Source organism: Pteronotus mesoamericanus, unplaced genomic scaffold (genome assembly GCF_021234165.1).
Source record: "Pteronotus mesoamericanus isolate MK-2021 breed Mesoamerican mustached bat unplaced genomic scaffold, CSHL_Meso_final scaffold_54, whole genome shotgun sequence".
Classification (NCBI taxonomy): Eukaryota; Metazoa; Chordata; class Mammalia; order Chiroptera; family Mormoopidae; genus Pteronotus; species Pteronotus mesoamericanus.
The window spans coordinates 29468332-29741531 of NW_026555321.1; the positions used below are offsets into that span (position 1 = coordinate 29468332).

Sequence of the window (273200 nt, forward strand, 5' to 3'; positions counted from 1 at the left end):
ATATTCCACAGCCTGTTTTAATGCCTAATTAACATGCAATTCCTTCTTGACATTTAGAAATGTATTTGCAAATGGAGTAAATCTCTCGTTTCCAGGGTCACTTCTCAGCACTGAAGGTGGCCAACTTCTGGGAACCACCCACCCACAGTCCTTGTCTGGGGCCCTGAAGACTTGCCTTGCTCTGCCTGAGGGTCACAGGAGGTGGGGGCCTTTGGCATAGTGTCTTCATGTGGCAGAGGAGAGAGGCTCGCCCACTCCTGGGGGCCCAGCGCAGCCTGGCCTCTGCCGGGCCCGGGTACTGGCCTGCGCCCAGCTCATGGAGGCGCGATGCCCAGTGAGGCCTCCCACACGCCTGCTTAGGTACTTCCCACAGCCCCTGGCCAAGCCATTAAAAGAACAGAGGAAAAACCAGAGACCACCCCCACCGCCCACCCTGTGAAGTGCCAGCCCAATCCCCTGCCACCTGTTCACAGGGTCCCTTGGGGCCCTACATTACAGACTGGCCAAGGAAGCTGGCGGCGCAGCGAGTCAAAGCCTCATGTGGGATTTGAGGAGAGCAGCATGTAGAGAGAGTAGGGCAAGGGAGGAAACAGTCTGAAGCCCCATGCTGGGCTGCCTCAGTTTCCCTTTTTGAGCCATCTGTTCCTTTCTTAAGTCCTGTCCAGTTTACCTCTGACTCCCTTCAAATCCACCCTTTCCTTCTCTGTCCCCAGCTGGCTTAGCATCTGGGCCACCTCTCGACAGCCTCCTGACCAAGCTGAATCCTCACACCAGGGGATGGTTACCATGCAGTCCCGTAGCTGTGAAGACCTTAAACTGAGGATTCATCGTTGATCCCATTCTACATCCAGTCCCTTAGCAAATCTCATCCATCCTCCTTCAATATCTACCCATATTCCACCACTCCTGACCCCTTCATCCATAGCCACCCTTCGCCATTGAGAAGGGCCACTGCGGGCGCCTCCTCACTGGCCTCCTGCTGCTGCCCAAGTCCCTCTGAAGTCACTCTGCTGCTCACTGTCCTCTAATGGTTCTTTACTACAATTAAAACAAAGCCCAAACTTCTTACCCTGACTTGCTGGGCCCTTCTGGATCTAGCTGTTGTCTACACTGTGGCCCTTGTTATGTTTACCTACTGCTAAGTAATGAACCACCCCAATACTCAGTAGCTTAGAAACAACAGCAGCTGTTTATGTTCCTCATGCATCTGTGATTGAGGCAGGGCGTTGCAAGTAGACTTGTCCCTGTTCTGTGTGGTGTCAGCTGGAGCAGTGCAGCTAGGGCTAGCGGATCCAAGTCTATACAACAGCATGCTCCGATGGCTGGCAAATTGGTGCTGGCTGGTCAAGGAGTTCAGCAGGGGCTAAAAAATTGTGTTGTCTTGGTTCCTCTCCACCAGCTGCTTAGGCTTCCTTACAGCATGGTGGCTGTATTCTAAGAGCAAGTATCAAACAACCCCCTCTCATTTGAGAATGTCCAAGATGGCAGCAGTATAGGCAAATGCTAAACTTACCCTTCCCATGAACAAACTGTAACATACATGTATATAAGAACAATTATACCTGCCAGACAACTATGGGCTGAATGAACTGCTTCTGAACAACCAATAAGAAAGAGACCAATAGAGAAGGCTAGGAAGCCATGGGAGGCATGGAAACTCTCAGGGTAGGAGAAGCTGGTAGTGCTGTTGGTTACATCGCCTTCCACTTCCATAGATAAGGCAGTGGGAGCTCTATTCAGATGCTTTGCCCTACCTGCAGGATCACCAGAGTGAGCTCCCAGCTTTACTTCTGGCAGCCTTTTGCCTCTGAATGAAGGGAGCAAGCAAGGATAATCACACAGCCCTGGCCTCCTTGCCAGGAATTGCTCCAGCCTGGGGAGCCAGTGCCCCAGGCACTGCTAGCACCTGCCCAGCTCCTCACCAGTTTTTCAAAACTACCCGACACATAAAGCCCCCACGGAGGTCATTTCCACACAAGACCATTTTCTCAACAACAAGCGAGAGATTGGATAGAGAAGGCTGGGGAGCCACAGCAGCTCTCTGGGGGCTGCGGGGTTTCTCTGGGGTTGGAGGTGCCAGTGAGCACCATTGTTTACATCTCATTCCACCTCTATCCAGTTTACCAGGCGGGGACTCTGGCCTACCTGCAAGATCGCTATAGCACATTCTCAGACACATTGCCCAAGCCCATTTTGATGCCAAACAAAGCAAGCAAGCAGGAGCAACAGGGCCTCCCCAACTAAAGCTTCCCCAACTCAGCAGGCCAATGGCCCAGATTGTTACACAACCCCAGTCTATGAAATTCTGAAACAATTGAGGGGTTCTAATTGCCCACCACCAAGAAGCTTGACTCCTAATGCCAGAGTTTGGTGAAAAGGAAAGAAATTATCAATTTAAAAGTTATGCAGATTTAGAATGATGGCAGAATTCTGCCATTAAATCCTACTCCCTTTAAAACACCCATAAACACATAGTCTTGCCTCCCTTTGCCAAACCAGGCCAGTTTCAGAATACACCACTCAGAGACACAGTCTTTTCGAAAAACAGAAGACCATGGCTCTACATTTCCAGTCACAGTTCAGCATTCAGGCATCTCCCATTAATCTGTGCTTGGCTGGACAGGTCCCCAGCAATTCCATCAGCGATGCCGCCATGTTCTCCAGCTCTCAGTCCAAAACCACATGGCCCCTCCTTCCACACTAGCCTCATGGCAGGCCGTTGGGGGCCCTTCTCGGCAGACCCCTACTCCTTCCCAAACCTCATGGCAGAAAGAGAGCGCCTCATGGATGTGCACCTGGTTTAAATCCTGGCCCAGAGCTTCCAGCATGACCCCATTTCCAACTTCTCCTACAATGGGTTACATCTGCCCATTCTCTGTAGTGTTCACATTCTCTTCACTGCCATTGTCAGTCCAGGCAGGTGTGGACCAGTGACACAGGGCAAACGGTAACAGGGGAACCACTTCCCTGCTTTGCACAGGGGCTGTAAGCTTCACCACCCCCACATCACAAGTCAAAGACGTGCCCACCTCCCCACCCCAAGCAGCAGCACAGCTTTTTAATATAACTGTTAAGCTAGACAAGTTGCCATAGACATGCAAAGTATCTTTCAATCGTCCTCTGATTCCTGCATCTCCCAAGCTAGGTTTGTGGGGGATACCCTCTGAACCCCATTACAAGATGACTTTGCCAGCTGCTCAGCTCCTACTGGCCTGCCAATGCCGCCTGGCACAGACAACCTATGCAGACGCCACTTCCACATAAGGCCACTTTTTGCAGACTGGGAGCGAGTTATTTTGCCTAAATTCATATAAACAAACATACAAAGTCAAAGAAAATGAAAAGACAGAAGAATATCTGTTCATGTGAAGGAATAAAAAAAAAAATCCCCAGCGCGGGTGGGGGGGGGGGACCCTAAAGAAATGGAGACAAGTAATTTGCCTGATAAAGGATTCAAATGAAGAGTCCCAAGGAGGCTCACCAAACTTGAGAGAAGAACAGAGGAACTTAGGAAAAACTTCAGCAAAGCGTTAGAAAGTGTAATAAAGAACCAAGCATACCTGAAGAACACAAACACTGAAATAAAAAAGTATATTAGAAGGAATCAACAGCAAATTAGCTAATATAGAAGAATAAATTAGTGACCTGGAGCACAAACTAGTGGAAGTCAACCAAGAAAAAAGAATTAAAAAAAAAATGAGGATAGAGTATGAGACCTCTGTATGTATGAATGAAGAGCTCAAACATTTGCATTACAGGGAACCCAGAAGGAAAAAGAAGGAACAGAAACTTTAATTGAGGTAATAATGGCTGAAAACTTTCTTAACCCTGCAAAGGAAAAAGACATCCAGGTCCAAGAAGCACAGAGTTCCAAGCAAGATACACTCACACAAAAACATATTGTAATTAAAAACACAAAAGTGGCCCTGACCAGCGTGGCTCAGTTGGTTGGGTGTCATCCCACAAAGTGAAAGGTTGCTGGTGTGATTCCTGGTCAGGGCACATGCTTGGGTTGTGGGTTTGGTCCCTGGTCGAGGCGTGGATTGAGAGGCAGCCAATCCATGTTTCTCTCGCACATGGATATTTCTCTTCCTCTCTTCCTCCCTCCATTCCCCTCTTTCTGAAAATAGATCAATAAAATCTTTAATAAAAAATACAAAATGCTTAAAAAAAAAAAGACATAGGTGACAACCTTGAAGGAAGCAAGGGGAAAACAACAAACTACATACAAAGGAAACGCCATATGTCTATCAGATGAATTCTCAGCAATAACCTCATAGGCCAGAAGGGAGTGTGGCAGGACATCTTTAAAGTACTGAGAGAAAGAAACCTACCACCTAGAATAATTTACCCGGCAAGGTTATCATTCAGAGTTGAGGGAGAGATGAAGAGTTTCCCAGATAAGCAAAAACAAAAGGAATTCATCATCATTAAACCAGCTTTACAAGAATTGTGAAAGGGTATTTTTAAACAAAAGCAGAAAGGGCATAAACAAATACAATAATTTGAGAAAGATAAAAATCTCACAGGGGAAGCCAAATATTTAATAAATACAGAAAATAAGACATTTAAAAAGTTACATGAAGGTCAAGAGAAAAGTTTTAAGCTCAACTCAAACTACAATAAGTAGTTAGAAGATGTTCAACAGAAAAAGATTTAAAACACAACGTCAATAACATAAGAGCATGGAGAAGGGAATAAAATGTAGTCCTTAGAGAATATAGTCAAATTCAAATTCCTAACAGCTTAAAATAGACTGATATAGACATTTAATGATATATGTAAACCTCATGGTAACCACAAACCAAAAATCTACAAAAGGCATACAAAAAAAAAAAACCCCAAATAAATAAAGGGAAAGAAAACAAGCAAACTACAAGGGAAGAGAAAAGGAACAGAGGAGGACTATAAAAACAACCAAAAAGCAATGAACAAAATGGTATAAGTACATAGTTATCAATAATTATGTCAAATGTAAATTGATTAAATTATCCAATAAAATATATGTAGTAGCTGAATGGATTAAAAAAACATCACCCATCAATATTCTGCTTACAAGAGACTCACTTCAAATTCAAAGACATATATAAACTAAAGTAAAAGGATGGAAAAAGATATTCCATGCACATAACAGTAAAAAGAGAGCTAAGGTAGCAACACGTATCGGACAAAATAGACTTTGAAACAAAAATATGTTTAAAAAAAGACAAAAAAGACATTGAATAATTATAAAGTGGTCAATTCCAGAAGGGGATATAACAATCATAGATATCAATGCACCCAACATAGGAGCATCTAAATATATAAGGCAATATTATTAAAGAACACAAAGGGAGAAATCCACAATAATACAATAACAGCAAGGGATTTTAATACCCCACTCACATCAATGGATATATAGACATGTATCCTTAATGGAAAGATTATAAGAAAATAATGACCTTAAATGTCACATTAGATCAGATCCACTAAATAGACATTTATAGAACATTTTATCCCCAACCTGCAGAATACATAGTTTTCTTCAAATGCACATAAAACATTCACCAGGATAGGTCACAAAACAAGCCTCAATAACTCAAGAAAGATGGAAACCATATCAAGGATCTTTTCCAACCACGATGTCATGAAACTAGAAATCAACTACAGGAAAAAAAAATGAAAAAAACAGAAATATGTGGAGACTAAACAACATGCTATTAAATAATGAATGGATCAAAGAAGAAATCAAACAAGAAATCAAAAACTATCTTGAAACAAATAAAAATGAATGCAGGGCTTCTCATCAAGGTAGCAAAGTAGGCAGACATGGCTCGCCTCTTTGCACAAGCACATCAAGATCATAACTAAAATATAGAACAGCCATCACTCAGAACCATCAAAAGTCGAGCTGAACGGAAATCTGACACTTACAGAATTAAAGATACCACATTCATCCAGATCGGTAGGAGGGGTGCAGACACGGAACAGCCTGGCCCCTCACCCATGTGTGGTGGATAAAAATTTGGAAAGGATATCCCCAGAGCGAGGAGTCCCAGCCCCACACCAGGCTCCCCAGCACAGGGTTCCAAAGCCAGGAATATAAATCCCCATAACTTTTGGCTGCAAAAACTAGCAGGGATTGAGTCAATGGAAGAAACTTCTAGAGCCCCAAGGAGTTCCTCTTAAAGAACCCACACACAGACTCACCTTCTGAGACTCACTCCTTCTGAGCTCTAGCACTGGGGTAGCAGTTTGAAAGGCACCAATGGCGTACAGGCAGAAACTAACGTGTCTGGTCAAGGCGAGCAGAGGCCATTGTCCCTTTTCTGAACCTTCTCCCAACAGAGCCAGCAGGCTCGTGTCATATCTGAGATTCCATCAACCTGGCTGACAAAGCTTGACCTGCCTTGGACATGAGACTCCACCCCACCCAACTTACAGGTCCACCTAACCTGCTTTTCCATGTGAATGGCTGGTCTTGACTCATGCTTCACAACTTCCAAATCCTCTCAAACAAGCAATGGCTGGCCTCAGTGAGCCCCAGGCCCAGCACTAGCAGCAGCCAGCCTAGATTCACAGCTTGACTTTGCCTGGGAATCTCCAAGCCCAGTACAAGTAGAAGCCATCACAGATTGCTTTGTAACTCAGATAGGGTGGCCGCGAGCAAAACACAGGTGGGGTCTGACCTTGGCCTGCACCACCTGGGAAACCCCAAAGCAAGCACACCCAGTGGGCAGCTGCAGACCATGTCAGATCACCACCACCTTGCCCCTGCAGAGCTGATCCCCCATAGAGAGTGGAGGTTGGTGGTTAAGTGGTTACAGACAATCCTTGCAGCTGACTGGCCTTGGTAAATCCCTCCCATTGATCTGCCAACAGGAACCAAGGCTCAACTACAAGAAAAAGGGTGTACTCAGCGCATACAAAGGGCACATGCGCCTCGAGTATCCAGCTTGGATGATAGGGGAGGCTGTGCCACTGGATCCTAAAGGACCCCTACAACATTATGATGGGGGGGACTCAGATGTTGGCAAAATTTTAGTTTCAGGTAATAGCTAATAAGCTTAATAATCAATGTACGTAAAAAGCAATTGTTTCAGGGACTGAAGGTATGACCTACCTTGACTCCAGGAGACCATAAGCAATTCCACAGTTGTGCCTCAAGAGGACTGCAAGTCATCAAGATGGTGTCTGAGCCACTGTACTCCAGGGCGAGGTGCCCAGGCCACAGATAAAGACCACCACCCAGGCCACAGATAAAGACCGTTGCCCAGGGCACAGATGAAAGAATGCTGTAGTTTTTTATCTGATTATCCTCTTCCCTGAATTCTAATTCCCTTACCTATACTTTTCTACTCTTTATAAAAAGGGTCAGTTTAAAATGGAATTTAAGACTGTCTATTAGGATACAAACTTGCCCTCTTCTCAGATCTCCAACCATCTGAATAAAGTGTCCACAAATATGCAATCCCTGTCTCTGCTTATTGGGTCTGGTAGGTGACACACAGCACAAATCCTGGCTTTTCTGGTTTCGATTAGGCCAAACTACCAAGACACAGAGTCAAAGAAGCTATACCTAATACATAGAAACAAACACAGGGAGCCTGCCAAAATGAGGAGACAAAGAAAAATGGCCCAAATGAAAGAACAGATCAAAATTCCAGAAAAAAAGCTAAACAAACTGGAGATAACCAATCTATCAGATGCAGAGTTCAAAACACTGGTTAGAAGGATGTTCAAGGAAATTAGTGAGGGTCTCAACAACATAAAAAAGATCCAGTCAGAAACGAAGGATACACTAAGTGAAATAAAGAACAATTTACAGGGAAACAACAGTAGAATGCATGAAGCCAAGAATCAAACAATGATATAGAGCATAAGGAAACAAAAACCAACCAATCAGAACATCAGAGGAGAAAAAAGAATAAAAAAAATGAGGATAGTATAAGAAGCCTATGGGACAACTTCAAACATTCCAACATTCATATTGTAGGGGTACCAGAAGGAGAAGAGAAAAACCAAGAAATTGGAAACTTATTTGAAAAAATAATGAAAGAAAACTTCCTTAATTTGGTGAAGGAAATAGACATGCAAGTCCAGGAAGCACAGAGAGTCCCAAAAAAAGATGGGTGCAAAAAGGCACATCAAGACACTCCAAGACACATCACTGTTAAAATGCCAAAGGTTAAATATAAAGAGAGAATCTTCAAAGCAGCAAGAGAAAAGAAGTTAGGTACCTACAGGGGAGTTCCCATAAGATTTGTCAGCTGACTTCTCAAAAGAAACTTTGCAGGCTACAAGGGATTGGCAAGAAATATTCAAAGTCATGAAAAGCAGGACCTGTAGCCAAGATTGCTCTACCCAGCAAAGCTATCATTTAGAATCGAAGGGCAGATAAAGAGCTTCCCAGACAAGGAAAATCTAAAGGAGTTCATCATCACCAAATCGTTATTATTAAATGAAATATTAAAGGGACTTAAGAAAAAGAAGAAGATCAGAACTATGAACAGTAAAATGGCAAAAAAAATATGTATCTATCAACAATTGAATCTAAAAAACAAACTAAGCAAACAAGAAGAGAGACAGAATCATGGATAAAGAGAGTGTTTTGATGGTTGCCAGATGGAAGGGGTGTGTCGGGGAATGGGTGAAGAGGTGAATAGGTGAGGGAATTAAGAAGTACTGATAGGTAGTTACAGAATAGCCATGGGGATATAAAGAACAGTACAGGAAATGGAGTATCTATACGGACATGAACAATGGTGTGGGGATTGCCTGAGGAGGCGGGGTTGCTGGGTGGAGAGGGGCAAAGGGTAAAACTCATGACAACTATAATAGCATAATCAATAAAATATAATTAAAAAAATAAAACAATTTTAAAAAATGAATGCACAACTTTTCAAAATTTATGGGATGCAGCAAAAAGAGTTCTAAGAGGGAATTTTATAGCTATATAGGTCTACCCTAAGAAACAAACAAAAAAAAGAATTCCAAAAAAACAGTCTAACTCGACACCTAAAGGAACTAGAAAAAGGGAAAACAAAACCCAAAGTTAACAGAAAGAAGGAAATAGTTAAGATTGGAGCATAAATAAATGAAATAGAAATTAAGAAAACAATAGAAAAAATCAAAAAAACTAAGAGCTGTTTTTTTGAAATTATAAATACAATTGATAAACCTTTAGTCAAACTCATCAAGAAAAACAAAGGGAGAACCCAAATAAATAAAATCATAAGTGAAACAGAAGTAACAACCAACAGCACAGAAGTACAAAGAATCATTAAAAAAAAATACTGCAAATGATTATATGCCAACAAATTTGACAATCTACAAGAAATGGATAAATTTCTAGAAGTATATAAACTTCCAAGACTGAACCTGAAAGAAATATAAATTTTAAAGAAACTAATTACTAGTAATGGCATTGAAGTAGGGAGAAAAAAAAACACCCCAGTAAATAAAAGTTCAGGACCAGATGGTTTCACAGATAAATTTTACTGAGCATTCACAAAACAATTAATATCTGTTCTTCTTAAACTTTAACCTATTTTAAAAAACTTAAGAGAAAGGAAAGCTTCCAAACTCATTATCTGAACCCAGCATAACCCTGTAACAAAACTAGACAGATATTACAAAAAAGAAAAAAAAGAAAAGAAAGAAAATTACAAGCCAATATCCTTAATGAATATAGATGCAAAAATTAGTAACAAAATATTAGCAAACCAGATTCAACAATATGTTAAAAAGGTTATACACTATGACCAAGTGGAATTCATCTCAGGGGTGCAAGGATGGTTCAACGTCAGTAAATCAGTCAACATGATGCATCACATTAACATCTCAGGGGTGCACGGATGGTTCAACGTCAGTAAATCAGTCAACATGATACATCACATTAACAAAATTTTGTTGTTTTGCATCAACAAAATAGATGCAAAAATTAGTAACAAAATATTAGCAAATCAGATTCAACAATATGTTAAAAAGGTTATATACTATGACCAAGTGGAATTCATCTCAGGGGTCCAAGGATGGTTCAATGTGAGTAAATCAGTCAACATGATACATTCACATTAAGGTGAAACCATAAGTCATAGATGCAGAAAAAGCATTGGACAAAATTCAACCTCCTTTTATGATAAAAACTCTCAATAAAGTGGGTATAGAAGGAACATGTCTCAACGTAATAAAGGCTATATATTACAAAACCACAGCTAATATCATACTCAATGATGAAAAGCTGAAAGCTTTTCCTCTAAAATCAGGAACAAGACAAGGATGCCTATTATCTTTTCTGTTCACCATGGTATTGGAAGTCCTAGTCACAGCAACCAAACAAGAAAAAGAAATAACAGGTATTTAAATCAGAAAGGGAGAAGTAAAACACTAATATTGGCAGATGACATGATACTATGTATAAAAACCCTAAAGACTCCACAGAAGAACTGTTAGAACTAATAAATGAATTCAGTCAAGTTGGGTACTGAATCAATATGCAGATCAGTATCTGTTGCAATTCTATATATCAATAACAAATGATCAGAGGAGAAATTAAGAAAACAAACCCATTTACAATTGCATCAGAAAGCATAAAATACCTAGGAATAAATTTAACCAAAGAGGTGAAAGACCTATACTCTGAAAACAATAAGACATTGAAAAAATAAATTAAAGAAGATACAAATAAGTGAAAGGATATACGTTGCTCATTGATTAGATTGATTAATGTTAAAACGTCGTCATTACCTAAAGCAATAGAGATTCAATGCCAACCCTATTAAAACACCAATGGCATTTTCCTCAGAATTAGAACCATAAAAATTATAGGAAACTACAAAAGGCTCCAAGTAGCTAAAGAAATCTTGAGAAAGAACAAAGTGGGAGGTATCACATGCCCTGAGATTCCTGATATTAAACTATACTGCAAAGCTACAATAATCAAAACAGCATGGTATTTGCCTAAAAACAGAAACAATTGATCAATAAAATAGAATAGAGAGCACAGAAATAAATCCTTGCCTGTATGGTCAGTTATACAATAGATATACAATGGTGTAAAAACAGTCTCTTCAATAAACACTGCTGGGAAAACTGGATAGATACATGCAAAAAATGAAATTGAACCACCTCCTTACACTGTGTACAAAAATAAACTCAAAATGGATTAAAAACTTAAATATAAGATGTGAAACTATAAAACTCAGAAGAAAACACAGGCAGTAAACTCTTTGACATCTCTCTTAGCAATATCTTTTTGGATTATGTCTCCTTGGGGAAGGGGAACAACAGAATAAATAAACAAATGGACTTATATCAAACTAAAACTTTATGCACAGAAAAAAAAACCACCAACAAAACAAAAGGACAACTTACTAAATTGGAGAAGATATTTGCAAATGATACATCCAAAAAGGGGTTAATATTCAAAATAAAGAACTCATACCACACACACACACACACACACACACACACACATGCACACACACAAATACACACACACACACACACATCAAACAATCCAATTTAAAAAATGGACAGAGGGCCTGAATAGACATTTCTCCAAAGAAGACATAGAGATGGCCAATAGACATACAAAAAGATGCATCAACATCAGACAAATGTAAATTAAAACCACAATGAGATATCAATCACCTCAGACCTGCCAGAATGGCTACCGTCAATAAATCAAGAAATAAGTGATGGTGAGGAGAAAAGGGAACCCTCATGCACTGTTGGTGGGATTGTATATTGCTGCAGCCACTATAGAAACAGTGTGGTGGTTCCTCAACACACACTACCATATAATCCAGCAATTCACTTCTGGATATTTATCTGAAGACAACAAAAACACTAATTTGAAAAGGTAGACTCATATGCGCCCTATGCAGCACAATTTACAGTAGCTAAGATACAGAAGCAACCTAGGTGTCCATCGATAGACAGAAGGATAAAGATGTGGCATATATACACAATGAAATATTATTCAGCCATAAAACAGAATGAAATTTTACTATTTATGACAACATGGATGGGCCTAGAGGGTCAGAGAAAGATAAATAATGTAAGATTTACTTATATGTGGAATCTAAAAAAAAACCCAAAAAACAAATGACTAAACAAAACAGAAACAGATCCATAGATATAGAGAACAAGCTGATGGCTGCCAAAGCGGGATTGAGTGAGGGGATGGGAATTTAAAAAACACACAGGAAGTAGAAGCTGCCAATCTCCTAAGGCCTGGGCCCAAAAACTGTCATAACGTCTTTTCCACTGTATTCTATTGGTCAGGCAATCACAGAGTCCACATTCAAAGGGCAAGGACACAGACTCCACCTCTCCATGGGAAGAGTGTCACAGACATTTTTCAAGCACCCCGCACTTCATGTCTCATTACTGTCCTCCCTCATTGGGCTGGAGCCACGCGGGCCTCCCTGCAGCTCCTTCAGCTGCCAAGCATGCTCCCACCTCAGGGCCTTCACACTTTCTCTTCCTTCTGTTGATTAGAGCAGGGCCCACAGTGGTGCTCAGTAACTAGTTGTTGGATGGTCTCTAACCCCTCTCGGCTCCTCTGCTCTCTCCCCTTAGAGTCAGAGGGCTTTTTCTAGGCATACATGCCATTCTTTCCCGTCTATAACCTCCCTGGCTCCCCCAGAGCCCCTGAGAAGGTCTACCTTCCCTAATCTGCCCCTCCACACCTTCCCATGGCTCAAGTGGCTCCTGCCACCTCTCCCCCACATGCTCCTCTCCCCACACGGCATGATGGGACCCTCTGCCTGCAATGCTCTTCCTCTCATCTGTCTGGCAACTCCTGCTCATCCTTTAAGACAAAAAGCCACCTCCTCCAGGAAGCAGTCCCAGATCTCAGGCTGCATTAAACACCTCTGCTGTGACCTTGGATCCCTGCACCAGCCCTTTCTGTTGTACAGCCTGTCTCCACCACGGCAGGAGCTCCTATCTGGGCCCTGGCCCTAAAAGACCAAATTCTCTGGCCTCTGCCTCCTTCCACACCAATTTGTGAGAGGAAAAAAAAAAAATTCTTTATTGATAAATAGGTTACAGTGAAATAAATAGAGTAATGGTTTTCAGGGGAATAAAAATTCCAACAGAATTTTAGTCTCTCTCCATCCTGCCTCTAGCTTTTGGCTTCTGTCTTCTTACTGGTCCCACTGGATGACAAAGCCTTAGTGGGCATGCCAGGCCTTCCTGGGCCCTTGGCAACCTCTGTCTTTCTGGCCGGGGGTACAGGTAGAGTCTTGGACACACTGTCCTTAAGAGCAGCAGGTACAGCCTTGGACACACAGTCCTTAGGAGCAGCAGCAGCCTTGGCTTTCGACCTTTGCCTGGCCCCCTGGGCAGCGGCCTCTTTGGGGACTGTGCTCCCGGTCTTCTTTTTGGCTGGGAAAACGGCACCATTCTCGCCCTGTGAGAAAGCAAACCAAGGACCAAGGCAACAAAGCTGGGCGGGCTGGGGCACACAGATCGGAGCCCAGGAGCATGTGACTGAAATTCCAGCTCTAGGTATCTTTGCACAAGTGACCTCGTCTCTCTAAGCCTCAGTCTCATAACTGTATCATCAGGACAGTGACCCTCAGGGTGCTGGAGGGCCAGACAGGAGGAAAAACTGAGTTGCGCTGTGTAGGAAAATAAATGGCCCCCTTCCCCGGCTGACCTTCCAGGGCCTGGGTGGGAGATACCCAGACTCTGGCCTGTGCCGGGTAGACACCCGGAAAGCATGCAGGCACCTACCTTGGTGACCGCGGGTTTTGAACTCTGAGTCCCAGCCTTGGTTTTCCTGTGGGCCTTGTCATCTGCTGGAAAGCAGGGGAGGGCATGTGGGAAGGACCCCTTTCAGGAGGAGGTGCTGCCGGGCAGGATGTTTTGGGGGCTCCGGAGCCCTCGTCCTGCCTGGGCCCTAGTCCTCATCTGGCACTTACGAACCTGGGGCAAGCGGTTTAGCCTCTGAGCCTGGTTGCCCTAGCTTGAAAACTGGGAATAATAGTATGTCCTTTGTGAATCGTTGGAGAATTAACTGGACCATTCACTCCCTCACTCTGAGCCAAGTACCAGGGTGGACCCCCTGCTCTGGACCCACCTCCAACAAAGGCTCCTAACAGGCTTATCAGCCTCTGGTCTTTGGCCCATCTTCCACAGGCAGCCGAGATCCAGTTACAAAATTTACCCTAGACTCTCGCTGCTCTCTGTCTCCTCTGGGTCTCCTCATTGTTCTCAGATAAAGTCCAGACTGCAGGCTGGCTCCCCAGCTGCCCGGGCAGCGCTGCCTGCCCCACCTCCCCGCCAACCCTCACTTCGTTGTGCACAGAACTTTTCACTTCCTCAAAAACTTCACCTTCTTCATGCCTCCAGGCTTTTGCATAAGCTGTTCTTCTGGCTGTTGTACCCGCTCCAGGAAGCCCTCTCTGGCCTCTCACAGAGAGGAGTCAGGCTCCTCCCCCTGCCCCGCCCCTCCTCCCCTGCCAGTTTCCATGACTTCTGTCTGTCCAGGTCAAGCCTCATGCTTAGGGCGCATTCACAAGACGGGCAATCTTCTCCCCAGAGCCGCCCCTCCTTCCTCACATCCAGTGGCTGCCCTGGCCCCCACTTCACCTCTTTTCACACACCTACCTGGGCTGTTCTTTCTGCCTTTACCCTTTGGCTTCCCACAGGACCCAGTGGCACCAGGAGGGGCCTTTGTGGCCTTGTCTGGCTGTCGGGGGACCTTCCTGGCCTTGCCCACTCTTGCCTCTCCATCCTTGGTCTGGCCACCTTTCTTGGGGGCCTCCTCCTTGGCCTCAGCAGGTCTCCTGGGGGCCGACATGGTGGATGTCTTCCTGGGCTTGATTTTCTTTGTGTGCTTGGGAACTAACTGGCAGAGGAGAGAGTGGGTAGGATTGAGCGCTGAAGCTCTAGGTGCTCGTGTCCCCACTCCCAACCTGAGGCTCAGAGAGGAAGCCCCATTCAAAAAGGGGGAGGGTGAAGAGGCGGCCAAGGGCATGGGGAGAAGACACGACTGCCACTGAAATGCCTGCACATTCAATCCGTCTTTTGCCCTGCGAGGGAGGACTGTTGACATTTAGGAGCTGGGGAACCCAGGTCTCTCGAATGTGCCCAAGGTGCTTTTCCTGCATCCTGAGGCCACAGGCACACTCCCCCCACCCCTACCCCTGCATCTGGAAGTGCCAAAGCCAGGTTTCTGGAAGCCGAGGGCGCACACTGTGAGCCCTGACCCCACCCTTGGAAGGGCTAAGATAAGAACCTTTGGCATCCTCCCTGCCCACACCTTCCCATGGACTATGGCCCCATCCTCCTTCACTCTCCCCAGCAGAGCCGGCCCTACCTCACCCCTTCACCTCTTCAAACTCCCTGCCTTGCCTGTTATGCCCACTAATGGAACATGGACTTCAAGGCGACACAGCCCAGAGTTCACAACCTCCTCCCTCCAGCCCTCCCCGGCTGTGCAGCTCGGCAAAGTCTTCTCTGCCCCAACTAGCTTTAGTCTCCCCATCTTTACCACGGAGCCATCGGGGAGGAAGTGAGTGCCAAGGGATGCAGGGCCCCTGGGAAGAAGGCCGTCCCCGCCCTTCTAGAGCCCCGCTCCGATGGTGTTGGTCCCCAAGCCCTCATGGCTCCCCAATTCCCACCCAGGCCAGAGACAACCCCCATTCTCAGCACACACACATTCCTAACTCTGTGGGTACTCAAGGGCCCCGTCTCTGCCTCCTAATCCTTCAGCTCACTTTCCCAACTGTCTCCCAGCGCCTGAAGCTTAACCCAGACACCCAGTACCCCTCTCTTGCGCTCCCTCACCCCACCCTAGCCCTGGGCCTTGCCATGGCTCCCACACCCAGGAGTTCAACAAGGATGGGACTTCCTGTGCTCAGTCACTGATTAGCACAGGGACAGGAACACAGTAGGCTGAGAATGTTCCACAATGTTCTATGGCAACTGTCAGAGCAACTGCTACATGCTGGGGCACTGCAGTACAAGACAGACCCCAGGTCTGGGTCCCTGAGATTTCCCTGGTGGCAGCTGGTGGTCATGCTGCTGGGGTTCAATTTTGTGACAAATCTTACCCCCTCTGAGACCCTGCCCTTTGAAAGAGGAGGATGTGGTGGCGCAGGGAGGTGCCACCCCTGGTTTGGAGCCAGAGAGCACAGGGAATAAATCCCAACTCTGACCTCCTGGAGCCCAAGGCCAAGCTGCCTCGCCTGCGTGAGGAGTTCTAGGAAGGGATCGGGTGCAGAAGGGAACACACTGGACAAGGATGAGGGTGGACACAGCAGGGTGACCAGAGGTGTGTGACGGCCCAGACAAGGTGCACACACATGAGCCTTCCTGGAAAAGGGAGTCTCCAACAACATACAGAAAAAACAAGAAGAGAAGACAGCGAGAAAGGCCTCTTGGCAGGGGAACAGCACACAGAGGCCAGGAAGAGAGATGGAACGGAAGCTTAAACCCTGGCCGAGCCTCTCTGTGGCACCCTACCAGTCACCACTGCCGCCCCCCCACCCCCCGCCCGGCATGCTCACTTTGAAGCTGCCGGTGGCCCCCTTGGCCTTGGAGTTGGTGGGCCTGACGAGGAGGCCGCGTTGCATGCCGGTGTCCAGGGCCCGCTTCAGCAGGTACTTGAGCCGGATGGCGTCTACTGTGGGGTACTTCTGCAGGATATAAACCTTGATGGCCACCACCGAGGTGCCCCGGCGCTGCTCACCTGCCTGTAGCGCTTCCAGTACCATACGCAGCACGGGTGGGTGGCGGCGTGGCGCTGGGATGGCGGGACGGCTCGGGCCTGCCAGTGGACAGCAGGACATCAGCCAGAGCTCAAACCACCCTCGGGCCCAACTGACCACAGTCATGCCCAGAGGAGCACACACCAGGCACCGGCCAGGCCCCGCGGTGGGGGGAGGGGCACAAGGCCTAGGGGATCAAATGTACACTGAGTCAGTGCCTGTGAGCACCCCAAGGACAGGACACGCTGCTCGGCCCCCCACTGTCTCCTAGTGCCTGCCGGGGGGCTGGGCACACACCCAGGGCTCCATGAAGGCTCATGGAAAGAATTAAAGATTGCTTTAAAGAAAAAAACATAAATTGGGTGAGGCGTCTGGATCTAACTACCAGTTTACAGGGAATCCAAGGGCTCCGAGAAAGGGCCACGGGGATGAAGTCAGCAAACCCAGACTGTGAGGATCTCTCCAGGACGCAGAGCCCAGTTTCGCTTACAGATAAGCAAGTTGGAAAACAAAATGTGGGAATGGTCCCCAGAGATGAACGATTCTGGAGACCTTTCAACCAAATGTAACGTGGGGTCCTTGCTCAAACTTGGAACATGATTTGAATAAGCCAGATGGGAAACAAAGAGGCAAGTAGATAAATGTGAACACTGGAAATATCTGATGATATTGTTTCAGGTATGCTAATGGTATTGAAATGATTTTGTAAGAGGTTCTTATCTTCTAAAGACACATACTGGTATTTAGAGCTGACATGATAGCTGTGGCACTTGCCTGGAAATAACCCAGTGCATGACACGGGAGTAGCCACACACGCGTAACTGTTGAAGGCGCATCACGGGTGCCGGGGGTGGGGCTGGGTGGGGGCCACTGCGCCGCTCCACCTACTTTTGTATTCATATGCAAGTTTTCATTATAAAAAGTTACAAAAGAATTCCACTCCTCAATCTATGCCCAAGAGAAATGAAAACATGTATCCACACAAACATTTTTACACAAATGTTTACAGCAGCATTATTTATAATAGCATAAAAGCAGAAACAACCCAAATGTCCATAAACTAATGCACGGACAAACAAAACACGATAGCAATAAAATGGAGTGTCATCTGGCCAAAAGAAGGGATATAGTGCTTCCTTGAAAACAGGATGCTGAGTGAAAGAAGTCAGTCACAGAAAGTCACATAGTGTATCATTTCATTTAAATGAACTGTCTGAATGGGCAAATCATAGGAACAGAAAGTAGATGAGTGGTTGCAAGGGGCTGGGGGCGTGGGGGGTGGGGTGGGAGTGACTGCTAGTGGGTGCAGGTTTTCTTTTGAAATGATGAAAATATTCTAAAATCGACAGTGGAAATGAATACACGACTGTGCATACACTAAAAGCCATTGAACACTTTAAATGGGTGAATTGTATGGTATGTGAATTATTGAGATATCTTAAGATTTTATTTGAAAAGTTGCAAAAGAGAATAGGATCAAGGGGTGAGCAGGGAGGAAGTGTGAGAAGTTGTGAGAACTATAAGGTACATAAAAGTGGTTTAAATATAAAACCTGATTTAAATACAGTGATTAGAAATGTTGCTTTCTGCTCAACTTGAAAAAATTAAAGATTAAAAAAGGAATCAATTGGCTAAACTATTTTTTAAAACACACATTTTAAACTAGAAAAAACACCCCAAAACTCTAGATCTTGAGTAAAATTGTAGATACCTAATCCAAATGGCCCGCTGCTGCCTCCTGGCCTGGAAGAGCAGTGTCTGGGAATATTCATTTTGGGGTCAAAGCCTGTGAACCGGTGGCGTCCTGGGTCAGTCACCCTCAGGACCTCGGGTGTTTTGGCCCCCTCTCTGGTCTTCAGCCTTCCCATCTGTACAGTGGGGATGGGGGCCTCTACGGAGGTCTGAGCCCTCCCAGCTGCAGTGTTAGAGGGTTTCCAGAGGGGTCCTCAGTCTCCCCCCCTCCAAGTCTCCCCCACGTCTCCCCCCTCCCCAGGTCCTCCAGCTGGATTCAGCTCCTCCTCTGGCAGTTATTCAGTACCGGGATGTCCAGGACAGAACTCACACCTCCCCCACACCTGCCCTCTGACTTTCCCCTCCCAGGAATGATACCTACCCAGACATCCAAGCAAGAACCCAGGGGACATCCTGGACCTCTCCTCCCCTTCACCACCACTTCCACTCCACCCCACCCTAGGCTTCTCTCTCCATTCTGGCCTCTCTCCTCTCCATCCCCAGGGCCCCAGTCTCCTCCCCGTTGCCTCCTTCCCCTTCAAATCCATTCTCCTCACTCTATCTCACACCCCTCACCTCCACCATTACCTGCAGTATAAGCACCGACGCACCTGACCACAGCCTGGGAAGCCCAGTCTGACTGGCCCTGCCCCACTCCCACCGATGTTTTCCTCAACTCTGCCTCTGGCCAGAAGGAAGACTTGCAACTCCCCAAAATTGCTCCACCAGCACTCCCACTTCTGGGCCTTTGCCTCTATTGTTCCCTCTGTCTCCTTAGTCAGCCAGGCAGCTGTCACTCATCCTTGAAGGCTCAAATAGCACTGACTTCCCAAGCCAGAGTGAGCAGCTCTGCCCTGTGCTCCCGAGGCATGTGGAACCCACCCCTCTCCTCCAAAGGAGCCTTTGCAAATACTCAGAAACATTCCCCTGCCTCACCCTCTTTCCTGTGGGTGAGGTTTATCCTTCCTTCAGGGGTAACCTCCTTCAGGAAATCTTCCTTCACCTCCAAGAATCGGTTAGGCAACTCCTCTGGGCTTCTACAGTACCCTGGGTTCCCGCCATTAAAGTGCACGCCACATCATCAAACGGCACCTATTAATGCAGCAGCCTTGCCCATCAGACTGGGAGCTCCTTTAGGGAGTGAACTGTGTTTGTTTGTTTCAGCGGCCCCCATATCCTGAGAACCCCCTGAGGTGGTGTTTGTTTATTCAAAATTGGGTTGCAGCCCTAAATCCCAAAACCCAGCCCTGTATCAAACACTTGTTGCTCTAGTGCCTTCAACTAGATGCCTTGCAGCTGCAGCTGGGCTCCCAGCCCGCCCCTGAAAGGAAATGGGCTCCAGCTGGGGAGGCCTGCTCTGCCCTCTTCCTCTGAGCGGGCCACCCGCAGCTCTCAGGTCCTGCCTAGCCCTTGCCACTGCTGGCATCTGCCAAACAGGCAGCTGAACTCAACAGCCTCGGGGATGGGTGCTGGGGCCAGGCTGGGGTAGGAGGGGGCTGGGAGGAGGAAGGGTCCCAGACACCCAGGGAATGGGTTTGCAGGGATGAAGCAGAAGCTGTCCCCCTTTGCTCACCTGGCTTTCCAGTCCCAGACCACCCGGATGTGGAGCTCATGGAGGTTAGGGAGGCTGAGGAGGTCAAGGTGTCGCTGGAGGCCACACTCCCGGGAGCCATTGCACAGGAAGACACAGACGCAGACGTGTGGCGGCCAGGCCAGCCCACTCATCTTATATACCAGTGGCCTGGCCCCATGACTCCAATTAATCCCTGATTGGGCCGGGAGGCTCTGAGCTGCTGATTGGGGTAGGAGGGCTAGGATGGGGCATATGGCCCTGCCTTCGGCACTGACACCCCAGCTTAGTCATTCATTCCTGTGTGACCCTGGGTGAGTCACTTGACTTCTCTGGGTCTCAGTCTCCATGTGAAATGATGGGGGCTGAGATGTTTGGTCCCTCCTGCACCCACTGCTCACCAGGGGCTGCACATGCTGATGGGGAATTAGGCTCAGCTGGATTGCGGAGGCGAGGCCCTCCAATCCCACTGCCCCAGTGTCTGATCCTGTACCCATGCCACTGTTTGCCTCGGTTTCTCAAGAAGTGGCAGTTGGAGGCTGACCAGTGGGGTTTGCCTGAAGCAGACATACCTAGGTCAACCTGTGGCCACTTCCTTTTTTAAGCTGTTTAAAAAAATCCTCACCCAAGGATGGTGATTGTGTGTGTGTGTGTGTGTGTGTGTGTGTGTGTGTGTGTGTATTTATTAGTGATTTAAGAGAGAAAGAAAGAGGGAGGGGAGAGAGAGAGAGAAAGAGAGAGACATAGATTGGTTGCCTCCCATACACACACCAACCAGGGATCAAACCTGCAACCTAGATACGTGCCCGGACTGGGGATTGAACCTGTGATCTTTGGTGTATGGGATGATCCTGCAACCAACTGAGCAACATGACCAGGGCCTTTGTTTTTAAAGAAAGTAATCTTGACAGGATGAAAGAGCAATTTTTAAATGAAACTGCTCAGCCAAACTCTCCATAAATAATGAGAGTAACCACTGGGAAAACAGATAAAAAATATAAATAGGCAATTCACAAAAATGGTTGATATTTACAGGGAAATATCCTCAACCTCCTTGGCATTCAGGAAAATTCAAATCGAAACAATGATGAGATGTTTTTTCCCCATAAAAATGACAGAAATCGAAGACAAAAGGTTGGCAAAGATGCAGGGAGCTGTATGTGGAGGTTCTCGCTGCCTCTGCGAGTGGTGTGGCTTGGGAGGCAGCCTGCTTTGAAAAGGTTTTCCCTTGAGCCCAGCAACTCCACTTCTCTGTCCTAGAAGTGCATTAGTTAGGAGAAGAAAGGAAAAAAACCTAACTTCCAAGTGAATCACTTGGGGCCTGGCTAAATTACTCCCTTACTCTGGCTGCAGCGTACTCTGCAGCCATTTAAAATGACGCGGTGGATAACAACAAAGATGAGGTTGTATTTCACACCCAGTAGAAGGACAAATACTTAAATGTCTATCAATGCTGAGTGCCCAGGACATGAAGAAATGCATAACCATTAGGAGGGTAAGTCGAGAGGCACTTTAGAAAGCAATTCAGTAACATCTAATAATAGCTGAAGATGGACTCATGCCCTATCCCACCCATGTCGCTCTAGGTATGACTTAGAGAAACTCTTATGTTGATATGCAAGGACGCCTGCTGCAATCTTAGCAAAACTTCAGAACGACTTAAATGCCCATTAAAAGGAGGGTGGACAAATAAACTGTGGTCTCTTCACATGGTGGAACAGTACACAGCAGTGAAAATGAATGAATGAGCCAGAGTGTATCTGAGAAATAAACTCTCCACTTCTGAGAAGACAGAATTTGTGTGTGTGTTGAAGGCACAGAAGGTCTGGAAGGATTTATACCAAGGCAATAGCAGAAATTACCTCAAGTGGGGCATAGGATTTGGAGGGGATAGGTTTAAAACATTTAAATTTTTCTCTCTGGTCTATTTTTGTAATTTTCCCAGGGGCTCTCCGCTGCCAGATGTCTGGATTGAGGGAGGCAGCGGTCATCAACATATTCTAAAGTGAAATCGGGTACCACTCCCTGTCCAGCACGTTTCATGGCTCCCCCTGCCTAGGATTCAAAGTGTGACTTCTTCAGCCGGGCTTCCTTTTTTTAAAGAGGGGAGAGCGGGAATGCAGTTCCCCACTACCACAGACTATGCAGTCGCGTTTCCCACATTTGGGGAAATTGCAGAGATCAGCACATCCCAAGTGCACTGGATAAGCCTCACCCATCGTGAGCGTGGTACCTCCCCTGCCAAGTAAGCATTCACCCTGGCTTCTGGAGCCTTGTTGCCCCTAGAACCCCATAGGCCTGCCGCACAGCTGCTGTTGGAATGGGCTAGGTGCTGAGATCCGCGCTTTGCCCCTTGTGTGTTTATGTTAGATTGATGAAGAAAGAACTCCAGGTTTTCACCCCGGCCAGTATCCGCATTCATTTGCTATGTAGCTTTGCGGGTCTTTCCACACTCCTTAAATTTGTGGTACCCAATAGAATGTGGTGGAAGTGATGTTACGCTAATCCCATTGCCATGTGAACAAACTCTGGCTAGCCTGCTGGATGCTGAGAGGCCCATACCCCTATCACCCAGCCAACAGCCAGCCACCCAACCAGCTCACCCTCCAGTTAGCCACACATGCCCAAATCAGCCTCGTGGAGACCAGCTAAGCTTGGTCTGTACCCGCAGAACTCTCCAGCTGACCCGCAGAGTCACCAGCAATAGTACGTGGTATGTTGTTTTAAGCCATGAGGTTTTGGAGCTGTTTGTCATGCAGCATAAGCTGATATACTCTGCCTAGAAGACCCTTCCTTACTCCCACCTATATTCTCTAGACTATTTTGGCCTCAGTATAGACATCACGTCCTGGGAAAAGCCCTCCCTGACTCCCTCGGGGGTTAAGGGTCCCTCCTCTGGTTGTCAGCAGCCCCTGGAGTTCCTGTCTGGGAGCCTCTGGCGCCCTGAGTTACAGCTCTCCCTGACCTGTCTCCTGCACTAGGCTTTGAGCTTGGGAGGTGTTGCTGGGGGGAGCAGGGTTGTGTCTGTCTTGTTCCTGGTGGTATCCCTGGTGCCCAGCACGGTGCCTGGCACATAGTAGGTGCTCAGCACCCATTGCTGTGGAAGCCCCAGCGTCAGAGCCCAGCTTGGCTGAGTGCTGGAGACGATATGGAGCAAAGAGGCAAAGGAAGCTGGTGCAAATGGGGGCAGCAGTTTTGACCACATTGTGGGACATTTCCAAGAATTGAGAAGTTGAAAAAGACACAGCAATACAAACATTCCCACGAGATTCATCTGAAACCCTGCTCCTGGGCTGTGCCAGGATGGAAGTTTGCATTTGGAGGGAAGAAGTTCTAAAATGTGCTGCGTGATCTAAAAATTCTTCTAGAGGATTGCCTTTTTACAGGGAAATGGTAATTGTGAGGATCAGGCTGCTGGAGAAGCAAAGCAGCTCAGTGTGCTGACGTGAGCCTCTTACTGAGGCCTGTATGGAATTTAAGTTTTGCCAGAAACATTTTTACTTTCCTGGAACATTGAACAGGATCCACCTGCACAAGAACTTTCTGATAGTTCTGAAGGTTATAGTTTTCAACTTTCTGAAGTAGTGATCTATTTTGTGTAACTCTAGCCTCTGCAGCATCAGGATATTTGTGATTTGAGGTCAATAAATGCATAGAGGGCAGGGTAGAAATAGTAGTAGCTGCCATGTTCAATATCTATGTTAATATTTTATATCCACTCTTTTATTTACACGTGAAGAAGCAAAAGTTTAGAGAGGAACTGCACTTGATCTTCTTGAGTCCAGACCCTGGGCTGCAGCCTGGGAGCCCTATATTAGTTAAGAAACCAGCTCTACCGCCAAAGCAACAGTGGCTTAAACAAGAAACTAGGAGACCATTTCTCACAAAACTCTTCAAGAATAAATTGTGCAGCGCTGGTAAGGAAGCCTGGGGGACCCAAGCTCCTTTCCTGATGCTCTGCTGTTCTTTCCCCACAGATTCTACCTCATGATCCAAGACAAGACAGCTGCTGCAGATCTGGTCATCATGACCACATTCCTGCCTTCAGAAAGCAAAGAAGAAAGGAAGTAGAGGACACTCCATTAGCTGACATGCACAACCCAGAGAATGCAAACATCTCTTCTGATATACTCCGTTGGCCAGACCTTAATGTTATGCCACTGGTGCAAGGGAAGCTGGGAGTTGCAGTCTGGTGCTGGGTGGCCAGGTGTCAACTAGAACTTGGAAGTGATATTACTAAGAGAAAGAAAGAGAACAAATATTACGGCAGTTAGCTCTTGCTTCCCCTTTTTCTAAGATCCCCTCCAATATTTAAATCTCTTTAATGCCTATCTCAACCAGAGCAGGGGCTGTTCCTTTGAACTTGGTTTCGCATCTCTGGGAAGGGAACTCAAATTTATTGAATGTCTACTATGCACTGCATCTTTTGTAGCAATAATATCATTAGTCCCTTTAGACAATTCTACCAACTGGGATGGTTGTCCCCTTTAAAGCTGAGAGGCCAAAGGCCTACTGAAGTTCAAAAACTTGGTCTGAGGTCACGCAGCTGGAAAGGCCATCCACCATCTCCCTGGGAGAAACTTGGGGTGTCAGGGATGCATGTCTTTACTGGGGGTAGGGGGGGCAGGCTGCCAGCAGGCTCTGCTGCCTTGGGGGATGAGGTGGGCTTCACACAGTCTCCTCCCGGAGCCAAGGTCAGGGATGAGAGAGCTCTGTGGCCCTGAGGCCGGCCAGGTCACCGCCCAGAGACTCGGTCCCTCCAATCCATCTCTGGAGTCCCCAGCACATCCTGACTTAGGATCTGCTTCCTTAGATTGGTTTGAGTGGAGATAGGATTGTACACAACACGCATTCCATAAACCTGCGGGCTGCCAGGAGCCTAGAAATGAGGTGGGTGATACCCTCTTCCCAGGCTCAGTCGGCAGCTCTTTGCCTTCACTTATGGCAAGTGTCCCATACATAGCTGTCAAATCAGTTGTAAATTAAGGAGGTAAAGAGGCTTTCCTTTCTACCAGGAAAAACCACAGAATGTCCTGGATTTAGAGAAAATTTTTTCCTCTGGAGGCTGAGACAAACATAACACTCTTCAGAATAAGTACACTGCAGTGGGGGACTAGTGACTTAGAGTCCATCTTCTCTGGGCTACTGTTGGCTCCGCCCACCCTGCCTCCTCTCACCGTCCTCCTTCTGGTAACAACACCCCTGGATTTCCTCTGGTGCCTTTCTGTCCCCGCTCTCAGACCATCTGGTTTATGTGGGGTTAATATTGGGCTGCAAGGACAATCAGGCGACCCAGGCCTGGCCACTGAGTACCCTACCTAGAACTGACTGGAAAGAGAAGCCCATTCTTGGTAGAGCTTGCTGAGCCTGTGACAACTGGTGGCCATTTCTGCTGCCCCTTGGAACCAGGTTGTGCATGAAGCCAGCACAGAGGAAAGTATAGCCAGAAGAGACACAGAAGCCTGAGAACATCATCTGAGCAACTGTCTCCAGCTGTTCCTAAAGCTCTGGGCTTTTCATTTATGGGAACGAATAACTTTTCCCTTTAGTTTCAGACCTAAAGGGAATTTCCTGTCATTTACAACCAAAGGAATCCTGACTGACATCATCCAGGGAGGCAGAGTTAAGAGGGACAAGGATAGAGATCCAAACTATTACCTGCCTCAGCCCCACCTCAGCACTAAGGATCGTCCATCCCAGGCTCCTGCCACTTCTCCCCGCCTCGGAGAATGGGGGTAACTTTTGGGAGCTATAGCTCCATCCTGTTTCCCTTGCAGATGGGGCGCTCAGCAAGGCCAGCTCTGAGCTGAGGCCCCAGTAACGCCAAGCCTCCCACCGTCAGCTGTATGCTAGGAAGAGACTGGCCACGTAGTCTGCGATCTCATTTAATCCCCTCAAGGTCTGTTTTAAGAGTCTCTTTTGCAGATAAGGAGGCTCAGAGAGGTGAGAAATTTGCTTGTAGTTTCACCGGTCACCTGGGTCTCTGTGACTCTAAAAATTCGGACTTTTCCCATCCCCGGGCTGGCTCCCTCCGTCCTGCCCCCTTAGGAGGCTGATTGCCCAACTCAGGCCTCTCAGGGCAGGGACCAGGTGGATGCTGCCCAGTTTCAATCCATCCTGCAGATAAAGAGCTTGCGAGTGACAAAAACCAACACCATTAACACAAAGTAGAGGAACTGAGCTTTTTTAATGCCCTATTTTACCTCAGTCTCTAGGCAGGGCTGGGGAGACCTAGAACTTCCAGCTTTGGCTATGTGAAGAAGGAGGGCTCAGTTACTGAGGCAGCTTAATTCTGATGACCCAGAGCTCCAGCCAGCTTCGCAGCAAGAGCCCTCCAGGATGGAGAATGGACAGGAGCTGCTGAAGACAGGCTCATCCAGCAAGGAAATTGGATTCTGGGACCTGTGAACATCCCCAGGGAAGGTGGGCTCAACCGAGTTCTCCACTCTTGGTTTCTAAGCTCTTCAAGACAAGGGTGATATTGGAGACTCAGTTCTTCATTAAATGTGGGCAGGTGAGCATAGCTTCCGGAAGTTCCACACTGACTCAGACATGCTGTGGCCCGAGTGCTGGGTCGGTGAGCCTATGGCTTCCAGAAGCTGGAGAAAGGCCTGTCTTTTCGCAGGCAGCACTAGGAAGGGGAGGCCCTGGACCTGGCGCTCGAGGCCAGAGGTTGGGCCCTGGGCCTGGGCTCCAGACTCCAGTCTGATGTTAGTTTTTCAGGTCTGTTAGCTGCATTCTGCATTCACTCAACTCTCCCTCCCTGTGGCCCAAACCTGCTGAGGCTGGTTACTCGGGGCATGTCCACTCTCAAAATAGTGGCTATCAAGAAGAGATGATCATAGTAATTTATTAATTATATTAATTGATATTATTCATAACATTAACTACAATCTGTACAGTTCCTTACCATTTACAAAGTACTTGAACACACACACACACACACACACACCCTCATTTGATCTTCACCATGTATGGCAGGACCTGGGACTTGGGATTCCCATTTTATTTTATTTTATTTATTTATTTTTTGGGAGGGATTCCCATTTTTCAGGTAAAGAAAGTGAGGTCCAGGGAGGAAAACAATTGCTCAAGGTCATCAGCCAAGTAGCTGCTGCTGCTGAGGTGGTTTTGAGAAGACAATATGCTCTCCCTGACCATTCATCCCTTTGTCCATTCCTCCATTCATTCCTTCCTTCCTCCATCTAGCATTTATTAAGCACCTACTGTGTGCCCCACTCTGTGCTAGACATTTATCCCTAAACTGGGACACTTTTTCAGACATAGAGAGTTCATCTCTCCCTGAGAGATGAGTTAGGGGGAAGAGGGGTACAGATCCCACCGGCCCCTGAGAACTCAGGACTCCAGATTGAGCCGCTCCGTCAAGTGGAGAACCTCATTTTTTGGTCATTAATTCTTTAAATAAAAACAACAAGCAATTCATGGAGCCTGTGAGACCTGATTCCAACAGGCACGGCTCCTGTGGGGCAGCTGTTGCTGGGGGTGGGTGTTGGGGGACGGGAGACTCCTACAGTCGACAGCGGAGTCCTTGGCAGGGCTTAGGCTGGTGCCACCTGGCTGGTCTCCGTCTTGGAGGCAGTGGTGGATGCTTCGTCATCACCCAGTGGGTTCTTGCCACAGCAGAGGGTGGTGAGCATGCAGTTCCGGAACTGGAAGGCAAGGGGCATGAGTCAGGTTCAGGGTTCATTCAAAGTGTGAGTAACAAGCTGGTGTGATTGGCAAGGTTTGCCTGCAACCCCTTCCTGCCCTGGCCCTCCCAGCCTTCGCTCCTGTGTCACGTCGGGCTCTCTGGAGAAAACTTACTAAACATATGTGACCCTGCCCCAGAGATGCCAGGGGCCAAACCCAAGGGGCCTTTGTTACTAATGACATTCTAGGATGCCTTCTGGGTGCCAAGGGCTATCTGTAAATTATCCCATTTAACTCAAGAGCTTGGAATTTTGCCCTTTCTTTGGGTGAAAAACTGAAGCCCTGAGAAGGGAAATGACTTGCCCAAAGTCACACAGCTAGAAGATGGCAGACCTGGGATTTGACTCCAGTATGCCTGGCTCCAAAGACCACGTTTCCCCCACTGAATCATGGATTCTGCCAAGAGACCACTCATCTATGTTAAAGGACTGCTTTATCCCTTTATCCCTCAGAATAAGACCTTTTATCCCCTTTTTTTCTCCTTGATAGAGACTGGCACCGTCTTGTACCCGGGCTTGAGATTTTGACCACTTGACTTTTAAAGCGTGCCTCCGGAACCATCTTACTTGAGACAGCCCCAAAGTACCTAAACAGCGTGTTAGAAATGCATGTTCCTAGGCCCACCCTGAGCTGCAGGTCTGGGTGAGGTCCAGGAACCTGCGTTTCTCCCAGATGACTGTGATGCCTTGGGGTCCAGTGTTGCAGATGGGAAGGCTGAGACCCGGTCAAGGCTGTGGCCTGTCCTCCACAGGCAGCGCCTGCGACCCGGGGTACCTGGACCCTCCCGCCTCGCCACCTGGCACCTGCTTGTTCATCATGATGTAGATGACGGGGTTGTAGATGGAGGAGGACTTGGCGAAGAATGCCGGGATGGTCATGAAGACGGGGCCGAAGTCAGAGCCCTGGTGGGTAAAGATGAAGAATGCCACGCTGGCGTAGGGCACCCAGCAGATCAGGAATGCGATGACCATGATGATGACCATGCGGGTGACTTCCTTCTCTGCCTTCTGGGTGGTGGCAGACTCCTGCTGCTGAGCAGCCGCCTGCAGGGACAGAGGGCTTGGTGTCCAGACTGCAGCAACTCTGGGCCAGGGGCTGGGCTCTGGCCATTCAATGCGTGTGTCCCTAGCGCCCGGCACAGGACCATACCTCCTTCACTGTGAAGACCAGCTGTCCGTAGCAGAAGAAGATGACGATCATGGGGATGGTGAAGTGGACCACGAACATGTAGATGACGAAGGACTCGTTGTTGACCTCGGGTTTGAGCGTGTAGTAGTCGATCCCACACGAGCACTGCATGCCCTCTGGGATGTACCTGAGCACCAGTGGAGAACGGGAAAGGAGGGGGCACAGCAGAGACCCACATGTGAGGAACTTGGGAACTGGCCCCAGCTGACCAGAGCGACCTGCGTATGCCTGGCCTTGCTCCAGGTCTCTCTTTCCCTCTCTGTAAAACGGGGATAATAAAATGTCTCCATGGCTGCGTGACTGCGAGGATCAAATCAGTTGAGAGAAGGGATTCAAATGCACCTTGTAAAACAATCGTTTTCATTGTCGCTTTGGTGGCGGTGCTATCAGGACATGCCCCGCTCTCTCACACTGTCCCTGTCTGGCAGCGTGTGCTTGCCGCTGGCCTGCACAGGATTTCTTCACCAGACCCACCGTGGCCAGAGGCCAGGCCTCAGACGATGCCGGGCAGAGTTTGGTGGGGAGAAGGAAAAGCTCTCAAACTCTGTATTTGAGGTAGTTTGTACAAACCAGGGTCTTACTAACAACAGGGTAAGAATATTTTCGAGACCAAAGATGGTCACACAGGGTAACTAAGAGATCTTTGCACAGTTTCTAAAAACAAGAAGCCTCTAGGGCATGCGGTTAGGATGTTTCAGTGGTTCCAGAGGACGGTGATATGACCGACCTCAGAAAATGTGGCGTGTCCGTTGGCTGGGCCGACAAGGATGTGACTGGACCAGACAAGAACAGGCAGGGAGAGAGGCTGGAGGTGGGTAGCCTCAAATTTATCAAGGGGCAGAAACATGACCCCAGGGAGACTGAGGAGGAGAGGGAAGAAAAAGGGAATTTCCTGGAAGCAGGGGAACATGAGACCTCCGGGAGCCCATATAGTCATCAGGCAAGTTACCCAAACCACTGTCCCCCTCTTTCCACATCTCTCTTTTCAGCTCCGTTTGGAGACAATGACCTGCAATGTCACCTGGCTCCCACATTGTCACCACCTACCCTAGGAAGGCTCAGACTCCCAGGTACTGAGGCCCAAGGTCAAAGAAAGCTGCCCGCAGGGCACTGGACCAAAGAGGATTGGACTCTGGCCCTGGCTTAGTTGAGGATTAGGGGCACAGCCAAGGTGAGGGGTTGGGCTTCTTGGATTCTCCTTGACATGGGAACTCAGGAGATGGGACCAGCCCCTATAGCAACATTAGGGTCTGATCCTTTTTTCCCCTACCCTAAACTCCAACCCCAGAAGGGGTGCCAGCTTGGTGTCTGGAACCAGATAGCCCCAGGTTTGAGTCCCGGCTGGGAGACCTTAAGAAGACCCTCAGAGACCTTTCCCTTGTGCTTAATGCCATTACCTGGACCAGCCGGCGAGTGGGGGCGCAGCACAGGCCAGCGCCATGACCCAGGTGAAGGCGAGGCCCATGATGGCGTGATTCTCCCCGAAGCGGAAGTTGCTCATGGGCTTGCATACCACCACGTACCGTTCGATGGCCAGGACCACCAAGGACCACAGGGCAATTTCCCCTGCAAGGCAGTCAGCTGTTGGTCAGCAGGCCACTTGCCAGGACCCCACTGTCTGTCTAAGGTGGCAGCGCTCCTCCTGTATGGGAGAGGGTGCCTAGGAAGGCAACCGGGGCCGGCCTGGGGCGAGGCCTCAGGGCGGAGTAGGCTTAGACACTGAGAAGAAGGGGGAGAAAGTGCAGGCCAGAGGGACCAGTATGCCGGGGGAGTGGAGGAGCTCTCAGGAAGTTTAGTCCAGTTAGAGCTCTGGGTTCATGAGGGACACAGAAATTAGATTAGGAGTCATGGTTAGACTGGGAGCCCTGCGGGGAGTTTTTACAAGAGATTGTGTCCTTTATGGGGCAGCAGGCAGAGTTGCTGGTGAAAGGCATTATAGGGGCCGGGGAAACCTGGAGTTGGAAATCCTTCCCTCCCTGGGGAGCGGTGGCCTCTCCCTTCTAGGAAACAGCATAACCTGGACATGTGGGACCCTCTCCTAGGAGCCAGGAAGATGAATGATCTTTGGCTCAGAGAATGAATGAGGAAATAATGATGGAATTCAGACATCTGTGCTGCACATCACTGCAGAAATTCAGGAGGGAGGGTGGTCATAGAATTTAGCAACCAAACTGGGCCATTTCTGAGAGTGAAAAGGAATATCGGTAATTATTCCAGGACAATAGTTGTAAACGAAGACCGATGCTACAAAGAAGTGTCTGCCTGTATGTGGCACTTCTGTCTCACTCCTGCCTCCTGGTCTGAACCAGAACGTTCTGTGGTCACTGAAGGTGACACCCAGTGATGGCCCGAGATTCTGGGGAATGGGGTTTAAGCAGCAACCTGGGCACATGAAGGCGAGAGAAGACAGGCAGCAGAACAGTCCTTATGGCTGGGCCTAGGCTCTCCCCATCGCCCTGGTTTGGTAAGAGCGCCCGCTGCCATGTCCTGCTTGCCTGAGTGCCCGCGTGTCCTAAGGATCTGAGCCAGGACACCTAGGCTCTCATCGCTGCCCTGCCACATCCCCAAGTGAGTCGCCCCTTCTCCAAGCCCGTTTTCTCATCTGCTCAATGGGATCTCCTGTCTCCGCAGCACTCTCATCACTTTTCTAGTCAAAGAAATGTTTAAAAGCATCTTTCAAAGCTACAGATCATACAGGTCTAATGCCTCCCTGTGGGAAGGTTTTTTTTGTTGTTGTTGTTTTGAAACGGATGAGCTTCTCAACGCAAAAAAACATTCATTAGCGGCAGAGAGGCTGGAAGAGGGTTGGGAAGGGACTGAGCCCACGGCCCAGCGCAGGTAAAGTCCAGTGACTGGAGGACTGAGAACCTGCGTCCCATCGTGAGCTGGGAGCCCTGAACGCAGGGAGCTCTCTTGTCCCGCTCTCTCCCCGGAGCCCAACATGGGTCTGACCCAGCGCATCTGCTCCGAGGGAAGCTAAACACGGCCTGAGGGGCTACATGGATGTGGGCTTGAAACACAGCTCTGTCCCTGCCATGACGTGACCTCCACAGGCGCTTGACTTCTCTCGTCCTGTTTCCTTGCTGTAAAGCAAGACGATGGCACCACTCCAAGCGAGATGAACAGCGCTCAATGCCTGCTCTCCCCAAACGGCAGCCTAGCTCATCACCACCAAAGAGCTTGTTGATTAAGTGAGAGCTTTGGATCATGCCAATGACCACAGAGGAGAGTAGGTTTCAACTCCCATCCCTAAGCCTGGAGCTGTCCCCAGATATCTCCATGCCTCCTGGCTCCTGTGCTCCCTGCCCACCCACACCATGGCTCATACCACCCAGGGTGGCAAAGAAGCCCTCCAGATTGCATCCCGTGGGCCCGAAGACGAAGTATCCATGCAGAGAGGTGTAGAGGGTGGTGGTGAAGCCTCCAAAGACCATGAAGAGGTTGGCCACGGCCAGGTTGAGCAGGATGTAGTTGAGAGGTGTACGCAGCTTCTTGTGCTGAACTGTGACGTAGAGCGTGAGGAAGTTGATGGGGAAGCCAAGCACGATCAGCAGGAACATGTAGGCGGCCAGCATGGAGAACTGCCAGGGCTCGGCCAGGTAGTACTGGGGGTACTCAAAGGGGCTGCGCACCACGCCCGTCTTGTTGGAGAAGGGCACGTAGAAGTTGGGGCCCTCCGTGCCGTTCATGGCTGGAGTCCTTGTGGCTGCCCCACGGGCGGCTCCGACCCAAGAATGCTGCTGGGGCCTGAGCTGGGCCACGCAGGGCTCTGGCTGGACGACTCTGGGCTCTGACCCCCCAGACCCTTATAAAGTGACCTCCCCTCCCTAAGCTCCTGGCTGAATCAGCACCTAGGAGATTGGGGGCGTTATTAATCATAGTAATCCCCAGCGCTACAACTGGGGGCCTAATTAGCTTCCCAAGAGAGGCCAAGGTGACTCAGGTGGAAGCCTAGGGTTGGGGAGGGGAGGTGCTGGGAACCCTGGGAAAGGGCAGGATCCTACCCCCACTCTTCTGTTCCCCAGGAATCTCTGCCCATCTCAGCCTAATGGCCTTGGTCTGGCATTGGCACCTCAGACTCCCAGCCCATTACCCTCTGGCTTAGTAGGGGTGACTTCATCTTTTTCTCGACTGGACCATGTACTCCCAGAGGCCAGAGGCTCTGGTTATTTTTTTTAGTCTCTTTTCCCCTCACTCAACCACTTACCTATTCCTTTCCCACCCAGGTCACCTCCTGCCTCATCCAGTCGCTGGACACTGACACTGGCCCTGCTCGCCAGATTATGAGCTTCCTGAGGGCAAGGGCCACATCCTGCCAGACGCACAGCCCAGCATAGCCCAGGAGCAGTAAACATCTGTTGCGTTCAACGGGAATTCACTCACTTGTTTATCAAACACTTATGTGCAGGCCGCTGGGGATACAAAGATTGAGAAAGGAGGAGCTTGCAGGCTTAGGCGGACTCTGATGTGCAAAGAACACATCCCAGCCCAGGGAGGGGAGGAGGCCTGCTTGGGAGAGGCACCCAAGGGGGCAACATTTGGGTCTTAGGAGGAGGGAAGCACTTTGCCGGGTTGCCAAGTGGGGAAGACAACGCACACAGGAGACAAAGTCTGGGCAGAGGCCTGAGGCCCATGCAGGGCCTGGCTGCACATGGGCTGGGGCCAGCTCTGATGCCGAGCTGAGGGGCCTGGCTTTATCTGGAGGGCAGTGGGCAGATCTCAGGGACAGAGAGGTGGCACGAATGCCCCCATAGTTGGACTGAAGGGAGGAAAGATGGAAGAGACCACGAAAGGGAGTCATGGAAGCAGGGAGGGAACAGAGGCTCTCAGGGATCCCGAAGCACAGCCTTGCATCCAGGAGCCAGGCTGTGTACCGATCCCGTGCTGGGCCCCACATCGCTGCAGTGAGCGAGGCAGGTGCGGCCTCAGCCTCCTGGGGACGCCAGTGTGAAAGGGAGGCAGACCCTGGAAACAGGACTGGTTGGATATTGCAGCACACAAGGCGTGTCTCGGGGTGTCCAGTCAGGCTGGGCTAGACCAGTGGGCTTTGGATACTGTGTGACGAGTAACCCCATGAGGGTAGGTCTCAGGACAGCAGAATAAGCTTTGGGGGCAAATAGAAGACCAATATCGTCAGGCCCTCCCATCTGTAACAGGAGTGCGATGACACCTCCTAGGAATAAAGGGGGCAGCTGGACGTGTTGGGCATGCGGGGCGCTTGATGACTGTTCTCCAGCCACAAATGTGTATCGACCAAGTTGCTTGGTTCTGGGAGACTCAGTGGACGAGGAGGACCAAGCACCTGCCTGTGAGAAGTGTTTCATTACAAACGATAACGAAACCAAACCAAACCAAAACAACACTAAGAAAAGTTCAGATCACGGCCCACTCCCAACACACTGTTATCTAGACAATCTCTTTGAGAAGGTAAAGTTTGAGCTGAGACCTCAGTGATGCAAGGAGCGAGCCTCGCCAAGATCTGGGGAGGGGGGTGGAGATATCTGGGCAGAGGAAACAGCGAGGGCAAAGGCTATCCCTTACGCTTTCTGACACCCAGTCTCTTCCCACCTGGGAGTCCTAGCCCTGTCTGCTCAAAAAGGTGACCCCCTTCCCTCTAGCCCACCTGGGGCTCCAGTCCCCTGCCTGTCAGGGCCTGCACACAAAGGACTGAGGACATGTGTGTCGGTGGGATGAGTGCAGGGGGTGCCACGGCGGGGGTGCTGGGGGTGACCTCTTGCACTGTAAGGCCCTTGGCCCAGTGATTAGGCCCAGTGCTAATGAGGTCAAGGTGGAGGGTTTGATTCTGACACAGCCTGGCCCCTGGGAGCCAGAGAGAAGGAGGAGCACTGGGTACTCTGAGTCAAATCTGGCCCCCCCACTGCCTCACTCTGGCTGGGCTGAGCCGTCGACCCTTGACCTCGGCACCTTCCTGTCACTTCCTTTTGCTTATGACAGCCTAGAAGCTTTGAATTCGTGTTCTGTTCATGTGTTTTTGGTCCATCCCCCAGGGTGTGACATGGGCGCCCGGGGCGGGCCGGGATCTGTTTTGCTCACCCCAGGGCCCCTACGGCCCAGCTCGATTCCCTGACATGCGGCAGGAGCCGTGTGGATCATTTCCTAGTGCTAGAAAGAGCTGGGGTTTCTATGTCATTCACTGATGTATCTCCAGGGCCTGGCGCACAGTGGGTGCTCAATAATTATTTGTGGAATGAGTGAAAGGATCTAGGTTACCTCAGGAACTGCTCCCCCCCTCTAAGTCTCAGGTTCCCCCTCTGTAAGAGAGTTTAATAATCCCACCCTCACAGGGCGAGGTGATGGGGAATTAAAGGCCGTCACTGACCTGATGTTGCTCTATATTCCGTAAAGCAGGATAGATAATTTTTTTGAAAAAACAAACAATGCTCTTCGTTCAGAGCAAGAGGCTTATGGCGTGTGCTGAAAGGTCATTAGAAGTCACCTACTCTGACCCTTCCTACTGCATTTTGCATGTGGGGAGACTGAGGCCCAGAGTCAGCAGTGAGTTGGCCAGGTCATGTGACAAATCAGTGACAGCCCTGCTACAACCTGCCTGCCTGGCCACGTCCCCTCCAGCACCAAAGACAGCGCTCAGGGAAGATCTGCCAGTATTCGCACCACAGTATAAAGGACAAAACATTGCACGGGGTAGTGAAAAAGGCCCAGGACTAAGTCACACAGGCCTGGGGCAGCCGTGGCGGCCCTGAGGGCAGGAGACACCAGGAGAGCCTGGTAAGTCCACTTCCTCCTTTCTCTGGGTCTCAGTTTGCTGGCCTGGGGAACGTCAGGGATCCACACCCGTCTACAGGGTAAGCGTGGACTGCATTCCCCACCACAGCCTGCCTCATGGACCTTCAGGCCTGACGACTGAGCTTTTATGGCCCTGCGTCATTGGGCATGGCCCCTTTATACCCACCCTTCCATCCAGACTGAGGCTCCGAGGCCATACAACTCGGGTGCAGCCCGGCCTCCTCCTTTCCCTGTGCCCCAGTTTCCTACTTCGGTGCCGGTCAGCGATCAGTGAGTGTTGCCAAAAGTGTGATCCTCTCCTGAATCTCAGGTAGCTCCCATCCTTGGAGAGCCCCCACATCGCCAACTCTACAAACCAGCCCTCCTCCACATTCATTTTCTACTTAGTACTTATCACTATCAGCAACAGCCCTATTTATCTTCTCACTGACTGACTGCCCATCCCCCTCTAGAATGCGGGGCTGACCCAGCCTGTTCTTTGCTGCATTCTGAGCTTGCAGCCCGGAGTAGGCACTCAATAAAAATCTGCTGAATAAATGAACAACTCCTCCTGGCCCCTGTGGCGAGGCCTCGCTCTCCTCTGAACACGGAGGAAATAGACTCAGAGGCTTGAGGCTCCTCACTAGAGCTGGAACTGAACCCGGGCCATCTAACCTCTCAGCCAAAGCTCTTTTGTTTCTGTGTCAGGTGGTCCAGACAGGGACCCAGAGCATGCCAGTGACCAAGCCTGAGTGTGGGGGACCCTCCGAGCCATTGCCCCCTTGGCTTCTCACTCAGCCAGGCTGAGAACAAGTTGCGAGGAGCTGTGAGTGGTGGGACCAGGGGAGCTGGGGTTGACTGTCTCTGAAGACAGACACAGCCGTCTCAGGGCTTCCCCAGCCCAGCCCCTCGGGGAGGCCAGGAGCCGCGCTCTGACTCGGCCATGGAGGATTAGCAGGCAGGGCACAAATAGCTCTTAAGCTTCTGCATGGAAGTGCTGCTCGGTCAGCAGCTTCCTTCTCCTCCTTCCTGCCTCCCCGCACTAGCTTAGCCCCACCTGACTGTGCCACCAGGCTGGGTGAGGTCTTTAGACTGAGCTGAGAATGTCAAGGGGGAAGAAGGGAAGGGGACAGACTGACTCTTCTCCATTTCCTTCCTCTTCTCCTCCAGTCTCCTCTTCCTTCGTCCTTTCTTTCTTTTCCTTCTACCCCAACACCAGGCCCTGGGCTGGGTGCTCAGGACACTGGGATGAATCCTACACAGTCCTTGCCCTCACGAAGCTTCTGGTCTCAGGCAACGACAGACAAGGGAAACGCTAATAACCATGAGAGATGGGAATTTGCTCTCAGCCCCAAGTGCTGTGGGGGCGCCCAGAGGAGCAAGATGTGGATCAGGAGGGAGCCTGGAAGGACGCCCAGCCTAAACAGGCGGCTAGCTGGGCCAAGGCCCAGGGAGGACAGGGCCAGTTGGTGTGGATGGGTGGCCGAGCAGGGAAGGATGAGTAGGAGTCAGGTGCTAGAGCGCCAGCCCCAGGGGGCACTGACAGTTGCGAGCAGGGGAGAGGCATCATCAGGTCCCCATTTTAGGAAGACCAGTTGGAGTCTGGGTGGAGGAGTATCAGGGGGTACGGGGGCAAGTAGGGGCCCAGGATGAGCCCCACCCAAGGGTAGCCTCCTTGCTGAGTCTCCTACTTGTCCCAGTGGCAGGGCTGGCACAAGCGGAAGGTCAGATGGTATTTGCAGTTGGCAAAAACCTTGGAAAAGAGGCTTGTATCCACCTATCTGAGAGCCACAGAGGCTCCTGGCTTTGGTTGCCTCGCTGGGGATAGATGGAAACACCCAACTGTCTGAGGCCCAGGTAGAGGCAGACCCACTTAAAGTCTGGCCTGGGGCTCTTTCTGGGCCACCCGATGCCCACTCTCCCCTACCTTCTCCTCCTAGGAATGTGGGAACAGTGTCAAGGACTGGAGACAAGAGGTCAGGATAAAGTCATAGCCTCAGCCACTTCCAAGCTGTGCAGCCTCCGGCTGCCACTCCTCCCTCGGGGCCTCATTCTCCTTAGTGAAATGGGTACCTCAGGATCCCTGTGGGGCCTGCTTCACCGCAGTATGTGAGGGGTCACCAGGGTCAACAGATGGAGCCTGAGACCTGAATCTTAGTGTCAGAGCTGGAGGGGGTCTCTTTGTATATCTCAGGAGACAGCCTTGGAGAGAGGACTGGACCTGGTCAAGACCCCATCCCAGATGGGACAGGAGAGCAATAAAGCAAAGGCGGCTCCTGGATGTGTCTTGTCTTGGCTCAATAAATATTTCTTAAATCAATGAAAACATCACTGAGCCTCAGTTTCATCATCTTTATAATGGGGACCCGTGGAGGCTACTGAGGATTAAATAGAACAATGTGTAGAAAGTGCTTAGCACTGAGCCCGGCACTCAGCGAGCACTTGATTCAATGGCAGTCACAGTGACTGTTTCTCAGACTCAGGCCTCCAAAGCTCAGCTTCTCTGTGGCAGCAGAGCCTGGCAAGGCATACGCTCATTTTTGTGTTATTCAGCTGAAAGATGCATGCTGGAGTCTCAGGCTGGGTCCCCTCCCTCTGCTCTAGCCATGGACCATCTGATCTGTCACTGTGATTGACACCTTCCCGTTGGGTAGCTGGGGCTGTTTTCTCCCTCTCCTCTCTTTTTCCCAGCCATATGCAAATGATTTTTGGTTCAAGTAATGTGCTAATGGAAATCCTAACACATTAATAAATGTTTAGCGAGAGAGAGCATGCATGATCGTAAGTAATTAGACACTCAACGGAGGAGTTCTGTTGGCACAACTGTCTGGCTCCCTTTCTTCATTTTCTTCCATCATCTCCCAAGAGACACGCAGAGGGAGGCCGGGGAAGGCGGTGGGGCAGGGGTCCAGCTCCTGCACTCACCACGGGCTGGCTTCTGCGGCCGCTCCCCTCTTCACCCCTCCAATGGGGATCTTTGTCATGCTCTGCCCACTTCGCAGGATGCTCTGTAAGGTATCAGTAACTAAGCACAAGGGTGGTTTTTGGCTTGTCCCCTTTCTCCTGCTGTCAGGATTTTGCGAGGAGTGCTTGTTTGCTCACGGCCTCCGGGGCAGGTAGAGTGGAGGTGAAGGCAGCAGGGCCTCTGGGATAGACAGATCAGGGGCTTCCCACCCAGGGCCGGTTGAGCTCCCTGGGCCCCAGCACCTCCTCCCGCTCCTGTGGCTGTATAATGGAAATCAAAACCCTTCTCCACAGAGCTGCTGTGAAAACTGAGACAACATATGAAACACACCTGGCACAGAAAATTTCCCCAGTAAATATCAGTTCTCCCTCCCCGGCTTCCCATCTGCTACCCACCCACGTCCTTGAGCTCCAAATCGGACATTGCTGATGCTCAGGGGAAGGGACCTTAGCAGGCCCTCAGATGGAGCCCACTCACGACAGGAGCTGGAGGGAAGGTGGTAAAGGCGGCCTGTCCTCAGCCAGTAAGTACTTCTTCTGGGGAAGGGCCCTCTTTGCCATCTTCTTTGGAGCCAGGTATCTTATTTTCTTGTCAAGATGGAGCCCCGCTAAACCAAAATATATATAAATAAATAAACTCTGTTCCTCTACTCACTCCCATATTGCCATTTTGATTAGATTAAATTTTAAGAGAACACAAATGTAATGTTCCTCTCAGATCAAATTAGAAACAGGTGCACTTTTGCATAAGGAAATTAAGTTGCAGACAATATGAAGATTTGCTAAAATGCAGACACTGATGAAAATAAGTAGCCCCTTTATTTGTAATTATTGAGGCAATCTGTTTGCAAAGTGTACATGTTAATGGTCTGACAGATCTGTGGACTCCAGCAGGCTGCCATGAACAACTCAGAGCCGTTTTGAAAGTAACAGATTTTTTTTTTTTTTTTTTAGAAAATATATGTACATTCTCTTCTCCATCTCCTGGTGCTATTTACAAGGTATGAAATGCCATAAATAGAAATTCTGTGGTTACACAGGCCCCTTCCTTAAAAAAAAATAAAATAAAAAAACCTTCATCTGGGCAGAACACACATTCTAACAGTTTAACTCTTTCTTCCTTCTACTGCTGACTACAAGGTGACCCAAAGGGAGACGGTGGAGTCCAGGGTGCCAGTCATGGGCTGGGGTCCTCCATATGCCTCCGGCAGTAGGGACAGCAGGTGTGCTGAAGTACCAGCAGCTCGTAGTCCTCTGAGTGGAACATCTGAGGAGAGAGAGCCGTGACCCTGGGCAGCAGCTCCAGGTGTGCCTCAGCCCCGAGCCTGGCGGAGACCACTGCTCCTCCAAGGGGAAGTGGCTTGGCGCTGAGTCAGGCTTAGAACACCAGATCCAGGACACCTTTGCCTAAAGACTGGGAGGAAGGGGGAAAGGGTCTGGTGCCCCTTGTTTTATAAAGTTCAAAGGTGAATCATACTTTCCCAGCCCTCTGAGATGAAGGGCTGGTGCGCAGAGTCCAGCCCAGGGTTGGGGCAAGGTCATTCCAGACAGCACAAGGGAAGCAAGCTGGAGAAGGGAGGACAGCGGAGTCCCTTTTCCCAGCTGGGCCTTGGCTCCTCGGGAATCACCTTTGCTCCTCCCAGATGCAGAGCCTCCCCAAGGGGACATTCGGGCAACGGGAAAGCAACAGAAAGAAACTGGACACCACACGAGCTGTAGGCAGTGGGCACGGTACCTGGAAGCAGGAGGGACACATGGTGATGGACGCATCAGGCAGGAGGGAGCGGAAGTACTGCCACTGCAGGGGCGGGGGCCAGCGCTTGATGAGGACATCCCGACGGCTCATAGAGCGAAGCACCGACCGACTCACCACCACAGGCACAAACTCCGAGCCACCTTGCTACAGGGTGGGTGGGCAGGAAGCAAGGGGCACTCAATCACGGACATGTTTCTGTGGGTCACAGTCCCAGAATCTTTAGGAGTGGCCAGGAAGGACCCCAGAGACTTCCCCTGCCACTTGGACAGTACCCTGTGATGTCATGTAGCCCCTGTTGGCCATCTCTGGTGACAGAAAGCCCACCACCTCCTCTTCCCCAGCAGCCCTGACAGGATGCAAGTTCTTCCTCACACCAAGGAGTATGTACAGAAGGGACCTAAGATCACCCTCCCCACAGGCTTCGCTGGTCTCAACTGCCCATCACTCACAGAGGCGCCCTCACCTCAAAGCTCAGCTTTGCAGTGAATGGGTCATCATCTCCCATGGAGTCCATGGTCTCGTCCAGTCTTAGAGTCTGGGAATCTGGAGGAGTCTGGTCAAGGACAGAACCTGAGACTGAATGGGAAACAGGCCCCACCTTCCACCCATGTGCTGAGACTCACAGGAGACTCTGTCCAGGCCTCCCTAGAGCTCTGGGGAAGAGCAGCAGGGCTGGTGGGACAGGTTTCCAGATGGAGGAATGGAGGGAACACAGACCAGGGAGCAAACAGCCCTGGTCACAGAATGTGGAGGACCGGGTCCCAGTGCACAGGTGGGGAAGGAGGGAAGAGGGCTCTGATGGGCTCTCTGCTGCCCCACAAGGACCATGGCATGGCTCACATGGGGCTGCTAGCCAGAAGCGCCCTGTACACAGAGGCCTGTAAGTCTGCTGTGTGTAGCTGTAGAATGGGCCAGTGAATTGGCAATTCCTGGAGAAACACCCAGAAGCAGCCAGGTGGTTTGTAGGCACCTAAGATGGCATTTCTTGGACAAGGGAGTGAGAGCTCCTACAGATCCCAACCTTGGCCAGATGAGGCTGAAGGACCCCAGGGAGCCACCACCTCTGCCAGGCGGTGGTGGAAGAGCTGATGGGAGGCCAGGGCAGTGGAGCTCCCATGAGAAAGGCATCCCAGACTAGAGGCTGCTGGTGCTGAGTCAGGTACAGGATGTGGTCTCATACCGCAGCAACAATCCAGCCTAAGCAGATGTGCACGTGCAGAGACATGTGTGGACACAGTTTATGTCTCCCTTCTTGAGCTCCCTGGGTTTTCCTTTCTCTGCTTCTCTAAATATGGTTCATGGGCCCACAGCATTGGCATTACCTGAAAGCTTGTAGAAATGCAGGCTCCCGGTCCACCCAGACCTGCTGACCCAGCTGCCATGTGCCAGCAATGCCCCAGGTGAGGAGGGTATACGCAGGAGCCCTCCTCCTGTGAGCAGTGAGACAATGAACATGTTCCTGACCACAGGGAGATGCTGAGGTGTGGCCTTTGGCCCAAGCTGTTTCAGCAAGGGTGTGCCCAGAGGGCTTTGGCGGGGAGGAGTGTGACTCTTTCCGAGGAGTTACAAGGCTGATGGGATGTAGAGATGACATTGCTCATGGGGACGGGTGGGTGCTGCCTCAGGATGAAGCTGTCCAGAGGAGAGCAGACCCAAGAGGAGAGATGGCCGCCCACCAGCGCTGAATGGGCACCAGGATCTGGCTGAGTGTCCATCTACGGACAAGCTTCTTTACACCCTTTTGTTTGCTTGGCCTTCCTGCATCATGCTTTCTGATCACATGCTTTATTTGTAAGTAAAAATGACCTGACTGGGAGAGTTGGGGACATCAACACAGATGTTACATGCCGTGTTAGTTGCCCCTCAGCTCTGCATGACCAGAAGCATGGACAGTGCCTTTCAGGAACCAGGAGTGGGTGGGAGGCCCTCTGCGGAATGAAGCACAGGCAAAGGCCAAGGTGCCGTCTCTTCTTCCACATACCACTTCTGAACCTGTGGGCCATCCACTGTCCCATCCCATACCTGTCTGTATCCTGCCCAGCTCTCTGCCCTGCTTGTCCCTGCCACCACGTAGGCCTCTCCAGTCACTTAGCGATTGCCTGCCATGCCCTTGCCCTACCTGGCCGAGCCGTCCACCAAGGCCCTCTTGCCTCCTGCTCACACCCAGGCCCTGTGCGAGCACACACAGGGGTCCAGCCCAGTGCCTAGGATACTGCTGCTTGTGATTTCTTGCCATTTGTTCTCACGCTTGTGTCTTGGTGCCTCCAGGTCAATGAGGGAGACGGCTTCTTCGTCAGTGATCCCCTCCTCCAGATAGAACTCAACCAGGTGCAGCACCTCTGGAGGGCACAGGGCATGGGGAAGGGCTAGGGGAGAGCAACCTGGGAGCATCTGGGGGCTGGATGCTCTCACTGGGCAGCATGAGAGAAGGTAGGAGGATCACAGAGTTCCTTCCCCACCGCCAGCAGCTTCCCTGAAATCAGGCGCACAAACAGAAGCAGCAGAGCCACCTCTCCAAGCTGTTTAATGTCTGGGGGCTGGGGTGGGGTACAGTGGGGTGGAAGTGTGTGCCTGTGTGTATGGAGATGAGAAGTGGGGGCCTCTGGCTCCTCCTTCTTTAGCCAGTAGCTGGATAAGCTCCTCTCTGAGGGAAGAGGCAAGGCCTCTGCCCAGTTATTGGGAAGGGGCTTCAGATCCTACATCAACATAGAAGGAACTGGGACTTGAGAGCCCATCTCAGCCTCCCAGATCAAAGGCCAAACCAGGGGCCTCTATTCCTTGGGCATTTCCATTATGGATAGCCTCACATGAAGTTCTAAGGAATGGGTGTTTCAGGTTTGGGCAGCACTGTGGGTCCTGTCTCTGGGGACCCTGAATGACTGTGTGTGTCAGGCAGGGTGGGTGTCACACTGTCCCCAATTTACAAATCAGCACACATTTGGCCAACAAGCAGTGGAGTGAGCCCAGCCATCATTTACTGGTGCCCCATCAGCATGAACTGGACTCACCATAGGAAGAGGCAGAGAAGACAAAGGGCTGGCGGCAATTGATGCAAACGTTGCCCAGGTTGTTTAGCAACGGGTTGTTGGTGGAACAGCGGTAGCACAAGGGCACCAGCTCCTGCAAAAATACAAGCACCACGGACTGGGGCTGGGCTGCCAAGAGAAAAGGCCACCTGGGTGGGTGGGGAAGGGGCATTGTGCTATGTGAAGCAGAGTGAGGGCCTACAGAGACATTGAAGGCCTTGTCACTTGGGGCACAGACACCTCCTTCACAGGCAGGGCTCGGCAGCTCTGTTCTCCTGGTAGGACAATAACCATGGCCATTTACCAGTCATTTACCATGTTCCAGGTACTGTGCTAAGCACACCAGCTGCACTGGGTCATTTATCCCCACAGCCACTATGGGAAGGCTATTTTGCATGTCCCCATTTGATAGAGGAGGAAATCCAGGCTCAGAAAGATTGAGACATAGCTAAGAAATGGTGGGGCTGGGATATGAGGCCATGTCTTTCTGATGTCAAGTCTCTGCTGAGCTTGAAGGAGGGGACTGCGAAAGAAAGAACAGCTAGCTGGGTTTGAGGAAAGAGGGTGGAGGCACAGACTGGGCTACAGATGCATGGAGTAGATTTACTGGAGAAATAATCTGGTTCCTTAAGAAAGGTGGTCTAGGGCAGGGGCTTCTAGGATGAGATGAAGGCAGAGCCACCTGAGCATGGAGGTGTGGAGGGAGGGAAGGGCGCAGTGTGGGCTGGGTCTCAGCAGACGTGAAACCCTGGGAAGGCCAGGAAGAAGAAGGGAGGGCAGGGGTGCGGGATTCAGGGGAGCCGAGGGCTGCAGCTGGAGCACGAAGTGCTGAGTGGAGAACAGAGGAAGCAAACAGGGAGGAGCAGGATTTGGTAAGCCAGGGCTTCAGCAGGGGAAGGGGCACAGACCCCTGAAAGCAGGGCAGCCATCTTTCAAGAGTCAGGAGACGTCCAAAGAAGTTGCAAAGGAGACAGAGCCTGAGGGGGCTGTGCCCTCACCTCACTATCATGGAAGGGCTTGGAGCGGATGGTCAGGCTGCCCAGCTCGATGGACTTCTGGAACCTGGCTGGGATCTGCAGACCCTGCAGCTTGTCATAGGCATGGCGGGCCAGTTTGTAGGCACCCAGGGCCTTGCTTTGCTTGGCCAGAGTGAAGAGTGTGTTCCTGCCGATGACAAGGTTAAGGATGGCAAAGGCTACACCAGGGACCAAGTTGGCACTGCCTACCCTCAGAGCGAGCCCAGTGCTGGAACCCGGCTCATCCCGGTGCCAGGAGGGCATGGGCCAGAGCCTGAGGAGTGCTTTGTTCTTTTGTGGGATGTAAGTCTATTTCTCGGATATCAAGACCCAGGGATATTTTCAGAGATAGAGACAGTGCAGTTTCCATTAATATTTTAAAATTGCTTAGGTTCTGTGGGCCCGCTGCTGGCTCATCTTGTACCCTGACCAGGACAAAATGGCTCTCCCCCGCTGCCCAGCTTGCCAGCCCAGCCCTCCTGCTCCAGCTCTGTCGGCTGGAGTCTGTTCCTAGACTGCCTGGGAAGCTGCCTGCAGACACAGCTTACAGCGGCCACTGGGTGCAGAGCCCTTACTTCTGCCTATGCTTTCCCAAGGGCCCTGGCGATTTCTGAGTGGCAGCCTCCCCTGCTCTCTGAGGCCTTCTTCTGAGCTCCTCAATCTGAGGCTGACAAGACTGTGTTCAGTCTCAGGTCACCTCAAATGTTGACTATGCCTGGGACCAGTCTGCGCTTCCTCCCCACCCCACCTGTGAGTGCCCTTCCCCTCTTCCCCCTAGCAAGCCTCGGCCAACCGCAGAGACCTCAGTCCCATGCCTCCTCCCCACTTTCTTGCCCCTGAGGTTCCTGCTCCCCAAACCACCAGTGTGGCGCCTTCCACTCCAGGAGTTACATGAAGGTGAGTTTCCTTATCTCTGTTTCCACTGTGACCCCTTAGAGTCTGGGGCTGTGTCAGGAGCCATTTCCAGGAGCCCAGTGGACAGCACAAGGTGAATCTCAGGGCAGGGGTTTGATGAAACTCTGCTGACTCGAATGGAACTTGCTGGAAAAGTTGAGTGAAGATCTCACTTCACCTCCACGCCTTTCCATGTGCTGGATACTTCTCTGGAACATCTACTCTCCTGTCATCCCCGATTACCTTAGCCAGTAGGATGAATGTTACCTCTTCCAGGAAGCCTTCCTTGGCCAGGCCCCAGCCTTAGCTGCATTCTACCCTTGGAAACAGCATATGTCCCACTGAACCAGGCCCTGATACTTGTCACTCCCCCTAACTAGACGGTATCTTTGTTGCCTACTGCCTGGCAAGGTGCTTGGAGCACAACAGGTGCTCAATCCACCTGGGCCGAACAAATGCCCCCCACCAGCCTCCCCAAGGAAGTGTCCAAGATTCTAAACCCAAAGGCCTGCTACTTCCTGTATTTTAGTCACACCCCCATTTGTGGGTTCCGGGAGGGCTTGGAGAGTTGGCCAGAGACCCAGTGATGGGTCTAGCACAGAGAGCCCTGAAAACTAATCTTCTCTTGGCACTAGCCCCTCGGCCTCCCTGGCTGAGTCTCTTCCACAGCAAACAGCAGCTGCCGGGCAAGCTCTCCGTCTTCCCCGAGGGCTGCTGCAGAGAGAGAAACTTCTGCCAGCAAAGTGCTCTGGAAAGAACTTCTCAGGGCCATTAGACAAGAGGAGTGGGACAGAGAGCATACACTTTAGAGATGCCCAAGGGGGTGTCCTTGGTCAGGCTGTGCAGCAGGAACCTGGAGATGTTGAAGAGGGTTTCAGGAAGATGGAAACTGAATGGCTCCTCCTGCAGTAAGAAAAGCAAACAGAATGAATTCCCCGACTGAGCTGCCGCTGGGCCAGGCCGAAAGGCAGATGTCAATAATTCTAAGATACTTCAGTAAATGAGCACATCTGCTTAATAAGCACCTACTGTGTGCAGGGCACTTTACAGCCACTGTCTTATATGGTCTTTAAGACAATCCTGTACTGACAAGCAAACCACATCCCAGAGAGATGATGTGTGTGCCCAGGTCGCCTGGTTAGAAAGGAACAGAGCTGGGACTCAAACCCAGATCTGATTCCAAATCCCAAGCATGTCTTTCTTCTGAGGGGCGCTGCTTCTGGCTGAGTAGTGATTCCACTTCCCTGAGCTCTAAAAAAGAAGACCTTTATGTAATATAAGACATGACCATGCTATAAACCTGTCTGTAAAGGGAGGTGGTTAACCCTGCGTAGCATGAAGTCGCACACCTCCCCTCGGCTCTCTGACAGCAGCCTGCCTGTCTGATGCCCACCAAATGTGCACAGGAGGAGGGCCTCAACTGCTCATCCCTGTGCCCCAGCACCTGGCACGGACCCTAAAAGATGAGGCACTCAACGTACATTAACTGAATGAATAGGTCTTCTGTACCTAGAGGATGCCAGAAGCTCAGCACAGAAGACCAGAGAGAATTTTCTATCAGAAATGGTCCATAAAAGGTTAAGAATACCCTGTTTTGAAGGGATCTGGCACAGTGTGTACAGACTGCTTTAGATGAGAATACTTTAATCAGGCCAGCTACCTCTCCTCCCTCAAGTGCTTAAATGGTGATAAACTGACATCCCTTAAAGGTCTCGCTGGGCCACTCTCATCAGGGACCCACCAGGACTTAGGCCTTTACTGTCTAAATTCACTAGGACTCACTTTACACTACTTCAGTTTAGAGCCCAGCATTCTCTCTTCAGTTCTCACTTAAATGTCTATAGCCGTTGTTAGTTCCAAGAACCCAAGAAAACCTGAGACTGCATCCTTTTCTGGGTGACGGCCAGGGAGGAGCCTGCCTCTGGTTACATTGCACTAGGTGTGGAAGCTAAGCAATGTCCCAGGAAGAACAGGCGTTGGGGAGAATTTCCTCAGGTTTAGCACTTCTCCCCTGGGAAAGAAGCCATTATGTCAGAAAAGGTCTGCTGCTTCCCTTTCCAGTCTGCTCTGAATCAGAGCTGTCCTGCTGGCATCTGTTGACAAACCCTAAAATACCACCTACCTCCAGGCCTTTGTACATGCTGTGACCTCTGCCAGGAAAGCTCTTCTTCCTCGTCCTCTTCACTTCCTCATCCTTACTTATCTCCCTCCTCTTGGCTTAGGGCTTAGGGGACACCTTCTCCAGGAAGTCTCCTTCGTCCTCTAAGCTTTTCCCTTGAGGGAACTGTACTGCAACTGCTTGTTACTAAACTATGAACTCCTCAGGGGCAGAGACGTCTTGTTTACCACTGTGCCCCAAGGCCTCAGTCAACAGGGCCTGTCAGCAGGAATTTGCTGAATGGAGGAATGGCCCAGTGAAGAAGCCTCGGCTGGAATGAAGAGCCAAGGTCCCCAGCTGGTATGAAGCTGCCACAGCTCACAGCTGTACATACATCTTCCACATAGGCTCAGGTGTTTCAGAGAGGAGACCGCCCCCACCCCAAGCTCATGCCTCTAAGTGTAGAGAAAGAAGAGGAGCAAGGATTGAAAGAGCCAGGCTCTGAAGTGGCTCAGGCAAACTGATGCTGAGCTGGGGCCTTGACTTTTAAATCTAAATTGAGTTTGGGGTCTTTTGGGGGAGGGGGCTTCTTTCTAGGTGAGTACCTGGTAGAGATGAGGGCCCCTGAAAGGACTGAAAGGGCAGGTGAGGTCCTTTGAGACCACTCACCCTGGTGTGGGAGAGAGATGAGATGTCGGCTTGATGGCTGTCTCAGGCAGGGCCTGTCAAAGGAGTCTTTCTTGCCAGACTTTCCCCAGAGGCAAATAGAGTACTGAGAATTCAGCACAAACAAGTGGCAAAGAGATGCCCAGGTGGAAAGCAGGGCCTTAGAGATGGTCCAAGAACTGTGAAATGCTTGGCCCGGGAGAGCAGTCTGATGAAAACTCTTTTGAAACCTCTGCACCGGGCGGTATGAACAGCTGACACTCACGTGGGGTTACTCTGTGCCAGGCACTCTTTCAAGTGCTTTTCTAATATTAACTCATTTAATCCTCACAACAACCCTATCAAGTAAGTACTGTTATTACCCTCCTCCACCCCCTCCACCCCATTTTGTAGAGAAGGAAGCAGAGCACAAAGGAAAGTAAACAACTTGTCCAGGGTCACAGAGTGGAGCTGGGACGTGAGGCCGTGGTCTGCCTTCTCTCAGTTAGTGGGGAGGGGCAAGGAAAGGCTAAGAGCACCGGCCCTGGAGCCCGCCTGTCTGGGTTCAAGTACTGGCTCTCCTATTTACTAGCTGTGGAACATCTCTGTTTAGTGCCTCAGTTTCCTCCTCTGTAAAATGGGGATGACAGTACTTATTTCACAGTGTGGCTGAAAGGCTTTGAACTAGTTGACACAATGAAGCCCTTAGCACACTGCCTATATGTAGCAAGTACTCAATTAAGGTTAGTTATTGATATTATCCTCCAGGCTGATCAGTATAGAATAAGCTAACATTGTAGGAGCTTAATCAACATTTGTTGAGGGACTGAGGATACACAAAATGAGGAAGCTAATGACAACCTGTCACCTGTTCCCCACTGTCAGGAGATAAATTTAAAGAGCCTTAATCAAAAGATTCAGAAAGTAACTAAAAAGAACTATTTGGGTTTCTGGAGACCAAGCCAACCCTCATGTTTTATAGAGAAGGAAACTTGAGAGCCAGGGAGAGGAAGTAAATTGCTCGTGGTCACATAGAAAGCCAGTTGCAGGGCTAAGGAGGGACCTCCGGACTTTGATTAGAGCTGGGCCCTCACACAACTAAAAGAGAGGGCCCATGGAATGCCCACCCTGATCATTTTAGATAGCCCTTTGTCTGGCTAACCTAGAGTCTGACTCACCCAAACCTGAAGAAAGCAACTAGAAAGATCCAGTCTAGCTCTGGCTTACTAATTCAGAAGCCCACAGCTTGCTACATGTTAAACAAGTAGCCAACCAAGGAAAATCAAAGTTTCAAACTTTGTCTCTTAGAAGAAGAGCAGGATTTCTCAGCAGGTCACCCTGCCCAGTAGGTTTATTTAAGACACGTCCAGTGCCCCTAGCTCAGACACACATCTCCTGGTCCCCTTACTGTGTAGCGATGAATGGCATGGTAGCCGTGGTACAGCTCGGCCAAGTGCTGGAAGTGGTGGAACTTGCTGAGCATCGTGTCCTTCTGGGCGGGATCTGCAGCGTGCAGTGGGAGGAGAGCAGGGCAGGAGAGAGAAGACACGTCAAACTGTGTCCAGACGGGAGGGCTAGGCAATGGCAGTGTTGCCAGTGTCAGTTTTCCCTCTACACCAGGCCTATGTAAGGAAGAGTGGCAAAGAGGTACAGTGAATGGAAAAGGTGCTCTGTTTAGGACCTGGGGCCATCCCAAGACAGGTAAAGTTGCAGCTTGGCAGAGCACATGGCCAGGAAAAGTCTGAGGACATTTTCTGCAGGTTCTCCCAGGTCCCACACTACGTTCTACCAGAGGTCATTCCACTAGGAGAACACGAACTGGGGCGAGAACAGGGTGACCACTGGCACAGACGTACCAGAGGAGCCTGGCGGGGAGGGTGGCCAGGCGTCAACTTTATTCATGCTTATCTCAAGCCTCTTTCCACTGTGCCGTTCCTTATTGAAATCACAGACCACTGGCCAGAACAGAAAAATGCTACCCTACATCTAGGCTTTACAGCTATCAAACTATAACCATGGCTTCTGTGAAGCAGGGCCAGATTACTCCCATGCAATAGACAGGGATGTAGAGTTGAGGAAGGAATTGTGACTTGTTATGAGTCACTGCTTCCAATTCCAGTGTTTTTCCCATTCTTGCATGCTGGCTTTGGTCTAGAAAGGAACATCTCCCTGCCCCGCTGCTTTCAGAACTCCCTCAGTGCATCATGGGAAGTCTTGTGAAAGAATGCAACATTGAAACTATATTCCTGCCTGGGATGAGTGAAAACCTGGAGTGTGTTATTGTAAAATGATCTTTTTCATCTTTTCATTTAATTTAAAAAATTTTTAAATCAGAGCTCACCCAGGCCCAGTATGGGCTTCCAGGTAGCAGGGGAGAGACATGTTCTGAATTAGCAACACAGGGCAGGACCTCCCATTTATAACCCCAGGACAGTCCTCATACCATCTTTAAGCTTATGGGCAAACTGGAAAAAGATGACACACCAGATTATGCTGCTGCAGGACAATACAGCAAATAAACAAGCCCAGGGCTTTAATTAAAACGTCCCAGCTCTTTCGATGTTTATCTTGGTGCCAGAGAGGGGCTGGGGAAAACAAGCAGCCTGGCTGGTGTTTACTTACCTTGAGCTATATCGAGGCACTGCATGGACAGCATCCAGTAATAATAGGCAGCATCATTAAATCTGCTTTCTACCACTGCGTTGTGTGTGAGCTGCTCCAACACCCTGACTGCTTCCCCCTGCCGCCCGGCCTTGTGGAACGCTGGAGGGGCACAAAAGCATACACAATTCCAGGAGTTAGAGGGAATTCTGCGGGGCTTGCAAGGGGCTGCTGAGAAGTAGGACATTCATCAGAGCATCTGCAGCAGCATTTCACTGCTCGGATGCGCCTCTCAGGCCGAGGGCTATAAATAACTGAGGCTGTATCTTGAAAAAACTATAGTGAGATATGCTCCTCTTTGGTTGGAGAGAAGCAACCGACTTTGGAAGGCATGGCAGCAAGAAAAACTTGAGGGGCCAAATTGCAGGGCAGTCTGAGGACGAAACTGTTGTTTTTCATCACTGAGGTTTTGCACCCACCCCAACTCCAGGGCAAAACCTCATGACTCCTGAGATGACACTAACAGGACCTGACACATGAACAGTCTTGGTGGTTTAAAAAGCACTCTTCTTGCTGATTACCTCAATGGGTCATCACAACAGACTTATGAGACTTCTTTTTTTCTTAATTGCATTTACTGGGGTGACATTAGTTAATAATATTATATAGGTTTCAGCAGTACAGTTCTATAATACATCATCTTTATTGTGTTGTGTGTTCACCACCCCAAGTCAAGTATGAAGACTTTTTTTAATGGGCTCTGCAAGGTGGGATAAAGCAGCGTGCACAAGGGCATACAACTGAGCCCAACTCAAGTCCTCAGTCTTCAACTGAGTGCTTTTTGATGACAACCTTGAAAAAATTTTGGCTTTGTTCTAGCAATCGAACATTTGTGAACACAAGCAAAAAAAACAACAACCCCAAAACCAACAACAACTCTCAACTATTCCCATATCCATTTAAGAGAAAGTTTCTCTACCTACTATGTGCCAGACCCTTGGGATGTTGGGGGCTGCCAGGGAAGCAGCTCTAGCTGTGACACTTGCCCATATGTGGGCACTCAAATGGTCCAAATCCTCAGCTTTAGAGAAGGTAAAGCTCTGGCCTCTGTTCCATTATCATCTCCAATCTCTCATCTGAGTACCAAGTTACTATGGCGATAGATTCTTGGAAGGGCAGACATAGACAGATGGATAGGTTGATATGTTTTGCCCAAACATGCAGATACTTTAACAACTGGGTTCTCTGGAAATGCTGAAACAGGAGAGAACACGCTGTCTTTCAAAGGGGACTTTAAGCTGAGGAGCTCCAACAGGGAGACATTTGTTCCAAAACGTGTCCGGAGGTGGCAACCACATAGACGTGTAAATGGGATGCTACGGAATATGACACACCCGACTTCAGTGAGAAGACTTCCTAAAGAGGCAGCAAAACCTAGCAGAAGAATCAAGTTCAGATTCCCCAGCCAGGCAAATCCTGGTCCAGTTTGGGCTTTGTCACTCTCTGGCTTTGTGATTTTGCAGGGGACAGCTAGCCTCGGTGTCTCGGCAGAGCTGCTGCCAAGATACAAGGTTATGTAGTTAAGTGCCCAGACAGTGCCTGACACAGAAGATAGTCATATTTTAAAACTATTATTACCAGTTAAAGTTATATACTCCCTTTCACTAGTATTTCAGATACTGCCATACCTAGCGTGGGGCCCACTTTACCAGTGGAAATGCCAAGGAGTAGAGAATACTCCATTTATCTGAGCCAGAAAGAGAAACCAAGCTTCTCTTCATGGTAGAGGAAAGTGGCAGGTGAGAACATGTTGGACAATGTGGGAGCCCTCTCATTTTGTCCTCACCCCAACCTGACTCAAATTCCCTTTGCCATTTCCTTGTTGTGAGACTTTAGGCAAATCCATTTACCACTTCCAACCTAAGTTTTCTCATTTACAACATGGCACCTACATCATAGGGCTGTTGGCTGCTGTGAGGATTCAGTGAGAAGATACATTTGAGTGCATGGTTGGAGTGCTTGCTCAGAGAGGGGATGGGGCCTGCCTAAGGTCCTGAGGCAGGTGAGTGTATGGACCAAGGAGTGTCTGACTCCAAAGCCCATGTTCTTTCCACTGCTCCCTAGTCTCTCACCACTGAACACATCACATGCCGAGATAAAGCCATTTATCTTGGAGGCTACGATGGGAGGGGCTTGACACCTTTCTGAAATGTGCGTGGGCAGTGCCTTCTCCTACTCCTTCTGCAAGTGCCAGTCTGTGTGGCCTACCTTTTTGGGCTTCCTCAAAACAATCATTCTCTGCTAGCCACTGGGCGTAGGGCATGTAGATGTCATCTTTAAACTCAGGATGCTTCTCACCCAGAGCAAAGGCCTGGAGGAAGGAACAAATGCATTTGTAATAAAGCAGCCCCTGCAGCCCCCACAAAAACATGACATTTGGCTGAATCCATCAGGGATGTCATATTTTGCCAGCCTCACAACTCAGATGGAGAGAGTGTCTCCCCCCCACTACCCCCCAAAACGCAAAAACAAATCAGCTCTTTGAAAACAAAAGGCAATTAACAGCAATATGCAAGCGACTGGATTCAATAACAACAGTCTGTTTTTGGACCACAGAAGCAGCACAAAATCGGAAACATTTTATTTTGAGGGTTTGCGTGGGTTCCTGTAGCAGTAGCGCTGCAAACAGATTTCTTTTAATTGCAGGCGACACCTAAGGAAACAGAATTGACATTATCATCATACTGTGTATTAGCTGTCAAAGATGATGGTGGATTGATGCTGTATGGGACCCAGTGACTGCTTTATCTAAGTCCTAGAACCACCTGTCAGGCCAAGAGAATCGGAAATGAGTCATGGGGGACAGTGTGTGGCAACAGGGAGAAAGTTTGCCCTGATACACAGCCATGACTGAGTAGTTCCAAAATGTACTAATTTATGTTGCTTGAGAAATCTCCTGATAAATTTATCTTGAGAATCCATTATTACCTCTGTCCCTGGCTCCACTTTTCCTCATCAGCAACCATGTCACCTCACCAAATGGAGCCACTCAAAGGGCAGCAGAAGTCAGACAACTCATACGCAGAAAAGGCCTACACTCTGGCTCTGTAAACTAGACCACAGTGGGCGGGGGGGCGGGCTGTAGAGGAAGGGCCTAGGGCACAGCTCCGAATCCTCTTGGGGATGAATTTCAATCCAGGGCACAGGTAGCCAGTGAGCTGGAGGGATGACTTCAAGCCACAGGTCAGGCAGCCCATTGCTGCTTCTGCTTCCTCACCGCAGTCATCTTTCTTGCGGCCTGGCTAATTCTTCTCACCTGCCCTTCATGCAAGAAGAGCCTAGGTCTACAAGTGACCTTTGAAACAGCTCTAGCAGCTTGTACCTAGAAAATATGGGCGACCTCTGCCACCCAGAAGGTTTTATTATTTTATTTTTTAAAACTCACCCAAGGAGAGAGAGTGGAGGTTAGAGAGAGTGGAAGAGAGAAACACTGATGTAATCCGTGGCCTCCTATGTGTCCCAACCTGGGATCAAACCTGCAACCTTTTGGTGTGTGGGACAACGCTCCAACCAACTAGTAAGCCACCTGGCCAGGGCCACCCAGCAGGTTTTAAATGTCACACAGGTGTGTCTCCATGTCAGACATGTGTCAGCCTGTGCTGCTGGTCAGAAGCAGCTCAGACCAACAGGAGGAAATAGAGGTTATTGCACCAACTCTCACATTCCCGGTCTCTATCACAGGGCAGGCACAGGGCCAACAGTCCCTAAAGATGCTCTGAATAAATGAATGAGCGAACAAATGGAAAGCTAGTGTCAAAAGGCCCTCCAAAATACAATGGCTTGGAAAATTCAAGGTTAGCCCTCCTGACTTCCAGGCTAATGTTCGTTGTCACAATGAAGGCAGCTGCTCTCCATCTAAGCCCCAAAAAGCCCCTGAGGCCCAGGGCTCAGACAGGACTCCCTAACCCATGAAGTGTGCTCCACCCTCACCTCATCCCAGCGCTGGGTCTCCACATGCAGCTGAACCAAGGACTTCAGGTCACCAATCTTCAGGTAGGTCTCAGCAGCATAGCCCGGGTTATCCAGCTTCTTGAAGTAGTGAGCACACAGCAGCAGCGGCTCCCGCTCAGCCTTGTCCAGCTTACGGGCAATGTCAATTAACCTGAAGAGGCAAGTGGCGCAGGGAGGGGATGGACTCCTGTGAAAGCAGCCTGATGGAAGGAACTGGTGTGGGCTTTTGGGTCTTCTCGAGAGCAGGCTCTAAATCAATTCATGTTGATGCCCACAGTGCTCAGAGTAGTGCCATGGCCCCTGATGCTTGCAGGGAATTATTAAATGAGTGAATACATACTCCAGAAACAGTGTCCAGTGATGGGGAGAGGTTGCCTATGAAGGGACACCCCCCCCACTCCCTGCCTCCCTTTATGTAGCTGGGGGAGAGAAACCAGCATCTACTGATCACCTACCGTACCAAGGACAATGCCATGAGCTTTCACATATGTGATCTCATTGAATCTCCACCACCGTAAGAGGTAGTACCATTATTCCCATTTTACAGATGAGAAGACTAAGGGCTAGGGTGGAAGGTGAAGCAATCCGCCCAAGACTCTGCAGCCGGGAAGAGGCAGAGGGATCTTCCCACCACTGTTTTGGGAATTCTCATGGGAAAGCAGAAGCAGAGGTGTGAGCGTTTTTCAGTGACAGGATCTCTAGAGGAAGAGGCTTATGTGGGGCCTGCTCTGAGCTCTGGAAAAAAAGCCTGCAGGAATCCTGACTGTGCCTCTCTTCCTACCCAAGGTGCTCACCATGAGCAAGGGGCCGCAGGGACCACTGGCTCACCACTTCTTCCCAGTGGTGACTAGCTCCCCCACTGCTTGCGGGGATACAGGAGCTAATGGAACATGCTTGTTCCTCCTGGTCAGGCCAGGATTTGGGGTAAAACCAGCTTTCCCCAGGGGAGGGGGTCCCCCTCTCAGCTTGCTCTTTGTGAGAAGGGAAGGGGAAGCAGCTGTAACAGATGCTTGTCTCATAGACAGGCAAGCTCAGGGAGGCCTGTCAATCTGTACTTAGAATAATAATGGAATCTAAAAATAATACTTCTTAGCAGAGAAGCAACACATTTTTTGGGAAAGGTGGCATAGGCAAACCGTTAGAGCTCCCCAGCACCAACCATCGAACCAAATGTCCCTGGAAGAGGCGCACCTTTTACAACCACACCTGGAAAAGGGTAGAATATGCTGAATGTCTCTTTCCTGGACTAATTTAAGTCTCCTCATGGTAACCACGATACATATCAGTTGCAAAAGAGACATGAAAAACTAGAGGGGAGAGGGACTTAAATCTGCCTGGCTCTCTCCTGTGCCATCCTTTTTGTGGAAAGAATAATTTAGGGGGGAAATCTGTGCCTCTTTTTTCAAGAAACTTTATTCTCGGACACATAGTGGGGTTCATAGGGATGGCTTAGTCATTAACCAGCCTCTCACCCTGCCCAGGTCCTATCTGGGCCACCACAACCTGTGGACCACAGTGTGGCTTCCAGAACAACCAACAGCCTTTAGAGCTCAGACTGAGCTGACCTCAGAAGCTGCTGCCTCACCTGCTCTACTTTAACAGCTGTGGCAGTGTGCACACATTTTTATACATGTATGCACACACATGCACATGTATGAGCATGAAGCATACTTCCTCTGACCTTCCCCTGTAGGTCTGATGCTCTAAGGGACCCAAGACTGAATCCATGCCCTCTCCAGCAGCCCCACCCAAGCCTCTTCCTCTTTTTTTCTCTACCTTGGCGAGTGGCAATACTGACCACCAGTCCCAGATCTCGGAATCAGCCTCTGCAATACCCTTGCCCGGCCGCAACCTGACACCCCAGTTTAGTTGGGTACTGTCAGTTCTGCCTTTTCCACACCTTTTATCCATTCCCTCAGCCACCATATTTCTCCTTAGTCTACTGCAGTGACTACTTATCTGGTCTTGCTTTCTCTAGTTTTCCCTCCATTCTACACTGACTACCTGAGGAGGCTTCCGACAGCACAGTCTGACTGGGGTCCTCACTACCTGCTGACAAATCTAAATGCCTCAGTCTGGCCCTGGCTGATGTGGCAGCATGTAGATAGAGTGATGGCCTGTGAACTGAAGTGTTGCTGGTTTGATCCCCAGTCAGGACACATGCCTGGATTGCAGGCCAAATCCCCAGTTGGGGACATGTAAGAGGCAACTGATCAATGTATCTCTTGCACATCGATGTTTCTCTCCCCCTCTTTCTCCCACCTCCTTCTCCTTCCCTTCCTCTCTCTAAAAATCAACAAATAAAATAATTTTTTTTAATTGAACTTTAGAAATACAAAAGCCTCCGTCTGGCACCCGAGGCCCTCCCAGTGTGGCCAGCCCAGAGTCTCCTGCCCAGAGCCGGGTGTTTTTTTACCCTCCCCTTTCTCCACCTTTTATTACAGCCACAGTCAACTCACTCGGTTTGTGCTGTTCTTCTGGTGTGCATGTCCTGTCCCTTCTTACCACCTCTGCCTCTTGAAATTTGTCAAGGCTCTTCATGCAAAGACTGACTACTAGGAGAAGACATTCATGGTTCCTCCTGTGAGAATTCATGTTTCCTTCCCTGATATGCTGGCAAATTTTCTTGCTCTTTTTCAGGTCCTACCATTCACTATAGGTCTTATAGGCATCGAAGTGGATCAGATCAGTTTGAAGCTCAGCTCCATAATTTCCCAGCTATTTGGCCTTATGTGATTCCTTGGTCCTTAAGCCTTGGTCTCCTCATTTGGAAGATAGGCACAGAAACAACCACATTAGGGTGTAGGGGGAGAACCAAATGTCTACACAGTGCCTGGCTCGTAGGGAAGGCTCAGGGAATGGCGGCTCCAATGCCTGGGTGTCTCCCCCTCCTCACTCCCTTCCACCCTTTTCCCCCAGAGATTCACAAAGCTCCTCAAAGGCAGCAAACACCTCATCCAATCTCTGGTTCTCAAAAACCTAGTCAGTATTACATTCAAATTGAATTGTTAGAGAAACGCTATTTTTTCCCTTGTCAGTCAAAACCAAGAGCTGACAAGACACGACATGCTGCCAAATGCTTCCTGGGGCAGGGACTGAAAACCTACGTGTCAACCCAGCCATGGTCGCCGCTGATCTCTATGGCCTTGACGTGCTCTCCGGCTGAGATGTACATTTCCACAGCAGCTTTGGGCTCGTTGATATTTCTAGCCCAGTCAGCCTGTTTGGTGATTAGCATCTTTGTTTCTTTGGGGTCTCCAGATCCAAGGAAATCCTGAGGAAGCACAACAAACAAAAACACTCCGAATTAGAACTTCCTGCTGCCAGCATTACATCAGGCTGCTGAAAGCTAAAGCGAGGAAGGGCCTGTTTGGCTGAAACAGGCGATCAGGATGCGAGTGTGAGCCCATCCCTACATAGCTGACTGGGGGACAGTCCCAGGTGTCAGGGAGGAGTGCTCACAGGCTACCCCACAGGTGCTCCTGGGGGGTACTGGGACAGTGTCAAGGACTATGGCCCTCAACATCTCCTGCCCTTCCCACTAATGGACATTTGTTCTTTAGCTAAACAGCACTTTCCGGGCTCTTTGCAGCACTGCACAGACTCGGCAGCATGGAACGGTTATGATCAGGCTTCTCTGTCTCTGCCTCTCTCTCTTGGAGTGTGATGTGCGTATGACTATTTCTATATAGCAAGTCTGCGACCTGGCTGCATAATTCCAAATATTCAGACTTACAATCTTTACTCAGATAAGAGGGATGATACCACATGCCTCAGAGTGACGCTGAGCACATACTCCCCTAAACTTAGACAAAGAGTCTAGAAGAGCCCCTTTGTGCCCTCCTCCCCATCACCATCACACTGGGAATACTACTATTCATATCTGTTTTCTGGTTCTATTGATGCTCTGTGGCCTGAGCTTAGGGCATCGTCCCAATGGCTTTGCCCCCAGGTATTTGCCTAGGGCAGATAGGTAGCACAAATGTTTTTGGTTAATAACTTCTCAATTGGATAATATCACAGTATCTGGAGATCAGTTCTGCAGGAGTGGGAAGAGCAGGAAGCTATGGGGGATCTGAGGCAGAGGGAAGGGGTGTGGAAAGAACCCATGAAGGAACAGAGGCCTGTGGATCTGTAGGCTCAGGGGTCAAGCCTCAGGGACTGTGTTCCTTCCACTACAACAGTGGGCCTCTAAAGGGCCATGCCCAACTTCCCTGGGTTGGCCCTAGGAAGCATGAGAAACCACCTCAGAAAATCACCTCTTTTCAGGATACAGTTACCCAAAATATATTCGTGGGAGTTTGCCATAATTGAGGCAGCTTTGGTGCTGACATTTTAAAAGGTGGGGATTTTCAAAAAGGGAAATTGAGAGCTCTGAGAGCCCAGATCTGCATAACTAGTAAGAAGCAATTTGTCTTAGGAATAATGTACCATGCAGAGAATGCGTTGTGTCAACCTCACAAAGTATAAAAAAAACACGCCTTTCCCCATGATTAGCACTCATTTGTCAAGAAAGTACAGTCAATGTATTCTAAAAACCTACTTGAACAATTAGTGCTCTTTTTTTTCCCCATTTGCTTTCAGGGTAATTGTGTAGCCCCTAAAATAATATATTAGATTGGCCTAAGACAACCAACTGCGTTAAGGGAAGGAAAGAACATCATTTACCCTGATGCTGAGGATTCAATAAAAGACAGGCCAACCTCACTGGCCTTTGGTCCCTCTAGAGCTCACACAGGGGAAGGGGCTTGGAAAGCAGCCACTAAATACCTGAAGGTGCCTAGTTTGGGCCGTTACAGACACAGTCTTTACTCTTGGCATCTACTGAAATGTGTACTCTTTATGCCAATGCAAAGCATTGGAAATTCTGCTAACCTGGTTGGTTAAATGAGGTTAGCAGCTGGGGAAAACAGGCATCCTAAGAGAACAGAAATGGCCTTCAAAGTGAGTACTCAGTGGACTCATGGTGACTATAGTGAGAAGAGTCAGAGGCCAAAAGCAAGCATAAATTTGTGTTGTCAATATGGAGACCAGCCAGGGACACAGTTCACAGGCTTGAAGGAACCTCCTCTAGCCCAACAGCCTAGTCCCTGGAGCTCTGAGCTAACTGAGGCTGAGTCTAAATGGTTCCTTCAAGGCTCAACAAACTGGGTTTTCAAAGATTCTTTGGTCCACGAAGCTAATTTACACATTATCTGGGGCCATAGCAAAGACTTTGCCCTGAAGTGGACAGAAAGAGGCTGTGCTGAGTGATGAATGAGACTAAACAGTGTTCTCATGCTTGGTGATTTTGATAAGGACATACTACATAAGAGTTAAGAGCATTATAATTCCCTTTATCACCATATAAACATGTCACTTATCTGGAAAGCATATAATTTATTTGTACGTGGGAATGTAATTTAAAAATTTTCTGAAAACCAGATTGAATCTTGGGAAGCAATTTTCAAATAAACAAAAACATGCCTTGTTAATAAGTACTGTATCCTTCCCCACCCCCGACATAATGTGTATGTACACACTTTCTCAAATTTAAACTATTCGGGGGGAGGGGATTGAAACAGAACCAACCTACTTGGAATTGTGATCAAAAACTACAAGCAAAACAACCCCCAGAGTATTTACCTTCATAGAGAAGCAGACCAGATGGAGTGTATAAATAGGCTGCATTTCTGGGTGGGAGACTGTGGGCGCATGAAGCCCACCTAAAGTGTAAGGAGGGCCCTCAATGTAGAAGCAGGAGTTGGACTGACCAGGGAGAGGTCTGCAGAACAGCCACTCTGTGGTCAGGCTTGGCTCCTCTCATTTTCCTAACTTTCGATAGCCGGGCCTTAGTAAAGGATCTTCTTATACATTTTGTGCAATTCTCAAAACTAAGCAGAGCTGCAACTATGTCACCCCCAAGAAGAAAATGGAGGCTTAGTAAAGTGAAGAGCCTTTCCCTAGGTCACCAATAGGAAGGCCAAGACTCACACTGGCTCTTTGGACGCCAAAGTGAGGAGGCACTGTCGACAGCACCACGGCTGTCTGCTGAAAGGTTTCAGAAGCCTTGAAGAACATCCATAGCCCTCTTAAGTTCTACCCCTAGGATTCAATTTTGGCCTCGGTTTAAATGTTGTTATCCACAGAAAAAGACACACTAATGTAGGTGTTCTCAGTACGAATGCAGTGTTAAATCGTGTGTATGTGTGTCTCTGTGCGTGTGGTGGGAGTATGGGGGTGTTAAAAAAGTTGAAGAGGTCAAAGTGGGGGAACCTGAAGCACTTGGATATGAGGGATGGACTGAAGGAACCACCAAGCTGAAGAGACAGGCTGGGGACCAGATGCTTGTCCAGGTATTGATGACTAAAAACTCCTGGGCCACATCACAGTGACCCAGACATAACCTTTGGCACCAGGAACTCACAGATCCTGGATGATAAAAGAGTGCAGCCACCTTTAGGAACAGAAGAGCAGAAAAAAATGGGGAGGATTTTCCATCTTGAACTCGTGAGCGAGGTAATTGCCATTAATAGCCACTAATTGGCTGTGGCTGATGACTCACTTAATAACATTCTGAAGCTCTTGACACTACTGAGAAATGCAGGTTAACAAAGGCACCTTCGTGGAAGTGCCTGGTTGCTCAGTGAGCCCAAGGCTCTTTTCACCTTACATTATGCTAAACTGCAAGTGTTCTGGTGGTCTGAGCTCTTCACTGGGGCTCATGCTCACACAAGCCATCGGGAGCCTGCTCCAGGAAGATCTCCCTCCTGTATCCACACCTGCTGGGCCCCTCCAAACGCAAGAGGAAATCTCCAGCATCAATGCCGCACCAGCCTGGGTGAAGGGAGGCTCACTGTGCTAGCATCAGAGGGCAGTAGCTCTGTCATACTCTCTCCAAGGTCCAGCGCGAAGGCCACTATCAGACAAAGGCCAGTATCAGACAGACAGCATGAGCTTAGGAAACCTTGGCTAGGGCGAACCACACTGTTCTGTATGAGGATGGCAGAACCATTCACACCTGAGGACATTGCTTCTTGGTGGCTTCTAATAAAATTTTGAGGAAACTTGTGGAAGACAACCCTGATGCCCTGAACCCTGATCATTTAACAAAGGGACTCTGCTGATTCAGACTCACAGTCCATCCAGCTCTGTCACTGAAAAACGTCTTAACTGTCATATTCTGTCCCTTTGATGACACCCCAGAAGGTCAGTTTTAGGTCAGCTTCAACCAGTGGCTATTGATGGTTGCTTTGCTTACCAGTTTGCCCACACTCTTTCTGAGGTCACTGCTATTTTCTATCTGCACCACCTCTTGGGGCCAAACAGCCCAAACAGAGCAGTGTCAGAACACTGGTGGGTTCCACGTGGCAGCTTGGGCCTGGATGTGGAGGGGTTACCTTGGCATACTCAAACATGCGGAGGTCAGTGTACATGTCAAGCGCAAGTTTCTCCTGCCCGCTCCGCTTGTACAGTTTGGCGGCCTCGTGGAACTTCCCCTGGTAGGAAAACACATCTGCCAGAAACAAGTCATTGTTGGTCTCTCCCCGCTTCTTCCTCTCCTGGAAAAATTAGAAGCACAGGAAATGGCCTCTGCAGCCATGGCAGGAAGCAGCCTTTACAAAGGTTAGTTGTTGCTATTTCAAGTTAAGCCCCTGGACCTTCCTACTGGAACTTACACTTGGCTCCTAGGCTGCTCTGTCTCTCACCTTGGTTTCTGTTGGGAATGCCTGACAACAAAAGCAGATTTCCCTCCCCACTCCATGAGTGAAGATCAAAGGGATACAAACTTTTATTATTTAATGGAAATTCCTTCGGGCTGCTTTCTTGTACATTCTTCCAAGGAAACAACTGCATATTTACGATAGTGTGTACTGCCCACTCTTTGTGGCCCCAAAGCTCCCAAGATCTCTCAGGCCTGGTTTGGCTGAGTTGTGACTCATGATGATGGTAGACAAGTAGAAAGTTTAGGGCTTCTTCCCCAGAAGGAGACCAACAAAATAATATACTGAGTCTTACTATGCTCCTGTCTCTAAAATGAAGATGAACAATACCACATACTGAGCACTCACTAGGCACTAGGTATACACTTCCCACACGGACCCAAGGGTGGGTGGTACTACCCAAGTGTCACTCTGAGGGAAGCTGAGATTCAGAAGAAGAGCAGGTTGAGGTCGTATAGAGTTGGCATTTGGACTCGGTCTGTCTGATTCGAGATGTTCTTTGTACCACATAATGCACCTTCAGAAACAATGATGGTCCCCAAAGCACTTGTGTGTACACACTCACATACACTCGCACATACATATGTGTGCACATACACATAAACATGTACCAGTGCTGAGGATGAATAGAAACAATTGGCACATTTCTTTCTTCTGTGTTAGGGAACATTCATTAGTCTACAGCTCAAGTATTTGTAAACACTCAATAACACCCAATCTCTCATCCCCAGCAGTTTCCTTTTGCTTGTTTTCTAGCAAGTATATCCCAGTGGAAGAAGATGAGACATTGAATCAAACTCCCAGACAAGCTGGTGAAAGTTTTAACAGCTGGAGGCAACATGCTTCCTCACAGACAGAAATAATTTTTAAAAACAAAAAGAAACTACACAGTTTAGGCTAATCAGCCAAATAAACTAACTCCTAATTGTAGGAAATGAATTAAAGTCTTACAGTGAGATAAAGAAATAGGCTACTCCCTGGCTGGTGTGGCTGAGGATTGAGCAGTGGCCTGTGAAACAAAAGGTTATTGGTTCAATTCCCAGTCAGGGCAAATGCCTGGGTTGCGGGCCAGATCCCCGATTGGGGGCATGCGAGAGGCAACCACACGTTGATGTTTCTCTCCTTCCTTCCCCCCTCTAAAAAAAAAATAAATAAAAACTTAAAGAAAGAAAAAAAAAGGTGTGGCTCATTGGAAAAAAGACCCCTAGATCCAGACCAGATGAATCATAAATGTTACTGCTGACCCTAGGTGATACTAGGCATTATGGATAGATGGCTCTGAACAAACTCTTCACCATGCAGTTAAGTAAGCAACAGAAAACACAATGCAGCTTATGATGGTGCTGGCGGAGGAAGTAGATGTGTTTGTGGCGGAGGCAAGCGCAACAGAAGCAACTTCTTAGAGAGTCACATGGCCTAGAGTAAAGACAGCTTGGGAAATAGAACTGGTTTTGGATTTGAACCAAGTTTTCGTCTGTGGTCCCTTGGGAAGACAGCCTAGCCTTTCTTAGCCTTAGTGTCCTTATTTATCCAATAGCGATAAAAACAGTATCTGACTCATTAAGTCATTGTGAATGTTTAAAATCATATACATATCAATCATGATCATGCAGTGGGGCAGGGCAGGCACTCAGCAAATGGCAACAATTATTAGGCTTTGCAGGCTGGGAGCTCCTGCAGGTCTCTTCCACTCAGCTCTGCCCACTGGGCTCAGCACAAGGCTTAGCCCACAACAGGTGCTTATTATACTGAAATGAATCAAAAGAATAAGACATTTGCTGATTTCCTCACTACTTCCATATGGTAATTCAAATGTATCTCACATTCTCATAGTCTCACAATAAATCTGTTCAGGAGAAAAAATATGTATGCCTTTTTACAGACAGTTAGACTGCACTAAGATACACAGGAATTAAGAATATGTTCTATCATCACCCAGCAAACGGTGCATGTAGAACCAGCCTCTTTAGTCCACCCTAGACCTTTCTGCGTTTGGTTGATGAGGCTGGTGTTCTCAGCGAGGAATGATGGGCTAGAAGGAGGGCTATAGAGCTCTCTGGGCCCCCAGTTCAGACCTCCCTCCCTAGTACCTACTGCCATGGGAGGGATGTAGATCATGTGTATCTGGGAAATGCCTCCTACATTGGCACATTATTGAAGCCCTAGATGGTGGTAACTTCCTAACAACCCCTGCAAGGATGAAAACCAGTTACCAAGAACCTATTTAATCCTCCCAGCAACTCTGCAAGACAGAGACATCAAAGCTCAGAGATCAGGAACCCAGCTACCTCCCTCAGCTACTCCGTGCCCCCATGTGCTGTCTCCCCGCAACATGGCATTCTGTATCCCAAGGGCAAGGCTGTGGCCCTGATACCCAGTCACCAGTGGAATCTGTTCACATGTTCTCAAGGCTCTTGCCTGCTTGAAGAGCTGCTTGTAAACCACTGACAGCGAGTCTGCTTTCTTGAGAAGAAAGAACACTTCATCTTTACCTCAATGCTGTTGATGAGCTCTAAATATCGCAGGTCTTGTACTCTGGTGAAGGCCTACAGAGGAAGAAATAAAAGAATAAAATCAGCTGCCTTCTGGGCTTCAAAAGTGGGTGATTGGTTGGGGGTGGGAAGCCAAGCCTTAGAAAGTGAGCCAGTAAGGAGGGAAAACTATCAAGCACTGATTAATCACTGTGTGTTCAGGAGGGTTATACCACCCAGTGAGGCTTGGTTTTATCCCTGGGATTAGTCCCTACAGAAAGCAAAGAAGCCCTGGTTGCATCAATCACTTTGGGATTAGGTAAAACAAAACTATGATACTGAAGTCTGAGATGGTGCTTGCTTAGGATGAATCTCTATGCAAAACGGAAGAGCAAACCAGTCTGACACTCTGAAACAGTGGCATCTGAGCGGGAGTGGGGAAGATGTACTGACTGAGGAGAGACTGCACGTACATCTTGGTGACATGGATGGAAAACAGGAGATAGCTATGCTTACCAACAGTGCATAAACACAGGGCATCCAGAGCCCACAGTACCATCATAAAGGGAGAAAAGGAGGGGAAATTTGAGAAGGAATAAAGATAGTTTCTAGAGGGAAGGGGGAGGTAGGGAATGAATCACTCCAAGTCCCTGGAAGGCAAACTCTTGCGTAAATCCTAAAAGTGCAGCTCTTGCCTTGGACTCACAGTAAAGCCAGAGACTTTAACCCATGGGCTGCTGGAAGTTTCCATCGTCATGCAAACGGATATTAACTAAGCCTCTTTTGCTTTCAGATTCTGCAAAGGATTTAGAGGAGCATAACCCACCATGTCAGGTTGATTTTCATGTGGCTTTGCTGTCAACATTTGTACCCAACTGTGCTCCTTTACACTGTCCCATTTGAAATGGGCTGACACACAGCTAGAGGACGTGACATGTCTTAGAATATGAAATGCTGAACAACAACCCTGGCTGCTTGCAGCCTCTACATAGCTGCATGACATCTTCCATCATAAAAAGACTTGTGGAAATGAGGAAGTCACACAGCCTCTGGCGCCTCACAGATGACCACAATGTGACTTCATCTTTTCAGCCCACAGGGCCAGGCATCCTGTCGGGCTGGGGACCTAAAGATGAATATGACTTGGCTCCTGTCCCCCTCCCCAATTCAGGGGCTCATATTCTAAAAGGGGAGGCAGGCAGATTGAATAGATGAATAAATCTCCCTGAGCTAAGAGCTATGCAAGTATGAACTAGATGCCCAGGAAAACACAGATGCACTGTCCGAGTACAGGCAGTAACGGAGGTAGGATTAGGTAAAGCACCAGAGTGGGAACCTGGCAAATGGGTATTCCTGAAGAGGAATTCTTTGAAAGGGTGAAGCAGGTATCACATGAGTAAAGGTGTGGAGAGCTAAGAATACCTGTATTCTTCCCTGAGCTATTATAAACCATCTCTGAGGTCTGGGCTTCCTTAAAGCCACATGATAGAGAAACCTGGGAAGTCTGGCAGAGTAGCAGGTAGGAAAGAGGGAGCTTTCTAGGTCTCAGTCCTGGCTTTCTTTCCAGCTAGGGGGCCCTGGACCTACTCTTTCCCCACCACTGAGAGATCTGTTTCTGACTTCCTTCAGCCCTGACATTCCGCAGAGTCGGGGGTGCCCTGTTCAGAGTGGTCACAGTGGTCAGAGTCACAAGGCTGGTGAATGACCTCAGGAGGGAAATGTCGGGGGAAAGAAGCAGCTTTTCAGTTCTACTCAGGGCAGCGTTCTGGGTGCTAAACAGCTCTCCTCTGCCATCTAGTGGGGACAGCAGTCTGTCGATAGCCGAGAACCATTTCCCACCTCCACGTGTGCCTGCGAGACTTGGCAAAGCAGGAAAAGAAAGGCTGGGGATTAGGTATTTGGATAAAGGGATCAAGCTATAGTCTATGGTCAAAATCTTGTGGCTTTAATACAATAATTTCTACTCTCAGGAAGTATTTGGGGTGACACAGAATTGCTCGCAGGTATTGAACAAATGGAAGGCCATTCTAGTTTAGTTTTCATTCATCCAAATATTTGCTGAGCACTTAATACTGTGCAAGGCACTGCTGTCTGATTTCATTCCAGGCTAAAAAAAAACAAAATATATTCTAGGAATCCTTTCTTATTCTTCATTCCTTCCACCATTTTGGGTTGGGGCATGAGAAGGAAGTTCCCTCCATGGAAATGTTTCTTCTGTATTCTTTTCTGTGTTCTTCTTCTTCTTCTTTTTTAGATTTTATTTATTTTTTAGAGGGGAAAGGAGGGAGGAAGTGAGGGAGAGAAACATCAGTGTGTGGTTGCCTCTCCCTCACCCCCTCCTGGGGACCTGGCCTGCAACCCAGGCATGTGCCCTGACTGGAATTCGAAGCAGATGACCCTTTGGTTCGCAGGCCAACTCTCAATTCACTGAGCCACACAAGACAGGGCTCCTCCGTGTTCTTGCAGCCCTCCTCTACTACCACTTTTCTGACACAGTAGATCTAAAACTGTAAAATAGATAATTATTATATAATTATAATTGTATTTGTTTTAATAACAGCTAGCATTTGTACAACCACCGCTAGTTTTAGAATCCCTTTTACAGTGTGACGGTTAAGCCTGATGAGACTGTGTTAGGCAGGCTTAGCAGTTAATGTCTTCACCCTCCCCACTGAGGTGGCTTGCCCAGGGTCATCCAGCCTGTACACGGCACAGCTGGTCTCAGGCAGGCTTCTGAACCCTAGCCTAGTCTCCGTCCACTCTACTTTCATGCCGAGAAGCCCTGACCTAACATGGAGATGGCATCACAGACTTCTGCAACTCCTTCCCTAACAGCTCAGCTGTGTGGGCAAAATGAGAATCTGATTAATTGGCTCTAGGAAGATAAAGACAGAAGGGAGAAGTAGGGGAGAGGGCTAGAGGTCATTCCTTTCCCCCACACCTCAGGTTCCAGATGGAAAGCCAACTCAGAAACATAGCTAGGCTCTTTCAAATAATACATGGAAAGGGATCAAATTTTTTCAGCCATTTCTGTAATTTTAATAGAGTGAGCCAGGAAATGACACCATGAATCAAGGTCATGAATCCTACCATGAAGGTATGTGGGGAGTGACACTGCTGTCAGAATCAGAGAGCTTGAACATTTCTCCCACCATACGTAGCAGAGTGCCCAGAAACACGGGCATTGTGTAATAAATGACCTAATACCAATAAGTGCTTATACCAATAACAAAAGCTACCATTTATGGAGTGCCTATTATGTGCCAGGCTTTTAGCTTGGTGCTTTTCATAAATGATAGTTAATAAGAGTGATAGCTAGAAATCTATTAGATGTTTCTCCTGTGTCAAGCTTTATAGGTATTATCACATTAGGTCCTTATTAACTTTTGAGGATGGGAGACCATCATCACCCTAATTTTACCAATGAGCAACCTTAGAAAGGCTCCCGCTTATAGTTAGGTGGTGGCTGAGCTGAGAGCTGAACTCGGGTCAGTCTAAATCCATAGCCCACTGCAGTATGCATTTACCTCTCTATATGTCACCTGGACCCCCGTCTGCCTCCTCAAAGGACCCTTCCAAGGACCAGATTCTAGCTCATGCTGACTAGATGCTTACCTTCTTTGCTGTTTCAAACTCTAATCCTTCTAAAGCTTCCATGGCCAGCTCGCGCCAATCAGTGTCTGTCACACCCAAGCAAGCAATCTGGTAGGCTTCCTTGAACATTTTCTTATCCAGGTACTGGTACATGGGAGCAGACTGCAGGATTTCATCAAAAGGAAAAAAGACTGTTTGCAGAGCAATGGAAAGAGTCAGATTCATACAAAGCCTGACTCCAGATGTGTGCAACTGACTTAATTACAAATGCCTGCAGAGCAATGCTTTGACCGTTTATCGGTATCCTTCTCAGCCACGCCCCAGCCCACCGTACCTGCCTTCCACTCTGCCACCCCCTTCCAGAACCAAACCATCCTGTTCAGCAGCACAAAGCTCCTGCCCGTCCTCCTCTCCACCACCGACATTCCCCACCTCCAGGCCTGCCTCACCACAGATGTCACCCTCATCTGGAATGCCTTTGCCCCCGCTCACCCTCTGGAAAGTACCTATTTGGCATTCAAGGCCCCGTTAAAATGTCACCTCTTCTGGAAAGTCTTTACTGATCCCTCAAAGAAAGGAGTCTGAGCTTCCTCTGCCCTTTGTCCAGATCTCTGGTTGTGTTGTAATTACAAGCCTATCTGCCCTCTCAGGGATGGGCACAACCTGAGGGCAACGGTAAGGTTGTACTTCCCTCTCTCAGCAGGCCCACAACCTACATTTGCTGGAAGAATGAACAATGTTACTGTAAGGAACAGGACTGGAATGGCCTCTTACAAAGAGGGCTGCGAAAACTTCTTACCCCCAGAAAGATAAATGATTTGCTCCAGGATACCCAGGAAGGCTCTAGACACACCTCTGTTAGTTCCCTGATGTTGGAAACCTTCCTACCATCCCTCCTTCCAAATGGGCTGCCTTTCTGTGATACCTGTGAATGGTTCCTAATTACCTCTATTTTAGGTTTACACAGTGCTTTTGGAGCTGTCCCAACAATCCTGTGTCTTAGGTATTATCATTCCCTGATTACAGCCCAGGAGACTGAAACTCAGGGAGGGCAACTGACTAGTACTGAGGGCACATAAGTGGCACATGGAAGGTCTTGGGGCTGGAGCCTGGGATGACCTCTTGGATATGTGTGTGTGAATGAGAACAAATCTGAGCTGGGTCTAAATGTCTTTCATAACAAAAGGCCCTGCCCTTGTTTTTAGGCCAGTTCCCAGTGCTGAAGGGAACTACATCTCTCCTGGATTCCTAGGCAGTGGAGATAAATCAACCAGTACCTCTGTGCTAATGGTTCCCAAATGTGGAGCTAGAAGTGCTGTTTTCTCCATTTGGGGCCTTAATCTTTGAAATTTCCTGCCCCATTTTTTAGCTTTAGAGTTGAAGGAAAGTTTTTTTTTCCTTTTTAAGCCTTTTTACCCTCTGACAGCAAGATGTGCCTGCTTCTGAGTACCCATCTTTCCTACCGTGCCAGCCCACTCACCTTCCCTCCCTTCAGGTGGCAACAGGGGATGGACGTGGGAGCAGCTGAGCTAGAATCCAGGTCTGGCTCAACCACATCTTCGCTGTGTGAATTTTGGAGTAAATTAACTTCTGTTCAGATGCCCTGCCCAGCTCACAGGCTACCATGGGCAAACAAAAGAAATGCTTTGAAAATTGATAATATGCTGGGCAAACAATGAGCATACTCATTACATCCACAGTATTTTCTCAGCACCTGCTCCTCCCCATCTCCCAAATTCTCCAAATTTGTTCCCACCTCAACTTTCCCTCTGAAACACGCTCGCTGCTCCTCTCAGCCTTTCCAGGCCTTCCAGGGCTCAGATCAAGATCACCACCTGGAAGCTTTCTCAGACTTCCCATGCACAATGAGCTTTTTTCTAAACTCCTTTAGTGAGTACCTTCTGTTCCAATTTAGTTCTGTTCTGTAGTGTTTGATATTTTAAGACTGTTAATGATGATGATGATGATGATGATGATGATGATGATGATGATAGGAATTGGGCCGGACAAAACATGAAAGATGGTTATACTTAACATCACTGCACAGAAAAGAAGTGAGGCCCCAAAGAGTGAACGGAGCTGTTCAAGGTCACAGCTGGTTTAGGCGGAAGAGTCAGAAAGCAGTACTCCTTTCCCTAAACTGTGTAACTTCTCACCACTCTGAATGCCCCATGAGGGTGGGACAGGGACTCAGGCCCATCAAAATCAAGCATTCGATAAATGGTTAACATTTGGAATTGCCTGGGAGGCACAATCTGAGAGTGGGAGTTTTAAAAATACCCTAACTGAACAAATGCCCTCTGAGCTCTACTTCATCTTGCTATTGCATTCCAAACATGAAGTCACCACCCGCCCTGAGAAGCCCAACTAGGGCTTGCCGCCCTACTTGGCAGCCCTGACAAACTGTTTCTTGCACAAGATGATGTAAATTTCGAAAGGAAACCAGAAATCCCCAGAGTGGGTCTGATTCTTTCTCCCTCCTCCCTAGTCCTAAACCACAGGATAGCTGGAGGCAGAGGCGACAGATAAATAGCCTTTGTTTTCAGGCTTCCTTTCCTAACCCTTGGCAGTTCTGACCTGCTGCATCAGCAGGATAGCCTTGGTGCAGCCACAGGGGGCTGGGGGTGGGGTGGGTTTGGGGAACTCTCACATTTGAATCTTAAGAGCTTGGTAGAGGAAGCCCCAGGCCGCCCCCTTCAGCTCCTCTTGGCCAACCAAAGTCAGGGAGCAGCAAATTGCATTTATCTTGAGGTCAGGATGGCAGTCTTGGGAGAAAAAAAACTTTCAATCAGCATAGCACATTTGGCATGATTGAGGAAGACTGCGTTTCTGATGGATGTGGTGCATGGATTTGAGATGGGGAGCAGATGAGGAGCGCAAGGAAACAGTCTACAGGCGTGTTCCTGCCTCTCCTGCCGTCACTTCCATTCACCTCTCTCCCTTTTTTCTCTAGTTTTCTTTTTTTCTCTTTCCTTTTTCTTGGGTCTAAATTCCACTAACATTTATTGAATAACTGCTCTGTGTGAGGCACTAATAATTCCTGCAGCAATGAGTAACAATGGTATCATTAGCTGAGAGGAAGAAATGAACTCCAGTCCCACTCTTTACAAGAAGCCACGCCAGGGAAAGTGAGTGAAGGCGAGCGGTGTGGAGGAAACGTAGATTGATGGAGCCTAGCTGAAAGGCAATCTGGAAACATGTCTAAAAATCTTTCAAAAGTAGCCTAAAAAGCCCTTGATCCAGCAATTTGACATCTAGGAATTTATACCAAGGAGCTAAGATGGGATAGGTGCAAAGACTTAGCTAGAAAGATGCTCACTATCTACACCAGCAAAAAGCTGCAAACAGCACAAATGTCGAACAATAGGTACTGGGTTGAATAAGTGTGGAAGACCCACAAAGTAGGACAAAAAGTGATCACTAAAATCAATAGGAGAGGAGGCAAGGTAGCAGGGAGGACGGCGTGGTTATAATAAAAGGTTAACCCAACACCAGAGATCTCACAGGTTGTCAGTGGTAAATAAAGCATCCTATAGGTGATACATTTGTACTGCAGTACTGCAAAATTGCTACCAGTGCAAAGTTGTATAAAGGATCTCTGTATGATATAATTATTTTAGGATTTAAAACTGCTAGAGAAGGACATTGATTGAAATGGAGTCATGTTTCCAGTAGATGTAAAGTGAAAAAGCCAGATCACCAACAATTCATATAAAGTAATGGGGTGTGCAATATGTAAATGTTAGGTTAAATCAGAAAATGCAGATAAAGGAAGGTGATTAAAAAATCTCTTTTACTTATAGTCCACATTCGGTAAAGTAAGCACAGTATATCTGGGGTTTCATCTATAGGAGCAATACTTACAGATAAAAGCCACACAACAATATTTATAGTACAACTGCACTTTTGTTTAAAAATTTATATACCATCATATACTCCTAATTATATATTATGCATACATTACATATACATATAGAAAAGGTCTGGGTAGACATTTTCCAAAATATTTAAGAGTGATTCCCTTTTGAGGATGGGATTCTGAGGGCTACTCTTTCCTTGGTCTTACCGCTATTTTATGACAATTCTACAGTGGGCATGACTCACATTCTAGCCTCCCGTTTCTATTCTGGCCTCCTCCTACTTTGAAACACTTTTGCAGATAGTCCCATGCTCCCTTTTTGGGTCACAGACTTCAGCCCCCACACCTCATTCCATGCATATTCTCTTTCTCTCATACATACCACCCCCTTCATATGCCTGTACCTATACCCTGCTAGACTCTCAGCTTTGCTGGCTTGCTCCACTCTGCCCCAAGCACGGCTCTTAGTGAAACACAACTCCATCTGCTGACAGACAACCCTGCACACCTCTCCCCATCCCTACCAGGAAGGGGGGATCAGAAAGAAATGGAAGCTCAATGATGTTAAGCTATTTGCCCAAAGACACGCAGATTACATTGGGTGGAGACAAGATTTCAGGTTCCATGACATCACAGCTGCCGTTCTTGTCTCTCTTCTCTCTCCCCTCACCTCTCCCTCCCCAAAGCACCAGTGAGGGGCCTGGCTTTCCTGACCTTGCCTGCCCTACCATTACTGAGAGCTGACAGGCACCCTGAGTTACCTGTGGCACCTCCACAGCTGACATGGAGAAGACATGGAGGCAGAAGATCTTGGAGCCATTGTAGCCGACCACAAAGCCCTGCAGCTTCTGCTGGTGCACAGGGAAAGTGCTCGCTTTGATGTTGAGGTAGCCTCCTCCCGAGAAGCAGAGCATATCTTCACACTGGGTATTCCAAGCCACACTGTTGGCATTCGGTTCCTGAGGGACAGGGATAGCAAGGATCCTGTGACTGCCACCTTGGGCTTTGGCACCATTCCTTCCTACATTCCGTCAAGTTCTCTTTTTAAAGCCTGAATCACATTAAATTGCTAACAGTGGGATAGAGGGAAAGGGAAGAAAAGGGGATCTGAAGAAATGGATAGCAGTATAGAGGCAAGCAAGTCTATGCACTTTTGTATGCTGGAATTTTTGAATTAGCAAGCATTACTTTTGAATAAAAATTATTATCCCCAAATATTATAAATAATAAGTGAGAAAATCAGTAAAGTGGATTCTACTTCTGTTAAGGAATGAGTACACACAGCTATGCGTGGAAGAAGGTTTAAAGGGATATAGTCCAAAGAATTAATAGTGATTGTCTTTCAGTGGGTAGAATTGTGGATACTTTATATTTTGTTTTTTTCTTTGACTGAAATTTTCTTTTGGTCACGAACACCTATTTTTTTAATAATAGAAAAAAAGGTGGGCTATTTTTAAAATTAAAAAATAATACATTGTCTCTACATTTATAGGCTGCACACTGTAAAAATACAATCACTCTGGGAGGTATCTCCTTCCCCTACCTCCTCTCAAAGTTTTCTGCTCAGCTCTAGAGACCCAGGGACCAGCAGATATTCATATCTTTCTGCCTAGAATCTTTCATAATGTCTAAATCTTTTATGATGAGCACTGATTATTTTATAATGAGCAAAAAAACAACATAGCTGTTTGCACTTGCAGGAGGCAGGAACAAGGGAGAGAAAAAGGTAGCTGGGAATGGTTATGACCCCTGGCAGGGCTGAGAATTACCTTCCCCAGCCTACTACAGAACCCTCAGTGGAAACAGGAAAGGACACACGCCCTTCCACTCCTATATGGTTCTAGGCTAGACACAGATTCACAACTGAGGGCTGTTAACCTACGTAGATGGGGTGGTATTGAAGCTGGGAAGGAAGAAGTAACAATGAAGGCCCTATGTTGTGCCAGACCCTGTGCTAGGCACTATGGTATTATGTTTAGTCATGTAGCAATTCTGTGATAGGGAAATTACTCGTTCCATTTTAGAGGTAAGGAAAAACTGAGACTCAGACAAGTTCACAAACTTGCTTGAGATCACACAGTAAATGATGAAGGCAGTGCTAGAACCCAGGTCTGTCTGAAGGCAAAGCCTATGCTCTTTCTTTCCCCTAAACCACTCTGCCTCCCCTCTTTTGGGAGTGAGTTATTTTCAACTGGCAGTTACCTGCGGCTAGTGGTGGCCAGGTAGCTTCTTCCAAGCGACTGAGGCAGCTCCCCACTCCAGCATGTCTCCACCCTGCTAATTCTGCCACTGAGGACAAGGAAGAGCCCGGATAAGGGGTCCTCAGTCTGCCCATTATATTAGGAAACCTTTAGTGGTTGAGGAAGCCAATCAGAGAAGGTTTTAGCTTTGGGGGAACTCACTTCAGGCAATCAGCTTCTGACCACCTACAAAGCCTAAAGAGGTAAAGAGGAGCTCTAAGTCCAGCAGAAAGCCCACAAGGCACTGGACTTGAGACTTTGCGCTCTCTCCTCCAGTGACATACTCCCTCTAGCCACAGGACCAAATGATGTGTAAACAATCCTTATGTCCAAAACAGTTCACATTTTGCTGGCTCTTGTAGCATCCTTGTGAAATCAACAGAAGCGAGGGCTTCCCCCATGCCTTTCAGATGATAAAACTGGTACTGTTTCCTTACTGTGTCTTAGGTCACTCATAGATGCAGGCAGCCTCCTGAGATGCAGACTTTTTCAAAAAAATCATCATCACATTAACCCATGCACTGTGATCCTACAACATGTTCCATTTAGATTATTATTCATTTACTGCTCTCAGTAACCTTGTAAGAAAGATGTTACTTGCCCATCTTACTTGCAAGGAAACCAAAGTTCAAAGAGACTTGCTCAGCTCCTGCAGCTTGTGTATGGGAGGGGTGGGCTGTGTCTTAGACTCTGCATATCTTCCTGCTCCTCCCAGAGACCTACCTGGGAGCCAGAGCATAAGCACCTGTGTAAGAACTGGGAAGCTATAGGAGGATCTCTAGTCAAAGGACCATGTCCTGGGCAGTCCCTGGGACTTCACCTGAAAAAGCAACTCCTTGGTGTGGATGTCATAGACCAGGCATGTGTCATTTTCATCCACCACAGCCAGTTTGTTTCGAGAGGCACTCATGTCCAAGCAGCGCACGGCTGTGGCCTGCTTTAGCAGGACGATGGCAAAGAGATTGTCCACAAAGATCTTCAGAATCTGGCAAAATTTCAGAGAAAAAAGTGTGAGTCACCATGGCAACAAGACTGTGGAGCACTGCCAGGCTGTTGGAATTCCATGTGTTCTACAAAAACAACTCCCACTAACTTCACAAGAGGCTCTGTACAGAGAAAAGGACTCCTTAAAAGAAAGGGGCCAGGGCTTATCCTAGAGTGTAGTTCATCGGAGGTTACCAAAGTAATGACACGTCAGCCCCAAGACATGACAAACTCACTTGAAAGTCTGCTTGAATGGGGATTTGTTAACCACATTATCCAATTGCAGGGGTAGTAAACATCATCTAGCAGAGATCTGAGTCACTAACACGGGAAGAGGCTCCTGTAAACACTGATAAGACATATGGTGTAACCACAGCAAAATAATGATGGTGATGATGACGGTGAAAGCAATCAGTTATTGTTTTTGATAGTCTTGTAAAACATTATCCTCATTTGTAAAACCTGAGCCACAAAGAGGTGAAGTGACCTGCGCAGGGTCACACAGCTAGTGAGTAGCGAAGTACAAACATGACCCCATGTCAACCTGCCCCCAAAGTCCATGCTCTCAGACCTCACACTGGAAGTGACAGCCGAACGTGACAAAGCAGCAGGCTTTCCTCTCCTTTGGTATTGCTATTATATGGTTCCTGCTAACTCATACTCCATGACTTCCATCCCCAGGAAAAGCCTGACAAACCTCTGCCACAAGCCATCTGCTAGACAGCTTGGCTCTTAGGCTAAAGCAGTTACATTGTCACTTTCAAATTTCCATGTAGCCCACTTAAAACTTTTCTTATTTTGAGCAAAGAACACACACAGAAAACTTCAACTTTGTGTAACATAGATTTTCCACATCTATTTGAGCAGATGGCCCATTTTTCTTATAACATCTAGGAATAGCCTGCAGACGAGCACCCTCTAGGACACAAGCTGGAACATGCTTAATCCATTCACTGCCCTAGTAGGAATCTGACCTAAGAAATGATCTCTGCCTCCCTCTCCAGCAAGCCACAGAAACTGCACCTCTAACAAATCTCCCACTTTCTGGTGACTTTTAGCCCACTAATCTACTCAACAATGTGATCCAGAGGCCACAGTGCCAACTCTGCCAGAATGGGGCACGCTGTGAGTCTGAGGGCCACGTCAGCTTTAGCCTGAGGCCATCCTCATAAAAGGAAGCTCTATTGTGCCCATGAGGGGAAGAAGCCTTTCCCCTCCCTGAAAACATATCTCAGGGTCATAACTTGATGGGTTGCCTGCATCCGCATGCATATAATCAGCCTGATGGGAGACATGAAAGAGCACTCACCTGTCCATTCTTCAGGCCCACTAACAGACCTTCCCTTCCTGGAGGGCCGCCAATCACCTTGATGTAGCGAATGAGAGACTCCATCTGCCACTCCCGCTCCTTCACTCCACTGAAGGACAGGCACTGTAGTCTTTTCTCCTAGAAAGCAAACCCACCTTTGCATGGATATTCAACAAAGGAGGGGTTCCCCAGCCCTCCCAAGGAGGTCTTCCTGCCTCTGAGTGATGAAAAACACGTCTCATTCAGGATCTATCTGACCTAATCCGCATAACTGGTATTGTTAATCCTTCATGAAAGTCTTCCCATGGAGGCTAGCACAGCCTCAGATCTTCTGTGCAGACCTCTATGGGGCCAAAAGCACACCTGTTTGCCACTTCTATCCCATAACCAGGGGCCCCCACTAAACTGCTTGAAGTTCTAGACTTTAAGAGAGATTGTAATAGTATTTTGTATTCAGTGATTTCTAAAGGATTTCTTCCCTTTTATCACTTCCAACAGGCCTTGTTTCATGAAAAAAAAAATCCACTTTTACTTCCAGGATGCTAGAAGGATGCTAGGTTGGCCTTCTCTTGAAGTCTTTCCAAACTTCTCTTTGCATTGACCTAGACATTTTCTAGGAAGCTCTAAGTTGAAAATTTTTTTCTGTGGAAAAAATCTATCAGGGAGTAAAAACTTCCTTTACAATTTTGAATTAAAATACATTTTTTGTTGTTTAACTGAAGAATAACATACATTTTTATGTGTACATGTTTATCAAAAAAATTAATCTTCATCTTGAAAGGTATCAATTTAGGCTTTAAGTCATTAAAACATACATAGTCTAACAACGTACTTTGCAATACAAAAAGAAAGTATTCTCCAGTTTATGACCCATGACTTTCCAGTAGAGTCTACCTCATATAGATGTCAATAAAATAAAAGCAGTAACCAAATCCTAATGACCAAAAACTCTGAGGTGGGTACCCTATCCTTGAAGGAAGCATGAAGCAAATTCAGTATGACTTGCTGCTGCTTACCTGGCAGAGAATGATGTGATTAGCGCACACAACCAGGAGGTTGCATTCAAACTTCTTGACAATCTTTTCCTTCACCCGGTAATGCATGTCTGATGAATCATCTGAATACAATTCATAGATGAGGATTTTCTCTGGCAGTTGGATAGCTAATCGATTTTTGTAGATGGCAATTTTCTTGACAAGCTCTTTGCATTTAATCCGAACTGTCAAAGGAAAAAAAAATCCAGTTCTAGCAAGAGGTTGTTAAGTAAGATAGAAGGCAGAGAAATTAAAAGCTATCATTTACTTAATGCTACTGGCAATTAAAGGGGACTCTCCCATCAAAAAAAAAAAAAAAATCTTTACTGAGTGTCTAATATGTACAATCAGCTCTGCTAAACACTGGGATCCAAAGTCATATATAACCTTTGTGGACCTTTGTGGTCCAAAGCTTACAACTGAGTACGGAAAATGATATTCTTAGTGCTACTATCACTTGCTGAACATAAATCTAAACTCTGCATGGCACTAATGGCCCCTGATGATCAGGAGCCCGCCTGAATGACTGCCCATACTTCTGTCTGCTCCCCAAACACCATCCTTGACAACAGGTAACTATGTGTAGTTTCTGGTACACACTAGGCTCTCACACTCACTATGGACCAGGTGGAGAAAATGTCTCAAGAAATGCTGTGGAGCTTCCCAAGTGGCTACACCCTCATTATATAGACAGACTCTTCAAACAGAGGTGTTCCCAGATGGAGACCAAATGATGTCATCTCAATCTGCAAGACAACTCCCAACCAGAATTCCTATGCATAGGTATCCAGCAGTGTGCTGTGGCCAGGACATCTGGATATAAATACACTTGAAACGAGTGGATTCTTAGCTTATTTAACCAGCCCAGCCACTTGGGGGGACAGAAGAGAAGCCTGAGTTTGGACTGACTGACTGGGCCTGGAACCCTAGGATATGACTGAGCCTGTGGTGGCCAGCAGCCACTGCTTATCTCTGGGGCAAGGACCTGCCAGGAGGCAAGTGGAGATGGAGCTGAAGGACAAGTGCCTCTGACCAGACAGGACACAGGTCCACAAAGACCCAAGCAGGTCAGCCGCCCTGGCTCTGACTTGTTATACCTTATCCTCTTTCAGTTAGAGAGTCCATGTTCCCCTGGAATTATCTATAAAATTTTGTGAGTCTGTTTTGGTTTTTTTTTGATAAAGGGTTCCTTGGTTTCAATAGATTCTCAAAGACATCTACATCCTCCTCTCATCGCTCCTCCTCACACAAAAAAAGCAAGAACCAGTGGTCCAACATGTTTCCAAAAGTCCAAGGAGAAATATTTCCTACCATTTCACCTGCCCTGTGAGCAACCCTCTCAATCAACCCCCCTTCCCAGTGCCTGAAGGGCAGAGGGGCCTCTTACCTTTCTGCTCAGTGATGAGGTGCTGCACGACGACATCGGTCATGCTATCCCTGTACGCATACCGATCCTTGTAGAGCCCATGGACAGTGCTGAAAATAAGCTGATAGAAGGAAATGGTGCCATCCTGGCAGCCTACCACCTGCAGGGAAAGAGTTGTCAATACCCAGCTCTCTGTAGAAAAAGGGTCTACCCTCCCATTTGTCAGGACAAACATCAATGATCTGACTGGCTAAACAGCCTGATGGTCAGCACCTACTCAGGCAATGGCCCAACAAAAGGAATGTCCTGTTCTTACCACATAATTGGAATCGGGTTTCACTTTACACGTCCACACCCAGGAGTTCTGCTCCCCAACAGTCCCAAGCCGCACTCCGTCCTTGGTGAAAAGGGATACTTGCTTGTCTGACCCCCCAAGCAAAATGTATTCCCCTTTAGTAAAGTAGCTGATACAGCAAGGGTCAAAGTTCAGTGACCGATCCTTCCCAATCTGAGGAAAAAGAACACACACACACACCAAAGGAAAAACTTCTGAATCCATAATAATTGCAAAACAATTAAGGGCTTTTCTTATCAACTTTAATTGGTGGTTGGGAAGACAGAGGAGAGCTGGTCAGCCTTATTTCCTGTGACTCCAGAGTGAACACAGGCCAGCTTCCTCTGGAGCATCCTATTCCTCCCCTCCACACAGCCAAATCCTTGGCTGGCAGGGCCAGCACTGCCTCCCTGAGTCCCACCTGATCATCCAGGAGTGTGTGTCTCAGCTGCTCAGCCAGTCCAAACCTGGGGACAGTCTTTCTCCCATAGGCCCTCCTCCACACATAGTGCTGGCTAAGCTTCAATGATTCCCCTCAGCTTCTTTGTTTTTTGTTGTTGCTGCCTCTCTTAATAACAACTTTATTGGGATATAATTCACATACCATACAATTTGCTCATTTAAAGTGTACAATTCATTGGCTTTAAATCTATTTAGAGTTGTGCAACCATCATCACTAATTCTGGGACATTTCCATTACCCCAGAAAGAAAGCCTGTATCTGTTAGTCAATCACAATCCCCCACCCCTTTCCATTCCCTGGCAACCACTAATATACTTTCTGTGTCTATATATTTGCCTATGTCAGACATTTCATATACATGAAATTGTACAACGTTTGGCTTTTTGTGACTGGCTCATTTGTGTTGTAGCATATATCAGTACTTCATTCCTTTTCATTGGTGGGTAATATTCCATTACATGAATACATTACATTTTATTTATATAATCATCAGTTGAAGGCCATTACTACTTTTTGATTATTATGAATAATGCTTCTAGGAACATTTGTATATACGTTTTTGTGTGGACATATGTTTTACTCTCTGTTGGATATATATACCAAGAGTGGAATTGCTGGGTCATATACTAACTTTATTATGTTTAACCTTCTGAGGAACTGCCACTTTTTCAAAGATACCATTTTATATTCTTACCAGTACTGTTTAAGGATCCCAATTTCTCCATCCTAGTGGGTGAAATGGTATCTCATTGTGATTTTAATTTGCATTTCCCTTTTAGCTAATGCTGTTGAAGATCTTTTCATATGCAAATTGGCTAGATACATTTTGTCTGGAGAAATGCTATTGAGTCCATTCGTATTCTTTTTCCATTTTTCAATTGGGTTGTCTTTTTATTACTGAGTTGTGGGAGTTCTTTATATATTCTAGATACAAGTCCCTTCTCAGGTATATGATTTGTAAAAATTTTCTACCGTTCTGTAAGTTATCTTTTCACTTTTGATGATATACCCTCAGCTTTTACAATAAAAGTCAAGCTCCTGAGCTCAGATCCCTAGATCCTTCTCTCCATCAAAATGAACTTCTTATAGTTTCTCAAGTAAATCACGTTCTTCTAGGCTGCCACGTCCTCACAAGTTCTCTTCTCCAACACCACCCAACCCCAGCCAGGAGTTCCCTTTCCTTTCCTTCCCTGCCAGTTGTCATCGCCTTCAGGAAACATATCCTAATCACCCTGCCCCAACCAACGCCTGATTTAGACCCACCTCCCCTGTATTCCTATGACCCCTGCGCTCCCCTATCCCATAGCACTTCTCTCACTGCTCTGTAGTTACAGGTTTATATGATCATCACAGACAAACCTGATAAATATTTTACTATGGATTCTACCTCCAGCCTGCCTGGGTTCCAAACCAGGCTTGGCCACTAATTAAACTTTGTGGCTTTGGGCAGTTACTGAACCTCTCTATGCCTCAATTTTCTTACATGTAAAGTGCTGATAATAATATCTACCCCACAAAAGTTGTTATAAGGAAGGAATAAAAGAATTATCCTTGTCAAGAATTTATATAATGCCTGAAACTCAATAAATGCTAGTTATTATTAAGCCAGATCTCTTTAACTATCACAAATACTTAAAACACCAAAAATACACAAATGCCTAAGCCTACCACAAAAGCACTGGTTTGATTTTCTTCATATCCCATATTTAATTCTAAGTCTTCCCAGAGTTAAAACATGCTTACACACTAAGGAAACAGTTTTCCTGTCCAAAAAAAGCTGGGGGTTACCTTCTCAGCAAACTGAGGTTGATTATCAGTCATAAACTATGGGCCACAACGTGAACTGTGGGGCTGCATACACGCAAGATATTTTCCATGGCCCCAACTACCATGTTGAGCTCTTTTTTGTTGTCACTATAGCAACAAAACCCCATTCCCTCCTAGTGTAGTGTGGTTATTTGTTCCAGGGAAATTTTAATATCCACACTCAGTGCCTGGTACACAGTAGATGTACCAATAAATACTTGCTAAGTGAGGGTGGACATATATTTAGTGGATGAATAAAGAGGGCCAGGGAAACTAGATGGCAGATAATTAAAATAAGGTTCTAAGAAAACAGCCAGAGGAAACAGAAAATTCTTTATTATTCACAAACTTTATCTTTATTTGACTATAAAAGAAATGACAAATGGTATGATGAGGCAGAGGAAATAGTTCCAAAGCTAAGCTACACATACTAAAACTCCCACTTCTAGCATGATGTGTTTGGAGGACTAAGGATGCTGTTGAACAAAAGCCTCCATTAAAATGGCTGCATTTCTCATTTCCTTGGCTGGGGTAGTAAGCCATCACACTACCTTCATTCTAATACTCAGTCTCTCCAGTCTACTAACAGGTTCCCTATCACTAGGCTCTATTTTAATCCACCTTCCACAGAAATAAGTAATTCTTTGGAAACAGGAATCTGACCAAGCCACTCCCTACCTAAATCTACGGCTCCTGGATACTTACATGTATATGATGTTCAAACTCCTAAGTCACACTAAAATATTATCCCCATCTTCCTTCTTTTTTGTTTTTTAAATAAATATGTTATTGATTATGCTATTAGAGTTGTCCCATGTTTTTTCTCCCCTTTATTCCCTTCCACCCTGTACCGCCCCACACCCCAGCATTCCACCCCCTCCTTACTTAGTTCGTGTCCATGGGGTTGTACATATAAGTTCTTTGGCTTCTCCATTCCCTATACTATTCCTAACCTCCCCCTGCCTATTCTGTACCTCCTATTTATGATGCGTATTCCCTGTACCTTTTCCCCCATTCTGCCTCCCCCCCACCCCTCTGTTTTACTGTTCATAGTTTTTGATCTTCTTTCTCTTAGATAAGTCCCTTTAACATTTCCTATAATAAGGGCTTGGTGATGATGAACTCCTTTAACTTGACGTTCTCCGGGCAGCACTTTATCTGCCCTTCCATTCTAAATGATAGCTTTGCTGGAGAGAGTAATCTTGGATGTAGGTCCTTCCTTTCATGACTTTGAAAACTTCTTGCCAGCCCCTTCTTGCCTGTGAGGTTTCTTTGCAGAAATCAGCTGACAGTCTTATGGGAACTCCTTTGTAGGCAACTGTCTCCTTTTCTCTTGCTGCTTTTAAGATTCTCTCTTACCTTTACTCTTGGGTAACTTAATTATGATGTGCCTTGGTGAGTGCTTCCTTGGGTCCAACTTCTGTGGAACTCTCTGAGCTTTCTGGGTCTCCTGAAGTCTATTTCCTTGGCCAGATTTGGGAACTTCTCCTTCATTATTTTGTCGAATAAGTTTTCGATTTCTTGCTCTTCTTCTCCTTCTGGCACCCCTATGATTCGGAATTGGATCGTTCAAAGTTGTCCCAGAGGTTGCTAAGCCTCTCCTCATTTTTTTTGAATTCTTGTTTCTTCATTCTGTTCTGGTTGAATGCTTCTCTCTTCCTTCTGCTCCAAATCATCGATCTGAGTCCCAGTTTCCTTCCTTTTACTGTTGGTTCCCTGTATATTTTTATTTCACTTTGTGTAGCCTTCACTTTTTCCTCTGTAATGTGACTATATTCAACGAATGCAGTGAGCATCCAGATTACCGGTGTTTTTAACTGTGCATCTGCTAGGTTGGCTATCTGTTCACTGCTTAGTTCTGATTTTGGAGCTTTGAGCTGTTCTTTCATTTGGGCCACATTTCTTTGTCTAGTGTGCCTGCTATGTTGGGAGGGGTAGAGCCTTAGGTATTTTCCAGGGCGGGGTAATCCAGGTTGCTGCGTTTTGACACTGTATGTGGCAGAGGGGTCCCAGAAGGAACAATGATGCTAGCTCGGCCCTCAGCTGGCTTTCAGTCACGTCCCCCGCCGCCCACAAGCAAATTGGGCCTTTTGGGTGCTGATTCCCAGGTGGGTGGATTTGTGTATGTTCTAGGACCCCATGGGTCTTTCCAATGGACTTTCCTGTCAGGCTGGGAGTTTCTCCTGTCTCTGCAACCCCCACAGGTTTTTACCTCCAGAGGTTTTGAGGCTTTCTTTTCCTGCACTGGAATCCTGGATTACGTGGTCTGTCTTGCTTCCCAGCTGTTCCTCTGGCTTTTCTGCATGCAAATGTGGGATCGCCTGGTCTGTCAGCTGCCGCCTCACCAGCCTGGTCCTCCAGCTGCAGTTTTGCCAGGTGTCCTATCCACCCCATTTTTCCCACCTCCTACCAGTCTGAATGAATATTTCTTCTTCAACTCCTTGGTTGTTGGACTTCCATACAGTTCGATTTTCTGGCAGTTCTGGTTATTTTTTGTTTTTAAATTTGTTGTTGTCCTTCTTTTAGTTGTGAGAGGAGGCAAAGTGTATCTACCTATGCCTCCATCTTGGCCAGAAGTCACCCCATCTTCCTTTCTAGTGCCATCTTCTCTCCACAAACCTTGAGATCCAGTCACTGTTCTGAGTCGCCACATACAGGATCCAGCACAAATAATGCCCTTTTTTATTACAAAATCATAAACATGTAATTCTGTAACATAATATCACATGCACTAACAATGGTATACCATATGACACTTTAGGTGAAATGTTCAAATTAAAACTACAAATTATTGCACCCATAGTACCCTACCAACCACACTCAAGCAGGCTTTACTTCTGCTGGACCCTGTATTTTCATTCCTCCCTTCCTTTGCAAATGCTATTTCCTCTGCCTGAAACAATGTCCTCTATCTAGCAAACTCCTGCTTATCCTGCTCAAAGTCACCTCTGCAAGCCCTGGCTGGTGTAGCTCAGTGGCTTGAGTGCCAGCCTACAAACCTAAGAATCACCAGTTTGATTTCCAGTCAAGGCACATGCCTAGGTGTGGGCCGGGTCCCTGGTGGGAACGTGTGAGAGGCAACCACACATTGATGTTTCTTTCCCAGCCTTTCTCCCTCCCTTCTACTCTCTAAAAATAAATAAAATCTTTATTAAGAAAAAAAATCACCTCTACAAAATCTCCCATCTTCATCAAGCACGATGTCATCCTCTTTCGTGTCCCTATAGCTATCTATCTACAGCTCTCTGTCATGCCATGTATCACGCTGCACTGGAACTGTTGGCTATGGAGTATGTCCCCACCAGCCTGTGAACTCTGGCAGAGCAGAGGCATTAACAGACATAGCTTGATGTCAGCAGCTCCTAACACATGTGAAGGGCTGGACTAACCGAGTGCTTATAAATGTGGGTAAGATGAATAAAGCAAATATAGGAAGGTAGGGTCATGACTAAGATCAAGCCTTTATAATCAGACCAGTCTGGGTTTCAATCCCAGGTGCCTCCGTTTACTAGTGGAACCTCAGGCATAATATTTATATCATTGCTCTGAGTCTTATCTACTCATTTCTAACAAGTTTATCATCAAAGTATCTACTTCACAGGGTTTTATTAGAATTAAATTAGATAAAGTATGCAGAGCACAGAGCACAGTGCCTGGTATCACAGCAAATGCTCAATAAACAGAAGCAAACAACAATAATTTATAATTACTAAGAATACAATTTCAGAATGTGAAAAAATGTAACAGGAATGGTCATGACCGTATCTCTCAAACTGCGTTTGTACAGAACTACATACCTGTTTTCCACTCAGTTGGTAGAAGGAAAGTTTCTGCCCCCAATCAGCTACAGCCAGGATGTCATTATGTTCCTCTCTAATTAACAGAAGACAAAAGAGGTTATGTGGGGCCATGGTCTGCTGATGAGTTAGCCCGAACTGTTTAACAACAGGAAAAAAAAAAGCCCTGGCCCGCCTGTCAGATTGCCAAATGTTGTACAGCACTTACTGGGGCCAAAAGTTGTAACATGGGCCAACCCATCAGTCAGTCCAACAGGATGAGGTGAGGCTCATTTCAGCCCTCCTGGGGTCTGCTATTTCTCTGAATACCCTGCCATGAGCTTGTGGAGCCAGGACACTGCTACAGTGAAGAAGCTAAACCCCTCATTTCAAAGCTTCCTGTGGAGCAATGCTAAGAAAGGGAAAGAGTACAGACTCAAGAGTGCTTTATTCTTATGTACTATAAAATATAGGGAGATGGCAGAGAAACATCTTTTGCAATGGGGAGGCATGAATTATCTGACATTTTTAATGGACAGAGGAAACCTTGTTTGTTCTTCTTAAAAGGGAAAATTAATACCTATCCTAGGTTCTCTCACAGCTGGGGTGAAATGGTTTCTGACTGGATCTAATAAAAAAGAGGAATGAGCTCTCTGAAGATCAAGAACTGTCTTTGAAACTGAGTCCCAATCAGGATCAGTGCCTTGGGACCAGGGCTGTAGGACCAGCACGCAGGAGAAACCTCCTCAGCTAACGCTGGGGGATCAAGCTACTTGGGAATCTAGTTTAAGAAAGAGATGTTCCTTGCCCTTGAGGCCCAGTCTTAAGCCATCTAATGTTGCCTCCTCTTTGTTTATTAAGTCCAGCTTTTCTGAGCCCAAGGCCTGTGGTCATCTGGCAGCACCATTAGATATGCAGGCCAGGAATGGTGCAGTCTTATCTACAAAACCCAGCCAAGAATGGCAAAGTGGCAAATACCACAGGCACTAATTCACAACTAAATGAAAATAAGACAAAGACCAAGGACGATTTTAATAGGAAGGGACCTGCAGGTAAACTTTGTGTGTGTGATTAGCACTGAACTCCAAACACAGTCTGGGAGCCTAAGCTGCAGTGAGCCCACTTGGGTACGCCATATATGCCTCTGAGCTGGGTTCGGGCCCATGAACTGGATTGGTGGTTTTCAACCTCCTTTTTCCATTTTTCCCCTTGGCAGTGGGTCTCTACAAAAACAAAACTAATGTCAAGCAATAGCAGGCGCTACTCTGTTTGAAGCACAGATGGGGGCCTGATGCCCATCCTTTCCTCCTTTCTTATCCCCCATCTCCCACCTCCTTCTTCCAAAGAACCCCAGGTACCACAGAACACAGTTCCAAGCCATATAACTTTTAGTCAATCAGAACATCCTGGCTGTCCCAGCTTTCCTGCTTTAGACATAAGGCTGCCTGGACAGCCAAGACATGGAGGGGGGTAAGGACTGTGGGTTGAGGGCTTCCCTCTGATATGTATCCCAAAAAATTGAGGATTTCTTCTCTGATATGTATCCCAAAAAATTCAAGGTAAGATACAGTGTAGGAACAGGCTAAAAAATGTGTCTAGTAATAGAGGAAGTGTTAATGAATTATGGTACATCCACACAGGAGCATATTATGCAGGCATTCAAAATCATGTTTTGCAAAGGACTTCCAATGATACTAGAAGTGTCACTATGCTGTTAAGTGGGAAAAAAAAACATAGAATATGATTTAGTTAATTATATGAACACACTAAAAGACTGAGGGAAAATACAATAGAATGCTAACAGTGGTTTCCTCAAGAATGGGGTTTTACAAAAGAGTTGAACTTTGTCCTAGACTTTTCAGTATTTTCTGAAGTTTCTTAAAGGATAATTTTATAACCCACATACAATTTTTAAAGGGAGTGTTTCCCCTTCATTGGAGGAATGTTTTACCAACAATGACCTTGAACCCTCTTAGAAAGGAGCTTAGCACAGTGGGACCTGGACCCTTGCAAGGAGGGTTCTTGCTCCTTGGGACACACTCACAAGTTGTCGTCCCTGAGACTGTCGTCCTCTTCCTCTGGCTCTTCCTCCTCTGCCTCACTACCCTGACTACCGTACACTGCTGACTTCAGAGTGGCAGGGAGTTCCTGAAAATATCTGTTGACAATGACTTCCTCGGCATCCTCGTTCTCTCTGTTCATCCAGAAACTCTCCCATCGGCTGTAGACAGTAAGTGGTTGTTCACAATCACAATGCCTAGAACTACACTAAAGCCATAATTTCAAAACCTGTCAAGAAGCCCCTGAACCCTGCCGGAAGAGGAGAGCAAAAAGGTAAACTGGGCATCCTGCTTCTCATGAATTAAAAATGGTACCCTGAAGCCACAAAGTCATATGTGGCCACAAAATCAAACAGCAGGAACTCTGGGGTAGGCTAATGGCCTTTGAAGGCATTTAGACATGCATGGTACAGCTCTGGGCTGGACAGAATTATTCAGGAAAAAGCATAATCTGGTGTAGAAAAGGTAGTGGAATTAAACAACCTTCTAAATCAAGTAGGCACCGTCTGTAAAGTGACTTTGGGCTGGTAAACAATTAAGTCCTTTAATTTACATTCAGAGGACTCTGTGGGAGATATTGATGGTTTAATATTATAGGCCTATACAAAGGGCATATAAATATATTAGTCCCTCAAAGTCACATCGGCAGAGAAAGGAAAGTATGCGTAAGGTTTGAGGAGGTAAATGGCAATTGTTTGTGGGACTTGGGGATACTTGTAAACCTAATATAGACTTTTTTGGCAAGGGCAACAAAAAAGACTCATGAAAAAGCTATTTATTATAGAGTGGGCACATTTTCTGCCCAAGTTGGAGGAGAGAACTAAAAAAGGAAAAAGACCCAAAATAAAGCCACAGCAAAGAGGTGAACTATTAATTCATAAGAAAATGGCCCTTCTGTGTCACATGTGTTCATGCGCATACATACATATTTTGAGCCGGCCTAGATAGCTCATCTGCTTAGCTAAATCTCTGGGATTCATTCCAAAACACAAGATGGGCTCTTAAAAAATTCCAATCAAATAGAGCAGGTTTCCAAAACAGATCAGTCAATGGGGTGAGAAGCCTTTGAATGCATGGAGAACTTGTAGAGAAAGAAAAAACTCAGCATGCTAAGCAAGGCCTTCTTCAAAACAGTGTCTGCCCTAGAAGGAGGATGGCTGTAAGAGCACCTTGAAGGGTTCCAGCAGATGGACCATATCGGGGAGAGGGAGCCCCCTGGCCGCTCAATCTTCACTTTTTCCTCGCCGTTTTTGTTCCGTATGCTGATTATTCCATTGAACATCCCCAGAGCCAGGTACTGACCATCATTTGTCCAGCTGTTGACACAACCAGCAAAGAGCACAGAGAAAGGGAAAGGAACACACAGAAATTAAAACCACTGAGGATGGTGCCTTGGTGGAAAGAGTCTGATGATGCAGCAACTACTAGGCTCATCCTGGTCATGAGGTAAAAATTAGAGGACCAGACTTAACATCCCATTTATTTCTGTGATCAGCAGACAGATGTGAAGGGAGTAGTACCTTTTCCTGAGCTCTCACGGATCTCTGCAGAGACCTCCACACCAGCCCTTAGCTTGAGCTGCATCGCTGGGTCAGCCTCCATTCCCCACTCACTATTTCAACACCCTCCCACTTCAAGGGCTCATTAAAAACAAATTCTGTATCTTGGTATATTCCCAGTCTCTAGGAACAGGTGCTTAACAGATGTTGAATGAAAGAAAGGCTACACTCAGAAGGTGAACAGTGAGAATAGCTACCATTTACAGTGTCTTCTGTATACCAGGCACTGTGCTGCATGCTTTTAGATTCATTTGTTTGTGTGTATTTCACAAAAGCCCTATGAAATCAGTATTTTTATCCAGTATTGTCAGATGAGAAACCTAAGAATCCAACTCAGAGAGATTTTTTGTAGCTTTCCTAAGGTCAGAGAGCCTGTCAGTGATCCATCTGTATTTGAATCCCGGTCTAGCATCAAAGCCTGTGCTTTCTCTAGTGCACATGCTGCCTAGAAAGGACAAACTTGCATCTCCACAGAGTCTCCACTGAGGACAGCTGCAGGCTGAGGAGGTTCGTAGCTAGACAACTGCATGAAAACAATTTACAGTTTTCTTTTGCTGATGATCAAAGGCAGGCACAAGTCCTTCCTACCGTGGAGACAAGAAAAGAAGAAAAGAGGAAATACAGAGGCACAAACGACCTAGTTAACACAGACTTTCTCTATTATGTGAATTCACTGGATTTTGAGATTTGGAAGACAAGGAAACATAAAGCCTACCTTCAGAACTGTCCTTAACTTACCTACAACAGGTGATCTTGCTGCTGGATTTGTGCTTGGAGACAGACTTCTGTTCAGGAGACCACAAGCCTTCAATGCAAATTAATATAAAAATAAGATAGCTTGATTGGAATATTGCTCAGCAATAAAAAAGGAACAGATGATTGATACACACATTATTTAGAATCTTCAGGGCTTTATGGCTGAGTGAAAAAAGCCAAAAGCCAATCTCAAAAGGTCACATACTACATGATTCCATTTTATAAATTCTTGAAATGACAAAATTCTATGGAAATGGAGAACAGATTAGTAATTACCACGTACCAGATGATAGGAATAATAGGAAGTGAGGGAGAGGGGATACATGATGATAAAGAGTACCTTTGTGGTGATGCTAATCTACATAGGTGATGAAATGACAAAACTATATACACAGATTGCACCAGACCCAGCTTCCTGGTTTTGATATTATACAATAATTACATAAGCTATATGCATGGGAGAAACTGGAAGAATAGTACACAGGACTTCTCTATTATCCTTGCAACTTATTGTGAATCTATAATTATTTTAAAATAAAAAGGAAAAAAAGGAAGATAGATTGGTGAATTTCTAGCCAACTTTGCAGGTGTTTTACTTAAAGAAATGGCAACGTCAGTGTAAGTAAATATTATATTGCAACCAAAGTACAACGCAGCAATCAAAGTAATTGATGATGTTTTCTGAGAATCCAATTTCCTCTCCCAGGCCTCATCCATAGCAGAGGACCCTATACAAGCGGTGCCTTGTCCGTGGCACCCTGGTCACCGTCAGCTTGCTCCTTCCTGTCCCCAGGTGCTCTGGCTCAGGGCCCGACAACAGGTGTATGTTTGGGCAAAATAAGCAAATTCTACCCTTTGCCTGAGCCATAAAGCATAACCAAGAAAGTAAATATAGTACCAAAATATATTTATATAGCAAGGTGCAACATTAAACATATTATTTTTTCCCCTTTCCCTGGTCTAGAATACTTCCCCCAAACATTTCCACCTGTGCGCATATTATCTGTGCTCCACTGAGCCTGCCCAGACCCTCTAGCTGGAAGAAACCCCACCCTCCTGGGCCTGCCTCTGCAGTGTTTATCAGAGCAGGTTTGACATGTAATCACATGGCCCAAGTCCAAGCCCTGGTTCCAGCACTTACCAGCTGTGTGACCTACGGTGAACTGCTTGTTCTAAGCCCCAACTGTTTTTTCATCAGTGGAGTGAGAATGAAAATAACCTGACCTCGGGGGCTGTCATAGAGCTCAAACAGAAATTCACTTTTAACCCTCAGCACAGTGCCTAACAAGCCCATCTCAAACATTTGACTAGTATTATTATTACTACTACATTTTTACAAATTCTACCTCCCCTCCTACCCCTGACCACAAGTTCTTTGATGGCAGGGATTCCATTTTGTCTTTTTAATCCCAAAACTAAGCACACAGACCAGTGCCTCGCATGGAGAAAAGACTATATTTTAGTAATGAATGACAGTCTTTTTCCCTTTTTATTTAGACATTCTCTCTTTTGAACCTCAGAATTCTATCAGTGAGATAGAATGGTGGGAACATGTTCATCTAGATAAGGAAAGTGAAACACTGACAGGGATTAGATCTTTGACTCCTCCCTAATGGCTGTTCTGTTGTATCCACTATCTCTTAGAAAGGAAAACAAAACTGATGAGCTAAAAGCCAGAAGTGACCTTGAGACAGATAACCTACAAGCCTATGCTCACTCTCCCTCCCTGCCTGGATGGACATTACACCGACCTCTCCTCGGTGCCAGGTCTGTGTCAGTGCTGTGTGTGGGGCCCAGGTGAATGCCTCAGGGCACCCAGCCCCTCGGGGAGGACAGCTACAGCCACCACACCAGTAGTAATGGTGACACCCTGCACAAGAAGCGCAGTTAAAGTGATGAAGAATTTCACACATACACAGAGGATGGAGAACATGGAGGTGGGGAACAACTGAACTGTCCCTGCCAGGGTGAGGCAGGGAAGGCTTCCCAGAGGTGACAACACCAAGTTATCCCTCTGCCCTACCACCTGTCTCTTCCCTGGGGCCTTTCTTGCTGTTTCCCAGATTTCTTACCGGACTCAATGCCATCATTCACTCTCTTAATTTCTACACAATTTAAAGAATAACTGTAGTTTCTCCATCTCCCCAAGCCCCTAGACACTGCAGGAAGAGAAATATCATTAATTCTCTCAGAACAAAACCACCACATTCTGAATGAATTTCATTTTTCACCCAGTTTTGCAGTTATTCCAGGACGAGATATAGGGAACCTACCAAAGTCACTGGAGGAACAAGATGCAAGTTGGTGGGTCACAGGATTATAGGAGACACACTGGATAGAATCATTGTGCCTGGGAAGTAAACAATTATATATTATTATGCAGCAAGCCACAAACCACAGCCTCTCCAACTGCATACCACAAGCTCTTATGCAAGTAACCAACAAAAAAAGCACAGGAATTAATTCTCCTTCCCCTGGATTGCCCCTCATCCCATTTTTATCTCTTAGATGTTCCCCACCAATCAGCCTGGGCTAGCCTAAATGCCACCTCATACAGGACTAGTGTGCTGGACACCTCCGGTTTCTAAGCTGGTAAGATAATGATGTAAAGCACTTAGACTAGTGCCAGCTGCAAAGGAAGTGCTTTATTAATGGCTATTACTCTCCTTGTTTTGTGGGGTCTAGCAAGACAAGACGGAGGTGCAATGAAGATACTACAGGCTAAGATCTAGAAATGTGGCAAATTCTTAGACAATATTGAAAGGTGAGCAAGTCTTATACTACATACAGCATCACAGCCCCAGTTTTATTCCTTCACTTTCAGGTAACACTTTACTCACAACTTCATTCATTCATTCAAAAGTTGTTTGGTGATTTGTACACCCATGTTCATAGCAGCATTATTAAAAATAACCAAGAAGTAGAAGCAACCCAAGTGTCCACTGACAACCAATAAATGGATAAAGAAAACATGGCCTATATATATATACACTGTAATATTATTCAGCATTAAAAAGGAAGAGAATTCTGATACATGTTATAACACGAATAAACCTTTAGGATATTAGGCTAAATAAAATAAACCAGTCACAAAAGGACAAATACTGTATGATTCAACTTATATGAAGTCCCTAAAATAGAAAAATTCATAGAGACAGAAAGTAGGATGGTGGATGCCAAGGGCTGAGGGGCGGGGGGGATGGGGAACGCAAGTTGTTGTTTGATGGGTATGGCATTTTAGTTTTGCAAAATGAAAAGGGTTCTAGAGATTGCACAACGATATGAATATACTTAACAATACTACACTGTGTACTTAAAAATGGTTAAGAGAGTAAATTTTATGTTATGTGTATTTTACCACAATTAAAAAAAAAAATCATTTGTTGACTATCTACTACAGGCCAGGCACTGTTATCAGGGACACAAGGTAAGCAAAAACAGATGCAGTGTCTGCCTCCTGGCACTTAAGGCTGATGGGAGATATCAATCAATCACCAGAATAAATGTAAAACTGCAACTATGAGAAATACCATCAAAGAAACCTGACCAGGTCTAGAAGGGCAGGAAAGGCTTCACAGAGGAAACAGCATTTGAGTCTGACAGCTACAGTGAGTAAGGTAAACTAGATAGGGGGACAGAGGCTATGAGCAGAGCATCTGCAGTGAGAGAAGCCTGGAGCACACCAACTCCAAGTTTCCAACTGTTGTCACTTGGTGGATGTGAGGCTATTCCCTGAGATGTGAGGTCATTGAAAGAGGACAAGTTGAGAAGGGTAGAATCTGTGATGTCAATTCACTAATCTTAGTTATATGAAAACACTTAGCCCAGTGCTGGCTAAGCTATTAGTGCTCAAGAAATGTTCATTCACTTATTCATTACCCAAACTTCCTATACCACCATATATCCTCACGACTTAATTTCAAGTTCAACTGCAGAGAAAAAAGTTTTTCCTTATACCTTTTCTAAGGTGCTTTTGCTACAGTTGTTTACTAAGAGTCAAACTAATAATGCTGTACACCTAAATGGTTACTTACGTGTACTTCAGAATGCCTTCCAGTTTTGAAGTCCAGATAATAACGCTTTTGTCAGCTGATCCAGAAGCAAAGCGCTTACCTAAAAGTATTTTTAAAAAGAAAATTTTCACATTTAGTTTAAACCAGCATTTCCCAGGGTATTTCTTAGAAAACTGGTTCTTTAAGGTATATAATAAGTGTCTTTACCCAGGTGCAAAGAGAGGAGAAAGAGCCATCCACATGGATACAACAGATGTACAAAGACCCTGAGGCAGGAAAATCCTGGGAAGTGTAAGGGGCTGAGAGGCAGCTGCACGGAACACGAAGGGCAAGGGGTGCGGTGGATAGGGGAGGGAACGCTACGGGCTCCAAGACCACAGTTGAGATCTTGCTCTTTATCCCAAAGAAAGGCTTTAAGCAAGAGTGGCAGATGAGATTTTCATTTTCACGCGACTTGGACTTTATAAAAGAATGTACTGGAGAGAGGCACATATAACAATTACTAATTACATTCTTACATGTTTGTAGTGCTTAAAGTGGAGCAGGGTATCATGGACGCAAACAACAGGGAAACTTCACCTACTCCAGTGAAAGATGATGATTAAGGGGTAAGCACAGGCTAGATTTTGTACACCTACTTAAAAATTTTAGTTAAAAATTTTAGACTTTATTCTTAGGGCAACTGGAAGCTGACCTTGGGCAAGTCACTGTTCTCTGAGCCTCATCTTCTGAAACATAAAAGGATAATCATAATACCTTCTTCAGAGGCTCTTTGTGGGGGTGAACTCAGATACCTTTCACAGTGGCTGAAATAACAGATATTAGGGTGAGCCGTACGCCATTGAGGCAAATACTAAGTAATAGAAGCTGCTTTCATGTGAGATTATTTCTATCACTTCTCTCCCACCCTTGCAAGCAGCAGGTGATGAAGAGTGTGAGCTACAAGCTCAGAGTCTGGGTCGGAATTCCCAGTGATGTCACTTACCAGGTGCAGGACCCAGACCAAGCCACTGAATATTTGTTTCATGTCCTCATTTGAAAAACAAATCCAACAACAGTATTTACTTCACAGTTGTTGTGAAGAGCAAATGAGATAAAAGGGTTTAGGAAAGTGCCTGGATTAGAATCAATACTAAAAATAATTAGCTATTATTATTACTATTATTCCTTCATATTGTCTCGTATTGTTTTCCTTGAACAATAAAAAAGAAAATAGTTCTTACCCACCTTCGGATCATGGTTACTCATTAAATACTTATTAAAACTTAAGAGAGAAATCAGAAACAAGCAGATTGAAAGAGCAAAACCGTCATTCAGGGTATATCCATTTTCAGATCTAAGGGGAAAAGACCAGTTGAAAGGAATCAAAAGACTTCTTAATCACTATATAACTGTCATGAAGAGGCAGCATGATAAACTAGAAAGAACAACGGCTCTGCAGTTGAAAGACCTGGTCAGACCCAGCTCTGCCTGTTACCTGTAATTGCTCCAAGCCTGTTTTCTCATCTGTGAGAGATTCTGAGAATCCCTTTCAGCCTGCTTCAGAGGTCTATTGGGAGGATCAAATGAGATAATGTGTGTGACAGGACTCTGAAAAGTGCTGACAAGTGCCACTGATGGCAGGTCACACTCTAAAGTCCTCAAAGGCCTTAATGTTATTGCAGGCCCAAGATCCCTGAGGCTTATAAACTCCAGAGGTCCCACAGGTCTGCCAACAGTATTACTCTAAACTTGAACTCATACACATAAAAAAACATGACTACCATGGCATAGCACACCTGACTACAAGCCAAGAAATTAGTGCTGTCTGCCACTAACACTTGCTGTATGACCATAGCAAATCACTTAACTTCTCTAGGTCTTTATGTAGGTCTAAAGTGAAGAGATTGGGCTAGATCAGACTAAAGCTGTACGCACAAAATTGTGCGTATATATGAAGTATGTGCATTTTTCTAGAAAGGGGTCTATAGTTTTTATTGGATCCTCGGAGAGGTCCGTCATCCAAAAGAAGTTAGAAGTCTGAAGACCGAATGACCTCCAAGGTTCATTAAAGCTCTGTAATACTCTAATTCTGTGACTTCTCAGCAGTGGTCATAGAATGTGTTATCTTCAATATTATATTCATTTGACATATGAGAATATAGAGACTCAGAGAGATTCAATAACCACCTCAAACTCACCAAGAGTTTAGGCCTGGAACTTGGAGCCATCTCATTCCAAAGACTGTGTCCTCTCTGCTAATCCCATGTTGTGAGAGCATGGATCTATTTTTAACTCTTGATATCAATTTCTTGCACCCATTCTCTAACCACCACCTCTCTTCTTTCTCACACCATCTGGTACCTCAATTCCAACAATCCTTCAACCCCAGCAGAACCTACCACCTCTCCAGTGCGCCTCAACCTCTCCTTACTCAGTTGACAAGTTCAAGGCCAAAGTAAATAATTACTGCTTTGCATACGTCCTCCACTCCCTTACCCCCTTACTTCATTTTTGGAGGTGCTTGCAAATCCACCACTCAGTTAAATCAACTCTCCACCTTCTCCACCCCTGCATCTATGCAGTTCAGAGGCTGGAGAAACAGACAATCAGGCCAACTGATCTCGCTTTCAATTCATGATCATCAGCTTCAAATAGGCCCTTCATGTCACCAGGGATCTCACCCTATCTCCCAGGTCCACTTTACATTGTTTCCTTTCTCCTCAACTCTCTCACACCTCCTTTCCCATCCTCACTCTTAGCTGATGTTGCTTTTTATTTTGCTGACAGAATGGAAGAGAATTTCCACTAGAATCCTACCACCACATGCCCCTATGTGCCAGCACCTGCAGTGACATCCTCTAACCTTCCCACCTTACCCCATCTATGTCCCAGGTCCCAACTCCTCTTGCCCACTTGACAACTCTCTAATGTAATGTTCTGGCAATCCCCCCTCCCCACCCCATTCTCTTACAGCACCAAATTTCCTCAGATTCAACATATCCAAAACTGAACTCCTGATCTCTCACTGTAAGTTTCTCATCTGCAGCCTTCCCCATCTCAGTGGAGGGCAACTCCATCCTTCCAGACTCTCAGGTCAAAAACCCTTGAGTCACCCCCGACCTCTTTCTTCACACCCTGCATCTGACCTATTGGCTCCACCTTCAAACTGTATCTGGAGTCTGACCACTTCTCACTACTTCCTCTGCTCCCAGAGGTCAGAGCCCCCATCACCTGTGTTATAAAACTTGCCTGGATGATGCTTCCTCATTCATCTCACTGCCCCAACCCTCTATCATTGAACGTTGTTTACAACACAACAGCTAGAGGGATCCTTTTAAAATGCAAGTCAGATCAGATCCCTCCTCTGCTCAGAACTATTTAGTGGTTCCCTATTTTCACTGAGAATCAAAGCCAAAGTCCTTACGACAGCCAACACGACCTGGCCACCCCACGCCTGTTACTTTTCTACCCTCACCTCCTACTGCTTTCTCCAATTCCTGCTGCCTCAGCCCCTACAAGGCACTCCCAACTGAGACCTTTGTAATGGCTCCTCCCTTTGAAAGGAATTCTTTTTCCCCAAATGCCTACAGTCAGAATCTCACTGCCTCCCTACCTGCAAGTCTTTGCTCACCTATTCCTGGCTCAGTAAATCTACCCTCACTACCCTATTTAATACTAAATCCGCTGCTCAACCCAATACTCTCAATCCCCTTATTTTGACCTACTTTTTCTTCTTCTCTAACACTTACCGTCTTCCAACACACTGTTTAATTTACTTATTTACTATGTTTAGTGTATATCATCCCTCATACTCACTCTTCTTCCTTCCCTTCTCCCATGGATATAAGCCCCATAAGGGCAGGGACCTTTGTCTGTTTTGTTCTCTGAAGTATCTCAAGCAGCTAGAGCAGTGCCCAGCACATAAATGGCTCTCAATCAATTCCTGTTGAGTTGAACAATTAAAATGATGTCTAAGAAGATAACAGGAGGAAGACAGGGAAGGATCTAGTAGAGGAACATGTACAAAGGACCCATGGGCATGGATAACAGGGTGGGGATTGACTGTGGGAGGGGGGAGTAGGCAGGGTAGGGGGGAGCAACAAGGGAAATATTGGGACAACTGTAATAGAACAACAATTTAAAAAATAAAATAAAATAAAAAAATGAAGTCTAAGAAATTTACCTGTCTTCTGCAAGTTGTACTTTTCCTTACTAAAAAGAACTAAAGTGACCAAGGAGGAAAATGAAAAGTTATGAGGCCATTACAGAGCCTGTAAACCCAGAGCAGCATCTTACCATCCTTTGCATATGCCACGCAGTACACGGTATCTTTGTGTCCCTTTAGGGGCTGAAGTAAGGTGCCATCGGAGGTGTCATAAACCTGGCAAAAAGGGGATAAAAGTACAGATTATCCACATGGCATTCATTATTTAGAATTCCTACAGGTTGCTGTCGCTATTTTTGTTTTTATAACAAAACATTTGTCAATATTCTAAATGTATATCAAGTAAAAACTGTACCAAGAAAACAGGAAGAATGTGACAGTGTTGGTAAACCCAAGAAGTAGAGGTCCTGATTCTATACATTTTATTACCAGGAACATACCATTAATCCTCAATAAAGAAAAGTTTACTTTGTGGAACTTCTCCACAAACTTAACTCACTCTTATGTGAATTTGGATATATTATCAATCAAGCTAGGCCCTCCCAAATAAATCCAGCACATAGAAAGAGTGACCTACAACACAATCAAATTTCAGTGCAACATTATAGAGGGAGTTTCATATTTGCTACCAAGAGTTTGCAAGTCACAGACCTGTACTCTGGGTTTGCAAATCAAAGGCAGTATCATAAAATTCAGCTCTAATGTGAATTTAGGATATTTTACAGCTGTGTAACACCTATAAATATGAAGAAATTTTAAAAATGCATCTGAGAAATCAAGGCAAACACCTCCAAAAATGATTAGTGTTGGAAAAAATAAACTATGAAAAAAAATAACTAAAAGGATTTGGACTGTTTATCCTGGGGAAAAGAAGTCTGCAGAACAATTCACCATGACTTTAAAATTATGTAGTTACCATAAAAAAATGGAGATCAGTCAGTCTGCATATCTAGAGACAACAGAGCAAGAGGAAGTCAACTTACGCAGAAGGAAGGAGACATCATACAAAGGTTTTCAGGTCAAACATAAAGAGTTCTCTGAAAATTACTTTTATACACTTGGATAGGTTCCAGAGGGAGCATATACTCTTTGAAAATATGAAAAATAGCACAACATCCATATGGAGCTGTTTAGATAGGCCAGTGCCTAAAAGTTGGGGTCAGGCTATCTGGCTTCTCATTGAGAGAGCCCCTTCAATCCTGTTGCTTGAATTTTTCAAGGGGACAAAATGTGAACTGACACTAGCCCAGTTTCAAAGGCATTTTGATTAATTGTTTTCAACCTTTCATGGGTGTCTCAAAGTAAAAAACGGAAAGATTAATGACTCCAAAGGAGGTATTGTTCACAGGTTCCTATCTGATAGACAGTTTACTTACCTGTTTTAAATAGCCCATTTCCTTCCCTATTAAAAAGTAATGACTGGTTTTTCCGCCCTTGCCTTTTTTATCTCAAAAAAAAGGGAGGGGGGGTCAAATTTCAGAGTGCTTACAAGAAGGAAAGGAAAAAAAGCACTTAAAAAGGAAACTCAGACAAAATCCTACCAGTAATCTGTTTCCTGCAGCCAAAATCAGTTGGGTTCCATCAGGCTTAAAAGCGAGGTCATATATACTAAACAGGAGACAAGACAAAAGGACAATTAGGAACCAAAATGATGAGGTCTGTTAATGGCCAGGAAAGCAAACTTTATTTCCATTATGAAACACTACTTGTGGATAAGGGGAAAAAATAATGGCTAAGAATTGTCTTTGGTTGCAAATTCCATTCAACCACCACACTTTGGCAGCCCATTCAATCACAGCCACTGGGCAGCCAGCTCCATGTCCCAGTTTCCACTTGTCCAGAAACCAGACATTAGATATGATTCAAAGGGTTCACAGTTGAGGGCACTAATTCTAATAATACCATAAAGGCTAGACAACCTGAGAGAATGTGTGAGAGCTAGTAAATCTACACGTCTCTGAAAAATTGGTCCTTTATTAAAATATCATAACTATTTCCAATAAATCAAATATTTATTGAATGTCTCTGAGGCACTAGGCACTAAGAGATACAAGATGCATAAATCATACTCCCTCCCTGTCTTCAAAGAAATTATCATCCAGGAAGGTGTGACTCAGAAACATTCACAAAGAACTACCATATGTCATCAATTCTGAAGCATACATTTTCACATTTTAACATCTCTGAGGTTTGGATGTGTCTTATAATTGATAATGTGTCAGTTTAACTAGCAGCACTTTTTGCTTTCTTAGTGGTATGTAAAATAATGGTATTTTATAATCAATGACCTCTTAGATGAAATGCAGAATAATACTGTGATAAAGGCTATAGGAGAAATAAACCCACAATTAATATTTGACAAAGAAGGCAAGAACATACCATGGGGTAAAGACAGTCTATTTAATAAATAGTGTTGGGAAAATTGGACAGATAACATGCAAAAAAAAAAAAAAAAAAAAAGAAAGAAAGACAGACACTAGACCAACTTCTTACACCATACACAAGAATAAATTCAAAATGGATTAAAGACTGTATAGGTCATAGCACCCTGAAGGTGCCTGATCTTGTCTGAACCAAAATGGATTAAAGACTTAAAAGACTCAAAACCATAAAAATCCTAAATGAAAACACAGGCAGTAAAATCTTGGACATTTCTCATACGCAGTATTTTTTCTGATATATCACCTAGGGCAAAGGAAACAAAAGAAAAATAGGACTACATCAAACTAAAAAGTTTTTGCACAGCAAAGGAAACCATCAACAACATGAAAGACAACCCACTGAATGGGAGAACATATTCTCCAATGACACATCTGATAAGGGGTTAATATCCAAAATATGTAAAGAACTTACATAAAGCTAAGTAACTTGCCCAAAAATAAACTGCTACTGATTGGAGGCAGAGCTAGAATTCATATCCAAGCAGTCTGGCTCCAAAGCCCATGCTCTAACCATTAAGCTTTCTGGCCTTCAGCCTTCATTATCATTATTATTAGCATATTCCATAGCTGACAAAATAATTAGCACCAGTTTCCAAGCTTTAGCAACAGAAAAAAAGGTAGGGGGGTATATTTTCACCTACTCAACACATTTACATGTAGAATTCACAAAGCTTTAATATAGGCTCTATTGACCTCAGAAACTTCTTAAAGGAAAGAATAATTCTTCACATATCTGCCACAGTTAAGAGTTGTTAAAGAGTATAAACTTACATTATCTCACTTGGTGATATGATAACATAGTGCAATAGGCAGGCCAGGCACTATTGGCCCATTTTTATCAATGAGGAAACTAAAGAACAAAGGCAAGTCATGTGCCTGTTGCACAGCTGGCTGAGGGAGAAGCTGGAACAAGGGTGATTGTTACACCCTTTCCAGCTGGGCATCACTCTTGAGAGAAGCAAACACAGACCCTGAGTTCTTCAGCTTCCTCACTGTTATGTGGAAACAGACTGGGCCTTCCTGTTTCTCAGGCTTTCTTTCTCTGTGTCTGGGGAAAATGTACTTGGCCCATTTCACAGTGAAGAGAAGCAGGGCGGTACACTGAAAAGTAGAGGGAAGCAGGGCGGTACACTGAAAAGTAGAGGGAAGCAGGGCGGTACACTGAAAAGTAGAGGGGCGCTGGGCCCAGAGGAGCTGACCTGTCTGGGCTTTTGTCCTCACCTATAAAACAAGGAGAGCTGTGCATAAGCCAGCCTTGCGCAAAGCACCTGCCATCTGTGGGATGTATGATGAGACATTAGATTTTGGAGGGGATCTGTACCTCTCTTTATAGTAAACATAGGATATGTGGCTCCCTTTCTGTTCTGTACATATCTGAGCTCATCGAAGTGATTCCTGTGTGGCCTGTTTTTCATAAGATCATTTTGGGTTGAATTATCAGAAAAGCATTTCTGAGTGTCAAATCATTTGGGTCAACCCTTCAACTATCTTCCCTCAGATGTGAAAATTCATTTTCTCTGAATTTCTTTAAATTTGCCTTCCTAAAGTATAACACACATGTCTGATTTACCCCAACCTAAATTCTAACTGTACTTAGAATCTGTACAATCCAATTTAGCTCTGAATTATATAATCTTCTATATTTTACACTGTTTCAGATACTATCTCATGTCCTTTGCATTATAATATCCAATTTGAGGGGAATGACCCTGTTTTAGACATTTGTGGACCCACATGCATGGCCTATCCTAGATACAAAATGATTAGATACATAATAGATACATAGTTGACAAACTGACAATATTTTACCTTGAACACCTTGGACTCTAATTACATCATGAGATCACAGAAACTCAGAACTGGAAAAAATCCTAGATCTTGTCATGTAGTCTAACTCCCCCTCCAGGGCAGGAATTCCCTATAGATGGCCATCCAGCCTCTGCTTGAACACTTCCAGGGCCGAGCAGCTCACCCATCTATAGGCAGTCTATTATACTTAGGATGTCCCTCTCTCCCACCCTGCCACCTCTTATGAAAAAGATACACCATCAGATTCTATTGCAGAAAGACAGAGGGTGAGTCCTACAAACTGTCCTCTGCTGATCCTGTGCCTACCCATTATAAACTAAAGTCCCAAGGAGACTCTCTAAATCCTGTACAATCTGCCCCAGCCCCACTTACTTGCTTTGGTATCTTAGGCAAATTATGTCATCTTGTTAAGTCTCAGTTTTTTCATCTGTAAATGGGGTAACAATTCTGACCTCACAAGTTGTTGTGTAGATTAAACAAGGTAATGCTTGTAAACACAGTCTGGCTTACAGCAAGTATTCAGTAAATATTAGCTGGTGTGAATTAACTCCAGTAAATATAGGGTTACAGAAGATGCTGGTCTGACTGGAATAAGATGGGCTAGCCAAATAAGGCATCATAGCAGAGATGAACCTGGAGCAGTGCTTTTAAGGGAGAAAATGAAGGAGTTCAGAGTAGAATTACATGGCACTTGGGAAGGGCCTTTGGATAGGAAAATGGAGTTTAGAGTTAATCTAAAAAGCATAGACTTGCCCTGGCTGGTGTGACTCAGTGGACTGAGCATCATCCTGTGAACTGAAAGCTCACAGGTTTGATTCCCAGTCACAGCACATGCCTGGGTTGCAGGCCAGGTTGGGGGCATGCAAGAGGTAACCAATTGATGTTTCTCTCACACGGCGATGTTTCTCTCTCTTTCTCCCTCCCTTCTCCTCTTTCTGGAAATAAATAAATAAAATCTTTAAAAAAAATACAAATAAAAAGCATAAATTTAAACATTAGCAAGGTGGGAGAGGAGTAAGCAGAAGCTACACTAACCTCCTCCCAGAACCAATCTCGAATTACAACTAAATTGTAGAGAAATTATCCAGAATAACCAACTGAACACTAGCTGGAGGGAAATCTTATAACCATGGACAGACAGAAGAAAACACTTTACCACAACATGACTGGTGAAGAGTGTGGAGGAGGCATGAAAGGGCTGGCTAGACTCCCAAGGGCAGTAGCTGAAGTTCCAGAGGGGTATTTCAGAGGCTGGGGTGTTCCGCCTGAGAAGCGTGGGATCTAAGCCCCAAGCTGGGCTTCCCAGCCTACAGCACCAAAGTTGGAAAGAAACCCAGATAACATCCAGTTGTGAAAAGCAGCAGGGTCTCTGTCTACCAGGGAGAGATGGCTAGAGATGCAGAGAGCCTCTTAAAAAGCCAACGCACAAAATTTCATTTGCAGCCACTCACCCTGGGCTCTGGCAAAGGGAGGGCAGAGTGGACTAGAGATGCTTGAGGAAAGTTAGAGGCTGGTGGCTCTGGGGAGAGAACTGAAGGATCGACAACCCAGATCCCTGTGCTGAGCCATTCCCCATACTGCAGAAGCCATCTTTCTCAGGCAATGTACTCCTCTCCAAGTGGCATCAGCCTGAGGAAAAGCAATAGCCCTGCCTGCAAGAATTACTCTGCCCCACCCTGTGGTGCTTAAGCTGGACTGCTGATTACAGCTTGATTAGATTAACAGCTGATCTTGCCGGCTGATCGGTTTAATATCTAAGGAGGAAAATACAAAGCAGTAGCCAAAATGGGAAGACAAAGAACAGACCCCAAATGAAAGAACAAGAGAACCCTCCAGAAGAACTAGATGATATAGAGGCAAGCAATTTATCAGATAGAGAGTATGATGATTATAAGGACACTCAATAGCATGAAAAAAACATAGAAACTATAAAAAAGGACTGGTCAGAAGTAAAGAATGCAATATCTGAGATATATAATACACTGGAAGGAATAAATAGTAGGTTAGATGAAGTGGAGGATCAAATCAGTGTTTTGGAAGACAAAGTACAAAAAAACACCCAGGCAGGGTAGCAAAAAGAAACAAGAATTTAAGAAAATGAAGAGAGCTTAAGAAACATTTTGGACAACATGAAACGTAACAACATCCACATCATGGGAATATCAGAAGGAGAAGAGAGTGAGTAAGGGATCAAGAACCTATTTGAAGAAATAATGACCAAAAGCTTCCCTAATCTGGTGAAGGAAAAAGTCACACAAGTCCTGGAAGCTCAAAGAGTCCCAAACAAGTTGGACCCAAAGAAGCCTACACCAAGACATGTCTTAATTAAAATGACAATGTAATGGGTGTGGAACAAGGTTCAGAGCAGGGTATAGGCTGAGAAGCCCCGAACCGCCCTCCCACCTCCGCCCCACCCCCCACACAACAAGCCTAGCTTGGGGGCTGGGAAGAGAGGCAACACAGTGATTAAGAGTTACTTGCATATAAATAACAGCTGGCTACTATTATAAAATGCTGATTGTAGGACATTACAGGAGGTGGATCACCCTGTCTCTAGAGGCAAGGAGGCATTTCATCCTGCCTCACCAGGCCACACCTCTTGGACTGATAAGGTAGTAGGGGGAAAGCTTTACCACTTTACCATTGCCGCGCCTGTGCCAAAAAGCAAGGAACTTGCTCGAGATGCAAGAAATCCTGTGAGATGTGGAAGACTTGGCGTGAGTATTTAAACTTGGCACACGTAACAATTCACTCTCTTGAATGCAGTTCTGGATTAAGAGCTGGAGAACACGGAGACACCGCTGGCAGTGCTGGAAGTTGTGGGAGCCTAACCAAGCACGGATTACTGGGAGAAGCCAGACTGCTGAACAGGAACCTGCCTAGCTAAGCTGCAGACTTCTATTTTTTTTCCCCCTTGAGAGACAGTACCTCTGACTGGCCAGGTTTGGCAAGGAGAGGCAGGACTATGTGTTTTTATGGGTGTTTGAGGGATTTGGGGATCTAAAAACAGAATTCTGCCATCATTCTAAATATCTGTAACTTTTAATAAGTACTTCTTTTCCTTTTCAAACAACTCTGGCATTGGGAGTTACGTTTTCAGCAACACGCAATAAAATCCCAAATCTGTTCAAGAACAGCCTCATAGCCTGATGTTCTGTTACAACAAGGCATAAAGACAAGGAGAGATTCCTAAAAGCCTCAAGAGGAAAGCAGGTAATTACCTATAAGGGAGCACCAATTAGACTGGCATCTGATTACTCAACAGAAACATTTGAGGCCAGAGGGAGTGGAATGAAATACTCAAGGTGATGAAAAGCAAGGACCCACAACCAAGGCTACTTTACCCAGTGAGGCTATCATTTAAACTTGAAGGAGAAATAGGAGCTTTCCAGACAATAAAGAATTTTGTCAACAAATGTTAAAGGGAGAAGGAGGAGGAAGGGGGGGGGAGGGGAGAGGGAAGAGGAAAAGAAGAGATGAAGAAGAAGAAAAAGAGAAAAAAAAACAGAGGAAAACAATCTAACAAAATGGCACTACATATGTATCTATCAATAATCACCTTAAGTGTAAATGGCTTAAGTGTTCTGACCAAAAGACATAGGGAGGCTGAATGGACAAGAAAACAAGACCTATATATATGCTGTTTCCAAGAGATCCATCTCAGATCAAAAGATACACCCAGACTAAAAGTAAACAGTTGGAAAAGCTATTTCATGCAAATGGAAAAGAAAGCTCAGGTAGCAGTACTTACATCCGACAAAACAGATTTTAAAACTAAGGCTATGGTAAGAGACAAAGAAGGACACTACCTAATGATAAAGGAAACAATCCAACAAGAGGATATAATCCTAGTAAACATTTATGCACTCAAAATAGGAGCACCTAAATATGTAAAGCAAATATTGATGGATATAAAAGGAGAGATCAACAGAAATACAATCAGAGTTGGGGATTTTAACACCCCATTGGCTTCAATGGATAGATCTTCCAGTCAGAAAATCAACAAGGAGACAAATGGCCTTAAACGACACACTAATGAATGGATTTAACTGATATCTTCAGAGCATTTCACCACAAAGGAGCAGAATATATATACTTTTCAAGTGCACATGGAATGTTTTCTAGGCTAGACCATATGTTAGGACACAAAACAAGTCTCAAAAAATTTAAGAAGACTGAAATCACATCGAGCATCTTCTCTGACCACAATGCTATGAAACTAAAAATCAATCACAAGAAGAACACTGAAAACTATGCAAAGACATGGAAGCTAAATAACGTGTTATTAAACAATGAAGGGGTCAACAACAAGATCAAGGAAGAAATTAAAAAATACCTTGAAACAGATGAAAATGAGGACACAACAATCCAAAATCTGTGGGATAGTGGGAAAGCAATTCTAAGAAGTAAATTAATAGCATTACAAAAAAACTAGAAAAGCCCTGGCTGGTGTGTGGCTCAGTGGACTGAGTGCTAGCCTGTGAACCAAAGGATCGCCAGTTTGATTCCCTATCAGGACACATGCCCAGGTTGTGGGCCAGGCCCCAAGCTGGGGGCATGAGAGAGGCAATGGACTGATGTCTCCCTTACACATCTATGTTTCTCTCCCTCTCATTCTCCCTTCCCCTCTCTCTGAAAAATAAGTAAATAAGCACCTAAAAAAACAACAGCAAGAAAAAGCTCAAATAAACAATCTAACTTTACACTTAAAGGAACTTGAAAATAACAACAAAGCCCCAAGTGAGTAGAATGAAGGAAATAATAAAGATCAGAGGAGAAATAAATGAAATAAAGTCCATAAAAGTGACACAAAAGATCAATGAATCCAAGAGCTGGTTCTTTGAAAAGATAAACAAGCCTTGACAGGTGCAGTTCACTTGGTTAAGCCTCAGCCTGCAAAGCGAAGGGTTGCGGGTTCGATTCTTGGTCAGGGCACAAGCCTGGGTTGTGGACCAGTCCCCAGCTGGGGCGAGTGCAAGAGGCAACCAAACAGTGTTTTCTCTCACATCAGTTTCTCTCTCTCTCTCTCTCTTTCTCCTTCCCTTCCCCCTTCTCCAAAAATAAATATATAAAATCTTAAAAAAAAAAAAAAAAAGGGAAAAGATAAACAAGATTGACAAACCCTTAATCAGACTCATTAAGAAAAAAGAGAAAGGATCCAAATAAATAAAATCAGAAATGAGAGAGGAGCAATAATTGAAACCAAAGAAATACAAAAGATTGTAAGAAAATATTATGAACAATTATATGACAGCAAATTGAACAACCTGGATGAAATGGATGAATTCCTAAAAACATACAGCCTTCCAAAAATAAATCAGGAAAATGAGAGAATCTGAATAGACAGATTACACCTAATGAAATTTAAGGAATAATCAAAAAACTCCCACAACTGCCCTGGACCAGAGGGCTTCATACCTAAATTTTAGCAAAGAACTAACACCTCTCTTTCTCAAACTATTTCATAAAATTCAAGAGTAGGGAAGGCTCCCAAACTCATTCTACAAGGCCAGCATTATCCTAATTCCAAAACCAGTTAAAGACACTACAAAGAAAGACAATTAGAGGCCAATGTCACTGATGAACATAGATGCTAAAATCCTCAACAAAATATTAGCAAACCAAATACAGCAATGCATCTAAAAGATCATACACCATGATCAAGTGGGATTTATTCCAGGAATGCAAGGTTGGTACAACATTCCCAAATCAATAAATGTGATTTATCACATAAATGAAATGGAGGATAAAAACCACATGATCATATCAACAGATGCAGAAAAAGCTTTTGATAAAATCCGGCACCCGTTTATGATAAAAACTCTCAAAGTGGGAACAGAGGGAGGATATCTAAACATAATAAAGGCCATATATGACAAACCCAGTTGCCAGCATTATACTCAACAGGCAAAAACTACAAGCACTCACCTTAAGATCAGGAACAAGACAGGGATAAATGTCTGCTTTTACCTCTCTTATTCAACATAGTACTGGAATCCTAGCCACAGCAGTCAGACAAGAAGAAAAAATAAAAGGCATCCAAGTTGTAAAGGAAGAAGTAAAACTGTCTGTATTTGCAGATGACATGATACTGTATATATAAAGAACCCCAAAGATTCCACCAAGAAACTAGTAGAACTAATTAATGAATTCAGCAAAGTAGCAGGATACAAAGTTAATCTCCAGAAGTCAGTTGCATTTTTCTGTCAATAATGAACTAACAAAAAGGAAAATTAAAAAAACAATCCCATTCACAATTGCTTCAACAAGAATAAACCTAACCAAGGATGTAAAAGACCTGTACATTGAAAATTATAAGACACTCAAGAAAGAAACTGAAGAAGATACAAATAAACAGAAGCATATACTATGTTCATGGATAGGAAGAATTAACATCATTAAAACGTCCATACTACCCAAAGCAATCTATAGATTCCATGTAATTCCTATAAAGATTCCAATGATGTATTTCACAGAGTTAGAACAAATATTTCAAAAATTGATATGGTACCACAAAAGGTCCTCATAGCAGCAGCAATTCTGAGAAAGAAGAATAAAGTTGGAGGAATCACACTACCTAATATCAAACTATATTACAAGGTCTTAGTAATCAAAACAGCCTGATACTGGCATAAGAACAGACACATGGGTCAAAGTAACAGAATAGAGAGCCCAGAAATACACACACACCTTTATGGTCAATTAATATTTGACAGAGGAAGTAAGCACATACAATGGGTTAAAGATAGTTTATTCAATAAATGGTGTTGGGACCGTTGGAAAGGTATGTGCATAAAAGTGAAACTAGACCATCTTCTTATACTACACACAAGAATACATTCAAAATGGATCAAAGACTTAAATGTTAGACCCAAAACCATAAAAAACCTTAGAAGAAAACACAGGGAGTACAAATTCTTGGATTTTTTGGAAATTTTTTATTGGATATATCTCCCCAGTCAAGGGAAAAAAAGAAAAAATAAAAACATGGGACTACATCAAACTAAAAAGTTTTTGCACTGCAAAGGAAAACATCAACAAAATAAAAAGGCTACCCACAGAATGGGAGAACATATTTGCTGATACCTCTGATAGGGGTTAATATCCAAAATTTATAAAGAACTTCAAAACTCAACAACAAAAAAACAGACTTCCGGCAAAGATGGAGGCGTAGGTAGATGTACTTTGCCTCCTTGTACAACCAAAAGAAGGACAACAACAAATTTAAAAACAAAAAATGACCAGAACTGCCAGAAAATCGAACTGTATGGAAGTCCGACAACCAAGGAGTTAAAGAAGAAACATTCATCCAGACAGGTAGGAGGGGTAGAAACCGGCAGCTGGGGCAGAGAGGACGCGTGGCAAGGCAGCGGTTGGCAGTCTCAGCAGTCCCACTTTCGCATGCAGATCAACTGAGAGGAACAGCTGGGAAGCAAGACAGACCACGTAATCCAGGGTTCCAGTGCAGGAAAAGAAAACCTCAAAACCTCTGGAGGTAAAAACCTGTGGGGTTTGCAGTGACAGGAGAAACTCCCAGCCTCACAGAAGAGTCCACTGGAGAGACCCACGGGGTCCTAGAACATACACAAACCCACCCACCTGGGAATCAGCACCCGAAAGGCCCAATTTGCTTGTGGGCGGCGGGGGACGTGACTGAAAGCCAGCTGAGGGCCGAGCTAGCATCATCGTTCCTTCTGGGACCCCTCTACCACATACAGTGTCAAAACGCAGCAACCTGGATTACCCCGCCCTGGAAAATACCTAAGGCTCTACCCCTCCCAACATAGCAGGCACACTAGACAAAGAAATGTGGCCCAAATGAAAGAACAGCTCAAAGCTCCAAAATCAGAACTAAGCAGTGAACAGATAGCCAACCTAGCAGATGCACAGTTAAAAACACCGGTAATCTGGATGCTCACTGCATTCGTTGAATATAGTCACATTATAGAGGAAAAAGTGAAGGCTACGCAAAGTGTAATAAAGAAAAATATACAGGGAACCAACAGTAAAAGGAAGGAAACTGGGACTCAGATCAATGATTTGGAGCAGAAGGAAGAGAGAAGCATTCAACCAGAGCAGAATGAAGAAACAAGAATTCAAAAAAATGAGGAGAGGCTTAGCAACCTCTGGGACAACTTTGAACGATCCAATTCCGAATCATAGGGGTGCCAGAAGGAGAAGAAGAGCAAGAAATCGAAAACTTATTCGACAAAATAATGAAGGAGAAGTTCCCAAATCTGGCCAAGGAAATAGACTTCAGGAGACCCAGAAAGCTCAGAGAGTTCCACAGAAGTTGGACCCAAGGAAGCACTCACCAAGGCACATCATAATTAAGTTACCCAAGAGTAAAGGTAAGAGAGAATCTTAAAAGCAGCAAGAGAAAAGGAGACAGTTGCCTACAAAGGAGTTCCCATAAGACTATCAGCTGATTTCTGCAAAGAAACCTCACAGGCAAGAAGGGGCTGGCAAGAAGTTTTCAAAGTCATGAAAGGAAGGACCTACATCCAACATTACTCTCTCCAGCAAAGCTATCATTTAGAATGGAAGGGCAGATAAAGTGCTGCTCGGAGAACGTCAGGTTAAAGGAGTTCATCATCACCAAGCCCTTATTATAGGAAATGTTAAAGGGACTTATCTAAGAGAAAGAAGATCAAAAACTATGAACAGTAAAACAGAGGGGTGGGGTGGAGGCAGAATGGGGGAAAAGGTACAGGGAATACACATCATAAATAGGAGGTACAGAATAGGCAGGGGGAGGTTAGGAATAGTATAGGGAATGGAGAAGCCAAAGAACTTATATGTACAACCCCATGGACACGAACTAAGTAAGGAGGGGGTGGAATGCTGGGGTGTGGGGCGGTACAGGGTGGAAGGGAATAAAGGGGAGAAAAAACATGGGACAACTCTAATAGCATAATCAATAACATATATTGAGACAGGCTCAATAAAATAAATATTATTAAAAAACAAAACCAAACAACCCAATTAAAAAATAGGCAGAGGATCGGAATGGACCCTTCCAAAGAGGACATACAGATGGTCAATAGACATATGAAAATATTCCCAATGTCACTAATCATCGGAGAGTGCAAATGTAAACCACAGTGAGATATCATCTCACACCTGTTAGAATGGCTACCATCAAAAAGTCAACAAACAACAAATATTGGTGAGGATGTGGAGAAAGAGGAACCCTTTTGCACTATTGGTGGGAATGCAGAGTGGTGCAGCCAGTGGGGGAAGCAGTGTGGAGATACCTCAAAAAATTAAAAATGGATCTGCCTTTTGACTGAGCAATTCCATTTCTCGGAATGCATCCGAAGGAACCCTAAACACTAATTTGAGAGACTGTATGTGCCCTTACGTTCATTGCAGCACTATTTACAATAGCAAGATTCAGAAGCAGCCCAAATGCTCATCAGTAGATAACTGGAGAAAAAAGCTGAGGGACATTTACACAATGGAATTCTACTCGGCCGTAAAAAAGAAGAAAATTTTACCCTTTGCAACAACAGTATGGATGAATCTGGAGAGTACTATGCTAAGTAAAATAAGCCAGTCAGAGGAAGACAAATATCATATGATTTCACTCATATGTGGAATCTCATGAACAAACTGAACTAACAAAGCAAAACAGAGACAGGCTCATAGATGGAGAGCAGACCAAGAGCTAGTGTGGGCAGAGGTGGGGTGGGTTAGGAGTGGAGGGATTAAGCAAAAAGGAAAAAGGATTCATGGACAAGGACAACGGTGTGGTGACTGCTAGGGGGAGGGGAGTAAAATGGGGCTAAATGGTAATGGAAAAAATACAATAAAGATTAAATTTGCAAAAAAGAAAAAATAAACATTAGCAATTTTGAGTGTGTAGTAAGTAGGAATAAGTACACAATTTGATGTGGAAAGCGACTGGGAGTCACTGCAGGTTTATGAGAAGTGAGTAACAGATAACAATAACAGGATTCAAAATAGGTAATTCCTGCTGATATGTAAAGGTTAGACTAAGCAAAAGATCAGAGAGGAGACAGCAGCTAGTTTAGTTGTGAAAAACTTATCTTTGACATCTGGATTTTTTGTATTCTACTATCTATCTCTTACAGTTTTTTTTTTGTTTGTTTAGTTTTGTCTGATTTTGTGCTATCAGCTGGCATATGTAGCTGCCATCAGGATTGCTGGTCTATAGAACCCCAACAGCCCATACTCTAATAGGTTGTTTCAAACTTGTAATGCCCAAAAACCAAGTAACCAATCTTCATTCATAACTAATTTACTCACTTATACATTCATTATTATACCTATCCATCTATCCACCAAATAGTCACAACAACCACTGACTTATTTGAGGCTCTGGAATAATTCGGAAATGAAAAAAACAGATCTGTGCGTTTTAAGGGTTTTATAAGCTTCTGGGATGAACAGAATTGCAAATAACTCTTAAACTAGATGAACAATTCTTAACTTTTTTCATCTCATGGCACACCAAAGTAGTTACTAAAATTCTGCAGCAGACCAAAAATATATTTTTTGCTGATCTGACCAAAAAAATAGGTATAATTTTGGATCATTCACATGGGACACCTATTGTTGTGTTGGCTATTGTCATTTTTTAATTTGACAATCTAGGATGCCAAGGTAAGAAATGTCCAACCTGTAAGAATTTTTATGAGTTTATTTGAGCCAAACTGATGACAACTGCTGGGATGCAAAACCTCAAAATATCGAGAAAATGCTCCAGAGAATGGCAGTGTACCACCTTATTTTGTACATCAGAATCAGAAGAGAAGACGTAAGGGATTGGTGCTATATTAGGGAGGGAGAAAGCAAAGCAAAGGTGGTGGGGGACTTCTGGGGTTGGATTAAAAAGTAAAATGATAAACACATTCTTCTTTCACATAGGTGGGTACAGGATAGTTAACAATCAACAATTAACATGATAACAATAACAATGAAGGGAATTCTCAGTCTCTGCTGTAGTGTAGTGGTTGTGCCCCACGGGTTTGGAAGAAAGGAAAGTTACCTGGCTTTCCAAAGGTATGTTATTATAGATATAAAAAGATAATAGGCAGGCTCAATTAAGGTAAAGATTGACTTCTTATCAAAGAAAATTCTAGACTGGGGCAATGGCTGCCAGCCCTGACCTGCTTTTAGTTAATAAGTTTTAATTTCAGACCATCCTTTGTGGTTACTTTAGGTCTCTGAGTTTGTAAGGCCTTCACACAGGCCTCCCTCTGGACTTGTCAGGTTTATTTTGTGACCCCTGTTTTGTCCACAAAGGGAAAAGAGGTCAGTGCCCCTGACTAAGCAGGTATTGCATGTTTTAAAAATTCTGTGGCACACCAGTGTGCCTGCTGTAGCACACTGGTTGAAAATCACTGCACTAGGCAGATTCTAAGTACCATGAGAGAGAGGAAATGAACAAAATTCTATGCCAGGGGTTGAAAACTGGGAGAAAATCAGGCTGTATTTGGCCAGCAAATGTTTTGTTTGGCCCACGTTTGTTTGTTTGCCTTAAGTTTAGATTCCAACATTTAAAAATTAGGACATTTCACATAAAAACCCAGATTCTTTGTGTCTGGTGAAAACAGGAAGATCTTAGCACACTAGGCCAATTCCTGCAGGGTGGTAATTGGCAGGTTCTGAGCAGCAGCTGCCCCTTTTGAGCAGAGCTCTCCAGTTTGCCACACTCTTTGCCACTCCTATTAACACCCTGACATCAAAGCCAAATGTTCAGTTGCCAGTTATCATCAGCTTGTGGGTACTTTTATAATAGGGTTAAGAGAAAAGTAAAACAGAATTTCTTAAAACTCAAATCTCTATTAAAAATAGAATAGGCTATGTGTTTCAAGAAAAGTGGGTTGTAGAATAGAAGAATACTCCTAGGGAATCCAACAGAAAGCTCCTTGTGTTTAAGTTGCACATAAAAACCTCCCATTTATGTTGCTTGCCTGGCTTCGCAGGCATTTGAGCTTACAGCTTCTGTAACACACACAAAAAAGCATTAGCTTTGGAATGAGGAAGACCTGAGCTCGAAAGCTGGCTCCAGCACTTACTCACTGTGTGACCTTGACAACTTATTTACCCTCTCTGTGCTTTAGTTTCCTCATATATAAAATAGAGGTGATTACCTACCTCAGAGGGTTGTTGTCAGGTGACAATGAGATAAAAGATACAATATTCTTAGCCAGTGCCTGGCATATGATAAATGTTAGCTATTACTAGTGCAGAATACAAAAGAGAGAGCAACCATCTCCAAAGGGTGCCTTTACAGGATGTTTAGGGTTTCAATGTGAGATTAAGAAAGGAGACATGCTTTTTTCACACAGAAAGGTCTAAGACAAGACAGAGGGATTGGCAAATATCCTGTGTCAGTGGCCAAAACAGAGGCTTCTGGGTGGAGCTGAAAAGATCATCTATGCAAAAATCTTAAAAGTCAGGCTGAGGAGAGTTATCCAATAATTCAGTATTTCTCAAAATGTATCACTATGTGATGGATTTAGTCGATAAAAATGGAATAGGACATTAAACAATACCGAATCAAGACGTGAGAATGTCATTTTCTTTCAATTGCCTTTCAAACCTTCTACAATAATTAAGCATAGGAGGGCGTCTTGGTTTGATGTTATTCATCTCAAGCACCCCTCTGACCATACTTGCTAAACCTCCAGTTCTAGAGACAGCAGACCTCAGGCTTACAGGCTCCATAGCAACATTATCTAGCTACCATTTACTAACAGTTTTGTTCCCACTTGCTGTAAGTGAATTTTGATTTTTAAATATGGAGCGATAAAGTTTCCTTGTAAAATCGTAAAATATAAAATCATATAGGCGAAAATAAATGAGACATTTAGATAAAAACGGCAAGTAAATAAGAGTACTGGTAACATGTGGATGTGGTAAAAGTTGTTCAATTGGAGAAACACCATGGATGTAAAAGGAGCCCAGGGAGGAATGTAAGGGTGTGACAACACGAGAATGTTACTCTCTGTAAAACCACTTCGACAAGCCCACAACCTCACGCGTTGTACATCCCCTTGTTCCCCTTCTCGGCCTCAGTTTCTCCATCTGCAAGAGGGTGGGTGTGTGGGTCGGTGGGAGAGCGACCTCACATTCGCCCAGTTCCGCTAGGCCGCAGGCCCGTTGCCCCTGGCAACCACAGGAGTTCACGCAGCGGTTCCCGCCATCCCCGCCGCGTTCGGCCTCCCGCTCCTCCCGGACTGCCCCACTCCTCACCACTGCTCCACTTTATCTCTCCACGTCAACACGGCCCTCATTGCGGTTTCCCTCACGCCTCGAGCCCCTCCTCCCCGCCTCAGCAACAGGACCCTCTCCGCCAGCCACTTTGGCTACCTCCGCTACCCCGGCAACGCACATGCGCAGTAAGCTGCGCCCCGCAGAGTTATGAGTGCGCATGTCTAAAAATGGGCTCAAGACAAGGAACAAAAGCCAAGCTGGAACTGGACCCTAGTAGGGTTCTGGGCAGCTGAGGCGTGCACGATTGGTTCGAAGGAGTAGGGGGCGGTGCGTCTTCCTCGACAAAGGAGTTGATTGGCTGAGCCGTGGAAATATCTGTGGCAGAGTGGGCGGTCAGAAAGAGGCTGTGGAGTGTGACATGTTTTTACTTCTCTCACCTTTCGCTTTCTGCCCAGCGCCGTGAGCGGACGAAATTTTCAAATCTTAATCTGCTTCGCACCCAGAACGTCGCACCCTTTCGGCCTGTTGGTGCAACCGGAGCCCGCTTGAGGGGCACGACTGGAATGGAGAGTCAGAGCGTGGAGGACGGTGGACCTGCCCCCTCCAGCACCTCCAATGAGCGCCTAGCCTCAGACCCGTCGTGTGACCTCTGGCAAGTTACTATCCCTTTTCGGGCCGCAGTTTCACCACCTGTAAAATGGGAGCGGGTTAACAGAAGTGGGTGGGCCTTTCTAACCTATGGTCGACAGAGACCTTGAGGCCTGAAGGTTAGTAACTAGGAGTTCAGGCTGGAGCTCAGTGATATTACGGTGGAGTCAGCCATAGGTGCTCCTGACTTTCTTACCCAAAAGGACGAGGGAGCTGGGAGGAGCAGGGAGATGGTACAAGGAGAGGCCTACCTGGGTTGGAAGATCCTAGGAAGACCTTGGGGGGAGTTGTCATGTCAAGCAGCCGGCAGCGCCCCAAAAATGTGTCCTTTGAGAAGTAAGAGAAGAAGAAAGAAGAAAGATAAGCAACTTGCTCTTGGATCTACAGTTAGTAAATGACAGACCCGGTATTTGAACCCAGTATGTTGACCTTAAAGTTTGCACTTTTTCACCAGGTTTCAGTTTCCTTATCTATAAAATTGTGAACTATATAATTTCTCAAGATCCAACCAAGCTCCCCAAAATTACATAACCCCAAACTATGTCAGAAGACCTCAACTCTAATTTTAGTTAGTCACTATCTCTTGCTTAGTTTCCCTATTTGTAGAAAAGAAGTTAGGTTAGACACTTTTATAGACCCAGTCAAGTTTTGAAATGTGCGATTTAGTGATTAGGATATGCTCTACTGAAGTTTTTTCAATAATAGTACAGGGGGAAAAGTATTAGACCAAGATTTAGTAGACGTAGGTTCTGATATGAGCTCTGCAAGTAACTTAAACTTCCTGTCAATTTTATCAATTAGAGTAATCATCCAATCTACCTCACAGGGTATCTTGAGGATCAAAAATGAAAGATATTTGAAAATTCTGTGTCAGAAATTACCTTTTGGAGGGTTACAACATCTGATGAAAGTGATACTTTCCCCCAGAAAAGTGCACACATATTTGCCAAAAAGTTCATTTGGGTTTTTTTCCCCATAAGATGGCTGTAGTAGCACTTACTTGTCTTTAACTTCATTCAAAACAATTTTGTTAAATTGTATAGTGACAGCTGTCATAAAAGTGTGCATTTAAAAAAAAACATATCTCCCTGACTGGTGTGGCTCAGCGGATTGAGTGCCAGCCTGTGAACCAAATCATGGGTTCAATTCCCAGTCAGGGCACATCCCTGGGTTGTGGACCAGGTCCCGAGTAAAGGGTGCGGGAGAGGCAACTGTACCTTGATGCTTCTCTCCCTCTCTTTCTCCCTCCCATCACCTCTCTGAAAATAAATAAATAAAATCTTTTTTTAAAAAATCAACATTGGTATATATAACATTGGTGTAGCTGTTTTAATATTGAAGATGAAAGAAAATGTGCAACATTTTTGGCATATTGTGCTTTATTATTTCAAGAAAGGTAAAAACAACTGAAACACAAAAGTAGATTTGTGTAGTCTATGGAGAAAGTGCTATGACTGATGGAACATGTCAAAACTGGTTTGCAAAGTTTCATGCTGGAGATTTTCTTGGCTGGACAATGTTCCACTTTCAGGTAGACCAGCTGAGGTTGATAGTGATCAAATCAAGACATTGAGAACAGTCAGTGTTATACCATGCAGGAGATAGCTGACGTACTCAGAATATCCAAATCAATAAAGTTATTGGTGAAAATAAAAAAATGTGTCTTTTAGTCCTGGCTGGTGTGACTCAGTGGATTGAGTGCTGGCCGGCAAACCAAAGGGTCGCTGGTTCAATTCCCAGTCAGGGCACATGCCTGGGTTGTGGATCAGGTCCCTAGGAAGGGGCACAGGAGAGGCAATCACATTGATGTTTCTTTCCCTCTCTTTCTCCCTCCCTTCCTCCCTCTAAAAATAAATAAATTTTTAAAAAATGTGTCTTTTACAGGAAAAACCATATGGACTTTTTGGCCAACCCAATATATATATCATTTTTACCTCACTTATTTGGGGAAGAGGAGAGTGCCTCACTGACTCCTTTAAGCAGATCTGTTGCTCCCAGGGTAAAAGCTCAGCATTTTTTTGTGTGTGTTTTTTTTTTTAAATCCTCACCTAAGGATATATTTATTGATTTTAGAGAAAGGAAAGGAGAGAAAGAGAAACTACAATGGAGAGAGAAACATCAATCAATTACCTCTTGTACGCACCTTGACCAGAGATCCAATCCAGAACCTTTTGGTATATGGGATGATGCTTCTACCAACTGGGACTGGTTCATATTTTTTTAAAGTTATCCCAGTGTCACCAGAAGTTTTTATAATAGCCCTATTGAATGATTAATTTTTTTAAAAAAAGTTTTTAGCAACTAGCTTGAGTTTTTCATTATGTAGAGATTTCCAACCCTTTTTACCCCTTGCTGGAGGGCAGGAAGACATTTCCCTAGCATAAGATTGGTCCATACTGATTTTAATCTCTTCCGTAATCCAAATAGTCCATGTGGTTCCTGCTCTGTCATGGATAAAAATTGAATGAGCAGAGGAAAATCAATTTTAAATGAGCTAATAATCACTTGTACTTTTTTTTTTCAGCGAGAAAAATGTTCTGGGATCAGAAATAGTAGAAGATGAAAAACAAATGATGATAAAAAGCAGCAACGAGTATAATCCCCTGCTACAAGAACCCATTGCTTCTGCTCAGAGTGGTGCTGCAGAAATGACAGGAGACCACAAGTCTGTCCCATGTGGCTGGGAAAGAGTTGTGAAGCAGAGGTTATCTGGAAAAACAGCAGGAAAATATGATGTATATTTTATCAGGTGAGCATGCAAGGTGGTAAAGACAGTGCTGCCATATAATTTTGTCCTAACAGATAGTGGGAAAGTATAGCAGGTATCTTGACCTTTTTCTATTTTTACTATAAAACCATATGGATTCCATTCCTTCAGTGTCACTGGTTGATTTTATCGAGTGATTTAGGGACATTATACACGTTTTCTCCTACTGTGAATGATTAATGGTAAGGTTGCACTTAAGTTATATTTGTAAAATATTTTATAGTATCATATTCCTTCTTATAGAGGAAACTTATAAAAATACCATTTTATCACTATTTTAAATGACAAATATCTGTGGCAACATTTGGATATTAATAATTACAAATCTGGAATGTGGTCTCGATTCTTTTTAAGTCACTTGTATTTACTATCAGTAAGTTTTCTTTAAATATTATTTTCTAGCCCACAAGGACTGAAGTTCAGATCCAAAAGTTCACTTGCTAATTATCTTCACAAAAATGAAGAGACTTCTCTTAAGCCAGAAGATTTTGATTTTACTGTACTTTCTAAAAGGGGCACCAGATCAAGATATAAAGATTGCAGCATGGCAGGTCTGACATCACAATCGCAAAACAGAAGTAGCATTTCAAACTGGAACCTCAGGACAAGAAGCAGGTGGAAAAAAAATGTGTTTCCCCTGCCAAGTGGTAGTTTGGAATTGCAAGGTAGCAAAGAACTACCAAACTTTACTTCCATGCAGTTGCTTTTGAAAGAAGGTGAGGGTGTTAATGATGTTGACTCCAGAAAGGTTAGAAAGTCCAAAGGGAAGATGACTACTCTGAAAGAAATTCAAGTTAAGAAAACTAAAACAAGGCGCCGGAAGAGTCTTCCAGATTCTGTTCAAAGTAATAGAAAAAGAGAATATGCGTATAAGACAGATGATGAAAGTAAATCTGTTGCACAAGAAAGCCAGCATGATAGAACTTCCTGCATTTCTGATGCCAGAGCAAGCAACAAGATCCTCAATGTGACAAATGAAGAAAAGAGGCTTATAAAAGAAAAATCATTGAGTCCAGGATCAAATTTTAGTTTTGAAAAAACAACTTCTGGCATCATAAACAAATTTTGTTCAACCGAAGATGCAGAACCCAACAAGAAGTGTGAGGATACTTTTTTAGAATCTGAGGAAATAGCAAAAGTAGAAGTTGGTGAAAGGAAGGAACATTTGCATATTGACAATTTAAAATGTAGCTCTGAAATGGACAACAACTGCTCACAGACTGAGAAAGACTCTACTGTGAAAATATGTCAAGGTATTCATTGCATTAAAGTGCTATTAAACGTGATGAGTTTATACTCCTGATACTGTATTTTTATGTTGTAACTGGTTAAGATATCAGAGTAGAATGAAGAAATAGCAGATACATTCTATCAATTGATCCTAGTACTCTGTCTAACCTGTCTTCAGACCCTTTCCTATAGCAGAGGCAATCAGCTTGATGCTCCCAGCAAAGGAGAATTGTGCCATTAATGGCTGCTACCTTCTCTCCCTAGTGCAGCAGCTGGGACTCTCTTCAGCAGTGCTTTCCCTTCTTCCCATCTTCCTTCCAGCCAATAATCTTACAACTTGAGAGAAATGAAAAGGCTTCACTTGGAAAAGGTTTGGGGAAGGCTCCTTTTATACATAAACTGGTTGAGGATAGTCAGTGTTTTCTCTTTGTACCACTCCTGTTGCTTATTACAGGTGTGTGACTTCCAATTTAATTTTGCATATATCATAGTCATTTTTATCATCTACAATAATGTAATGTTTCTCAACTGCTTTAGAGCTCTAAATAATTCAAAACTACTCATATAGTTCATCTATTATTTGTAATATGCTCTTAATACAGAGTATAGAGCTGAGTACTTTTGCCTTTATAATACCTCAGTGAATAAGAGATTAAAAAGGAGACCTTTTGAGCAGCCTAGCATTTGTTATTCATTACGGCATTATGGTATAATGAATAACTCCTTTAAAGAACAATGGTAATTTTACCTAAATCCTGTGAGAGACAGCCTGGACAAATTGATGGAGCAAGGAGTTAGACTTGATTCCTGCTCTCAGACCCATTCATGATTTTCTGTCTCTGCTGTACCTGGACTATCTCCACCTTTAACAGAAGGTGGCCATATATACCTAGGACCTACATAAGAATTCTTCAAGTCTGTTCTTTGAAGACTTTGAGCTCCTTAAAGCCTTCAGGCTTATAAAGATTTATTGATAGTATAGCGGGCAAATTACATTTTAAAAACATTCTTTTGCAATCACGATGGAAGTTTATCCTGTACATAAAGTCTAGTTCTCAACATTAGATGAAGTACCTTTAGGTTAATACATGTTCAGTAGAATAGTAAAGATTTTCCCATTGGCTTAAGTAGAAATTACCCAATCTCTCAGTAATAAAGAAGGCTAGGTAGCCATTATTAATAGAAACCCACAGAAAAAAATCATCAAGTAGCTAGTAAGCACAGTTTCCATTGTTCTAACTTTTTTCTTTCTCTTAGGCTTTACCTACTTAAACTACTGTAGAATGGTAAAAAACAACAACAACAACAACAACTAATCTGGAGACTGGGATATGTGTCCCAGTCTCCAATCAGTACCACTCTCGTTCTCAGACGGTTGCTTAATTTCTAAGTCTCGGTTTCTTCATCTGTAAAAATGGAGATAATGCCCTTCACTAGTGCTGTTTATTTTATCAAGAATATTGTAAAATAAATTAAAAAGGTGGCTTTATGGTATACAAATGCAAGGTATTATTAACTGACATTCAAATTTAAAGGGTATGGCTGAAGAGGGCATTAAATATGATGGTTTTTGAAACTTGGGAAGCCTGATAATGCTGATCAAATAACTGAGCTTCCCTGTTCATCTCAGGTGTTCCAAGGTCAAAATCAGGATTTTATGAAGGTTCTGTTTTATCTATTCTTCCCCACCTCTACCCCCCTCCCTTTTTTGGGGGGGCAAGTAAAAATATTCACTGCAGAAATTTTGGAAAATAAAATTAAAGAAGAAAAGAAAAATTATCAGAAATAACCATTATACCATTTTGGTTCATTTAATTCTAATCTCTGTAAATATATATATATATATATTTTTTTTTTGTTTTGTTTTCAAAATTAAATTGGGGTCCTATGTAGAATATTGCTTTTTTTTTCACCTGAAAGTTAATATGTGAGAAAGTCTTTATGATACATTCTCAGAAATATTTCAATGACAGCATTATATAAATGTATCATAATTTAAAATATTCCATATTATTTCCAATTTTACAATACTGTGAACTCCTAACATAAGCCATAAAGAACTAGTAGACAAGGAACATCTATAAAGGACCCATGGACATGGACAACAGGATGGGGGTTGACCGCGGGAGCGAGAGTAGGTGGGGCAGAGGAGAGCAATGGGGGAACATTTGGGACAACTATAATAGAACAACAATAAAATTTAAAAAATAAAAAAGAAAGAAAACAGTGGTTAAAGCTCTGAACTCAGGAGCCAGACTACCTGGCTTTGAATTTCAGCTGTAATGCTTACTTAGCCTTGGCCAGGTTACTCGGCTTCTCTGTACCTCAATGTCCGTATATGTAGAGTGGAGATAAAAGAATGCCTTAGCTCATAGGTCATTCATAGGATTAAATTGGTTAATTTTTGTAAAGTGCCAGGTACATTCTTAAAGCTTTATAATAGTAGTTTATTACTTGCATCCCTGAATACTTCTTTAGGCTAAACCATAGATTCTATAAACAATGTTCACTCTTCCTTTTCAGAAGACACCATCCCACGGACACAAGTAGAGAAAAGGAAAACAAGCCTATATTTTTCCAGCAAGTATAACAAAGAAGGTATCCCTTTCCCAATCAGAAAATCAGATTTTAAATCTATTTCATATGTCCAACTCTAATTCATTGTGTTTGTTCAGTTCTTAGCCCCCCAAGACGCAAAGCCTTTAAGAAGTGGACACCTCCTCGGTCACCTTTTAATCTTGTCCAAGAAACACTTTTTCACGATCCATGGAAGCTCCTCATAGCAACTATATTTCTCAATCGGACCTCAGGTTTGTGGATTTTTCTTTTTAAGATTTTATTTTTAGAGAGGGGAAGGGAGAGAGAAAGGGAGAGAAAGAAACATCAATGCGTGGTTGCCTCCCGCACGCCCCCTAGTGGGGACCTGGCCCGCACCCCGGCAGGTGCCCTGGCTGATAATCAAACTGGCATCCAAACCACTGACCCACACCAGCCGGGGCAGGTTTTTGGACTATTTTAATCAGTGCCGTAGTAGAGGCAGTGTGATGACAAAGAACACTGAATTGATTGGGAAGCCTGTGTTCAAGTTTGATTTTGAGTCCGTGTGAACTCAGGTGAAGGTCTTCCCCTTTCACCGCTCAAACTCTTCACTCATCAGTTAGACTAGCCTTTGTAGCACTAAGGAGCAGATTTTCATTTATTTCTACTTCCAAATTAGTTTTGGTTCTCAATGAAAATCACTTATATAACATCCCTTAGTCATGCATAAAATCTTTTTTTTTTTTTTTTTTACTGAATGCTTTTTTTTTTTTAAAGATATTATTTATTTTTTAGAGTAGGGAAGGGAGGGAGAAAGAGAGGAAGAGAAACATCAATGTGTGGTTGCATCTCACATGCCCCCTGCTGGGGGCCTGGCCCACAACCCAGGCATGGGCCCCACACTGGGAATCAAACCAATGTTCCTTTGGTTCGCAGGCCAGCACTCAGTCCACTAAGCCACACCAGCTAGAGCTGAATGCTTTCTTTAATGTTATTGACACCTATTCTGTACGTTTTTATACTAGTTATCTGATAATATGATTATTTTAAAACTACTATAGGGGTAAACAAATGTAGGTTTACAGTTATAATACAAATAAATAATACAATAAATAGTAATACAAGAATTAAACTGTTCTGTGTACTTGTAACTGTAAATCTACATTTGCCCACCCCTGTTTTATGTTGAGCCAGGTTTTAGCATAATCTGAACTATTAACCAAATAGGTTTCTGGTGTTGGTTTTTCACTCTGGAAGTGGTTGTTAGTTTAGGTCATTACTTCTCATCAGTGGTTTAAAAAGGAAAAAATAAAAAAAGCGGCCTATAAGAGATTTGTAGTTGAGGAAGTACCTGAACCTAAATTAGCCTATGTGGAGGCTTGTAATCACATAGTTATCTTTGTATCACAGGTAAAATGGCAATCCCTGTGCTTTGGGAGTTTCTAGAGAAGTATCCTTCAGCTGAGGTAGCAAGAACTGCAGACTGGAGAGATGTGTCAGAACTTCTTAAACCTATTGGTCTCTACGAACTTCGAGCAAAAACCATTATCAAGTTCTCAGGTACTTTACCATATACCCAAAGGAAAAACATAAACTGTGCCTATTTAAGAAAGCCACACCTTAAACTTTTATGTCCATGGATGCTATGTTAATAGAAGTCATTCAGCTCAAGCACCAAAGGCATTTAAAAACAGTCCACTTGCCCCAAACCACAGTCTCCCATCGACCCAGGCAATAAACCTTTGCCCAGTGCTGGGTCCAGCTATCTAGGCATAATTAGAGGAAGAAGTCAGTGAAGAAGAAAGCCCTTAGGACAGTACCTCTTTGAGTTAGCCCAAAATAATAATGGTCAGGAAGTGGCAGGTGTTCAGACAGATAGATGCTTCAGGTTCTCAGAAAAAAGAGCAATCACAACTGGGGTTGTTAGGAGAGATTCTTTCCTGTCCTTTTCTGCTGTTCTCCCCTCCAGCCCCCCATCACCACACATTTGGAGAAAGTATATTCCTAGATGCTGGCCTAATATGTGAGCTGTTATATTCTCAGATGAATATCTGACAAAGCAGTGGAAATACCCGATTGAGCTTCATGGGATTGGCAAATACGGCAATGACTCCTACCGAATTTTCTGCGTCAATGAGTGGAAGCAGGTGAGCTCCACTTGCAGCCATATCATCTCCAGCACATTTTGTCTCTGAGACCGAATAAGTCCACTGTTATGGCTAAAACTGTTTCTTGGACATATTTGCTATTAAAATCGCAAACGATTTTATTCCAAACTGAAGGGGCAGTGGGGGGCATGCAGTTACTGGCAGCAGGGAGAGGATCTATAGATAGAAGTCCATAAAGTCTTCTTGGTGTGGCCTCTGACTGACCGCCAGAAGTTTGTCACTTGGCCCTGTTCCTGTCATTCCATTCATGTAATATCTCTAAGCCTGATGTGGTTTTCTTCCTGTCACAATCATACTAGTCTTCAAGAGGACACCACAGAAAAGTAGTGATCATTTGAGCTTGGAATGCTACTAGGGTTTTTCCTAGTAGTCTCAGACTATTTTTGTGGTAACTGGGTCCTACTTCAGCTGCCCATTCTATTGAGTTTGCCTAGTACACAGGCATCTAGGTGATGACCTGGCTGGTAGGCACTGCCAGGTAGCCTGCTACACCGTCCTCTTAGTCTGTGACCACCCTAAAGCACTTAGCTAGTAGGTCTGGCCCAGCCCAGCCCTTCTTCACCATTTATTGTGACCTGAGCAAACCATTTAATCCATTTTTCCTACTAGAAAGTGGCATATTAAGGCTTGTTCATGTTATGACTAAGTCATGCCCCAGGTTCTGGTAAAGATCAGTACTAAATTGAAAAATATAAACTATAAAGAATTATCTTAATGTAAGATACAATTTTAAATGTGATTTGTGAATCCCATAAGGTTATAATTTCCATGTATATTATCGTGATGTATGTTCTCCCACCATATATTTAAAAAGCACATTTTAAAAATGTATTTCTAACTAACTTACATAAGGCCTCTGTCTCCCTAATTTCTTCCAGGTGCACCCTGAAGACCATAAGTTAAATAAATATCATGACTGGCTTTGGGAAAATCACGAAAAATTAAGTCTACCTTAAAATTCTGTGACATTTTCAAACTCGTTTTTTATACATCACTTTGATTCTTCAGAGCTTCATTAAGCAAACCACCTTTCCAGGTGTATAAATTTTAATCAGCCCAACTAGAAACTAATTAATGTTTTCTTAATTTGTGTGCCATTGGTAGATCTTTTCTACTGAACGTGCTATATATCATGTTTTGAGGTTTTTTTAAAAAATAAATTGTGATTTCACAACAATCGTAGAAATGTATATGACTTTTCCAATAATGAAATTTGATTTGAAGGTGAAAAAAAATTTTCTAAACTATGAATGATAGACACAAAGCAAATTTCTGTCAACCTTGCTTGAGGAAAGATTAGACTTTTTGTACTCTTTCCATAAAAATCATATTATACAATTGTTTATGAAGAAGCAATCAAAGAGTTTGCAGCTAAACATGTAAAAAGATAGCACAGTAGGTATTAGCTAATTTTAAAAATATGTTTACTTTAAAAAAGCTACATCTCAAAAATAAGATTCTTTTGTCATCATGTGTTGGCACATGTAAAAAAATAGCACAGTAGGTGTTAGGCAGCTAATTTTAAAAATATGTTTACTTTTAAAAAAAAAGCTAACATCTCAAAGAAAAATAAGATTCTTTTGTCATCATATGTTGGCTTTTAGGAATTAGAGATTTGACCCCAGCATTCAGTTGATAACCTAATATGAATATCTACTCCATATCAGAGTATTATTGGCTTTTAGCTCATGCATGTTACTTTGATCCCTTTGTGAAAACTCAAGCATTTACCCATCTCTCATCTTTCAGCTGGAGGACAGTACCTTTTCTAAGTTTTATGTCACCTTTAACACACATAATGTTATAGCTCAAATACTGAAACATTTGCCTTAGAAAGAACTTGCTAAACCAAAATAATCCTGTTAGGAAGTCTCAATGACCAGTCGCCATTTTAAGGTATAATTTGTAAATTAAATGTATTGAATAAGTGAAAAATAAATAAGTTGTTAAGGAAACTAACTTTCTTGTATGGTGGTGTGTGAATAGAATCAAAGTGCAGTGTGTTGCAGGGCTAATTGGTGGTTTCCATTTTAGTGAGCAAATTTGTTTTTAGAGAGGAACAGGATTTTGACCAGAGAACAGGGAAACATCTACTTTGTAATTTTTTTGTCACATTTTTCTTTAATAAACATCAAAGTAGCATTCACTAAGTGCAAAGCTCTGTGCTGGGGAGGGATACAAAGATGAAAAGGCCCTGTAGAGACCCTCACAGGGGGAGAGAACAGCACAGACAATAATTAAGGGGAGCAAAAGAGATAAGGTGTGGAGTCAAGGTGCCCCAAATACTGCAACTAAGAAAATAGGCATCTGAAACCCTGGACCACAGCTGGGGGTGGAGGGTAGGGCAAGCTCACCAAGCTTAGGGCATCGGGTGTGGCTGGGTGGCAGGGCCTGCTGTCAAATCCTCTCCCCCAGAGTCTCCATCAGGAGTGCCACAGCCAAGCCTGGCTTTTTCCCTTTGCTGCAGATGAGGTTGCCTGACCTCTGCCTGTTTCCTAGTCTCTTTAGAATGGGATAATGGTGCATATGATTATTAAGTTAATACCCCTAAGTGCTTAAGTGGAGCCTTACAAAAGTGCTACATGAATGTGGCCCATAGGGACGATCTGAGTGTCTACCTCAGGTTGTGGAGTCACAAAAATAATGCATTTCCATAAAGGTGGCACCTTACACAGAGTAAGAACTCAAGTGTTTTTCTTCTTAATTTAGACAAAATTCGTGACAAAATTCATATGATCATTGTTGAAGTGTACAATTAAAAAGGTTTTAATACATTCACAATGTTGCGCAACCATCATTAAATTCCAGAACATTTCCATCATCCTAGAAGGAAACCCTGTACCTGTTAGCAAACCCAGTGCCCCCCCCAACACCCCACCCCATCCACCCTCCCCCACCTCTGCCCCTGCCTCTGGTAACTACTAATCTGCTTTCTGTTTGTATAGATTTGCCTATGCTGGGCATTTTTTATAAATTGAATCATATTATATGTGGCCATATAGTGTGTGGCTTCTTAGCACCATGTCTTCAAGGTTCACTTATGTTGCAGCATGTATCAATACAGTGGAACTTCGGTTCTCAAACTTAATTTGTTCCAGAAAACTGCTTGAGAAATGACTTGTTTAATAACCGAATCACCTTTCTTGCCTGAGAGACTCATGACTGATCACACAGGTATGAGCATGAAAGGGTTGTCAGGTAGAGAATGGAGACCTGAAGTTCTGTTAGACAACCAAGACGTTTTTTTCCATCAACAACTTGGCTGAGGACTGAATTGTTCAAGAACCAAGACGATCAAAAACCTGGGTTTGGCTGTTTTGTTTGACTAAACAATATTCCGTTGTATGAATAGACCAAATTTAGTTTATCCATTCATTAGTTGATGGACATTCAAATGTACATTATTAATACTCCAATTCACAAATTCACGAATCCAAACCCTGGCACACTGTTTTGCACTGACAAAGCATACCAAAAAACGCTGCCCTATTTGGCCACAACCCACTTGGGTTCCTACAACAGGGTCTGTTCTTTGAATGAGAACACTGACATGGAAAAATAGAGACCTGCTGGAGATCCCACGGTTTACTAGAAAACCAAGGATTTATTATCACTCCAGATTCAGGGGCCACTTTTGCCAAGCCTGGAACTGTGCACCTCTACCGTATCCTAGCGCCCCTCCCTGGACCAGTGAAAAGAATCTAATCCACAGGATCTCAGTCCCCGTGCGTCTGCTCCCTGCTGTGTTCAGTGGGTGCGTGGCAGTGGTGGTGCTCAGCCAATCAGCGCTGGGCGTCCGTAGTCCTGACAACAGACTGCTTCCAGGCTCTGCAAATCTCAAGTCTCACAAAACAAAATTACCGTTTTTCAGCCACCTCGACACCCCCGCGAAAGTAAATGCATGCGCGCGCGCACACACACACACACACACACACAACCTTTCTCCCTTCAGTGTGTTGATCATGGACTATTCCTACGAAAAGTTCGAGGCTCTTTTCCTGTCGCTGCCAGGTAAGCTCTCGAGAACAGCACCACCTTCAGGAAGTTCTCAGCCCCATGCAGACGCACGCAAGTTGAGTGAGGGCAAGGAAGGGAGGAGCATATCTCATTGTGCCGTTCCCCCTCTGGGTGATGGGTTGCCAGGGAGTTGGGGACCGATCGTGCACGTTTCTCAGACTTCCACGCCCAGACTGGAGGAGTGGGCCAGGTTGCCTTGGCTTAGAAACCAGGTGCCCAACCCCATATGCCTAGGCTCACCCCATTTCTCCATTGAAATTAATGCGTTTGGTACAGGAGAAGAGACATGAAAAACATCAGTCTTCAAACTTCTGGCAATAGCCTGCTATGGGGTAGGTCCTTGGCAAAGCAATACAACATCCGAGGTGAAAGACGGACCGGTAAACAGATAATTACAGAATAAGGAGTGAATGCTAGGTCCTGGGGTGATATCCAGGAGTAAGGGGTCTGCTAAATATAGAGGATGGCAGGAACAGTTGCAAGGTCCTGGAAGAGATCTTTACACTGGAGCTTAACAAAGGAGTTCTCCAAGCCAAAATGGAGAAAAGGCATGCCAGGCCAAAGGAACAGTGTGCACAGAGTCTTAGAATCACAGTGTCTTCAGGAAACTGCTGGTAGTTTGAGTACTGCTGGGGATGAAAGACATGAGAGGTCAGAAGAGATAAGATCCTGAAAGATCTTGTGAGCCAAGAGATGAAGACGCCACTGGGAATGATGGGATTAGATTGGGAGCATCAGCAGATGCAGAGCCTGAATTGGCAGACTCGAATGTTGGGAGTGGGAGGTACCTGGAAGGTGAGGAATAGGGGCTAAACTAGAAGGGATTACAGAGACATAGGGGCCTGATTGGATGAGGAAGAGAGAAAGAGTAATCAAAGATGATGATCAGGTTGGTAGTTATGGTGACCTGGTAAATGGAGGTGCCGTTCACAAAGATAGGGAACCTACCAGGAGGACCAGATTCGGTGGGGATAGGGACCTGAAGACAAGTTTAGTCTTGGTTGAGTTTGAGATCCTTGTAATCCATTGAGGTGCAAATGCTTTAGGAGCAACTGTATGTAGAAAGTTGGACATAATTCCAAGTCATAAAAAATAGTATGTTTGTCCTCAGTGTATTGAGAGCTATAGAAACATAAGAGTGAAGGCGAGCCCTGACTGGTGTGGCTCAGTTGGTTGGGTGTTGTCACGCAAAGAGAAAGGTCACAGTTTCGATTCCCAGTCAGGGCACATGCCTGGGTTGTGGGCCAAGTTCCCAGTAGGAGGTGCTCAAGAGGCAACTGCACATTGATGTTTCTCTCCCTCTCTTTCTCCCTCCCTTCCCCCCGCTCTAAAAAATAAAATATTTTTTTAAAAGAGTGAAGGTGATTGTTTTAAAAAAGGGGAGGAACCTGTGTGTAAGCTTGAAAGGCACCAATTTTTAAAGGGTGGGTAGGAAAAGAAGGCCCCAAGAACAAGTGACCAGAGAAATAAAATGCAGCTTAGGGAGAGAGCTTAATCAGAGCTAAGGAAAAAAAGGAAGAATTAAAAAAAAAAAAAGTTGAGTTGTTTCTGGACACCTGAAGGGCTGTCCCAGAAAAAGAGGGAACAAATGTGTTTTCTGAGGCATTAGTAGGGAGGACTGGGTCCAAAAAATAGAAATTCCAGGAAAACAAAGTCTGGGTTAATGTAAGTAGGTCTTTTTTAGCAGTCAGAATTAGGTGTCCTCATGTTAAGTAGGGAACTCCGTGTCACCAGTGGTATACAGAGGCAAAGTCTGCCAGGAGCATTATAGAAAGAGTTCCCTGACCTGGGCAGGCAATGGGACTAGTTAGCCTCTGAGAGTTTTCCTCACCAATCCCTTGGGAACTTTTTTTTTTTTTTCAGAGAGCGAGGAAGGGAGGGAGAAAGGGGAGGAAAAAAACACCAATGTGTGAAAGAAACATCCATCAGTTGTCTCTCACACAGCTCCAACCAGGGACCTGGCCCACAACCCAGGCATGCACCCTGACCAGGAAAGGAACTGGTAGCCCTTCCTTTGCAGTCTGACATTCCATCCACTGAGCCATACCAGCCAGGACCCTTGGGACCATTTTCATGCAGTCTCTACACACAACTACATAGTGACTTCTTTTATTGTAACAGCCTGCTTCACTTTCCTATCAATGGACACAGGACCCCAAATATCACTGGAATGCAAGCTCCATGGTATGATAGGCATGCTACCTTCTACTGGTTGGTCAGGGTGACTTAGGGTGGGGATGACACTTGAGCTGAGAACTATATGATGAAGGCTCAGCCAGGGAGGGAACATGGGGAAATCCATGCTCTTCAGAGGGCACAGCAAATGCCAAAACTGAGAGCCAAGACAGAGCTAGGACAGCTGGACACAGAGAAAGGAAGCCAGTACAGCTAGATCAAGAGATCAAAGGGGAGGAGATTGGGAAGGAGTGAGAGGGAGAGGGGAGCAGGATCCCAGCAAGGGTAGTTCTGTCGGCCATTGTTAGGAGGTGGGTATGTATTCTAAGAGCACTGAAAAGCGTTTCAGTGAAGCCATTGGGGGTTTCAGACAGTGGATAGCTCTTCTGTGGTATATTATGGATTTGGGGGTGTAGGGAGGGCACAAGTGGAAGTAGCAATACCAGTGAGGAGCATATTTTAAATGTGTCCCCGTGGACTACAAGATAAATTTGAAATTCTTTAACCTGGCATTTGAGATGACTCCAACTCTTTTTCCCATTAACCTCCCCCTTCACACACAATGTGCTTCCAATTTGTGAAACTGTTGAGTGGCCCCTGAAATCCCCAAATTCCACTGTCCCCCCCATCTTGCCCATGGTCCCTCCACCCCTTGAAACCCCACTCATTCTTGAACGCGCACGCCATGCACTCTCCTGCATGATGACCTGTGTTTCTCCCTCGTCCGAAAGCACCTTGTCATCCCTCTGGCTACCCCATCTTGTTCTGTGCAGTTGGGTGCCCAGGCTTGTTTGGATCTGCACCAGACCAGTGCCAAGCCCTGGGTGATTCTCAGTAAAAGCTGGTACAATGAATGATTAAATTCTCAGTTGTGTCCAGCATCTTGTCCTCAAAGAACTGATAAATGGGTTATTAAGAAGCACTCGCTTTTGTCCACATTGATATACACTCATTATTTTCTGTCTACGAAAGGAACACATGGGCACTGTAAAGAGACTTAACAAATGTACTGCATGTTCATTGGTGTCAGGCTGGGCACTGGGGGCACATGGGAACTAAGACACAGACCTTACCATTGGGAAACTCACAGGCTGTTGGGAAAGAAAGACTCAGAACACATCTTTACCCAGAGAAACATGGTCAATGCTATTATGGGGCTAAGCCTGGGGGCTGTGGGGATACAGAGGGGCCACAAGGGAGGGTCTGGGAAGGGTTTTGGGGGATGATGATGCCTGAGCTGAGTCTGGAAGGATCGGTACAAAATAATCAAGTGAAGCAGGGAAGAGAGAAGAGCATTCCGCAGGGAGGAAACAGCATGGTTTTTAGGGAGGAGCCACAGTCAGATACAGTTTGGGTATAAATACAAAGTGAGGCAGAAGTAACAAGAGAAGGAGAAATTAGAGGCAGGATCAGGTTAAAAAGACTGAACTTTATTCTGGAAGATAGTTGGCAGTGATGGAGAGGTTTAGGCAGAGTTTTGGTTTTAAAAGAAAAATGGTAGTGACAATGCTTTTAATAATAATGTTATATCTCTTTGAATTTTAGAGCACTCCCATATCTGTTATGGATTTGATCTACAGAACAGCTTCAGGAGATATCTAGAGCAGAGTATCTATCATTTTAGGCATGAAAGGATTGAAACTTAGCAGGAATAGGTGACAGCCTGGGAAAATGGCTAAGAGCAGAGCCCCTGGGCCAGGTAAACCAGAGTCCATGTCCTAGCTCTGCTACTCATCAACCGTATGATCTAGGGCCCCCTGGGCCTTCATGTCCTTATCTGTAAAATGAGTATAATCATAGCACCAACCCATTAGGTCTGTCTATTTGTCATTCACTCATTTACCAAATTTTTACTGAGCTCCCACTTGGAACTGTGGACATGCTGGGGCCCAGAGGTTCACAACCTATTGGAAAAAATAAACAACCAAATAATCGAACCAGGGGTTTCAAACACAAATATCTGCCTGAACTGGGCACATTAATGAAAGAATTGAGCTGCATATGAGACAACAGGGAATGGCGGGGACCATGGCAAGCTGGAGAGGGCTGAAGTAACTCAAATCGGAAAATTTTAAACAACGTCAAATAAAACAGGACCCCAAGCCTCATTAGGCATGAGGGCTGCCAGTTCACAACCCTTCATTTACATTTACTTGTGGTAAATGGTCTTAAGGAAAAGTATGGATTGTGTTATACAGAGATAACATAGGAGCCTGGGAGTTGGAGAGGTAACATTTGGTCTGAGGTCTGGAGGATGAGGAGGAGTAAGGAGGGGATGCATGGGGGAAGGAGCAGCATGTGCAAAATCCTTAGGCAGGACGGGGCTTGGATCATTCAGGGATTATTCGGAGAGAAAGTCAAGGCCTCTGGGACGTAGTAAGGAAAGCTGGGCAAGTAATGAGGCGGGGAAGGTAGCAAAGGAGGGTCATGGGACTTTATTTTGAGGGCTATGGGAAGTCAAAATGGATAGAGGGCAAATACATAAAAAAAATAAGGGCACACTTACTATGAACAAAGCAACTCCAAAATAGACTGATTCTAAACACCTCCACCACTCATTAAGATAGGTAGCATCATCGCCCCCATTTTACACGGGAAGAAATTGAGACACAGAGAGGATTAAAGGACTGGCGTAAGATCATGCTGTCAGTAAGTCGCATGGCCAGGATCCAGACTAGAGCATTCTGGCGTCAAAGCCTCCGCTCCTAACAGTGCTATGCTGCCTTGGATGATCAGAGCAGGTAACATTGGCATTTTAAAAAGATCATTTTGATTGCCAATAAGAAGTACCGGCGGTGGGTAGAGTAAGAGTAGGATCTGAGACAATTAAATGAAACTCAAAGAGCCTTTAGCATCTTGTCCACAGTTGGGAGTGCCCAGTCACATTAGATGTGATTATCTTCATCATTATAGGAAGGCAATGATAAAGCCAGGCCCAAAACCCAGGTGTCCGTGTGCCTAGCCTGGTGCTAAAGCAGGTTTCTTTTCTGACTCCTTTAGTCCTCTTCCTGAGAGGAACTCACCTGTTAACACTCTTCCTCCAAGGGTTCTGCCAGTCTAATACCTCAGTTGATGATGAAACTGCCAGCAGGGGCCCCGTCTTCAACCCGGAACTGGTCATTGCCCACTGCTTCAAGCAGTTCAAGCAGAAGGACTTCCACCTGCCCCAAAGCCGCCGGCGGATCATCATCTTGCCTCGAAAGGAAGGCCCAACCCCCGTCAATCCAACGCCCGAACCCCAGACTCTCCCACAACCCACCTCAAGCTTTAAAGACCTGCAAGCCAGAACCATCCAAGAGCCACCAGAGGATACAAGAACCTGGCTGAGCCAGAGGTTGAAATTTCGGCAGGAACTGGAGTCCTTTGGCAATGTAGACAGGTGGTTGCAGAACAAGTCCAGCCTCACGCCTTCAGAGGCCAAGATCTTACACATGACCCACAAAGAGCATGAGGTCCAGGTGACGGCCCACCTGACCACTACCGGAGCCACCAACGTGAGCAGCCCCATTTGTCAGATGAGCGTGTTAGGGCCAGGATGTGGATCATTTGCCCCATTTCACAGAGCAGCAAATAGGAATCCTTAAAGGGAGGTGTGTTAGTTATCTATTGCTGGATAACAAATACCCCCAAATCACTTAAAGCAGCAAGTGCTTATTGTCTCACTGTTTCTGAGAGTCAGGAATCTGGGAGGAGCTTAGTTCAGTGGCTCAGGCTCAGAGTCTTTTCATCTCAAGATGGTGGCCCAGGCCACAGCCACCTGAAGGTTTGACCAAGATAGGATTTGCTTTCAAGCAGCTTGCTCACATGGCTGTTAGAAGAACATCTCCATTCCTAGCCATGTGGACCTCTCCACAGGGCTGCTTGAGTGTCCTCACCACAGGACATCCAGCTTCCCCTAGGGTGAATGGTCCAAGAAAGGACAGGAGGAGGCTGCACTGCCCTCCATAGCCTGTCTCAAGAGGGTTCAGGTTCAGAAGCTTCACACTATCACGTCCGCTATATCCTATTTGTCAGAAGCAAGTCACTAAGTATTGCCTATACTCAGGGGGAGGGGAATTAGTCTCCATCTTAGAGAGGAGGAGAGTTGAAGAATTTGTGGCTCTATCTTAAAACCTCCCTGGGAGGGGTAATGACTCTACAGTTTGCTACCAGCCATGAATAGATGTGGGTCCCAACCCTCCGGGGGTGCAGAGGAACTGTGAGCCAGGGAACAGGAAGGCCCTTTGTAAGCTGTCAAGTGCTGCATCAAGGTAAGGGAGTGTTTCTAAATTTGTCCCTTCACCTGAAATTGGAGGAGTAGGATTTGGACAGGTAGAGAAAGAAGGAAAAGTACTCCAGGCAGAAGGCCCAGATGGAGCAAAAGCTGGGAGGTGGGAGAAGTGGGGAGCCCCGTGTGGCTCCAGGCAGGGGCACGTGTTGTGGTGCACTGAGAGCCCAGTAGGATTATAGTACTGACTGGTCTGACAAGAGAGATGTAGAGAAGAATGAAATTTTAGCTCTCATGTTGTTCAAGCCTCTTGTTTCTGATGGTAAATGGAGGCCCAGTGAAGCAAAGTCTCCCAGGAGATCTGTGGCAGAATGCAGTTGTCCTGTGGTTTCCTGAATCCAGTGGTCTTCACATTTCATATTGCTGTCTGTTTAGAGCTGCTCAATCTCTCTCTCTCTCCGATTTCTCTCTAACTCTGGGGATCATGTTCTATTGGTCTGCCTCCCCTGAACTCACTCTTCTGTCTCACTCGCTTGTCTCTTTCAGAAGAAAAACCTCCAACCCACCCACCAACCAGTGCCCCAGCTTCACCTGCCTAAGCCCCCCGCCCTGTCAGCCTTGTACTCCTACCTGCACAGTCACAAGATCAAGATCCTGCAGATATTTAACAAGGCGGACCAGAGCGAGAACGACAGTGTCTCCAGGGAGAAGTTCATTATGGCTCTGAAGGCGGTAAGTGCCTCCCGTGCTCCCTCTGGCTGGCCTGAGTCGGCAGGGTGTCCATACAGTCCCCACTGCTGCCGCCACCCAGGCCCTGGACCAACTGAAAAGGAGACCCAGGGAACTCAAACTATCAGTCTTATCCCTGGTAAAGCCAGATTGGAAAATGTGGCTTAACCTGCAGCCACATCGGACCCCTAAAACCTACCCCTGCACCGGTCTGACCTTGAAAAGCCCTCCCTGAGAGGAAAGTCTACAGAGCTGACCCCATACCCAGCCAGCTGCCCATCATATCCCAGAACTGAGCACTGAGATTGCTGGGCCTTCAGTGCTGGGCCTTCAGCCTTGCCTCGAGAACCTTCTAGAGCTCCTCCAACTGTCACTGGCATATGAATCACATATAGGTCTTGTGAAAATGCAGCTTCTGACTTAGTAACTCTGTGCAGCTCCCAGTGATGCCCATGCTACTGGTCCACGGGCCATACTTTCACTGGCTATTCAAAATGTAAATTAATTATAAATAAATAAAATTAAAAATACAATTTCTCAGTCACACCAGTCACATTTTGAGGTCTCACTAGTCACATGTGGTGACCAGTTCCTCTTTCAGACCACACTGATGGAGAACACATCCATCATGATATGAGGGTCTATTGGTCTGCTAACTATGGCCCAGGAGTCAAATCCAGGCTGCTTCCTGACTTTGTAAATAAAGTTCTTTTGGAACACAGCCACACTCATTAATCTATGGGTTGTCAGGGTTGTTTTCATGTATGATGGCAGGGTTGAGTAGTTATGGCAGAGACCATATGGCTCATGGAGCCTAAATATTTACTATCTGGCCATTTATAGAAAAAGTTTACTGACCCCTGTCTGAATGAATTAAAATTTTTTTCTTTTTAAATTCTTTTTATCCTCACTGAGAACATTTTTTTATTGCTCTCTCTCTCTTTTTTTTTTTTTTTTTTTTTGAGAGGACGAAGGAAAAGTGAGAGAGAGAGAGAGAAACATTGATTGGTTGCTTTCTCATATGCACCCCAACTAGGGTACATGCTCCAACTGGGGTATGCACTCAGGCTGGGGATCGAACCCGTGGCCTGGGTATATATCCACCTGGGAATCAAACCTGCAACCTTTCGGTCTATAGGATGATACTCCAACCAGCTTAGCCACACTGGCCAGGGCTGAATTATATACTTCACACACAGGATACCTTATAAAATATTTCTAGGAAGCTGACTACCACAGCTTTGATGGTTTTAAATCGTCACCAGTTTTCACATAATCATTTTACGATGTGTACTTGTCTGAACAACATTTCAAAGCATTAAAAACAACAAAAAGATAAACAGTCTTTAATCATCATAACCAAGAAGATAAAACATTAAATCCTTTCATACCTGGAGAATTCTGATCTTCTTTAAAGAAAATGTAATAACAATGACTGCCGTCTAAAGAAGCTAAAGAACAAAATTATATTTCCTTTAAAACTTTTTTTGAATATTCGATACAGCTGGCAAGCACTATACTCCTCCAAAATTGCTTAGTCTTTTTTAAAAGACTAACACGTACTGTATTTCTGATCCTATTTTCCTTCAGTTAAGGGAGGCTTATGTGTCCCTTATAGACAAGGATAATTGACAAGTGAAATCCTCCTTCAAATCCGCCATGGGAAAGCTGGGATTGAGTTTGGTATGAGCCCAGAGTAAGAAGTAACAGAGTCTGCAAAAATGATGACATATTTGGATTGGATTTTGAAGGGGGGATAGGAGTTTTTCAGGCATCAAAACGGAAATATCTGAGTAAAGGTGGAGGGTGAAAAAGTGCAAGGTGTGTTCAGGGCCAGGAAAGGGCTCTGAGCTCCTGTGGCAGGGACCTTGAATGTGAGCTGGGAGTGGCTGTGAATAAAACCAGACTGAAATGCAGGGCCGGGCTTACCAGGCCTTGGCTGTCCTAGTAGGATATTTGGATTGGAGTCTCTCTACTTTGAGGACTTCTCTTCTTTCCTCAGATTGGAGTCCCTCTGGGAAACCAGGAGATAGAGGATATTGTGATCTATCTCAGCTCTCTGGGGAAGAACAACAGCATCACCAAGTATATTGTGGCCAACACCTACAGGCAGTGGGTTTTGGCCCAGAAGAGAAGCATGCTGCTACCTACAAGGGATTGTATGTATCCACACCCCACCCCAGTGCCTCCACTTTCCCGTCCTTGGAACAAACATGGCGGAGGCAGCTTGGCTCATTTCTTGAATGTGTTCTCCAACTTTGACGAGGAGAACACACTCAGGAAATGTAAGTGGGCCAAGCCTCTGGAGTTGCCAGGCCAAGAGATCAACTGAAGAGTAGATGTTTTCTGGAATACCAGGCTGGGTACCTTGTCCATTAAAAGCTGGATGAGGCCCAGCCCTTATCCTTAAAGGTTGCTTCTCAAAGGGTGGTTTCAACCCACCAAAGCCCACTTGATAGGCTGAGAATCCAAATGCCAAGCCTCTCTATCTGTATGTGGATCCAAGGCCTTCTTACTACTAATCTGCACATTACTGATAAAAAGTTAACTAAAGTTCAGAAACCAGAATTAACACATGTTTAGAGTTTACTGGGAAATCTACTTTGGTATTCTACTATCAGAGGTATTAGCAAGGCTGCTGTGAACAGTTGTATAGGTTGTGCACAGCTCAAGTTCCATTTGCCAAGCTCTGTGCTTCTAGAGGCACATCTGTCCAGACAAAGCACAGAGGCAAATTAGGAATGTATTTGCCATAGCTCTGAGTATGAATTTATAACACAAGGGTGCATCATGCTTCTTCATAGCTTAGTTGTTGTAAAAAAAAAAAATTGAACAACTACAAATGAAATTACAGTCCCTCTCTAACTACCACCTACCATTCCAGAGCTCTCTCCAAATATACCCACATCTTTCTTTTTCTAAATGAATCAAATCTTGCTTTGTCTCCACCTGCCGGGTTGGCAGGAATTTAATTTCAGACATATTTGGGGAGGAGTTGCTCCTCGTCCTCCCTGAGGTTATGTAAAAACCTTAGCAGGGGTGGGCGGTGAGTGGAAAGTGAGGATTTGGGGCAGGGCCTCTGGAGTGTCCAGTCATATTGAGCTGGTTGCTCAGCATCCTCACTGGTTGGTTCTTTTGGGGACAGCAGGCAGCTCCCTTAGACCATCCATTCCTCAGTCCCCCGGAGCTTCACTCACAGCGCAGCATGCATATTGCCAACCTCTAGTCCCAACAAGTCACTGGGCAGAGGCATCCTCACTCCTAGGCAGGGTCTCTGCCCTTGCAGTCCCAGGGAACCTGAGTGCCCTCACAGTGGCCTCCTGGGTCTGTCACCACTTCTGCAGTCATAATCTCCCTCGCTCTTCACGTCTGGCACATCCTCAGGGCCACCTTGAGTTGAACATGCTTTCCAACCCATGCTCTTTTGGCCTTTTCATTATAAATTGCCAAAACTCATTGTTATCCCTGTAGTTGACTGCAAATCATTCAATGAGCGACCATGATGTGCCATGATGCATATTTGCAGCAAAGGTATTTGGGACCTATTATTTCCCAGTAAATAGATTTGAAGCCAAGCAACAAGTATTTGCTTAAATGGTGCTATCACAGCTGTCATAGCTGAGTTCTTTTTCCCTGGAGAGCCACAGTGAGCAGAGGAAGCAGACTTGGGAGTCTCTTGCTTTGCCTAAAGGGGAAGCAGTGTGGAGAGTCTGGACGAAGCTCACAAGAGAGAAGGCGATAGCCTTTGGGTGTGCCCTCTGTAGGCTGGGTAGCTTTACCCACAGCATTAGCTCAATTTATCCTTCAGGTCCCCAGACATGAGGGCTGCTAGTTATGCTTTTCAAGAAGGAAGCTGAAACTCAGAGAGGTCGACAACCTTTCCACTGTCTCAAAACCAGAAGGTGGCAGGGCCTGGATTTCATTTCAGCCAGAGACAAGGCAGGCCCGAACCAGGGCAGGGGCAAAGGAAGGCTCTCATTAATTTGGATCTTTTTTGAGCACCTACTATATGCCAGACACTTCTAGGAACTGAGAACACAGCAGTGAAGAAGCCAACATCCCTGCTTTCAATGGGTTTTCATAGAAAAGGTTAACCAAGATGATGTCCAATAGTGATTAATGCTTTGAGGACAGCAGAACAGAGTCAGGGCCTTGCAGACCAGGGAGAAGATTCTGGGTTTTAGTCTAAGTGCTATGGGAAACCAGGAGAGAGTTCTAAGAAGGGAAATGAGTGAAGTGGTTTGTGTCTTTTAAATGTTTTAAATTTATTTATTTTTAAAGAGAGGAGAAGGGAGGGAGGAAGAGAGGGAGAGAAACACCAATTGATTGCCTCTCATACGCACCCCAACCAGTGACCTAACCAAACTCGCAACCTGGGCATGTGCCCTGACTGGGAATCCAACCAGCAACCTTTTGCTTTTGGGGGATGATACTCAACCAACTGAGGCACCCCAGTCAGGACATGGTTTTTGTATTTTAAAGGTCTTGTTTGCTGTTTGGTGAAAACGGTATGCTAGAGGATGAGAATGACAACAAGAAGGCTGAGGCCCTGGCGCAGGTGCGGGAGGAGGCAGCCTGTACCAGGGAAGCCATAGTGGAGATGGAGAGAAGGGGCACCTTCAAGGTGCACCGCAAATGGCACTGACTGGACACGTGGGAAATGAGGAGACGCTGGGCTAGTGCTTGCTTGGTGACATTGGTTAACTGCTTGATGGATTCCATGGCTGGGCACCCTCTCAGTCCCTCCTTTCTTTGTCTCTTCTCTTCAGCCCCAGATTATAGACCTGCCAAGCAAAGAGTTTTCCAACAGCATCCATCCAAGAATTTAGCCCCACAGCCTTCCAAGACGGACTTACTGACTGTGCCTGTGGTTCACACCCAGATGGACGCAAGGCCTTCGACCCTGGAGGAGATGAAGGATGTCAACAAGCGGTACTGGGAGAGGAAGTGGCAGAGCAAGGTACCGTCACCAAAGGGGAAGAGCATGGAGCAAATCCCCTGCACCTGTACCACCTTCTAGCTAGGGGAACTCTCGGGAGCAGGTGCTTTACCTCGCTGTTCTCTCATCTGGATAATAAGAATAATACTTATCTCACAAGGTTTCAGTGAAGACGAAATGAGATAATGTTTCTGAAAGTATCAGCTTGCCCTCCTCCCACTCTTTAATTATGACTTCGTATCCAGAGACCGGGGCTGCGTCTTCATCACAGTAGGAACCCAAGAGCCTGGCATGGGGTGTGGCACTGAGCAGGCACACAAGGGACAAAAGGAAGAATTGATTGCATGAATAAATTCATACAATAAATATTTACTGAGAGCCTATGATGTATCAGGCACTCTTCTAGGTGATGCAGACGACAAAACAGCCCCTGCCCTCAAGAAGCTGCCAGTAAAGAGAGTCTAGCCAGAGAGCAGACAATATTAATATAATACTATATATAGATATGTGTTTTTAAAATATTTTTAAATATTTTATTTATTTATTTTCAGAGAGAGGGGAAGAAAGGAAAAAAACATTGAATGTGAGAGATACCGGTATATTGATCGGTTGTCTCTCTCATGCCCCCAACTGGGGACCTGGCCTGCAACCCAGGCATGTGCCCTGTCTGGGAATCAAACCAGCAACCTTTTGGTTTTCAGGCCAGTGCTCAATCCATTGAACCACATCAGCCAGGGCTATAGATACATATTTTAATGTTATAGATATAATAAAATGTTAGGTATTGGTAAATGCTATACCAGTTAAGATCTAATTTAGTTGCATGACAAGAAAACCCAGAATGTTAGAGCAGTGAATGGCAAACTTTCCCAGTAAAGAGCCAGAAAATAAATGTTTTAGGCTTTGTGGGCCCTATTGTCTCTGTTACAACTAGTCTTCTCTGGCATTGGAGCACAAGAGCAAACACAGACAACACCTAAATATATGAATGTAGCTTGTGTTTCAATAAAACTTAATTAATAAAAACAAGTGATGGGCCAGATTTAGCCTATAAGCTGTACTTCACTGATTCTGGCTTTAGAAGTTTTAAAAAGATAGATTTTTTTTCTTTCTTTGTAAAGGAATAAATAAGAAGGTCAAAAGTGGCTACACCCTCCCCAGGCCTCTTTTACCTCACTCTGCCCTCCTTAACATGTGGCTTCCACCTCACAGTCACGGATGGCTGCACCTAATTTAAATTCTCATGCAGCCAGACACTTGAATGTAATGTTTCAGTAGGACACATGTGGGGCAGTTGCACAGTACCTTACTGTATGTATTATACAATCATGTGTGCACATCTGTACATAGGTCTGTGCATGCGGTTCTCCACATGTGCTGACCATTCAAGTGCTCTTCAAGAGTAGCCTTGAACATATGTGATTTTTCTCCCAAGTCACTGACTTCAGAACCTGATCTTGGGTTCCACTGTGCATTATTTGCCAATGTTCCTCCTGGGAGTCTTATGAGGAAAGGTAGCTTGTCAGCATTCGAGCCAGGAGAAAAATAGCAAGGTGAAGGGAGTGTGTGCCAACTGTTATTCTCTTTGCAGGTCACGATCCCCTTTATCCAGGACAGGGAGCAGTGCCGTTGGGTGCACAGTAGGAATAAGCATGTTGACGACCACTGCCTCCCATCCACCATCTGTGGAGAGATGAATGAGCTCATCAATCTGTCCCGTAGGGACAACTTTCTGGTCTACCTGCAGTGCAGGAAGCTCTGTGAATACTACGGCCTCCCGCTGACAGAGGACATCCTCATAAGAGGTAAAGGCTTTGGTGGCTGGCCCCAGAAAGATGCCTCAGATGTCTACCTGAGGTTTGTCCCTCCGCAGCTGACATGCACCCAGCCAAGCCACTGTAGCCTATGGTGGGGACATTGGGAAGAAGGGAGGAAAGAACAGTCAACCTTCTTTTGCTGTTAGATGGGAGTTTTAGAATCCTGTAGGTCCACAAGTTCCATGGGCATGGAGGTCTGGGTTCCCCAACTGAACTTGGCATTCTGGAGCAGGAAGGTCCAAGGACAGGAGTTCTAGGCAAGGAAGCACTGAAGTTGAGCATAAAGGAACAATCTCAGTTTCAAAGAGGGAGATTTGATTGAGGGGACAAACTGCTACAGTGTATTGGGCTTTTCCAAAATTGCCTCCCTCAGCCAGGCCAGTTTTTTGGTTCTTCTGCAACATTGAGGTAGAAATACACCAGAAGTCAGGTTCTGCTGGGGCCCTTTGCTCTCTGCTCAGACAACAGGACTCAACGCTGAGATTTCCATACTGGTTCCACACTCTGCCTGGAGGAAGAATTGTGTTTTCATACATCCAAACAGACCTAAACCCTCCACATCGCTGGGTAGAGTGTGTGCTTCCGAGAGGTAGGGGCAGGGAGTACCCCCATATTTCCCTGATGACCACAGAACAATGCTGGCCTCTCAAATTGATGAATTTATAAATTTAACGGGCGGGTTCCTCTCTGTGCTTAAAAAACACGAACAGCAAGCTCCTTGAGGGCAGAGGTTTCTCCATAGGAACTTTTCAGAAGCTGTGGCCACACTGGGAAATGGAGTTTTCTGAGAAAGAGCACGCAGAGAGTGGTGTGACTTACCCGAGAACAAGAGTTAACAGTCGCAATTGATTATTTCCATGTTTTTCCCCAGGCAGAAGGAAACAACTGCTAAATGTATAAGACCTAGGATCTTAATTTTTTTGCTAGAGCTGCCATAACAAAATACCTCAGACTGGATGGTTTAAGCAACAGAAAATTTATTTCCTCACAGTTGCAGAGGCCAGAAGCCCAATTTTGAGGGGCCAGAAAGATTGGCCTCCTCTGAAGCCTCAATTCTGTGTTTGCAGATGGCAGCCTCTTCACATGGGCTTTTCTATGTGCACACATACCTCAGTATCTCTCTGTGTGCCCAAATTTCCTTTATAAAGACAGTAGTTAGATTGGATTCAGGTCCACCCTAACAGCCTCATTTTAGCTTCATCACCTCTCGAAAAGCCCTGTCTCCAAATACAAATTCTGAGGTTCTGGGGGTTAGGGCTTCAGCATATAAATTTGGGGGTGGATGCACAATTCATACCATAACTTGTCTATCCAGGAGGATGTGGCCAGGGACCTTCAGGAACAAACCAACCTAAAGAGCCTTTGTCTCCTGCACATGCTGCCTGCCTTGGGCTGGGAGGGCAGAGACCTGAGATGCTTCAGCTTTGGGCACTGATGTTTCACCAAATCATCCTTCCTTTCTTCTTCCTCAGGAGGCCTTGTCTTCCCTAATTCTTTACATCTCCTCATCTTGGTTAGTGGAGGGGCTTCAGCTGTCTTCTGCAATGTAGGCAGGCTTGCCATGCACCCTGGACTACTTGGGTCAGGTCTTTCTTCTGGATGTGGATTCTTTGTCCCTGCCAGAACATCAAGCCACTACTGATTCTATCCACTGCTGGCTTTTGCCAGCTCCCAAGTCTGTGATCTTCCTCTGTTGCTAGGATCTCCTATTCATGGGCACACAGAAGCATCCATGGATGGGCTTCCTTTTGCCCCTGATTGGCCTAGATGGAAAAGACTCTAGTCCATCTCTGACTAGAGCCTCTGTGGCCTGTGGTGGGGATACTGTGAAGAAGGAGAAAGAAGAGAGGAAGAACAGCCAGCGAGTTTTGTTGTTCTCCTCTAGAACTCTGCAGGTGCACAAGTTCCACTGTCCTGGCCACTACCTGTTGGCTGTCTTTATGACAGAGGCCTGCTCTGCTGTAGACAAAGAAGCACAAGCATCAGGACTTCCAAGTCTGTGTTCTAGACTAGAAATTGGTAAGCTCAGGCTCTAGGTCTCAAGCTCATGGGTGAGAATCCTAGAATACTGAGACATTTTTCCTCTCCCAGTGACTATAACTTCATTGTTTTTGTCCCCCTTATTTTATGGATAGTACTTGTTCACTTAAATTTTTTCAAAACATAAAAATAACTCCCCCTTCCAGCTGAGTTGACTACCATTAATATTTCGGTGACTGTCCTCCTACAAACCTATTTTTCTTTTCCATTTACACAAAATTATTTCTGTAAATAATTTTTAATTATTTAAAATCATGTATATACAAGATCTGGCACAAATAATGCTCTTTTTTATTACAAAATCATAAGCATGTAATTCTGTAACTTAATAATATCATACTCAAGCACACTATATGACATTTTAGGTGAAATGTTCAAATTAAAATTATAAATGATTACATTCATATTATTACCCTACCAGCCACACTCAAGCAAGCCTTTCTTCTGCCAGACCCTGTATTTTTATTTTTTAAAAGGTTTTATTTATTTTGAGAGAGGGAAGGGAGGGAGAAAGACAGAGAGAAAAACTCTGATGTGTGAGAGATATCGATCAGTTGCCTCTTGCATGCCCCCAACTGGGGACCTGGCCTGCACCTCAGGCATGTGCCCTGATCAGGAATGAAGTGGCGACCTTTTGGTTTGCAGGCTGGTGCTAATTCCACTGAGCCACACCAGCTAGGGCCAGACCCTGTATATTTTTAAATATAATTTTTTAAAACCCTATATACCTTATTAAAACGTTGATGCTGTGACTTGACTGGGTGGCTCAGTTGGTTGGAACATTGTCTTGTACCCAAAAAGGGCACGGGTTTGATCCCTCGTCAGGGCATATACCTAGGCTGAGGGTTCGATCCCCAGTTACGTGCATGTGGGAGGCAACTGATCGATGTTTTCTTGTCACATCGATGGTTCTCTCTCCCCGCCCCCCTCTAAAATCAATAAGTATATCCTCGGGTGAGTATTAAAAAAACTTTATTTATTTAAGAATATAGGCAGCAGTTTTGCAGATCCACCATCTTCTTTAAAGATTTTATTTGTTTATTTTTAGAGAGAGAGGAAGGGAGGGAAACAGAGAGGAAGAGAAACATCAATGTGTAAGAGAAACATTGGGGACCTGGCCCACAACCCAGGCATGTGCCCTGACTGGGAATTGAACTGGCGACCTTTCGGTGCACAGGCCAGTGCTCAATCCACTGAGCCACACCAGCCAGGGAAAACAAAACAAAACAAAACAAAACAAAAAACTTTAAAATGTAAATGCTGCCTGCATATACCCTTCCCTCTTCTTTCTCATCTGCACAATCCCTGCCCTCCCACAAGATAACCAATATTAATAACCTTCCACCAATTCTAGAACATGAGCTCTTCCAGTGTTACCCTCTCAGGACAAGAACTGCTCCATAGTTGCAGGAAGATGGAGACCCTGGCCCAGTGTTTTTGATGTACTGTACTTAGAAAAGGCTATCTGTGAGGCTAATTCTAATCAAGGAGAAAACTGCCATCAACTACAAGTTAACCTAGTGAAGTCTTGGGGGAATCCTCCTCTTTCCCCCTGGGACTCCTGATAAGGACTCCCCCTGCAGAGTGGGGTATGGGGCCTCAAGCTCCATCCTAATTGCACCCCAGCCCTGGGGGCCATTGCCGACCTGGTTATAAACAAGCTCCATTGTCTCTAGTGCAGTTAGCAGTATGACACCAACTCTATTTCCTGATCTGGCACTACAGTTACAGGCATGCCTCGGATATACTGTGCGTTCAGTTCCAGACCACCATAATAAAACAGGTATCCCAATAAAGCGAGTCATAATCTTTTTACCGGTGGAGGGTTTTGCTTTCCATTTGTAAAAAAAAAAAAAAATTTAAAGTACCACCTGTGAAGCATAATAAAGCAAAGTGCAGTAAAATGAGGTTTGCCTATATATGCCATGTCACAGCTGGGGGAAGCTGAGGGAAGGGTCTAAGGGACCCTCTGTACTATTTTTGCAATTTACTTTGGGTCTACAATCATTTAAAAATTAAAAGTTAAAAAATGTGCATAAGAAAAATCTTTTTAAACAAAAATGTGACTTCTTCTTATTACTTAAAGCCTTCCTCTGCCCTTTGCCTCAAAGGCTGGGGGATGGAGGAGTCTTGGGCTGATAGGCCATGTGTCTCTTCTTGCTCACAGCCCTGCTGTACCCAGGAGACAAGAACATTTTCCAGAAGGACCAGGTGCTCCCAATCCGGCAGCCAGGAGGCTACTACTCAGACTTTAAGGCCTTCAGCCCAATTCAGGCCCTGCTGCAGTCCATGGGATTCAAAGAGCCTGCGGCTAAGAAGACTGACAAGCTGAGTGTCAGACCCCTACCCCTTTCCCTTTGCCTCCTGCCCTGCTGCTGTACTTCAGCTATAGAAGCTGGGATGCTGACACACTGGGGATGTCACATTGTACCAGTGTCTCTGCCTTAACCCAGCATGTCTAACCAAGTCACCTAGCCTGGCCAGTCCCCAGTGTCACCCCTGACATATATATGTCCACAGCCTCCTTGCCTCACTCCCACACAGCTATCCTTCAAACACATCCTACATGATCCCAAGCTCTCTGAAAAAGATTAAAAAGAGTGCCTTCCTAGAGAATTGTGAGGCCCCTTCACCAATTATGAGCCCAGTGTCTGGGGCGCTGCAAAGGACAGCAGGGGGCAGCCCTTCCCCTGCCCCACCTTCTCTGGCAAGAAGGGGGCTTGTGCTGGGAGGAGAAAAGAACTCTGCAATGGGTACTACCTCAGGCCAACTTGAGTCCTCTCTAAGAAAATGTCCTTCTTGACCCAGGGCACACTGCGCTCTCCCTCCTGAGAGCATACCCACACCTTTCTTCCCTCTCAGGCATGCATTCCTAAACTCTGTGTCCCCAGAGGTTTGCACCCAGGGAACAATGAGCCATGACAGCTTGTCCTGGGCTAATCCCCAAACCTGTCTCCAAGGCCCCCTTTTCCCTGACTTTGCAGTGAGTCAAACAGCCCTGCCTAGGCTCTCTCTTAAAGCTTCTTCTACCCTAAGTCCTTACTTGTTTAACTGTCCCCAGCTTTAATAAACATGCTCTCAAAACAACAGAAAGGAAGGCAGGCAGGCAGGCAGGCAGCCAGGAAGGAAGGAAGGACGGAAGGAAGGGGAAGAGAAAGGAAAGGAAATGAAGAAAATGAAAGAAAGAAAGAAGGAAAGAGGAAGGAAGGAAGGAGGGAGGGAAGGAGGGAAGGAGGGAAGGAAAAAAGGAAGTGGGGGGCAGGGAGAGAGGGAACAAGTAAGAAAAATAAATGTTCTTCTTTGGAAGGAGGTGAAACATAGGCCGGTGATGGGCCAGCATCCATGGGTGACAACAGATTGGAGAACAAGCAGCATCCTGCAGAGGGCTGGGGCCAGCCTCGGAGAAGGAAGGGACAGCTGATTGGATACCCTAATGGGGGAGGGGCTCCATACTCTGGATCCTTGCCAGCTGCTCACTGGGGTGGTATGCTATGGCCAGAAGGGATGGGTGAGATGCAGCAGAAAAGAGTGGAAATCAGACAAACCGCGAATCAGGTGGACAAGTTACTTCACTCTCTGAGCATCAGCATCTTTATCTGTAAAATGGGCATAACAGCTCTTACCATACACAATGAGAACAAGAGAAAAAATTGCATTAAACTTCTTAGCATGGTGTTTTGCAAGGTAGTTGGTACTTGAGCAATGGCTGTTGTCAGAATATTCTCAAGTGAAGAAGTGGCCTAGGCTTGCAAGTAAAGCCTGTCCACAACTCCTGATGACAAAAACTGAGCATGAGCCAGGCAGGTGGTAGTGGCCTAGAGGATCCTTCCTGATGCCTTCGTGACTGCCTTCTAGTCCCTGGGTGGCTGGCACCAATTCCTGAACTGTGAACCTAGTAAGCGAGTGGAAACAGAAAGGGCCTCTTACCCATGCTTAGGTAGGCCGCAGCTATAAAGGATGAAGAGAGATCGCCTAAGGCAGGGATGGACATTGGTTTCATGTTGCTACTTAGACTGTGTTGTGGAAGATTCTGAGGCTGAATGCAGGCTTGCTGGAAAAGAGTGCTGTGGCTGATTAGTGATATCTGCCAGGCCCAGGGTTTGGAAAGTTAGTTTTTACCATCCTTATCTCTAAGGCTGGATTCAGTCCTGGCACAGGAAGAGGAAGCCAGGAACCCAAAATGATTCAGATTATTGAGCATCTTTCATAACTAATCTCCATTTTGGGAAATTGGGAACCCGAGGCTCTAAAAGGGGAAGCGGCGTGCCTAGAGTCACCCAGCCAGCCAGGTTATGAGCCCAGGTCTGGCTGATCCAAGCCCACAGTATGTTCCACTGAAGCATGGAAGGACAGTCAGGGCCCCACCCCAGAGAGAAAAAATTCTCCTTTCAAAGCTCTGGTTTGGACACAGATATGGGAATATCCCTGAGGGCCCCAACCTACTCACTGGGACCCCACTAACCTGGATGTCCCCTCTCCCGACAAGATACTTTTCTCTCTTATCCATTAGGAAACCACCAAAGGAAATCAAGAAAATACACTTTAAAGAGTTTGAGGAATTCACCAGGTCTGTAGCAATCATCTAATTCTGGAAGGGACCTAGGTGGGAGGAGGCCCAGCTTCACTTTGTAGAGGTGCCTGGGACTCTGCATGTTTCATGTGCCCTTAGCACAGCATCTGGGGCATAATGCCTAGGAGCTGAGGCAGGAAGACAACTTAGAGTGCCAGGCAGACTCTGCTCTGGGTGCTTTCCATGTATTAACTCATTTAAACCCTCTCAACAATCCTATGAAGCTACTCTTAACTGGCCAATTTACAGAAGAGGAAACGGGTACAGAAAAATTTATTTCTTATTAAAGTCACACATCTGTTAAAATGGTGGAGCAGGGATTTAATCCAGCTAATGCAGGCTCCAAAGAGTACTCTGAACGCCATATTAAAATGTTTCTTCTAGAGAACAGATAGCAGACCCTTAAAAGTTTGGGTTTTAGAGGCAGCTGATCAGAAGTCTAGCTTACCCTTTGCCACTTGGTCACTGTGTAGCCTTGGGGAACTCACTTAAGGTAAACAGGATAACAGAACCTACCACATGAAACTGTAGAGAAAAACTGAGATACTAGGCACTTAGCACAATGTTACACCTCCTCTATACTCACAGTTGGTTTGCTCTGCTGAAGAGCCCTGACCCCAGCCTGTCTACCACGACAATCTTCCCTGTGTCTTCTCCTTTTCCAGGAAGCTGAAGGCGAAGAGGCCCCGTGGTCCACAGCAAACCCACCCAAATTTCTTCTGGCCGGGTCACCTCCTGGACAAGTTGCAGCTCTACCTGCCCACTATGACTGTGGACCGGAGCCTGGCGCTATTCAGTTGTATCCAACAGAGGCCCAGTGTCTACTCAGCTGCCTGCCACTCCAACCACTGGTGGCCCATTAGGAACAGGAACTACATGACCTGTGCCTATTACGATGCCCCCAAGGTCTTCTACCTCAACTAAAATGCCCAGGTGTTGTCAGACCCAGCCATCCTGGGGCTGGGGACCAGTGTCGCTAGCAGCCCAGAGCCATAGATGCTGGGAGTGTCAAACAGCCAGACAAAAGAAATAATTTCTCTCTAGAGGAGAAGTGTCCGGAGTCTCAGAGGCAGATGTGTCCAGGAAAAGATGTGCAGCTGTTGAGTGCTTCCCTGCCCTTTTGAAATAAACCAGGTTGAAGTTTTTCTCATGTCACTGTGATCCAGTTAATATGATTTCTTGCTCAGAAGATGTGGCCAGAGGGGTGTTTGGAAAAGCTAGGGTCCTGGGCCTGGGGTAAGACAGCAGCAGGCACATTCCCTGGGATGTTGATGGATGCCTGCGTGGCACCTCCAGCCTCTCATCCTGGGATCTCAGTGCCCATGAGGAAGTAGCAGGCATTGTGGGGAGCCCTGTGCCCTCCTCTGAGAAACATCATGTCTCTCATACCCCCAAAATTGAACAATTGGATTGCTACTTCCAAATCTCTTGGGTCTTTTGCAATTGGAAGCATGCTCTCTGGTCCATGAGCTCTTTGCCTAAACCCATCTGATCTCCATCCTTTTCCTTCATGATGCACATCATGTAGGCAGCTATTAACACAGTGCTCCCATGTTCCACATCCCATATGACTTCCCACAGACCACGGGGGAAGCGGGATTCATGAGGTGTGGTGCACTCACAGACACAGCAGGGGTTTAGTCTCTACTGTTTGCCAGTTGTGTGACCTGGGATAAGATAACTGACTTCACATTTCATGTTTCACTTCCCTGGGTTTTCTCAAACTCCCCTTCCCTTCACAGTCAAAACTCATGAAGGAGTTGTCAATACTTACTCTCTTCCCTTCTCACTTCTTTGCAGTTAAGAACACATCCAGTTTAGCTTCTGTCTCCATCTGGCCTCTGGAATTACTCCTATCAAGATCACTAATGACATCTGTATTGTGGAATCATGGGGCATTTTTTTCCCCTTCTAAAATTTAATTTTTGCACTAATCTTAAAACCAAAAGCTAGAAAAAACCGCAAACCAACCAACCAAGAACAGTGAAAAACTTGGCAGTTACAAATGTGGATTTTTTAAGTCAAACCTCCAAACCTCACTTCCCACATATGTAAAATGGGGAAAATAGATCTAGTTCATAGAATTGTGGGAAGGCTAGTAAATCCAACTGAGTTATAACTATTATACATAGTCTCATTGTTATTTACAAATTCAGGAGAGGAATTAGGAAGTCCCTGTTTTGTTTCCTCCCGGCCACTAAGAGGCGCGCTTTGGAGCAGAAGAAACGAGGGAGAAAGTAATCTAAAAGCTGGAGGAGTGGCTTCAGCTTCTGGCGGAAATGGGTGCCCTGGCGAGGTCTTAGAAGCTCAGAAAGAATTCCAAATATTCTACGGAGTCCCAACGGCAGGTATGAAAAATTTTCAGGACTACTCCTGTATATTAATGTCTATGAAAGACAGGTAACCGTAGCCTTTTTTTAAGTATTATTTGTCTGACGTTTCTTTATTTTTGAACGACCAAGAGCCGGAAGTCCTTGCCTTTTCCCTGCCAGGACTCAGAGGTCAAGTCGCATCTGACCTCACGAGCCCACTTCCTCTCTCTTCCTCAGCGCTGTCTACGGAGGTGGCATCCATCTCTTACTTGGTGAGTTTTAATCACTGGTCATCTGTGTCTGTGCGGCCCCCATTAGGCCCCATCGCCCCCTGGCGAGGAGACCTGTCCTTTAAAGTGGTCGTTTCAGTGTGTATTGTCTTTCTCGCCTTGCTGAAGCGCGGACTGGAACAGAACGAAGTGATGCGGCCGGTAATGGAGGTTCGTTTCCTAGGCCCACTTGCGCGCCTACGGTGGCCGCCTGGGATCAGGCTGAGGTGCGGACCGCTTGTTTGAACCCAAATTAAGGGGGCTCCTGCGGGGCATGGAGCGATCCGGGGCTTGCAGCCTCACCGGCCAGGACTCGAGCGGTCGAATTACTTCGAGTAGCGATATCTGACCACGTGTTATAGAAATAAAAACCCAAAACCTGTTACAGTTGCCCGACGCTCTCTTCCTTCCACTTTCAGGCCCTAGTTAGTGCTGTGGCGGAACTGCGCCCCCACCCCCGAAAGAAACCCATTCAGTTACCAGAAATTGTGGTAGCAGGTCAGGATCTCTGGAAATTTGAAACTGTATCCTTGTTTTTGAGGAAAGCAGGGCGGGGGGCAGGCGGTGAGTGGATGTCAGTTCACTGAGTACCTACTGTGCGTTGAACAAGGAAGTCGATGGCTCTGATGACAGCAAAGGATGCTGCAGTTTAAATATAAAGAGGGCTATTGATGGCACCTTGAGGAAAGTAACTTTTGAGGTGATCTCCAGGTAGAACACTGTATTCAAAGGTCCAGAGGCGTTTTAGAAGGACATCTAGAGATTTCTCTTTACTAAGCGTCTGGGCACTACAAGCATTCAATGGGCAATAGCATCTCCATTTTACAGGTGAGAAAAGGAACTCCGGTTCCTGTAGCTTGTCAAAGTTCCGCATAACTAAAAGGAAACTGGACCACATCGGGGTTCAGACCGCCCCTACTTGGTGAAGTAGGATGTGCTGTCCCTTTGCAGGCAGAGAACCTTTGGGTGCCGGTTTGTTTTAAGTCAGCTGTTGGCATTCTTTCTTGGCTTTGAGTGAGTGAGGTGACTCCCAACCTCCCAGGATCGCGTCTGGAGAATGACTAATATTCTGCCAGCTTCGGAGACGGGAGGAAAAGCAAGCCTGGCAGAGGTACCCATTCCATTCCCCGCTTGCTCCGTAGCTGGTGATTGGAAGACACTCTGCAACAACATTTAAGCCCTGGGCAAGGAAAGCGTCCTTCTGGGACTTTTTTGTTTCACAGTATCTCTCTTTTGAAGGCACCATGGCTGCCCTCAGACCCCTCGTGAAACCCAAGATTGTCAAAAAGAGGACCAAGAAGTTCATTCGGCACCAGTCAGACCGATATGTCAAAATTAAGGTATACGGTCCCTGGGTGGAAGTGGAAGTGTGTGTGTTGGGGTGAAAAGGGTTCCTGAATTGGCTGTTGGATTTCTGACAGCTCCTAGAAGAGTACCTTTGACAGATGAACCAACCATCTGGTTGGTGGAAGAGCTCACTATAGAAACCCAGGCACTTACTGGCACTCAGCCTCTTGATGTGTAAATTGAAATTTAAATAACAAAGCACACTTGGCTGTTTTGAGGTGTCCAGAGGCTTATATTTGTATCATATTTCAGGTGGTCTTATGATGGTACGAGAGGTAAATTATCCTTGTTTTATAGGTGAGAAAACCTGGGTCTTGAGTGTAGTATTGAAATCCATGCTCTTCTCACTTTGTGCACGATCCCCCAATGTTCCATTGGTGTGTGGTCTGCTTTTCCTTTACTTAGGAGTGGATATGGGTCTGTGTTCCAGGTGTGCAAATACAAGAGCCTATTTTTCTTCACCAAAAAATAATAAGTAGTGAAATCCTGTTACCCAAAGACAACTACTGTTATATTTCCTTTACATTTGCTCCCCCTTTTTTTTTTTTTGCTCCAGAAGGAAGAGTTGGCAGTCTGCACAGACACTGACCCACCTGTGTGTTTTCTTTCAGCGGAACTGGCGGAAACCCAGAGGTATTGACAATAGGGTGCGCAGAAGATTCAAGGGCCAGATCTTGATGCCAAACATTGGTTATGGGAGCAACAAGAAAACAAAGCATATGCTGCCCAGTGGTTTTCGAAAATTCCTGGTCCACAATGTCAAGGAGCTTGAAGTGCTGCTGATGTGCAACAAGTAAGCTGGTTCCCATCTGTGGGTGTAGATGTCAAAAGTGTGGCTCTCTGCGAGCATTTTTGGGAGGGACTCAAGACTTTTCAGATGCACTTGGAGAAGTTGTATATTCTCTCAGGAGCATAGTTAATGCTTGTTCGGGACTTCAGAATGGGGGACAGGGGCTATGACTTGTCCTAAAAAGTGTAGAGACCCAAGACCTGGAAAGAGGAGGACTTTGGGCAGTCATTTCCAGAACATTGCTTTATTTGTATGGGGGATAGCCTCAGACCTAAAGAGCACTTAAACTGGGGCCACATGTTTCAGAATGCTGCAATAATGGAGGAGTTGCTGTCTGACTTAGGGCTCATTGTGATTAGAGGTGGAGAAAAGGAGGAGGACTGCAGACAGAGAGTACTTAGACAAAGCTGATAGGTGCAAGAGCACATGGAGGGATAGCAGCATTACTTTCTCATTGTTCTAAGGAAGTTAGACACTCAGTGAACTCTGTGTGAGACTTTTGGTTGGCTTAGGCCAAAACCAGGGCAATGGCTGAGAAAAGATTGCTTGTGGCAAGTGATTTATACACAGCTGGTCACATCTCTGTGTACACACGTTTACAAATACCTTTTAGCTAAAGCGATTGAAGATAGTAATAAAAATGAATGAAACCATTTTTGGTTGAGTTTCTAGGTTGGAGCTTTAACCAGACATTGAAATGCTGGAAATTTTTTGTAGAAAGGATGAGTAAGGATTAACAATGGTAGGTGCCCAATCTGCAGTAAGTAGGTTGATAGAGAATTATGACAGAAAGATGCAGTTTTATTACATGTGTAGCAAAAAATGATTGAGGTGCAAATATTTGCAGTATCAAGAGCCATGGAAATACTGAGTCCATGACTTTTAATCCACAAGTTCCATTTCTCGGCATTTCTTTAATTAAAAAGCAGCCTTGGCTGGTGTGACTCAGTGGATTGAATGCCAGCCTGCAAACCAGCAGTCTTTTAAAAAATAAGTAAAAAGCAGGGAAACTTTATAAGATGACCATTGCAACAGTAACTGAACAATTGTGAATAAAGTTGGTGGATGGTAGGAGTACAAAACAGAGTGGAGTGTTACACATTTAAGAATTGTGATGTATGGAAAATGCCTAAGCAGCAGGGAAAGTATTTAAAATATGTACAGTGTGATTGTGATTATTAAACAGGTATGGACAAGGACCCAAAAATTTTTTTTAAAAAAAGACAGTAATACAACTTAAATCTTGAAAACAGTGATTATGGAAACATTTTAAAATGTAGCTACTTTGAGCTTGAGTGGACTCCTTTATATGTAACAAGTTTTTTGTCCATTTTGCTTGTCACGCTGTTAAGCTATTTTCTTACAGAGATCTTAAAAAGAACTGTATATACCCATTGTCTTATTTGATCAGATACATTACAGTCTTCTCTTTTTTGCTGAAATTCCTTCAGGGGTAATATCTTTTCTTAATCTGCCTTTATGGAATCAGATCACCCCCTTACTGAAATGTGTTCATTAGACCAATTATCACATTGGGGATGGGGCCAGTTCCCAGCACCTGTGTTCAGGAAATGTTATGTGTTGCTACTCACTGGGTGGCTTGAGGCAATGTTACTTTCAACGTGAATTTTACCTGCAGCAATTGAACAAGTAAATGTTTATGGTCTGGATCAGAGACCCCTTCGATTAATCAGACTGGTGGGGTCCGCTCTGCTACTTATAGCTCCAAAACTTTTCACAAGCAAGTGCAAGCTTCTTGAGACTTCCCTGAGTTGGGCCATTTGTCCAGAAAGGTAGACGGAGAATTTTTGAACCTGGAGTCTGGGGCTGAGCCATCCTGGCCCTGTCCATTGCTGAATATGTGATTTTGAAAATTCACTTCCACCTCTGTGGTCCTTGTCTGTGAGATGGAGGCAATACTAGGATTACAAGGCTGCAGTAAGGATTAAAAAAGAGGGAACTGTGAAAGTGGGGGTTTTTTTGTTTTTGTTGTTTGTTTTTGTTGCAGCAGAGACTTTTAAGAGCCTTGCTAGTTATCTGGGATTTGGGGACGTGCAGGTGTTATGCAGCAGCCATCTATGCTCAGTGTTGTGGCTGTGGATGTGAAGTGACCAAAGCCATTGCCTTCCCAGTGAAACACACAAGTGTGTGTTCTGGGCTGGCTTGCCTCCTTATCTACCTGTGGATTCTCTTCCAGATCTTACTGTGCTGAGATTGCTCACAACGTCTCCTCGAAGAACCGCAAAGCCATTGTGGAAAGAGCGGCCCAGCTGGCCATCAGAGTCACCAATCCCAATGCCAGGCTGCGCAGTGAAGAAAATGAATAGACAGATTGTGTACACATTGTATTTGTGTTAATAAAACCTTAAAATTCTGCCATCTGGCATTTCTGCTCTTGGTTTTACTCTCCAGTTGCTTTGACAGCTTGTCACAGAGATTGTTCTTTTGCCCATTAATGCTCCAGAATCTGCCACTTGGAAGAGGTTTATAGAGGATACTTGATACTTCACAGGGCACCAGCCTTGAGTGCACAGACCAGCGTAGGTTCTGAGACCTGCAACTGAAGGACCTTGCAGCTCATATCAAGAAGTCATTCTTAGCCTCACTTTAAAGCTGGATAGGTTACTCTGTGTGGTTCTTGTGAAGACTGAGAATATGCGTGAAAGGATCCAAGTGATTTTCTTTCTTACTCCCTTAAATTCTTTAGTGCTGAAATACCGCCACATAGCTTTTGACCAAAAGTACAAAACAGGATGACACACAAATCCCTCTATATATGATCGGCCCTAGATGTTTGAAGATGGCTTTCAGTTTGCCTTATATAAATTCTCCCAGCTTGTTGCTTCAGGCATAATTTCCACAGGCGTGGGATTCTTAACGGGTAATAACCAGGCCTCTTGGGACTCAGAATTTGACTCAAACTCCTTTTCAACCACAATAGCTAGAATCAAGCTTGTATTTTTTTAAAAAAATCCTCACGTAAGGACAGGCCCATAGATTTTAGAGAGGGGGAGGGAGGGAAGGAATTGATTGGTTGCCTCCTGCATGTGTCCAACAGGGACCTAACCCACAACTCAGGCATGTGCCTTGATTGGGAATCAAACCCAGCAACTTTGGTTTACAGGATGATGCTCCAACCACCTGAGCCACACTGGCGAGGGCAGATCTAGCTAAGTTTTAATTCTAAGGTTACAATACCCCAAGAAATGGTAGTAAGTTGCAGTATAAGTCACATGGTATATGGCATGTGGTACTCCAGTACAATGATTTTCAACATTTTTCATCTCATGGCGCACAAACTGGCACATAAATGTTTTTCGCTGATCTAACAAAAAGGTATAATTTTGATTCATACTGGATGGCTATTGTCACTTTTAAATTTGACAATCTAAAGGAAAAGAGGTCAGTATCTGACTAAATGGGTATTGCATATTTTAAAAATTCGTGGGGCATACTGGTTGAAGATCACTGCTTTAGTGTATGAGAGGGGCGGGGGGGGGGGGGAGTTTCACCACCTGGTCAGCTGAGCCAGAAATAATACACTGGTTATAATTTCCTTGGTGCACTAGCCATGACTGGATTTTAAGGCTCTTAGTTTCAGTAGATAAAGTAACACGTTGACTGCCTCCTATTCAAGACCTAGTATGAGACATTAAGTAAATCATTGGTCATTTTCATTATTCCTTTAAATTGACGGGGCCATATGCTGATAAGTGGTGTGACTACTAACTAGAGGAATTGTGCAGAGAAAACAGTTGTAATTTAGGATCTCTCCTTTATTAACCTGGGATAGCACAAAAGATTCTTTGGCCTATTGCTTGATTTTGTGTCCTTGATACTAGACATGTTCAAAACTTTCCTCAGGACAAACCAGCTGGTTATGCCTAGGTCGTGTAACACGAAACATGGTTTGTACTTTCGTGCTTTACTGTTTCTCAGTTTACTATGTAAGAGTTTGGAAATTAGAAAACCACATTAGCTTTAATTCTCTACCCACACTATCCCCCCTGCAAGTGAGTATTTCTGATGCATTACTACCAATTAGAAATCCTGTCTTTATAATTCTAAAATGTGAATAACTCAGAAGTATTTGAGATTTTAAGATGCTCAGCCAAAGTACAAATTTTTGGTATTTCAGATCATGAATTGAAAAAATGAGTGGTGTGACAAATCTGGGACTCTAGTGGGAAGAAAGGCCAGCCTGCTGCCTCCTAACCTCTCACCGCTGTGGGCACAGAATATGTCTAAATACTAAGTACTTTGTGAGGCAGGGCCTCCCCAGCTTGAAGAAACCAGACAGACCAGTGTGAAAGGCTTGGAAAATTCTGCCCTGTTAGTTTGAATGACTGTCCTGAGTTAAAGGGCCCGACTGTTGGCAGCCTTACAGCTTCAGGTTGGGGGCCAATGAGCTGGGATCCCTGGAGAAGGCACTGTAAACCCCAGACAGGAGCAGGACGGCCTCCAGGGAAATGAAAGTTTGTAAGTAAAGGCCAATGGCCTTGGGTGGCGGGAAAGTGAGGCTGAGGCCTTAGGCTTGAGTGGGTCCCCTTCTCTTGAGTAAGGGCCCATCTAGGGGCTAGGGTAGGACTAGCTGAGCTCCATTGAGTCTGTGCTGGGGGCTGAAGCAGAATCCTTCTGGATGCTTTCAAAGAGGGCAGCAAGTTCAGGGTTGGATCTTATTTGGGAAGAGAAGTCGGCCATGATGGGGCTTTTCCCCACTTCTGGGATGGTCAGCAAGGCGGCCACTGCCCTCATGGCAGAGCGCTTCAGTTCATCTTGCTTCTCAAACTCCTGCTTCACGGAACCAGCTTTGACCTAAAGTGAGAAACAACAATGAGCCATCCTTTACTGAGCCTGTCTTCACACTGCAGCCTCTTCAGCTTCCTCTCCAACACCTATGGCACTCTACCTATAGCACTCTACCTCCGGATGGTTTCTTCCAACTCTGAGCGTTTACACCGGCTAACTTCCCAACAGGGTGGTTCTTTGTCATTCAAATCAGCTTCAAAGTTACCTAAAGAGCCTCTGAGCAACCAATCTTAAGTTACTCACCTTTCTTCTTGATAATAAATCAATGGTGACAATTGCTGTAAAGTGTTCACTTAGTCTCCTTTCCCTGCAAGAAGTTTTGGTACCATAGGACTTAACTGAACAGATCACTGTGACAGTCTTCTAGCCAGGCATCTGTCGTTCTTTCTGCAGATGCAGATGGAGAGTAAACATCCAGAAGCACCTTGCCTGCTTTCTGTTTCCTCATGCCAGACCCTCTCCCACTTAATCATAGAATCTCAGGAATTCCCCCATTGCTTATGGAATAAAGGCCTTCCTGACTTACCCCAGACAACATTAGTCTCTTCCCCCTAAAGAATCTGTGATGGTTAAGAGCTTGGTATTGAGGTTGGACAGTCCTGGGTTCAGATGGCTCCGCCTGTGACAGCTGTGACTTCAGGTAGTCACCTTTTTGCTCCTCACTTCCCAAACTATAATTAAGAGCTTCTTCTTACAGGGCTACTGTGAGGATTAAATGACTGCATAGGTCCACACCTCTTTTCTGAAACCCCTGGGGCCAGATATGCTTTTGAAATTCAGGAGTTTTGGGGGTTTTAGAAAAGGTGATAATGTGATAATGTGCAGATAATATGGGTCTGGTACAATACCCTGTAATCAGATGCACTAACATTTTCCCAACTAAGTTTATGAAAAATGTAAGAATATTATGAATATCACAAAAAGGGAAATACGGTCATAAACAGCCTCGTGCCAGTCAGTTCAAGATAAGTTTTGGTGCCAAACAAGTTACGAAAATCTTAGTTTGCAGAGTTTTGTAGGATTCAGAATTGTGGATGAGGCACTGGGTATGTGGATGTGACAAGCTCTCATCCCAGCTTGACAAACAGCATCCCTCTGAGCAGCCAGACTGAGTGACACTTGTGTGGGCCTCAGGTGAAAGTGAGTAAAGGTTGTCTGATGTTGCAATGCCATTTGCAAGTTCCTCCCTGTGAACTGGGATTTTTCTCCATCCCTTATGGCTCAAAGAAAACCAGAAATATTTGGCCACTTAGACTGTGAAGAGCTCAATGGCCCTGTAGAACCACTGTTTTCTTTGACTTCATACCAATCATATGTTAAAAATATAAACTTACAAAGTAGGTTTCTATTAACAAATTACCAATTTTATCTGTTTAATCCTTGTTAGATTTTTTTTGGAGAGGGTTTTGCTACTTGGAAATTACTGCACTATGGGTATCTCTACTCTTCGGGCTCCAATCTAAAATACTCTGCCCTCTTTTTAACTGATTTTTTAACCCTTCCAAAACCCAAATTAGTTCTTTGATTCAACAGGTGTTTACTAGGCATGCCTTAGGTGTGCCAGGCTCTGTTCTCAACACTGCAGGTTTCCATGAGGCCCCAGATCCCTCCCGTGGACCCTTGATGCACTCCAGTCTAACAGCAACTCTGCTCCATATCAATCAATAATTTCTAAGAGACTCTGTTTCCCAATTAGGACGTGAGATGAGGGAGTCCATCATGTTTGATGTTGTATCCCCAGGACTTGTCACAAAGCCCAACACCCAGGAAATACTTAATGAATGATAGAGACAGAGCTGGGTTGGAATCCAGCTCCAAAATTTACTAGCTATGTAGCCTCAGCCAACTTCACTTCTAACCTCTGTTCCCCTGTGTATACAATGGTTAAGAATAAGAAGTAACAAGAAGTACTTTATAGGATGATGATGATGATTAAAATAAGCACTTCCCATGCCACCAGTACCACAGGAGGTTCTTGGTAAATTGTAACTACAAAAGATCTGCAGAGGACCCATAAGTGTGCACAGGGCTGGGCAGCGGCTTACTTTGGCGATGCAGGTGGCCCTGAGTGGCTCAATGAGCCGATCCACCCTCTGCAGAACAGGCGCAGGACACAGGGTAGCCAATCGTGCAAGCATGATGAAGGTCAGCATCTGCCCAGGAGGAAGGAGACAGAGTTCTTGGTGAAATGACCCAGGACCAAAAGAAGCGAGCCCTGGGGAAGAGCAGAGACTCTGGGCCCAACACTTGGAGCTCAAGTCCAAACTCTAGCACTAATTCCTGCTCAGGTCCTTATGAGAGTCTGGTAATACCATCTATGCCAACTGTACTTGGTTGTCCTGAAAAAACTTGGATCATAAGAGACATCAGGGAAGGGGCAGTTCTCAAGCTCAGATGCCTACCGGGCCAGGCAGGGGAGCTGGATGGGAGCTGGGAAGGAGTAAGGAGCCCACACTCCAGAGAGCAGCTATGCAGCTCCAGCCGGTTGTGGATAGGTGGGAATGTGGCCTAGACTTGATGGACTGTTTTCAAAAGAAGACCGTTTTCATATGAAATCTCTCAATTTTTAAATGTTGGCACCTGATTTAAACAAAAACAAACAAAAAACTATGTGAGCCAACTAAACATGTCTACAAGCTGGATTCAGCCTCTAGGAGAATAAATGGTGACCTCTTTTGAAGATGGCAAAATCTCTACAAATGATACTTAGTATAAAGGGTGGTTGTTTGAAATCAATATGCCCTACCCATCCCCACCAGCTATCTACCTTGCCCTGATCCCCACACAGCCCATAGCAAAGGAAAACGGGGGGTAGAGCTGCAAAGAGCATGGCGTTAGACATCAGGAGCTATGACCTAGGGCTCCTCCACTTCCTCCCTTGTGCCCTTGAACTAACCAGGGCTCTGGTTTCTCCCCTGCAAACTGGGCATCTAAACCAAAGGTTAATGCGGAGGCTTGATGAGATAACCGTAGGTTGCTCAAGAGAGGTCCCATCCACCCGCCTCAGCACCAAAGGGGGCCTGGACACAACTCAAGCATGGGAAAAACCCATTAAAAACAACTTTTGTCATTCAGGGTCTTGGCCATCTTTCACATTTGAACACAGAGATCCAGCTCACTCTTTTTAATGCTGCCAGGATTCCATGACTGGAGGCACCCAGTTTTCCGAACCAGTTCTCCGTAAGTGGATATTTAGGTAGCTGCCAGATTTTCCCAATTCCCAAAATCAGTGAACAATCTTGAACAGAAACTCTGAACGTGTGCAGGAGTTAGTCCAGAGCCTCACAGATAGGGAATTGCTGGGTCAAAGGGTGTGTCTGAGAGTTATAAATTTTTCTAGTTATTGTCAAGCCATCCTCCAAAGAGCTTGCCAGTGTAGAATCCCACCAAAGGTGTTTGAGACGTGAGTTTGAGTTGTTTTCTTATTAGAAAAAAACATACAGCTGTTTTCATGTGGTTTCCTGGGGGAAGGAGTGGGGACATACAAGCAGCAGGCCCACTGGCACCTGGCTGTCCGGTTGGTATGGAGTGGCCATGAGTCTGGCAGGGGGCTCATCCTACCCGGATATCATAGTGGTCCTTCAGGCCGTCCTCCACGTGGTTCAGGAACTCACAGATGTCCAGCTGGCCCAGACAGCTCTCGAGCAATGAGTACATGCACTCGAAGGCTGCCTTCCGCACGTCCAGCCCATCATCCACTGTGTGTTTAAAGGGCCCCATCTCCACCTGCAGGAGGGAAGGATAACAGATTAGTGGATGTGAATGCAAAGTATAGGAATACCTCCCCTAGTTCCTGCTGCACACTCCACATCTGTTGTTCAGTACTGTGTCTCATACTTTTTACCCTCAAGTGTGTATGCCTTTTCTCTGCCTGCAATGCCCTTTGGTGATGATAACAATAAGAATTCATTGTTATAATCTACTGAGCAGTTATGACGTACCAGGCACTTTGCTGAGTGTTTGACAGATGACATTTTAGTCAAGCATTATAACAGCTCTAGGACGCCAGTGTTATTATTAACTGCATTTACCATATGAGGAAACTAAGGCTCAGAGAAGTTAAGTTGCCCAATGACACAGAGCTAATAAACGGCTGAATCAGAATTAAAAACCCTGGTGTCTCTGAACCTTTTAACCATGGAGCTCTGCTCTCAATGGTAAATTCTTGTCATCCCTCCAAGTCCAGTTCAAATGTCCCCTCTTTTGGGCAACTTTCCTAACCCTCTAAAGTGTCACTTCTTCCTCAGTGATGCCAAGTGGTTCAGACCTTTTTATCACATTGTGTGATGATGACTTAGCTGTTAAATCATCTTTAATCTCTTCTCTTTAAATTCTTACTTCACCAACTGGGCACTAAATAAGTTAAATAATCAGTACAGTGCGTGTCTCTCTACGTCAGGAGGCCATAACCTCCCTGGTGCAGAAGCCACGCCTGGTCCAGCTCTGAACCCTGGTGCTCAGACACAGGGTTGGCGCTCCTTGACCACCTGCTGAATGTTGACGATAACAAGGGTCACCAACATTGACTGAGTGCCCACCGTGTCCCAGGGGCAGTTTTGAGCACCTGCAGGATTTAACTCATTGAATCATCTCAACAGCTCTATGATGCAGATGTGATTCCTTTGCTCATTTTGGCTGTGAGGAGAAACTGAGGCTCAGTGTGGATTAGGTTGCCTTGGCAGGGTCACACAGCTGGGAAGTGAAGGGGCAGGACTTGACTCAGGCCGTGGGACCTGGTAATCTGATGAGCTGGACCCTAATCCTTACCACAGCCCCATCAGTCAGGCCCAAGGACTGCCACTCAGTTCTCTCCCAGCCTCACCTCTCGGATGAGGTCCCGGCGGATCTTTGTCTCCTGGTAGAGGAGGGGCAGGATGTCCCCCAGCCGGTCCCGGACCAACGAGGGCTTGTTGTGCACAGCTGAGTTGAAGAAAGTCAGAGTGGCCCGGCGCACGTTCAGGTCTGGGTCCTGCAGGCTCTCCATGAACTCTCCTGGCAGAAAGAGGAGAGGGGACGAGGGACAACACAGCCAAGACAACAAACCCCTCCTACCTCCATCTCCTTTATATCTGGTTCATGTGAGTCATGCATACCTAGCTGAGTGGGGATGAACATACTCTGAGTATACACTTTGTACCATGTACAACAAGCCTTCAAAGTCCAGATAAGAATGTAGGTTCGAGTCTGGCCTGAGTTCAAATCTATATTCTACTATTTCCTAACTTGGACCTTGGCAAGGCTTGATGTCCTCATCTGTAAAATGCGGGTAATAACAGTATCTATCTCATAGTACTGCATTTATGATTTAAAACATGGTAGTATATAAAGCACATAGCAGAGGGCCTCGCATAAAGCAAAGATCCTACAAATGTTAACTTGCTATTATTACAGATGAGGCTCCTGAAGATCAGAGAAATGAAGAAACTTACACAAAGTCACATCAGCACTTCTCTGAGTATACTTTTTTGTATAATTTAGACTTCTTAATAATTGTGTTAATGTTTTATATACTCAGTAAATAAACAAAATGAAGAACTGGGGGGGTCCCTAAAAACAACCCAACCTAACCATATTTTAAATGATTAACATAATCAGCCAGGTTATGAAGGAGAAAACAACTCACTCAAGTAACTTCCAAACAAAGAATTTTGATTACATGCCCCCAGGCTAAAGACAAAAGAACTATAAACAAATATTGAATAAACAGACATAAAGGTTGGCAATTTTCAGACTACTTCTTGTATATTCTAAAATTTAGTGAATAAATAACTTACAAATAATAGGAGCTGGATTTCTACTGTAAGAGAAGGGTATTTGGAAAGGGAGAAGGCTACAATGAACACTGTGGTGCTGCATAGGAACAGAACCCAACACATGAACATATGTGTGTCTGTGTACATACATTCATTCATACACATATTTCCTCATACATACTGTCTGCTGAGAGGGCATAGAAGCAGTGGCACACCAGCAACAATGAGCATACACAGTGTCCAGATCTTGGATTCTAAATACCATTCTCCACTAAAAGAAATCTGAGCTCCTTGGATTAATGGCTGATTATAGGGCTGGGGCAGAATAGATAGGCTGAAACATCTTATTGTGCCAAAATGTAAGGATATGCTCCAAGAATGATGAATACACGTCAATGAACATGGGAACCTGCTAAATCCGAGATAATCTTGAGAATCAAAATAAAGAGAGTAACAGATTATAACCCACTGAATGAAATAGGACTCTATGAGTCTATAATTATATGAATAAATAAATAAATGGGGGAGAAGAAAAAGTTCTTCCTGAAAAATAGAATGCAAACTAATAATATGGAAAGAATGATGGAATTAGAGAGTTGCCATTTGGCTACCCTCAGTAATCACTGATTCAAGCAAGAAACCACAATGGATGCAAAACATAGTAGGCAAAACTTTGATAAAGAAGAGAATATTTCAATAAACTAAAAATTACTTATTCATTCCAAAGGAAAAAGAGTAACTTTAGAGTGAAGAAACATGGAAGTCTCCACCCTAACAAGGTGATTGGAGTTACCATCACCACATGCGGCAAACTGCCATCATGTGCCTCCTTGATGTCATGCAGTGGGGAGAACAAAGTCTCCTGGCAGAGTGGGATTCTAACCCAGGGCCGGCAGCCTTGGGCCCCTTCAACTGTGCCATGCTGGCTGCTAGGGTCCCCACTCTCTGTGAGAACACAGCTGTGGGGAACCAGCACGACCTGGGTTCAATCTACTCTCTGAGCCTTAGTTTCCTCATCTGTAAAATGGGGCCACTCCTACATTCCACACTGGGGGCTGTCTGAATTAACTACGATGAGATATATTAAAGAACCTAGTGTGGTACTTGATACACAGTGAGAGCTCAAAAACTGTGATTCAAACATACAACAACAAAAACCAAATACCCATTTAGAGGCCCCTGGGGATGCCAACCGTAGGCAGCTTGGGCAAGACGGAGTAAAACAGGACTGCTGGCAGTGTGTGCCTGCTGGGTCAGAACACAGGAGAGAGTTGCTGCTGATGATATTGCTGCAGCTTCTGAACATGTTCTCCAATTTAGAGTGTGGTCATATCTGTTGACCCCTTGGTTTCACACAATGGTGCACCAGCAGGTAGAGATTGGCATCCCCATTTTATGCCTGAGGATGAGATAACCCATCCACGGGGTGACAGAGTCAGGATATGAATCCAAGGTTGGAAGACTCCAAAACCTCTCCAGAGTCCACTAGGTTGCCCTGCCTGGAAGAGGAGAGCTGGCTCCAGTGCCATCCATTGAAAAACCCACAAGCTTGGAGCTCTAAAGAAGTGAGCCTGGTCCTGCAGAGGTCCAAAGGCCCCTTGGACAGGGGGCAAGTCAGGGAGCCAGTCTCTGGAGCCCTGCCCAGCTTGCTCCCCACTGAAGCCAATGCATTTGAGAGGTTGGTAGTTTTCCATTTCATGGAGTACTTTTCCCTCTCAATTATGCATGGTGTTTCCAAAACCTTAGAACTGCAGATTTTTGTGTCTCCATTTTACAAATGAGGAAACTGAGGCTCCGAGGTGAGAAGGGGCATGCTGGGCTCACCCAGCAACTCAGTGGAAGCACAGGGTTTTGAACCCAGGCCCTCTGCTGTCATGGGGATGAAGTGGCCTCCCCCGTCTCCAACTCCCTTCCATCAATGTGCAAGAAAAATCAGCCCAAGTTCGAGGGCTGTGAAGAGGACTGAATGGGACGGGGAGGGCTGGGGGGAGCACAGGGGACGCTCTGCTCACCAATGAAGCTCTTCAGGAGGGGGTCAATGGGATGGGGCTGGTCCGAGATCAGGAACTTGACCGCTGTGATGACAGTGCTCCGGGTGTGTGGCTGACCTGCAGGGGAAGAGGCGGTGCTGGGTGAGGGGTGGGGCCAATCCTGAATATCCATAGGTCAGAGGTGCCAAACTCTCCTCTGCTTCCACGGAAGGCGGAAATGTACTCCATCCCCACTTGAAACTCTCCCCAGTCTTTGAAGAAGTCAATACTGCCATCTCCCTTGGCAGCCTAGAATCGTCTCCAAATTTTTCCTGCGGTGGCTAAGACAGTAAAACTGTCAGACTGCAGATAACCATGCTGCAAGATATAAATGGAGAACCAAGAACTCAAGAATTAAGAACCCAACCCAAAGAATGATCTCTACTCAGGCCTTGGGACAGCATTCTGTTTTTCAGACACATTATTTCAATTACGCCTCAGGGTTGTCCTATTAATTGGTTGATAATACTATATAATTACAATGATTAATAAAATTATTAATGTCTATTTTATGGGTGAAAGATAGACTCAGAAAAGTTAAGTTCACGTCTAAGGCCACAGAGCAGGTCCAGAGTTAAACAGCCGATTCTGAGCCTTGGCTGGGCTCTCCCGAATTCTCCAGGCAGGTGACAGTTGTACTTCAGGCAGGCTGAAGACCAAGAGGATTCCAACAGAATTCAGAGCATCTCCAAAGTTTGGGAATAAAGAACTCACTTAGTTTTGCTTTTCTGCTTCCTTTCTGAGCGGAGAAGCTGAATAAGGGAGGGAAATATATTTCCCATTGGGCAAAAGAAATAAATCAGCTCTCTCTAAACGGCCCACATCCTACTGGGATGTTTTGCAGAAATAGAAAAAAAAATCCTAAAATTTGTACTGAACCATAAAAAACCTCAAGTAGCCAAAACCATCATGAGAAAGAACAACAAAGCAGGAGGCATCGCACCTCCTGATTTTAAGCTATAATCATCAAAACAGCATGATACTGGCATAAAAACAGACACATAAGACAACAAAACAGAATTGAGAGCCCAGAAATAAATATAGGCATGTATGGTCAACTAATATTTGACAAGGGAGCCAAGAATACTGAGTGGAGAAAAGACAGTCTCTTCAATATATGGTGCTGGGAAAACTGAATAATCACAGGTAAAAGAATGACACTAGACCCCTATCTTATACAACTCACAAAAATTAATGCAAAATGGATTAAAGACTTAAGTGTAAGAACTAAAAGCATAAAAATCCTAGAAGAAAATATAGGAATAAAGCTCCTTGACTTGGGTCTTGGTAATGAATTTTTGGAAAGGACTCCTGAAACACAAGCAAAAAAATAAAAAATAAACAAGTGGGACTACATCAAACTAAAAAGCTTCTGCACAGCAAAAAAACCCAACAACAAAATGAATGGGAAAAAATATTTGCAAACCATGATACAGACTTTAAAAAACTCATACAACTCAATAACAAATAACAAATAATCCAATTTAAAAATGGGCAAAGGACCTGAATAAACACTTTCCTCAAAGAAGATACTTGAAAGGCCAACAGGTATATGAAAAGGTGCTAGATGTCATTAATCATCAGGAAAATACAAATCAAAACCACAATGTCATAAGAAATGTTGGCAACGATGTGAAGAAAAAGGAATACTTGTGTACTGTTGGTGGGAATGTAAATCAGTATAACCACTATAAAAAACAGTATAGAGGTTGCTCAAAAAGATTAAAAATTGGCCCTGGCTGGTGTGGCTCGGTAGATTGCATGCCAGCCTGCAAACCAAAGGGCCGCAGGTTTGATTCTCAGTCAGGGCACATGCCTGGGCTGTGGGCCAGGTCCCCAGTAGAGGGCACGCAAGAGGCAACCACACACTGATGCTTCTCTCCCTCTTTCTCTCTCCCTTCCCATCTCTCTAAAAATAAATAAATCAATCTAAAAAAAATTAAAAATTGAATTGCCATATAACCTAGCAATCCCATTTATAGGTATATATCTGAAGAAAATGAAAGTTATCTCAGATAGCTATCTGCACTCCCATGTTTAGGTAATAATGCTAAAAAATAATGCTAAAAGGCATGGAAACAACCTAAGTGTCCATCAACAAATGAATTGATAAAGACAATGGGATACATACGCATACACACACACACGCACACACAATAATATTATTCAGCCACAGAAGGGAAAGAAATCCTGCCATTTGCCACAACATGGATGACTCTTGAGGGCATTACGCTATGTGAAATAAGAGAAAGACAAATACCATATGATCTCATATGTGTTATCTAAAAAAACAAAACTGATAGAAACAGAGATCAGATTTGCAGTTGCAAGAGATGGGGAGTGTGTATGGGCAAGATGGGTTGTGGTCAAAAAAGACACAAACTTCCAGGTACAAGATAAGTAATTTCAGCTAATGTAATGCACAACATAATGACTAGAGCTAACAATACTGTTTTATATATTTGAAAGTTCCTAAGAGAGTAGATATCTTTTTTCTTTAAAGATTTTATTTATTCATTTTTAGATAGAGGGGAAGAGAGAGAAAACATGAATGGGCTGCCTCTTGCACGCCCCCAACCGAGGATCTTGCCTGCAATCCCAGGCACGTGCGCCAACTGGAATCAAACCTGTAACCTTTCAGTTTGCAAAATGACACCCAACCTACTGAGCCACACTAGTCAGGGCTGAGAGTAGATCTTAAAAGTCTTCACTATAAGGAAAAAAAATTTTGTAACTACAAGAGTTGATGGATGTTAATTAAACTTACTGTGATTATCATTTTACAACATACACATATATCAAATCATTATGTTGTACTCCTTAAACTAATACGATGTTATATGTCAATTATACCTCAGTAAAACTGGAAGAAAAAGAAATAGATGAACCGCTTACTTCTCTCCACCTCCCCTTCAGCCACCCATCTACATATAACAGTAAATGGGTTAAGGCTGTTTCATTCACAAACTTTTTGTTGGAGACGCAGGAGAAAGTTTATAATTTGGCGCTAGGGTATGTGTGAGTGAATGAGTTACTGAACTGAGACTTCCCCCCCCGTTGTCTTTGCATCTTGACTAGCCCCTAAGCAGACTCGAGGTGGCTGATGAAGATACGCAAATAGAATAGGATTCAGTAAATTTAAAATAAGAAAAAACCAGGACAAGGCAGGGAAGTGAGATGGAGGCTACAGTGAGGGGCATGCAGGAGTGGGCAACTGGGAAGTCCCATGAATTGCCAGAAGCAGGCCACCAATTTGGCTCTAAGCTTCCTTCCCCGAAGCCAGTGGTAAAAAGGACATGTGACTAGTTAGCTGGTTCAATAGTATTTGTGAGGCAGAAACAAATCAGAGCTTAGAAAAGGCAGGGCTCCCTGGCTGGTTGGTTGGTTGAATCATCGTCTCAATACACCAAGGTTGTGGGTTTAGTCCCTGGTCAGGGCACATACAGAAATTAACCAATGAATGCATAAATGAGTGGAATAGCAAATCACTGTTTCTGTATCTCTCTCTGTCTTCTCCCCTCTCTCTCTCAAATCAGTAACTAAAAATTAAAAAAAGAAAAAAGAAACAGCAGGGCTGCTCCTCATCCTGACGCCTCTCAAAGGTCCTCGTGAGCCGCCCTGCCAGTGTAATGGGGAATGTCCTCAGGAAATGTTCTTCCTGGTCACGCAGGGGTGAGGGCCACACAGCTGCTTCTTATAAACCCAGCAACCCAGCAAGGGCTTAAAGGGATCACCAACATAGCAATGGCAGCAGTTACTCGGTGTTAACTGGGTATCACACACCATACAAAGCACTCGCTTGCATTATGTGAACTAATACACCCACTGACCCTATCAGGGGTCAGTTGAACAGATATAGGCCTGGATGCCTTTTGTTCTAAAGGCCCAATCAGCTCCACAAGTACACCTGTTTTCTTCCTCCCTGAGCTGTGGAACACCTTGATATACCCTGATCTGACCACACACAAGCTGACCCCTAGCTCCTGCCCTGCCCTCCCCAAACCTCAGGTCATGGCACCCAATCTTGTGTACGTTTCCATTTGCTCCTGGCTCAAGCTAGCCCAAAAGACCTGCATTCTGCAGGCTGCAGTTTCTGGCCCTTCAGAGAACTGCTTTTATTCACCTCTGCTTAGAGCATAAGGCTTCTTTCCACACCAAGGATTATGAAGAGGCATCACGAAATATTTGTTGAAGATCATGGATTCTGTCCCCTCCATCCCAGAGGGTCCCAGGGGAAGAGGTCTGTAAGTCTCAGAAAATAGTTTTTAAATGGCTCCTGTGCCTTTGTATTACACACACTGTGACTCTCAGACCCAATTACTGGAACTAGCTCACTTTGTGTGAGATGCTCAGACACTGAGGGGCAAACTGCCCACTAATGATCTGGGCTGCCTCTGCCCAACCCTGTGACCCTACCTGCAGCGAGTTGCTTCCGGAAGCGGGGCAGAAGGAATGGGGGGTTTGCAAGGACAAGCTTCCCGAGGCATTCGGCCACTACTCCCCGGGTGCCCTCCTCAGCACCCTCGCAGCGCTGGAACAGCAAGGCCCAGATGTCCTCGGCGTAGGGCTTTAAGCTGTCAGGCTGGGCTGCCCCCAGGGCCTCCCTGAGCGAGTGTAGCAGCAGGTACTGTCGCCGGGGCTCAGCCTCAATCTGTCCCAGCAGGAAGGGCAGAAAGTCGGGCAGGTTCCCAGCACCCACACGGCCTAGTGCATAGGAGGCTGCCGTCCTCACATCCTCACTGGGTGACCCCAAGGCTTCCAGAAGCACTGTCTTCAGCTCCCGCTGGGGGCCAGGCCCAGCCACCTGGCCGACTTCCGCCAATGACAAGAATGCCAGGACCTTGACCCCCGTGCTGGAGTTGGGTGACCTGGCATCGCAGACCAGGCGTTTTGCTGTGCTTGCTGCCTCCTGGGGACAGGCAGCTGTGAGGGCTGCCACACATCGAGCCAGAGAGTGAAACACCTGCTTGTGCAGGCCTGGCCCCCCGTCCACAGCCTGCTCATAAACAGGAGCAGTGAGCAGGCCCATGAGTTTGGCATAGTCCACACACGGGGGCCGGGTCCCCACCAGAGCCTGCAGGAAGCCTTGGGCAGCTACCAGCACACTTGCTGGCAACAGGGGTGAACGCAGCAAATGCAGCAGCTCTGAGAGCACGGGGCCACTGACCTCAGCCAAAGAGGCTGGCTGGGCCTGGGTCACCGTGGTGAGAAAGTCCACAGCTAGCTGGGCCACATGCATGTCACTCTCGCTGACCAGGGCAGGCAGCTCTGCCAACACAACCCGCACAGCAGATGGAGGGAGGTTGAGTCCCTGGCTCTGAGCCAGGGCGTCCAGGGCAGCCAATGTGGCCAGCCGCAGCGCCCGTTGGTTCTTACGCAGGAATGAGGCCAGTATGGGCAATGACTCAGCCAGGATCGGCTGCAGATCAAGCTGCAGTGGGGACAGAGCCACAAGCGTCAGTGCCTTAACGGCAGGCAGCCGGGTGATTTCATTCCGCAGACGGTCCAGGAGGAGCAATAGCGATGGCTCCAGGTCATCCCCCAACCGGTCACCCAGGTGGCCTACAAGGTGGCCCATACAGGAGATGGCCCGTTCCTTCACCTCCTGGTCCAGGTCGGTGGCACGGAGCCGTGCCAGGGTGGCTGCAGACATCTCTCCAACGTATGGCTTGGGGTCCAGCATCCGAGGCCTACCCAGAGGCCACAGGGCCCGCACCAGCTCCTGTAGCACCAGCAGGGCCTCAGCTGCAATTTTGTAGAAAGGGTCAGACACACAGGCCATTACAGGTGGCAGGAGGGCGGACAGGTGTGGGTGGAAGGCCTCAGCAGGCTCTGTGCCCAGAAGCCCCTGCAGGAAGGCCAAGGAATCCATCCGGATGGTGGAGGAGCTAGACCGGTCCGCCAGTGAGAAGACAATGCCTGCAGGGAGTGGTGCAAAGGTTATAGGCCACTGACCCTGACCCAACAAAGCCCTCCCTGGGTGCGGGGATAGAACATCCACAGCTGTCTGAGCTGGCTCCAGGTACCTGGGTTCTTATGTAGCAGATTCTAAGAGGTTAGAATCTAGGGCTTGGCTGGGACCAGGGCTAAGGGACACAAGGCCACCTGTAACCAGGAGGTAGCGCCTGCACCCCAGCCTTATTCTCACTCCTGGCAACGGGGAGCCATCGTATGTTGTGGAACAGGGAAACCCTCAAGGATTGGGGGTGGGGTTCTGGAAGAGGCCCAGGACAGCAGATGTCAGGCTCCAGCCCATCCTACCTGCTACCAGCACAGGCATGTGCTCTGCCAGGCTGCCGGGGAGGATGCCCGCCAGCTCGGCGAGGAGGCTGAAGCATCCCTGGCGGGCCCTGATGCTCCGATCTTTCAGCTGCCGCTGTAGGGCCTTGATCACAAGGGGCACCTATGGGCAGGTGAAGGGGGGTCAGTGACCACCCAGGGACTTCCACACCCTGTCCATTGAGGAACTCAGCATGCAGAGGATCTCTCCGTCCCAAGCTTTCCATCACTCGCTCTGTACCAGACACCTGAGTCTATACTCAGACTTTCTGAAATAGGTACTACTCCTAGGCCCACTTTACCGAGAGATTAAATAACTTGCTTAAAAGTATGCAGGCAGTCTGGCTGTCACCCCTACACCTCAAGCGGGGACGCATGGGGCCCCTTCCCTTCCCCAGATGGGCTCATCTGCTCCCCAAGCTTCAGGTGCCAGCGCAGCAATGACTCCCAGTAGACACAGTGCCTGCCTGACATCTCCACTTGGACATCCAAGGACCTTAAATGCAAATGTCCAGACGAGAACTCTAGACATCACCCTCTTCATGTTCTGCCACCTCAGGGAACTATACTCCATGCTTTAGCCAGAGCCTGGAACTCATGTGCTACCTCCCTGTTCCACCTTCCACATCTAATCTATCAGCAAGACCCAAAAGCTGGGGGGACCAGGGGCAGGGCCTTCATCTGTCTAGTTACCCGCTGTGCCCCAGCACCTGCTACACAGGGTCGAGCACATAGCAGGTGCTCCATATGCATACTTTAGTGGATGGACAGAGGGTGGCGTGGGAAGATGGATGGATGGTAGGGTTGTGAGAGGGTGGGAGGGTGAGCTGTGGGCGTGGGGTGAAGGGGGAGAGAGGGGAAGGCATGCCCACCTGTTCTCGCAGCATGTGGAGGTTGCTGCCAGTCTGAGTGGGCTCATCAATGGCCTCCAGCCATCCCTTCGGGGGCCGTGTTTGCCGCAGCAGCACAATGTAGGCCCCAAAGATATCAGCCTTGACATTCTCCTCACGTTCCTTGAAGCGGCAGATGAGTGCTGGCGCCAAGGTGCGGTGGAAGTCAGGTAGCAGGTCAGGCCGAGAGCTGATCAAGGCCGCCATGCACTTGGCTGCTGCCCGGCGCACCTTCCAGCTCATGTCATCGTCGTCACTGTACTCGTCCTCACTCTCTGGGGCAGAAACCGGACACCATGGAGCCCTGCGCTCTGCAGCAGATGGATAGGGAGCTGCCCGCCCCACCCAGGTGGGCTCCCAGGACGAAGAGGTGAAGAGGGAGACAACTGTGTGGTTCACCTTATAATGATCAGTATTTATCCAGTACTAGTAGGAATGTTACCTACCATTTAATAAACACCTACTGTGAGCTGTAGATGGCATCAAGCACTTCAAATGCACAACCTCCTTTTAGCCTCACAATGACCTTGTGAGACAGGGATTACTTCCCCATGACAGAGAAGGAAATTGGGACTCTGAGGGAAGTGACTGACCCCAAGTTACATGAGCAGGGAAATCGCTGGAATTACATCAGGGTCCTCCTTCTGCCTCCATACCCTTCACTGTTTTGACTACTCCAGGGAAAAAACTGACTTCCAAGTCTTCAATGAGGACCTAGAGAATCTAGTTAGGGCACAAGACCCATCCTTTGGTTTTAGAACTGGCTGTGTGATGTTTCATTTATTAGGATTCCAGAGGGAAGAGGCAATAGGGCCTCCTTTGGAATTGCCCCGCCCTGCTCCAGTCTCTCAAGGGTCCTGATTCCTCTGGCTTCCAAGCAGGAAGTGCTGTGTTTGTGTGGCTTTCTACCCTCCCAGCTCCCCAGACAGGGCAGAGCTCACAGTGTCTTAGCCCCATTTTACAGATGAACAGATGACCAGAAGAAAGATCAGAGATGGTGAGAGCCTCTCCTGAGGGCACACAGCTAGGGAACAGGAGAGCTGATATTCAGGCCAACAAGGCTTATGCCTGTTACCTGTGGAGACACATGAGGCTCAAAAGGAGATGGTCCTAACTAGGGACATCCCAGTTATAGGCTCAGAGACTAGCGTGTTCTTACTCACACTGCTCTGTTGACAACTCAGGCTCTCAGAGGTGGCACCTGGACAACCAATAGTGGGCCACATGGATGCATCCTGTCAGCAGATGCCCCTTCTGATGGTCTGTTATTTGTTACCTCTACCCTATGCCATCCATGAAGAAACATCCATAGCTCCATGTTACTGACAAGAAAATACCCGATCTCCTTGGCTTGGCATTCCAGGCCTCAATATACCTGTCCAAACTTGTCTCTCACCCTCCCATCTCATCAGACTCTAAATCCCTTCCTTCCATTGACGCCCTGCTTGCAGGACACAGGGGCATCCATCTGAGTGACAAACTGGATCATAGGCACAGAAGGAAAGTAGCCATCGAGTCTATTCCCCATCCAGATATCTCCTGGGTCTGTGCCTAGTCGGTGTCTATCATTCTACCATTAGAACTTCACTCTGCTGGGTTAAAGCATTATCCCTTGGAAGCCATAACTAAAAGGATAGAAATGACAGCATAGGGGTTAGGGAGTCTGAGAGACTTTGCTCCAAGTCCCAGCTTTGCCACTTCCTAGCTGTGTTTCATAGAGCTGTGTTCTCTCAGGCAAATCACTTCTCTAAGTCTCACTTTCCCTGTCTGAAATATGGGGATAATAATAAATACCTGGTTTTCTAGGGTTACTGTAAGGAACATGAAATAACAGAGCACTTGGGACACCAGTAGATGCTCAATAAATGTTAGTGATTACTACTATCCTTACTCTGCAATAAGAAGGGATGGGGACATTGGAGAATCCGGATTATGGGAGGCAGGGCTGGAGCCTGAGGAACAGGTGGGATCAGGATTTAGGGACTAAAGGTAGCCCTTCTCTGGCTGGGGAGGGGAATCCCAGGAAGGCTACACTCATTTCCACCCTCCAGCCCCAGTGACAAGTTGGCCACCCACCTTGCTCACTGAATTCACTATCCTCTGTCTCCATCTGCTCCTCCTCCCCGTCACTGTCGTAGTTATAGTTGGGGTCGTGCTTCATGTACTGGAGGCACAGGCTGGTTACCTGGGGCACATGAGGGCCCATCTCCTTGGGGCACCTGTGGGATGGGAGAGGGAGGCTCGGGTGGACCCAGGCCGGGCAGGGTAGGCAGTGGGCCCGAGTGGTGAGTCCTGAGCTCTCAGTGCTCTGAGACCAGCATTCTGTGCTCAACCCTCTCCCCACCAACTTCCCAGAGAAACTCTGGGGCCCTCATCTTCCAAGAAACTGCTGTACCTACTTCTTTAGGAAGGCCTCAAAGGCCTGAAGGCAGGACTCCCGGAGCTCATCATCATCCAGGTTGCAGAACTCCTCCACCAGAGGCACCAAGCGGTCCAGGTGGGCCCCTGTAAAGCCAGGTGCGTCACTAAGAAGAGGCCAGACCCTCTCCCAGGCTTCCCTAGCCCACAGCACCTGCACCCGCAGTCTGTCCCTGCACCCGCAGCCCTGACCACTGCAAACTCAACTCAAAGGCTTCAAAATCAAGCAGATGTGGGTTCTGGCTCTGACTCTGCCACCTATGAGCTTTGGGATCTTGGGCATGTCACAACACTTGTCTGACCTGTGTCTATTTGTCTTCACAGTAGGGACAGTAATGCCTACTACAGAGATTTTGTGAAAATTAACATGATGCAGACAAAGAGCTTCACCCAGGTCCTGCCACAGAGGAGGCACTCAATAAGTAGTATCTGTTGTTGAAACTATTAGTCATATCCTTGCTTTTCCTGTACTAGGTTGTAGCCCTGGGTGGAAAAAGGGGAGAAGTAGGTACTGCCCTTGTAGACCAGACAAGAGGGGCCCTGGGCTTTAGAGGGTCCCACCCTAACCCTTCTCCAGCCACACCCTTCCCTATTTTCCTCCCCAATTGACCCTGAACTTTTGTCTGGGTTCTGTGTAGACCTCTTTCCCAGTCTATGCTCCCAAGGGTGGCCAAGGGGTGGCTGCCGTTTGGCATGAGAGGGTGGAGAAGGGAAGGGTGGGGGAGGTAGAGAGAGTGTAGACTGTGGGCTAGAGCCCCATGTGTGCTTATAAGGTCAATTTCAGTGAGAGAGCCAGAGGGAAGGGCAGGGAAGGGAAGGGAACGGAACACAGACCAAGGCCAACTCTTCCCACACTTCCTTTTTCTAGCCTGGAACTGCAAAGTGTTGGAGAATAAATTCAAACGTGATTGCAGGATTCCGTTTCCATAAAATTAATCTATGGTCACAGAAAATAGATCCGTGGTTGCCTGGGGTGGGGCAAAGGAAGAGATGGACTCCACAAAGAGGCACAACTTTTGGGAGTAATGGAAACGTTCTGCATTTTGATTGCGGTAGTTTCATGGGTGTATCCAAAGGCTGAAACACACTGACTTGTACACTTTCAACACTGTGGACTGTTGTACTTACATTATCTCCCAATGAAAATTTTAAAAAATTCAAACCTGGCTTACAGATTGTTATTAAGGTTATTTGTCAAAGTAGGAGGGCAAAAATATTTTATCTTTTTAGTACAGGTGCTGCCAAACCGAGCACTTTTTTTTTTTTTTAACATATTTTATTTAAGTTTGGTGGAATGATTTATAATTACCTGCGGCTGAGAAGCAGAAGGCTCTCAAGGCCCGCCGTCCTTTTCCAGTAACTTAACCCCTACCTCCCTTCTGGAGGTGGCCCGCCCCTGGCCCCACCCTCACAGCGTGGGCCCCGCCCCTGGCCCCAGCACCTCCTCACCTAGACCCAGACTCCTTGCCCCGGGACCCGGCTCCCTTACCCAGGCGGTGGCCTGCTTGGCGGCCGACGCTGCCCAAACACTGGATTAGGGTGCGGACGGCGGCGGGGCTGGCGGGGCTGGCGGGGCTGGCGGATGCGCGCGGGCCAGGCAGCCGGTCTAGCAGGTGATCGGCGAGCTCGACGAAGAGGTCAGTACTGCAGGCGGCCGCCAGATGGCCTAGTGCCCCGACGGCTCGCTTGCGCACAGCCAGGCGGGGACTGCTCAATTGTGGCAGGAGACAGTGCAGGAGGCTGGCGTGAAAGGCACCCAGTGGGGCACCCAGCCTGGGTAGCGGGAAGGGAAATCAGATGGGCCCACATGGCGGGTACCCTGAGCCAGGCCCGTCTTCTCTCCTGGCCTCCTCCCAGGAATTATGAGGACCCAAATGGCCCCTGCTAAATGGAAAGGCACCCTGCAACTGTGTGGAGTCATATTATTACTACACAGAGAAAGCAGAGAGGGGAAGAAACTTCCTCAAGGCCACCCAGCCAAGAAATGCAAGGCCAGAACCTGAACCCAGGTGTCCAGGCTCCCAGCTTGGGAAGATCAATAGCAATGGTGTGTGGGGCTTCAGTGAGGCTGTCCTGAATTCCTAGGAGTCTGGGCCTTTGCTCAATCCCCCTCCCCGACCAAGACAAGAAGAGTCTAAAATCTACCTCTGACCTGGTCATTCTTCTGCTTATCTCCCTCAGTCTCCTTCCACAGCTCCCCAGTGCCCTTTGGATAAGCTGAGCTCTGGGCTCAAAGAAAGAGGCAACACAAGAAAACAGTTTCCGTATACGTAGGAGGCAGCCCCTGCTCACCTTAGAAGCTTCTATTCTCACCTTCAGACCAGGCCTGTGCATTTCTGTCTCATACATGTCCTAAGACCTTTTCTTCTCTCACTCTACACTTCATATTGATCTCACCCTCCTATATCTCTCCATCCAGCCCAAACCTCTCATCCAGGTTTCATTTATTTATGTGTTTACCTACTATGTGAAAGGGCCTGCACTGGGGGATCAGGTGGGCAAGATAGACTTTGCCTTTAGAACCTATCCTTATGGAGTTTTCAGATGAGTGGGGGCCCCCCAGGAACCTCAAATTCAACGTGCCCCAAGCTGAATCCATCACCTCCTTCGCCACACCTGCCCCACCCCCACAGGGCAACCACAGCAATGGCCCTGCGTCTGTGTCCCCAGTTAGTAAGGCCAGACCCCTGGGTATCATTCTCGAGTCTTCACCTCTCCCACCAACTCTAAGCTCTGTGGAGTCCACCTCCAAAATACAACCTGAATTCACCCAATTGCAGAAGCCTCCAAGCCAGTCTCCCTGCCTATTCCACCCCCTCCCATCTACTGTGCACACTGAAGATAGGATGATCAGTCTAAAACTCACAAATATGCACACGGCATTCATCATCCTCTGCCATAAAACCCTCCACGAGCTCCTCACACCTTCAGGATAATTGTCAGTCACCCACCCCCGGCTCTTGCTCAGCCCTCAGACCTCATCTCTCCATGCCAGCCCCCCACACTACACCCCAGCCCAAGGCTGCCTTGCATAACCCCCAGACCCCATGTCTTCTCCTGCCTCTGCCCTCTGGGCTGAGGGCAGTCTCCTCATCTAGTGTCCCACTCATGCCCGTGCCTGGCCATGTCCTGCCCATCCTTGAAAGGTCATCTAGCAGGATCCTCTCTAGGCAGGGCCCCAACGCCCTCAGCTGGATTAAGGTCTCCTCCTCTGAGCTCCTACAGGCCCTGCTCTTACCCTGTTGTTGTTCTTACTCCAGTCCCAGTTGATGTGTCTGTGAGCTCCTTCTTAGGAGGGACCAAGGTGGAGCCACTCCACATTCCCAGCACTAGTCCAGCACCTGACGTTTCTTTGGCTACAAAGTAGGTGCTCAAATCTTGGAAGGTTGAATGAATGAATGCTTTTAAACTGTGCAGTACAATTTAAAACAAAGGCCCGGCTACATTAGCTCAAAAGAAGAAAGAAAGAGAAAGAAGGGGGTGAGGGAGAGGATGAACACACCTGGGCTTCAGCTATGGAGAGACCTGAGTTCAAATCCTAGGTTCTGCCATTTACTGATAGTGTGACTTCAGGCAGGCCACATCACCTCTCACAGCCTATAAAATTGTGACAACAAGTTCTCCTTTGCAGGGCTGCAGGGACAATTAAAGAGTCCTGAGCACAGGGCTGGATGTGTAGCAGGGGCTGGCTCTGCAGATTTAAATCCTTCCCTGTCCCCTTTGCTCCCCCTCCTACCCTGGTCTTCCTTGCCTGGGTTGGCCTCCCGCACCTGCTCAGCATGTCAGAGAGGATGTCCAGGGCTTCCAGCTGCACGGCCACGTCCTCCTGCTGGGCAATGGCACTGGTGAGTTGGCCAGTGATCTTCCGGCACACGTTGGTGGCCAAGCCAGAGCCTGCACAGAACATAGAGTGGGCATGGTGAGGTTTAGGGCTGACCTCTATCTCTGATCAGCCTTTGCTCTGCTGACCCAGGAGACCTAGCACCTGAGTGGTCCTATGTTTAACTGAAAGTCCTGCCGAAACTAAGCGACAGCCTGCAGAACAACAACTGAAGGCAACCTGCTGACTGGCTCACCCCATACCTCACCCCTCCATCCTTCCTCCCTTCACTAGGGCAAAGGGAAAAGTTGAATACTTCTTTTCCTGGACTCTCTTGCTGTTAGGAGGGGCCCAATGACACCATTCTGGCCAAGGAAATATAGGACAAAGTCTTCTGGAGGCTTCTGGGGAAACACATGTTTTCTTATAAAGAGCAAGTGGCCCAGGCAAAGACTCAACTCTGTCCTAACTAAGCTGCTAAATGAATTGCTACAAAAGTGGAGTGGCTGATCCCCTACTTCCTCAAGCTGCCATGAGTTAGATTTTGTAACTTGCAGCTGCAAGTATTCCTGACAAACAGCCATGAACTTAAGCAGATAAGGGTCTGAATTCTCTGCCATTGACTGGCTGGTTGACCTTAGGTAAGTCTCTTTACCTCTCTGAGCCTCAGTTTCTTTAACCGTAAACTAGGATAAGTAATAACAGTACCTAGTCCCTGGGACCTGGGTACCTGTGGCTGCAGGGGGCAGCTCCGACAGGACAGTCTTGAGGCCGATGCCAGCGATATCTCGAAGCTGCTCCTTGTCTGACCGCATGTTGGCACAGAGAGCGTCCACGATGGTCTCTACCTGGTACTCCTTCACTTTGCCCACCAGAGGACCCAGGCTGAGCAGAGAGGGAAGAAGAGGGTTCAAAAGCCCAGGCTCTGCCTGAGTCAGGCTACCCCTTATGTCCCCTCAAGCCTGTGGGGCCACATATCCTGAGGAGAAGGCCCTGGGTCAAAAGGAGACTCCCCTGTTTTGCCAGAAGGAGCAGCACCCTGTGGCTATACCAGTTCGTTCCTGGCACCTCCCAAACCTTCCTCTCCTCCTGGGTTTTGCAACTTAGTATATGGCCAAAACATCGAACCCAGTAACCTCAATTGGAAACCAAAGAGTGCCCAAGAGCAGTGGTTCTCAAATTGCAGCAGGTATCAGGATCCCTTGGAATACTTGTTGAAACACAGGTGGCTTGCCCTGACTGGTGCGGCTCAGTGGGTTGGGTGCCAGCCTGTAAACCGAAGGCCATGGGTTTTATTCCCAATCAGGTCACATGTCTAGGTTGTAGGCCAAGTCCTGCCCCCCACCCTTTGGGGGAAACTGATTGATGTTTTTCTCCCTCTTTCTCCTGCCCCCTCTCTCTAAATATAAATAAACAAAATCTCAAAAAACAAACAAGCAAAAAATACACAAACCACTGGGGCCCACCCCAGATTTTCAGACTGTCAGATTCAGGAGGTCTGGGTGGGGCTCAATAATTTGCATTTCCATCAAGTTCCTCAGGTTCCTAATAGATGCTGAGCCTAGTGGTCCAAGAACACACTTTGAAAACCACTGCCTTAGAGCCTTGCTTCTCCAAGTGTGGTCACATATGAGCATTATCAGCATCACCAGGAACTTGTCAGAATGCAGACTCTCAAGTCCTGCCCCAGAGCTCCTGAACCAGAGTCTGCATTTCAACGAAGTCCCCAAGTGATTCGAATGCACATTAATGTTTAAAAACAGCTGCACTAGATGCGCTGGTTCTTAGCCTTAACTGTGCATTGCCATTGCCTGAGCCCTTTAAAAAACTGTTACCTGGGTGCCAGCCCCAGAATCTGAGTTCACTGATTTCAGGTGTAGCCTGGATGATGGGAGTTTTTAAAAATTCCCCAGGTGATCCTAACACGCAGTCCAAGTTGAGAAGCTCTGACCTAAATGAGTGGTTCTCTGATGTCGGTGTGCATTAGAATGCAGAGTCTTATCTCCCTCCACCTCTCCCACTCCTGAATCCCTGGATGGGGAATACACGGTTCTAACAAAGGTCCCAAGTGACTCCAGTTCATGCCAGTTTGCAAACCTTGGCTCTCCTGACTGCTTTCTCCATCACCTCTTCCATCTAAGTGAGCATGGGTCCTCCCATTCTCCGTCCTATAGCATTGGTTCACAGTAGGGATGACGGTGCCCCCGGGGGTGTTTTGAAAACTTACGGAGCCTGTTCTGGTCACCATAACTAATGAGATGGCCCTTCCGGCTTTTCCTGAGGGGGTGTGTGTGTCAGGGGAAGGGTGGAGAGGTGGCCAGGAATGGTAGAAAGACAATATTGCAAAGCAAATCACATTCCAGGTCTTCCTGATGTTTCTAACATCCCTCTGGGCATTCATACAGGTAAAAAGCCTTTCTCTAATCATCTCAGTCCAGAACCTAATTTCATTTTACATATAAACACAAAGTACTTTTTGCACTCTTTTAATGCACGCTAAGTTTTCCAAGAATGTAACTATTAGGTAAACCGAAGGAAGTCTGTACCGTTTTCTCGGAAACTTCATAAGGAAATAGCCATCATTTCAGAAAATCCTATCACTCAGAGCAATGCCCCTGGCGGTATCTGAGTCCCCAGCATCCCCACCTGTCCCCACCTGCTACTGCTGTGGCACTCACAGTGAGTCGACGCTGAGGTGCAGGCTGCTCATGACTTCATTATCACTCTCCTGTCATCAAGCCAGAGCACTAACTGCAACATACTATTTTACTAGGAACCACATTCCTTCTATTTCTCCTTTATGTTACAGTTGAGGGTATTACATATCTGGCTTCGAAACTGTGTACAGGCAGGCTATATAATACGTATGGATCTCACTTCATGAGAGGAAGAGGGTATTTCGGAGTACCTGTTGTAAAAAGGGGACACTGGCTGTGCTGGTGGGAAACCACGGTTCCCCCATCTCTCTACTCCACACCACGCAACAAATGGGATTGTATGGGAGATACGTCATGTTCTACATAAAACTCTACCGAATTCCCTTTGCTCTCTGGATCAAGTTGAAATTCATTAACATGGCCCAAAATGCCTGAGCCCAGAGAGTACTGTTAGAGAGGTCATGCCCCAATTCTCTGTTGCCTATTGACCCCTGCCATTATTCAGTGCCCTGCCCTGGCCTCCCGACACTACCCCATCTAATACCACCGCGCGCGCGCACACACACACACATCCTATGCATACCCCATATTGCTTTTTCAGCTCCAGAGGTAAGTGGCCAAAATCACAGGACCACAGCCTCATGATACCAAGGGCAAAGGCTTTTAGGACCACTGTGTCCCTTCAGCTCTCAGCACTCTGGTGCATGTCAGTCTGACCTTCCAGTGCCAGCACCTGCATCGGTGCCTGAGGGCTTTTGCTGGTGCCAGGGAACGCACCACCCTCCACCCTACCCCAGGACAGCCTGAGCCAAGGACTGACGGAGAGCTGGCAGGTGGGGGCACTCTAAGGGGTCCCCAGGACGGTTAAGCTCTGCTTACGCACAGCAGCAACTTGCTTGATAGTGCAGGATTTGTTGGCTTGCTTTCTTCTCTGCCTTGCCTCCCTATTTCCGAACTAGATTTTCCTGGGATCACTTCTCAAATAAACCTACAACTGATTCCTTGTTGCTAAGTCTCCTTCTAGGGAAACCACACCAAGTCACTGTCCAACTCTACTGGGATTCCAAGAGCTGCTTAGCAATTCTTCTCTCAGAGACTGTAGCCTAAAGGGGCAGGGACACCTAGGGAGCTGCCACACTAGGCATAGCCAGAGGGTGCCTCCCTGTCCCCAACAAGGCCAGCACTCACCATTTGACAGCCAGGTTCTGCACCTCGCCATTCTTGTCCTCCAGGAGCCTAAGCAGCATCTTTACCACCTTGCGTTCACTGTCCTCATCCAGCTGGATGGAGTCCTTCTGCAGCTCTGACATCAGGTCACTGGTGGCCATGAACCTGGGCAGGGAGGGCAGAGACGGATTTTCGAGCAGCTCCGGGGCTCCAGTGATTTAGGAAGCACCTTAAGAGTTCCCCCAGAAGCAGACCTTGATACAAAGATTCAACGGAAAGTAGATTATCTGGGCTGTAGGCACAATCAGGCTACCAAAGGGAACTCATGTGTGAGGACACCAACTGCCAAGTTGTGGCCAACTAAGAGTGGCACAGCATACTAGCTAAATGCCTAGGGCCTTAAAGTTGGTGGCTCTTACTTCTGCCATTAATGCAAATGTGAACTTGGGCAAGCCACTTCACTTCACTGAGCCTTAGCTGAACTGTCTGAAAAATGGGGATGAGAACAGCACCTGCCTCGTGGAGTTGTATGGAAGATCAAATGAAATAATGCATGTGATGTGCTTAGCATACAGTGAGCACTCAGTAAATGGCACTGCTATTATTATAAAGACATAGTACATCATTCGCATCTCATTCAAGCTAGAAAGGTGAACAGACACCTTTCAACCAAGTCAGGGGTCAGCAAGAAGCCTCTCTATAAGACAAGTGGAGGGGCTAGCCCCACCCACTTCCACTTCAGAAAAATGACTCAGCCCCTGCCCTTAGACCAGTGGTTTTCAAACTGTAGCCAGCACGGGAACACCTGCTGGGTCCCATCCCCAGGGTGTCTAATCAGTAGGCCTGAGCTGGGGCGTTTCCAACAAGTTCCTGGACGATGTTGAGGGGCAGGGACCACACTCCAAGAACCACTGCCCTAGGCCACACTGATGGGCCCGGGCATGTCTTAGACACTGATGCAACGGCTGACCAGTCCCCAGCTTCGGCTCCCTGACCCAGGCTGGACATCACAGACAAGGGTTACTTGCCCTGAGGTGGGCAGATCCGTGTGGTCTGATGCCCAGTTCCAGGCATTTGAAAGTGCAGTGGCAGACGGCAGTCTGAGCTGGAAAGCCATTGAGAGCTGGGGCTGCAGAGGGCACTGTGGAGCACCATTCCTGCCAGAGTTCAGGGGGGAGGGCAGAGTCTTACACTGGCAGCCCTCAGCAGTGTCCATCTTGCAAATGTTTTCAAAAAATTTGAATTATTTGTCAATATTTGAAAGTTGGGAGAGCTGACATAAAAGTATTGATTTCTAGATACTCTTGAAAACAGTCTATTTGAATACAGCTGGGCCTAAGTCCTGGTGGCAATAACTGGCTCTAGTCAAGTCATGGCTGCTCTCTCTAGGAGAAAACACACACTCTCCAGGTCATCAGGTTCCTTCCAGGCCCATTCCACCTGTTCACAGGCTCTCACAGGCACCTGAGAATGGAGACCAGAAGAAAAAGGACAGAGCAGCAAGGAGAGATGCCATGAAGCTGGGACCAGAGCGGCGGCCCCAGGCAGCTTCCAGCTTTTGCTGACCCACAAGCTCACCCCACCTCCTCACACCAACCTTGGTTTCTGACTTGGGCTAGTCAGCCAAGAGCCCTGCCTTCTGCTGCCACTCCTCCCCCCTACCCTCTGCAAAATCAGTCACAGCCGGCCACATCTTTGCAGGCTGAGACCTGCTCCTGGATGTCATGGCAGCCCACACCGCCCTGTTACCAGGAGGGCACCTTCGATGTCATAGCTGCTTATTTTTAACAGCTGAGATAAGCCTCAGGCTGCTGAGCGGAGGAGGAGTGGCAGGGCTGACTGTGCCTATCCCTGGGCCCGGCCGTTGCAGGAGAAGCAGCCACGGTAAGGTGAAGGAAGAGGTTTGAACCTGAACCAGGCCGAGGCCTTGGTTAGGCACACGCACTGCTAGGTCTGTCCAGCTGAGGGAACATTCTCAGAAAGCAGGCAGGGTCTCTAAGCTTCATTTCTGCTGCTGTCCACGGAGATTCAGCTCGGCTTGGCAACTCAAGGGATGTGCTCCTTTGCCCATGATGGGCCTCCTGCCCCTTCTTTCTTCTCCATCTGTTGAACACCTATTCATGTCAAGGGCCCAGCTCAAAGCAGCCTCAGGGATGACTCCTCTGACCACCCTATGCTGTCCCCCACCCACACTCTCAGCACACTTGGTTCTCCTGGACAGGACCTCTCAGAGATCTCTGTTCCCCTCCATCATAGCACTTCTCATACTATGCTGCACTCTTGGTCACCCATGTGTCTTCCCCAGTAAAATGTCTACTCACAGGGGCTTGTCGGTTTCATCTCTAGAATTCAGGCCCAGCAAAGAACAGGTCCAAAGAGGGCCAGGGGTGGGGGGCAGGGTGAGGGCAGGAAGGGAGGAAGGGTTAGTTAGCATCTGACAGGGCTCCGCACCAAACTGCTATGTGAAAACTTGAACGCAGAAATAAACCCTTCTGAAATACGCCTCAGTGTTTCAGACATCCTGAAGGTCCTGGAAACACTTAGCTCACTGAGAAAGAAAGCCCTATTGTGTATATGTGTGTGGTGGTAATGGGGGTGTACAGAACAGTTTAATTTGGTCGATAAGAACTTGAGCACAAAAGTAAGGCTTTCAATAAATACACTGGGCTTGTCATTTAACAACTGGGTGACTCTGAGCAACTGACTCCTCTCTGAGTCCCACTTTTTCCACCTATAAAATGAGAATTTTCTTTGTCCTACTTCATAACATCCTTGGGAGGTTTTAAGAGAACAATGGGTTCTTAGCATGAGGCAGATTAGAAACTAGGCTCAGAAAACTTGCAGGAACTGCCCAGTGTCACATAGCAAGTTGGAAGGAAAATTAGCCCACCAGTCAGTTCTCCTGCCTCCTCAACCGATACTACTGTGTTTTCAAGAAATGATGTGGAATTTCCTGCCAGACCCACCGGCTTCCACATTTCACTATTGGAGTCTGAGTGGGAACAGGGCAGCCTCCTGCCCACAGTGTGGGGGCCCAGGAATAACAGGAATCAAAGACGTCCCCCACCCTGCCTGGGACGTCATTCGCAGTCACGGCTTGCCTCCAGGAGCCAGAGGACACAGTCTCAGTTTCATTCCAGAGAAACCTTAGAGGCAACTCAGCTGAAACACTTGGCCACATGGGTACCTGGACAGCTGGTCAGCAGGATCCAACCTCCCTGGTATTTGGGCTTTAAAAATAGACACCATCCTCTCATGTATTTGGGTGGTTTTAAGTGTTCTCAGGGCCACCGGCAGAGCAGGCTGAGAGGGTTTCCTAGGCTCTAAGTGGCAGGACCAACTCCTCCTGGAGACTACACTCAAGGCCCCAGACAGAGTGGTGCAAATCCCCTCAGCTGTGTGACCTTGGGCAAGTCACTGCACCTCTCCAAGCTTCTGGAGAACAGGAAGGACAACCATTACCACCCAGACTGAATGAGATGACAACGCACAGCACAGCAGGGACCTAAGTCACAGAAAACATTCACTGAGCACCTGCTGTGCACACAGAACTGGTTCTGGGATACAAAAAGGAAACACACAGTTCCATGGTCCTGGATGTGACACAGCAGAAACATGGACTAAGATGTGACACAGCAGAAACATTGGCAGAAGAGATGTGGGAGCTCAGAGGAGGTGTCCAACCCCGCCTGGGTGTCAGGAGGCATCCCAAACAGGTGGCAACTGAGTAGGAGCTAGCCAGGTGAATGGCAGAAATGAAGGGGGCGGGGCACAGAACTTCCAGGTGAAAGCCCAGAGTGGGGAAAGGCAGGGCATGGCGGATTTCTGATGTGCACAGAATCATCATAGTGTCCGTTTATTACACGCTTACCTGGTGCAAGCCACTAATCTAAACATTCTATACACATTAATTCATTTCATCCTCACACCAACCCTCTGAGGTGGGTTCTATTATGATCCCCACCCTATAGAAACAAAAGCTGAGGCTCATGAGAAATTAAGCAATCTGTCCATGATCACACAGCCAGTAAGTGGCTGTGGTTAGGATCTGAACCCAGGACTGTGGCTCAAAGGGTCTACAAAAGCTGTATTAGAGGTTATTGAGGGGTGTTGAGGAATGGGTGTCAGGAGAAGGCAGAAAGGTCAACCTCCTCACCTGTCAGGGGGCTAGAATCAGATGGCCTCACTAAAATCTCAGTCTCTGCATGAGACTGACCTGGATTTGGACCCCAAGTCCTCCACTTCCTAGTTCTGTGACTGTACCTAGGCCCTTCAGGCCTCTGGGGCTTTGTTTTCCTATCTGTAAAATGGGGATAAAGTGATAGAATATTCAATAAGCGGGTGCAGCTATATTGGTCTTTGCGGGCTCCTTTCGGCTCAGAGGGTCCAGAACTGGCTGTGTGACCATGAGACATACATCCCTGGGCCTCAGTCCACCCCCCACTCCCAGAGGATGAGGGAGTTGGACCACAGGTTTCCTCCGTTCTTTTCAGCCCTGTTCCTCTGAGGCTCAGTGGTGCCAGGGGAGAGAGAAAGAAGGGGAGTGGGCATCCCAAACCTAGAATATCCCCCGCACGCCGACCCCGCCACCTCAGCCATCGTCTACCTGTGCCTGCAAAACCACGCGGCCAGCCCCCCTCCTTCAAGCCATGTCAAAGCAAACCTGGGAGAGGAAGGGATGGGAAATGGTGCCCTCATATGCAGGGAGAAGGCCTGGTGTGATTTTGAGAGGAGGGCGAAGCGTAGGGTGCTGGGGTTATCACTGAAAAAGTGAACCCCCGCGTGTAATTCCGGGAAGGGGCCGGGTTTCAATGCAGGAAAGAATAAGCAGCGTTGGGGTCCCTGTGGGCGCAACAAATGCGGGGCGAGATGAAGGCTGGACGTAAATGAAGAGAGAAGAGGCAGAGGACGGGTGCAGCGGGGCGGAGCTGGGGCTCTGATCGGGGGACAGGAGGCAGGGATTTAAGTTTGCACGGCCGGAGACGAAGCAGGGATTGCAGTCACGGAGAGGGCAGGGCTGCAATCTGGCGAGAAGCCAGCAGGAGCTCCCTCAGGGGCGTTGAGGTGGGGGGAAGGAGGGTCTCGGGGAAGGGGCGGGGCTTAACACTGCGAAAAGAGAGAGGGACTGTAGGGTCCTGTGGGGTGGGCCCGCGCCTCTGGAGGACAGGAAGGCCTGGAGTTTCAATGGAGGTGGAGAGGCGGGGCGGGCTGCGGGGCGCACCTGAAGTCCTTGTCGCTGGACGTCATCTTCTCCAGGAGGCTGGAGATGTGAAAGGCGGCGGTGCTCATGGTAACTGCGCGCCGATGGCCGGCCGGCGGGAGGGAATATGGCGGCGCGGGCGCCCCCGGCCCCGCCTAGCCGCACCGGCTGCGCTCACCAGACCGAAATAGCAGCCCCGCCGGGCCCCGCCCCGCCAGCGCAGTGCTGGAGCCTCGGCGGCCGCCGCGGTTGCGGGAGGCCGGAGGGGGACAGCGAATGGCTCCGCGGTCCAGCCTGAGTTGACCGACCAGGGCGTCAGTTCTTGCCCGTGGACGGCCCAGCACCGGCTTGCACACCCCCAGAGACAGAGAGGTCTCCACTTACTACGGGACCACACCTCCCCGCGATTCCTGTGGGTCCTGGCTCTGCGCTCTGTACCCCTCGACCCTGCTCCGTGGCATAGGCATGGTATCACAGTCTCAGGATGGAATCCTAGTTCCCCCGGTTCCCTTGCTGTGTAGCCTTGGCCAAGTTTCTTTCCTTGTCTGAACCTAAGCTTTCTCCTCTGTATAAGTATTCAAGGAACAAGAGCTGCTAATGGCAGGTCAAGCCAACCAAAGCACTTCCAACCCACTCCGCTTCTCACGCTGGCCTGCTCCAGAGCCAGTGTCTGAAGAGCATACCCAGTCACTCGAGGGCCCCTCCCTGCCATGCCCAACCTTCAGGCCATCCGGGTCAGTTTCTTCATTTTATAGCAATGCAGCCGAGGCCCAGAGAGGCAAAGGAACTTGCAAAGTGTCACACAACCAATGAATCTGGGAATTAGGACTGACCCCAGCATCCTTGATACCTGGGTCGACAATTCTTCCATGAAGCTGCCTACAGTTAGGTACAAGCTCAGGGTAAAAGGATCTGTAGGAAGACAAAGATAACCCTCTCTAAATAGGCTGAGGGCTCTTGAGAAAGGGAGTAGTATGTACTTTGGATCAAGGCAAAACTGGGTTCAAATCTCTGCTAGGTGGCCACCTGGCTGTGTGGCCTTGGGAAAATGAGACAACCTCTCTGGTCTATGTTTCTCTTACCCATAAGATGGGGATAAAAGAAATCTTTATTTAATAACAGACTTACTGGGTACCTATTATTATGGGTACCTGGGTTCTACAGCAGTGCGGTCCAAAAGAATTTTCTGCAATGTTGGGAATTTTCTACATCTACCCTATCCACTATGGTAGCCACTAACAACAGGTGGCCTTTGAACACTTGAAATGTGACTAGTGAGACTAAAGAACTGAATTTTTAACTCTACTTTTAATTAATTTACATTTAAATAGCCACCTGTGGCTAGTGGCTACCATATTGGACAGTGTAGTTCTGGATAGTAGGGACACAGCAGGGAACTAGACACACGCAATCCCTGCCCCTTGGGACCTTAGATTCTACAGGAAGACATGAACATTAAGAAAGTAAGTGACTAGCCCTGACTGGTGTAGCTCAGTGGGGTGGGCATCATCCCATAAACCGAAAGGTTGCTGGTTGGATTCCCTGTCAGGGTATGTGCCTGGGTAGCAGGCCATGTCCCCGGTTGAGGGCACATGAGAGGCAACCGAACCATGTTTCTCTCCACATCAGTGTTTCTCTCCCTTTCTTTCTCTTTCCCTTCCCCTCTCTCACTCAAAAGAAAAGAAAAAAGAAAAAAAGAAAAGAAAGAAAGAAAGAAAGAGAAAAAAGTAAGTAAGTAGATAAGGAAAATTAAGATCTATACAGAAAACAAAAGAGAATAAGAGAATAGAGAGTACCTGGGTGTGGAGGGTCAACTTTAGCCAAGGTGGTCAGGGAGGCCTTTTTTTGAGGAAGAGACATTTGGGCTAAGACCCAAACAAATGAAAAAGAGGCAGCTGGGCAAAGATTTGAAGGAAGAGCTTCCCATACAGAGGGAACAGCAAATGTGAAGATCCTGAGGTGACAATAAGCCTAATGTATTTAAGAAAAGTGCCTGAGCTGGGCCCTGGCCAGTGTGGCTCACTTGGTTGGAACATCATCCCACAAACCAAAAGGTCATAGGTTCAATCCCTGGTCAGGGCACGTGCCTAGGTTGTGGGTTGGTCCCTGGTTAAGGCACATGTGAGAGACAACTAATCAATATTTCTCTCTCACATCCATGTTTCTCTCCCTCTCTCTCCCTCTCTTCCCCTTCCCCTAAATTTAGTGAGCATGTCCTTGGGTGAGGATTTTTTTTAAAAAGAGGATGGAATGCGGTCAGTCCCCAGGGAGGAGGTGAGATCAGAGAGATGGGTAGGGGCCAGAATATTCACAGCCTTTCAGGTCAAGGTAAGAAGTTAAGATTTTATATCAGAGAGCTAGGGAGCAACTAGAGGGCATCAAGCGAGGAGGTAACATGACTGGTTTATTTTTTAGAAATATCCCCTTGGCTGCTCAGCAGTCAAAAATAATGGTGTTTTGCATTGTGGGAATGGTGGTGAAGATGGGAAGAAATAGACAGATTGTAGATGTAATATAGAAATATTACATCTTTCAGCTTTACAGCTTTGCTGAAGGATTAGATGTGGAAATGAGAAAAAGGGAAAATTATAGGTTTTAAGCTGGAGCAGCTGAGTAAATAATAGGGAGGAAGAAGTCAGGGAAAGGAACCCTTTGAGAGGAAAGAGGATTTGAGAGTTCTGCATTGACCTGTTATCTTGTAGGTTCTGTCAAAACATCCAAGGAGAGATGTCATACTGGTGATCGGATACACTAGTTGCATCGCGGGGAGCACTGTATTAGAGATAGAGATACATAGAAGATCTTCACACAGGCGGTATTCAAAATGATAGGAGTGTACAAGGATGGACAATATTCAGTATTATTGAGGATGAACAAACAAAACTTTTCTATAATGGGAGCTTTAAATTGGCACAATTACATTGGAAAACTGCTTGGTAATATTTTCAAAAGCTAAGCTTATAGCAACCTTGGCCTGCTCAGATAAGCCATTCCATTCTCGGGTAAGTATCCAAGACACATGAATGCTTATGTGTTCAACAAAAGACTGGTTAGAACAGCTTTATTCAGAATAACCAAAATTTAGAAACAATCCAAGTATTCAGCAACAGGTGAGTGGATAAACAAACAAGTATTCAGCAACAGGTGAGTGGATAAACAAACAAACAATGATGTATTCATTAAAATGGAATACTATATAGCAATGAAAACCAACAAACTACTGCTACACAAAATAGCACGAATGAATCTCAGAGATGTTCTAATGTATTAAAAAAAGCCAGACTCAGGAATGTGTGGTCCCTTTTGTGTGAAGTGCAAAACTAGTCTAGAGGTGATAGAAGTCAGGACAGTAGTTACCAGGGGAATTGGTTGGGAATGGTCAAAGGTAGCTTTTTTGGGGTGCTGTAAATATTATCTCTCTTGATTGGGGTGATGATTGTGGGTATACTACATAGATAGGTACAAATTATCGAGCTGTTCTTCGCTACATGGAAATGTGCCTCATTGAAAAGGGAGGAAATTAAATAAATACGCAGTTTAACAAGTTTTCTTCTGTTGAACAATATTTTGTAATAATTTTAGAAGTCAGTGAATATATTTTTACAAGTCAAAATTGATTAAATAAATAATGATGACTTCTAGTCAAGGTGTCAGCATAGGTAAACACAGCTCGCCTCCTTGCACAACCACATCAAAATTGCAACTAAATTATAGAACAACCATCACTCAGAATCATCAGAAATCGAGTTGAATGGAAGTCTGACAACTATGGAATTAAAGAAACCACATCCATCCAGATTGGTAGGAGGGGTGGAGATGCAGAATGGGCTGGTCCCACAGCCACATATGGTGGATAAAAATTCAGGAGGGATATCTCAGGAGCAAGGAGTGGCAGCCCCACACCAGAACAGGAAGATAAATCCCCATAACTTCTGGCTGCAAAAACCAGTGAGGACAGTCTGCAGAAGAAACTTCTAGAGTCCCAAGCAGTTCCTCTTAAAGAACCCACACACAGACTCACCTACTCACTTCCTCTCAGCTCCAGCACCTGGGTAACAGCTTAAAAGTTACCACTAGCATATAGGGAGGAAGGGTCTGGCATCAAAGCGAGAGCTGGGGAACAGTTTCCTTCCAGATAGAAAGGCCACTGTCCCTTTTCTGAACACTACCACCAACAGAGCCACAGAGTCGGCAGGTGGGATACCATATCTGAGACTCCATCAACCTAGCTAACACTGTTTGCCCTGCCCTGGAGACACCCTGAGACTCCATCCCACCCAATTTATAGGCTCACCCAAGCAGATAGCAGAGACTTCCGTATGAATGGTTGATCTTGGCTCATGTTTCACAACTTCCTAAATCCTCTCAAACAAGTAACAACTAGCCTCAGTGAGCCCCCAACCCCTGTACCTCTTGCAAAGTGGCCCCAGGTATGGCACTAGCAGCAGCCAGCCTAAATTCATAGTTTGCCTTTGCCTAGGAATTTCCAAGTCCAGTACAAGTAGCCATCTCAGATTGCTCTATAGCTCAGGCAGGGTGGCCCCGGGGAAAACACAGGTGGGGACTGACCTTGGTCCACACCACCCAGGAAACCCCAGGGCCAGTACACCCAATGGAAAACTACAAACCACAGCTGGTCCTCCATGGGGGTTGGTGGTCAGTAGCAAAAGCCAGTACCTGAAGCTGTGCATGGCCTGGGTAAATCCCTTCCATTGACCTGCCAACAGCAATCAATGCTCGACTACAAAAGGAGGGTATACTCAGCCCACATGAAGGGCGCAGCTCGAGTACCCAGCTTGGGTGATAGGGGAGGCTGTGATGTGCCACAGGACCCTAAAGAACACCTATTACATTAGGCCATGCTACCAAGACATGGAGTCATAACAACTCTACCTAATACATAGAAACAAACACAGGGAGGCTACCAAAATGAGGAGACAAAGAAATAGGACCCAAATGAAAAAACAGGTCAAAACTCTAGAAAAAGATCTAAGCAAAATAGAGATAACCAATTTATCATATGCAGAGTTCAAACAACTGGTTATAAAAATGCTCAAGGAACTTAGTGAGGACCTTAAGAGCATAAAAAAGATCCACTCAAAAATGAAGGATTCACTAATAGAAATAAATTATAATTTACAGGGAAACAACAGTAGAGTGGAGGAACCAAGAATCAAATCAATGATTTGGAACATAAGGAAGCAAAAAATAAGCAATCAGAACCACAAGAAGGAAAAAAGAATTAAAAAAAATGAATATATAAACAGCCTCTGGGACAACTTCAAGCATTCTAACATTCACATCACCAGGGTGCCAGAAGAAGAAGAGAAAGAGCAAGAAGTTGAGAATCTATTTGAAAAAAATAATGAAAGTAAACTTCCTTAATTTAGCAAAGGAAATGGACATGCAAGTCCAGGAAGCACAGAGAGACCCAAACAAGATGAATGCAAAGAGGACCACATCAAGACACATCATTATTAAAATGCCAAAGGTTTAAGATAAAGAGAATCTTAAAAGCAGGAAGAGAAAAGCAGAAAGTTACCTACAGGCGAGTTCCCATAAGACTCAGGTGATTTCTCAAAACAAATTTTGCAGGCTAGAAGGGATTGGCAAGAAACAGTCAAAGTCGTGAAAAGCAGGGGCCAACAGCCAAGATTGCTTTACCCAGCAAAGATATCATTTAGAATCGAAGGGCAGATAAAGAACTTCCCAGACAAGAGAAAACTAAAGGAGTTCATCATCACCAAACCATTATTACATGAGATGTTAAAGGGACCTATTTAAGAAAAAGAAGATCAAAACTACGAACAATTAAATGGCAATATATACATATCTATCAACAATTGAATCTAAAAAACAAACTAAGCAAGCAAGAAGAACAGGGACAGAATCATGAATATGGAGAGGATTTGATGGTTGCCACATGGGCAGAGGGTGTGGGGAAAAAGGTGAATAGGTAAGGGGATTAAGAAGTACAAATCGGTAGATATAGAATAGCTAGGGGGATGTAAAATACAGTATAGGAAATGGAGTAGTGGAAGAACTTACATGCATGGCCCATGAATATGAACACTGTCCATAAGGGAGTGGGGGGTGCTGGGTGGAGGGGGGCAAAGGGAGAAAAATCAGGACAACTGTAATAGTATAATCAATAAAATATAATTAAAGAAAATAATGATTGGACCACTTTGGAAAACAGTTTGGCAGTTTCTTATAAAGTATACTTTTCATATGACCTAACAACTCCACTCATAGATAATTTACCCAAGAAAAATGAAAACCCAATACTTTTACATAAGTGTTCCTAGCAGCTTTATTTATAATCACCAAAACCAGAAAACAATTCAATGTCCATCAGCTGGTGAATGGAGGAGTGAATTGTGACACATCCATATAATTTTTACCTAGCAAGAGGAAGGAAGGAATGTCTGACACACACATAAAAATCAGTAATTCTCAAGAACACTATGCTAAGTAAAAGGAGCCAGACTTGAAAGTTTATATATTATTTGATTCCATTTATGTGACATGTCCAGAAGAGGCAAAACTATGCTGAGAGAAATCAGATCAGTAGTTTCCAGGGAAGACTGAGTGCAAAGAGGCTTGAAGGAACTATCTGGGATGATAGAAATGTTTTGTATCTTTATTGTGGTGGTGATTACATGACCATATACATTTGTCAAAAACTTGTAAAGCTGTACTCTTAAGAAAGAGGGACTTCATTATATAAATTACTCCTCAATAATAGGAGTCAATGATATGTAGACATAGAGGGCTATACCTGGAACACTTAAAAAAAAACCCTGTTACTAAAAAAACAACTTACACCCATAGGATGGCTATATCAATTAAAAAAAAAAAAACAAAATAAGTGTTGAAAGGTTGCAGAGAAATTGGAACCCTTGTTTACTGTTGGTGGGAATGTAAATTGGTACAAATTGGTACAACCATTGGAAATAGTGGGCAGTCCTTTAAATAATTAAAAATAGAATTACTACTATGCGATCCAGCAAGTCTGCTTCTGGGTATATATCCAAAGAAATTGAAAGGAAGGTCTTGAAAAGATATTAGTATTACCGTGTTCATTGCAACATTATTCACAATAACTAAAATGTGGAAGCAACCCATGTGTCCATCAACAGATGAATGGATAAGCAAAATGTGGTCTATACATACAAGGGAATATTATTTGGCCTTAAAAAGGAAATTTTGACATATGCTACAACATGGATGAAACTTGAGGACTTTATGTTAAATAAAAGAAGCCAAGCACAGAAAGACAAATACTATATGATTTCACTTACATAAGGTGCTTAGAGTAGTTAAACTCATAAAGTCAGAAAGTAAAATGGTGGTTGCCTTGGGTGGGTGGGGAGGGGGTATAGAGAGTTAATGTTTAATGGGTACAGAATTTCAGTTTTACAAGATGAAGAGTTATGGAGATCAATAGTGGTGATGGTTGCACAACATTATGAATGGATTTAATACCAGTGAACTATACACTTAAAAGTGATTAAAATAGTAGATTCTATGTTACGTGTATTTTACCGCAATTTAAAAATTGGGGAGAAAATAACTGTTACTCTCATAGGTGGTGCTGGGTGGGGCTAATATACTAGGGTAAAGGCAAAGCTGCTCTGAGCAACAACCCCCAATCATTACGCCCTTTCAAAAACAAAATGCACTTCTTTCTCAGAAGAATCATGAAGCTGGCAGAGCAGCTTTGTTCCCTTTAGGTATTCAGGAACACAGGCTCCCTCCAACTTACTGTTCTGCCATCCCCTAGGATACTATCTTCAACTGCTTGACTGAAGCTGAATCAGTGGCATATCTGGATTCCAGCTAGCAGAAGGGAGAAGAGCGTGGCAGGGCCTGCACCCAGTGTCTTAAGTCCCAGACATAGCTTCTAGTCCCATGCGATTGGCCATACTTAATCACATGGCCAAGCCTAACTTCAAAGGAGTCTGAGAAATTAGGTCTAGCTGGACAAAGTGTTCCGGAGGAGGAACAGAGCAAACACTTGTGTAGAGCTTAGAACCTAGAAGCAAATGACAGTGGAACCAAATATTAGATTGTTTTTGCAACATTAAGCTGAGAGATACTCCACTACTATGGCAAAAACTCAAGGATGCCGCTGTTTAGATCTATAGAATCAGTTTTTAGTATTTATTGAGACCTGACTTACGACTTAGCAGATGGTCGATTTTCATAAATGTCTACATGTGCTGAAAAGAACATACATTTTTCTAAATGTTGGGTGCAGGGTTTTATGTGTGTCTGTTATACCAATCTTCTTAACTGGTATGAGTATTCCTAATAATTTTTGTCTGTTAATCTAGCCCTTACTGAGAAAGCTGTGTTAATAATTCCCCCTTTGGTAGTTGATTGGTCAATTTCTTCTAGTAAATCCTTTCTTTTCTGCTTAATATATCTTCATATCATTACAAGATAATACATTATTACTAGACAAACACATTATATATTCCTGTGAAATATCCTCTTTATTATTACCTGGTAATCATCTTTTTCCAAAGTAACTTTTTTTGTTGTTTTTTGGGTTTTTTTGCTTTGAAGCTAGTTTGTTTGTTATATATATAATGATGCCTGTTTTCTCTTGGTTAGAATTTACCTGGACTTTTTTTTCCCATACTTTTAGTTTAAATCTTTCTGGTTGCTAATGTTTTGGTTGTGTCTTCTGTAAACTTTTTATTTTGAAATAATTTTAGGCTTCCCAAAAGTTGCAAAATAGTATGGAGAGTTTCTGTATACCCTTCACCCAGCTTCTTCCCCTAATGGCAGTATTTTGTATGATCACATTACAGTGATGAAAACCAGGAAATTAATACAGGCACATTATTTACCCAACCATAGACCTTATTTAGATTTCACCAATGTTTCCAATAATATCCTTGTTCTGTTCCAGGGTCCAGTTCAGGGCTCCACATTACATTTAGTTGTCATCATTCTTTGGTCTCCTCCAATCTGTGACTGTTCCTCCTTCTTCCCTTGTTCCTCATTATCTTGACCCTTTTTGAAAAGAATTGGCCAGTTATTTGATGAAATGTCTTTCAATTTGGTTTTGCTTAAAGTTTTGTCATGATTAGATTGAAGTTATAGATTTTGTGGCAAGAATATGACAGAAGCAATGTTATGTTCTTTCCAGTGCATCATATTGGGGGGTTCATGATGTCTTTTAGCTTATGACTGGTGATGTTAATCTTGGCCCCTTGGCTAAGCTATGTCTTGGTTAAGCTGTGCTTCTTTGCTATAAAGTTACCATGTTTCTCTTTGTAATTTTTACATTTATAATTTTGTACATTTACATTTAAATTTTATTTACTTATTTTAATATATATTTTATTGACTGTTATTAGAGTTGTCCCATTTCCCCCCCACTTTATTCCCCTCCGCCCTGCACCCCCCTTTCCCCAGCATTCCCCCCTCTTAGTTCATGTCCATGGGGTTGTACATATAAGTTCTTTGGCTTCTCCATTTCCTATACTATTCTTAACCTCCCACTGCCTATTTTATACCTACTATTTATGCTGCTTATTCCATGTACATTTCCCCCCTGTTCTCCCCCCTCTCCCTCCCCTCTGATCTCCTTTTCTATGATTCTCCTCCTGTTTTAGTTGTTTGCTTAGTTTGTTTTTGTTTTTGTTTTTTAGGTTCAGTTGTTGATAGATGTGAGTTTGTTGTCATTTTACTGTTCACAGTTTTTGATCTTCTTTTTCTTAGATAAGTCCCTTTAACATTTCATATAATAAGGGCTTGGTAATGATGAACTCCTTTAACTTGACGTTCTCTGGGCAGCACTTTATCTGCCCTTCCAGTCTAAATGACAGCTTTGCTGGATAGAGTCATCTTGGAGGTAGGCCCTTGCCTTTCACGACTTTGAATACTTCTTGCCAGCTCCTTCTTGCCTGTAAGGTTTCTTTGCAGAAATCAGCTGATACTCTTATGGGAACTCCTTTGTAGGCAACTGTCTCCTTTTCTCTTGCTGCTTTTAAGCTTCTTCCCTTATCTTTAATCTTGAGTAACTTAATTATGATGTGCCTTGGTGTGTGCTTCCTTGGGTCCAACTTCTTGGGACTTTCTGAGCTTCCTGGGTCTTCTGGAAGTCTATTTCCTTGGCCAGATTTGGGAAGTTCTCCTTCATTATTTTCAAATAAGTTTTCAATTTCTTGCTCTTCCTCTTCTCCTTCTGGCACCCCTATGACTCGGATGTTCTATTGTTTAAAGTTGTCCCAGAGGTTCCTAAGCCTCTCCTCAATTTTTTGAATTCTTCTTTCTTCTCTGTTCTGGTTGAAAGTTTATCTCTTCCTTCTGCTCCAGATCGTTGATTTGAGGCCTGGTTTCCTTCCCTTTACTGTTGGTTCCCTGTATATTTTTCTTTATTTCACTTTGCATAGCCCTCGCTTTTTCTTCCTTATTTTATTTATTTAAAATTAAATTTGTAAAATTGTATACATTGTACTCAATAAATATATTGAGGGATATCCTTTGAGACTCTGCAAATGTCCTGTTTCTCCTCAAACTTGTACCTTCTATTTCCCTCTCTCCTTTGCATTTAAAAATTGACATTCTTCTGAAAGGAAGAGCTATCTCTTCTCCCTCATTTGTTTTTTCCCAACAATTTATTTATATCCATGATCTCATTTTATGTTCATTTTAAACTTTGGGTTTTGATCCAATACATTTACTATGTATTTGCTAAAATTGTCCCCACTCTGGCCACTGGGCGCTCCTTCAGATTGGTTCTTGTGTTCTTTTGACACGTCGCCATCTTTTTCTAAGCACTTTCTTTTTTCCTGGCACCAAAATATGTTCAAGGATAATCTTCTGTCTCCCCCATTCCAGCTGTATAGCCATCTGCGTTTTGAAGGAATGCTGGTTTCTTTTACTGAAGAGTGGTGCTTAGAAATCAAGATCTGGGTGCTGGGTTTGCTCACTGCTACTGGATGTCATTTCTTCTAGGCCCTGTCAGAAGACAGAGCTATGGTTATATGTATCTTCACGTACACACATCTATATCTGTATGTTGTGGTCTGAATGTCTGTGTCCCCCCAAATCATATGTTAAAATCCTAATACCCCGGGTATTAGGAGATGGGGGCCTTTAGGAGGTAAATAGGATGTAATTTAGGAGAGTGAAGTCCTCGTGAATGGGATTAATGCCCTTATAAAAGAGACCCCAGAGAGATCCCTTGCCCCTTCTACCATTTGAGGACACAGTGATAATGTCTGAATGTTTGTGTCTTTGAACCAGGAATCAGGCTCTCACCAGACACTGAATCTGCTGGAGCCTTGATCTTGGACTTCCCAGCTCCCAGAACTGTGAGAAATACTTTTCTATTGTTTATAAAGCACTCGGTCTATGGTATTTTGTTACAGCAACCCTAATGGACTAAGATGATGTATCTATAATAACACCTGTAAGCCAGTTTATATTAATAACTCTGGCTTCAGTCCAATACCACAGGGTTCATTTTAGCCTCCTCCTTTTCCTTATTTGTAATTTCTTTAACAGGGATAAATCTTGCTCTCATTATCTACAATATTTACTTATATATTAAATCCTAGTATTTTAAGTGTCAACACCAAATGTGGGGGTGGTTTTCCCTCACACCAAGCAATCCTGACACTAACTACCCATATTTAGCACAGTCCCGAAAGGTTAAGGGCTTATTTCTGTGACCTTTCTTCCACTTCAGACACCAATTGCAAGTCTGGGACTCCCACACTTCTAACTGACCTGCTATTAATGGACGGTTCCCACGACCTCCTCCTCAGGTTCAATAATTAGCTAGAAGAGCTCACAAAACTTAGTAAATACTTACTATGTTTACTGGTTTAATATATAAATATGAAAGATACAGATGAACAGCCAGATGAAGAGGTGCATTGGGTGAGGTCTGGAAGGGCCCTAAGCACAAGGGCTTCTTTCTCCGTGGTGTATGTGCGGCCTTCCTAGCACATAAATGTGTTCGCTAACCTGGAAGTTCTCTGAACCCCATAGCGTAGGGATTTTTCCTGAAGCTTCATCTCATAGGCATGCGTAAATATTAACTCAGTCTCCAGCCTCTTCCCCCTCCCCAGAGGCTGAAAGTTACAAGTTTCTAAACTTGGCTTGGTCTTTCTGAGGACCAGCTCCCATCCTGAAGCTAACTAAGAACCCACCCAGAGTTGCTTCATTAGATTAATAGAGGTTTCCATCACCCAGAAAATTTCAAGAGTTTTAGGAGCTCTGTGTAAAATGATCCTATCATCTCCATCATCTAAGGAAATCACAAAGGTTTTAGGAGCTCTTTGTCAGGAACTGGGTGCTCATAGTAGGTGCATATTCACTTCCCCTTACATCTACAAGGCATAATTCTCAGACCTAAGAAGTCATGGGGTGTTTTTATCAGCCTGAGGGATCTCATGGCCTTATCACAAGAATGCCAAGGTGTAATGAGGCCTGACTATCCAGGCACCGATCTGAGCACTTGACACAAATAATCTCACCATGGCTAAGGTCTGCCTTCTCCCCATTCTTATGGATGTGGAGGCCAAGGCGAGCTGTCTGTTGTCTCCAGAGCACACGTGCTTGCTGAGTCAGGCGGGCCCCAGGCCTGCAGTTCTGGAATGCAGAGAAGCCGGATGCCGGATGCGGAGCTCAGCTGCTGAGCTGGCTCCCCAGAGCTGTCAAGGGAGGTTGTTTCATGAATCACCCCGCCCCCCTCCACCCCCACACACAACAGTGAGGTTACCTTGTAATGGAGCTGAGCTCGGCCTCTCACCTGTGGCAGCTCTGTCATGGCCCTGGAGATATGCCTGTGGCAGAGATAGGAAATGCCCTGAGGTTGTGCTTCCATCCTGTGCAAAGTTCACATACAACCAGGTGCTGCAGGAAGTAAACTCTGAATGTGCTTAGGGAGGGGAAGTACCTTAACCTGTGACTAGCAGGCCAACAGATGGTAGTGGCTGATTTTTTTTTTTGGAACACCTACTATGTGCCAGTCATTAAAACCTTTACCTAATAGGAAGTATTATTTAGTTCTATGATTCTTAAACTTGAGTGGACATCAGAATCACCTTGGGGGCTTGTTAAATTACAAACTGTTGGTCCCACTTCCAGAGTTTGCAATTCAGGAGGACTGAGATGAAACTGAGAATTTGCATTTCTAAAAGGTGCTGCTGATGTCCAGGGACCACATTTTGAGAATAACTAATTCGTTCAGCTTCCTTTCCCCTGCTTAATCATGGTCTTCAAGTTTCTTCTTACATACCACCAGGACAGAGGGTTCATTGCCTATTCCATCAACCTATTTCTAAATAGTTCTGACTGTGAAGATACGAACTTTTTGTGTGTGCTTACGTTGAGATGAAAACTGACTCTATCGGCTCTCCCATGTGACCCACTCTTTCTGCCTCTAGATCATGGTGTCATCACAAAGGAGCTGTTGGAGGGGAGTGGAGACTTGCATTTAGAACAAGGATCTCCCTCACACTCCACAGTTCATTGACCACCAAGTCCTGTCCATTCTCTCCTATCAATCAGTGCTGTCCAATAGAAATATACTGTGAGCTCTATGTACTCACAACAAAACTTTGATTTCCCAGTAGCTGTATTAAAAATAGCAAAAAGAAGCAAGTGAAACTAATTTTAATAAACATTTTCTTTACCAATATATCCAAAATATTATCTTTTAACAGATAATCAATACAAACATTCTTAATAAGCTGCTATATATATTTTATTTTCATACCACATCTTGGAAATCCAGTGTGTATTTTAAACTTAGCAGCACATCTCAGTTCTGATCAGTCACATTTCAAAGGCTCTATAACCAAATGAGGCTGTGGCTACTGTTATGGACAGCGTAGTGACCTTCACCCTGTCCTTATCTCCCCTGCAGTGCCTTGTGCTCCTCGGAGGCCTGTCTCTCACTGCTTCCCCACCAATCCACAACGTGGGAGCCAAATTGTTGTCTAAAACATAAAGTTGATCATGGTTCTCTTGCGTGGTTCCCCATCACTTTCAGGATAACGTCCAGCCTCCCTGGTCTGGCTTCTGAGGCCCTGCTTCTCTCACTTTCCCTCTCCCTTCCTTCAGCTCCCAAGGCCCCTCCTCTCCCTCTGTACTGAATTATTTGCAGATTCTCAACACAACAGTGACTTTTTTTTGTTTACAGTGTAAATTTTTATATTTAGAATTAGCCAGCTGGACCCAGTCTAGAGAATCCCAATTTTGTTGGCAACTTCCGAAGCATCATAGTCAGGAGTCAGTCAGACATATGCCTTCTCCTCTCTGTCAGGCCTGATCAGGGTGTTGACCTTGGCCACATCAATGTCACAGAGCTTCTTCACAGCCTGTTTGATCTGGTGCTTGTTGGCCTTGTCATCCACAGTGAGCACAAGTGTATTGTCGTCTCCTGATCGCTTCAGGCCTGACCCGGCAGTCAGGGGGAACTTGATGATGGCATAGCGGTCACACTTGTTTCTCCTGGGGGCGCTCTTCTGAGGACATCTAGGCTGCCTTTGGAGCCACAATGTCTTCAGCCATTGGAAAGTAGGTGACTCTTGGATCTTCTTTTTTTATGGCTGTGGATGCCTTTCAGCACTGTTGTTTTTGCCTTCAAAACCTTTGCTTTGACTTTGGCTTTGGTGGGGGCAGGGGCTGCCTTCTTCACTTTGGGCACCATCTTCCTGAAATGAGCAGTGCCCCTTACCTCTCAGCCTTCACGGTTTCGCATGCGGTTTCCTTGCCTAGAATGCTTCTGTAATGCTTCTTGGACTACTCTTTTGAGTTACTTATTTATTCAACAAAATTTATGGAGCACCTGCTATGTGTCAGACACTGTCCTGGATCCTGGAGTAAACAAATACATAACAAGGAATATGCATAACAAGAAAATATATGGTGCATCAGATGGTGAACAATAAGGCAGGCTGAGAGGAAGAGGTGGTGCTGGCAGTTATTACTTTATTCAGGGTGGCCAGAGAAGGCTGCTTGGAGAAGGTGGCATTTGAGTAGTGACCTGAAGAAATAAGGAAAGGAGCCAGGCAGCCATCTAGGGAAAAGCATTCTAAGTAGAGGAAACAACCAGTGTAAAAGCCCTGAGGGAGCCCTGAAGAGGGAGCCTGAGTGGAGTGTTTGGGGGCACATTCTAATGTGGCTGGGGCAGAGTGAGAGAGGTAACCATAGGATTTAAAGTCAGAGACAGCAAGAGGTGGGTGGTAGGTTGTGTAGGGCTATGTAAGAACCTGAGCTTTATCCTGAATGAGCTGGGAGCCATGGGAGGGTGCCCAGTGGAGGAGGTATGTGAGCCGAGATGGGTTTTAACAGGGTTTTAATCTTTTTGGTTGCTGTGATCAACAGTTGGTGGGCTGAGGACAGGAGCAGAGAGACTAGCAAGTGTATTGTCTGGACCAGGGTGGTTACCATGTACAAAAGGAGCCAGGTTCGGAATATGTCAAAGGTGAGTCCAACAACGCTTTTCAGATAGGTCAGATACAGAGTTGAGACAGCAATGAGTAAGGGATGACTCCAAGATTTTGGCCTGAGCTTAGAATTGATGACTCTTCTTCCTGGAAGCCCTCCTGGGAACCCACTGCTCCTGAGGCCTTGCCCTCGTGGGGCCTGTCATAGCCTTTCTCCTCTGGCCTGGGTGCTCACCGAGGCAGTGTAGGACTTGCTTATTGTCCTGCTTTCAGAGTGTTTGATAAGTGAGTGAGAGGCAGAGGCAGGCTGAGCTGGGTTACTCCGGCCTCAGCTGCGCGAGGTTGCCCCCGTCCCGCCTTGGGACTTGCGTTTTCCCATCTGCAACAATTTATTCACCAGGAGAGGGCACTGCCAGTCTGCTCACAGGAGTCCCTAGCCCCTGGAGCCTGCCTACCGCATCTGCTGTCTGCCCTACCTCACACTTCCCAGTAGCATCAGGTTGGCCCACGTGGCTGGGCCCTGAGTCAGCCTCACCAGTTCAGGTGGAGGGAGGACATGGGAGACACCCCACCTCCTCCCGGCTCAGAGCTTAGCACAGCCAAGGGTGATGCAACTGTCCCCTACATCACTTCCCCCTGGAGACAGAGGGCATGGCCATGGCCCGGGAGGTGGATCTTGGGGGTACGGTTGCCCCATCTGCTGCTCCTGGGGTTTCAGAGGGAAGAGTCAAGTCGGGCAGGAAGGCCTGGGGCTGATAGCACTGGCAGGAAGGAATGCCACTCGGATGAGCCCGTGAGCATGAGTGGGTGAGCGAGTGGGGCCCAGGGACACGTCATGCCCCGCCCCTTCCTCGTCACAGGGGTGTGGTGAAGCTCTTCTGCTGTCCTCTTTCCCTACCCAGCCTGGCATCAGCACAGTCCACACACAGCTCGCCTTGTACCTGACAAGCGTCGGGACCGCAGGTAATGGGACATGGGGCAGGGTGAAGAGTTAAACCTCAATCGGTTTTTCAATAGGCCTGATGTTTTGTGGCTCCTAGATGGACCTGGATTTGAATTCCAGCTCCATGTCTTCCTGTCTGGGTGAGCACCTCCGTCTCCATCTCTTAGAAAATCAGGGGAAGATAACAAATACTCACTCCCCTGGGTTGTTTTGAGGCTTCAGCCAGGCAGAGCAGGTGGCCAACTCCTGATTCTGTCACTAACCTACCATGGGATCTAACCTTCAGAAAACCCCTTGACCTCTCTGAACCTCATTTCCCCATTTTTGAAATGAAAAGTCTGACTAGGCATTTGAAGGCTTCTCCCACTTTGCCGTGTGGGACCAAGCAGTTTTGGAGGGTGAGTGTGTGTCCCCTCAAACTTCCCAGGATTAGAGGCACCCGTCCTCCTGTCCTCCCCTTGGAAGCCACCCTGGGCCTGGGGCCAGGCCTATTAGATATGGAAGAACAAGGCCAGTTGTTTCCCCTGTTCAGGCTCACAGGCACCTTTGGGGCAAAAATGCTGAACAGAGGGATCTGGGCCTAGGGAAAGGGGTCCTGCTGCCTGTCAAGGCTCACCCAGATGGCGTGGCCCAGAGGGGGACCCCCACCCACCCCAGCCCTAGTACCACCATACCCTCCACTCCCAGGCTGTCGTCCCAAATCGGAGAAGCCACCTCTGCTGAGAGCATCCCAGCCCCTCTCCTCAAAGGTGACCTTTGGGCCTCAGGCCAATCTAATTTCCTTTTAAGGAGGACAAGAAAGATTACATCGAGCCTCATGCCTACTATTGTTCTGTTTAAAAATGAAGAGAAAAATTGTGTTAGGAATGTGTGTTAGGGGAAGCTGTATTGAGTGAAGTGTGGGGTGTCCTGTTTGGGGTTGCAACTAAGCAGATTAGTAAATAATGAGACTCCTTCCTGGCTCTGAAGTTCCTAGAATTTGGGCCAGTACAGCCGTCTAGGACCTGCGCTTTGCTATCCTCGAAAAGCCACCCATGCTGTCTTGCCAGAGGCCCTGTTTTGCTTTCATAACAATCCTGTATATGAAGTTCTTTTTTGAAAAGATTAACAACTTTATTAAGATGTCATTCACATGCCGTAAAATTCACCCCTTTAAAGTGTACAATTCTGTGGTTTTTAGTATATTCACAAAGTAGAACAACCATCACTACTATCTAATTTAGAATATTTTTATCGCCCCCAAAATAACCCCATGCTATATGGCAGTCACTCCTCATTTCCCCTTCCCCCTGGCAAGCACTAATCTGCTCTTTGTCTCTATAGATTTGCTTTTTCTAGACATTTCTTATAAATGGAATCATACCATACACAATCCTTTCTGACTGAGCATAATTTTTTCAAGGTTTATACATGTTTTAACATGTGTCAGCACTTCTTCCTCTTTATGGCTGAATATTGTATTATATAATTATATCACATTTTGCTTATTCATTCATCAGGTGATGGACATTTGGGTTGTTTCCACCTTTCGGTTATTAAGAATAATGTTTCTGTGAACATTCATATACAAGTCTTTGTGTGAACATAAGTATTTAATTCTCTTGGGTATATATCTAGGAGTAGAGTTGTTTGGTCATATGATAAACCTAGGTTCAACATTTTGAGAAACTCACATTTTTTTCCCCAAAACCTCTATACTATTTTACGATCCCATCAACTATGTACGAAGGCTCCAACTTTCCACATCATTACAATACTTGTATTTCTTTTATTACCCATCCTGTTAGGTGTGAAGTGGTATCTCATTGTGGTTTTGATTTGCATTTCCCTAGTGACTGATGATGTCAAGCATCTTTCCATGTGCTATTGAGCGTTTGTGTATCTTCTTCAGAGAAATGTCTCTTGAAGTCCTTTGACTCTTTTAAAATTGGGTTATTTGTCTTTTTATTGTTGAGTTGCAGTCATGACCACTTTTTCAAAGGACTCTGAGGCTCCAAGAATGGATAAGGCTTTCTGGGGTCCTCATAGTCAGTGATGGGTGCAAGTAGGAACTGAATCTAAGCCTGTCTGACATTGAAGAGCCAGCAAGCTCTTTCTGTGCGCTGAATACCTCCTTTCTGGTTTCTGTTTGTGTGCGCACATGTGTGTGAGAGAGAGAGAGAAGAGAAAAGGGAGACAAAAAGAAAAACTTAGATGAGAGAAGAAGAAACAGGAGATTGGACTGGCTCTGCTTAAATAGGCACACATCTTGGGGAGTTAGAATCAGGGAAAACCTTTTAAGACCTTTTGATTTCTTCCCATTAATTTTCAAACATTTGGGGAGCCTCAGAAAAGTTTTTTGGATGGTACACTCCCACCTAATTTTCTTAAATCTGAAATAAATCTGATTAGATCCCAAAACCCAAACAGGGAATAGCATCCCAATGTCTAGCTGGGTTACACTTTTTGATTGCACACTCTTCTCCAGAAAAATGCTTTAGGCACCCCCAACATATACATATTATAGATATTGAAATTATATACAAGTACTGTGGACCTTTAACTAATGTCTCAAGGCCCAATATGCTCTTGGAGTGAATTTTCTCACTGATGATAGCGAATGGAAGTTCCCTTTTCAATTCATTTTCTTATTATTATTTCAGTAGGAAATTGTGTGTGAGATAGATCCCATTCATTTTTTTTTCAACGTGGTAACGTGGCTGATGAAGGACTTGAACTAGGAGTGGGGGCGGGTCTGTCTCCCACATTTCCTGCTGCTTGCTTGTACTTTCTAGATTAGAGTTATCGCCATTCAAGGTTCCTCTACAGGGACTCTTTGAAGCCACTTGTCCGTGTTATGGGGGCTGATTCAGTTACAGCTATATTGTTTGATCCTTAAATGTACCCAACCCAGCACAAGTATACCGCAATATGGCATAACAGGCTGAATGTGGAGAATGGACAATGTGGCCACAGCAGAACTGTCTGTATTGTTAAGCTCCCCACTGGCCTCTGGGGACCCCACTGGCCCCTGGGGACTTATGGCCAAGGGTGCGCATGAGAATTCAACTGTATACTATTAACTATTTTAAGTTAAAAGTTAAATGGAAATAGTTGAACTAATATGTTCCTCCTGCATTTTGGAGACTATTATTTGAGAGATTAATAGGTTCTGAGCTAAGGTCATCTAAGCCAACCCCAGCCATTCCTCAGTTTGCCACCTCTCATGGTAGGAGCTCATGACCACCCCAAAATAGAAGTCATTTTAAGAAAATTCTTTTGTATAGTGAGCTGGTGCCTATCCTGGTGGCTCCCCAAGGCCCTGACCCCTTCCTCTGAGCTCAGAGCCCCGCCTGTTTCTCTGTTCTGAAGGAGTCCTGTGGAGACTGGGGGATAATGACCAGGTCTGTCCCTGTAGTGTCCATCCTTAGACTGAACACTCTGCTCCATCAGGCGCTTCTCTTGGGTGTGGTTTCTGTACGCCCACATCCTCTGGATTCTCTCTGTTTGTCCAAATCCTATTCCGTGAGGGACCCAGGGTTGAACTCAGGATAAGGGATGATGGTAGGATGCAGGTCACCTTCACTGTAGATCTGTGCTTCTGTTAACATGATCTAAGGCTGTGTTAGCTTTCCTTTGTAGCTCTATCCCCTTGCTGGCTTATACTGCACTTTAACAAACATTGATTGTGTATCTGCTATGTGCTAAACACTAAATAAAATGTTTGTGCTAACATTTACTTACCTACTTTTCCAGATATCTTTTAACATGGATGAAAAACATCCAACCAAGCTAGGCCCACACATCCTCTTTCTGCACAAACTTGGTTTTGTCCTTTTGCATCCTTTCATTTCAGCCTAGGTACCACCCTGCACTCCTTAGGGGCAACCAAGGCCCAGGCTGCATCCTTGGGTGTTCTGTGGCCACAGGGTTCACCCAGATTCATGACAAGTCCATCTAGTTTGTGGTTAGCTGGCTGGGCAGTGTGGGTTGTTTTCTCACTATTAAACTGCGGACAAACTTGGGACAAAATGATGGAAGAGGTGGAAACTGTGGCATCTTCCTTCTTTCCCTCATGCTTGGATTTCAGCATCAGATCTGAGTTCATATGCAGGCTCCTGGCTGTGTGGTCTTGCAAGTCTGTTTTCCTATGTGGGGCTCAGTTTTGATCTCCTGGCTGCAACTGCCATCCTGGGAAGCTGGGGGAGAGGAAAGGGGTAAGGTGAGTCTGGAGTGGGAAGGGGAAGGGTGCTGAGGAAGAAGAAAGGCTCTGAGCAAGTGGAAGATCTTCTAAAGGGAAGATCAAGATACTAAAAACACTTTGGTGGCTTTACATTATTTCTCTAAGCTCTTAAATTCAGCACTTTATGACTTTTAAATTCTTTTTAAGTTTTTAAATTACATATTGTTTTGTTTATTTTTCAATATAATGGATATTCAATATTATATGTTTCAGGTATGTAGTATAGTGATTAGACATTTATATAACTTACAAAGCGATCCCCCTGATAAGTCTAGTGCCCCCCTGACACCATACATAGTTATTACTATATTATTGGGTATATTCCCTATGCTGTGCTTTATATCTCTGTGACTATTTTATAACTGCCGATTTTTACTTCTTATCCCTTCCCCTTTTTTATTCATCTCCCTAATCCCCCTTCCATCTGAAAACTATCAGTTTATTCTCTATGAGCTTTTTGTTCATTTATTTTGTTTTTCAGTTTCCACATATCAGTGAAATCATAGGGTATTTGTCTTTCTCTGTCTGGCTTATTTCACTTAACATAATATCTTCTAGGTCTACCCATGTTGTTGCAAATGGTAATATTTCATTCTTTTTTATGACTGAGTAATATTCCATCATATATATTACCAAATCTTCTTTATCCAATCGTCTATTGATGGACGCTTAAGATGCTTCCCTATTTTGGCTATTGTATATAAAATGTCTTTCTTTGTCCCTTGTTATAGCCTTTGTTTTAAAGTCTATTTTGTTTGATATATGTACTACTACCCCAGCTTTTATTCATTTGCATTTGCATTACATATCTTTTTCATCCCTTTACTTACTTACTTATTTATTTATTTATTTTCAATTACAGTTTACTTTCAACTTTATTTTGTATTGGTTTCAGTTGTATAGCATTGTAGTTATATAATTATATACTTTTCCACCTGACACCATACATAGTTATCATAATATTATTGCCCTGGCTGGTGTGGCTCAGTGGATTGAGGGCTGGCCTGTGAACCAAAAGGCCACTGATTCGATTCCCAGTCAAGGCAAATGCTTGGGTTGCGGGCCAGGTCTCCAATAGGGGGCAGGTGAGAGGCAGCCACACACTGATGCTTCTCTCCTTTTCGTTCTCTCTCCCTTCCCCTCTTTTTAAAAACAAATAAATAAAATCTTAAAAAATATATTATTGATTCTGTTCTTTATGCTGTCATTTACATCCTCATGACTATTTTGTAACTTCCAATTTGTCCATATTTTTACTTTTAGTCTGTGTGTCTTTTGACTGTGAGTCACTTGTAAGCAGCACATACATATATGGGTCTTGTTTTCTTCCCCATTCAGCCACCCTATCTCTTCTGATTACAGCATTTAATCCATTTACATTTAAATTAATTATTGATAGGTCTGTAGTTATTGCCATTTTATTTGTATTTTTTTGTCTTTTTTTCTTCTTATTCCTAAAAAAGTCCCTTTAACTTTTCTTTAATAATTGTTTAGTGGTGATGAATACCTTTAGCTTTTCCTTGTCTGGGAAGCTCTGTGTATGTCCTTCGATTCCAAAGGATAGCTTTACTGAATAAAGTAATCTTGGTTGAAGTTCATCGTTTTTTATCACTTTGAATATTTCCTGCTAATCCCTTCTAGCCTGCAGAATTTTTGTTTAGAAATTATCTTGTAGTCTTAGGGGAGCTCCCTTATACATAACTGCTTTTCGCTTGCTACTTTGTCTCTTCTGTCTAACTTTTCTCTTTGTCTTTAATTTTTGACATTTTAGTTATGCTCTGTCTTGGTGCAGGCCTCTTTGGGTTCATCTTGTTTGGGACTCTCTGTGTTTTATGGACTTGTATGTCTATTTCCTTCACCATACTAGGGAAATTTTCAGACATTATTTCTTCAAATAGGTTTTCAATCCTTGCTCTCTGTTTTCTCCTTCTGGTACTCCTATAATGTGAATGTTGTTATGCTTAATGTTGCCCCAGATGTGTCTTCAACTATCCTCATTTTCTGGATTCTCTCTCTCTCTCTTTTTTTCCCCTTTTCCACTTTGATGTGTTCAACGTCATTGTCTTCAAAGTCGCTGATTCAGTTCTCTGCTTCATCTAATCTACTCTTGATTCTCTCTAACATATTTTTCATTTCAGTAATTGTATTTTCCATTTCTGACTGGCTCTTTTGTATAGTTTCTATCTCTTTGTGTAATTTCTCACTGAGTTCATTTATTCTTCCCCCTAAGATCATTGAACATCCTTATCACCAGTGTTTTGAACTCTGCATCTGGCAGATTGCTTGCCTCCATTTTGTTTAATTCTTTTTCTGGAGTTTTGATCTGTTCTTTCATTTGGGCCATGTTTCTTTGTCTCTTCATTTGGGCTGCTTTCCTGTGTTTGTTTCTGTGTATTAGGTAGAACTGCTATGGCTCCCAGTCTTGGCAGGGTGGCCTTATGTGCCTGAGGGCCACGGCCAGGCTCTCAGTTTCATAACAGCCAACTCAGTTTCCTTCCTCAGCCTTTACCCAGTCCTTGCCCTGAGATTGAGGGAGAGTTCATGATCTTGGGATCCCAGAGCTGATGAAAAGGCCATCCCTGTTCCATGGCCCTGGTGTCTCAGGCTCTGTTTCTGATTCATTCTCTTCCCCAACTGTTCTGATTGAGGGATGGAAGAACTCTGGACCCAGGAGCTTGGCACTAGCTGAGGGGGGCAGTGAGGCTGTCCAGGCCTAGATTTTTGAATGGAGAGGCTGACCCTAGGCACATCATAGATTGAAGCAGGTAGCACTTCTTAAGCTGTGCTGAAAGATGTTGCACCACATTCTGGGGAAAAGGGCTGTATTCTTGCACAGTGGAAGAATGTTCTCTCCTATAGGCCTTCTCAGAGCCTTTAATACACAACACGCCTCAGAGCTCCAAGAAGGGGGCTATGGTGACCAGTGTTGCCCAAAATTATTTGAACACAAAATCCCCTTTTTTCTTGGAGCATGTCATGGGCCTACTGTTTGCTACAAGATACTATAGGTATATGTTGTTCTGTGCCCTCATGCAGGTCACATCAACCCTGAATCCCAAAAATCTTGCTGAGTGGGTAGATAAATCTTGAAAGCTTTAATTAGAGAGGAGCATTAGTATCCTAGAATGTAAGAGTTAGAAGAATCTTGTAAATTGCAGCCCAACTCCTACTGCTAGGGAAACTGAAGCCCAGGGCAATCCAGCAGTATGTGTGGAGAAGGAAGCCAGAGGCAGGTCAGCCCATTCTTAGATTATTGTAACACCCAGGGGAGAGGTCTGGTGGCCCAAGTGGACCACACTCTACCTGGCCTGTGGTGCCCTTGTTAATAACAGAAATTTCACCGAGCCACACCCTAACCCTAACCTTGCTCCTAATTCCAGACCCCCTGAGTGACAAACTCCAGAGGAGAAATTCCTGGGAATCGGCACTGTCAACAGTGTTCCTGGGGAAGCCTGGTCATGAGCCAAATTTGAGAAACACTGGGCATGGAAAAGGGGAGGAGAAAGTCTTACTTATTAAGTGCCAGTATTCTAGGCTTGTTATCAGCACAACATATCATTTAATTCCCTCAACACTCTGGTGGGGGGTACATATTAATACCCTATTTTATAGATGAGAAACTGAGGCTGAGAGGAGCCGGACAGCTCAGGGGCAGGGATAAGAACACAGTGACAACCAGCCACAAAGCCTTCACTCACCTAACAGAGTCTCTCAAGAGGGACACAATGGAAGCAGAGAAACCAAACCCTCTTGAAGAGAAAAGAAGACAAGCTTGGGCTTTGACTGGCTAGGGAGGAAGGAGTCAGGGCATCCTTCCTGCCTTTGGAGTTTAGGAACCCAGGATAATGGTAGAATCAGAGAGGGAACCTGATTTGGGAAGGAAAATGTTAAGCATCTGCAGGGCTCCAAGCTGTGGCAAGCATGAGGGTTAGAGACTACAGTGGGCAGAGTAATAGCCCAAGATGTAATCCTCCCAGGAAACCGTGATTATGATATCTTACGTAGCAAAAGCGAATTAAAGTTGCAGATGGAATTAAGATTATTCATCAGCTGACCTTAACATAAGGAGATGATCCTGGATGATCTGGGTGAGCCCAATATAATCACAAGGATCCTTAAAAGTGGAAGATGGAGGCAGAAGCTTGAGGTCAGAGTGGTGCAATGGGAGGACCTGACCTGATATTGCTGGCTTTGGCCACAAGCCAAGGAATGTGAGTGGCGTCTAGAAGCTGGAAAAAGCACGGAAAATGAAGGATAAGAAGGGGGAGGAGGGGAAGCGGGGGAGAGAGAAGGAGGGAGAGAAGGAGAAGAAGAGGAAGGAGAAGAAATAAAAACAGCAGCAAGGAAACAGATTTTCCCCCAGGGCCTTCAGAAAGGAAGGCAACCTTGTTGATGCTTTGATTTTAGCCCCGTGAGACCAGTGTTGGACTTCCAATCTATAGAACCGTAAGACACTTGACTTGTGTTGTTTTAAGTTTCTAAGTTTGTGGGAATTTGTTACAGAAGCAACAGAAAACCAGTGAGAGGCTGAACCAGCTCTAACATGCTCTTTGCCCTCAGCAAGGGAAGAAGTCTCTAGGGCAAGATCTTCAGGGCAACTGCTGCTTAGGCGGTTACAGGGAGGGGGATGAAAGGTCGGACAGCGGAAGTCCCCAACCCAGCCTGGAGTTGAGAAGCAACACCTTGTTTGGAGGACTTCAGGGGCCCTGCCCACATATTGCCCTGGAGGCTGGAGTGAAATCTGTGGAGCCCTCTGTCCCCAGCCCTGCTTTCCTCTGCCTAGAATCTCAGAACCTTCCCCACACATTAGACTCAACTAACATGCTTTGGTGGCAAGTAACAGAAATCACCTCAGGCTACCAACAAAGGACTTTCTAGGGAGGATATGGGGATCTCACAGAAGAGAGAGGGTTGCTGAGGAACCAGAATGCAGAGCAGATAGTGGTCAGGGACTAAAACGAGAGGACAGCCTCTTCAGGGCTCTGTCTCTGGGCAGACCAGCGCAAGCTGATTTCGGCCTTCATGTCACACACGCCACAGGTCAGATTCCTGTGAGGGAGAGGCTGCTGGGCTAACCTGGGTGAAGGGCAGGGACGCCTCCAGAATTTCCATACCAAAGAAGCATAAGGAGGGGGTGCAATCAATTTGGGGGATATTTGTCCTAAATCTGTGTCTGCATGTTTGGGGTGCATGCTTGTTTGGGAGGCTTGGGAAGCAGGAGGAGATGATCAAACGCTCTACCTTGCCCCCTCAGTGTAACTGCCAGAAGAAAGGAGCTTCCACGCCAGCTGGGCAAAAAGAGCAAGTACCACCTCTCTGTCAGCTCTGTTCCCCTTCCAGCTGCTGTTTCTGCTTCCCATGTCCCCACCCTAGTTCCTGCGCTGGGCTTGTTGAACTGAACTGGCCCCACATTTGTGGTCCCAAGGAATGTTCCTCACAGTTCACGTGCAGGGAAGTTTGACCATTAGCCTGGCATTCAATGCCCAGGACTATTTCCCCCGCCTCAGGGAACTCCTACCCTTTCAACTGCCCACTGCCAGCCATCCCCTCCACTAAATCTTTTTCTCATTCTGCCTTTGCCACCTGTTGAAATCCAATTCAGTCTTAGTTGCCTTAGCCCCTCCTCCAGGAAGGGGCACCAAGGGAAGATAGGCAGCCCCCGAACCAAGAGGCAGTGTTCTGGAGCCAGCCTTGCCCCTGAGTGCATACGTGACCTTGTGCAAGTTCCTCTCTATTCCTAGGCCTCAGTTTTCCCATTTGTAAAACAAGACAATAATCCTGACCCCGCCTCCCTCCTGGTTAATATGAGGACTGAGGGAGCTGGGTAGGGAAAGTGCTGTGAGGCGATGATGGCTCAGTGTCTCCAAAGAGTCCTCCCACCCTGGACCCAGGCTCTTGTGACAGCAGGAGCTTAGGAAACCTGGGCTGAACTGAAGGGGAAATCCAGTTTAGCAAGACCTGTGAGTGCAGAGGCCCTGGCAACACGAGTGACTCAGCAGGGCTGGGCTTTATGGAGAAAAGCGCTAAAAAGTTAGACCGTTTCCTTGTAGGATCAGCCTCAAATGAGGGGACCTGAAAGAGGGGGCCCTACAGGCCTCTAACCAGGGCTAGGGATTGGGGTTCTCTGTCAGGCCAGGGGTTGGGTTTGAGTCCATCTGTAAGCTGGGAGAACTTGGACAAGTCACTTAGTCTGTCTAAACCTCATTTTTTTCCTGCATAAAATAAATAAGACTTGCACGAATGAAATAAGATCGCAGGGAACATGCCATGTTCCTTTTCCTCTTCATGCTTTCTTTCTTCACTCCTCTGTCAACTCCCTGTGGTCTATCTTGGCCCAAAGTCACATGCGCTGAACTTGAGCTTTTATTTATTTTTTAATAATTTTTTAATGTGAGGATTTATTTTCCTTCTAAATGCTGTATTGTTTATGTTATGACAGTGGTCCCAATTCTCTCCCTTTGCCCCCCTCCACTCACCCTGGCCCCCGCCCCATTCCCACCGTCAACGCTCCCACCATTGTCCATGGGTCATGCATATATTGAACACGAGCTTTTAGAAGCCCCTCCCAGCAGCCTCTCTGCTGGGGCCTGATGTAACACCACCAGTGCTGTGTCCTTTGTGTTAAGCGTTGCCTTGTACACTGACCCTTGAGTTTTAAACTACGAAAATTCTATTTATCCTTTCTCATAGCAGAACTATGGGTGAAGGAGGGGTGGAACAAGGGTAGGTCCTACCATTTCCCCTCTTCTGATAGATCAGTGTGCTGCAGAACTGCCCAAGGAAGTGCCTTGGCTGTGAGAACACTTGCTCAGGGCTCCACCAGGGGCTAAATGTAAGCCAAGTCAGCATCATTTGCATAACACTCCCATGGCTGCGTCTTTCTTGGTACACAGGACAAGGGCCTGGGAAGCAGTACTAGGATAAGTCTTCCTAGCCCTCAGCATGGACTGAGCAACTATCCTTGGTCAGCCACTTACTAGTTATGTGGCTCTGGTCAAATTTCTTTTCTTTTCTTTTTTAAAAATATTTTGTTTATTTATTTTTAGAAAGGGGGAAGGAAGGCAGAAAGAGAGGGGGAGAAACATCAATGTGTGGTTGCCTCTCACACACCCTCTACTGGGGACCTGGCCCGCAACCCAGACAAGTGTCCTGACTAGGAATCAAACTGGCAACTCTTTGGTTTTCAGGCTGGCGCTCAATCCTCTGGGCCACACCAGCCAGGGCATGGTCAAGTTTCTTAACCTCTCCATGCCTCAGTGTTCTTAATCTATAAAATGGGCACAACCATGTTGAGCCCCTCTAGTGCTGTGGTAAGGAATATATGAGTTAATACATGTAACATGCTTAGATCATTGCCTGGCAGATAGTAAGCACTTATTTGTTATTGTCGTCGTCATCATCATCATCATCATCATTTTTGCTTTCTCTCGGGCCTTGTGCAGGGCTTGATGACACATAGGTAAATCAGCCTCACTCCTTAACCCTGGCTGCGTTCATGATCTAGTGGAAGAGACACACCCTGGGTGTGTCAGATCCTCTGCTGAGCACTGGGCACAGATGCGAAGGTGAATAGGAATGGTGGTTTCTGGAGTTATGCAACAAGGTGCTCTGCCTTGAAGAAGGGTTTGATACAAGGCAGAGTTGACTAAGGCTCAAGAGAGTGATGTGCTAAGGGATGGGGTAAGGGTGTTCTCTGGGCCTCCCCCATTCTTCTTTAAAGTTGCTTCCTGCCAACTCTTTCCCAGGTAGTCCATGGCCCCTTGCTTTTGTGCCTTTCCATATTATCCCCTCTCGCCCTTCCAACTTACCCCCAGCATCCCCTTGGGAAATTTCCCTGACTGACTCTGGTCTGATTTGGCCACTGGTTCCAAACAGCCCTCAGGTCTACCTTGAAATTCCTTGAGGGAGGGCTGCAACTTGTTCACCACAGTATCCCAGTGCTAGCATAGAGTTGGTGCTCAATTAATATAGAAATGTAAGAGAGGGAATATGTTTCAGTCGGAATTGTGTTCAGCTACAAATGCCAAAACTTCTGACCAGAGACTTAAATAAAATGAGATTTATTTTTCTTAAATAACCAAAAAGCAAGCAGCTGCTAGCAAGAGCTCAGTAGCTCAACAACATCTTTATGTGTGCTTTGGCTTTTCCTCGAGGTCACAAGATGGCCCCCGTAGCTCCTGCCATTACATTCATGTTCAGGGAAGGAAGGAGAGGCAAGACACAGCACCAACCCTGTTGCCCTCTTTTGTCAGGAGAAGCGAAACTATTCCTAAACCCCAACAAATTTCTGCTAACTTTGCATTAGCCAAAACTGGGTCACATGGCCACCCCCAGCGACAAGAAAGGCTGGAAAAACGAGTATCTAACTGGAACTGGAAGAAAAAAATTGCAGCTTTGTTACAAGGAAGGAGTCCAAGGGTAGTGGGCAGAGAAGGGCTAGCGGCGTGGAGGTCAGGAAGGAGGGTTCTGGTCAGGCAGCCAGCACAGGCCTTCATGAAGAAGGTGTTATTTGAGCTGTGCCTAAAAGGTCAGATACAATTTTGACAATAGGAAAAATGGCCTGGATGGAAGTCTGGAGGCCTGAAAATGCTGTGTGTGGCCCAGGACTGCCCAGTGATCTAGACAGCTAGGGCAGGAAAGAGATAGGACCAGTGTGCTGAACTTCTGGTGTACTTGGCTTCAGCCAGAAGCTCTCCTTCCCCAGTGTGTGCTCTAAATCTCTTCCTCCACTCTCTCTGAACTTCCACCAGTAGAGACGATCTCAGCCAATAAATATGTACTGAACACCTGCTACGTACAGAGTTCTTTTCAAAACATAGATATGCCCTGGAGGCTTATGGTTATCAGTCATTCATACCTGAATATTAATCAGTTTTCTTGGCTAGTGACTTCCTAAGGCTCAGATGAATTTTGTCCTGCAAAATGGGAATTTTTATTTTAGAAAGAGGGTAATAGGAGATGGAGGATAAGCAGTGTTGGAGCTGGACACCGAATATCCGAGGGTAATAGGAGGCCTGGGGAAGATAAACTCACATTTTCTGAGGCCTGTAAGGGTAGGCACTGACCCTCTTTCCTCCCTAATCCTCTGCCATCACTAGGTCACAGTTGTGATAAGGAGAGCTTCGAGATGGGGACTGCCCCATCCAAAATCATCCCATGCACAGGTGACAGAGTGGGGTTGGCCCTAGGTCAGCCTGACCCCAAAGCACACGCTCTTGCCGCTGCACAAATTCTCTCTTTTTGCTCCCACCCTGCCCTATTGCCTTAATAATGATCATCATTTCAGCTGGCATTTATTAAATACTTGCTCTGTACTAAACATTGTTTTAAGTGCTTCATGTGTTTTAACTCATGCTATTTTCTCAGCAATACTAGGAGGTAAGCACTATTATTGTTCCCATTTTACAGACAAGGAATCTGAAGCACAGCAAGAGGTTCGGTGACATGCTTAGCTCCCACAGCAGGAAGTGTCAGATAGGATTCAAACCCAGCTGGTCTTGCTCTGAGACACCAGGGAAAGATGTTGCTTTGCCTTGTGGTGGGTTAAGAGTAGATTCTCTGCTAAAACAAAAACAACCCAAACTCGTAGGTACAGAGAATAGATAGGTGGTTGCTAGAGGTGGCGGTGGCGGGTCGGCAAAATGGATGAAGAGGTCACAAGGTACAAACTTCCAGTTATGAAATAAGCCAGCCCTGGGGATGTAATGTACAGCGTGGTGACTGTCACTGTATATTTGAAAGTTGCTAAGAGAAATGATCTTAAAAATTCTCATCAAAGAAAAAAATGTTTTGTAACTATGTGTGGTGATTGACGGATGTTAACTAGACTTATTATGGTGATTATTTTGCAATGTATACAAATACCAAATCATTATGTTGTATATGTGAAACTAATATAATGTTATGTGACAATTATACCTCAATTTAGAAAAAAAGGTTTTGAACATACACACACACAGTTCTGGGGATCAAAGTCCAAAACCAGGGCTGAGCTCCCTCCAGCGAGTCTAGAAGAGAAACTCTTGCCAGGCCTCTTCCATCGGCTAGAGCTGCGTTCCTTGAATTCTTTGGCTCTTGGCCTTTTCCTCCATCTTCAAAACCAGAAGGGGAACATCTTGCTTCAATCATATTGCCTACTCTTCTGCCTGTCAAAATATATTTTAATAAAATAAAAAATATTTAAAAATCAGTATATTGTCTAGACCAGTGGTTCTCAAGCGGGTATGATCCTTGTCCCCAGGTGACATTCAGCATTGCATTCCAGGGAGGCCCAACTCCATGGTGGCCTTGGAGCAGTTTCGTGTCTCAGACCAACTTTTTGGTGTACATTAACTAGAATATGGGTCCTGGAATCCTGACTTGTGCAAGTCATTTCGTGTTTTTAAGTTTTAGTTTTCTCTTTTATAAAATGGGGATAATAGGACTTTCTTTGCAGGGTTATTGTAAGGGTCAAATGAGACAGTCTTTGGGGAAGTTTTTTTGTTTTGTTTCGGTTTTTTTGTTTGTTTGTTTTTGTCTAGAAACTACAATTCAAATGTGAAGAGAGTAATTAATCATTTCCTACCTGATGGTTTGTGATCAGGCTCAGGTGGAATTATAGACACACAGCCCTTTGGAAAACCATTAAGTGCTATACTGATATATGTTACATTTATGATGTTACATTAACATTATGCATGTTACATTTTTAAGTAATGAAAAATTGTTGGTTGTTTTATTATAACAATAGCAAAATAAAAATCAGAAACAAATAATATGCATAATACAACCACCCAGAGAGAACCACGGTCTATATTTTGATATAACTCCAACAACTATTGACTGATGGTCATGTTTGTTTATTTGGACCCCCACCTATGCCCTCCAACTACCCAAAAAGATTATTTTGAGGCAAGTCCCAGAAATCATATAATTTTATCATAAACATTTCAGTACTTATTTCTAAATTTAAGGATACTTTAAATAAATATAACCTCAATATAAATACCATACCTAAACATAGTTTAGGTTTTTTTGACTTTGTACTATGTGCTAGATGCTAACATTTTACTCATACTCTCCCCTCAAGAATCCTATGATTCTTGACTAGACCAGTGTGGCGCAGTTGGTTGGGCATCGTCCCACAAAGCAAAGGGTCACAGATTTGATTCCTGGTCAGAGCACATACTTGGGTTGCAGGCCAAGTCCCCTGCTGGGGCACATGCCAGAGGCAACCGATCGATGTTTCTTTCCCTCTCTTTCTCCTTCCATTCCCCTCTCTCTAAAAATAAATAAATAAAATCTTTTATATTAAAAAAATCGCTCCTAAAAGAATACTAGTGGAGGATGTTCATAATAGGGGAAGCTATGCATGTTTGGGGATAGGAGGTATACGGGAAATCTTTGTACCTTCCACTCAGTTTTACTGTGAACCTAAAACTTCTCTAAAAACTAAAGTTTACTTTAAAAGTAAGTTCATATATTGTCAAAGGATAATTATTCAAATTTCCCTAATTGTATGTTTCTTTTTTTGGTAAGTTGTTCTTCTTACACCTTTTTAAATTTGGTGTTTTTCCTTTTCTGATTTGTGTGCCAAGCTCTTTTTATATATTAAGGATATTAACTGTTTGTTATTGATTATTAGTTACTTGTAATATTAATTACTTGTTATTGTTATTCCTCCAGAGAAGGCCATGGAGACTTCAGGATCCTCCACCCAGGCTCAAGACCACAGTCGAGTTCACGGAGATACAGAAGATACAGACCGTATGTTTACCTCCTCTGACCCTCTGGGCAAAGCCACGTGGGAGGTGGAGTCCAGCAGCGGGTAGTACTGAAGAAGACCCTGCTTAGCTCATCTGGCACAATGGCTCAAGTTGCAGCTAAATCCTCTAGAGAAGTGATTTTACACACATGCACACACATACATATGTACTTGGTCTGGTCTGTCCTCTAGTGCTTTCTGCTGTGGCCCTCAGTTGCTCCACAAATCTCTGAGAGTCTCTGCGGGCTTGAGCTGGCACTAGGGAGGGTCTGCAGAACGTAAGAAGGGACCTGATGGTGCCATAATAGGAAATAGGAAGATGTAGGCCTTAATCTGATCTCAGCTGCCCTGAAATTTACCGAGAATTCTAAGTTGGCAACTACTTATACAGTCTAGTAGTCTTAGGGCAGGATGGGGGCCTTAGAAGCCCCTCTCTGGGCTCCTGAGAGGGAATTTTATGCCTTGGGCCTGCCTAGAGCTGGGGTCTTCTGCATCTTCCATTGGCCCTAGGGTTTTGGAAAGACTATCCTGGAGAAACCACCCCCTCCTCGCTCCCCAAGTCCAGACAGATCCCTAAGGAGGCCTCGGTGGTCTCTGGGGTGGGAAGGGCGGGAAACACTCATCGTTGCCTATGTGTTCCTCCCAGGTGGAGAGACAGATTTCCACAGGCAAGACGGGGAGGCCGGACTCTTTTCTCCAAAACAACATAAGAGAGACAAATCTTCCTCTTCCTCCTCCTCCTCTTCTTCCTCCTCCTCCTCCTCCTCATCGTCCTCCTCTGCCTCAGGTATAGCAAAGATTTAAATATACATATATATAATTTTATATTATTTAGGAAAGCCTTTACATGGGAAAATCATTCCCCATAATCTCCCACCTTATACTTCCGTTCTATTTTTTCACATTGCCTTCCAGGGCCCACCTATCAGTACACATAATGTGTACACAGTTGTAACTAATTGTATAGCCAATTTAGTCCATAGTTTAAAATTTTTTGCTGTCTTCTCCACATTTTGCCCTGTTATTCTGTAGTACCTTTGCAGCTATTCCTCATGCCTCCCGAATAACCCCTCGAGGGGCTGCATCTCACCTAAAGTAACATTTAGGTTTCTTAATGTGCTCTGATTCCAGAGTCAGTACATCTGTCCATTCAAGCAGCCCGCCTGGCTTCAAGTCCTTCCTTTGCCACTAACTAGCCACGTGTCCTTGGATAAGTTGCTTAACCTTGTATGCCTTGAGGTCCCAATCTCTAAAATGGGAATGGTAACAAAAGTTGTCACCTCATAGGATTCTTGAGGGGAGAGCATGAGTAAAGTGTTAGCATCTAGCACATAGTACAAACTCAAAAAAAGAACTGTTATTGTTAAGATCCACCCCCACTTTACCACCAGTTTATCACACTTATGAGCACCCTTGCTCAAAAGTTTTGCTTTTTAAATTTTTCATACAAATCATGCCCTAAGTATTGTTTCCCTACCAGCACTTTAGAGGAAATGAACATCTCTACTTGGGTCTTGATTACAAATTTCCACATTATTCTGTAATAAACAACAGAGTATTCTTTCACTTTTATTCTTTTGATTCAAAATGTAAGGCTGAGTTTATAGCAGCAGCCACAGCAGCAGCAGCAGCAACATCATAGCCAGCATGTATTGAAGACTTACTATGTGCCAGTTATTGTTCAGAGGACTATACTCAATTAATTCTCATAGCAACCCATTGAGGAAGCTACTACTATTATGACCATTTTACATGTGAGGAAACTGAGGCACAGAGGTTAATTGACCTGCTGTAAGAGGGTTCAGTAACCAACCTGAGATTCCCTGGAGGTCTTTCTGGGACCGGGGAGCGTAACTTCTCTTCAAACAGAGCTCCTGATCTGTTGTACATATTGGGCCTGGGTTTGAGATTTTATTTGATGAAAGCAATCTTAGGCTAAATTTTTTAACATGCTTGCAAAGCCCTGGCTCCCTAGCATTATGTCCTCAAGTTGTAAATGATGAGACTGAGACTCAACGCCACAAAAATCCATGCTTATTTCAGCAGACAGAAGAGAGAGAGTGGTTTGTGGGTCCAGTGGGTTTGTGGGTAGCCGGTGTCCTCACAGGCAAAGGAAACCACCGTCCTTATTAAGAAGTATACAGACCCACCCACTGTGAGGTTGAGCTCCAGAAGAAGGACCTCCAGGTGCAAGGGGACTTTTGCAGGGGACTCTGTCCCTTTGTTTCTCCTCCCTGGTGGGAGGGAACATGCTGTCTTCTGATTCTGGTTGACCCTTAGGGGGTGCTGCTTCCACACTAATGTTGTCCCCTAAGTGTTGCCATAAAGCATTTCCCTCTTGTCTCCACAGCACACGTGGGATTGGCTATAGTTAGCAAAACTGAACACTAAGAGAAAGCAACAGGAAAACACACGTAAGAGCATAGAAACAGACTGATATTCAGGACCCGGGTGTCTGATCCACAATGACCGGCTTGTTGCTGGAACTCAGGCCATGTGCATTCTTCAGGCTCAGATGGTGACCTCAGGGCCGGTGTCTTGCTGCAGCCCCGAGTCTTCTTCCACATGCAGGACCCTCATAGCCCAGTACTTGGCACTGCTCTCCCTACACCTTTTTGTTCTTAATGTATCCTATTATTTTTTAATTAAAATTTTCTATTGTGAAAGATTAATCATAGACATATTGCACAAAATATGCAATATGGATGAACATGGTGATGAACATACAAAGAAGCAGAAAGAAGAAAAAGAACCATCCTTTGCTCTCTCACCCAGAGATAACCACTGAACACATTATTAGTATATTTCCACCTGACCGCACTCCTCACAAAAGCTCACTTCTGAGAACTAACAACAGAACAAGTGTATTCCAGGTTCGTTTCCAGGCTGAGGTTCTCCTACAGCTTGTGTTTGTTCCCTGCAGGGAGCAGTGATGAGGACCAGCACCACAGGGGAATCAGAAGACGTCGGCAGAGCCAGGGGCATGGACACCCCCATGGGGACGACTCACCCGGTAGGCAATAGGCCTCAGCATTTCTTCTTTGCCCATTCAGCTCACTGTTGAGTTTCTCTCTGGGACTGAGCATGTCTTTGTGAAGATGTTCCTCACAGCACTGTTTATAATAGGACAACAATGGGAAACAACCTAATGTCTGACAACTGGAAAATAGGTCATTGATGCTACACCCTGTCCTGGTTAGAGCTCTGTTCTTCATATCCCTCTGAAGTGAAAAAAGAAAGATGTCAAATCATACAATCAGTTTGATATCCTATATACTTTGTAAAAACTCACACATACATGGCTATAAACAAGACCGGAAGGAAAAAAATATCAAAATGTTAATGATGGTTATCTCTGGATAATTAAATTACAGGTGATTTTTATTTTCTCTGTTTTGAACTATCTTATACTATAAATATTTTGCAATGAGAATGTTTTATTTTTAACAATATGAAGAAAGTTTTTGGAAAAAATAAAAGGTAAATTTCAGCCCCAGTGGATCATGGGAAGAAAAGAGCCTGGCTTAATGCCTAGTACATATCCTGGCGCACATGAGGTGTTTGATAAATGCTGCCCATGAAGCTGGAGTTGAGCAGTGGGTTCCTTCTCTGGAGATAAAAATAACTATGATCGCAGGCTTTGGTGACAGACTTGGGTTTGAATCTGGACTGTCACATATTGGGTATGTGAACTTCAGAAAATAACTTAACTTTGTGAGCTTCAGTTTCCTTACCTGTAAAATGGGGGAGGGAGAGGGACTAATATCACCTTCATTGGATTTCCATGATGATCAAATGAAATATTAAAGCACTTCATACATTGTTGGTACATAGCAAATGCTCAGTAAATAACAGCTGTTATTATTGACTTTGAACGAGGCCTAGATCCTCTCAGACCCCAATTCGTTCTTAGTAAAATGAACACAGTCACCGCTAGGGGTGCTGAGGGCAGAGGAGTCTGGCAGGGTAAAGGGAAAGCACTTGCAAGACTGTCTTGCCTCCTGAAGACCACCCAGCTTACCCCCAGCACAAGAACTGTGACTTCTTACAGCTTCAGGCAGGCGTGAGAGGGAAGCTGCCCTGGCATGCAGCTCCTGGGGAGAGCTGACTAATGGGGTTTGTCTCCACCAGGTGCTGAGCATGGGGAGCCTGACCTTTTGAAGAATGAGCTTCAGCTCTATGGAGGTAATTGATTGTCCAGTGACTTTGGAGAAAACAGAATTAGGCAAAGGGCATGAGGGGCCAGGGGTTTGTTGGGCAGAAACAAGACCATACGTGTGTTTCATGAGCTGAAAAATTGTGGGCAGATATAGGAAATGAGACAAAGTGAGTAGTTACAATCTGTGGGCAGGTGGGGATGGGGTAAGCATTTTGCATCATGGTGATGAAATTGTCCCAGGTTCTCTTCTGAACTGTAATTGTGACTTGACCAGTTCCCTAACTTTTCTGGCCCTCGGCTTCCCAATCAGCAAAATGAAATATGATCAGTACTCACTCTCTTGGAATATTGGACTGTTTAAGCCTATAAGAGAAAATTAAGGGTCTGATCACTACAAAACTCATATTATGGAATAACTGTCTCCAAGCATTGTGATTATTACAGTAAGATCTAAATATTATGACCCTTTACTTCGTAGTGCTCTAATAACATGGGAGAATTCATAGGAATGCCCAAGTTTGCAAAAAAGCCTGACTAGTGCACATGGCCAAATAAGAAAACCTGTTTAACTTTGTTTAATCCAATATTTCCATAATCTACTTAGTCTCCTAACTCTTCATAAGGCCCCTCCACCAAATCAGGAAATACTTATGTATATATTCGAAGAAATGTAAATGAAACAATTTGATGTTCTGCATCAAGATATTATCAATGGCTGCTTCGGGGTGGTAGCACTGTGGGTAATCTTTATGCTGTTTATTTGCTTATTTGAATTTTCTGATTTTTTTTCTTTTCTTTCTTTTTGTTACAAAAACAAGTATTATTTTGTTTAGAAAATGTTTTTAACTCCTCAAGTATGAAAGAAATGTTTCACTGGGTGTGAAATGAGAGAAACTGATGTTTACATATGTTTTAAAATATTTTTTCTTATAAAAGTAATTCATATTTGCTATAGATAATGTAGATATTGTCACATATTTGTGAATTATTTTATCCCCTCACCCCCACCCCAAGGCATTGGCGGTCCTTAGTAAATTACACTATTGGAGTCTCATTTCATTACATTCTTGGTATATTCTCTGTATCCTTGGTGCTGGTCACTCTTTAGTCACTCGCAGATGGTGTGTCCATTTGTATATTAACCCTAATGGACAGTTGAGCATGCTGAGTGTTTATTGCCACGTGCCAAATGCGCCCTCTGACGTTTGAGTCCTGGGGCTGCTCTAAAAGACAGAAAGTACACAGGAGTGGCGGCTCCAGGTGGTGGCGGTGGTGGTGGCGGTGGCGGCAATGGGTGTGGTTATAAGGAGCCCTGACTGCCCTTGAGGGGAAGAAGGTGATGGGCTAGGAGACAGTTCACCAGAAACTAGAATAAGCACCAAGAACCAGAGGGTGAATGGGGTAGGAACGCACCCCAGACCAGATTGATGGTGAGGCTGCAACTCGGGGTTCAACTCACCCAGACAAGGGGCTTGACATTCAGGTTTAGGGGGCTGGGGCTCCCATGTAGAACCCAGAGTGGGTCCCAGGAGCTCAGGGCCTGCTGGGGCTCGGGCCTTGGGGCTAGGCGTCATCATCCGGATCTATGTAGTCATGAACAGGCACAGGCTGTAAACTGGAGACCCATGTGTGGGCAGGTGTGTCTTATCTGGCTCACAGAGTGTTTTTAAAAACTATTATTAATACATTTCATCAATTCTACAACTAACACTTTTTCACATTTGGACACATCTGAAATTAGAGTGCATTATAAAATCACTGGCAACTTCTAATGATAATTGGCAGTGGTTTTCCTTACATAGTAACATATAAAATAATGTTACGTCTAGCAAACCGATTTGTTAAAATGCAAAGAGTTGCCAACCCTATTTATAATCAAGAAGTTTAGCCCTAGCTGGTGTGGTTCAGTGGCCAGAGTGCCGGCCTGCAGACCGTAAGGTCGCCGGTTTGATTCCCGGTCAGGGACATGCCTGAGTTGCGGGCAGGTCCCCCGTAGGGGGCTTGCGAGAGGCCACCAATCCATGTATTTCTCACACACTGATGTTTCTCTCCCTCTCCTTCTCCTCCTTTGCCCCTCTCCGAAGTTTATGTAAAAACCTGGATTTCTGGCTTCTTGGAAATTAGAAGACCAGTAACACCGGGCAGGCATTCCTACAGCGGTTTTAGTGGCTGGTGGGTGGCGACTGCCCCCTTAGATGGAATTAGGAACCCTCCTGCTTGTTCCAGTCCCCACCCCGCCCACTCAAAGCAAATGGAAATCTCTGACTGAGGTCTACCTTCTTTGAAGTATAACTTCTCCTCACCCAGGAGATAATGGGTATATGACCACTGATTTTCCTTCTGCGCAGGTGACCCTGGGGAGGTGGTGCCCTCTGGAGAATCAGGTGAGTGCCTAGTCTGGGGAGAGGTCTGTCCGTGCTGGTGTTGGATGAGGTCTGGGCATCGTTTTTCCTCCCAGAGAGCCAGCTGTTATCAGGGTCCATGACTGTCAGACAGGTACTCTGAGTACACTTGGGAGCCTGGGGTTTCGACCTGGGCTCAGCAGGCAGGCAGGGCTGGCTGTGGCATGAGGCAGAGAGCCAGTGGAGATTAGAAATAGGGTCCAGGAAAGAGGCAAAGAGATTATAGCCAGCAGTGGACAGACAGAAAGAGGTCCTGGGGGCTGGACAATTTGACGGGAGCATTTTCACAGGTCACCTATGGCCTCCCCTGCAAGGTGGAGGCAGCTGTGAAGGACCTAAGCTGGCCTGGACACTAATGCTGTTTTTCTAATTTTCAGGACTCCGAAGGAGAGGCTCAGACCCAGCAAGTGGTAAGCACTCAAGCTCCAAGAGGAGAGCAGGAGGCAGCCTGACTTCCAGGGGATTGGGAGGGGTCACAACCGTCCTAGGAGGGTGGGCCAGTCCCAGCAGTGTCACTGCGATTCATGAAGGGGACCTCCAAGCTCAGGGGAAATGGAACAGAACGCAGGCTCAGGCCTGTGGAGGGAGGGGAGGCCAAGGAGGGTCCCAAGGACAGCCATCCCCACTGTTACAGCTTTGCCCTGATGGGTCCTGCAGGGAATGTTCTCTGACTCGGGAAAAAGAATGCAGGAAGTCCATTCTCAGTGAAGCAGGGAAGAAAAAAAATCCCACCTGTGATCCTGTGTCAAAGTTAAACACCAATTTCTTGTTCTTAAGGAGAAATGGAGGCCTCTCAGTTAAGAAGACTGAATATAAAGAAAGACGGTAAGGAAACTGATGTTCCAAAGCGGCTTCCACATGTCTGGTCCAGATTTCTACAGGTAGAAAGTCAGCTAGTGGCCTAGAACAACAGCAGTCATAGTCCATCCCTGCCCTGTAGCTTCAAATCACCTTGAGAAGGTGGTACAATGTTTTCCATTTTGCAGATATGGAAACTGAGGCGCAAGGATTGGGAGTGGTTCTTACAACTAGAGAGTGCCATCACCTGAGCTTGAACCCTGGTCGTAAGCTCTTTCTGCTGTACATGGAGTCACTAGGACGATAAGTGCCTTCCAGGCCTTATGGCCTGGAAGAGACACTGGCAACGGCCAATCTGGGGAAGCCCTGAGGTTAGACTAGACTGGACTAGTGAAGGGGTGATGAGAATCAGAGAGAACTCCTACACGCCAGGCCTGGAAGCTGGGGGCTTCATGGAGGAGGATAAGGGTGGGGAGACAGTGATTTTTGATTAAATAAATGGCAGTTGTTCTAGAAACATTTTGAGTTGTTGCAAAAGCCCACCTTCAGGGAGTGGAGACCTGGGTCCACCCCGCTTCCCCACTCTGCCTCCGTCCAGCGAGATGACCAGGGCATGCTGTTTAATTTTCCTGGGCTAGAAAAACAAGCCTTTTCAGACTGAAACTGAGATTCCCAAAGTACAAACCATATCTGAGTTGCTTCAGGACATGGCATTATACCCCAAAGTAAGAAGGTGAGCCTCTTTTCCACTCTCTCTCTTAGAACATGGTCATGGTTCGGGGACTCCATGCCTTTAATGCATCCCTGACCCTTGTACATTGTCCTTCAGACACAGAGAGGAGTCTCTCCCTGTGTGCAGAGACTTCTAGCTAAAACTACATCATCTTGCTTTGCATGTCGTGTGTGTGTGTGTGTGTTGTACAATCAGCAAAATCTGGCAATTGGGGCATTTTGAACTGTCTGTTCAAAGAACTACTGTTCTACAAAATAAAGTATTACCATTTACCTTATGCTTATTTTAACATTTTTGATGAAATAATAACTATAGTTTTTATAAATGAAAAATACTGTTGTTTTGCTATTTTCTTTAGAGGAGCAGAACTTCAATAATATTTGGTAATAATTAAGTATCTTAAGTAAAATTAAGTATATGTCTAATTTTAAGATGCCCCTGACTTTCTGAATGAAATTTAGGTGTTTATTTCTTAAGTTGAGATATAATTGACATACAACATTATATTAGTTTCAAATGTACATGATTCAATATTTGTATACATTGTGATGTGACCACTACAATAAGTCTAGTTAACATCCATCACTATTCAGTAACAGAATTTCATGTGTGTATGTGATGAGAACTGTTTTTTATTGTATTTTTTCCATTACCATTGAGTTCCCTTATACCTCCTCGCTCCCACAAACATCACACTGTTGTCCATGTCCATGAGTCCTTTTTCCTTTTTCCTCAATCTCTCCACCCCCACCTTCCCCCTACTTAGCTGATATCCTGCTCTCTATCTATGAGTCTGTCTCTTTTGCTTGTTAGTTCAGTTAGTTCATTAGGTTCCACATATGAGTGAAATCATATGGTATTTGTCTTTCTCTGACTGGCTTACTGGCTTATTTTACTTACCTTAATGTTCTCCAGGTCCATCCATACTGTTGCAAAGGGTACAATTTTCTTCTTTTTTTTATGGCAGAGTAGTATTCCACTGTGTAAATGTCCCATAGTTGTTTTATTCACTCATCTACTGATGGACACTTGGACTGCTTCCATATCTTGGCAACTGAGAACTTTTCATTAAAACAGGGAAATCCTAGTTTTCCATTTACTGTCAGAACATAAATTTTCTTTTTAATGTAAATTGATTTAAGGAAAAAAATAGAATCTGTTTAAAGAAAAATCCTTTTTTTAAAAAAAAGATTTCCTTTATTTTTAGAGGGGAAAGGAGGGAAAAAGAGAGGGAGAGAAACATGGATGTGTGAGATACCCCAACCAGAGACCTGGCCCACAACCCAGGCATGTGCTATGACTGGGAATCAAACAAGCGACCCTTTGGTTCACAGGCCAGCACTCAATCCACTGAGCCACACCAGCCAGGGATATTTTCTAAATATTCTTAAGAAAACTAAAAGTAAGATTCAGGATGAACTTCTCTGTTAAGAACTCATTTTGTGTTCCTGAAAGATTGGGTGAGGAAGAGGGGAGAAAATATTTCTATAATCCACCTCACCCCAGGTTTTCACATTTGATACTTCAAGCTAAAGCTCTATGCTTTCACATTTAATGCTTCGAGATCTAAGCCCAACGCTTTCTTAAACCTTAAGTTCGTTTCTGTATAACGTACTTCTTTTCCCCTAAAGAGTAAACTGATTTCAGAGCCAGGAATGTCCTAGAAATACTCATTTTAATTTTCCCCCAGGGAAAAACAAAACAAAACCAGAAATACCCTTCTCCCTTTCCATTCATTTGCTTTCAAAATGCCCCTTGCCAGCAGTGATATGAAGGGCCACACTACGATTTACCATTTACAAAGCACTTTTCCAGTCAAGACCCCCTTCCATCCTCCCAGAGGCATAGAGGTTTCTTTCCACAATGTATCGTTAAGAACAATGAAGCTCAGAGAGGTCAGGACACTTGTCCAAAGCTTCTCAGCACATCAGTGGTTGAACTGGACTAAACTAAGACACAGTTCTAGCAGCCACAACACCCACTCAGGAAGCCTGTGTCATTCCTGGAAACCATCTCTGAATTGTCTTCTCTGTTTTCTTTGTCTTTCTCTTTTCTTGAGATCTTTGTTTACATCTTGAGTGGGTGGAAGCCCTGTGATTTCTCCCCTGATTACTACAGTGCTTTGCAAAATACAGGGGGGGCCTCTTTCACAGACAACCCTAGAATTCCAGTCCAAGGCACGAGCCCTGCCTCTCAGCTCCTCTCTCTACCTCTGTTAACTGCATTCTGTTCAGAACATTCCTGGGCAAGGATTGAGCAGGGGAGGTGTGGGTGGGTGGGGCACGGGAGAGTGGTGGTGGGGAAACGGAGACAAATGTATTGGAACAATAAAAAAATGTTAAAAAGAAACAACAAAAAAAGAGAACATTCCAAGCCTGCAATTCCACTTCTGGGCATTGGGCCCACAAAATGCAGAGGTTTGTGTGTAGTGATGTTTGATACACTGGTGATAATAGCAAACATCTGGCATTAATAAATTCATCAGTGGGGGATTAGTTAAATAAACTAGGGTAATTTTATACTATGGAACTCTATACAGCCTTCAAAACGAACAAGGCAGATCTATATATGCTCTGAGATGGAAAGATGGCCCTGATCTACCAACAAGAGGAAAAAAGCAAATTATACAGCAGCGGGTATACAAATTGGTTCTGCTTTTGTTTTTGTTTTTAAAAATATGCAAGTACAGCCCTGACCGGTGTGACTCAGTTGGGCGGGCAGTGCCCCGCAAAGCAAAAGGTCACCAGGTTGATTCCCAGTCAGGGCACAGGCCTGGGTGGCGGGTTGGGATGCGTACAAGAGGCAACTGATCAATGTTTCTCACATCAATGTTTCTCTCCCTCCCTTCCCCTTTCTCTAAAAGTAAATAAATAAAATCTTTTTAAAAATGTGCATGTACATACATGTGCCTGGAAAGGTTTTGCCAATCACCACTCAATTTTAAAGAGTGGGATTAGGGAGGGAAAATGAGGCAATGTGAAACTTGTAAACTTTACATGTTTGCATTTTTTTTTTACAACTGTATTTAACATTCATTCCACAAATAAAGTATTGGCAGTTCTACATGCCTGGCACTGCTTTTAGTCGACAGGCAAAATCTCCACCCACCATCCTACTGAGGGGAACAGAGAATAAACACAGAAATGAAAATATAACCCGTTGAGTGGTGATAAGTGCTAGAAAAATAATAAAGTGAGATAAAGGCTGGAAAGGGTGGGGTTTGGGGTGCTATTTAGTGGAGCTGGTCAGGAGAAGCATCTCTGAATAAGAGCTACGTTTCAGCAGAGACAGGAATATTTTTAGTAATTAAAAAGGACAGAGAAAGAAGCAAATAGTAAATCCCCCACCTTCTCTGCCTTTACAGATGAGTTTTTCCACTTTGTCCTCCTTTGCTTTGCAATTGGCGCCTTGCTGGTGTGTTATCACTATTACGCAGGTGAGTTGGGGGCTGTGGAAACAGGGGATAGGGGATGGGAGCCCAGACCTGCATGGTAACCACGCTCTCCCTGGCTGCCCTTGCAGACTGGTTCATGTCCCTTGGAGTTGGCCTTCTCACCTTTGCCTCCCTGGAGACCATTGGCATCTACTTCGGTCTGGGTAAGGGCCCCCTGCCCCCCGCCCCCGACCCAGACTCTCAGGGTGGTGGCTGAATCAGCCACAGACGCTTGCCAAGGGCCAGAAAGCCACAACCTAAACACTTTTTCAAGATTTCCTTATGCTCATGTTTTCTTCCTGACCACTTTCAAGGTCAGTGCGAGGTCGTTAGCAAAACTCTGTGGAAAAAAATGGGCAGCTCTGTAAAAATGCAACAAAAACAGTTGAAAGTGGCAAACAAACAGGATTAGGCAGACATTGAAAACAAGTTAGTTAATGGGGTTGGGCGCTGCATTCTCCATTTCCTGGCACTGTTATTGCTGTTCATGGTTGTTGTTTTTAATAACTCTAGTACTATTATCTAAGCTTAACCTGCTGCCTGAAACTCCACCATTAGAAACTTGTTTGTGTGGGTTAAGCCTGTGTCCAAGGGTGGGTGGGAGGAGGTCTGACCCCAGGTCCCTGGAGGAGGCACAAAGCTCAGCCACCTTTCTCTTCTTGTCTGGGCAGTGTACCGGATCCACAGCGTCCTGCACGGCTTCATCCCCCTCTTTCAGAAGTTCAGGCTGATAGGTAACTTTTACTTTCTTCCTAAGTTCACTTTCTCTCTCCTGACCAGGGTCCCCTGTTGCTAACAAGGCTTAGCATATAGGAAAGAGCTCAGAGCCTCAAGTTCAGGCCTAGGTTCAAGTACTGCCTCTTCCAATTTACCAGCTATGGAGCCCTGGAGCCTCTTTTAGCCTCAGTTTTCTCAATTGAAAAATGGGTGTAATAACACCTACTACACAAGGGTGCTTGCAAAAACCATCTGAGGAATGGATGCAAAAGTCCCCAAGTGTGAAACACTGTAGAAAAGGGAAGGGAATCTGGGTGTTCTGTCACAGAACTTCACATTTTCCCAAATTCTGTCTTCCTCATGATTTTATTGGCCTGACAGCAACTGGGGGCCCTGGGCAGGGGGAACAGGGGTTACTTGTCTGGCACTTGTCTGATGAAACTGAGGTTCAGAGAGGTGGAGTGGCTTGCCCAGGGTCACACAGCTAGAGGGGCTGGGCTGAGTCAAAGGAGATCCTATTTTATAACTAGCAGCTCTCTGGCTATCATTCAGTCTCAAAACTGAAAAGCTGTGTGTCTCTGGGCTGAAGATTTCCATCCCCTTTAAGCCATTTAATTCATGTAGGGGAAATTAGTTGCAACGGCTGTGGATTATTGAGACCCGTGGCTTCTGGGGTGACTCCATTATTCCAGCTGTGAGGGGTATTAAGGCATCTGCGGTGATGGTGGGAATGAGGCCTGGCTGCTTCAGAGTCCCATGCCATCCTGTGCGCTTTTCCTTCCCAGGTTCAGGAAGACTGATTGAGGCCAGTGCCAGGAGAGCCGCCAAGACAGACCCCGGTGTGACTCCAACGGCATCCCTGAGCACAGAGTGACGTTCTGAGAGACACGCAGACAGGCCAGGCTAGAGCAATAAGGAGAGCACTTTTCGTTCCATGCGGTCCGAACATTGGCACCAGCCCTGGCAGAGGTATCATTTGGGCAGCCTTGGCATGCATTCCAGCTGTCAGGATGGAAGGCAGAGGGAGGGCGCGGGAACTGAGCCCTTCATGGCACCTGGATCAGCAGGAAGACTCTGGGACATCGCTGCTCTCAGGAGGCAGTTGGAGACCCCTGGGCCCTGCAAGCTATAATCCATCTGATCTCCTGGTTTCTCTCAAGTCACCAGGCTATTCTGTGTTCTCTCGGTTCCCCCAGAGCCGTCCCAGGACAGACAGATAGTCCACTGCCCTGAGACAGGGAACCACCATTGTTGGGTCCCCTGGGTGAACCTGTTGTGGGTGAGAGATGGGGGACTAAAGCCACAGTACCTGGGCTCCGTCACCTAGGGCCAGCCCTGCAGCCCTGCCTGGGCTCTGACCAAGATTCAAATAAACTTTTTCTTCCTTGGACTGAAAAGGGTCAGTGAAATATTTCTTCAGGTTTTTTGAGTGTAAAAACACATTTGGGATCTTCTTCGACTTCATTTATGAGGGAGGGCACCTAGTCCTATTGAGTAAAGTATAAAAGGGAATAAATATAAAGTAAAGCTTCTCATTTTAGGTCCAAGACTTCAGCTGCACAGATCTGGCATGGGAGACAGGGTTTTGCAAACATTTTTTATGAAAAAGATCTGGATGCTTTTTGATACCCTCAGCTCAGCAAATACCATAGAAATGAGATAAGGGCACAAAACAAAGTCTATTGTAAATTTTGGTTGAATGAATGGAGGTACAGAGTCTAGATTGGAGGTGTGGTGGTCCTACCTTACACTGCCAGGCCACACCAGAAGCATGCATTTAGTTCTAGACTCATAGATTAAGAAAAGCAGTGACAAACTGAGAACACACAGAAGAGACTAGAGTGGAAATGTGAAGAATGACTGAAGAAACAAGAACTCTCCAACTTGCAGAAGACAAAAGTGGGAGCCTTCAGGGAGCTCATAGGCACTGGAGGACACTTTTCAAGTGGTTATGATGATCCAAGGACAGTCGCATACATAATCTGGTTTAATTCTCACAGCGGCCTTGAGATGTCTGAATCATCCCCATTTGGCAGATGGAAAAAACAGAAACCCAGAGAGATTTCATAACTTGCTCAAGTTCTCACAGGAAATAAGTGTCAGAGCTGCAAGTTTTTCCCAGTGATTCCCAGAGTCTGGGATTCTCAGTTATAGAATTTTTTTTTAAATTGAGAAAGAGAGGGCTGCCAGCTCTTTGCATTGCCCATTGAGGACAATAAAAATAACGAGAAACATCAGCTATCAGCATCATTTTACAAAAGGAGGGACAATTTTGCATCAAAAAGAAAAAAGCAGGAAAATGATCATCAGAAACAAAATGGGGTTTGAAATTAATAAACTAAGCTTTATGAAAATCTAACTGTATGCCCTTTTCCGTTAAATTACTATGGTCTGGTGAAAAAATTGTCTTTTGGAGACAATGAGGCTAGAGAATTTACATTCTCTCGTTTCTGGAGAAGCTTGGGGCATTCTTTCAGAAGACTAATCACCTACCAGCAGAGAATGTTCTTGTTAGTCCCGGCTGTGAGGGCCCGATGCTGGGCTCTGGGTTTCGCCCTGGCGTCCCTGCCTGCGGCACAGTCCTCCTGTTGTGTTCCTCTTCTTCAAGATTGTTTTGGCTGCTCTGGGTCCCTTGCATTTTCATACAAGTTTTAGGATCCAATTGTCAACTTCTGTGAAGAAGCTAATGGGAATGCTGATGGGATCGCACCTTTTATGTATTTATTAGAAAAAAAAATGCCCCAAATCTCAACACCCTAAATCAACCACAGATAATATTTTGGCTGTTTTCTGTGAGTCTTTTTAGTGTGTGAGTTCATTTATTTTTATCTTGGATCCTTTTTTCTTTCACATAGAATAAGCATTTTTCCATTACTACTTACTCTCCATGAGCACCATTTCCAGCTGTTATGTATTTCATGCTTTACATATAATCCTTCTATATTTAGGTAATAATGTCAATTGCTAACATTTGTCCAGTACTTCGCACATGCTGGGTGTGAAGCTAAGCACTCTGCACACATCGTGTCATTTAACCCTCATCGAAACCCTGGGAGGTAGTATCTGTCATGATCCCCATTTTACGGAGGAGAAAACTAAGACTGGAAATGTTAGTTTCTGAGATTTTGATTTCAAGTGACTGTGTATAAATTATTTTCTTCTAAAGGGAGCCTGGAGTGCACAGATCAGATATTTATCAAACGTATACATAGAATACAAAGGTTCTTGACAGAAGTATGAACACGCGGGCCCTGGCCGGTTAGCTTAGTTGGTTGGCTTGGCGTCCCGATGCACCAAGTTGTGGGTTTGATCCCCTGCTGGGGCCCATATAGGGGTCAACCAATGAGTGCATAGGTGGGTGGAACAGTAGATCAATGTTTCTCTCTCCTTTCCTCTCTCTCTAAAATGAATATGAAAATAAAAAAAATATGAACTTGCTGACTTAGGACAGTGTGGTTAGCTTCCCCCCTCCCAGCCTCAGTTTCCTCATTTGTATAGCAGGCATCACAGCAGTGCCCACCTCACAGTGCTCTGGAGAGGGTTACATGAGAAAATTATAGCAAGTCTTATATACAGCCTCTGGCATATAGTAGATACTCAGTAAGCAAGAGTTACTTGGTTAGAGCAGGGGCACACATCAGATACCTTACAGTCAGGCAGGCAAAAGCAGCCAGATACAGAATCATGGGGACTGGGGACAAGGTGACCAGAAGAACTCACATCTGACCAAAGAGAGCAGCTGCTATCCAGCATTGCCAGGCAGGAGCACCATCTGTGTGGTACCAGCCAGAGGCCGGCCAGGAAAACAGCCACATCAGGTATTTTAACAGAAAGATCTAATATACGGGATGTGTTAGGTACAGGAGGACTGAAAAGGCAACGGGGGACCACTGAGGTATCACAGAGCCTCACGGAGGGAAGTAGTTACTGCCTAGGGCTCGGGGGACAAAGGAAAGCAGTTAGAACCAAGCAGAGGGACCTCCAGAGCCGGGACCCTGACTTCGGAGGAGGAGGTTCTGACTTCTAACTTCTGCCTGTGGGTGCCGGCATCTCGGAGTGGGGCCCTATGAGGCTGGTGCTAGGGGTGCACCTTTAATTTCTCAAGAGAAGTATGAAACCTAGATTTTTTTTTTAATGTTGGCAACTAATTTTTTAAAAATTCAAGATCTGCTATGGAAAACGGTATAGTTGTTCCTCAATAAATTAAAAATAGGATTACCATATGATCTAGCAAGTCAACCTCTGGATATAGACTCAAAAGAATTGAAAGCAGGAACTCAAAGAAATGTTTGCACACCTGGGTTCATAGCAACATGATCACAATAACCAAAATGTGAAAGCAACCCAAATGTCCATCAATGAATGAACAAATAAACACAATGTTGTCTGTACACACAATTGAATAGTATTCCACCTTAAAAAGAAAGAAAATTTTGACACATGCTACTACATGGAGGAACCTGAAGGACATTAAGCTAAGTATAATAAGCCAGTCATAAAAGGACAAATACTATATGATGTCCCTGGAGTAGTCAGATTCCTAGAGACAGAAAATAGAATGGTGGTTGCCAGGGACTTGGGGGGAGAAGGGGATGGACAGTTCATGTTTAATGGGTACAAAATTTTAATTGGGAAAGACAAAAAAGTTCTGAAGATGAATGGTGTTGATGATTTTACAACAATGTGGAAGTACTTAATATCATTGAACTGGATGCTTAAAAAAAGTTAAGATGGCCTATTCTATGTTATATGTATTTTACCACAATCGTAAAAATAAATTCAAATTATTTGTGGCCCAACAAAACTGGATCTGGCCTGCAGGCCATCAGCTTACAGCGTACATTGGGGGCTCTCTGTTGTGTTAAGTTGGAGATAGGAGTTGAAGGAAATACAGAGAATGGGAGAGAAAGCCAGGACTAACTAACTAACTAACTAACTAAGTAACTAAATTTGAAAAAAGAAAGTAAGGCCACAATCTCTTCTATTCCACTTTCCAATTTTTGGCAGCCTGACTGCATTGTGGAAACATGAATTCAATGCCAGTTCCGCTGCTGGTAACCTTGGACCCTCTGGGCCCCAGTTGTCAAAGAAGGAGTTTAGGTGGGTCATGTTGTAGAAGCCTCCTGTGTCCTGGGAGAAACCCCACACTCTCGAGATCTCAGCAGAAGGTCTGTCTCCCCACGGGGCCCTGGCCCCAGCACTGCCTTTGAGCCCTGTTGTGGCTCCCCTGCCCAGCTAGAGCTCAAGGCCAGTGCCAGCCCAGGGTCAGGTTACATCTCAGACATCAAGCTGGATTCCAGGAGTCCCAGGCCAACATGTGCTCTAAAAATAGTGTTGAATCTTCAGCCCAGGAAGGCAGGGTTGCGAAGTAGAGGAGGGAGGTGGAAAGGGCTTAGATGGGAGTGGAGGTGGGGCTTCTATCTCTGAATTCTCTGGACTCTGTGCCCTGGATTTCTGCTTCAGTCACAGTGGAGATTGGACAGAGGTCTGACAGTATTTTGAGGCCATACAAAGCCAGCTTAAGGTGGGAGGAAAGGCAAGAAGCCTGAGAAGGCTGTGGTTGTTATTTGTCCTGTTCTCCTGACACGGCCCCAGGAATCCACTGTCTAATCCAGAGTATCTTATCCTGGGCCAGAGATAGAGCCAGACTATGCTGCTGACTGACCCTGGGAAGCTGGGGAAAGCACTTGACATTGAGCTAGGCTTTGACTAGGGAGATGTAGGGGCAGGCTTTCCAGGTAGAGAGCACAGCATAGACAAAGGCATGGAGGAAGGAAAGAGGAGGATACATGTCAAGGGAGCAACAGGTAGTCAATTCAGTGTGGCTGAGGCATATAAGTTGCACACAGGAGTGAGGATTAATGAGAAATGAATCACATAGGGTAAATTGTCCCCTTTGCTCCAGCAGAACCTTGAGAGCTGGGAGAAGAAGATGGGACTTTAGCCTGAAGACACTGGGGAGCCATGGAAGGTGTTTAAGCAGAGGAATAGCATAGTGAGATTGAATTTTAGAAAGATTGCTCTGGTAGCCTGGTGGGGGCTGTGGGAGCATGAAAATGAGCTTCACTGACCTCCAACTACAGGGGATTGTTATTGACCGAGGGCTTCTGCGCTCTGTGTTTGCACCGAGGCCATGCTTCCCATGTGATGCTCCCAGTCGGTGACTTAGCACAAGAGGGATAATAAAGCAGACCCATTCCTGGGAGGCACAGGGCTCCCCGGCACCTGCCAGACCTTCCTTAGACAACCTGGCAAACTAAATATTTCTATCCAACCTTCCTTCCCTTTCCTCTTCACCTGGGGCTCTGTTCTTCACAGCCTGACAGCAGCATTATTCACAATAGCTAAAACATAGAAACAGCCCAAGTGTCCATCGACTGATGGATGAATGAATAAACAAAATGTGCTCTAACCATACAGTGGAATATTATTCAGCCATAAAAAAATTAAATTCTGACACATACTATGACAAGGATGAACCTTAAGGACATTATGCTAAGTGAAATAAACAAGTTGTAAAAAGACACATATTGTATGATTCCACTTATATGAGATACTAGAATAGGCAAATTAACAGAGATAGAAAATGTAATAGAAGTTATCATTGTGTTGGTGAATACACAATACAATATATAAATGATGTATTATAGAATTGAACACCTGAAACCTATGTAATTTTATTAACCAATGTCACCCAAAAATTAAAAAAAGAAAGAAAGAAAGAAAAGGAAGTTATCGAGACCTCGCTAGTGTGGCTCAGTGGATTGAGCACCGGCTTGCAAAATGAAAAGTGCCTGGTTCGATTCCTAGTCAGGGCACATGCCTGAGTTGTGGGCCAGGTCCCCAGCTGGGGGCAGGGGAGAGGCAACCGATCAATGTATCTCTCGCATGTTTCTCTTCCTCTCTTTCTCACTCCCTTCCCCTCTCCCTAAAAATAAATAAATAAAATCTTTATAAAAAAAGTTATCAGGGGCTGGAGTTAATGTGGGGTGGAGGTTATTGCTTAATGGTTATAGAGTTTCTGTTTGGAGTGATGAGAAAGTTCTGGAAATGGATAATGGTGATGATTATAAGACATCGTGAATTTATAGTAATGCCACTGAATTATATACTTCAAATGATTAAATGGTAAATTTTATGTTATGTATTTTATCACAATTTTTTAAAAGTTTGAAAAAACAAAACCTGTACCCAGTGGGTTTGGAGAGGGTTAACCCCACCTCTAGCTCTTGAGGTGGGTTCTGATGGGCATTCAACATATTCCAGTCACGGATTCAGAGACGGGTATGTAGCAGTTACCCCCTTGACGTCTATTCTTCCCTTTTCCCTTTTTGGGTCTCTCGGCATAAGTCTGTAAACCAACTAATTTAATCCAGGCTCATAACTCAATAGAACCCACGATCACTAGGTGACTAGTCTCCCCAGAGGCACCCCAGTCATCTCTCCCCTCCTTGTATGCACGCTCTGTTTCTGCCGTCAGGGGGTGGAGTCTATGTCCTTGCCCCCTGAATCTCAGATGGAATCGTGACTTGCCTTCACCAAAGTTATGTTGCAGAAGTGACACCTGACTGTCCCAGGCCTAGCGTTTAAGAGGCCTGGCAGCTTTTGCTTTTCCTCCTGGAATTCAGCTTCCATGTCAGAAATCTGACTATCCTAAGCCACCCATGCTGTGGGAAAGCCCGAGCTAGGGAAAGCCAGGTAGACAGAGTCCTGGACAGCCCCCAGCATCCCAGCTGAGGCACCCAAAACACGTGAGTGGAAAAGTATCTTGAACTTCCCAGCCCCGACAAACACCATATGAAGCAGTTAAACCACCCAAATAAGCTCAGACCATATTGAAGAATGATGAAAAATAATAAATAGTTGTGTTTTGAGCCACCAACCTTTGCAATGTTTTGTTACACTGCAACAGACCACTGAAACAGAGATCTTTGCTGGGTATATTAGTCAGGGTTCCCCAGAGAAACAGAACCAATAGGAGATATATAAAGGGATTTATTATAAGGAATTTGATCATGTGACTGCGGAGGTCTGGCAAGCTGGAGAGCCAAGAGAGCTGGTGGGGTAGTTCCAGCTTGAGTCTGAAGGCCTGAGAACCAGGACAGCTGATGGTGTAAGTTCCAGCCCAAAGGCAGAAGAAAACTGATGTACAGCTCAGGCAGTCAGGCCGAGAGAGAGTGAATTCTCCCTATTGCTACTTTTGTGTCCTATTCAAGCTTTCAGTGGATTGGCTGAGGCCCACTCACACTGAGGAGGGCCACCCGCTTTGCTTAGATTATTGATTCAAATGTTAGTCTCATTCAGAAACACCCTCACAGACAAGCCCAAAATAATGTTTAACCAAATACCCGAGCTCCCTGTGGCCCACTCACATTGACACATAATATTAACCATTGCACTGGTGCTTCTGAGAGAAGCATATTCTCCACTGTTGTATTTCCTGATGTGAGGCTGTGAACTTAGCCCCACAGCTGCCGTCTTGCTACCTCTAGGACCAGTCTGAAAATAAAGTCCACACAGGGAGTAGAGCGGATCCAAAAGAGGTTGTGAAACCAAGTCCTGATGACAATGTTCTAACTTATGGATCAAGCTGCCCCTCACGCTAGTCCTATTTTACGAGGCAATAGACACCCCTTTTTTCTTTTACCCAGCTTGAGTTGGAGTTTCTGTTTCTGTCCCTTGCATCCAAAAAGCCTAAGTGATGTAACAGAATGGCAATATGTTCTTTTGGACATTGGTCTAAGGGATATTTTTGTGGATTTGACACCAACAGCAAGGGATATAAAAACAAAAATAAATGAATGGGACTACATCAAACTAAAGAGCTTCTGCACAGTGCCAGGCTGTTGCTTTCCAGTCTCCTGCCTCCCTGCCCCCCGCCCCAATCCCCATCCTGTTGCAGTTCAGGGCTCCCCATATCCTCCAGACTAGTACCCTCCTTCTCACTGCCTTGCTTTCCTCTCCTCCAGGTTTCCTCAAGTCTGTCCCCACCTGTCATTAGAAGGCCCTCCCCCAAACTCGGAGCTGACTGTTTCATGCCCCCTCTCAAAATTCCCTTCCTTGGATCCTCATCACCAGCAGGATGAAGACCCAGCTCTTCGGTTCCTTTACCATCTGGTCCTGTCCACCTGGACCACTGCGCTTTCTGCCGCTCCTCTTATGCCCCTGACTTCTCACCTCTTCAGAAGGACCCACTGTGTCCACACAAATTTCTCATATAGCGGCTGTGAGAATAAATAAGAGGCACTTAATACAGTGCCTGGCACATATTTGGTGCTCATTAAACCTTGCTCCCCTCACGCATCCCTCCTCAGTTAACCTAGGCCTCAGAGGACAGAACAAAGGCCCTGCAGGCACGGACAGCGGCCCTCTGCATACCTGGGACTGCACTGAGAAAGATGCCTGTGCAGTTTAAGAGGGAAACTAGCCTTGAGATATTGGAGAGTCTTCCACTAAGGAAGCCTCCGGGGTGGAAGGGGAGCGAGGCGAGAGCGAAGTGGCTGGGAGATGTGTGGGGCAAGCAGGGAGCACTGAACCGCAGCTTCGGAGGGGCCGAGGGAGGAGAAGGGGGAGAAGGTTGTGCCGCAGTTACCTGGCCATTTTCAGCCTTTGTAAGTCAAGAGGGAGTAAAGCAGGGATGCCCTGGCACCCAGCAGGCAAATTCAAAGGACTTTTAAGGTTTTAAGTTTTCAAAATGCAAAGTGATGGTTTGGAATACCTGTGTATAGCTGTAGCTTGCTCATCTGATCACTGCTCCACAGTGGTTCTCTAAGTGTGGCCCTACGGCCATCCTCCTCCTCCTCCAGGAACTTGTTAAAAAGGAAAAGGCTTAGGCCCCACCCCAGACCCACTGAATCAGACACTCTGCAGGGGGAGCGCAAAATCTGCATGTGTGATTTTGAAGCAGATCTATTGAGATATAATTTACATGTCATACATTCATCCATTTAAAGTGTAAAATTCAATGCTTTTTTAGTATATTCAAAGTTGTGCAACTATGATCACAATTTAATATAGGACATTTTTACCACTCCCAAAAGAAACCCCCCGTAGCAATCATTCCCCATTTTCCCTGGCAACCGCTAATCTACTTTCTGTCTCTATGAATTTGCCTATTTTGAATATTTCATATAAATGAAAGCACACAACAGGTGGCCTTTTGTGTCTGGCTCCTTTTGCTTATTATTTTCATGGTTCATCTATGTTGTAGCATGTGTCAGTATTTTATTCCTTTTAATGGCGGAGTAATAGTCCATTGTGTAGATAGATCACATTTTGTTTATCCATTCATCTACTGATGGACAGTTGGGTTGTTTCTACTTTTTTACTATAATGAATGATGCTCTCATGAATATCCATGTACAAGTTTTTGTGTGGACACAAAGCCCCCAAGGTGATTCTGAAGCATGCTTCAATTTGAGAAGCTCTGCTGTAGAGGATTCTACTGGGCAAATACTGCACAATTTATTTATCCCTTCTCTTAGCGATCGACATTTTGGTTGTTTCCAGTGTTTTGCTCTTATGACAATGTTGCTATGAATATTGTGTGCATGTCCCCCATAGCGCAAGAGTTTTTCTGCATTTGTGGAATTGATGGATCAGAGTGTGTGCCTATCTCGAGCTTTCCTAGTTTAAAGCCACACTCTTTTTCTTCGGTGGTTGACTAATTAAACTGTGGCGCATCCAGTACCACTGTCACCTCACTAACACTTGGCATTGAAAGCCTTTTTGTTTGGGCCAATATGTGAGGCATATAATGTTATCTCGTATTTTAATTTGCATTTCCCTGTTTATTAATGGGGTTGGGCACTTTTTTTTTTACATATTTAATATCCATTTGAATTTCCTATCTTAGGAATAGCCAGGTGAAGTCTTTTGTCCATTTTTTCCTCTATTGGGTTGTCTGCCTTTTTTCTATTTATTTGTAGGAATTCTTTATTTATTTATTTTATTTTTCAATTACAGCTTTCATTCAATATTATTTTTCCTTAGTTTCAGGTATACAGTGTAGTGGTTAGACAATCATGTACTTTACAAAATGGTCCCCCAGTATTTAAGTACCCAGCTGGTACTGTACATAGTTATTATAATATTAATGACTATATTTCCTATGCTGTAGTTTACAGAATTGTTGATGTATTTTTGATATTATCCTCTGTTTATTTGATATCTAATATGTGTACTTCACTACTCTTCTCTCACTCTGTGGCTCTTTTCATTTTTATTATAATTCCTAATATTATACTCAATAATCTCTTGCCTCTGAAAGAATAAATTAACAATGTATTGGATTGATTTTAGGATTTAAGATTATGTTTTGGAACACAACATTGCTCCTGTGATATTCCTGTCTCAATGCATCAGTTGAATCTGATCATGAAGAAATATCTGACAAACTCAGATCAAGCAAGGGACATTTTACAAAATAACTGATCCATACTCTTTAAAAGAGTCAATATCATGCCAAACAAACAGGAGTTGTTACAGATAATGGAGGCAAAAGAGATATCATAAATGAATGTAAACATGATCTTGAATTTTATTCAGTTATAGAAGACATGATTGGGACAAAGGCAAAATCTAAATAAGATCTGCAGATAAAACATTATTAATGTGTCACAATTAAGACACTATCAATTTATCAATATTAGTTTCCTGGTTTTGATACTTGTACTGTGTCTATATAAGAGAAAGTCCTTGTTTTTAGTAAACACATACTGAAAGATTTAGGGTAAAGAGGCATCATGTCTAGAACTTGCTTTCAAATTCAGGAGGGAAGAAAAGTACTTACAGAGAGGAGGATAAAATAAATGTGGCACTATGTTAATATTTGGGAATCTGGTGAAAGGTTATAGGATTTTTTGTTCTATTTTTACAACTTTTAAAAATAATTTTGTACATACAATTTTATATTAGTTTCAGGTATACAACACAGTGATTAGACATTTACATAACTTTTGAAGTGATCACCCCAATATCTTGCAACTTTTATGTAAGTCTGAAATTATGTCAAAATAAAAAGCAAAAAAATAAAAGTATGTTCACTGTAATAGCTACTTAAATCAGAGATTAGCCAAGAGAAGAAACTAGAAGTTTCTGCTATAAACACAAACAACCCAAAAGAAAATGAACAAAATTTTTGAACAGACTTTTTGAATAAGAAGAAATTCAACTGATCAATAAACGTGAAAATGTGCTTGATCTCATTAATTATCAGAAAATAAAAGTTAAAATGTCAATGAGATACCAGATTGGTGAAAATTACTGTCTGACAATACCAACGGTAGCCCCCATGAAACAGTGGGAATAAACATCTGATACTGGGTGGAAATGCACATTTATTTTATTCAACAACTTCATAAAGGTGTTTGGCATTGCCTGGTAAAGTTAGAGATACACATTTTGTTAACTTTACACTTTATTAAGGACAATTTTATCCTTAGATATACAACCTGGAGAAATGTATGCATATATGCAGCCAAACATGTACGGGAAGGTTCATAGCAGCACTGTTCAAAACAGCTCCAAGCTGGAAACAGCCCAAATTTCCAGTAACAGGAGAATGTATAAACTATGGTACAATCATATATAGTGGAATATTATACAGCAATGAAAAAGAATATCGTATACACCAATATTGATGAAGCTTACAAATATGTTATTGAGTAAAACTATATGGCTTTTTAAATATAAAATTCCAAAACAGACTTCTAGTCAAGATGAAAGCATATGTAAACATGCCTCACCTCCTCACACAACTATAGCAAAAAATACAGCTACATTACAAAACAAGTATCACCCAGAACTGTCAGAAAATCAAGCTGTGTGGAAGTCTGATAACCAAGGATTTAAAGAAGCCACATTCATTCAGACAGGTAGGAGGGGCAGAGACTCAGAGAGGTATGGAGAGGTACAGAGATGGGAATGGGTGGTCAGATCCACATGTAGTGGGTAAAAAATGGGAACGATACCTCATGCACAAGGGATCCCAGCCCTAGTCCTGTCCACCCGGCCCAGGGCCCCAGAGCCAGGAAGATAAGTACACATAACTTCTGGCTGTAAAAACCAGTGGGGGTTAGGGTGGCAGAAGAAACTGCATACTCTTAACGGGCTTGCAACAGACATAGGACTCATGCAGACCCACCCCCTCTGGGATTCAGTACTAGAGCAACAGCTGGAAGGGCACCAATGGCAATATGGGGAGTAAGTGAGTGCGAGTGGGGAGACACCTTCCTCCCAGGCAAAACTGCAGAGGCAAGGCAGCGGCATTGTCCCTTTTGTGAACCCTCACCCACGCAGAGCAACAGAGCAGTGACCTGGGTTGCCCCACCCTGGCGATTACCTAAGGCTCTGCTCCATACAACTTAACAGGTGTGCTAACACAGGGAGTCAAAGCAGCTCTACCTAATACACAGAAACAAACAAAGGGAGACTGCCAAAATGAGGAGACAAAGAAACATGGCCCAAATGAAAGAACAGATCAAAACGCCAGAAACAGCTAAATGAAATGGAGATAAGCAGCCTCTCAGATGCACAGTTCAAAACACTGGTTATTAGGAATCTCCAGGAACTCATTGGGTACTACAAGGCCATAAAAAAGACTCAGACAGAAATGAAGTTTACACTAAGTGAAATAAAGAAAATTCTACAGGGAACCATCAAGGGAGGGGATGAAGTCAAAAATCGAAACAATTTGGAACACAAGGAAAGAAAAAGCATTCACTCAGAACAGTAGGAAGAAAACAATTCAAAAAAACGACAGACTTAGGAACCTCTGGGACATCTTTAAGTGTACCAACATCCGAATCATAAGAGTGCCAGAAGAAGAAGAGGAAGAGCAAGAAATTCATAACTTATTTGAAAAAATAATGAAAGAAAACTTCTCTAATTTGGTGAAGGAAACAGACATAAAAGTTCAGGAAGCACAGAGAGTCCCAAGCAAGATAGACCCAAAGAGGGCCACACCAAGACACATCATAATTTAAATGCCAAAAGTTAAAGATGAAGAGAGAATCTTAAAAGCAGCAAGAGAAAAGCAGAGAGTTACCTATAAAGGAGTTCCCATAAGACCATCCGCTGATTTCTTGAAAGAAATTTTGCGGGCTAGAAGGAACTGGCAAGAAGTATTCAAAGTGATGAAAAGAAAGGACCTACAACCCAGATTACTCTATCTAGCAACGCTATCATTTAGAATTAAAGGGCAGACAAAGTGCCTCTCAGACAAGGCAAAACTAAAGGAGTTCATCATCACTAAGCCACTATTATATGAAATACTAAAGGGAATTATGTGGTATATAAGAAACAGATGATCAAAACAATGAACAATAAATGGCAATAAATTCACAGTTATCAACAATTGAATCCAAATAACAAACTAAGCAAACAAGCAGGACAGGAACAGAATAATAGATATAGAGATCGTTTGGAGGGTTATTAGCTGGAAGAGGGAGTGGGAAATTGAGGGAAAAGGTGCAGGGATTAAGAAGCACAAATTGGTAGGTACAAAATAGACATGGGGCTATTAAGAACAGTGTAGGTCATGGAGTAGCCAAAGAACTTACATGCATGACCCATGGACATGAACTAAGGAGAGGATTGCTGGAGGGAATGGGAGTACTGGATGGAAGGGGCAAAGGGAAAAAATTGGGACAACTGTAATAGCATAGTCAATAAAATATATTTTAAAATTCCAAAACAGACAAAACAAAAGCTATATTTTTAAGGGTACACATACAGGTAATAAAACCATGAAGGAAAGTGATAAAGGAATAACTGAAGCATTGAGAGAATGTTTACCTGTAGAGAAAGGAGTGTGATGTGAGAGAGGGTACTGGCCATGCTCTATTTCTTTGCCTGGGTGGTGGTTACAAAGAGAATTATTTTATAACTATTTTTCAAGCTGTATGTATATCTTGAATACTTTTTTGTATATTAAATTCCACAATAAAAATTATGGAAATCAAGCATTAAAAACAAAAAGTACCATATTTTGGCCCTGGCTGGTGTGGCTCAGTGGATTGAGTGGTCGGCCTATGAACCAAAGCGTCATCAGTTTGATTCCCACTCAGGGCACGTGCCTGGGTTACAGGTCAGGTCCCCAGTTGGGGGTGTGCAAGAGGCAACCACACATTGATGTTTCTTTCCCTTCTCCCTCCCTTCCCCTCTCTAAAAATAAATAAATAAAATCTTAAAAAAAGAAAAAAAGAAAACCAAAAAGTACCATATTTTGCCTTGTATAATGTGTACTTTTTTGCCCAAATTTTTGAGGTTAAAATAAGGATGCTCATTATACATGCGTAGTACTAATTCCGTATCTATATAAATGTTTTTAATTTTTTTATGCTTATGCATTAAAAGTGTAACTCTAAAAAGCAATAACGATATCCGTATGTAAAATAATGCCCTGGAATACGATAATTAGTTTTGTTTCTAAATATAAATAAATACAAAATTGAATTAAAAAACTAAAATGAAAGGTTTTTTTCCTGAAAGTTTGGGCCAAAAAAGTGGGTGGGCACTATACCCAGGAGCGCATTATACATGGCAAAATATGATACTCTTTTTCTCTTTGTTCAACTCACTGTGCTGTTACAGATATGGACACAAGAAGGCGCCCTAACCAGTGAGCCCTGGCATAGGTTTCCTAGCAACGGAAAAAACATCAAGGAGAAAACTTCCTGAGAGTGGTTAACTGATGCATTCTGGCTCCTGCACCTGCCAGGTCAGCCTGAGGTCAGTTTTTGGCACCTGGAGAGTTTCTGTTGGGTCTAAATGTGCCATTGACCTTTCCTGATGAGAGGAGCTCTTCTTCCAAACGCGCAAGATCCAGTCTTCCCAGGCGGGGAGGCTGCACCCTCACATCGCTGAGCTTGCTTTTCTTGCTAGTGTCAGATAGTTACACCCTCCAGGATTTTGATGGAGGGCCTTCTTGGTAAAACTCCAAACAAGTCTAGTGTTCCCTCAAAAAACAGAGGAAATTAAGAATGGCCTTTGCTCTCAGCTTTCTAAGGCTCCAGATCACATAAAAATAAAGCCTTTAAGAGTTAAGATGTGCTCTAGCTGGTGTGGCTCCTCTGATTGAGCGCCTGCCTGTGAACCAAAAGGTCGCCAATTTGATTCCTGGTCAGGGCGCATGCTCCGGTCAAAGGCCAGGTCCCAGGCTGGGGGCATGTGAGGGGCAATAGGTAGATATTTCTCTCCCTCTCTTTCTCCCTTGCTTCTTCTCTCTCTGAAAATAAATAAAATCTTAAAAAAGAAAAAAGTTGAGATGTGGTGGAAGTTTTCTAGATTGTGGAAAAAATAGAACTTTAATTTAAAAAAATAGGTGTATTTGAGGCTAAGTGGGTTGAGTAATAATAATAAATACATGCAAAATACAGCTTTCCCAGACTTCACATTGCTTGATTTCACAATTATTTTGGTATCACTCTGTTTTGTAGATAAAGAATTGAAATGTTAAATGGTGAGAAGTCCAGAGCTTCCCTCTTAACCCAATTTGCAAAAGAATAAATGTTAACTATTAATTTAATTTTAAGGGTAAGAAGCTGTTAATTGTCTCTAATTAAGAAATAAAAATTAAAACAACAGGGAAATAACTTATTTTCTCCATTAAAAGTTTAACAAAATAATATTTCACACTAGGGAGACTTTGAAAATTGGCAGTCTTGTACAATGCTAGTGGCAGCAGAAAGTGGTAACGGCTCTTCAGGAGAGCAGTCTGGCAACACCTAGCAGGAACCATAAAAATGTTTTTATCCTTTGATCCAGCAACCACACTTCTGAGAACCTATCTGAAGGACATAATTTGAAATTTGAGAAAAGGTATATGTACAAATATTGGTGGCAGCATTATTTATGAAGACAAAAATATTGAAAAATACAGAGGAACAGGTGACTAAGGAAACAACCATAATAAATAACACTAATGCCTACATCTAAAAAATGATGATTCTGAAGCCTGTGGCATCATGGGAAATGTTGCTGTGTAATATTAAATGAAAACAACAACAACAACAACAAAAACCACCAAACCCTAGCTACAAAATGGCCTGAAAAGTAATCAAGTTTGAAAATACACAAAATTGCATGGATGTGGGGATACAAGTAACGAGGGGGAAAGAAAAAAACATTTGGGAGATGGGAATGCTTTTTTCCTTTCTTTTTTTTCAATAATTTTTTCTCCCCTTTCACTTACACGTAGGGTTTACTTTTACTTTTTTTCCATTTGTTTCTATTGTTAGGTATTTTTCTCATATTAGTTGGCAATGCAATGCTCACTTACTCCAGGAAAGTCAGAAAATATAAAAACATTAAAATACTCCCACTCACAAAAAAAAACACAGTCTAGTAACAGCTAAGAGCAGTGGTTCTTAAACTTTGATGTATATCAGCACCACCTGGAGGGCCTATTAAAACCCAGTTTGCTGAACCCCACCCTAGAATTTCTGATCCAGTAGGCACAGGGTGGGGCTCAAGAATTTGCATGTTTAACAAGTTCCCAGGCGATGCCTATCCACAGGCCACACTATCTATTATGGCAAAAATTAAAAACATGGAGGAACAGTTAGGTGACCAAGGCAACAAGGACGATTGCCTATAGCCTTATAAAGTTTTTCCATAATAAGTTGAAAAATACATTTAACAAAATAAAGTAAAGATTAAAGTGAAAAATAATGAAAGGAAAAAAAAATTCCAGCTCTGCCACTCGTTACCTGTGTGATCATGGGCAAATTACCTCTTCTCTAAATGCCCACTATCTCATCTATTAAATGGGAATAATATTAGTGCTTGCTACAGAAGATGTTTGAAGACTAGAAGGCATTTTCACACAGTAAGTGCTGAGTAGCCATTAGCTCTCACAAGAAAGGGAGTCACAGTACTTTTGGCACATAGAGTCTTTTTCGAATCCTTATGATATTTGAATAGTAATTTTATTTTCTTCTGATAAATTGGATCTATGTCAAAATTAAAATATGGTGTGTCCTAAAAAACAGTCTTTTTATGTGTCACACATAGATTTCTCAACAAAAAAATAATGGATGGTTAGGCTGTTTTTTCAGGAGCGTTCTTGTAGCTAAATATTTGGTGCATTTTTAATTATTAATTATTTGAATAATTAAGATGGTCATACTTATTAATGTATTAATTATTAAAGTTATTAGGATTAAGTTTTCAGTTCTAGAAGTGAAATTGTTATCAAAAGACCTGTGTGTTTTTCAAGGTTTTAATATATATTATCAAATTACCACCACAGAATCTAATGTTTGCTATTTGCTGTGCAAATGTATCATCTCATTTAATATTCAAAATTCATTCAGCATATATTCATCAAATGCTCCTTTGTGCCAGCTATTTCAGGATTCAGATGAGCAAGACACAACAATCCTATGAGGCAGATCCTATTATTAATTCCATTGCATGGATGAGGTAACTGAGACCCATGAGATGTCTTGCCTATGAACACAGAGTATAGCTTAAAGCTGCTTCATCATTTGCACCAGAAAGTCACTGTTTGCTATACACAGCCTCATGCTGCATTGTTCCATATGGGAGGCAATATTAATTCTGGGTGGCGGCTCTTTGCTCTTTTTTTTTTCCCCATCACAATCCTAGAAAAATCAAATGAGGGAACATTGTGGCATATAGCTTAGGAAATAAAGCTCATACAAAAGCTGCCAGAAATAAAAGTTAACAAAACTTTCTTAAGTGAGTTTGAGGTCCCACTCTTCAGAAATTAGGTACAATTGGCCCCCTTTGATCTCAAAGTTGGACTTGTTAAGAAAACTTCTAGGAAAACACTTGATAGATGTTTGGGGACATATAGCAATTCTTTCAGATCATTTTTCACTTTCCTAAATGAGCTCTAAATGCAACCATTGCCTGGCTAGCTTAGTGGTTAAGTACAAAAGCTTGTGAATAAAACAGATTTGACAAAGCAGAAAATTTACAATAAATATACTATTTTTATAACTCTCTAAGCTTTAGTTTCCTCATCTGCAAAATGGGTCCAGGAATACTTTCTTCAGGGATCTCTATGTAAGATGTAAAGGATTCAGCAGTAGTGGTCACTATCTGGTCCCCTTTTAATTCACTAATCTGACCCATGCAAAACCCAGATGGTGGACTACCCTAAACTCAACCAAATAGTAGCCCCAATTGCAGTTGGCACATTTGATGTGGTAGCTTTGCTAGACAGATGAAGAAAGCTTCAGGTTAACAGTATTGCACCATTCATCTAACTTATACACTCTTTTCCATCCCTAATAACAACCAGGAACAATTCACTTTAATGTGGTGCAGACAACACCACACACGATCTACCTCAAGGCTGTGTTAACTCTCCTGCTCTCTGGCATTACACATCTGGACAGTCTGCAAAACATCACATTGGTCTACTTTGTTAATGACATGGCATTACTAGGACTAAATAAACAAGACATAATTTTGGAGAGCAGGAGATAAAACCCTATGAGAATTCAATTCAAGGGTTCCAGAGGATGGTCAATTAGCCTTATTTTTAGTGGCTTTCCACATCAGTGTAGTTTGGGGGGATGGTCATTGATCTGGGGTATACTGGAACAACCCCTGCAGAGTAAAGGACTTATGATGGCAGCTTGTCCCTCCCACCATTCAGAAGGAAGCACAACCCCCGATAGACCTCTGCAGGCCGGAGTGAGAATATTTTATACTTGGGAATACTGATCCAAACTATTTTCTTTTTTTCTTTCTTTCTTCCTCTCTTTCTTTCTTTTTATTGATTTTTAGAGAGAGAGGAAGGAAGAGAGAGACAGAAACATCAATTTGTTGTTCCACTTATTTATGCATTCACTGGTTCATTCTCCCCCCCTCCCCCCACTGGTTGATTCTTGTATGTGCTCTGACTGGGGATCAAACCCAATTACTTGGCATATCAGGACACTGCTCTAACAACTGTGCTACCCAGCCAAGGCCCCAACTTATTTTCTGAATGACATGGAAGGCTGACATCTTTGAGCAGTCCTGGGCAGAAAAGAGGTCTGCAGTAGATCCAGGCTGTACTGCCAAAGGCTTTGGTCTCTTGGGCCATATGAGCTGGAAGACCCTGTAGTAGTAGAGGTACCTGTGACAAGAAAAGATACCATGTTTTTATGGCAAGCCCCAATAAGATAACCACAAATCTAGAGCAAGGCCATTCAACCTACAGCAAAGAGTTATCACCTTTTTGAAAAACTCCTCCTGGGGTGGGTTCTAGAAGAAATGGAGCAAACATCTGGCTATGGAACATTAAGTGACCCTATAGCCAAAACAGCCCATCATGAGTTGGGATCTGTCAGACCTACCAAGTCATAAAGTCAGTTGGGCTCAAAAGCAATCCAAATTAAGACAGTACATCTGGGAACAGGTACAAGAAGGGCAGAGTGCACAGCTAAGCTGTACAGCGGGTGGCCCAAACCCCCATGTCATCCACCAATGTTGCACTAACACCTCCTACACCAGGGTGAATAGGGCTTCTTTACAGCCCGCAGACAAGGAGGGGAAATGCCAAGCTTGATTCACAGATGGGTCTGTTTGGTAAGTGGGTAGAAGCTGAAAATGGAGGACAGCTACACTACAACTTCACTCAGAAGTGACTTTTAAAGACAGTAATGAGATGGGATCTTTCCAAAGGGCAGGGCTTTGGGCAATGCACCCGGGCATCCACCTTGTGGACAAGAGGATAAACATGGACTTACTGGCAGTGGCAAAAACAGGGAGAATAAATATTGGAAGACGGGGGACAAGGAGGTCTATAAAAGAGGGTTGTGTGGACCCACTGGAATAGGCGCAAAAATTGAAGATCTTTTTGTATCACATGATAATGTCCACCAGAGAGGTTCCATCATGGAAGAGGTACTAAACAATCCAATGGACAAAGTGACTCAGCCAGGTCAGTAGTGGCCTCTGTCACTGTCTGCCCCAGTTTTGTCACAAGAGTCTCAATGGAGAAGCTATATAGCAGGGATAGGGGTTTCATTCACTAAGAATGATCTAGTTAGTGCCACAGCTGAATATCCACTTTTCCAGCAACAAAGATCATCATGGAGATGTCAACGTGGCATCACCCTTTGAGGAGCCTCACCAACCACTCGGCAGGGAGTTAATTACATTGAACCTCTTCTACCTGGAAGGAGAGGCTATTCCTCTTAACTGGGATATCAATTTTGGGTATGAGTTTGCCTTTCCTGGGTACTGGGTCCTAGCTGCTCTAAAGACTTGGAAAGTGTTTGATCTATTGACACTTAGTCTCAGATAACATCACTTTAGACTGAGGGAGTCAGGTTATAGTAGAAGAGGTACAGCAGTGGGCGCATGACCATGGGATTTACTATGACGTGCTGTGTTGCTCAGACACTCCTGGCCTTCGGAGGATTTTGAACTTTAGAGGACTTTGGAGCTGAAACCTACATTTAAGGCAATGAAACTGGACCCCAAGGAGAGAACACATTTTGGGTTTCTCCCAGCCCAAAAGTATTGTCTCATTTCTATCCCCATAGACCTGTAAGAAGCAAGTTCTTAATTCTTTAGCTCTTAATTCTTTGACTTGTGTCCTTTCTCTCTTCCACACATGCAGTAAATTCTGCCTGAAAGCTATTGTACCGCCATCCTCTCTTGGGTACTATTGGTCAAAAGCTGCTTCCCGCAGACCTCCCTGGCCTCCCTGAGGTTTTCTTGGTCAATACCTGTCAAGGCTCCAACCCTGCTGGGCCAAAGGCTCTGTCATTTCTTCCCTTTCCCAGACATCTGAGCTGATCCAAGACTCCAGGTTTCTAGAATCCTGGTAGGAGGCAGGCTCAGATTCCGTTTCTGTTCTTTTCCCAGGTGGTTTCTACCTCTTGCCAATTTAACAGTCTCTAGAAAACTCTATTCTATGCCCAAAAGATGTGATCAGCAGAACACTGAGAAATGGTGTTTCCTTTCAGTAACAACCACTTCCCTATTGTCTCCTAACTGTATCTGGCTTTCCCTAGAGGTGGCAATGATGTCATGCTGTAGGTGCCTACTACACCCAGGCCACCTCAGAGCAGGCCCTGAGACCCCTATGCCTCTGGATGCCTTTTCCTCTGCTAAGACCATGTTCTCATAGGCAACAAAGGTGGTCACAGTTGAGGGAAACAGCCAGGAACCTGAAAATCTGCCCTTCCTCCTCACACCCCGACCGTGCCCTCAATGTTCTGCAGATGCTGTTGATGCTGCAGTTGTTTGTGTATTAAAGAATTCTTATATTAAGAACATTTTGTAGGTATAAAAATAAAAAGCATTTTAGCTAGAAAAAAGAGACGTGACTGAGGCACCAATTGGAAAATGGTATCTGTGTGAATGAAGGATCACCTTCATTAGTCTATACTAATGATGCTGCATTAGTCTATAATGCAGTATTCATTATAGACTAACTACCATGAGTTAGTGCAGTCTGCAAAAAGTAGAATACAGGCATACCTTGGAGACACTGCAGTTCAATTCCAGACCACAGCAATGGAGTGAGTATCGCAATATAGCGAGTCACATGAATTTTTGGTTTTCCAGTGCATACTAATGTTATGTTTACACTATATTGTAGTTTATTAAGGGTGCAATAGCATTATGGCTAAAAAAGCAATGTACATACCTTAGTTAAAGATACTTTACTCCTTAAAAATGCCAACCATCATGTTAGCCTTTAGTGAGTCATAATTTTTTTGCTAGTGGTGGGGGTCTCTCCTTCAATTTGTAAAAACGCAGTATCTGATAAGTACGATTCAGTGAAGCATGATAAAACAAGATGTTTGTAAATGGATCTGTGAATAGGGGGTAGAAGTAAGAGTGACCCCATCCCATACTCCCAGTGAGCCTCTGAGAGAACCTGGGCTTCTTGCACCCACAACTCTCGACTCTGTAGGTCTCAGAGGTCTCTGCAGCTTCTCTGGCAACGCTTCCACCAGGAGACATGAGAGTCCCATTATACCTTAAACTATAATTGCAACCTGATCTCTTGAGGTTCCTTGTGCCAAGAAACTAGCAGGCAAAAAGAGGAATCACCCTTCTGGCAAGTGAAAGATCATGACATCAAAAGAGGCAGGGCTGCTGTTACACAACAGGACAGGCGAGAATACATGTGACACAGCAGGTGACCTACTCGAGTGTTTCTTTTTCCTGTCTGACCAATTCTGAGGGTAAGTAGACAGATATAGTAACCATGATTAAGACAAACATGGTGAGTAGGTTCTCTGACTACTTAAATATGGAGGTCTGGGACATCTTGCTAGGTAAGCCACCTAGACCAGCAGAGGTGCGAGCTGAGCGTTAGGGGTATAACATGTGTAGTAAAAAAGGGAGATAATGAGTAGGCCAGCTTTAACATGAGAGCTGTAGCTCACTCTAATCCTTTAAAGTTTCCCCAGGAAAAAGAAAGAAATCTGAATCCAGGAGGAGCTGCTCTTGGATGGTGTTAACTTACTTTACAAAGCAATGGATTCAAATGCTACAGAACTGTAGTGAAGGCTGTGGTGTGTGCCCAGATCGCCTTCAGGACTAAGGCATGCACTCCCAGCTGCCAGGAGTCTTGCCTGTTGTCCTGTCTAAGGTTACGACCCTTCCTTCGGGGCAGCCCCAGGCAATGACTGGCCATTACAGGGGTACAAATACCTGGACCCTTTTTGTCATTTGAGGACAACTGTGAAGGGCCATCCTGTTTTTAGAGCTCTGGGTGACTGAGGCCTCTGTTAAAACACCATGGCACTTCATCTTCTCTGTGAAATTCTGCTGTCCTCACTCCGTCACAAGTGTTGTTCCTAGGAGCACTGCCCAATAAATCTCCTGCCAGCAAACCTCCTTCTCAGAGTTGGTTTCCCAGGGAACCTGGCCCAACTCTGCGCACATCCTCAACCACACTGGTTAGTGTCAAAGCGTTTCCCAAGAAGGTTGTACCAACTTAGAGATTCCTACCAACAATGCGTGAGAGCTCCATTTGCTCAACATCCTTGTTAAATCCTGGCATTGTTAGGCTTTTTATTTTTAGCCAATCTGATGGGTGTGAAATGGAATCCCATTGTGGTTTGGATTTACGTTTCCCTGATGACTAATGAGGCTGAGCACCTTTTCATGGAGGTTTCTGGCTCTGTGGTATCGCTCTTTGGGAACATCCCCAGCTCCTTTGCCAGTTCCAGTGTCACAGGTCCACTCATTTAGTGCTGTCTCATAAGGGAGTAAGTGCAGGGTTAAACCCATAGAATTTAAGTGGCTTTTCCGAAGGCCACCAACTCGATCAGTCCTTTGATCTTCTTCTAGCTTGACCGTGGAGCAATGTGAGGTTTGGTGGGCCACCCTCTCTTCCCATCACTTTCTTTTCTTGGCTTTCTCAACAATGCACAGTCTTCTACCTCTTTGGCTGCCCTTTCTCTGTCTCCTTGGCAGGCTAACTTCCTGCAAAGGTGTAGCTGTTAAATGTTGGGGTTTCTCAAGTTGTAGTCCTTGGTGCTCTTCTCATCTTACTCTGACCTTTGCTCTGGGCAAGCTCACATATACTCTCAACAATGGTTACCATAGTGATACACAGGATTCCCACATTCCTCTCCTTTGGCACTTCCACATGATGTCTCGAAGCTCCATCTCAACCTATCCAAAGTGGAAATCATGACTTTCTCTCTGTTGGGAAAATTTCTCGGGGCTGAGAGACCCAAGAAAGAGGCTGACAACTCAAGCATTACATCAAAAGTTTTTTTAAGAGAACTATGTAACATATGTAATGAGGCTTGTCTTGGGCAGCAGGAAGATGACACGTGGCAGGTGCTAAAGTGTTATATAGAACAGGACTGGGTGGGTAGGAGTGCTGGGACGTGACACACCCCAGATGAGGGGAAAACGCCTTATATATTTGCCCTCGACAGAACCAGAGCCTGTTCCAGGAACCGGCATGCCTGGGGCATAAGGAAGGGCCGGTCTGACACTCTCAGAGGGGATTTATGGGAAGCAACTCTGTTCTGCCTTGAATCTAGCTGGATCTAGCTCTAGGGTCCAGCAGCAGTCACATCACTGAACACATAGGTGCTATTACTAGCCTCTATTCCATGGGTGAGGAAACAGAGGCACAGAGATGACAAATGAATTACCCAAGACCACACAGCTAGGAAGTAGCAGTTATAGGATTTAAACTCAGGTGGCCTGGTCCTCCAGTATGATTGTAACCACTACACACACTGCTCCTGCCAGAGATACTAAGCACTTTCCTCTATTTACTTTTCTCAAATTAGCGTTTGCTTTCTGACAACAACAACAACAAAAATAAAACATGCTCATAGAAAATATATACAGGAAAGTTTAAAGAAGCAAGTGAAAATGTTTCAGACTTTTACTACTCTGTCCTCCCTAGAAGTAGCATATTGATTCATCTCCACAGATACACCCACAACAAGTGTATGTTATACAAAATGAGATAATATTCATAGGTAATAAAAAACTACCACCATGAGAGAATGGTCTAGAGCTCACACTTGTGAGCCATTCAGTCTAAGTTCAGACGTTCCAGCTCATCTTCTGCCTGTGTGACCCTAGGCAGTTTGGTTAAGTTCAAATTTTCCCTTTTGTAAAATGAGACTGATGGTTGTCCAACCTCATAGAACAGGCCATCAAATTCGGTGAGATACTACATACAGGAGAAATGTGTAGTACGGTGCCTGGCATCCAGTGAGTGCTCAAAAAAATTTAGCTAAGATGATAATTATTCACGGCTGATGTGTGCTCCCTAGGGCAGTGAGGCTCCAGCCCAAGGAAGATCTGAATTCTGGCCACAGAGAGAGAAGCAAAGGGTGAAGGTTGCATGCAGTCTGAGAGGTGAGATGAGGCCCTTTATGTAACCCTGACAGTGATTAGGAGTCCAGGAGCAGTTTAGAAAGTGAGGTTCATGGGGAACCAGGATACAGATTATGTGCTGGCGTTTGGGGTAAAGGCTGGAGATGCCGCTGGAGTGAAGACCAATCATAACCTGCCCTCTGATGAGGAGGATTCTCTCCTGCGCACTGAGTGTAATGTTCTTCTGGTGCTGAAATTTGCCCTGCAGCCTCCTCCCTCCAAGTAAATAGGTGTTGCTATTCTGAGCAAGGCCCGTGATAAAAATACTTGCTTTGCTTTGGAGAGATTTTTTTTTTTTTAAGCCATGAAAATAACAGGGCAGTAGGCTGTCTATTTTAGGTTGGGGCCTTTGGCTCGCTTTCAAAGTCACGGCCCAAACGAGATCTATTTAGAAACAGGTCACTGCACCCTTTGCACGCGTTGATCGTCCGGTAGAACAAGCCTGGATAGATGCACTCTGGGGCCTGTTCCCGAGGGGCAGCGTTGGAGGGAATTGCGGGCCATTGTTTACGCCGGAATGTAAATAAGACCCTGGCGTCTGTTCCTGGACTTCAGAGCACGCCCCTCACCCCTCCCACCCACACCCCACTCCGCCCCCTCCCCGCTCCGGCTCCAGAGTTCTTAGGAGGCGGAGCCGCTGTTCTGGTCCCAATCCACTTTAAGAATCCTGGGTTAGGATGGGGCTGGGTATAGGAAATAACTCCCCACCTTCTTTATAAAGCAGGAGGGCAGGCTGTAGCGTCAGAGCCAAGCAGAGGCTCTAGTTGGGCTGCAATTTTCCATCCTCCTTGGACCTAAGGGTGGCTTTAAGGATTAGAAAGACAATCTGGAGGGAATGGTCTTGAGAGTGCAAAGAACCCGAGCAGATTTGAGTTTGAATCTTGGCTCTGGCTTTCACTAGCTGTGTGATCTTACAGAGGTAACATTACCTCTCTGATCCCTGGTTTGTTTGTTTGTTTTTTTTTGTTTTTTTGTCTTCAAATGGAGATAATAAAGCAAACCTTCAGGACTATTGGGAGGATTAAATATAATGTATTTTTAAAAGGTTTTGGCACATATAGAGTGGCTGTCAAATCTGGAAACACAGAGGAATTTCAGAATAAATGGTTTATTGATAATACATAATAAAATTATCTATATTTCCAGAATTCAGGGTCACATGTGATAATAATTGCTTGACTCATTCGGTACATGCCATGTGCCAGGCACTGTTCTAAAGGTTTTGCATATATCAACTCACTAATTCTTCATAATAATCCTATGAAGTAGGCACTACAATATACCCATTTTACCAATGAGAAAACTGAAGCTCTCAAATAAAATGACTTCCCCAAGGCCACACAGCTAGCAAGTGATAGAACCAAGAATCAGACAAGGCAGTTAACCTATACTATAGTTAACTATTTTGCTATATTGCTTTTTCTAATACAATCCATGTCTTGGCACTCAGATAATTCTAATATGTAAAAATAATGGCAATGACAATTACGATGGTCAGAGTCCCAGAATTACAAAGGTCCTTGTAAGGCCACCCTTACGAGTGACTGTGGTCTTAACCTTCTGCCTTTCTTAGGCAAGAAGACTCTGCAAAAAAATTTTTTTTATGAAAAGGATATTCCAAACATACTTGGGAGGTAATTAATAAATTTTACTTTGCCCAATCTGATAGGTGAAAAGTGGACTCCCGGTGTAGTATGATGGTGGCTATCTTTTAACATGTTTGGTTTATCTGCATGTTCTTTTTCTGGGAATTGTCTTTTCATATCCTTTGATTGTTTTTCAATCGGGCACTTGGTCTTAATGATTTTTAGAGCACCCTTTTTAAATGAGAGAAATCAATCCTTTGTGAATTGAACTGCAAACATTTTTTCACATGGTACCATCTGATCTCTGATTTTTGCTTAAGGTTTTTATTACCATGCTGAAAGTTGACTTTTAGGTGGTTGAATTTATCAACGTTTTTCTTTTACAGCTTTTGGCATTTGTGTCATGCTTAGAAATGCCTCCCCTACACTGAAAGAATTTTTTTTTTAACTTTACATGTTTTTATCTGTTATGCATATGGTTTAATTTTTGACGTTTAAATTTTCAGTTATTTGAATTTCATTTTGGTGTAATTTGCAAGTTAGATATCAAACTTTCCTGCTTTTTTTTTTAGGTGCTAAGAAAACAACACTTTGGGTCCCATTCTTCTACATGCCTGGTACTTCCAAGTTCAGCATGGGATAATTTCTGTCCAGTTCTCCTTGGGTTCCAATTTTAATAGGAAAATCTGGTCTTAATTTAGTGTGTTAGTTTCCCGGGCTGCCATAACAAAGTAAGCAAACTGGGTGGTTCAATAAAAACAAACATACAAACAAACTGAAATTTATTCTCTCACAGTTTTGGAGTCTGGAAGACCTAGATCAAGGTGTCAGCAGGGCTGTGCTTCCTCTGAGTCTCTGGGTAGAATCCTTTCTTTCCTTTCTCTTAGCTTCTAGAAGCTGGTGGCCAGCAATCCTTAGTGTTCCTTGGCTTGCAGCTCAATCACTCTAGTTTCTGCCTCTGTTGTCACGGCATTCCCCCTATATATCTTTGTCTTCTCTTCTTATTAGAACACCAATCATATTGCACCCATTCTACCTCAGTAAGACCTCATGTCTACTTGATTATATCTACAAAGATTATTTCTAAATAAGACCATATTAGCAGGTTGTGGGGGTTAGGATTTCAACATACCTTTTTTATTCGGGTAGGGGCACAATTCAACCCTTAAGATTTGTTCCTCAAATTATCTAATTTCTGGCCATGACTGGTGTGCCTCAGTGGATTGAGCACGAGCTGTGAACTGAAAGGCTGCCGGCACATGCCTGGGTTGTGGGACAGGTCCCAGGTGGGGGGGGGGTGTGAGAGGCAACTGATCAATGTGTCTCTCACATATTGATGTTTCTCTCCCTCTCTCTTTCCCTTCCCCTCTCTCTAAAAGTAAATAAATAAAATCTTTTTAAAAAATTGTCTAACTTCCAGAGGAAATAACTTAAAAGTTGTAGATAAATCATAAAGAAAAATATCAAAATACAGATGAAAGATTTCTGTGGCTTAAAAACATCCAAAACTACCCCAGCAATAACTATATCTACAAAATCACTAAAAATAAATAAAATAGTTTCAAAATAAAAAGGTAAACAAAAGTCTAGGAACAAACACTTGCATTCAGTATATAAGGCGTTAATTGCTCTTTTATAAAAAATAATTCACACATATTGATAAGAAAAAATGCCACTACCCCAGTAATCAAAGGTCATGAACAGATAAGTCAGAAATCAGGGAACATGTATGTGGGAAAGTATTGACTGGCACAATTAATCAAAGAGATAAAGCTTAAAGCAGTGATAAAGTACTTTTCTTTTTCTAGTAACCAGCAGGAAAAAAATTTTAACATTTTGTGCTGGCAAAGGGACAGTGAAACTGGCACTCTCAAATGCTACCAGTGGCAGCACCCTTTTGGAAAACAAGTTGGCAATATAGATCAAGTGCCACAAAAATGTTTATTCCAGTAGATCCAGTGATTCTACCTCTGGGACTCCATTCTAGAGAAATAATCTGAAGTATGGAAGCTATTTGATCCCTACTATTAGATCCCTACTAGATGCCCGGCCCTTTACATATCTTACTCATTTAATTCTCTCAATAACCTCACGAGGTCTGTATTCTTTGCTCCACTTACAGATAAGGAAACCAAGGCTCTGTAAAGTTAGGCCCCAGTCCAAGGCCACACAACTTATAAGTGACAGAGCTGGCCTTTGACCCGAGGTGATCCAGTTATAAAGCCCCTGGATTCTCAGCTCTCCATGGCTGCTTGGGTGGCAGAGCTCCCCTGCTCCGTCACCCATCTGCCAAATTTGGGAAGGCAGGGGAGGGGGTTAGGGGACAGTTTGCAATGAAGGACCTCTAAAATTTCTGTAAACTCTGAGCTTTTGTGAATCTATTGCGGTAAGTAAACCTCAGGAAAAATAAATATAGAAATGAGTAAGAAAATATCAGACATACTTCATTTCCTCCTTTAGCTTTGTGACTTTCAGCCAAGATTAATCTTTGTTTTGGATTTTCATTTTGGGTATATTGATGTTTTCTTAATTAAAATTAGCTACTTACTATGTTTGAGCGCCTATTTATTTATTGAACAAGTATATATATATATTTAAAATTTTTATTTATTTGAGAGAGGGGGAAGGGAGGGAGAGACAGATAGAATATGTGGTTGCTTCCTGTGTGCCCCCTACTGGGAACCTGGCCTGCAACCCAGGCATGTGCCCTGACTGGGAATCGAACCAGTGATCCTTTGGTTTGCAGGCCAGCACTTAATCCACTGAGGCACATCAGCCATGGCTGTACAAATATATTGTAATGGTTAAAAGTGCAGGTTCTATATGTGTGAGTTCATTACAGTACTACTGCATATTTTGTCTTTGAAATTATATTAAAAATTAGTAGTTATTTTTTAAAAATTAAGGGGATGGGGTTGAACTGTTTGCACTGGAGCCAGAGCTCACACTTGTTAGTTGTGTCCTTGTCTCAGTTCCCTCATCTGTGATAAGGTTGATAATAGTGTCTATCTCACAGGGTAGTTATGTGATTCAATCATATGATTTACTGTTTTCCATATGCCTTATGACATTATTCCTGATATACAGTTAGCTCTCAATCACTGTTAGCTATCGTTAATATTAATTTTCTTTTATGTTAACCAACTTGCTTTAGAGTTGTTTAGTTTCTGAAAATGTTTTCTAACAGAAAACATTGCCTTTCCTGGTAGAGCAAATGTGGACAGGACTCCAACATTATTTTTAATTTTTATTGATTTGAGAGAGAGAGAGAGAGAGGTAGAGAGAAACATCAATTTGTTATTCAGTTATTTATGCATTCATTGGTTGCTTCTTCTATGTGCCATGACTGGGGATCAAATCCTCAACCTTGGTGTGTCAGGATGATGTTCTAACCAACTGAGCTACCTGGCCCGGGCTAGGAGGAGGAAGATAAAAGCAAAGTTGCCAGAACCATAATGAGGAAATAAACTAAGGGAAAACAACACCTAGAATTTTAAAAGCGCAAACCATATCTGAGGCTGAGAAAAGGGCACAGGAGAAACCATCTTGGCAGTGGATCCTCCAGCCCTCAGCCATCAGAGTCCTTCTTCCTGAAGCTACGGACATCGTGGGGCAAGCTGTCCCTGATGGATCCTATATGCATCCTAACCCATAGTCACTGTAGGCATTATATAATAGTTGATATTTTATACCTGCATTTGCGATGACCTGTTATACAACAATGGGCTACTGTAGCAATAGTCTACCACAGACAGTGGGGTCTGGTGACAAGGCTCCAGGTTAAAATTGTATGCTGGGTGGTTTCTCCTTTCACTCTCGTTAGTGTACCTCTGTAACCTTGTTTGGAGAGCACTGGCAAATTTTAAGACCCTTCCAGGGTCATATAACCTTCCTGGCCTCTTTTCAATGTCATCTACGTAATTTCTGGAGCCCAGTACAAAGTGAAAATGTGGTACCCCTTGTTCATAAAGCAGGAAAAAGTGCCATTAAAGGTACTAAAATGTAGAACTTTTTTCTTTCTCTCGATCTGTCATGGTGTTTTGTATTTGCTACTTAGTGTTGGGCTCCCTGAGGCCCAGGGATCTTCATAGGGTGAGTGCAGACTCCAGTAGGGGCTCATGTGTGCCTGTTGGCTGCTGGAGTCCCTCCTAGGGCCGCTGGATGGGAATAGAGAAAGGGAGGCTGGGCAGGACTTGGCACACAGGTTTGTAGGTGGAGGAAAGTACCAGAAAGGAAGGGGAGCAGGGAGCTGAGAACCCTTGGGAGGCAGGCAGGAAGCAGAACCACATGTGAGCAGAGGTTCCAAGCCCCTGTGTGCATGCTCCACTGTCCCATCAGACTTCACTTACCAAAACCCAAATTCAGAGATAAAATTATCAAGAATTTCAAGACAGAGACCGCAGATCATTAAACCCCAAGTTCTGGGCCTTCTGAGTGCAGGAGTCTGCCCTGATCTCATGCTCATGAAGCCCACCCTGCTTCCCACCAACACAAGATAAAGTGCTTTAATAGGGATCTCAGCTTCACCAAAGCCCTGTGAGGTGGGTGTTATTATCCCCATTTCACAGATAAGAAGGGCTCTCGGGCTTGTTGGCCTGATGTGAGTCACACAGGTAATAGGAAAAGTAGATAGAAGTTCGGTCTGATTCCAAAATGTGTCCTTTTCTGTCAGGTGAAGCAATGACAGACTGAGAAAAGGCTGCATAATGATGTGTGGGCTGAAGCAGAAAACATAAAAATTGAGAAAGGACAAACACTGTAGGTCACAGCTGCCAGAGAAGGTTCCACGGAGATAAGGTCCTTGAGCTGGGATTGAAAGTTGGGAACAGCATTTTCAGCAGAGGGGATAGTATGAGCTGCTTTGCCAGGCTTGCTGGGTGCCGCAGGCCTGAGAGGAGAACAGGCACCTTTCCCGGGGCAGGAGGAGTCAGGCCAGTGGAATAGGTGAGAACCTCAGAGGCAGGATTTCAACAGGAAAGGGATACCCTTTACCAAATGTCATACAGGCAGTGAGGCCTGGGCTTGGGAAACCCTCCTGAAGGGACGTTTCTGTGGGAAGAGACATTCCAGGGGTGGCTGTGGAAGGCAGATTGCTGGGGCTTAGTGGAGGGGTGGGTGAGAAAATTAAGCCTGAGTCTACACTATTTTTAGTTACATTTGGCCCTAGAGGGGAAGAAATAATTAGGGTGGTAACTGAAAGGAGGAAAGTGGCATTTGAAAGTGCTGGTGTTTTTCTTCTTCAAGACCTGGCAGACTTGTTTACTTCGGACAGAAAGCAGTAAGTCAGGGGGAGGTGTTGGAGAGGAAGGGGACGAGGATCAGGACTCCCTGAGCACCTAGTGCATGCTAGGGCCTGTGCTTTCCCATTTCATTTTCTCCCAGTAACCCCTGAAGGCAGGTGTTTCTACTCCTACATCACCTGAGAGAGAGGCCAGGGATCACAGCGGTGAGGGCCCAGCTAGTATTTGATTTGTCTGATGTCGGAGCCCATGCCTGCTTCTCTGTGCAGAGAGAGGAGAATTTTCCAGCCACCCCTGGAATGTCTCTTCTCACAGAAACATCCCTTCAGGAGGGTTTCCCAAGCCCAGGCCTCACTGCCTGTATGACATTTGGTAAAGGGTATCCCTTTCCTGTTGAAATCCTGCGTCTGAGGTTCTCACCTATTCCACTGGCCTGACTCCTCCTGCCCCGGGAAAGGTGCCTGTTCTCCTCTCAGGCCTGCGGCACCCAGCAAGCCTGGCAAAGCAGCTCATACTATCCCCTCTGCTGAAAATGCTGTTCCCAACTTTCAACCCCAGCTCAAGGACCTTATCTCCATGGAGCCTTCTCTGGCAGCTGCGACCTACAGTGTTTGTTCTTGGCAGCTGCTGAAGCAGAAATATGGTGGAAAGGCGGCAGCTCAGGCTCCCGTTGAAGGCGGTCTTCAGGCTGGAGGTATGGTCTGGGGCTGGGAGGAAGCCAGAGGAGGTGAGCCATGGAGGTGGTGGCAGAGACCCCTGAAAGATCTGTGTTGGCCGTGCCTGAGAGGCAGTGGACCCCATCATCCTGTAAGTGGGTCTGCCCAGTCAGGGTGCCCTTTTACCTTTGGCTCTGAAGCTGAAGGGCTGGAGTGGAAAGAGATGTGGTACTGGGAAGCCTGGAGAGGCTGGCCAGAGGGCATTGCCTGAAGCCTAGCCCGTGGAGTCCTGGGTCGGTAGTGTCCTGATGAGGGCCACACTGAGTTTGTGGGAGGGGGGAATGTGAGCAATGGAGAAGGTGGTAGGGCTGAGGGACAGGCCATTCACCTCTGCTTCATCTCTTATTCCCCCATTCCCATCCTCATTTCCAGTGTGGATGATTTTATTGCCTCCAGGCCTTTTATAAAAATTTTATTTTTTTTATCCTTACCTGAAGATATTTAAAAACTGTTTTTAGAGATAGAGGGAGAGAGAGAAACATCAATGTGAGGGGAAAGCATCGATTGGTTACCTTCCCATATGTGCCCAGACAGGGTATTGAACTGCAACCCAGGTATGTGCCCTGACTGGAAATCAAACCCGCATACTTTTGGTTTCAGGACAATACTCCAACCAACTGAGCCGCACCAGCCAGGGCTTTTTTTTTAAACACATAAAACTTTTAAGAGGTTAACACACTTACATAGTTCAACAATTAAAATTCACAAAAATTGCCCCAGCTGGTGTGGCTCAGTGAATTGAGTGTACCAGCCTGTGAACCAAAGGTTAGTTGGTTGGATTCCCCCTTCAGGGCACATGCCTGGGTTGTGGGCCAGATCCCCAGCTGGGGGCGTGCAAGTGGAGACCATCAATGTTTCTCTCCCTTCCTCCCTTCCCCTCTTTCTAAAAATAAATAAATAAAATTTTAAAATAAAAAATAAAATATAAAAAACAAAGTTAAGTTAGAAAAAACAAAAAAATTAAATACATAAAAATTAAAAGCTAGGCAGGGAAACGCTCCTGTACTCCATCTACCCAGATCCCTCCCTGTGATCATTGCTAGTAGCATTTTATGTGTTCTTCAGACTTAAGCCTTTACAAGCCCATGTTTCCCTTCCTTTTCACAGAAAGCTGGTTTTCTCATCCTCTGTTCATATTGTTTTGTCCCTTGGTTCTTTTTTTTCCTTTCATGCAACAGTATTTCTTGGACATATTTCCGTATCAGTAGGTACAGAGTTCATTGTTCTTTTGTATAGTTGCATGATATGTCTTAGTTTAGATTATAAGCAACGCAGCAAGGGAATAACCTTGTACATATATCATGTCACACGTTTTCAAGTGTACCTGTAGGATAAATTCTCAGAAGGAGAATTTTTGGGGAAAAAGATATACATATTTATAATTTTGATATTGCCAACTTGTCTTCGAGATTGTTCCCATTTATATGCCCTAAGTAATCTGAGAGCCCAGATCTTAATTTTTAACTGTTTTCCAAGATGACTGCACTAGGCTTTCCTATCTGTGACACCGCAGCAGGTATTGTGGTTGATGCCCCAATAACTGGGCCCTCACCCCCCATTATGGACTGCCCATTATGAGTTGAGGAAGATTCCCTGGCTCAGACCTATTCTGTTCCTTTAGACTTTCCCTTCATCACTCCTTTGGTAGTCTCTGCTTGAGGTAGGCAATCTTCCAACCCTGAGAATGACATGTTGTTTTCTAAACATATGCTATTTCCAAACATGTGTTAAGTTACCCCTTTGCCTTGGCCCACGTTGTCTGGACCTTCTGCTCCGCTCTCCCTCCCTTCTCAGTCTGGAAAATTGACTCCTCCTTTAAGATTCAGCTTAAAGCCCTGACTGGTGTGGCTCACTGGGTAGGGCATTGTCCAGTAAATTGAAAGTTCATCAGTTTGATTCCTGATCAGGGCACAGGCCGGGGTTCCCCGTTTGGGGTGTGTGAGGCAACCACATTGCTATTTCTCCCCCTTTCTCCCTCCCTTCTCCTCTCTCTAAAAGTAAATAAAATCTCAAAATAAAATTCAGCTTAAATGTTGCCTCTCTAACCCTCCCTGGCAGATGTGTTCACTCTCTCCCTTTTCTGGGTGCCCTCCCACAGAACTCGGACAGCTTGCCATTAGAGTACATTTGGATCACCTGGTGTGGTAACCGTTTACCTGGCTCGCTCTCCAGCGCTCAGTCCAGACCAGGCCCATACTTCAAACTCATCTCTGACTAAAATTAAACTCATCAGAGGAAGGATAGTATTGAAAGGCCAGGGGTGTGGGATACTACTTCATCCTCTGTCCTCTTCCCCGGTTCCCAGCCTCATCTCCTGCCCGACGTTCTCTGTGCTCTAACCACACTGGCCTGTACTCCGTTCCCACTTCATGGCCCTTCGTGGGCTGTTCCAACTGCTTAAAATGCTCTTCCTCTGGCTCTTTCTCATCCTTCAGTGCCCAGTTTAACTGCCACCCCTAAGAGAGGCTTTCCTTGAATCTACAGGCACTGTCCTTCCCATTCTATAGACCTCTAGTCATTCCCTTTATCGATTTATCACAATCCTAACTTTCATGTTGACATATTGGTTCACTTGTTTGCTGCTTGTCTCCCCTGCTAGGCCTTGAGGGCAGGGACTTTGGCTTGTTCACTGCAGGGCCTGGCACATATTGGGCACAACACCATGAGGAATAAACAAACGAACAGGTTCAGATCCCTGTTCCACCACTTCCCAGCTGTGTCCTTGGATTAATTACCCTCTCAGAAGGCTTCCTCATTTGAAGATCAGGCCTTTCAAGTTGAGATGAGTAATGGAGATTGTGTAAAATGTCTGATTATATGAAGAAGCTCCATAAGTGGTAACTATCATTTGTGAAGTTTATTTCTTCATCTGAAAAAATGTACCCTTTTGACAGGCTTAAAGACCTGGCATTTTTCCAAACAATTTTTTTATTGCAGTGTAACAGTTGTATAGAAAAGTACATATACCAATCACTAATATATAATGTATATCTATGTATGTACATATGATATACACATGCCCGGGTAACCAACTCCCAAATTAGTAAGAACATTCCTACACTCCAGGCAAGTTTTCATGATAGTCTTCCCCATTCCCTCCTCTTACCAATACCTCTGGTTCTTTCCCTCCTCTGTTTGATCTGGGATCATGGCATGTCCATTCTTCCTTCAAGTCATTTCTGACTCATTCCTTTCTCCCTGTCCTCTATTGAGACCTCCCCTAATAAACTTTAGCTCTCCTGACCTCTCCTACACCAGTAGATGAAAAAAGGGGTTTTATGGAAAGTAACCTCATAGGGTGATCTGGTCTTAAATTCTTAACTGAGCAGGCCGTAGCGGATACTCATGGCCCAGGCATATGGCTTCTTTGCTGAAAAGCTTATCTTTGTCTTAAGCAAGCCCTGTCCATTGTTTCTTTGTTAACACACGTTTCAAATGCCCTCTTTCAGACCCCTCCTTGAAAGCAGGAGTCTACCCTCAAGAGTTCAACCATCTTGTAATTTTCTCCCTCCTTCATGTAATCTTCCTTATGACTCTTCTTTAATTTCACATGCATAAAAGAAACTGCAACACTGTTATTCTCTGGAGCATTTGAGATCTGCTCCCTGGCACATGTTATCAGTTTGGCTCAAATAAACTCTTATAAAAATTCTGTACAGTTTTGGACATTTCTTATGTCAACACACCAAACCACGGGTTTCAAAGTGGGGACATGCAACCCAGAGGAGTGCAAGATGATTCCCGTAATTCTACTCCTGGGTATATACCTGAAAAAATTGAAAATGGGTACTCAAGTATGTATACATATATGCTCATAGCAGCGCTATGCATAGTGGTAAAAAAATGGAAACAGCCCAAATGTCCATCAACAAATGAACGGATAAGCACATATGGTATATACTTACACATTCAGCTATAAAAAGGATAACATACAACCACATGGATGAACCCCCAAAATATATGTAAAGTGAAAGAAGCCAGGTACGAAAGGTCACATTTTGTATGATCCCATTTATATGAAATATCCAGGACAGATAAAGCCACAGTGATAGACTACATATTGGTGGCTGCCAGGGGCTGGTGAGAAACTGCTAAATGGCTAAGGGGTTTTACTTTGGAGTGATGGAAATATTTTGGAATTAGATGGTGGTGGTGGTTGCACAACATTGTGAATATACTAAATGCCACCGAATTATTCACTTTAAATGGTTAATTTAATGTTATATGAATTTCACTTCACAACATTATTCTTGAAAAAATTCAGTAGCCATTCTTATTGGACAGCCAAGAGGTTTGACTGAGGCACAGGTTCCTTAAGCTTTCTAAGCTGTCAAGTGCTGGGCAAATACCAGCTGGGTCAACTGAAAGAAATGGCCTAGGGGTCAGCAGGTGTGGCTTTGCTGCTCTGCCCTAAATAGTAATGATAAGAGATAGCTATAGTAATTACTGCTGACACTTTTATGTTTAATATGAGCCAGGCACTATTCCAAGTGCTTTAAATCTTAGACTCACTAAAGCCTTACAATGCTAACAGGTGGGTACTATATGTTTTCATTACAGATGAGGAAAACTGAAAACTGAGGTTTAAATGACTTTTCCAAGTCACAGATGAGGAAGTGGCAGAGATCAACTTTGAACCTAGGCTGTCAGACTCCACAAACTAAGTTTCAAACTGCAGTCCCTGTGCTAAGTGCTTTCCATGTTTTATTTCATTTAATCATGTGAAGTAGGTGTTACTGTTATGTTAAAAGAAAAAACCACAGGCCCAAAATGTCACTTGTGCTAAAAGCCCATGATACCAAACCTAGATTTAATACCTGACCTAATTGTAGTTCCGATCTCTCCCAGACACAATCTTTAACCAGGCTGGAATTTTCTGGTCAAGTACCAGTAATCTGTCACAGAGGACCTCTCCATCACCCGCCTTGGGGGAAACAAAGCAATCTGCATGATAAAAAACCCTTCTCCTTCTCTTCCCCCCGAGAAAAGATGTCAGTACCTGAAAATATTCCTTTTTCTTTCACTAATTGCTCCCTTGCCCTACCCTTTTTCTTATAAAACCTTCCATTTTGTACTACCAGGGCGTCCTTCTAGTTGCTAGACACAGGATGCTGCCCAATTCATGAATCACTCAATAAAGCCTATTAGATCTTCAAGATTATGCGATGTTTAAATTATTCCTATTAAAAAAAATCCCCTCATGGCTCCTCCATGTTCAATAGCGTCATCTTTCCCCGGCATTCCCCACCCCCACTCCTGTCATTATCTCGTCTCCACTACATTTTTGCTTATACTGCACGTATTACTACCTGAATATTATTTATACTTTTGGTCTCTCATTACTAGAAGGCAGGGCTTTTGATTATTGATTTCTCAATACTTAGAACAACATATGGTACACAATAGGCTCTCAGAAATTTAAATGAATGTTGCACATAGCAGTTGTGTGCCTGTGTTTTAATAAATATAAGGTAGATGTTCTACTTTTTAAAGTATATTAATGTCTTGGAATTTAAAAAAAAATCAGTACATAAATCTAGTTCATTATTTTTAACAGATGGATAACAGATCTTCCATACTGCGGAGGGAGCTCCGTTTATTTAACCAGTTTCCTATTTAATTCACGTTTTTCCGAGTCTATCATTAATGCAAACAACATGGCAATAAACATCTTAGTATATACCTTTTTGTGCACATATGCACACAGTTCTCTAGAATTAGTGCCTAGAAGTGGAATTGCTGGGAGGAAGGGTATGCACGTTAAAAATGTTAATAGATAACACAACTGCCCTCTGGAGAGCCATTCCTGCCAGTACTGACTGAGGGAGGATTTACAGCAGGTTTCATCTTCTTTGGGCCAGACTGAGTATTACCAGTCTTTTTAACTTTTTGCCATTCTGATGGGGGAAAAGAAACCCCCAACTTACAGATGAGGAAACTAAAACTCAGAAAAGTTTGGGGACTTCCCCACATAACCGGTAAGTGGCGAAGTCACGATTCGACATCCCAAGTGTCCCGATTCCGGAGGGGATGCGCCGAAGCTGGACAGTCTTCTACGCTGAGCATCGCCAGGTACTTCCG

At 45.2% G+C, this 273200-nt stretch overlaps 9 protein-coding genes, 1 non-coding gene and 1 pseudogene across 10 annotated transcripts; 5 read left to right on the top strand and 6 right to left on the bottom strand.

Annotated features, from left to right (window-relative positions):
- Positions 1–13114: 13114 nt before the first annotated feature.
- LOC129088089 (histone H1.8) lies at positions 13115–20113 on the bottom strand. Its single transcript, XM_054595231.1, has 5 exons — positions 20014–20113; positions 16509–16768; positions 14605–14845; positions 13729–13793; positions 13115–13402 (listed from the first exon to the last, which is right to left on the bottom strand). Exons 1-5 carry the CDS (start codon positions 20111–20113, stop codon positions 13115–13117), a joined length of 954 nt encoding a protein of 317 aa, XP_054451206.1.
- Positions 20114–22112: 1999 nt separating this feature from the next.
- Positions 22113–22263, bottom strand: LOC129061145 (uncharacterized; annotated as a pseudogene).
- A 5306-nt stretch (positions 22264–27569) lies between these two features.
- On the bottom strand, positions 27570–32597 carry RHO (rhodopsin). Its single transcript, XM_054595728.1, has 5 exons — positions 32237–32597; positions 30306–30474; positions 28870–29035; positions 28524–28763; positions 27570–27680 (listed from the first exon to the last, which is right to left on the bottom strand). The coding sequence occupies exons 1-5, from the start codon at positions 32595–32597 to the stop codon at positions 27570–27572; spliced, it is 1047 nt and encodes a 348-aa protein (XP_054451703.1).
- A 7003-nt stretch (positions 32598–39600) lies between these two features.
- IFT122 (intraflagellar transport 122) lies at positions 39601–115752 on the bottom strand. Its single transcript, XM_054595683.1, has 30 exons — positions 115614–115752; positions 99678–99744; positions 98268–98352; positions 94011–94089; positions 92250–92326; positions 89959–90025; positions 88831–88977; positions 87646–87822; positions 85623–85698; positions 79540–79731; positions 79245–79383; positions 77840–78042; positions 76824–76961; positions 75351–75515; positions 73052–73249; positions 68453–68593; positions 64859–64912; positions 62043–62204; positions 57771–57937; positions 54643–54814; positions 52921–53023; positions 50674–50814; positions 49460–49554; positions 46111–46211; positions 44397–44562; positions 43381–43492; positions 42586–42711; positions 40836–40915; positions 40352–40516; positions 39601–39883 (listed from the first exon to the last, which is right to left on the bottom strand). The coding sequence occupies exons 1-30, from the start codon at positions 115652–115654 to the stop codon at positions 39794–39796; spliced, it is 3726 nt and encodes a 1241-aa protein (XP_054451658.1). The 5' UTR covers positions 115655–115752; the 3' UTR covers positions 39601–39793.
- A 195-nt stretch (positions 115753–115947) lies between these two features.
- On the top strand, positions 115948–126871 carry MBD4 (methyl-CpG binding domain 4, DNA glycosylase). The gene is made up of 8 exons (XM_054595669.1): positions 115948–116230; positions 118751–118971; positions 119392–120242; positions 122743–122817; positions 122895–123029; positions 124168–124317; positions 124801–124904; positions 125804–126871. Exons 1-8 carry the CDS (start codon positions 116138–116140, stop codon positions 125879–125881), a joined length of 1707 nt encoding a protein of 568 aa, XP_054451644.1. The 5' UTR covers positions 115948–116137; the 3' UTR covers positions 125882–126871.
- A 2016-nt stretch (positions 126872–128887) lies between these two features.
- EFCAB12 (EF-hand calcium binding domain 12) lies at positions 128888–150343 on the top strand. Its single transcript, XM_054595064.1, has 9 exons — positions 128888–128936; positions 134133–134611; positions 135871–136056; positions 138056–138212; positions 140829–141013; positions 142584–142797; positions 147017–147176; positions 149360–149416; positions 150085–150343. Exons 1-9 carry the CDS (start codon positions 128888–128890, stop codon positions 150341–150343), a joined length of 1746 nt encoding a protein of 581 aa, XP_054451039.1.
- Positions 150344–151940: 1597 nt separating this feature from the next.
- Positions 151941–156535, top strand: RPL32 (ribosomal protein L32). Its single transcript, XM_054595117.1, has 4 exons — positions 151941–152003; positions 153240–153340; positions 153959–154140; positions 156335–156535. The coding sequence occupies exons 2-4, from the start codon at positions 153245–153247 to the stop codon at positions 156462–156464; spliced, it is 408 nt and encodes a 135-aa protein (XP_054451092.1). The 5' UTR covers positions 151941–152003; positions 153240–153244; the 3' UTR covers positions 156465–156535.
- On the top strand, positions 153033–153172 carry LOC129061119 (small nucleolar RNA SNORA7). The gene has a single exon (XR_008528085.1). It is a non-coding gene; the product is annotated as a small nucleolar RNA SNORA7 (small nucleolar RNA).
- A 1055-nt stretch (positions 156536–157590) lies between the features above and the next one.
- On the bottom strand, positions 157591–189317 carry CAND2 (cullin associated and neddylation dissociated 2 (putative)). Its single transcript, XM_054595568.1, has 15 exons — positions 189182–189317; positions 183982–184125; positions 180867–181021; positions 180087–180210; positions 177806–178089; positions 176298–176403; positions 175975–176117; positions 173881–174173; positions 172991–173132; positions 171146–172648; positions 166712–166807; positions 163769–163938; positions 162508–162672; positions 160992–161099; positions 157591–158952 (listed from the first exon to the last, which is right to left on the bottom strand). Exons 1-15 carry the CDS (start codon positions 189247–189249, stop codon positions 158725–158727), a joined length of 3729 nt encoding a protein of 1242 aa, XP_054451543.1. The 5' UTR covers positions 189250–189317; the 3' UTR covers positions 157591–158724.
- A 14113-nt stretch (positions 189318–203430) lies between these two features.
- Positions 203431–203846, bottom strand: LOC129088126 (60S ribosomal protein L23a-like). The gene is made up of 2 exons (XM_054595270.1): positions 203778–203846; positions 203431–203676 (listed from the first exon to the last, which is right to left on the bottom strand). Exons 1-2 carry the CDS (start codon positions 203844–203846, stop codon positions 203431–203433), a joined length of 315 nt encoding a protein of 104 aa, XP_054451245.1.
- A 17576-nt stretch (positions 203847–221422) lies between these two features.
- Positions 221423–234609, top strand: TMEM40 (transmembrane protein 40). The gene is made up of 11 exons (XM_054595271.1): positions 221423–221495; positions 222140–222280; positions 224417–224506; positions 225625–225678; positions 228001–228036; positions 228432–228464; positions 228832–228879; positions 232950–233021; positions 233108–233182; positions 233690–233752; positions 234521–234609. The coding sequence occupies exons 1-11, from the start codon at positions 221423–221425 to the stop codon at positions 234607–234609; spliced, it is 774 nt and encodes a 257-aa protein (XP_054451246.1).
- The last annotated feature ends 38591 nt before the right edge of the window (positions 234610–273200 follow it).

Excerpts from the sequence above, each read along its gene's own strand:
- LOC129088089 (XM_054595231.1), bottom strand. The coding sequence starts at position 20,113 with ATGGCTCCCGGGAGTGTGGCCTCCAGCGACACCTTGACCTCCTCAGCC. Across the intron at positions 14,846-16,508 it reads GGGCCACCGGCAGCTTCAAA|TTAGTTCCCAAGCACACAAA; the intron begins GTGAGCATGCCG and ends CTCCTCTGCCAG. Across the intron at positions 13,794-14,604 it reads AGGCAGAAAGAACAGCCCAG|CAGATGACAAGGCCCACAGG; the intron begins GTAGGTGTGTGA and ends CCTGCTTTCCAG.
- RHO (XM_054595728.1), bottom strand. The coding sequence starts at position 32,597 with ATGAACGGCACGGAGGGCCCCAACTTCTACGTGCCCTTCTCCAACAAG. Across the intron at positions 29,036-30,305 it reads CCACTCGCCGGCTGGTCCAG|GTACATCCCAGAGGGCATGC; the intron begins GTAATGGCATTA and ends ACTGGTGCTCAG. Across the intron at positions 28,764-28,869 it reads TGGTCTTCACAGTGAAGGAG|GCGGCTGCTCAGCAGCAGGA; the intron begins GTATGGTCCTGT and ends CTGTCCCTGCAG.
- IFT122 (XM_054595683.1), bottom strand. The coding sequence starts at position 115,654 with ATGAGGGCCGTGTTGACGTGGAGAGATAAAGTGGAGCAGTG. Across the intron at positions 85,699-87,645 it reads AGTCTCAGGGACGACAACTT|AGAGGAACATAATGACATCC; the intron begins GTGAGTGTGTCC and ends TCTGTTAATTAG. Across the intron at positions 50,815-52,920 it reads TTTTGAGGAAGCCCAAAAAG|CGTTCCACAAGGCCGGGCGG; the intron begins GTAGGCCACACA and ends GTGCCCCTCCAG.
- MBD4 (XM_054595669.1), top strand. The coding sequence starts at position 116,138 with ATGGAGAGTCAGAGCGTGGAGGACGGTGGACCTGCCCCCTCCAGCACC. Across the intron at positions 118,972-119,391 it reads TATGATGTATATTTTATCAG|CCCACAAGGACTGAAGTTCA; the intron begins GTGAGCATGCAA and ends ATTATTTTCTAG. Across the intron at positions 120,243-122,742 it reads TACTGTGAAAATATGTCAAG|AAGACACCATCCCACGGACA; the intron begins GTATTCATTGCA and ends CTTCCTTTTCAG.
- EFCAB12 (XM_054595064.1), top strand. The coding sequence starts at position 128,888 with ATGGACTATTCCTACGAAAAGTTCGAGGCTCTTTTCCTGTCGCTGCCA. Across the intron at positions 142,798-147,016 it reads AGAGGACATCCTCATAAGAG|CCCTGCTGTACCCAGGAGAC; the intron begins GTAAAGGCTTTG and ends TCTTGCTCACAG. Across the intron at positions 147,177-149,359 it reads GCGGCTAAGAAGACTGACAA|GAAACCACCAAAGGAAATCA; the intron begins GCTGAGTGTCAG and ends CTTATCCATTAG.
- RPL32 (XM_054595117.1), top strand. The coding sequence starts at position 153,245 with ATGGCTGCCCTCAGACCCCTCGTGAAACCCAAGATTGTCAAAAAGAGG. Across the intron at positions 153,341-153,958 it reads ACCGATATGTCAAAATTAAG|CGGAACTGGCGGAAACCCAG; the intron begins GTATACGGTCCC and ends GTTTTCTTTCAG. Across the intron at positions 154,141-156,334 it reads GTGCTGCTGATGTGCAACAA|ATCTTACTGTGCTGAGATTG; the intron begins GTAAGCTGGTTC and ends ATTCTCTTCCAG.
- CAND2 (XM_054595568.1), bottom strand. The coding sequence starts at position 189,249 with ATGAGCACCGCCGCCTTTCACATCTCCAGCCTCCTGGAGAAGATGACG. Across the intron at positions 178,090-180,086 it reads CTCTCTGACATGCTGAGCAG|GCTGGGTGCCCCACTGGGTG; the intron begins GTGCGGGAGGCC and ends CCCGCTACCCAG. Across the intron at positions 176,118-176,297 it reads TTTGAGGCCTTCCTAAAGAA|GTGCCCCAAGGAGATGGGCC; the intron begins GTAGGTACAGCA and ends CCCATCCCACAG.
- LOC129088126 (XM_054595270.1), bottom strand. The coding sequence starts at position 203,846 with ATGGTGCCCAAAGTGAAGAAGGCAGCCCCTGCCCCCACCAAAGCCAAA. Across the intron at positions 203,677-203,777 it reads TCAAAGCAAAGGTTTTGAAG|CCTAGATGTCCTCAGAAGAG; the intron begins GCAAAAACAACA and ends CTCCAAAGGCAG.
- TMEM40 (XM_054595271.1), top strand. The coding sequence starts at position 221,423 with ATGGAGACTTCAGGATCCTCCACCCAGGCTCAAGACCACAGTCGAGTT. Across the intron at positions 228,037-228,431 it reads GGTGCCCTCTGGAGAATCAG|GACTCCGAAGGAGAGGCTCA; the intron begins GTGAGTGCCTAG and ends TCTAATTTTCAG. Across the intron at positions 233,753-234,520 it reads TCAGAAGTTCAGGCTGATAG|GTTCAGGAAGACTGATTGAG; the intron begins GTAACTTTTACT and ends TTTCCTTCCCAG.